This window comes from Natrix helvetica (assembly GCF_964273705.1).
Source record: "Natrix helvetica genome assembly, chromosome: 1".
In the NCBI taxonomy this organism is placed as follows: Eukaryota; Metazoa; Chordata; class Lepidosauria; order Squamata; family Natricidae; genus Natrix; species Natrix helvetica.
In genome coordinates this window covers 31,628,732-31,872,524 of record NC_138548.1, presented here as the reverse complement: position 1 = coordinate 31,872,524, position 243,793 = coordinate 31,628,732, and the positions used below count along the sequence as shown (strand labels likewise).

The 243,793-nt window shown below is 40.7% G+C and overlaps 2 protein-coding genes across 7 annotated transcripts in view; one reads left to right on the top strand and one right to left on the bottom strand.

Annotated features, from left to right (window-relative positions):
- Nucleotides 1-2,100: 2,100 nt before the first annotated feature.
- On the bottom strand, nt 2,101-186,022 carry DAAM1 (dishevelled associated activator of morphogenesis 1). 6 transcript variants are annotated; one of them, XR_014173944.1, is made up of 26 exons: nt 185,795-186,019; nt 96,541-96,762; nt 81,348-81,437; nt 58,618-58,689; nt 55,829-55,923; nt 54,225-54,558; nt 52,871-52,981; nt 51,341-51,444; nt 48,265-48,331; nt 46,645-46,762; nt 44,252-44,390; nt 43,673-43,731; nt 41,286-41,473; nt 39,384-39,692; nt 38,242-38,349; nt 26,529-26,632; nt 20,575-20,659; nt 18,235-18,341; nt 17,289-17,377; nt 15,901-16,069; nt 14,134-14,241; nt 13,818-13,878; nt 10,995-11,126; nt 7,358-7,528; nt 3,716-6,147; nt 2,101-2,637 (listed from the first exon to the last, which is right to left on the bottom strand). XR_014173944.1 is itself a non-coding variant. In XM_081936992.1 (26 exons), exons 2-26 carry the CDS (start codon nt 96,721-96,723, stop codon nt 5,938-5,940), a joined length of 3,243 nt encoding a protein of 1,080 aa, XP_081793118.1. In that variant the 5' UTR covers nt 96,724-96,762; nt 185,795-186,022; the 3' UTR covers nt 2,101-5,937. The 6 variants fall into 6 exon arrangements, 3 of the variants coding, with proteins under 3 accessions (XP_081793118.1, XP_081793116.1, XP_081793117.1); XR_014173945.1 differs by having other exon boundaries at nt 2,101-3,848; nt 5,883-6,147; XR_014173946.1 differs by having other exon boundaries at nt 5,883-6,147.
- A 51,620-nt stretch (nt 186,023-237,642) lies between these two features.
- LOC309384191 (potassium channel subfamily K member 16-like) overlaps nt 237,643-243,793 on the top strand; it is a 10,588-nt gene continuing 4,437 nt past the window's right edge. The window contains exons 1-3 of the mRNA XM_081937418.1: nt 237,643-237,899; nt 238,236-238,356; nt 242,057-242,223. Of these exons, the coding sequence (XP_081793544.1) occupies nt 237,672-237,899; nt 238,236-238,356; nt 242,057-242,223 (516 nt within the window). The 5' untranslated portion in view covers nt 237,643-237,671. The remainder of the gene's footprint in view (nt 237,900-238,235; nt 238,357-242,056; nt 242,224-243,793) is intronic.

Sequence of the window (243,793 nt, the reverse complement as noted above, 5' to 3'; positions counted from 1 at the left end):
AAGAGACAGTGGCGGGCAAGGGCCCTGGCATGCTATGGGCCATGGGGTCACCAAAAAACAGACCCAACTTAGCGACTGAATAACTAAAAATAGCAATGCAGCCCATGGTTCCGGGACTGCTATTATTATTGGTATTCAAACCGCCCTGTCAATGATTTGCAAATCAAAACAGCTGTTGACTTCTGCAAAGCTTCCTAATGCAGGGGTCTCCAACCCTGGCAACTTTAAGATTTGTGGACTTCAACTCCCAGAATTCTGGGAGTTGAAGTCCACAAGTCTTAAAATTGCCAAGGTTGGAGATCCATGTCCTAGTGCATGGTGATTGTTCAATTGCTATATAATCTTATCGGGGAAAGATGATAATTTTTTATAAACAAATCCATCTAGAATAGTCTCCATTTGTCCACCGCTCAAGCCAACCAGCAAAGTTACCCAGATAATTTCCAATCATTTATTTCACGCCTTTTAAGGTGTCAGGACTGTGTGTTAAATCTGGAATACTTGGAGAAATGTCTCCCCCCACCCCGGGCTCTATATGTTCCCAAAGTCAAAACAGTGGCTTTATTCTAGATTGGTAGAACTTTTCAATGCAGCTGACTCAACCATCCTCATACGATGGTGGCACAATCTTCTCCACTGCTGTGTGGTGTGCCATGAAGAATTTGTCAGGGGGGGGGGAATGACAGTGCTCTCATACCTCATCACCTTAGTTCTTACAACAATGCTGAGCATTGTTTATTTTCAGCCTTAGACTAAACAAACCAGACTATCCCTATCAGTTCATCATTCAGTTCTCACAGAATTTTTTAAAAAAAGTTCTTCTTGCGTGTTTTCTACCAGAGAGGCTAAAAATAGAAATAAGAGCATTTTCCCAGAGATGCTCTTATGTCTAATTGCCTTTCTATATACTGCTGTAGATAATGACTTATTAGATATTCTCATTGCTAACTTTTGTTTTGCCTTTGAGGTTTCCTGATCAATACTTGAAAAGGAGGCCTTTGGGAACTCGGCCTAAGCTGGCCTGAGCTTTTAAAGAGTTTTTGCCCTCCCCAAGCTTCAGAAAAGCTTCCGGAGGCTGGGGAGGGCGAAAAACATTCCCAACGGCCCAACCAGAAGCTCTGAACTTCCGGTTGGGTCGTTGGGGCCGTTTTTCATACTCCCCAGCCTCTGGAGGCTTTCCTGGAGCTTGGGGAGGGTGAAAATGGCCTCCATTGGCCCTCCGGAAGGGTGAAAAATCAGTGGCTGACATGCGCATGCGCACAGGTGTTGACGGCTGGCATGCCACCAAATATGGCTGTGCCTGTCACACAGGTTCGTCATCACGGACCTAGGAGAAACAAATGCATAAAAACTTCCACACGAACACATTCCGAGATTAAAGAGACATATGAATTATATTTAAATAGTATTTCAGTGCCAGTGTATAAATGTTGAAATGTCTTTTTAGAGTTTCTGGTTCTATGATAACGCAACACTGGATTTGTGCAATAAGAGCATTCAAGACTTTGGGTGGGGAGGTATGTATGGTTTGAAAAGTGTTTTTCTATAACAGAATATATGGTGCTTTTCTCAGGACAAGTCCAAATGCTATTTCCAGAAATGTATTTATTGGGATACAGCAGGGGTGTCAAACTCAATTTTATTGAGGGCTGCATCAGGGTTGTGTTTGACCTTGGGGGTTCAGGGTGAATGTGGCCAGGATGGGCATGGCCAGCTTGACATCATGTCAGGGATGCCAGTGGTAGCCCGAGCGCTCTGCCAGTGAAAACGGGCTCCCGACAGCTTCCTGCAACCCTCTGCCAGCAAAAATGGAGCTCAGATGACCCTCCCATGCTCCCTTTTTGCTTGCATAGGCACCGTGGGCCAGTCCTTTGCTGTTTTGACGGTGATCCTGTGGGCCAGATATAAGCACCCTGTGGGTCGGATCTGACCTGAGCCTTGAGTTTGACACCCCGGGGAGAGAGGGTCAACAGTACACCTGGGAAAGATATAGCTATCAAATCTTTGTTTAAAAAGTGTGTTGTTTGCATGTTAAATGTCATAAATCCATCAATTTGTTTTAAAATTTACTCAAGTATAAATGATACTGAATATCCTTAATTTTATGTATACTCTTTATTGCATATTGTTGTTTTTCTTTAAAAAATGTACAGTCTTGTAACATACACATCATTTCCTGCTAGCTAAAAACATCTGTGTATCTAAGATCCACTACATGGTTTGCTACTCCTAATCTACTTAGTATATTTCAGTTTACAAACTATCACTTTTTTTTCCTCTCTCTTTTTTGGCATTATTTTGTTTCCATTACACACCCAGGAGCAATGCGAAGAGGAAAATTATAATGAAAATAGAGTGGCTACTTCCACCAGCACCAGTCAAAAAATGTAATTTACAACAAATGGCACATGGGATTAACCTGTACATTTATTTAAGAAAACAAACAAGAACAAAAAAAAAATCCTCTCTCACACAAGCACAAAGAATTTGCAAATGCAGCCTCCCAAATAAGGCTTGTTGCAGATCAAGTTTGATTTGGAAGCACAAGGAATGGTTTTCACTGGATCCTTGCTTCCTTTGCTTTGTAATCCGTGAAGTAGAGATTGCGAGAAATCCAGGGAGATCCAGTAATCCAACCTACAAAACAGAAAATAACTTCCCCTTGAAAGATACGTCTGACAGCACAACACAAATCAGTCAGCTGTCTCAATTTGATACTTGATGTACTAAATGCCAAAGAAGGTTTTTGGGTTGGTGTGGAGTGGGCAGGGGCAAAATCCAACAAGTGATGTGCTTGACCAATGAGCCCAGATTTATTCTGGATCCAAATAAAACATTGTCTTTCTTTTGACTGGCTTTGAACAGATCAGCATTGAGTATTACAGAGTTTTCAAGCCAGAATCAAAATTGCTGTTTCTTTAAAGAAGTATTTTCTTGTCTATTTTTAATCCAATTTTAAGGGCTTCTAATTTTAAGATTTAAGGGCTTCGACTCCCAGAATTCATCCGCCAGCTATAGGAGTTGAAGTCCACGTATCTTAAAGTTGCCAAGGCTGGGAACTTTAAGGGCTTCCACTTTAATTTGCACTGCCTTTCACTTTCACCGTCTGACTAATCCCATCCAATTTACAGTAGGATGATTAAACAAGGTAAGCTGATAGGGATCCTCCCAAAATGAATGTATGCCTATCTTACAGATGCACACAAACAACCCTGATGAAAAAAATGACATAAAGAACTATCTTAAGTAACTGTCCAGCTTGTAGTGTATTTCTGGATAGCTCCACTGGAAAATCCAAACACTGCCTCAACAGTGTCTACTCCGTGTAAATGGCTTCCTAATGGGAACGTGAATCGGTCCTGGGGGGTGGGGTGGAAGTGGGGGCTGGAAATAAAGGTACTCACTTTTCAGCAAGACAACTTTCTATGGTCGTAGAAAGCGTGCCGAATTCTTAAATGCCTATTGGATTGCAGGGCTGGTCTTCACGAGGAAACTGAACGCTACAGCAACTTTTTTGCTCGTTTTATATTCAAAATAATGCTGGCTTTGTCTTTATTCACGTTTCATTTCAATGCACCCTCTGATCTATCTGAGCTCTATCTCATCCTCAACGCCCTAAAAATTGTATCTAACCCAATTTTCTTCCATCTATAAATAATATATATATACATATAAAAGAGAGGCACTTTAGTTTTAAGTAACAGTTATGACCAACTTGGATGCTTTCTGCTGGAGCAAAGCTTTTGCTCAGCTGCTCTCTTCAAGGACTCAGATAATCAGCATTCTCACTCTGACTGTTTTGCAAGGTATCTGACGAGCCATCCAGGTGTACAGTTTATTGAAAAAGGCTGCAGTTTAAGAAAAATGACAGTTCAAAAAAATAATAATACATGCACGTGCCTACATACACACACGCACAAACAGATCTCTCTGACAGCTCTCTGTGGTGTGATCTTCACAGCTTTCAGATTGCAAAAGGATCTGGGGATCCCGGCAACAAGAACTGTATTTTGTACAAACTAGTTTTTTTTTATACAAAATCGCACATTTCTTTTACAGTTCACATGAGGAAAAGTGCTATTCCAATTCCCCAACCAGTTAGCAACTTTTACTAGTTCCCTCCCCCCCCAAAAAAAGTTTCAAACAGCATTAACTATCTAGTGCAAGGACAAAAAAAAATTAAAATAAAATAAACAAAATCCCTGTTCAATTTCAGATAACAATATGAGGATGGTTAAAAAAAAAAAAGCCACGCAAGAGAAATCCCACAAATAAATAAAAGAGGGGAAAAAAAGAGCAAAAAGTAACAGTCTTCAATATTCTCTATAAGATTAAGCCACGCTATAAAAAAATTGGCCTTTTAAAAACATCTTTCCAATTTCTTTGTATTACTATTGTTTTTTAAATTATTAATTACTCCCTGAGCAATCTGATGTTTTTTTGTTTTTGTTTTTTTTGTGATTTTTTTTTAAAGATTTTGGATCAACATTTTTATAGGTAGCTCTGCTTAACACTTCTGCAAGAAAAACATGAATAGCAATATAATTTTGAGAGGGGGGGGGGCGCGCCGTTCCTGCTGCTCTGCATGACACATTTGGTCCTTAAATCTCTCTCCTCAGCTCTGGACTTCATCAAAGCCTTTGACCAAAGCTCTTTCCTTTGGGACAAAGGGCAAAGTTTGAAATAAGTTTTACCTATGCTGTGCTGCCAATCAACCCAACGCCATAGGATCATCAGGAGAGGACATTAACCTCATTGCTTATTTAGTAAGAGCCACCTTTATTTTTCATGGCAGCAGTTCTTAGCTAAACTCTTAAAAAACCCGAGGCACTACATTCACTTGGTCCGCTCCTGGTACTGCTTGACTAAAAACTTAGCTCTTTAGACTTTCGTGGGCATGTATGGAGGATTACATATAGTGCCCAATATCTGCAGGTATGCCCCAACTCCCCCCAAGGCTCTTCTGGAATTACTGCTGATTAGACAACTGTTACAAAACGGAACTGGCCCAGAGTAACTTCTGACCTACATTTACAGAGAATATAGTTTGTCTTGGACAGGGAATCGAAACAAAACAGAATGAACACATAAGATTCTTGGATCCATTTTTCCCCCAAAAAGAGAGAGCACCCCCCTCCCCAATTCCCCATTGGTCTTCAATAAGAAAACAAATTAATTCTATAGGTGCATTATTACAGTAATGAAAAGCTCCCCAAGGAGTCCAAAAGTGCTGGGAAAGAATGAAAAAGAGAGATTAGAGAATAAGGGGAGCCAGCACAAGAATTACAAGGGATGTTCAAGTTTTAGGTAATAATAGACACAGAAGATAGTTGTTGTTGTTTTTTTCTGAGCAATGCAGTTCAGGCTGAACAAGAAGAGTTTCTAATGGACTTTTTGCCACTGTATTCCCAGCAGTGATGAGTCAGTCAAGGTGGGTCCATCCAGGTCAAGATGATCTCAGGTCATCCTGCACCTATTTTCTCCTCAGTATCGGCCTCAAGGACCCCAATAAGCTGAGCTGAATGTTATTATTCAGCCTCCCTCATGCCCCCCCGCCCCCCGGGTGTTTCTGCCTCTGATCAGCCTCCCTCTCCAACGTTTGTGCTTTTGAAATGGAGAAGCTGCTTGTGGAATGCCACTATAATCGGTAGAAAAGGGAACATTCGTTCAAGCAGTAGCAACCGTGCGTGCTTACAAGCGTCTCCACGCATACACACCTCCCTTTTGGTCTCCATCCGCCCAAAGAGACTTGTATCTACAGCACATACACACACACCTATGCTTCCTTTAACACCCGCTCACGCAGACATGCAGGGTGGGGGAGGAAAGCTGCCACTGTGTGACCACCGAGGCAGAAGGCAAAAAAAAGGACCAGGTTTTACCAGATTATTGGTCAGGTTTCTTTTCTCCCCCTAACACTCTTTAAAAAGACGATGTTCAAAAGTTGAGTTTTGTGATGGGTCTCTCGCGACTCCCGTCTGCCAGCTGATTAGTGATGCGTTTGCGATTGCGCTTCAATTTAGAAAGGTCTTTGTCAAAGACTTCCCCGGACCTCAAAGCGGAGACCAGGTCATCAAACTCTCCACCTTCTTCACTGTTTTCTTTTGCCTTCCTAGCCTTGCGCTCCCTTTCTCGCTGTTCCTTGAGCTGAAAGAGAGGGGGGGGGAGAAATAATCTTAGTTTCCACGTTGCAGCTATTGAAAATCCTAAGAAAGGCTGCACGTGATCTCAGGTGTGTATGTGGGAAACAGTTCAGCTAGTGAAAGGCTGCATGTTCCAATGCGGTGAAGTCCGTTCTATCTGGAAATATAAATGCATTATCAGAAATCTAGAATGAGTGGTCCTTCTCTGGGCCAGCAGAGAAAAAAGACCACAGTGGTTTTCACATGTTGAATTGTGACTGAAAACAAGTGTTGTGGCAGAATGGTGATCTTGGAAGGAAGGTACATGGTTACAGATTTACAGACCAGGACCCACACTAGCGGAAGCTAAACTCAGTGGAAGATCTCGCATGAACTGCATGCAGAAGGGCCTAAGCCAGGGGTCAGCAACCTTAAACACTCAAAGAGCCACAAAGGTCCTAACCGGAAGCCCCCTATTCAATTCTGGGGCTGACTGGAAGTCCAGTTTCCCCACCATAGAGTTTCCTCCTAGCGTGGCGTCCTTTTTCCTCTACCTGTCCTAACTGAAAGCCCTATCAATTGTGGAGCTGACCATAAAACCAACCCCTTGCCATAGAGTCTCCTTCTGGCATGCCCTGCTCCCCCGCCCCCCAACCGGAAGATCTTCTCAAAATTGTGGTGCCAACTGGTGGCAGAGGGATGAAAGAGCCACATGGAGCTCCAGAACCATGGGTTGCTGACCCCTGGCCTAAGCGAAGGCCTCATGACTCCCAATCAAAAGTGGCAAAGATCACTTTTTGCTGAAAGCTTTGTGAGCTCCCGCCAGTCGGAACAGGCTGATGTCTATAATGCTCGGACTCTACAGGAGGCAGGTTCTGAAGTTCATATAGGAAATAAATTAAAATATGCCCTAGAGCAAGGGTCTCCAACCTTGCCAACTTTAAGACTTGTGGACTTCAACTCCCAGAGTTTCTCAGCCAGCAAAGCTAAGCTGGCTGAGGAATTGTAGTAGTTGAAGTCCACGAGTCTTAAAGTTGCCAAGGTTGGAGACCCCTGCTCTAGAGAACAACAGATCGACTATCCTTGCTACTCCAGCTGTGTTAATACAGATGTTTTCTGTAATGTGATGCTGTCTGGATGCCACGCAATGCATCTTCTGCTGGCAATGAAAGTTCAACACTTTTGGAACTTGGGGAAGACTATGCCTTCGGATGTAGAAGTGCCTTTTGTAGTACCTGAGCTTCCATGCGTGCCCGTCGCTCTTCTTCTTCCTTCCTCTTCCTCATGTTTTCATTCTCTTGTTTAGCTTCATTTACAGCTTGAAGGAACTGGTCAAAGATTCCAAAGAACTCATCTGGTTGTGTTTTGCCAGAATCTTCTCCAAAATGCTTCACTGCCTTGATAAACTAAAGGAAGAAACTAGTAAGCTTTTTGAAAATTCTCCCAGATTTATCCTTTTCCAGTCTAAGAAAACATCAGTTTAAGATCAGAATCGTAGTTCCAAGCTTAATTCTCTTCCATCTCTTCCTTTAGACAAGGCCATGCATAATAGGAACAGTGAGAAACTAATTTATTATGGCAAGTCTGGGAAGTCTTTTGGAAGTCAATGAATATATGTGACATTTTGTTGTCAGGTTGTGAGCTGGGATTGTCCTTATAGATAATAGATAATAATGAAACAACAGCTTAGCAAAAGAAAAATTGCTACTCTATCTAGTCTCTGGTTCAACCAAAACCACTCTGATCTTTCAACATTTTGGAGGCTGGGAGGAGATACATATAAACAAGAATTGAGTTTCCTCCTCCTCGTTTTCTTTAGTTTGTAAGTGTATCTATTGGCCTTAGGCAGAATTTAAGATCCTCCTGGAAATAAAGATGATCCTGGATCTAATTATTTTGGAAGAAAAAATGTAAATAAAATTCCCATGGTTTGAGTATGGTGTTCTTGCACATATTTAGGCCGGAAGGGGCCAAGGACTACATCTGAATGTTGCATCTTTCACTGTACAATCTGTATAAGCTTCTGTGGTCTGCAGCCTCCTATCTCTCTATTAAACCCTATTTGCAGTGGTGCTACTAGTACAATCTAGGAGAGAATCTTGCCCTTAAGAAAGTTTTGGACAAGCTCAAAAAACCACTCTCTGAAGTCACACATTCATAACAGGGCAAGGTTTGCGTTATGGTACAAGTCACCATCTTCTCCCCTCCTTTCAAACTCTGGCATCTTCATGTACTTGAACCCACCATGTCTTTACCAGGTCAAAGTCTGGTAATATATTTCTTCTCTAATGAATTATTCATACCATTTGGGAATTGCTAACAAGTTGCACCTCTGTTTTTGTTTTATGTCCTTTATTATCAGGTTTCCTCCCCTCCCTCTTTTATTAACTCAGGGGCAATAAAACCAGAATTTGATATAAAAAATATAAATCTCAAACACACGGAAAGAGCGAGTGAAAACTTGGACTTTCAACTTTGTTTTGAAGATTCATTCCTGTATGCTGTTTATTATTGCCACATGCTTCAGTATTGGAACCAAATGTGCTAGGAAAGTTTTGGAAAAGACATTTACCCTCCCCCACCTGACTTCTTTTGGAAGTAAACTGAATTTGCTTAACCAGAAACTTTTCACCCACATCTACGGGTTTACCTGAAAATAGTGAGTACCAGTGGTGGGTTCCGGATCCCGTTCCAACCGGTACGGTTGGAACAGGTCTGGCGTCACCCATATGGATGCGCACAGCGTGTGCATGTGTTGTACCTGCCTGCGACGCCTCCGCGAGCCTTGACACTCCAGCTGCTCAGCGGAGCGTCACACAGGCACTGTATGTGCCATGCACATGCACGGAAGCACCAAAGGCTTAAAGGACAGGTAGGGAGCTTGGGGGGGCAGGTGGACCCTCCGGAGCACTGTACTGGAACAGTACCCAGTGCTCTGGGCAGGCTCCGGTACGCCCGTACTGGGGCGTACCACCTGCAACCCACCACTGGTGTGTACTGCATTGATTACCAATAGGCTTGTGAGTACAATTTGAAATGCAGGTTGTAACCTATGAGATTCTTTGGGGTTTGGTAACTACCATATTTTTCGGAGTATAAGACGCACCTTTTTCCCTCAAAAAAGAGGGGGAAAATCTGGGTGCGTCTTATACACTGAATACAGCATTTTTGGGCTCCTGAAACCCCCCCTTCACCAAAATGGCTGTGCATAGCTTTTAGGAGGCTTTCAGAGTGCTCCTGGGGGCTGGGGAGGGCAGAAATGAGCAAAAAACAACCTGTTTTTTTGCTCGTTTTTGGCTCCCCCACTCCCCAGGAGCACTCTACAAGCCTCCTAAAGGCAATTCATGCCCTTTTTTTGAAAAAAAAACAAACAGGCCCGTTTTTGGGAGGTTTGCAGAGTGCAAAAATTGTTTTTTTTTAAATTTGCCTCTTCAAAACCTTGGTGCGTCTTATACTCCGAAAAATATGGTAGGTATCTATAGATCATATATGCCAAGTAAACTGTATCCATCTGGTCCACTACTCCACATGAAGAGAACAGGGAGCCCATTATAGTAACAAGAGTATCCTGCCATGGTCCTACTCCATGGAACCGGCCATCCAAGTTACATCCTTCTTTATAGTTTTCTGAAGGAGAATCAAGATAGAAGTCTCCCACAGAGCTTTTGATTGTTGAAGAGTGTTGCAGTTGCTCTATTTTGTTTGGAAGGGGGTGATTTGATTTGATATGATTGTATAATGCTACAAAGACAGTAATAAAGAAATAGAAATAGCACTTAGGCTTATATACTCCTTCATAATGTTTTTGCAGCCCTCTCTAAGTGGTTTATAGAGCTGTTTATATATTTCCCCCAACAGTGTCCTCATTTTACCAACCTCAGAAGGATGGAAGGCTGAGTCAACCTGGAGCCGTTCAGAATTGAACTTCTGGAGTGAGTAGTGAGTTAGCCTATGGTACTGCATTCTAACCACTGCGCCACCAAATACTGAATATATATGTTGGGTATGAATAATGAAGGACACCTGCCTTTCAAACATTTGCTATTTTAGAAACAAAATGCTGAATTGACTTTGAATAAGCAAAATTTGGACAGGATTTCCACTGGGCAGTTAGCATCAGGGGCTCCGTTCAGCTATTCCACGCAACTGGTGGATAGAATAAAGCTAATGCTCTGAATCATTTTACCGAGGAAAAGCTGAGGGTCAGAAAGAGGGTGAGATATGAATCTCTGGATCAACTTCCGGAGATAAGTCATTGATTGATTGACAGCCTCTTTCTCTCTCTTATCAATCATATTCTTTAATTGACTCGGCTGCAATTAGAATTTGATTCTGATAAACAAATCATAGAAGGACTCACTGCAGGGTTTCTTAATTAGAATGCATCTTCGTGCATTAGCAACCACTGAGCCATAGGGACAGACCAGACAGAGAACCCTAATAAACAGACTTACAGGATAGGCAAAACCTAAGCAGAGTTATGACCCCCTCTAAAAATTGTCTGTTATTTAATTTTACAGTTTAATATGACAGAAAATAATTTAACCCATGAGAAGGAGGTAGTTTAACTGCAGTTTCTGGGTTGGCTTTGCCCATCTTGGCTTCAGACCATTCATACCTTCTCAACTTCAGTTAAACTAATTATATAAAAGAGAAATACATTGAGCCATGGTCAAAATTCAAGGCCACCATCAAAAATCCCATAAACTTCTGGCTTAGTGGAGATCTATAATAAGTATGTGCAATATTTGGATCTGAAGGAGACGAGAGAGTGCTTTGGATCCAGTGTGAGTATCATCACTGTATCTGTCAGCTGCAGTCTGTATCAGATCAGATGCTGCATACCTCTGGCTTGTAATAATTATTTCTTACCAGTTCTTTGGCTTCTGCTAGAAGATCTTCTACGTCTGAGAAGCTGAAGCTGGCCAAAGTGATGAATTGGCTAACCACAGAAACAAACTTGTCCTCTGGATTGGAAGGCTGGGATTTTTGGTATTCCAGTTCCTTTAGAGAAACAATTTCATGTTACTCCAAACAGAGGAAGTCATAAGACCAGATAATGATTGAAATTTAGAAATCCCCAAACAGTTCCTGTCCAAGACCCCCCAGTGTACACTCCAAGAGAATTATTTCTGGTACTTTATTTATTTCTGTAATATGAAAAATGCATAAATACTGTACTCATTTGGGAAACAGGCTGTTCAGTTAGGTTAGCCAGCTAAATAAATTATCCATCTTCCCAGTAGTTTTTAGTTGAACAAATCCCAGCTGACATTAACTATGGATAAGATTGGCCAAATACCCTGGCTCTGGATAAGTGTTAAGGAACTGAATGCAAGGAGCTATGCAGGGAGAACTCTTCTGTTTCAGCCCTTCATTTTTATTAACCACATTTCATATTTCTGTTAAATAAAAAGCAACAAAGCAAGAAATATATAACATATCCAACACACCTTCTTCCTCCATTTCCCCCACAACAGTAACCCTGTGAGATATGTTGGGCTGAGAGTGATTTTAGCGGTCCAAAGTCACCCACTGGGCTCTCATGGCTAAGGCGGACATGAACTCTCGTTCTCCTGCTTTCTAGCTTGATACCTTAACCATTAGATCAACTGGCCAAGCATTTCCTCTACGGCCAGTTTACATTATAGCACAAAGGTCAACCTACTGTATAACCTGGATAATAAAAAGCTCTCTGAGAAATCCCCAAATCATGGAATGGTGGGACCCTTTCAAAGGAGGACATTCCATAGAATTGATGACACTATGAAGAAGTCTCTCATACTGGTGGATGGGCACTGACAGAAGCTAGCAAAGCCTTGGAGGTTGTGCAGTTATCCTGTTTCCCTGAAAATAAGACCTCCCTGGATAATAAGCCCGGTCTGGCTTTTGAGCACATGCACTAAAATAAGCCCTCCCCGAAAAACTTGCAACACAGCAGCAGCCATGCTCACTGCCTCCTTCACCTTAAAAATAATAAGAACTCCCTGAAAATAAGGCCAAGTGTTTATTTCGGAGGTCAAAAGAAAATAAGACCCTTTCTTATTTTCAGGGAAACATGGTATATCGGTATTATAATATATAAGAAGGGTAATGTTATTTTGACAAGAATGGCAGCATCTTCTAGCTTGGAATTTCTTATTTACCAATGTGTTAAGGCCTTTGTGCAACTGAATATAATTCTGCCATAAACCCAACTATGTATACACAACCATCTCTTATGCAAGTAGAAGGATAAGAGCTTCAAAAATCATTGTCCCACCATCAGGCTCTCATTACAAGTGGGGGCCAATCTAAACTCTTATCAGGAAATAAAGTCAAAGCCTAAACAGTCCATCAGTTGAACCAATCAGAGGGTCAAAGGTCTTTAAAAGAAAATATTTATGGTATATTAATGATCATCATTATTCTATGAATTTCTGTTTTTCCGTATGAAATGTTGGCTTTTTGGTTTCATCCGTGAGTCTATCATTCAATGGTGTGCTAATAAATGTATAATAACAGCCAGCTCTGCCAGATCCATTGCACTGTGCTGTTAGCTGCCAAATCTCTGGCTGGTGTACGAGGTGTTGCAGTTCAGCTTTGCTCCCAACTGGAGCTCATAACATTCTTGAAAATTTAACAATTGGTTCTAGCATGCTGGTATGAGCAGCCTCCAGCACACCAATCTATCGTTCTAAAGCCAGTCTCCTCTGAGTTTTTCAAAATCATTCAAGCATTTTTTTAAAAGAACACTTCCACTCCTTTAAAAGCTCTTATGGTTCAAACCTAGAAGACAAATTCTGCTTCTACTTACGTACCGTATGCCATGCAATGTTCTCCTTCGATAGCAGCCATCCAAATATTTCAGGCACTATCTGTGTCTATCAAAGGATTGCCTATCTCTGTCTACATTTTCATGTATGCCTTATAGATGACCCATCCCATGCTATTGAAAGTTCTGGTGTCTTGATGCAGTTAGACCTTCAAATAACTCTTGCTATCTCCTCAGCTTTCTTCCTCAATCTAACAGGGGAATATAGCTCCCTGCAACATAGTTTTAATTTTTTAAAAATTATTGATAAGGATCATTTGCTCAATAGTACTAGTGCAGGGTTAGAATGACATATTAACTCATCCTTATTTTTGCACACATTTGTAGTAACATAAAACTGATTCATTTTAAGAGGAACCTCGGCCTACTAATCTCAACTCAATTCTCTTCAGCCCAATTTCTGGAGGCAGAATTTGCCTAATCTACCATATACACACTACCTACCCCTTTTCAAAATGTCCAAATGTTTCTGAGGTGGGGGAGGTATATATGTGTGAAGGATATACTGGGGAAAAGGGTTGTAGTTGGCTTTGCTGATTAAAGTTGATTGAAAGCAGCTGTAGATCTGACTGCCACATGGGCTTCCAAACATTTCAAAATTATCTCTGTGATGTTAGGACTATGAAGGCCAAAGCTTTTTTTAAAAAATCACTCATGATGAAAGCAAGTAAGCAAAAAAGCTACTGGGGTCCTTAACAGAGCTATAAAACTGTAATAAGGACAGGAAAGAGAAACCATTCTCTTAGACAAGAGATAAAAACAGCTTCACCTGTTTTCCCCCTCTTCCTCCAAAAATGAACGTTGAAAAGCTTAGATGCCCACCTACATGGCCTGTCTTGAAATAAAAGTAGGGAACCATTAATTGGATAAGCAACACTTACTGTCTCCACAGCTCTGAGCCCACTCCTCAAGTTGCCAATGTCCTTCTCCAGTTCAGTCATACTGCCAGAAATAAAAGGAAAAGACATTGAAATTTTCAAGCTACTCCTAGCAACATTTTGTAATGTAAGCTCTGACATCCTCCATACTTCTCTGACTGGAGGGGGGGGGGAAGACTCTTATTTTTAGATTAGCCTCTTATTTGTAGCAATTTAGTTAACCCTGGCACATGTTGATGAGGTTAAAGCACTTTTTTGCTATACGTAAGTTCATACAAAGAAATTAGCAGTAATAAGAGTTTCCTAAATAGATACTTACTTTACTTTGGCGGCTCCAGGGACGTGTTTTAATTCTTCATGTAAGCTGAATACTTTGGGATATTTTTTTTCTATGATTGTGATGAGATAGTGCAACAAGGTAATGTTCCTGGGATAAAGACAGACAACGATTAATAACATGAACCATAACACGAACCATTACTTTTCCACAAAGAGAAAGTAAGTGACATTTAATTCACCCCAAGGAAAATAGCTATACCTTTCCAGAGTTCAGGTGAAGACTTCAATACTTGATGGCACACAATGATCAACCAGGTCCATTTTGGACTACAAAATACTTGCTTCTTAATAGTTTTATCTGAGATATGCTATCTGTGATTCAGAGGGCAGCACACAGTTGTTAAAAATAGTAATTACTGATTGTTCTGTCCTCCATGATTTTTTCTAATTCTCTTTTAAAACTAACAAGAGCCTTGGCGGCCCAGTGGTTAGAATGCAGTACTGCAGTCTACTTCTGCTACCTACCGGCTGCATGCAATTTGGCAGATTGAATCTCATCAGGCTCAAGGTTGACTCAGCCTTCCATCCTTCCAAGGTGGGTAAAATGAGGATCCAAATTGTTGGGGGCAATTTGCTGACTGTAAACCGCTTAGAGAGGGCTGTAAAGCACTGTGAAGCGGTATATAAGTCTAAGTGCTAGTGCTATTCAGTGGCAAGAGAATTTGACTACATCAATTTCTACAGACATTCAAAACGTGGGTTCAAACATCATATGGCACTGAAGCATTTATGCTTCATCTCTTTCTAGTTCTTTCTAAGCAATAAGCTGGCTTTCTCACACAATTCTTTGCCTCTCATGAATGCTAAAAATGCCTCTGTCCATATAGTATTAGGGTTGTTATCCAACTGTCCTCATTAAGCTTCCTCAGTCCCTACTGGGGAGGAAGGAACAGGAGGTTCTACTGCCTGGTCACTATAATATCTGTACAATTTCTTATGTTGTGGTGAAGAGGGAAATTTTACTGCTATCTGAGGTTCATTCTGTTTTGTGGACAAATTAAGACAATGTTATCCAGCATAAAATTGTCCATCATGAATGCTCTCTGTCAGGGCTGTCAAACTCCACGCTGGATGCGTCACATGCTGGCCACGCCCATGCCCAGTTTAGCAAAGGGGGGGGAGTTGCAATACGTCATGTGAGGCCGCTGTGACGACGCAAGTTTGACACCCCTGCTCTATGTGGCTGAGTGCGCGTACCAGAACTAAGAGGTTGTTAGTACTTCTTTGGGGAAGGGATTATTCTGGCTGCTTTAAAGGAGCCCCTGTGCTCTCCTTTCTGAGGAGACTTTTTAAAAATCCATCTTTATTTATTTATTTCATTGAGGCCACATCAGGGTGGTGTTTGACCTTTGGGGGCCAGGGTGGATGAGGCCAGGGTGGGCATGGCCAGCTCGATGTCACTGTCGGGGGCACCTGTGGTGGCCTGAGTGCTCTGCCAGTGAAAATGGGGTCCTGAACACACGGTCCTCCCTAGCTCTGTTTTCACTGTCAGAGGGTTGTAGGAGGCCGTGGCAGCCAAAAACGGAGCTTGTGACCCCGTTTTCACTGGCAGAAGCACCGCGGGCCAGTCCTTTGCTGTTTCCAGGGCGCCTTCATGGGCCATATCTAAGTAACCATGGGCCAGATCTGCCCCGCGGGCCTTGTGTTTGACACCCTGATATAGATTCTTTAATGACACAGTTCAAAAGGAAGCTAGTCTTCCAACACCCCTTCCCCCCAAAATGAGCATATGCTTGAAGCTGCTTACTTGTCAATGCTAGATTTGGTATCTGCAATCTTGTTCAGGCTAGAAATTTTAAAGCCATAAGCATTCCCTCTCTGGCCCTTGTTCATGTAGTTGCCAAAAGCCAAAACCACTTCAAGCAGCTGCTTCAGGCTTTTGCTCTGGAATACTTGGATGGAAGCAGTTTGAATTGCTAGAAAGGACCAAGTGCGAGAAGATCTGGTCAGACATGATGTTGACTAGAGAGAATTAATATGTGTTTAATGGAATGATTTACAAAGCAGCCAGAATTTTACAAACAGAAAGGAAGTTACCCAAGAAATGATCACGGAGTTGGCAAAAAAGGAAAAGAATAGCAATAAAAAAGATGAAAATTACAGGTGTCATTCAAACAACTTATTACAAAACAGCCAGGTTAGAAAAGAAGGTGAAAAGAGATAGGTTTGCTAATAAAAATGGCCCTTAAATTTTTTTGGGGCACATGTGTTTTTAGAGAATTTCTTTCAGAGAATTTCTCCTTAGTTCTAAGTTCCTGGATTAATTTCCACCCATTGCTTCTTGTCTTGCCCTCAGGTGTTTTGGAGAATAGCTTGACTCCCTCTTCTTTGTGGCAGCCCCTGAGATATCTGAACATTGCTATTATGTCACCCTTAGTTCTTCTTTTTTTAATTTAACTAGACCTACCCAATACCTATTTTATGAACAATTCATAGAACATTTCAACTGTTAGGTGTTCTCATTACCATTAATCCTTTAATAATTCATCAAAATTAAAATATTTATGATTTAAGGTCACAGTCTATTCTCATTAATGTGATATCTCATTCCTCTCCCTTGCTACCACTGTTTTGTACAAAATTTAAAATAAACTTTAAAAGATTTTCCTTGTTTCAAATACCATATTTTCAGAGTATAAGATGCACTCCCCACTCCCCTAAAAGAGGCTGATAATTTGGGTGCATCTTATATCCAAATGTAGCTTTTTCGAAGCTTTTTTTCAGCCCCAATGAGGCGCTACTGAGTGAAGCATCATCTGTGCTTCCCCTGCTTTCTCATTGCTTCTCTTTCCGATGATCAGCTGTGCTTTAGAAGCTTTTTAAATTCCAACCAGGGGATAAAAAGCATTCGTGCATGCTCAAAACCAGCAAACATATGTGCTGAAGCTGACCAGACTAAGAATCCTAGCCAGATGAATACCTGATAGGCAGAATTCCCCCCCACCGTTTTTCTCCCCCAAAACTAAGGTGCATCTTATACTCCGGTGCATCTTATTCTCCAAAAAATACAGTATTTATTTCAAATATAATAGAAAGGTTCCTTGCACTTTGAGTGAGTTTGAGAGAAGTTGGCTTCCTTGAGTGGTTTCATTTATGTTTCATCAAGCATAACCATTTCCTTGAGCCATGCTTTACCTTCAACTTTTGGTTTAACTTCAGCAACTCTCTCAGCAAACTTCTTCTTAAAATATAAGGACTGAAGCCTTTGCTGGTAATGATTTATCCTGCAAGAAAAAGGAGTAAAACAGTATAAGAGCCACATTTCTCAAGGTTAGTAAAAGTTGGAAGAAAAATGACACGTTTCAGGTTAAACTACACAGTTGCCTTCTGGAAAGTCAGAGCAATCATCTGCAAAGATTACTATCAAATACTTATTCCGTGACTTTCAAGCTCCATAAAATCTGATGTCCTTCAATTCAACTTACAGTTCCTAAAATAACATGATCAAAGCTTGGAATGTTACTTGAAGCCATCAGATTACAGAAGGTGGTCCTGTATTCTGCATTCCCACTGCATACAGCAAAAGTGGCTTACAAATCAACATGATTCAATAAGAAAACACACTGAAGTTAAATGGAAATGGAAACAATAGAAGATCTTTAGCCTGTAAGCTCTTTAAAGACCTCTATCTCCTCCCCAAGCGTCCCGCGGCCCTTTTCTCAAATCCTTAATACAACTGAGACATGCCTTTCCACAGTGTTCGTTTTCTGTATCTATCTCTTTCCTCCTCCACAGCAATAATTACATTAGCCAAATCAATCTAGAATACCAATTTCAGCAGTATGAAAAGCCCAGGTTGTAATTTTATACTTCAGATTTTTCTTCAATAGTCTACATCAGGCCTGTCAAACTGGCGGCCCGCGGGCCGTATGTGTCACACGTGGGTCGTGCCCATTCCAGCTCCGCAAAGGCAAAAAATGTTACTTCTCATCACGATACGCCACATGATGCAATTAAGTTTGACACTTGTGGTCTACATGGCTCAGAAAACAACCCTCCTTTCTACACATCCCCCTAGTTATTGAGTCCCTGTTTTTGGTGTAGAGAGCAACAATAGAAGAGAAGCAGCTGGCAGAATCACCTGCTCATTTCAAAGAGAAATCTGTCAGCTTTGGCCATCCGATCCAACTCATGCTTGTGTTCTTCCAGAAGATCAATGTCAGCTTTTTCAGGAACAAATTTTAAAAGCTAAAAAAGAAAAAAAAATAGGTATTTTAGATGAACAATCTTCTCTCGGGAATTCAGCTTCTTACAGCAGAAGAAAAAGAACAGCTGTGTAGGCTTCAAGATTTTCTACTGAGGAGGTGGGTAAGAAATAATTTTTTAGTGAAGAATCTCAATGGTGGCCTGGGAAGACAGATGGATAAGTTTGCAATGTATGGGGTTCTTAAGATACCTGTTCTATTTTTAAGACTAACCAAGGAGAGCAATATGTGTATGTGTGTTAGAGGTGGGTTGCTGCTGGTTCGGCTGAACCGGTAGTGGAATTGAGGCCTGGGTTGAAGAACTAGCAGCGACCTAGGCCTGCCATACCCCCGAACCGGTTCCTTCACTGCTGCTTGGCCGCCGCCATTTTGGGTTTTATTGACTGCGCATGTGCAGTTCACTGTAAATTGTTTTGCGCATGTGCGCAGAATTTACATTGAACTGCACATGCGCATGGGTTGCAAACAGGCAGTAACGCTGGCAGAAACCCACCCCTGATGTGCATCTATATCTATTTATATAAATTTATATAAATTTCTTAACTGCCCATCTCCTCGCAGACAGTCTCTAGGCGGTATTATTACCAACAGTACATGTAGCTCTTGACTCATGACCACAACTGAGCCCAGAATTTTGGACGTAAGTCATTGCAGTCATTAAGCAGGTCATGTGACCTGACTCAATTTTACAATCCTCATGAAGTGAGTCACCATGGTTGTTAAGTGAATCACATGCTCCTTAAGAAAATCTGGCACATCCAAGGGGCATATTTTGCCATTTTCTGCTGCTGCAATCACCATGGTATGCTGTGACCAGTTTTAAATGTGAGCCACTAGCCAATCAACCAAAATGTGATCAAGTGAGGATTACGTGAATTTCGAGGAGCCGTGGTGGCGTAGTGGTTAGAATGAAGTATTGCAGGCTAATCCTGCTGACTCCTGATTGCCAGCAGTTTGAATCTCACTAGCTCAAGGTTGACTCAACCTTTCATCCTTCTGAGGTTGGTAAAATGAGGAGCCAGATTGTTGGAGGCAATATGCCGACTCTGTAAGCTGCTTAGAGAGCGCTGTAAAGCACTGTGAAGTCTAGTGATATTGCTATTGAGTATGAATGATGGCGTAGGATTCCATCATGAAGAGCCCCATTGCTGTTTCCATGGTACAAGTAATATTCTTACATGCCACCTGCCTCCCTACCGGCCAGCTAATGGCTAATCAGGCAAGCAATCGGATTCAGTGATTAGGGTTCACTTGAGCTCCATAGCCTACACCGAAAGGCTGAGTAGACTGTGGACTGCATGAGTCAAGAGGTAACTCCCATTTAAAGGATGAGAGTTACACTTGGCCTTGAATTATTTTTTTTAATCCGTCTATCTAATTTATGTAGCCACCCATCTCACAAAAGCAACTGATTCAGGACAGTATACAACAAAACTGGAAGGATGTTTTGAAGAGTATGTTGATGCAGATCAAGTTCCCATCTCCTTTTTTTTCAAATTAAAAAGAATTAATTGTTTCCCTAAAATATTTTTCTTCTCATAAAGAAAGGCAGTGAAACCTCTGTACAGAATGAACTGGTTTCATTCCAGGTGGATCAGATTAGTCACCTGCTTTGGTGTGGTGATCTTTCTCCACCCAATTTGACTCCTCAGCTGGGCTAGAATTTATCAGTTGCATCTCTGCCTATAGCAGTCTATGAATAGTGTGTGTTGTGTGTGTGTGTGTGTGGGTGGCAAGGAGGATCATTCACTGATACAATCGAAGTAGACTTCTTTCCTACATTTTCTAATTTTTCTTCAAAAGACATGCTCCTTGAAAGCTGCTAAATAACACAACAAGTTTTGGGTGGAGCCGTCCCTTTCTCACATTTTCTACTTTATTAAGGCAACCGTTTCACATCTCCTAGTTCCTTTTTTAGCTCAGAGCTTACTTACTTTACTTTACTTTATTTGGACTTTTATACCGCCCCCTCTCCCCAAAGGGACTCGGGGCGGTGTACAGTCAGATAAAACACATAAATAAATAGAAAGTACAAACATAATTACATACTCAGTACCTAAAAGCTAAACTCTTTTACTTGCATGGATCAGGAGCGAACAAAACAAAAAAACGTTAACAGCCCTGGAACGGTGGGAGCAGAGATCCTACCTAGATGGTGAATTCTGAATTTACATTTTTAACATTTCTGTCAAGAACTGAACACCTTCTGTACTCACCTGTTCAAGCATATCCTTTGGCAGGTCCTCCTGTTCATCCATTGTTAAAATTGCACGTTTAATTTCATCATTTGATAGTTTAAGCCTGGAAAGGCAAGACGACAGAACGTTGTTACATAAGCACGGAGGTCCGCCTGCCTACCTCATTACTGTAAAATTTGCTAACTTTCTAAATGTTACCTTTATGCTGCTTTCAATTGGATTAATTTTCATTTTGGGGTTAGTTAATAAGAGCACGAACAAACCTAGTGATCTAAGTGTATGTGTGACAGAATGGAGAGGGGGAAATTGAGAGCCTGCCCTTGGCAGTGAAATGAATAATGAATTAGGGAAATGAATATTTTGCAAGAGGTTCTGTATTTCTCTCCAAGGAATGGACTCTGGAGCTTGCCTGCTCTATGGACTCGCAAAGAATCTTTGCTGTGTCAGCAGGACTGTCTTGGGGTTTTTATGTACGGGAGGGTGTTTGGTCCTCACACTCTAGGCCTGGAAAAACAAACCCACACAAACTCTGCATGAAGATGCCCCTAGAGACTATTTATAGGAGGGGATGGGGAGGGAGATAGGAAAAGCTCTTCTCTGACAATGCAGGGGGAAGGAGGCCAGCAAAAGCAGTAAGCCTGTCCAGAAAACCACAATAATTATCTTTGTTGGCAGCAGCTGCTAAGCACAGACTATCTGAGATGGAAGGTAGTTTACAGCATTGGCTGTCACAAGGATTTAAATGATGAAACTTGTTGACAGGGTGTGACAGCTTGCAAGAGATGTTGAATGGGTGTGCTGAGCTTTGATGAGACAGACAGCTAGCCTCATGAGGAGGGTTAAAACAGGAGGGAGCGTGCATAACTTTAACAGGCTCAGAAGACACTTTTGGGGTGGGAGGAAACTTTTGCAACCCAGAGAACAAGCCAGCGCAGAAAGACTTTTGACCGATATATAAAAGGAAAGTAATATTTTCCTAGGGTAGTAACTTATTAGGAAATCGGATAAATCAGTGTTGCAGAGCAATTTGAAAACAGTGATCAGCTGTTTAGGGCCTGGAAGGAATTCTATCTGGAAGAAAGGGAAGGCACCAGATGCTGACTAGTTATGCTTCAATATGAAAAGCACACGCCTGTGCCAGGAAAAAGGCTTAGGTGTAGCCAGTGGTGTGCTGATAAAAGGCATAACAACTCTCTCTGCTGTCTCTATTGCCACTGCTGCATTGCATGGATAGCTGCCAAACAGCTGAGAGGGGAGGGCTAGGTACCGTGTCTCAGCTGAGAATTTCAGAATATTTAACTATCAGCTCATGATTGCTGGCTCCAGTACATCCAATATGGGCATGGCAAATCTAAGTCCTCCCCTACCAACTCTGACTTTTCAATGCCCTTTTCGGTGGTAAAAATGTTGTCTTTATCTGTATGGAAAGCAGTACTCCCGTCACCCGAGAGAAGGTGGGGTGGGGGGGAGGGAAAGTGAATCCAGGAAGTTTCATATGTGTGTGAAGAACGTGGAAGTCATAAGATGCTCCGTTTCCGTGAGGAAACCAGAATGGTAAAATGGCTTGGAGAGAATTTCTAATCTTTGGGTGGGAGATGGCTTGAAAACTGACTGAAATGAAAGCCTAGGTAGCTTGAGCTTCCTCCGAGAAAACATCAGTGGAACAAAAAATATTGCCACTCTGAAATGGATTGATCTGAGATGCAAGGCCTGGAATCGAAGCTGCCCAGGTTCAGGAATGTTATTTTATCTTCTGGAATATTAGAAGCACACGAAACAAATGAACACTTGAAAACTGGATCTGGAAATTAAGGAAGATGCAATGAATTAAAGAGCATTGCTAAGCTTGTCCACCACCATTTCCATTAGAAGAATCGTGCTGGCTCAAACTAGCTTTATCTAGTCCAGCATCATGTTTCTCCCAGTGGCCAAAGAGATCCTTTGGGGGAAGTTTACAAACCAAGGTGATAGCACTCACAGGTGGTATTCAGAGGATGCTGCCAATGACCCTCAACAGGATTTATGAAGCCAGCGAAGGATGAGAGCTAACAAGAGCACATCTAACTCAGGTGCAAAGAACAATGCCTAGGTTTGTTCCATACAGTTTAAGAATCAACCCCAAAATGCAACACCATATATGGCCGTATTACATTCATAGGAAAGAGGTGGGGGTGGGGTGGGGTGGAAAACCAAAAATATTTCCTAGCTTGAGAAGAAATCTAACATGACCTCACTGTCCAACCATTTTTCCCAGGGCTAGAGATCAAGGCAGAAAGAGATAAAATATCTAGCAAGGCTGAACTTTTCGGAGATGCATGCCAACAATATCTGGTTTGCTTTATAAATGTATAGGATAAATAAAGAGCTGGCCTGATGATCATATGTAGAAATCTTTTCTTAATTCAATAGTGTAAAAAGAAAAACAGTGTGTTTCAACCAGTGGTGGGTTTCAGATCCTGTTCCAACCGGTACAGTTGGAACTGGCCCGGCGGCATCCTCATGGATGCGCGCAGCATGCGCACGCATCTTAGCGCCTGTACGTGCCATGTGCGTGCACGGGAGCGTGGAAGCCTTAAAAGACAAGTAAGGAGCTCAGGTGGGCGGGTGGTCCCTCCGGAGCACTGTACCGGAACGGTATCCGGTGCTCCGGGCAGGCTCTGGTACACCCATACCAGGGTGTACCGCCTGCAACCCACCACTGGTTTCAACTGTAATTCTCTAGATATTTGACATGGTCCTCCCAGATGAAAATATGTAGAATTGGCTTATTTACAATATATGAATCTCAAACTCAAATTTATCCTCACAGCCTGTCAGGTAGGCTAGCCTGGAAGAAACACAATGGCATGAGTGTCTTTTCCCCTCTTCACACCATTGCAAATAATTCCTGATCTCCTCTGCCACATTTGAAAGCAGTATAGTGTATGCAAGTCAACACATTTTTAACAGGCAGATGGGGAGAAAATTTATGCACAGTGATGGTGGCTGGAATAGTGCATTCCCATTAAGCTCTAATCAGGCTGTCTTCAATCTTGGGTGCTGCACTGTTCTGGATTGTGCATTAAATCAATTCTGGGTGCAAGGATGGCCGTCACCACTTAAAGTAATTAAAAGGTTTAAACACTCATGATACTGAGAATACAATTAGGCACCTTCGCATGTGAACAGCTGGAAGATTACTGGGTAAGGTGAAAGACAAAACATTTACACAGTGGTCATTCAAACATACATTGTTGCCGCCCTTTCTGCAATTCAGAAGCGTGATTTTTGAATTGGGTAACCCCATATATAGAATTATAATTAAAGCCTAAAGATCTGTGCAGCAGCCCAAATTTGGTTTGCATATTACCGTATTTATCGGCGTATAACAAGCACTTTCCCCCCCGAAAAATAGGGGGCAAATGATGTATGCGTGTTATACGCCGATATACGCCAGGCGATATACGCCAGGTGCACAGAAAAGGATCACGGAGCGCTTCGCCCCAAAAGCAGCTGCTTTTCTGTGCGCCTGGCGTTTAAAACATCCGGCTATCTATCTAAACGCCAGGCGCACAGAAAAGGATCGCGGAGCGCTTCGCCCCAACAGCAGCCGTTTAGATAGATAGCCGGATGTTTTAAACGCCAGGCGCACAGAAAAGCAGCTGCTGTTGGGGCGAAGCGCTCCGCGATCCTTTTCTGTGCGCCTGGCGTTTAGATAGATAGCCGGATGTTTTAAACGCCAGGTGCACAGAAAAGGATCGCGGAGCGCTTCGCCCCAAAAGCAGCTGCTTTTCTGTGCGCCTGGCGTTTTAAACATCCGGCTATCTATCTAAACACCAGGCGCACAGAAAAGGATCACGGAGCGCTACTCAGCGGGGTGTGGGCGAGAGGAGGAGAGAATGGATGAGCCGTCTCTCCTCTCCCAGACACCCGACTAAAACACTTTCTTTCGCCCGCGGAAGAGCTCGGGCGGGCGAAAGGAAGCGCTTTAGACAGTGGGGTGTGGGTGAGAGGAGGAGAGAATGGATGAGCCGTCTCTCCTCTCCCCGGACTCCCGACTAAAAGTTAATAAAAAAAAGGAAGGAGGGAAGGATGGAACTGGAAGGGAGGCAGGGAAGGAGGGAGGGAGAAAGGAAGGATAGGAGGATAGGGAAAGAGGAAAGAAGGCAGGCAGGCAGAAGGGAGGGAGGTGCAAGGAAGGAAGGAAGCATAGATAAGCAGTAGGGAAAGAAGGCAGGCAGGCAGGAGGAAAGAGGAAGGAGGGAACTGGAAGGGAGGCAGGAAGGAAGGGAAGGAGGAAGGGAGGGTGGAAGATAGTAGCAGTGAAAGCAGCAGTGTTCATAGTTGCTTTTACTGTCCTTTTACATTATTTACCTTATAAGTGGTAATAATATTAATAAAAAAAAGTTCTGAGCTACCCTTATTTTGCTTCAAAGTTCTTTATTTGAAATTTAAATTTTTTTCCTGAAATTTCCCTCTTAAAATGAAGGTGCGTGTTATACACCTGTGCGTGTTATACGCCGATAAATACGGTACATCTCTACATTTTTTAATGCTAAAAAAACCCCTGACTTTGCAGTTGTACAGACTCTCCTCAATGCGTGCTATTTTTTCTACACACAATACTTATAGTCCTTGAGTTACAACTGTTCTTTTAATGATGGTTTAAAGTTATAACACTCCCCCTCAAATAGTTATGACACAATCCCAGAGTTATGAACGTTGCAGCACCATGACATTTGTTCACCCTTACGACCAATCGCAGAGACACTGCAAAATTCCCCCTGCCTATTCACGCCTCCCCCCACCCACCCCAGCCCCGGGACCTAACAGGCACTGGCCCTTCTATGCTAGCTCATCGGCTCCTCCCCATCCCATTACCAATGGCTCATTTACCTTTTGAAGATCTGCAGAATCAGGGCCATGTGGCAGAAAAGCAGCTTCTTACACACTCTTTTGTCCCCTTTGCAAGAGGCTTTTGGCACAGACAATAGTGGCCTGCAGGGGCATGAGATTCTGCTCCCAAAGGCTTCTGCTCTCCATGCCAAAAGATTTTGCAAAGGGGATGGAGGCATGAAGGAGTGCAAGATCAGGCTCCTTCAGACTCATTGAGGCTGTTCCACACTCCAAAGGTGGATTGGGTGTCTTGTGGAGGCAGCCTCACTGAGTCAACCAAGCTGAGCAAGGCACGCTTGTCCTGCTCTGCCTATGTTCTCACTGCTTCCCTTTTGGAGCACCGGGAGCAGGCAAGGAAACCATGGTAGAGAGGCTGGAGAAGAGACAGCTCGCTTGATCATGGAGATCTTTGAAAGGTTAGTGAGCCTCCACAGGCCCAGAGCCCGTGCAGAGCCAGAGGGGCAGGATGGAGGTGGAAGCATGAGATATCTCAGTGGGTCAGGGGAGACCTTGGGTGGCCAGAAGCAGGTGGCCTATTGCAGCACTAGGCCTCCCATGGTCTTCTCAAACCTGAGATGCCTCATGTGCACTTAACGACTTGCGTATTCGATTAGCAAATGCATTGGGTAAAGCAGGAGTTATTCATTTAGCGTGATCCAGTTAAGGAATCCTCCGGTGATGAATGTAACTCGCAGGCTCTATTACATTCGTAACTCGAGGATTAGCCGCACAATCTTTTTAGGGACAAAAGCTGTCCCACAATACAATTTTTGGAGCCACTTTTTGAGCAGACTGCAATGAATGCCAGAGGACATCCCTTCTTGCAGCCACAATGGAGTTCCTTTTTGGGTTGACTCCACTTTAGACTCTCTAGTAATTCATTGCTTTTCACTTCTTATTTGTGGTCACTGGGAGTTGCAACCTCCATGAAGCTATCTAATCTTGCTACAGGCAAATGTATAAGGTATAGAACACTGTTTGTCTCTGTAAAAGAAAATGAACCCAAAAGAGACTTTCAATCTGTCAGAGGATGTCTCCCATAGAAAGGCTCAGGAGAATTTCTTCTTACATGAGAAGGGCAATGCATTTAGTGATACCTTGAGAGCAGAATATTGCAGTTCTGAGCCCTCCGACCATCTATTACTGAAAGCTCCTTGACTTTATGCCTGGAACTCAGTGTCTCATCAATGGAGTCTTCTTTCTACAAAAGGCATGGAAAGAATCCATTAGCAAGTAGATGTGCACTGATAATTTAGAAGTTCTGGCACATGCTCAAACATCATACAAGAAGCTTTACTAAGACCATCGATTAAACTGTAACTGAAACACAATAACTATTTCATAAATTGGAAGGCTATCCAGAAGGAAAAAAATAGGCTATTGGTTACAAATGGATAAATATTTATCCAGCTACAAAGATTTAAGAATCCACAAACAAAAGAAAGTGAGGAGCACAGATAGTCCGTTCTTGGATATGTTGTGACATTTTGTTTAGAGTTGGTTGCTATCAGCTGGGATATTGCACAGGAAACTTTTCATGATGCTTTAAATGGAAGGACCCTTGTTCAATGGTATAATACCTTCTCATATGCAAAAGATACCAAGTTTAGTCTCTAAGATTTCCATTTGATGTGTGTAACAATCTGAGATGTGTAATAGCCTGGGTGTGATAGACTTTAGCTTGTCAAGGCAGATGTTACTGGGATGAACAAAAGGTTATTCCAATTCCAGATATTTCAAAATGGAACAAAGAGGTGGAAAGTTATCTGCCAAATCAGATTTTTGATTCATCCATTCTTCTATCACCCTTTCTGACTGGCAGAAACTCTCCAAAATTTTCAACTAGAATTTTTCCAAGTTTGATATCTTGATCCTGAGCCTGAGACTCTCTGGGTGCAAAGCAGATGCTCTATGGATCTGTTCTTCAACAATTGTAACTTAAGAAAAGGTGGTAGGATCGTGATTCAGTTACACGAGGGGTAACATTGGGTAAGTACAAATCCAAGAATGGACAAGCATAAATGGATTCATTGGGACAGCAGTCTTTTCCAATCTCTTGCCCCGTCAAACACAGCCAGACTGCCATTCAAGTCATTGATAACAGATGAAGTCAAATGTATCTGAGGATTCTGGAGAAAAGCTGGTTCAAAATAACTAAACAATTACTTGATTGCAGCCACAGAAGGAATTTGAGATATTCATCCAAATCTTTTTGAAAATCTGAGATAACGCAGCCCAAATTTCAAGTTGGTTCAGTCCACATATATGCATACATACACTCATATATATGTTTGTACTTTCTTTGTGGCAACACAGAGGTTGTCTGTCTTCCAGGATTTTTCTTCTACAGTCTAGCCCAGTGTTTTTCAAACCTAGCAACTTTAAGATGTATGGATTTCAATTCCTAGAATTCCCCAATCGGAACTGTGGGAGTTGAAGTCCACACAACTTAAAGTTGCAAAATTTGAAAAACACTGAGTTAACCTACTTGCATAGTTCTAGAATTTCCTAGAGACATCTCTCCATGAACTAGCCACTGTAGACCCTGCTTAGCTCAAAAGGGTCAGACAGATGGTGCCATCTGCCGAGAAACACACACACACACACACACACGCACACACACATGCACACAGACAGAAATATGTATGTACAAAGCACTCTTTGATAGAGCCAGGTACTTCAAGATAATTACCTTATATCCATTAATTCTATACCCGGGATGGTGAACCTATGGCACGCGTGCCACAGGTGGCAAGCGGAGCCATTTGTCAGGGCACGCAAGGCATTGTCCTATTAGCTGGCCAGTGCGCATATGTGCGCTGGCCAGCTGAGTTCAGCCTTTTTTAAAGCCATTTTTCTCTCCAGGCTCCAGAGGCTTTATAGGAGCCTGGGGAGGGCGAAACGAGCCCCCCGCCCCCTTGGAAGCTCTCCCGAGGGGCGGGGGATGCTGTTTTCGCCCTCCCCAGGCTCCTATAAAGCCTCTGGAGCCTGGAGAGAAAAATGGCTTTAAAAAAGGCTGAACTCAGCTGGCCAGCGCGCATATGTGCACTGGCCAGCTAATAGGACAATGCCTTGCGTGCCCTGACAAATGGCTCCGCTTGCCACCTGTGGCACACGTGCCATAGGTTCACCATCCCAGGTATAGAACTAATGGACTGGGGAGGGTGAAAAAAGCATGGAAAAATTGGGGGGTTGCACCTCTCATGCGCGCATGCGCACTGGGGGGTTTTGTGCATTGCATTATGGGTGTGGCACGCCCGCACACAACCCCCCTGTGCTCCTCCCCCTTATGGCATGCGAGCCAAAAAAGTTTTGCCATCACTTATCTATACCTTAATATTCACCAGGTCTTTCAATATTAAAGAAATTAGTTCCATTTCCCACTGACCACCCCAACCCTTCCTGAATGAACTGTCTAATAAAGCACTGGTCAATTGGAAAAGCAAATAAACCGTTTGCAAAAAAAAAAAAGATGAGAGTAAGTAAAGAATAAGTCAAAGTCACCCAAGAACATTAGACTGATTCTAAACTGTCACAGTATTGTAAGATACATAAAATTCCTGTACTTTTATATCTCTGCTATAAATGATTTTATTTTTTTCTATATACATAAGGCTACATTAGCCCTGTCCCTAAGTCTAAACCACTAAATGATTTGTGAAATAATTCTGAACAGTAAAATAAATCCCACTAAATTCAGACCTCGTAAGCTTTTTAAAAACAACAAAAACGCATTTAATTATTCAGCTGACCATATCAGCACAGACCACTTTGTTCTCCAGATGAAGGTTTGGGCAGAAGCAAACTTACCTGTCTTGAGTTATTGTTCACAAAGAAGTCCTATAGCCAGAGCAGAAGCATGGGGAGAGGCAGGAAAAAAGTGTGCAGTTCAGTGGACACAGCAAAAAAAAAAAAAAAAAAGAACAACCACAAAACAAAAACAGAGAAAAGAGTCAAAGTACAGTTGGGAAGGATATATGTTGTGCAGTTTGCAAACAGGAAACTAAACAATCTCCACAGCATTTCGGCTATATCAACTATGACCATTATAATGCAATCCAAGAAGCACATACAACAGAGGTTAGTGTAGGAATACAACAAAAGAGAGTCAGAGGCAAGCAACCGGCATTAGTTTAGGTGCGGTTTCATTCATCGGTCGTGCACATTTCAGTTGAAGAGGACATCAGGATGGCAACCACACTAATGAGGGATTCAGCAAGTGTTGTCTCCCGTAGGCCAATTCACACAATGCTGTTTTGAAGCCAACATTTCAGAATCTTAACAAGTTTTGGCCCGATACAGGTTTTCAAGCTACACAAGAGGCTGCTGCCCTTTCCCTTCCCATATATGAATGCTTGTATATGAGCATCTCAGCAATAGCATTAATAGAGTGGAGAACAACAACGAAGAATCAGCAGGACTGCAATTTGGCTACAAAAAAACTATCCGCTAGCTCAGTGCAATCTTGGATGAAAACAAGTGCTTTTGAAATGGAGGCATTGCAAGCCACCGAGAATGACGTTGGACGGTGAGATGGACGGCATACACATTTAATAAGTAACAAAACTAAAACAAAAACAAACAACACCCCTCCCCTTGCCTGGAATGATCAATACTGGCAATTTCTATAATAGTGACTATGCTAGGTTTCCTATGCATTACAGAAGTCACTGGAATGAAATCAGAACCATCAATTAACCAGGGCCTTTGACTATAGGAGGCTTAGTGAGGACTAAAGCAGATAAAGATTGCAAAAGTTGCAGAGTGAGCACCGAATATTATTAACAAGCCCATTTTTCCAAACATGGTTGATAAAGACTGAATTGAATCCATGCACAATACTACTGATAACGACAACTTTGCCAAATAACTCTTGTGGTTGACACATTTCTAAAAGCAAAGTGTTGGATATCCAACAACTGAAAAGGGAACAGGATGCTTGAAAGCATTTTGAATATCTAAATATTAATATTTTAATGATGTGTGCAAACGATGTTTAATGTTCCTTTTCTCACTAGGCACCTGGAGAGATAGAGCAGATATGCTTTCTGGTTAGAACCAGGGCTGGCAAACAATCAAATTTTATGGCCTTGTTTTCTGCATTCTCCACACAATACTTTTTAATTCTAATTCTAGCAGACTGGATAATGTGACCCAACCTCTCTAGGCTGCATTACTGCCCTAACTGTATAATCGATCACTGCAGTTAGTAATATGGTGTCTGTGGATGAATATGTGCTTGGCAGGCCCTGAACACAATGTATAATTGAATCAGGAGATCTCATTGTTTGGTCCAGGCATCCATTACATGTAAGCATGTTTATTACTTTTGGTGAGCAGATGATGATAGCTGGGGTACAAGTGGATATATATTTGTGTCCCTGGGGAAATGAGAAGGGGTGGGTTTGTATATGTAGTGTATACATTTATCTAATTATATAGGGATGATGTACATCCATCCTATTTGAAGAGGATCTTGACATCTAATTGAGGGGATGTCAAGACTTGCGCGTGAATTGGATTGAAGTGAGGGAGAGATGCGTATAGTTAGCCTCACTCTCTCTCTCCAGATTCCATCTTGCTCCAATAGCAGGACAAGAGTCAAGACAGTTGGAGATGGGCTGGGCGCAGTGGCTGACCAGGGCGTCTTTCGCATCTTGCCATGCTCTTAGCGTACCACATCGCTTGCAGAGACCGCTTTTATGACCATTGTCCTATTCTAGTAGGTTTCATCCACTCAATCCGCCGGAATCTGTCTTCACATGCTCGGGATAGACAAGTCCCTATCTCACCGCAGGTCAATGACCCAATGGCTACTCTTAACCTGGTTTGGCCAGTCTGTCGAAACTGTTGCCCAGGGTGTGGCTGCTACGCATGCTACAGCTACTAGGAGCCACAGGTGAGAGCTGAGTGACAGGTGGGGACCAAAGATGGACGAGCTGCCCCAAAATGAACTGCCCTACACCATGCTTTTGCTTTTTAACAATCTTAAAACAAAAATTCATCCTTTCTCCTACTTGATGAAATACATATTTTAGTCTTTTTGCCAAAGCTGTGTTAAATACACACCCTGGAACAATAAAGTGTGAATTTGACATGAATATGCAGCGAGTACTATAGTATTCACTGGCTAAATTCACATAGTGATAAGGCACAATGTAATGTGTCTGCATTTGATTTAGCATCTTGAATAAACCCAAATGAGTGGGTTACAAACTATGATTTATAGTTTAGTTGCTGTAGCAACCCAGCCAATTAAAGTTAATCATAGAATATAGAATAACAGACATGGAAGAGACTTTGGAGATTTACTAGTCCAAACCTCTGATTAAGCAGCAAACTCTATAGCTGTGATGGCGAACCTATGGCATGCGTGCCAAAGTTGGCACACAGAGCCCTCTCTGTGGGCACATGTGTTGTCGGCAGCTGCTCCTCTGGTTTCCTATGTTGCATGCGTGCTGGCCAGCTGCTCTTCATGCATGCTGGAGTGCTGGAAACCCAAAGATCAGCTGACTGGTGGGCATGCTGGTCTTTGGGTTTCCGGTGATCCGGCGAAAAAATTGAAGTGGACCTTTTCTTCATCCCTTTATGAAAAAACAGCTTTTATTTATACATCCAAGCATAATGCAGTGCTGTTATCACAGCTTTCTTTCCTTTTTAATGAAAGGTTTAACACAAAATGCCTAAGCTGTTTTAAAGCTTTAAATGTGCTGATATGAAACCTATTTGCAGGGAAAACAAAACACAGAGTTCCTCACACCAAGATATGCCCAATAGAATAAGGTTATAAAATACAAAGAAAAAGGACGCACATTCATAATGAGAATATTGCATGACATAATTTGATATAGATTTTATTTTTCCCTGAACATTTGAAACTATGATCTATACTAGACTTTTTCAGCAAGGCACTTGGTTAAGTGTTTGAATGACAACTTCCAGAATCTGCAGTAAACATGGTTTTATAATCCTAACATTGTAAATGGTAGAGTTACTAATGCCCTGGAATTGAGCTTGACTCCTAGTGACTTTACCCATCAATTTCCTTGGCCATATTACAGAAATAATTCACCATTACCATCTTCTGGGAGTTTTTTGTGTTTATTTCCTAATCTAGTCCACAACCTTGAATTTCCAGGTGGTTCACTATCATAGTATTAGCCAATGCTTCTTTTCTTGAATCTCAGCCAAGGAAGTGTAGTTTCATTGAAATCCAAGGAAGAGTAGTTCAGACTATGTGGATACACACACTGCCAGGCCAGGCCCTTCTTACTGTAGATAGTATTGGGAATCAGTTAACCTCTGAAATCTTTCTTGGGACTTCTTTGGCAATTAAAAAGTGTACAAATATATCATGATCTCTTTTCTTTTGAGACTATGCTTCAACAGCATGTTGAAAAGCAAAATGAAAATAATGTGCAAAAGGGATGTTTTACTATGCAGATTTAATTAGATGTGATCGAAGAGAATACTTAATTATCACCATAATTGCACACAACTACCTTATACTACATGTTTGATAAAATTTGCTGCACTAGGTGCAAAACATATTAAACTATGCTTTAATACAAATTATTGAACTAAAATCTATCAGTCCAAATGGAGCCATTTTCAGCAATGGTGTTTAATTCTTTCCTAAATAAATTATACAAATAAATATTGAAAATTGTTTTAATTTGATTAGTTTCCTTTCCTCCACCTCTTGTGGAAAATGCACCAAATACCATTCTGCACAGAATGTTATTTTCAGCAATTTAAGGTAAATCTGATCTATTTCTAATTGAAAAAATATAAAAAATTGCAAAATTTACATACTGCAATACTTACTGTGCAGTTCTAAATTTTAATTAATTTACTATTATAAAATTGATTTTCTTCTGTTTAATTGTGTCCAGTTCTCAGAGACTGCCTGTACAAGTCCCCATAGTTTTCTTGGCAATGTTTTTCAGACATTGTTTGCCTTTGCCTCCTTCCTAGGGCTGAGAGAAAGTGACTGACCCAAGATCACCCAGCTGGCTTTGTGACCAAAATGGGACTAAAACTCAACATCTCCTGATTGGTTTCTAGCTCAAGGCCCTAACCACTACACCAAACTGGCTCTCATACTATGTTTATATACTGTATATGTGTAGAATTAAAGCAACCAAGTCAACAGCTGAAGTTTTTTTTTTAATTTATGCACTTATTTTATTTTAAAGGAAGCCCAAGCTGTTCTTTCTTTCCCCCATGTAGTTTGGAGACATGTTAGTAGACAATTGGCAGCACCAAGACTACTATCAATGTTTTTTTCCCACTTTTGCAAATAAGCATGCAAAAATTTGCTTCCCCAAAGTAAAACAATCCTTTTCCAAAATTCATGCCAATCTTTCCTGCACAAATATTTACAGATGACGAAAAAGTGTTTAGCGTACCTGAGTCTTGCTCAGAAAAAAAATGAAAACTATCCCAATCCAAACTAATTAACATAGTGTGTTCAATCTGCTAGATGTTGCTCCAAAAGTGTCATACACTATTATTTAACATTTACTTAAAAGATGCTTATATCATGCTTCAACAATTTTAGGGCTATTTGCAAAAGCTTGAAAAATATCTGATTAAACAACAATATCAAAATAAATCTAGCAAGGTCTAAGGTTGTTATTCAGCCGCCATCAAAACAACTATATAGAAATTCTGGCAATCCCCCAAACCTTGCAGAGCATGAGAACATAAGAAGTGCCTATTGAATCAGGCCAAAACAATTTAGTCTACCATTATGCATTTAGGAAAGACACTACATCGATTCCAAGAACAGAAGTCAACCCAGACCTCCAAAATTAACCTTTTAAAAACTCTGTTAATCATTGATAATCATCAAGTATGAGGACAGTACATTTTGGTTTAATGGTGAAAAACCTAGTGGCACACATCAGTTCTAGGGAAAATGGAGAAAGGAAAATTCCAATTCAACAACAGATATCTATTTTCATAATATTGTTTCACAGAAAAAACAGAAACTAAAGTGGGTTACAGTGATACCTTGGTACCCATCAGTAGTTTATTCTGGAACATGCAACAAATACTAATGTCAACCCTGAAGCTGACCTGACTGAGGCCATTTTGAGGCTTCAGTGTTGCCACACTGGAACTGAGGGATAGGGAGGGGGGAATAGAAATAGCTGGGGTTTATAGCCAAAACAAAATACTTTCTCCTGGGAACCAAGGACATTCTCACAGGTGGCCAGAGAGACGAGGAGTGAAGTTACCAGGCAGCCAGCCAGCACCTTGATTGGACCATGTGACTGATTGTTTCGGGAAGGGAGAAAACATTTACTTTTAATTAGGTGGAAGCCGCGGGAACATTCAGAGTTGGTTTTCACCAGCCTGTGTCAATATGATATGCCCAATAAAACTGTTTTGAAGACTTTACCTGCCTCGGAATTCTGTTTTCTATGAGTGTATTACTTGGAACCCTGACAACTAAAACCAACGAGTACCAAGAAAACCATGTGATTTACCATGTGACCCACTATTTCGGCCAGAAGAAATAGCGAGTGACAAGGCAGCTGACATCAGCAAGTTCTTCCTTGCACTTCAACTACCGGAAGAAAGAAGCATGCTGGGACAAGATTTCTGCTTCGAAACATGTCAAATACCAAATTTGACAAAAGCAGTTGAATGCTGAGGTATGACTGTACTGAAAATCTTGCTCCCTTCAATAGTGTGTGCCTTAGCTATTCCTCACCGAATGGATTGGACCTCTTCTGACAAATGACCCTGAATATCGTCTGCAAGTGAAGTTGGCTCATCTGCTTCTGAGTTTTTTTTACCGTTGTTAAGAAATAATATAGTTTGCTTTGGTAGAATACCTAGTCTTGTTGATGGAATAAAAAAGCCAAATATTTATCTAGCTCCAAGATTCTATTTACATTGTTATGCCAAAGCAAACATCAAACATTTTCACTAAAGGCAAGAGAAAAAAAAGTTTGTCTTCTTATTGGACAGCCGTTCACGTATTAATTTGTTACAGAAATCGTTGCTGTATGTGTGTATATTTAAAACATGCCGTACAAGTATTTCAGTTTAAATTACTGGGGAATCTAAGATTTCAAATCAAGCTAACATATTAGCTTTCAAATCAGTAACTACAATGCTGACTAAATTCATTGGAGTGAATCACTACCGTTCTTTGCCTGTGATACACAATGAAGAGCTGCTTCAGAAACAGAAACATGCCTATGTAGAAAGTTATCAGTTGCTTGATCATATATTTCCAGGTTTCTTGAATGTGAGTGAGCCCAGTTCCCGGAAATACTTATTAGCCTTATTATACTTATTACTTATTATTACTTATTATTTATTAATACTTATTAGCTTATTAGGAGCTATTGGTGGTGCAGTGTTTAGAATGCAGTACTGCAGGCTAACTCATTGCTCACTAGAGGAGTTTGATTCTAAATGGCTCAAGGTTGACTCAGTCTTCCCATCCTTCCAATCCAAGGTCAGTAAAATGAGGACCCAGACTGTTGCGGGCAATATGGTGATTCTGTAAACCACTTAGAGAGGGCTGTAAATCACTATGAAGCGGTATACAAGTCTACATACTACTACTATTGCTAGTAAGGATGAGTTTACTAGATCTTCCTATTGCAGGTAGTCCTTGACTTACAATCATTCCTTTAGCAACCATTCAATGTTACAACAGCAAGTGACTTACATCCAATCTTCATGCTTTTGACCATAGCAGCACCCCCACAGTCAAACTACCAAAATTTGGATGCTTGCTTGTAGCATCCTGGAGTCATGCAATCTCCATTTTTGACCTTTGGCCTCTGACAAGCAAAGTCAATAGGGGAAATCAGGTTCATTTAATGACTGTGATTAGCAACTGCCATGATTTACTTAGTAACCATGACGAAAAATGTTGTAAAATTGGGTGCAATTCACTGAACTGCCTTGCTAAAGTAGAGTTTAGCCTTAGATAACTTTTGACAATTGACCTTGCTCTTAAACAGACATCATCACTCCTTGAATTAATAACAGGAAGAGATAAAATCTATAGTTTCTAAAGGTTTATGAGTCAATGCCCTGCTTCCCTGGTACTTGAGTTTTCAACCTTCAGGAGACCAAGAAATTATTTCAGGAGTCTAGACAAGACTAATTACCTTTAACGTTGTGTGTGTATATATAGCCTCAACAGATCCCGCTTTACTCTATTGTCTTTTGTTAAAACTAATTTTTGCTTTCCTTACTTGTCAGATTCTAGGAAAAAAATCTCTTCAGTTGATCAGGCCAATAAATAAAAAGGGTCAATTTACCCAAACATTTGCTTTGAGGAAACAACCAAGCAGCATAGTAATGTTGAAGGCATTACTAGATCTGCATTTCATGAGGCAAACATGGACTGAAATAATACTTGAAATAAATCCTGTCAAATTGGCCATATAAGGTCCAATTCACATTATACAGGTAGTCCTCAACTTACGACTGGTTATTTAAAGACAGTTCAAAATTACTCCAGCCTTGGAAAGAGTTACTTACAACTTCTCCTCAAAGTTACAATTGTCACTCCACCCTTGCTGTCACATGATCACATTTTGGGCATTTGACAACTTGCTTGCATTTATGACTGGTTATAGCATCCCATGGTCACAACAGGTTTTGTCATTTCTGGCAAAAAAACACCCATTGGATAAGCTGTATGTGGACTTAAGTTTACATAATTTGTTTAATGACCATCATAAAATGGTCATGAAATCAAGTCGGGTTATACGATGACTCAATTTATGGTTGTAACAACTTATAACCAAAATTCTGGTTCAATTGAAGTTGTAAATTAAGGACTACCTATATAGGAAATAAATCCTGAGGATAGCCCTCATAAACATACTGCACAAGCCCTGGTCAATTACAGACTCTTGATGCCATGCTCTTTTGTGCTTATCAGATTACCTTATTGATATATAAGCCTACATGCTATGTAAAGCAGGCATGAGCCCTGAATGTCCTTTTAAGGAGAATGTTAATAATTTTCTGGACTGCAAGAAGTAGCCTCCTATAGTAACATGAATCATGCTTAACTCTGACTACAGGAAAGTAAAAGGAAAAAATTGTTGACTGCCTACAACAACATTCAAAATATACTCATATATATAAAATTTAAAATTGCGGTTTCTATGTCTGAATATATGAAGAGATTTGGAAACCTGCCAAGTTCATGAAAGAAAATAAAATGTACAAGGCAAGGAAGAGGATTGGATTAGAAAAGCAAAACTGGGACATTGGATGAAGCAGGGTGATTGGAATCAGTCATACTTTCATTAAAATGTAATTTGCTGAGCCACCACGTTAAAAAATTCAAACTACAAAAAAGAAGTATCACCTTTTTTTTTAAGGGCAATATCGTTATACTCTTCTATTTCATACATATTATCAACATGGTTTTAAAGTCATTAAATTAGAAGTGGCTGAAAAACAGTGATTTCTTAATTGGAAAAATAAAATTATCCCTGAAGAACAAAAACTTCTAATAATGGGGGAAAAAATTCACATGCACATCAGTGTTAGTTTTTAGCCATTCCCAGCAATTTTGTCAACATTACTCAAGCATGCTTGAATATTAAGGTTAGGGCCAAGTGTCACGTACAATTGGCAACATCTACATCATCAGATTATGAACCACCAATGAAAACCACCAACGTAGAAACATGCTGAGATGCATTCAATCATGTTACTTATAAAAAAAGCATTAATAAAAAACAATGCATTCCAATTACTGTCTAATAGACAGTGCGTTGGGTTACCTGTAGATCTTGGAAACACACACATTACCTGTTGCCGTTGGTAAGCGGAGAATGTTCTTTCAAGGTCTTCAAGGTCTAGCACCTTAAATACCTTGGCATCATCAATGCTAGTCCACACAGTACCTTCCAACTTGTTCTAGGATGGTAGGAAGAAGATGGAAGAATCATCACTGTGTCTTTTTCAACATACGGCACTACACTTCACTACATTCAAATGAAACCATAGGCTATAAATAGAGCCCATACACAAATTTCTTGTACTTATTAAAAATAAATGTGAAATCACTTTGATGTACATGCCAGGCAAATGGAATCATTCTACATTGTAGAAAAATGCAGCACTTCCAGGATAACCAAGGACATAAAAGCAGCTTAGTTGGATCAGTTGAAGAAAGTCCCCTTCATCTAGCATTAAGTTTTGAATAGGAAAAGTCACTGGAAAAATTTATACAATATAAAGGCAATTAAAGTGGATGATAGGGTGAACCTGGCATGCTATGATCCATGGGGCTGCAAAGGATCAGACACGATTTAGCAACTAAACAACGATGATGAAATAAAGGCCATGCTTTCTCATGTTTATTCCCAGCATAGTCAGATGGGAATTGATAATGAAATCCAAGGTCAAGATAATAGAAATCCAGCTCCAACAATTTTTTTCACTTGCACTTTATTTATTTTTTTAAACGTGGGAATCAATTTTGGTGTTAGGAAATAGCAATAACTTAGTTTGTATGTTGAGATTCTCAATCATCCAGGTCATGGTTGTCCCAAAGGTGCTTTTCCAAAAGGCAACTGGACTTTCTTGATTTTTTTTCTTCCTTGAAAAAGTTTCCCTTCTTATCCAAGAAAAAGCTCTTAAGAAAAAAACTAAGAAAGGAAGCCCAGTTACCTTTTTGGAAAAACACCTTTGCGATATTAGAAGTATTTGTGCTGCAAATACAGGCGACTGTTTAATAAATATAGTGACATCAGTGTTTATTTCTTTTGAATATTTTTGTCCCGCCCCACTCATATATAAATCTCCCCCCCCCCTGTGGTCATATTCTATGTTGCAGTGTGGGCCATTTGCAGGTGAGTGGGGTTCCCTGGCCTGAAGACTGTGCATCCCTGCTCTATGAATAATTATATTCATCGATCCTAAGGAGCAGAGGGGAACAGATTCCTTACCTCAGGCAATTTGGACCAGTTGAAGGACTTGAGGGCATGTGTGGGTTGAGGGATGTTTTTCCTCTTGAGTGCTGATCCCAAAGGAGCCCCTGGAGCTGGAGTCAAGCCTCCAATTGGTGGGGGCCCTGGAGGAGGAGGTGGACCCCCGGGAGGAGGAGGAGGAGGGGGAGGAGGTGGCATGATTGCCCCAGGAGGAGGGGGTGGAGGAGGAACTGGCAGGAGAGATCCTAGAGACCCTGTAGGTAACGGCCCCCCGGGGGCGCCAGGTGGCAGAGGGGGTCCTCCAGGGACTGGAGCACATATTGCTCTCTGAAATAGAAAGGATAAAACATAATTACTCTAGGAATTGCAGGCAAACTCAAAGATTAAGCCAAGTGAGATGGCGTTTAGGATACCTATGATGATAATATTGTTTACACGATATAATGCAGCTATCTATACAATTGCAAACAAATAATAATATGGAAATATTACGGTCTCTACAATCTGTACTTGGCTTGCAGTACATTTCAGCAACAGGAAAAGTAAAAGGAAAGCAAAAAGGGATGTTCCCAGTCAGGGTTTGTGTTCCATGAACTCCTGGGGCTCTGCAAGAACCTGATGGGTTCCAAGAAAAAATTAAAAGAAGGGAGGGGATTTTATTTGAATACTAGCCAGGAATGTCATAGCAATTTTTCCAACATCCAGCAGAAAAGACAGGGCATGCCAATGGTTTGCAAAAGCTCTGTCTCTTGATTTAAAGGTTCTGGGAAATTTTTTTAAAAAAACTAATGGATTCTGAGGCCTGACAAAGTTTGAAGCCCTCGTTTTGGCCAATCAGAAAGGAGCTGTCTCTCTTGTCCCTCCTCCTGCCTTGGCCTTCTCTTCTTCTTTTTTTTTTTTTTGCAGAAAATGCTCTATAAGGTGTGCAGTGAGAAGGCTGTTTGGAGATTAAGTGGAGGGAAAATAAATAAGTAAAAATACTGCAGAGGATGCTATTCTGTATTAACGGTTCACATTTCCAGAGGGCTGCTGAATCTCCTTAACTGGTTCATGCATTTCATTTAAGAAGCAGGTCTGGGATCCATAATGTGGAAAGACGAGATCGGATTTGAGAGACCGTGCCAAGAAGAAGCTTAGCTGGTAGAACTTCTTCTCTGCCAAAAAGGAGATTATTCCTGCAGGAATTCAGCTCTCGACAGTAAAAACTGTTTGCCTACTCTGGTTACAAAAGCCTTTATGCACCATGGGAAAACCTGTCTCTCTGAGCGGATGAAGAACTCTTGGCTTTTACCCCTAAAATATATGGCAGTTTCAATAATCTTTCCAGTAATCCATTCTTTTTCTAATTTGTCCAATCCTTTTGACTGACAGCATTACTTCTAACAGACACATAGTTACAGAGGTGGGATTGAAAAATGTTAGCAACTGGTTCTCTGCTCGGTTGCTGGGTGGGCATGGCCGTGGTGGGTGTGGCCTACTCAGACTCTTGCACCATGACTGGGGGGGGGGGGTGTTTTTGACCTCCCCAGGCAGGCTCGAGGCTTTCCTCGAGCTTTCCTCTGGGAAGGCGAAAATGACTTCCTCTGGGCTCTGGAGGCCCTCCGGAGGGCGGAAGCAGGTTCGTTTTCGGACTTCTGGTACTTCCGGTAGGCCCGTTTTCTCTCCTTCCAGAGTCTCCGCACGGGCCCTCCACTTACCTGGCATGATGAACAGGCCATGTGGAGACTCCTGGGAGGGGCAGGGTGTGGTGGGCGGGATCAGCCAGTCCTTGCAACAACCAGTTCGGTGAACCAGATGCAAAATTAACATCCACTTTGCCCAAACCGATGCAAACCGGCTCAATCCCACCCCTGAGTTGTAATGTAAACAAATGGCATATTTCCCTCCAACTGCAAAAGAGAGTCTGGGCCTGGACCTCACCCTACTAAGCTCATGGATCTGTGCCGTGAGGTCTACCACTTGCTGTTTCACTTGTTTATGCTCCGAGAGTTCTTTTTCAAGCTTTTCCTTCATCTTGTTCAAGGTCTGCATCATCTCCTCCTTCTCTTGGGTCTTGGCATCACACTCTCGCTCTTTCTTTTCCAATTTCTGCTGTAGCTCATGGTGTTCTTTTTAAAAGGGAGGGAAATATTTAAACATTTACAATTAATGCTTTTGAACGTTTGCTTGGCATGCCATGAACATGAACACGGACGACGTTGCCCCTTCATTGCGAATCATGGCAACTGAAGGAGTAATAAACCAAGAGTAAACAACCACACTGAAATATGTCCCTGTCCCCATCACCTAAGTTCAATAAAGCTTATTTAGTAAATTATCCAAATTTGGATAGGGAGAGCATTAACAAACCAACTACACAAAGCAGTATAGTCCCCTTCAGATGCTTCCAGTGGATTTATTTTTATTAAAATCTTGGAGAAAGGCTGAAAATAATTCTATTGGAAGGCAATTGCTCATGCTTAATCCAGACTTTTCATATTTAAAAAAATCAAATAGCAAGGGACTGGAAAATCCTCTGTGTGGAATAGATAAAAATCCATATTGTTCTAGGTAATAAAAAAAGTCTGATCCAATATTCTTTGTTCTTAAAAGATTTTGAAAAAAGTACTTATTGTCCATTTCCTTTCTTTCCCATTAAACACATAAGATAGCTGAAAACACTGCATATCTTTAGCCTGGACAAGAGAGGGCTGCCGAAAGATAGAGGGCAATTGTCTTATTTATTTAGTTATATATCTACCACTTTAGTCATACATGGCGGTCAGGTAAAAAAAAACTTGACGGAATGGTTCAAGGACGTATAGTAGGATAATAATCAATGGATTTAACTTACAAATAAATGAATTTAAATTAGGTTTCAAGTAAATTTTACATGGATATTAGGAAAAACTGTCCTAATACCAAAAGTTATTCAGCAGTGGAATGGGTTGCCTCAGGAGGTAGCTGTTCAGTTACAAATAAAAATTAAGTGAAGCAAACCAGCAATAAGTACATTTATGTCTAATTACCAATTAGTCCAAACTGACCAAATGTATGTCATTTTTATAATTATAAAAATGGATGCAAATTACATAAGCTGATGTATATAACATTAATTCATGTAAATCAGCCAGACCCCTTTGGCTGCACTGTACTTGTTCACTATTTTGAAGGGCTATTTTGTTCACTGCTTCTAAAATCTAAGATAGTCCTGATAATTTGAAGCTTCACTCTATTTCCTTTCTTCTATTAGACATGCAGATTTTATTGTCCTACGCAGAAAAGAACCGTTCATAGGAAAACACAAACACAAGTCTATAGTGAAATACTATACTATTGTTCCTAAAATGTAGTCCTCTTTATTAAAAAGCCAAACCAGATTGATCATTTCCATTTCCACTCACATAAAAGATGTTTCTGTGAAGGAAAATGTAAGTTGATAACTATATAACAAATTATCTGTTTAAAATGTATAAATTAATAAAGTCTGGAAAATCCTCTATCAGAAGCTCCCCCCCCCCTTTTTTTTTAACTGCAGGTTTAGATTTTGTACCATTTTCTTATAGTGTTTAAAGTTCAAATTAATCAGCTAACCTCTGTATTCTCTGCCCACACTTCTAAACTGATTTCAGGCTATAACCTTCTCACTTCTATGATGTCACTTCCCTTGACAACCATGGCATTCCAGACATTGCTTTAACCTGAGTGAGTGCATATTGCTGTCATCAATTGCCACTGAATCTACAAAACCTCCAGTAAAATTTTCTTAATACAATACAATAGCAGAGTTGGAAGGGACCTTGGAGGTCTTCTAGTCCAACCCCCTGCCTAGGCAGGAAACCCTATACCGTTTCAGACAAATGGCTATCCAATATCTTCTTAAAGACTTCCAGTGTTGGGGCATTCACAACTTCTGGAGGCAAGCTGTTCCACTGATTAATTGTTCTGTCAGGAAATTTCTCCTCAGTTCTAAGTTGCTTCTCTCCTTGATTAGTTTCCACCCATTGCTTCTTGTTCTACCCTCAGGTGCTTTGGAGAATAGTTTGACTCCCTCTTCTTTGTGGCAACCCCTGAGATATTGGAACACTGCTATCATGTCTGCCCTAGTCCTTATTTTAATTAAACTAGACCTACCCAGTTCCTGCAACCGTTCTTCATATGTTTTAGCTTCCAGTCCCCTAATCATTTTTGTTGCTCTTCTCTGCACTCTTTCTCCACATCTTTTTTACATTGTGGCAACCAAAACTGAATGCAGTATTTCAAGTGTGGCCTTCTCAGTCCTAGCAAGCTAAAGTCCTCTTAAAGTGGGGCTCTCTATTATCATTTACCTTTTCTCATTTTTTCTGCTTGTTCTTTCCATTGTTTCACTTCATTTTCATTAACCAACCTAGGGGGGAAAATAAATTAATTTCTAATAAATATAAGTACCACATGATTAGCAAGTCCAAGACGCCAAGATGAATTCTATGGAAAACCTAGAAAATTGCATCTGTTCTGATTCAATTAGTATTTAAATTTATTCAGTTTTCTTACCACGAAACAGTTTACAGTGGCAAGTCATTTTGTTTACATATTGCTACTTTGAATAACATTAATGAATACAGTTTTTTCAAAGCGGTTCCTTTACATACAATTTATGAGGTAAAATATTCTCTAGTCTTTGCTATGGAATATATATCAAAATATTTGTTTTGGGGTGAGGTTATTGGCAATATCGATAACTTGGTAAAACAGAAATCCTTTTTTGCATTCCAGATAATAAGTAGTTCTGTCACTATTTCCAAATTGAGCAGATTTGGAAGGACTAATTCAAAAATCAAACAAGCAGCCCACTCATATGAAAGAGAGAAGACATGCAAGATTTTTTAAAAAACCCATTTACTGCAGAAATAAAGGAAGGCCCTTACATTCGGACAACATTTTTGATATTAAAGTTCTCCAGGGGTGTTGAGTCAGGGTCCTGCCCTTTATCATTTTGAATAACTATTTGTTGTATAATACGATCCAGCAGTAACCAGTACTGGACAGTGTTGCCGTTTCTCTTATCTAAAAGGGAGACAAAAACTGTGAATGAATGTGAAGGGTGGGAAAAGGAAGCATATGTCAATTTAAACAAATCTCCATTCGCAGATGCTTTTTCAGGAAATTGTGCTTTTGTGGTGAAATAGTTGCTATAGGTTGCGGTGGAGGAATGTCAGTGAACAACTGCTTTTCCAAACCTAGATCATTATATATCAGAACCACATGTAAGAAATGCTCTTTCTTCCTAATAAACAGGATATTTTATGTAATGCGTACCAAAACTGGGGTTAATGAAATAGTCACTTTGCTTCTGTAACAGTTGCTTCTGTAACACTGAATTGATATCATCCCCCCCCCCCCAGAGTGACCAAACACTCTGTTGACAGAAATAGCCAGTTGCAAATGATGTGATTTCTGTTATAAATAAAGAAGCCTCCGAAATTAATCGTTGAAGAAAAATTTGGGAAGTGTGACATGCTCTTCTATGATGATTGTATGCCCAGGAACATGAATATCTTATTTTAAATGTCTTGAATACTGTGTTTCAGTATCAAAGTGTATTTATAAAACTATGTGTAGTATTTTTGAGAGAAAATAATATATTATGCAATTTAACTCATAACCTGCAAGTCCCGCTCCACCAAGAAATGGATGAATAATGCATCTGTGGAATTATGAATAAAAGCATGCAAAAGTGAATTACAAACATTCACCTCTTTGTAACCTATGAGTCATTTCTTAATTTATATCAATATAAATATTGGAGAGCAGGATATTGCATAAATAAAGGATAGAATTTGTATAATGTCACTTTTGTATGTTTTTACGAGAGGCAAATTTGATTGTAAGCATTGCAAAACAGTGTTAAAATCATATACATTTGTTGTTCTGAAATTGGAAAATGCCCTGATAAACTTTTATAAAACAAAGTATACACTGTAGCTACTCTTGCATTTTTTGAATATAATGGCAAATTATTATTGTTAGTAAAGAAATTGGAACAACTGTTAACAAATATATTTCCCACATATTAATAGTGCAGTTCAAAATTATTCAAATAAATCCTGAAAGAAAGAGAAGGACAAAGCTCAATGCTAGAAGATAGCAATGCATTCCAAGAGATTACTGTACTCAGATATGCCTGGCAAAAATAGAATTGTACAGCCATTTTCAAAGGGAAGAAATCATTGTGGGAAAGGACAAAGTTGACAGTTGCAACAGATACGTCTCCATATTTGATATGCAGCAAATCTTTGAAAGTTATATCTAATCAACTATGTGAAACATGTTAGGGTACAGCCATTAAGCGAGTGCTTTTGACAGAAGGTCAAAATCTTATCCTTCAGAATGGATTTCCAGAGCGGGGAAATGCTTGTGTACATCTGTATAGTTGAGTAACCAACAAATGTAGGGTAAACCGTGCAATAAGCATTTCTAAGCTGGATGATATGACTTTCTTGAAAGCAGTGTTTTGTCAGGACATTTATGAGCACAGCTGAGTAGATGTAATGGACACTTTGAAGATGCATGGCACAAAGAGGAAAGTATCCATGCAGATATTAGCATACAAAATTTAATCAGCAATTGCATGAACTTTTTTTTTAAAAGAAGCATGATGGCTATGTATGGGAGTCCTGCACTAAGTAGAGAAATGGACTAATTTGTTTAAGTGACCTCTTCCAATTTCATAGGATTTTATGACAATGCAAGCTAATCCTGAAGAACTGGATGTTACAGAAAATTTTTCACACGGCAAATTCCTTTGCGCTTACAGATCTTTTCTTCCATTTTAAACCTTTTGGTGGTATTTTCTTTTTTTAAACTATGTAAATACAATCTGTCCTTCTCAAGTCTTCTCCAGCAATATAATGAAGATTGGAAAGTTCTATCTGGTTTGAGCTAAAGTTACCCTTAAAGATTTAATTCCTAGATTACATCGGCAATTGCCCCCATGCCAATCAATCTATCTATCATTCTTTAACATGTTCTCTCTCTTTTTCAATCTATCTATTTCTCTCTCTCTATTTCTCTATCCGTCCATCCACCCATATGCACTTCAAAATTACTAAGATGCATAGACTGCAAATCTCATTGCTTCTGTACAATAACACGATTTCACGTTCTCTATAATAATATACTATAATAATTTAACAGGACATGTTAAAGTTATAGCATTTCTAACCATTCAGAGGAAGCCTGCATTTCGAACCATGTAGTTCAATGCCAAAATATCTACTACGAATATCAATAGAATCCTAAAGTTACTTTTTGTACTCACAAGGCATTTGGAGGCAATGGTGAAGTATAGACATAAAATGTGGGTAGGCTTCTGTATGAGTCAATCTCTTTCTTGTGAGCTCAAACATCTGGGTTGCACTTTTTGTATCTATATGAACCTTTGGTTATTTGATGGGACAAAACAATTGAGATTAAGATTAATATTTTTATACACAATCATTCCTCCAGAGAAAGTTGCTACCTCTAATTTCTTTTTGTTTCCAATCAATTTTTTAGTCAAGTTGGACTTTCCTACACATAGTGAATGTGTAGTAAGAAACGTAAAAGTGAATGAATAAAATTGGCAAAACCAGTGACGTGCGGTGAGGTTTATGGGTGGTGAGGCTGGTGACATCATCAGGAAGGTGGGGAATGGGACCACGTGTGCAGGAGGCTGAGGCTGCCTCAGCCTCCCTCCTGCACACGTGGTCCCATTCCCCGCCTAGGATTTCCTGGGTCCCCATCCTAACCGAAGAATAATCAAATCTGACCCCGCTTAGTTTTCTTGGAATCAGCCATGGCTTTCTAAGCACTACGTTCAATATCGTATCACAAAATAATAATTGTAAAAAAAATACATCTGCTTTTTCTCTCTGTTTCTTTCAGCAGCGTAATTGTTAACAAGGCTCCAGCCATGACTCAGTTTCCAGGGTCCTTTCGTGAGTGAGCTGGCAGGGAAACGGTAGCCGCCGGTCCAAAAAGTCCATCGCACTTTCCGCTTTCGTGAGCAACTTCCCATAAACCCACCGTTGCTCAGTGCAAGGAAGGGAGCCGCTCACGCATGCACATTCGCCCTGGAACCATGAGCTCCGGCGTCAGAACCCGACAGAAGGCGGGGAATGGGACCACATGTGCAGGAGGGAGGCTGAGGCTAGAGGAGCCTCCTGCACCTCCCTCTGCCCTGCACACGTGGTCCCATTCCCCGCCTTCCTGAGTCAACATGGAGTGGACCGTGGCTCGCGCTGAGAGCAAGCCGCGGTCCCCTTCATGTTGACTCAGGAAGGCGGGGAATGGGACCATGTGTGCAGGAGGGAGGCTGAGGCTAGAGGAGCCTCCTGCACCTCCCTCCTGCACACGTGGTCCCATTCCCCGAGGCTCCTCAGCGCCTTTTCCCTTTTCCCTTTTTTTTTCTTTTCATGATGAGAGCGGTGAGGCTCTGCCTCCCTTGCCTCCCCTGACCGCATGTCCCTGGGCAAAACGTCAATCTATAAAGAGGAACCTGACAATCCTTAAGATTTTGCACATATCTAAGACCTCCGAGGTCAGTCTGATCCAAAAAGTGATTATCTCTCATGTACAGGAGCAGAACATATTGTAACACCTTAAAGCATTTCAATTTTTTGAAAATCTTGCCAGTTATTGAAAAATATCCCACAGCTATGAAAAAGGAAGGATTAGGGTGAATCATCTATATGAAAGTTGGGCAAAGATGGAATAGGGGAGGAAGAAAAGCAATCTCCTGAAAGTTATAATTAAAATGTAACTTAATCATTTTGGGCAAGTGTTCAAGGATAACTGTAAAATGGCTGAGATATGATTCAGTTCTTAACAACAATCCTTTCTTGGCCAGAATATTTTTCTTACTCATTCCAAATGTAGCAAAATAGTAGTACATACATACCAATTCAAATCTTTTGGCAAACTCCAACTCATCTTCATTTCGGAGCATTTCAAAAAAGTCTAAATGCCTGGAGGGAAGAAAGGAGGCAATGCTTTACTGAAGCAATTTTGCTAATAGGTTTGGCAAGAACATCCCATTACATTTAGAAGCAGCAGGGCACTTAATAACCTTTCATTCAGAAGAGTTCATACAGTTAGTCCTTGGCCTACAATTATAATGGAACCCAGAATTTCGGTCGTGAGTTCTGCCAGTTGTTAAGCAAGTCACCATGTGACCATGCTCAGTTTTACAACCTTTTAAATGGCAGCCGTTAAGTGAATGTGGTGGTTGTCAAATGCTGTGGTTGGTAAGTAAATCCATTGTTTGCAATAGGTCTACTATTGCTGGAAACTGGAAATAAATGGTTTCCAGCAAAACAAACAAACAAACTGTAAAATCATTGAGCAGCGTCCATCAGTACTTCAAATCCAGGTTGTAAATAGTTGACTAACTGCAGCTGTAATGCAAATGTATTATTCCTCAACATTAGAGGGACCCAATTCTTTCTCAAATTTAAAACCAGGAAAGTAAGAAGAACCAGACACCTTCAGAAGTCCATCTATTCAGCTAATTCTCCACAATACAACAACCATTCTTCGTTTATCATCCTAGTTCTAAAGGATCTGTACAGGCACTCCTCAACTTTACAACAATTTGTTTAGTTGACAGTTGCACGGCACTGAAAAAAGTGACTTACAACCATTTTTAAGACTTATTACCACTGTAGTATCCCCATGGTCATTTGATTAAAATTCAAACGCTTGGCAACTGGTTCATATTTATGATGAGCAAAGTCGATGGGGAAGCCAGATCCAGTTAACAACTTTGTCACTAACTGAACCACTGCTGTAATTCACTTAAGAACTGTAGCAAGAAAGGTAGTAAAATGGGACAAAATTCACTTATTAAACTTCTCAGCAACAGAAATTTGAGGCTCAATTGTGGTCATAAGTCAAGGACTACCTGTACTCATGTTTCAGAGAGACTCTGGAAAATTGAGTATAAACTCCCCATAAGAATATTTCCTATGGAAAAGGAAAGTATTGCCAAAGATTATACAACATTAGATAAACGTCTGATAGAGACAGAAGACAGGCTGATCAAACTGCTGTTATAGAAGTTTGCTGGAATATAAACTTGAGGAAGAACATGTCAAAGAAACTATGGTCGCCTGGGCAAAAAAAAAATGGTTATAATGTGGATTTGGCTAAATGGGAAAAATGTTGCATACTTAATCGGAAACTAACAATGGTCACGGCTTATAAAGAAAATCTGTATTAGATGTTCTACAGATGGCTCTCCAAAATGTTTAAAAATCTGGCCCCAAATTGTCGGAAGTGCAAAAAAAAAAAAGGCACTTTTTATCATATGTGGTGGACATGCAATGAGGCAAAAACATCCTGGAAAATGATACAATCATGGTTTGAACAAATGGTGGGAGATCAAATTTTGTTCAAACCAGAAATTTTTCTCCTAGGCATAATACCAGAGGGATGTAAGAAAGATGCGCTTTATCTAATTATACATGTACTAACTGTGGCACGCATAACTTATGTGCAGTATTAGAAAAAAGAAAATACACCACCAGAGTTAGATATACTTAGAAAAAAATTGGCCTGTGCAGAAGCAGATAGGCTCAACCTTGAATTAAAAAATAAAGGGGAAATCAGAATATTTTGAAGTCTGGAACAGATTCTATTATTGGTATAAGACAAGGTGACAAGACTGGAACAAACTGTAAATAATGTGATTGGATAGAAGGATAGATAATGTATTAAGTAGGCTAACAGTTACTGGATGAGATTATTTGTATATAATGTGATTGTATGGTCACTTCGACTTCGCAGTGCTGCACTGTTTTAAATGTAAAAACAATAAATATATATATGAAAAAAAAAGAATATTTTCTATGGGTGCCAAGCAGAGTGGCTGGCTCCATGGTTGGGATTTATATCAAGGGTGGATAAATTATTGGGTGTTCTGGGATTGCACTTATTTTTTTAAAAAAGATGGGCAATGATGCAAGCTGTTGGAGCCACCTAAGACTGGCGAGAACTTTATTTTTTTCCTCTTAGCTTTTGAGTAAGAGTGTTTAGGATTTATTTTGGTTGTTTAAAAACGTGACACCTATTTTGCACTCAAAATGATAAGAAAGCACAAGATAGCTAAGATGTTACAGTTGAAGGAGGTACCACTAGCTTCAAATAAAAGGGCAGAGTCAAAGTCACACCTGATGGGCTTGACTGAGTTGAGAAACTGAAGGCAGTCAAGCCTAGGAGGCATGGCTAAAGACTCTAAAACAACTCAGTCACCGGGCAGACAAACAGAAATCAAACCCATGCTTGGATTCTCCAAGCAGCGCACAGGAGAATATCAACATGATGGATTTTCCCCAAGAGAATGGGTCTTAACATATCAGCAATGAATTCTGAAATGGAACTGAGATATAGTTGTTCACTGTAATTAGTTCTTGATATTCTCTGCAAGCACTTAAAGCTTTCATGTTAATTTTCATAGACTTGAATGTAACATTAAAGCATTATGTGCAAAACCTGTGTAACCATGCATGCTTCATTCTCTTCTCTTCTGATGAAGCCGCAAGAAAAAATTCAATTTCATCTTCTTGATATTTGGTTATCATTAGCATGAATTAGGCATCATGATTTAAACAAAATCCAGCCAATTGGAAAACAAGCCAATAACCAAGCCTGCATAGTTTTGCTAGTTCCTTAACAAACCACAATATGTCTGGGATGAACAAAGATAAAATTAAGCTGGCAGGAACTTTTCTACCTGTGAAGCAGTTAGAGAAGGGGGAGAAGCCCTCAGGTGTAAGATGTACTGGGGCTTCAGAGGTTCCTGTGTATTAAATCCTGGCTTAATGTCATAGAATTCCAGCTAGTTTAGAAAAATTCAAAATTTTAGAACAATTTCTTTACATTAGGATGGGTAGAAATATACTATCAATTTCCTTTATCACAAAATCCAGGCAGAATGGGTAAGAAGAATGAAACAACATTACAAACCACATACTTACCTATCTAATGTGGAATTTTCATGTTCTCTTAACTTATCAATTACAGGCTGAATTCCAAGCATGAGGAATTCATATCTAAGGTGGAGTCTGAAGTCCAGACTTTCCTGGGAAAGAGGAAAAGAAGATGGCAATCTTTCAAAATTGTTAAAATGATAGTACTTTTGTTTTACCATCAAAGGCTTAAAAGTTTCCCTGTTCAGTTGTGACTGACTTAAGGAGGCAGTACTCATCTCGGATTCTCAGTCGAGGGAGCCTGTGTTATCTGAGAGAGGCTTTGATCAGCATGAGAATACAGAATGCAGTAACCTGCCCGCTGAAGTGGTACCTATTTATCTACTCGCATTTGCATACTTTCAAATTGCTAGGTTAGCTGGAGCTGGGATGAGTAACAGGTCTCCTCCTGACACACAGTGTTTGGGTCTTGAACCGGGGCTCTTGGCTTTCCAGCTGATAAGCCCAGTGTCTTAACCACTGAGCCACAGCGCTGCCTTGTTTTACCAAAGAAGTAAACAGAAAATGGGGACCCATGCAGCAAATTAACTACCCTTTGTAATGGCAGTCACAAAATAGGTAGATTAGGAAACTTTCTAGAAATTATGGAGTTACAGTAACACTGGAATAAAATAAGACAGATGAAGTATTGTAGACATCAGGATTCAGGAAGACAAGAAAACGGGGTTCATCATCTTAGGTCTTTTCATCAGGTTAATTTTTTATTGATTCCACTGGCTTGTCAAAAACAAAGCAAGCCAGGGGAGCAGAGATATACCTTATATTTCTTTCTTAGACAGCCTGAGGGTGACAATAATAAGTAGTGGGTTTATATTAGGGGAATACAAATATTCTCCTCTCTAGATATCACAGACATTAATTCCTACTGGTCTCCAACATCACCAATAGTTTAAAAAAACCAGTGAGAGTTATCCCACATAGCTGCAGCCACTAAGTTTTTCAACCACTAAAAGAATCAAATTATGCACATAAGAGGTTCCAAATTCACAAGGAAAACTACTTTTCCAGAATATCCATCATTAGGAGATGTACAAATTGCTCTGTCTGATATAATGATCTTGAATGTTTCTATTTGGGGATAGGGTGAGAAGGTGAGTATTTGTGTTTTAAGCAGGACAGAAAGATGCATGGGAAGCATCCTTTTATTAAAGGATAACGTGTTTCTGTTCTGTCCTTCCAAGAAACTGGGATGGGGAAAAGTCTCTGCCAAAATATTCCGATTATCCTCTCAGATATGAATGTGCAAGACAATTCTTTTGCACACTTTTCACAGTTCTACCTTTCTCTTGTAAATTAAGGTGACCTAAAGTTTTTACTAATTAATAAGAACTCTTCCATCCTACGAGTACCTGTACCCTATCTCTGCCCTATCTAAACCTCCTGTAAGTGTTATGGCTGCTAGTATGATGCAAGATATCCCATTTAGATGTTTTAGCTATTGTTTCTAGAATCCTTGTTCAAACATGATAGTATCCCAATCAATATTACAAAGCACCCATCTCCAGCTTCTGAACTTACCACTCCAGCTCCTTGGCTTAGAACAGCATTGATAAAAGACATAATGGCAGTCTTGAGGTTTACTTCATCTCGGTATCGTCCCGTACTTCTATCCAAATCATTTATTAATGTCTGAAAATTAGATTATTTTTTATCATTGTTATAGTGGAAAGGAGAGGAAAAAACTTTAAATGAAAATTAGAGTTGTTTTAATTATTTTTATGTTAAAGATGAAAATATATTTTCTCCGTCTCACCTTTTCTCACATTCTCATACACATATCTACATAGAAAAACTATGGGTAACTTAAGGTAACTTTATATGGCTGCGTAAAACCCATACTGCTTTTATGCAAATGATCCACTTATCAGTAAAATATAATATCATGCATTTGATATTAGATTCATGGTATAGAACTCTGATGTTGATCATTGTCGGAGATAATGTTTAAAGAGACTGAATATTATTTTAAAAAGTAACATTTAATTGTTTTTGTCAGGGCAGCCTCCATCATAACCAAGAAAGAAACCACTCCATTCCATTTTTCAAAATTAAGAATACTTTTACTGGTTATGAGTAGATAGCAGCTAGGCAAAGCAAGATCTGAGGCAAAAGCGCGCATAATCATCCCTCCCCCTGGTAACTCCATCCCCCAGTCCAATCCGCACACCCCACAGGTGTCATGTGGGTTGCACCTTCAAAAAACATCATCAGGTTGGTATGCCGGACAGTTGGCCTTGGCGGCAATTCCACTATCTGCAGCATGCACAGTAGATGGTGAGAAAAACACTCCCTTCTTCATTCACTCCTGTGCTGCAAACTTCCCTTCCCAAATACCATGTCATCCCCACTCCCCATTTCAATGGCAGCCGAAAGCAAGCAGCAAAGCAGAGGCTGACATCTTTTGTGTAACTTAGATTTGCCTCTTATTGCTTCAGTGTATAGGAAAGCAATATTTGGAGAAAAGGAGAATAATTTTTACAGAGAAGATTCCTGGGACTGTGTGGTAGACCAATGTCACTCCTATATGGCTAAGTCCTCCCAGGAAATGACCTCTGGTTGGGTCCATTAGTGGTGAATATATTCTTCAGAGAGGGGTAGCCTTGTCAATGCTTAAGGAAAGAGTGTTCCACCCACTTCTTAAGAAGCCATCAATGGACCCAATTGTATTGGACAATTTTTGTAATGCAGGAAGGAGGTCTGCAGATTGGGTGACCATATCACTGTGTTTTTTCTTGACATGTCTGTGGTAATATTTGAAATTAAATGACCTCGGGAACTATTGCACCATTGCTGTGGAACAAAAATAAAAGTTTATACTGTGGAATATTAAAAATAACCATTTCATTTAAAAGAGTAATTGAATGTTCCATACCTGAAAGCGAGTCCGTTCACTGGCATATTTTTGGTAGTGCACCATGGCCTCTAGTACCTTTTTGTGACCCCCAGGAACCAGGCACACAGCGCCCATGATTTCCAGCACCGCCACCTTAGTCTTAATGTTTTCAGTGCTCAGACTCTGAGCAATTACATTAATACTCTCTGAGTGGGCCAAGACATGGGCTCTCCCAAGAGAGTTGTTCATCAGGGCTTTGATGCACCCAATGAGAGAGGTATGGATTCGAGATTCTGAAGTCTCATAGTCCATGCTCTTCAGGAAGTTCAGAATGCATGACAAGCCATCCAGATCAATGAATCGAGTTACAAACCTATCAGGAAAGAAGGAAAGAACACAAAAGAAGAAGATCAATTTTTTAAAAGTCCAAATTTAGTTTAACTTCAGAGGATTCCTAAAGAACAGATTAAAATAATATCTCAGCGTAAGGATAATAGATTTCATTACCCATAAATAGATATGATAGCTGTGGTGGCACAATGCAGTATTGCAGGCTAATTCTGCTGACTGCCAGGAGTTCGATCCTTACCGGCTCAAGGTTGACTCAGCCTTCCATCCTTCCAAGGTTGGTAAAATAAAGACCCAGATTGTTGGGGGCAATATGCTGACTCTGTAAACTGCTTAAAGAGAGCTACAAAGCACTGTGAAGCGGTATATACTGCAATGGTGGGTTCCGGATCCAGTTGCAACCAGTACGGTGCAATGGGGCTGGGCGTCCACCACATGAAAGTGCGCAGTGAGCGTGCACATGCAGCGTGCACATGCGTATTTACCGCCCGTGACACTCCAGCTGCTTGGCGGAGTGTTGCACAGGCGCCATATGCTCCAAGTGCGGAAGCCCCAAAAACCTCAAATACCACTAAGGAGCACGGGTGGGCCCTCCAGGGCACCATACCGGAATGGTATCAGATGCTCCCGGCAGGCACCGGTATACCCATACTGGGCCATACTGCCCATACTGGGTCGTAACCCACCACTGATATACTGGTAAGTCTAAGTGCTATTGCTATATTCTGGTACCTTCTGGGGACATTGTTAGAAAAAGAAAGCAATCAGCTTCAAGATTGACTCGACCCTGTTTTTTAGCTTGGGACAAAATTAATTCTGAACATTTCACACTTCCCAAGACTGAGTATTCAATGTCTAAACAGCCTGATCATTGCTAAGAGGTGCAGAAGGTATTTATAAGAAAGGTGGTTATTCGATGGTAGAATAAACATTGCAGCATCACAATCTGATGGAAAAAGATTACTATGAACCTTCTCCACTTGTCTGTGGGTAGAATTTGAATCTCCATTCTGCAAAATAATTTTTAATGCTGTAAAAGGCGTATTTAAAATAATACTGTCTAAATCCAAGGCATTCCTATCACAGGGAGGATAGCATTTACTAGCCAAGCAGTATGATTTCTATAACGCCGAAATGATGGCTCTGTAATTTGATTGATTGCAACATCCCTAGACCTCAGGGCGGGGGAATTTTTATTGGGAAGATGGGGCATGTGATTAAGAATCTTTACAGTAAAGAGCAAAAGGTAAGGGATTTAGTAATCTAGCAGCAAGAGCAACCCAAAAGCAACTTGCCTCATAGGTTTGGTCCTTAGTGCTGTTTTCAAACTCTCTATGGTTTTGTTTCGTTCCTCTTCGTCTTCTTTTTCCAAAGCGATCAATGACTTTCTCTGCACAAATTGAGAAAATTAGTAGCAGCCACCTGTTCAATATAGTTTATTTACCTACTGTACTTTCCACAAATAATTTGTGCTGAAAGTGCTTGTCAATCAGCGACAGTGCAATAGGAACTGGTCATGATGAACCCATTTACCACCACAATACAGCATCCAGACCACCCAAATTGACCTCTTCAGAATATTCCTGTCAGATGCTCCCTCATAAAAGGTTTATGGCCCTGGATTATGCAGGAAGAAGCAGTCAGGACCTGACAAAGAACATGAAATATCTCTTTACAAATACCGCAGGTTTAGTAGAAATATTTTAATATTTCATTTCTGTTTTTCCTTTTCATATCCCATTTTCTTTATTTTTCTAAAATAAGATAAACTAAAAATGGTTCTTCTGACCTTCAGAATGGCTATCAGAAGCCCCTTCTACAAGGCTTTGCATCACAATAAGTAGAGTGCCCTCTTGGATAAACTATATGATATTCAACTCTGATCAGAATTGTATAGTTTGATCTTTTAATGGTAGGTGCTCTCTTCTGAGCAACTAATCTTTATCCCCAAAAAAGTTCCAAAAAGATTCTGGGGATGAGTCATGGACTTTCTTTATTCATTGTCCTGTTCAAGAGTTGTGGGTCTGGTTTTGCTCAAATGAATAGCAAGCCTAGTTTTCCAGCTTATTCTTCTTGATGCAGTACTGTAGCAGACTCAATTTAGTTTTCAAATGCCAGCAAGAGAGATGTTTCAACCATTTGATGATAATAAAATTTAAAACATATATATATATATACTTTATTCTTATTTCCATTAAAACTGTTTTTGAGTTGGTGATGCAGTTGGGCTGTCACTTAAAAGAGGAAGCTGTGCCACAGAAGTATTTAACCAATGCTGCACATGTGCTTCTGGGTTGAAAGGATTAGCTAGTGACATCACCATTGCCCTGGGGATGCCTAGTTGGGGGCTCCTTCCATGTCTCTGGCATGAGCTGGAGTGAAAGACGGGACCTCAATCCCACCCCATGTCAGCTCTCGGGGTCTCAAATGTGAGCTTGCAAACCTCCAACCCAGCGTCCTAATTGCTCAAGCCACCCAGCTCCTATTTAACCAATGACACCGTTCTTTTATGCCAGCAACTTATTGGTAAAATTCAACAGGGGAAGATTTTATTTAATGACAACTTTAGAGAGCAATAGTGCCACACTGAACAGTTGCAAGGCATATATTATCCCAACTCAATATCACACATATCTGAGAAACATAAATGTCCAATTATCTCCAAAATGCTTGACTTTGCCATGGAGAAATACCCCGACACATATTCTCAACATAACCACAATATGAAATTCACAACTGCTGAATAGATTGTACTGCATTCAGAAAGAAGACCTCTGCAGTTCTCTATACAAATTCCAGGTGCTTTATTAAGTGCTCACTTCTGTTGCATGACTGGGTAACATTCAACAGTCAGTAAATTAGCTCCCTTAAAGTTGATGTGAGTCTCTTTAATAAGTCTTTAATAAGTCTCTTTCCCCTCCCATTTACAAACATAACTGGTCTTTTGCTGCTCAGACAACTGGAAGGTGAACCAATCTTGAACTTTTCAACAAAACCTTCATTTTTTTTTGTTTAAAAGCTTTTGGCTTCTACTGATAATTATCCCAAGCCAAAACTAATGTCTCCCTGCATCACTCAGTAAAGGAAAGGCCTTATATATGTAGATTAATTTTCTCAATAGCACAATATATGTCAGAAGACCTGTGAAGAGATCGAAGGGTGACTTTACACAAAATGCAGCTAAACATTGAAGCAGAGTTCGTACATACAAGTTAATGGACAAACTTAATGAGTCACACATTAGTGGTTCAACAAAAGCACACTATGGGCATTTTTGCTTTTGAAGAATCAAGTAATGCACACTTTTAAAACGAACTAATTTCTAGCCCTTCTGAATAGCTACTGCAATTTTGAAATCATGTTTATGGCAGCTGAAGATCAAAAGGCAGCTGTAAGCAATGCTTCAGTGCCATACATGGTTCATGATCTTTCCCCCAAAAAATATGAATAATAAATATTGTAAAATAATGCATAATATTTATCAATTCTTTAAAATTAAGATTTAAAAATGCTTTTACTACAGAATTGAACAGAACAGGAGAGAATAACAGAGTTGGAAGGGACCTTGGAGGTCTTCTAGTCCAACCCCCTGCTTAGACAGGAAACCCTACACCACTTCAAGCAAATGATTGTCCAATCTCTTCTTAAAAACTTCCAGTGTTGGAGCATTTGCAACTTCTTGAGGCAAGTTGTTCAACTGATTAATTGTTCTGTCAGGAAATTTCTCCTTAGTTCTAAGTTGCTTCTCTCCTTGATTAATTTCCACCCATTGCTTCTTGTCCTGCCCTCAGGTGCTTTGGAGAATAGCTTGACTCCCTCTTTTTTGTGACAGGCCCTGAGATATTGGATTACTGCTATCATGTCACTCCTAGTCCTTCTTTTCATCAGACTAGAAATACCCAGTTCCAGCAACCATTCTTTAAATGTTTTAGCCTCCAGTCCCCTAATCATCTTTGTTGCTCTTCTCCGCACTCTTTCTAGAGACTCAACATCTTTTTTACATTGTGGCAACCAAAAGTTAGAGCTTTGCTCTTAATTCTCAGATCTTTTCTTTTTAGACACAACAATAGATAATTCCACTTACAGCAGCCATGGAATTAAGCTGATCAATGTAAAATTCAGGCCAGCTCGTGGCCCCTTTATTTTCTTCTTGGTCCTGAAATAAGCAAGTGAAAGAATAATGTTAGAATATTTGTTTCCTTGTTGCTTATATACAATAGCTATAAAATGCAAAGTACCTTATTCCAAATGGCTAAATGTCACTCCATAGACTGAAGAAATTATTTTTATAAGCTGATCTCATTTTTTGGACTTACTAATAAATGTTATCAACTGGAAATTGTGACATATAATAATGTGATAGTGTTAAATGAAAAGAAATAATTGTTTTCGATAGGCTTCACTCAATTTTTGGGTATGGATTAAAATAAGTGCCTCAATGAAAAGACAGAAGGGGTCATATTCTGCTTTCCCTGGTAATGTCATTCTATTAATAATGTACTGTATTATCTACAGTCATTCAACAAATTGGTTTTAAAAGCTGCAACCACAAAAAGATACATCCCTGGTTTGTTTGTTTTTTTGGCTACATTTTTGTTCAAAACAGCGGTCATTTTTCCTTGTCCCCATTTCTGCCTTCTCTGCAATTGCTGCTGCCTTTGTAACTGAGCCTTCTTAGGGGGCTTATCTTCTCTCCCCCTTCAAAACACTTTCTCCACCTGATGCTCTCTGTCAGGACTGAAATTCCGAGTCAAAGAGCTTTAATTTAAATCCAAATGCAGACTAAATAGGCACGAGGCACGTGGCTCAGGATTTGCTAAAGGATTAAATGAGTAAAATTGTCTTGGTACTGTAAATGATAAATTCACAGCGATCATTTTTGCCTCTTTGAGCTCAAAAAAGTTTGAATGACTAGGATTAAGAATCTTGTAAAATAATCTTAAATCCCTTCTAAGAACATGGGCATTAAAAAGAGGATGAGAGCAATCTGAGGGAAGCCTACCACACAGAAGTGCAAGTCTCAAAAATAAAAGACCTCAAGGAAGCACAACAAGCACAACTGGTGTGCAGCTTAACAATGACTGTCTAGGCTCTGTTGTCAGAGAACATTGTCTATTGGAAAAGAAAACAGAAAATGAAATCAGATGGAGGACTGAATGGGCAGCTGAGCCCCCTCCCTCCCTCCCTCCCACAAGAAGAGCAGTGGCTAGTTGGCACTCTGGCTGCTAAAAGTAACAAGTACAGGTAGACCTCAATTTAAAACAGTTCATTTAGTGGCAGTTCAAAGTTACAACAGCACTGCAAATGACTATTTTTCACACGTAAATTACGACCATTGAAGCATTCCCATGGTCACATGACCAAATTTTGGATGCTTGGCTATAATTAGGACGGTTGCAGTGTCCTGGGGTTGTATATTCAACTTTTGTGACCTTCCGACAAACAAATGTCATTGAGGAACCCAGATTCACTTAACAACAGTGTTACTAACTTAGCAACTGCAATGATTCACTTAACAACTGTGGCAAGAAAGGTCGTAAAATGGGGCAAAATTCACTTAATAAATGTCTCAGTTAATAACATAAGTTTTGGGCCTAATTGTGGTTGTAAGTCAAGGATTATCTATATAGCCAAAACTTTTGTTGCAGTAGCACCAACTTATCCACACAACTTTTATTGACCATAGAAAAGAAGGCAACCTTGTGCCCTCCATGTTGTCAGATACTCAAAAGTCTCACAACATCTTTTAAAAATCACAGGGTATCTAGGAACTGCCTGGTTGATCAGCAGGAACCAATGAATCCTTCCCAACTCAGGAAGCTGCCATCTACTCACTTAGACCAGCTTACTATTACTTCATGCCAAAGGACTGAACCAGTGACTTTCTATACACCGACATGCTCTCTTCTGCTTCTTTCCAGGTTGGTAATACCCTTAAAAGGGAGGCATGTCAGGGGAAAAAAACGCCTGATATCTGAGATCAATGGACCGTGGCTGATTCCCTTCCGCATATCTTTTGAGATATTGAGAAAAATAAAAGTCTTTAAAAGTATTCTAATTAACAAACAAACTTTAATAATAAAATAAAAAAAGTAAATGAAACAGAAAATAACTAATGGTTACATTTTGATAATGAAAGCTCCGTCTGCCAAAGTTGGCTGCCAAACAAAGAAGAAAGGAATTTGGAATGTGTAACGCGTGCGCAGTAAATCACTTTCAGATAACATTTTGTTTTATGACCTGCGCAATAAAGCTTTCTTAGTTTAACTCTTGAATGTCAGTTCATGCCTAGCAAACTTTTTAACATCGTGACAAGGCAGTGGTTCAGTGGCTAAGACGCTGAGTTTGTAAATCAGAAAGGTTGGCCATTCAGTGTTTCGAATCCCTAGCGCTGTGTAACAGAGTGAGCTCCTGTTACTTGTCCCAGCTTCTGCCAACCTAGCAGTTTGAAAGCATGTAAAAATGCAAGTAGAAAAATAAGAACCATCTTTGGTGGGAAGGTAACAAGTGTTTCGTGCGCCTTTGGCGTTTAGTCATGCCAGCCTCATGACCATGGAGACATCTTCGGACAGCGTTGGCTCTTCGGCTTTGAAACGGAGACGAGCACTGCCCCCTAGAGTCCAGAATGACTAGCACATATGTGTGAGGGGAACCAATCCTTAAGAGCCAAAGTGTTTCCAGACCAAACATTCAGAGTATTTATCTGCCACAGAGGGAATCATGAAGTAGATATTTTAAAAAATCCATCTCGATTCTAGTGCTGAGATGCATTCTCATCCTTCCCTTTAAGGCAGACTGTCTTTAGCCAATTTCCCTCTGAAGCAATACAAGTCTGGAGTTACAGTTAAGGTACCTGGGGGACACCGTGCTGGGGAAGCCTGCCTTAAAAAATGTGAGCCCTTGATAAAGCCAAGCAATATGTTCTTATATGTCCCTCGCCCACCCATCCAAAAATAAATCTGTCCAATAATTCATGGTCGGAAAGGGAAACAGGCTGATTTACTTGCAAACATTACTCTCCATGCTGTAATTTTTATTTTCCAAAGCAACCACAGGGAACCTATGTGTTTATAGCTGCCAATCTCTGTTACATTTTTGGCCTCATCTACTAGCATGCATTAACCTTGTTGCCTGCCAAAACTTGGTTTGGCTGACTAAAGAAGCCTGCCATGAGAAAGAGGCTTTCACAACTATCATGAAACTTAATGCCTACTGTTTAAGCCAAGGAATGCCATCCATTTGCCAATGAGATCCAGGGAGGGCTGTTAAGAAAGCAGAATGTCAAGGGGACATGGCATTTGGAGGGGGAAATTCCTTCTAAAAACACAGAGAAAAGTGTCAAAGGTACTTCCCCACTAAAACCAAAGAGGCATGTGACAGCTGTTAAGAATCCATTTGGCAAATGAATTAATTTGTCAACTTTTCTTTTTAAGGAAACCATTACATTGACTTTCCAAACCAAGGAACCCTCCCAATAGCATAAAGGTCTGCATAGGTTATGTTGCTAGAATTCAGGGAATTGTCATCCCAATATATCTGGAGCTCATAAAGTGATTGTGCACCTGCAGACATTTTGTTACTAGGCTATGTACTATCATCAGTGAATGGGAGAGTGTAGTTTGCTTATTGTTTTAGTTATATCTTTTAAATGGTGTGTAGATGGGATTTATCTGTCTGTTGATGGCTGATCTGTCAGAATGCCAAGCTTCCAGAAACTCCCTAGCATTTTTGGATTTGGCTTGAACTAAAATATTAATTCAATTGAAATTGTGGTTGAACTTGTCTTTATGTTGAGAGACTAAGGAATTTTCATTACATCTTCTGTGAGTGTGAATGTGTTCTGCCAATCTTCTACTTATCTATCCTACATATTGGCTGTTACAGTTCTTATACTGTAGGTTGTAGATTACTCCTGTTTGTTCTTCTTCTTTGGTTACTGAGCCTCTGAGTTAAGATGCTTTGGAGGGATTTTGATGGTTTGTGTGTGTTCCATGGTGATATCAAAAGGTTATAAGTTTGCTGTTTGTCTGTCTCAGAGTAGTTTTTTTTTTAAATAATTGAAAGTCTTTTCATTGTTGCAATAGGTTGTATGGAGGAAAAGAGAAAATAGGAAAAGAGAAAATATATATATTCGTAGATTTGTAGATTTTCACAGGTGTTGGTATGCTGGTCTTGTTGTATTCGGGTCTTTTCCCGTGTAAGTTTGAGATTGTCTTGGCAACGCTTCAGCGAGGTCTCACTCACCATCTTCAGGCTGGGTTTTGGGTGTATATATATATATATTGTTTTTGGCCTCATCTACCTACTGCCTACCAAACATCTGGAAACCAGCCCTAGCCAACAAACGAACACCACCCACCACCCAAGCCGTTACAATACAAAACAACAATGCACACACAGCCAGCACCAATCAGCACCAATCTACCAATCATGATACAACCACACAACCAATCATTCCACTTACTGAAACAAAGCCAGCACCCCATCCCCTCCCACCAAGATTTACAGAAAGACGGCAGCTCCGATCCCATTTTAAGCCCAAGCCTGAAGATGGCAAGTGAGATCTTGCTGAAACGTTGCAAAGACAATCTCAATCTTACACGGGAAAAGACCCGAATACAACAAAACCAGCATTACAATCCCTGGTATGCCCAAATATGGGAGGAAGCTCACTACTCCCCCTTTCTGTCCTTCGGCTCATTACAGAAAACCATCCAGGCAGAAAACCATATTTTTTATTTTTAATGTTGCCTTTTTATATTTGTGTTGTATTTGTGCTGATAAATAAATAAAGGGAGACTAGTATAGATCTATTTTGAGCTATTTAGTGCTCATCAGCTAGCCATACCCTTACTGGGATTTGAACCTGGGCTGTATTACATATTAGGCAGGAGTCTTAGCCACTAAGCCACAGGCTCTCCTCCTTATCAGCTGAGCCAGGGAAATAGGTATTTGTGTTACAACCCCTGGTATGCCCAAATATGGGAGAAAGCTCACTACATACCATTACCATAAATATCCAGACAGCTAGCCAAAATGTAACATTGTTAGAAACTCAGCCAGTTCTTTTGTTCAGTGCCTGCAAAGCATGTTTGTTCTCCTATAACACGAAGTATAACATAAACCTCTACTCATAGCATTTCATAAATATTTAAAACAAATGGAAAACTTGATCAATATTAATGGCAATAAAAATATCAACAATATTAATATTATTACTATTATGAACACATCATTTGACTTAAGCAATTCCCCAACAAATACTAAATTTTATAAGGTCATTAAAAAAGCCGCCTCTCCCCCCCCCCCCCAGTTTCACTGTGGCAGTTATTCCTATGAGGGAAAATTATCAAGAGCATATGCCAAAAGTATATCCTTCCAGCAGGTGAGTTCATGGGATACCAGTCATCCCAAGTACCAGCTAAAGCAAGCAGGAACCTATTATGGGCAGCAGCAATATAGATAGAGACTGAAGGCTGCTAATCAATTTAATTAAAATGACAAAGGCATCATTTTATACTATGCAGAAGAAGACAGTGGTAAACTCTTGCATGTTACCAAGAAAACCACATTGATAGAAACTACAAAATGAAAGACAATATGCCAGATGATGGATGATTCAGATCAGAGGGCCCTACAGGTCTCATAGTCTTTTGGAATACCAATTGTGTTTCTAGCATGGGTGCAATTCTTGTGATATCTTACTTTTCCAAAAACTGCCAGTATTCCACCTCTTGCATTAAGGTGGACATTTACGATTCATTTAATAATATATATTTTAGTATTTAAAATTAGTCCAGTCTAATTCCCCAATGTTGCTTGGAATTATCTTATTAAACAAGTTTATTTTACATACTTTAAATTCTCTTGACAATTGTGGCATTTAAAACAAATTTCATAAAATATAAATGGATTCTTCAGCTCTGGATATTATTATTAGACTTTTCTTATGCCCCCCCCTTTTTTTTTTACAGATAACGCAAGGAGGCAAACATTCCTAATTCTCCTCCTCCATTGTTTTAAGCCATGATGAAAATTGATTTTCAATATATACCGGTAGAAATAAAAACTTTTAACCTTTTATAGTCACCACATTCAGCTCTTACACACATTTACTGAATTTTTCCATGAGAAATCCATCTTAGGAGATTCAGTGAACAAAATGAATATATATGGTATATCACTACTTTATTTGCATATATCAATGGATCACACTACTTCATTAGAGTAGGTATCATAGCATCTGGAATAAATTCCCTCATTTATTTAAATATTGCCTGTTCAGTTCCTATCTTGACCTACGTTCCAGCATATGGAATGCATCCAATATTATAAAATGATGTAATAGATCATCAATATTCTGAAAAGATGCTCATTTTTCACCACAGTTCTGTGGGGAGATATTTGACATAATGCATCAGATTATACAAAAAACAGATCTTATTATAACCTCCAAAGAACTCTGTCTCTGGTTTACAACATCAGTTGGTGGTGGTGGTGAGATATTTCATGGACTGTGTGGGAAGAATCACAAGTAGACTATTAGCTTGACTCTGACCCGTATCCACTCCTTTCACCTGGGAATTTGTACCAGGAGAATCCTTCAATAAAAACATCTCCTGGGAGTCTAGACTGATAGTACAGCCAAGGGAGCTGAGGCAAGATAGATCAAGTATTCTACTATGCTGAATTGGCTTCAGCTTCTATAAAACATCTTTTCTTTCTCTTTTTTTTTACAGACTGTTGATCAATTTTATGCTCTCATGGGACAGCAGCCATGTATCAAGAAATGCATCTGAGGTGTCAATGGGAGGTTGGTTAAAACAGCAATTGTGGTGGTTTACTTTTCTTTTAAATTAAGGTATTTTCTCAAATCGGTGCTTCAAGAAGGTATATGATACCAGGAACAAGTAAATCCTCAGCTTTCCTAAACAGGTTCAGAACATACTAAGGAAAACAATAACAGCTTAAGCCACAAACAAAATCTGTACAATTAAAAAAAAACTAGTTCAAGAGTAGCAGCAACAAAATCCAAAGCTTATTTTATCAGCTTCATAAAAGTATAATATATCCTTTTATAGTATATCACAATCAACTATTAACAAATGCCACCAGATTCTATTGTACTTAGAAGCATGTTCCAGCTTTATCGATGAGGCTTCAAAGGAACCCCAGATTCACATCTGGAAGACACTTGTACAGCAATAATGGAAAGTGTACACAACAATTCCTGCAGATTTTGAAGATACATTTTTAGATTTTAAAAAATCATTATTTACATAAACTGAAGGCAACTGAAAGAGGGTGACAGAGGACAATGTGACCAGATATCAACACGAGTTTACAAGAACCCTTAATCATTACTGACCAACAATCCTAGCAAAATGATGTCCATCACATCATGAAAAGCCAGGCATTAACTAAATGATTAAACAAAATCTCATTATACTCTTTGACTACTTAAATACCAAAAGACAATTCATTCCATTAACAATTTAAACAATGCAAACCATTAAATAAATTCCTTATTAAAAAAAACAGTAAAGTAGAGGCACTTTAAGAGAATTTTGAAGCAATTTTCAGTGGATAAGAAATATGGCAATTTGTGTTCAACATAACAGAATTATGTTCATATTGTGCTTCCTAGTAAGACTCCGTAGTCTCACTGGGGAATTCAATACAACCATAATTAAAATAATTAGGATAGTATACAAAGGTTTCTTTTGAGTTAAACATGGTGCCTTGTATTTCATAAATAATACAAGAATTCCAAAGTTTCTTCTTCTGGGATTATTTTACAGATTTCCATCTTAGCCATGAAGTATTTCCTGAAACTTTTCTATCCAAGTACTAATGAATCCTGACTGCTTAGATTTTTGAGATCCATAAAGATGGGCTAAGTGCTAGGTAATGAGTATGTATTAACTTTCAAATAGGACACTTTATACTCTCATCTGCATTATATACGCTCAGTGTGTAGATGGAACAGAAGCAAAAATTCAAATTGTTCTCTTCTCTGCCAAACAGATTTAAGACCAATCCCAAGATAGAACTGTGCTATGGATAGAATATAATGGATTTTATTGGTGTAGTGATAAAACTACGCTGTATCCAATAATATATAAAATAAATGTAACTGCTGGTAAGCAACGGTAAGGAGCACAAATCTGGAAAATGATTAAACCTCTTTTTAGACAGGTCTGAGCTACAATCAATCACATGGTTTGAAAGATGATTAACAGAGGGGCTCTGCCTAAGGTTTAGCGTAATCAGTTTGTACAATTTCTCTAAATCTGGCTTGACAACTCCTTCAGATTTTGTTCTATGCCAGTAATCTAGGGATGGCAGAGTTTCATGAAACTTAAAACAACAGCTAGCAAGGGTTTTTATATGGTTTGAGTTTCAATTAACATCCAGAGCTTGAATGTATACAAGGAAAACCGCATTGAGGGTTTCATTGCCGATTTGTTTTCCAAAATTTGTCTCCTACTTTACATATTGATTCCAACATGAAAATCTATTTGCCTTCTTAGTTTTTGGCTCAGTTGTAGACGAAACAATCACAGCCAGTGCGGCATAATTAAAGGATCTTCTCATTTCTGCACCTGGACCATAAATTTGCAGCCACTTCCTGTATTTGATGATATGCAGACAAGACAGGGCAGAAGCCTGAATAATCCCAGTCCAAGGTCAGCCAGCACCAGGAAGACTCAGAGGGCTAACTGTCTTTATGTCCAAGACGGAAACAAAAAGGGGGAAATGGTTTCTGAATGGAAAAGGTGTGAACGAGGCAGACAAAACTGTATTTCCTCACAGTCAGGTCTTAAGGGAGACAATTTGCAAGCTTTCAATTAACCATAACAGAACTCAACTAAGAACACCATCTCTGCACGTTCAACTGGAAGAAAACCAAAATGATTGCCTCCCCAACCTGGCAATTCTGGGCAGCCGTTTCAACAAATTTCAAGAGCACCAAGATGGAGACAAGTGAGAAGATGGCTGTAGTACTCATTTCACAGGCCAATATTATAGAGGTTATGTTATACAGGTTATATTTATAGAGCTTCCTTGAGTTTAAGCATCGGACTTACTGTATTACGCACTCTCCAGTTTCTAGACAGACCTGAATAGGGACAACTATTCAAAAGGATGTGTGGGTAGATAGGTATACCATTGCTATAACATATGCATGTATTACTTCTGTCCCACCATTGCTGCTGAAATACTTGTCCCGTTTTGACCTCAGTTGTAGAACATATAATAGTATGCAAAACACTATATGGTATATGGCTGGAAATACTTTGGCATTCTCTCAAATAATGGAGAGCACTGCTAGTAAATGTAGAGCAGTGCTAGTAAATGTAGAGCAGCTGGCCAACCACATTGGCTAGGAGTGGTGGATGTTATAGTTCAATCCATGCGGAGAACACTGCTTGGAGAAGAATGGTATAAGAAATGGGCTAAGAAGAGTAATGCCTTGGTTTAGTATAAGGTGTAACTGAAAACATGTTTTGAACACCCAAACATAAAAACTCATAAAGGCACTTCCTACAAAGATGGGACTGTATTCATTTTCAGTAAAGATCTATAATATTTTCTATCTGGACATGGCAGACAAATGATTTCCAATTAGATTGTACTTATTTGAACATTACTAACTGGTAAGCATTCATGATCCTGAATAAAAAGAAATTTAATTTGATCCACCGTACTTTGAAATATTATACATTTCCTGAAAGGTTGCCTTTTTATTAACATTGGTCTATCCTAAATCACATTGAGAATCACACAGTCACAATGCTGTTGTGTTACACTTCTGCAAATCAAGCAGTATAAGATGGAGACTAGTTTGGATCAGTGAGGCACTACTCTATGTCAGAGAAATCTGTGTTCTAGTCCTGCCCTAGGCATAGAAGCCAGGTGTTTGAGTTTGGGCCAGTTACTCTCCCCACGATGAAGGTAATAATAAACCACTTCTGAAATTTTGCTCAGAAAACTAGGATATGAAAGCTGAACATGCAAATGTGAATAATTTGCAAGTTCTAGCAATGAATACAGTGAAAATTCTAATTATAATGAAGACCAAACTAATTACAACAGTACAACCACCAGCCTTATACTTTATAATTTTACCATGGAAATGGTGGATAAATTCTGCTTTTTTGAATTGACTATGAAGAATAAAGGAACCAGCAGTCAAGAAATACCCCACAAACTAGTACTTATAGTAGCAGTGAAGGCCTTGGCAAATATATCCAGATCCTGTGCTATGTCTATATGTACAGCAGTGGTGGGATTCAATCGGTATAACAATCAGTTCTCTGAGTGCATGCTTCTTCCCTCTTAACACCCTGATTTCACTGTCTTTGATTCTGTCCAGATCTTTAGATTTTACAAACAAGAAAAAGATTTAGATGTTTTTTGTAAAGCTTTAAATTGACAGATGTGTTCATTGCAATTTCATGCCATGAGGAAGCATAAATTATGAATCACATTGAAAAGATGAAATGGAACAGCTTGCCTCCAGAAGTTGTGAATGCCCCAACACTGGAAGTCTTTAAGAAGATGTTGGATAGCTATTTGTCTGAAACGGTATAGGGTTTCCTGCCTAGGCAGGGGGTTGGACTAGAAGACCTCCAAGATCCCTTCCAACTCTACTATTGTATTATTGTATGAACCAAGCTCAGCTGAGTTAAAACTGGAAAATGGGATAAAATGTCTGATTACTGATATTTAATCTCCTGCAAGCTGAGCTCAACTACTATTTTCTTAATAGCAATATGGAATGGTTTGTCACTGCTTTCTTTCAGCATTTTGTTTTTAATTTCCCAGTCCAACCTACTATAACGCATTCAAGTCTGCTCTCACCCTGCTTAGCTTTTCAAGGTCACTCAAGATTATCTCAATTGCCCATGAAAACCAGTTGGTTGCCTATACATACTTAGTTCAGGCTATCATTCAGCTGATGACAAACCTGGAACTGAATGAAAAATGATCACCTAAAGGCAGGGAAAGAAGCAATGGGTGGAAACTCATCAAGGGAAGAAGTAACTTAGAACTAAGGAGAAATTTCCTGACAGTTAATCAGTAGAACAACTTGCCTCCAGAAGTTGTGAATGCTCCAACACTGGAAGTTTTAAAGAAGAGATTGGACAACCATTTGTCTGAAATGGTATAGGGTTTCCTGCCTGAGCAGGGGATTAGACTAGAAGACCTCCAAACTCCCTTCCAACTCTGTTATTCTGATGGGTCAGTTTTGTTATTAGCCTTCTGGTACATTTCAAAGGCATCTAATATTAAAATTGATTGCAACAGCTGATGATTATACCAGTACTAGACGGGAATTCATCATTCTTCAACTCATCCTTCCTTCCTGAATGACATAACACAGGATAGAGAGAATAAACTGCCCTTCCTTTATGTAAATGTGTTGGGATTAAAAATACCAACAATCTCTGCCAGTATGACATTCTGCTAGTTGGTCCAACACATCTGGAGGGTATTAGGAGGGGGCATATGCATTTGGACAATGAGAACAATAGTAGGAAAAAGGAATGGACAGCAAACTCCTAATGAAGATTAGCAAGTTAACAGTGGTATATTTTTAAAAAATACATAAACAGGATCAGATTTAAATAGACCACCAGGATAAGAATGGGAAGTCAATAGCAAATCCCTTCAATGTTGTCTACAAATTTACAGCATATCTATATAGATATACTGTAGATATGTACTAGACATGTCCTTACTGACACGGAGAGTTGAGCATTACTTGAAGGTGTCTTTATTTATAAAACACATTAGAACTGAAAGATCTGAATTTTTTTCCCCACAGCCAATGGCAAGGAATTGTGGGAGCTGCAATTAAAAAAATAAAGACATTGACATCTTGTCTTTCCTTTAGGCGCTCCCCTATTTTTGTATCCTAGCAAATATCCTAATGACAAAGACTGGGTTAAGAGTCACTCATGAGCCACTGCACCCAGTTATCTCTCCCTGTCACATGCTTAAAAGGAGTAGCCCAATTAAGGAAGAGTAATCTGTTATAAGAATCACCATGGCTACTGTAATATTCTCTGCACAGACAAAGCAATCATTATAACCAATCTACTTCAATTTTTCACATCCGTTCTAGTAATAAAATTTTAACTCACAAAAGGCAATTTAGCTTGAATCTTGAATTGGCTCAGTGTATGTGCATGCCTATGAGAAATCGTTTTCATTTTTGCAAGACCTTCGGTTCCTAATATTATAGTTGTTACTTAAACCCATCATCTTAAAAAACAATTTATACAAAAGATGCCAAGTTCTCCAAAAATAAATTGGGGCGGGGGGGGGGGGTAGAATAGGCATACTCAGAGTAGTACTGCTTCAAGAGTTGATGTGCATATTTTTGTTATATCAGTACTTGCTGCAATTTAATAAAGCTTTTCCAAAAGATTAGAAGAGAAGGTCTCTCGTTTCATAAAATCCAGCTAAACTGGTCAGTGATTTTAGTCTTGCTGTTTGCACTTCAGTGTTAAAATGTATCTATAGCCTAAGCAATTCTAAGGCTATTCCTCATTGTTTATTATTCCCTGTTCTTATTTCTCAAACAGCCTACATGCACAGTCATTTAGAAAAAGAAAAAATAATCTGGGGAAAATAGTTACAATAATGATCTGTAATAAGAGAATAAACATTTCTAGTGAGTGTTGTCCATCTTTTAATGTTACAAAAATCAATTTCTGTTTTTATCACTGCCTAACATAAAGAATAAAGATTGTAATGAAGCTTGGAAGGCTATTTGTAGATTAACAATGCCTATGTGAAGAAGACTTAACATTTCCTCCACCCTTGCAAAACACATATCGATGGGTTATTTGGAATGGGTTTTTCTCTAACTGAACTCAAACCAAACAAACAGAATATTCTTTTATTTTCTCTCCCTTTAAATTTGCCTTGATTTCTGGTGACTGCTTGGGCCAGGTGTCTGCAACCTGCGGCTCTTTCAATGAGAGAGAGAAAAGAGGAGGAGAAGAGAGAGAGAAATGAGAAAATGATGGAGGGAGAGAATGAGAGAGGAAAAAGAGAGAAATGAGAGAGAGAGAAGGAGGGAGAGAGAGGGAGAGGGACACAGACATGAGAGAGCTGGAGGGAGAGAATGAGAGAGGGAAAAGAGGGAAACAAGAAAGACAAGGGGAGAGAAAGGAAAGAAAGAAAGAAAGGGAGGAAGGAGGTGAGAGAGGGAGGAAAAGAGGAAAAAACAAGAGAGGGAGGGAGGCAGGGAGGGAGAGAAAAAGCTGCATTTCCCACAAAAAACACCTCAACACAAAACCCGGGTAGGCGAGGCTGGGGTGTGTGTCATGTGACTGGGTGGGAGTGACATTGAGTTGACCACGCCCACCCAGGTTTTGTGGCTCCATGTTTTCTTTTCTGTGGGAAACAGGTCCAAATGACTCTTTGAGTGTTTAAGGTTGCAGACCCCTGGACTAGCCCTTGCAGTTTTCTTAGTAATATTTTCAGAAGAGATTTGCCATTTCTTCCTTCCTTCCTAAGGCTGAGAAAGAGTGACTGGTCCAAGGTCACACAGCTAGCTTCATGATTAAGGTGGGAACAGAAGTCATGGTTTCCTGGTTACTAAACTGGTGCCTAAACCTAATTGGCTCTCTTTTTACTGATATAACCTCTTCAGCTGGGATAAACTAACCTAAAATCCATCTGAGGAAAATGGTTCTCACAAATCATTGCATCCTTACCACATGTCAACATCTAGAATCTCAATTTGATAAGCTTCCAAAACACGGAGCTATTTCTGAAACCCCACCGTCAGGTTTGAATCTTCAGTTTCAAGCACGTTCTTAACTGAAACTGGGACATTCAAAAACCACAATGGTTTTGACTGGCAATTTGGGATCAGAATTCTGTAGGATAAGATATGAGAAAATAAGAGGCTCGACTGCCATGACTCAGAGCTGGGTATTGGATTTTCTATTTTCAGTCTTCTCTTCACCAAATTATCAAAGATATGGATACAAAAACATACACACCCAATGTTGAAACCAGTGCTATCTTTCCATAATGATATGTGGACAACCTTTCATTAATTAGAAAGTTATTATCCAAATGAAAGCCAATACTCCCCCCACCTTCCATACAAAACACAGTATATATTTCACTTTTTTTCAGACCTGACTGTAAAGGAACTTGAAACCCTGCCTTCTAATGATTTTCTTCACCTAGTGACATGTTTTCGAGGAATCATGAAGCTTAGTTGAGAAGAAAGCACACTGGGATTGGCTGCAAATCAAATCCACCCACAACGATATTACTTTCAGATCTGTATTTTATCTCCCTGACAAGGCAATCTTTCTATCCTCATTTCCCTTTCTTATTAGGGTCATGCACTGGCTTAAAATGACTTCAAAGGCTGTTATCATAATCCAAAAATCCACCTCTCAACTGGAGCCACAGAACAACTGTTCTATTTATTGGAAACTATACTGAAGGTTGCATTCTTGTTTTGGGTCATTGCACATGGACTTGGGTTTCTAAAGAATTAACCTTTTCTTCCTGTTGATTTCTCATTTTAAGCAGCCAAACCAGCTACCATTTCTTTCTACAATTATTATATATATTCTGATTTTTCTGAATTAGGACTGTTTTGGCTTCTCATCATTAGGAGTGTGGGGGGTGTTCTTTGATTACAATACAATACAATACAATACAATACAATACAATACAATAGTAGAGTTGGAAGGGACCTTGGAGGTCTTCTAGTCCAACCCCCTGCCTAGGCAGGAAACCCTATACCGTTTCAGACAAATAGCTATCCAACATCCTCTTAAAGACTTCCAGTGTTGGGGCATTCACAACTTCTGGAGGCAAGCTGTTTCACTGATTAATTGTTCTAACTGTCAGGAAATTTCTCCTCAGTTCTAAGTTGCTTCTCTCCTTGATTAGTTTCCACCCATTGTTTCTTGTTCTACCCTCAGGTGCCTTGGAGAATAGTTTGACTCCCTCTTCTTTGTGGCAACCCCTGAGATACTGGAACACTGCTATCATGTCTCCCCTAGTCCTTCTTTCTCTTAAGCTAAACATACCCAGTTCCTGCAACCGTTCTTCATATGTTTTAGTCTCCAGTCCCCTAATCATCTTTGTTGCTCTTCTCTGCACTCTTTCTAGAGTCTCCACATCTTTTCTACATCGTGGTGACCAAAACTGAATGCAGTATTCCAAGTGTGGCCTTACCAAGGCATTATAAAGTGGTATTAACACTTCACGTGATCTTGATTCTATCCCTCTGTTGATGCAGCCTAGGACTGTGTTGGCTTTTTTGGCAGCTGCTGCACACTGCTGGCTCATATTTAAATGGTTGTCCACTAGGACTCCAAGATCCCTTTCACAGTTACTACTTATTACTACAGATTATTGTTACTACAGATTATTCATGAATCTAAACTACCTGAACCATTGGGGCACCAAATGTGCAAGGGTTAAGGGGCAGAGAAGAGACAGAGGTTCTAACTGATGTTTCCAAATGCCAAGCATGCCTGTAATAAAACATTCCTCAATCAAAAATAAATAGTGGATAAGAGGGCAGACCTGGCATATATTACCGTGGGCAAAAGTCACTCTCAAGGTCACACATTCAATTTTGCAGCTCCAAGATTGTTGGACAAGCAGGCACAAAAACAGAGAGTGATCGAAACCTGGGAAACAGGCCCCTCTCATCAGTCAACAGTAGTGCTGATTTACGATCAGCCTAGTTAATACTTACCACCAGTACTTAGAAGGCAAGGGATGGGCAAAACAAGCAAAAGACAGCTAATGACTTAAAAGCTAGTCATCAACACACCCCAATCAACATCTAAAAAGCCACTAGGCACTATAAATACCACGCCCAGAACAGCACAAACTCTGCTAGAGAGAAGTTCCCTGAAGATGGGTTCCAGCATGAGTCCAAAAGCTCTGAAGAACAAAACCTCTGGTCCCAGTGACTAACCCAGATTGAATCCTGCAAAAGTCTCTCTCACGTAGGTGTGTCTTTCTGGGTTTTAGATATTGCAATAGCAATGACCCCAAGATAGTAAAACTGCTGGATGTCATCTCAGAAAATCTCCAGCAAACCAAAGGTACTCTTTTGCAGATAACTGAGTGGGAGGCCCGGTTTGTGGCTACGCTTTAGCAAAAAGCTGCTTCCCAGGCTGCTGCTGACCTCTTTTTGGTCAGGGTGGCTGTAATACCCCAGGCTTTTAGTGCGGAAGGACTTTATCTTCTTAGAGAGAGGAGACAACTCATCAGACCATGGCTACCAGAATAATCATGGGATTATCCCAGATGGTCACTGACCACAACCCACATAGGAGGCTTTACGTTAGATCTTGGAGCCCCTGAGATGTGATGTGAGAATAGTCAGCTTATACTCTGATCATGTTGTTCTGCTGAGTTTTCAAATGCTATAGCTGAGAGGGGGAGAGACCTATTTAAACAATCTGCACTCAATTGCTAAATTGATTTGTAAATTTCCAAAGGTTGCTTAGGAGTTCTCTTGAAGTTCTGGAGGAACATCTTTAGAGAATTCTTCTGAGGCATCAGAAGAGAAACCTAGATGATGCTGGCATAGATGAAGAATGGATGTGACCAAAGTGGAAAATGAATAAGAGCAGCAAAGCAAACTTATTTCACCACCCTTGCTACCTCCTTTGATAGTCACTAGGCATGTTTATCACTTACTCTATCCTTACCAAGTAAACTTTGAGAGAAAGACTTGCAATTGGGTCACCTGGAGAATAAAATAACTCACATCTAAGAGTTGCATGCCAGCTCAGCAAGTCAAAATAAAGATGGGAGCTTTGTTTAGTGTGGTTTTTGGGAATCATTTTGAGTCAGTGAATCCTGAGGAAATGAACAGAATACTCTGTAGATTGATTCCCTCTCCAGCCCCCATGAAAAATGCTATGGAGATGACCAAAGGTTGAGTTTCAGCAGTGGCGAATACACGCTTATCGGTCGAGTGCAGAAGAACTGACATGAAATGTTGCAAGTGTTGTTCACCTGACCACCACCCCACCTCTGTCGTGTGAGCTATCATTAATAAATGGATGGTGTCCAATTATACATCTCCATCTCTGGTTGAACAGGTGATGTGGTGGAATTCCTGCCCAAGGAAAAACAGACCCAAGCTGAATCCTAATGAGACAGAATGGATTCAGACTGAATCTGGAAATTCTCCACTTATACAATTCCTATGCCTTTAAAGCGACACTTGTGGACACGACGTTTTAGCATATCTCAGTGGATGTCATTAAAATGGTATGTTGGTCCTGTGCTGTATGTACAGTATCTGATATTGCTAACACTGTTATACAATACAATACAATAGGAGAGTTGGAAGGGACCTTGGAGGTCTTCTAGTCCAACCCCCTGCCTAGGCAGGAAACCCTATACCGTTTCAGACAAATAGCTATCCAACATCTTCTTAAAGACTTCCAGTGTTGGGGCATTCACAACTTCTGGAGGCAAGCTGTTCCACTGATTAATTGTTCTAACTGTCAGGAAATTTCTCCTCAGTTCTAAGTTGCTTCTCTCCTTGATTAGTTTCCACCCATTGCTTCTTGTTCTACCCTCAGGTGCCTTGGAGAATAGTTTGACTCCCTCTTCTTTGTGGCAACCTCTGAGATATTGGAATAATGCTATCATGTCTCCCCTAGTCCTTCTTTCTCTTAAGCTAAACATACCCAGTTCCTGCAACCGTTCTTCATATGTTTTAGTCTCCAGTCCCCTAATCATCTTTGCACTCTCTCCAGAGTCTCCACATCTTTTCTACATCGTGGCGACCAAAACTGAATGCAGAATGCTGTTTTACAAGTAAACACAGCAATCCAACTACAGATAATCCTTGACTTACAACAGTTCATTTAGTGACCGTTTGAATTTACAACAGGATTGAAAAAAAGTGATTTATGACCATTTTTCACACTTATGACCATTTCAGCATCTCTGTGGTCATGTGATTCAGATGCTTGACAACTGACTCAGATTTATGATGGTGGCAGTGTCCTGGGAATATGTGACTTTCTGACAAACAAAGTTAATGGAGAAACCAGATTCACTTAACAACCTTGTTACTAAAAGTCTGTAGAGATTCTCAGTCATCCACGTCATGATTGTCCGAAATGAAGCTGAAAAGCAGAGAGAGAGGGATTCGAACTGCCAAACTGCTGACCTTTCTGATCGATAAGCTCAGTGTCTTAGCTACTGAGCCACCGCATCCATATTATGATGCACTAAAACAGCAGATTTAATCCTTGACCATTGATGCTCATGGCCAAGTCACCGTCCTAAACAAACTAATGGATAGATTTGTGAATGAAGGCCTAAATGTTCCATTTATCTAATTATTTTAACCTAAGAGAAAGAACTCTTCTGTCATAACAGGACAAAGCCGGTCAGCGTCCAATCTCAATGACAAGCAGGTTCTTTTGAAAAGTTCAAAAGCAGGTCACGAAAAGCTATGAACTGATTTCACTGTCTGCTGAAACCTATCATAACACCATTCAGATTTCTGCAATATTGCTGTTTTATTTTTTCAGATAATTTTCCTGTTCACCCCCCCTCAAGATCATGATAGTTATGGCAACTATGTTAGACACTGCGGCACAAAGATAGGAGGTCCTTTCACAGCAGCTGGTTCCTGTTATTCAATTTAAATGCCATTGTCTTGATGAACCCAGCAAATCTGCCATTCCATTTTCAGGAGCAGCCATAAAAAAAGAGGTATACAGCTGATGGACATTCCTTGTCATGTTGCCTGTATTTATTGTTCTTTAAATTCTTCCAATACCATAAGCACAGATGGGCAACTCAATGTCTGCAGGTGTCCATCTTTAGCGGCTTTTCTGAAGTGCAGCTGTCAGTAGTAGGGCAGGTTGCTGTTTTCGATGGGAGTTTAAAAAAATAAAACAGCAATACTGCATATTGTGATGGGGACTGTACTGTCTATGAAGAAGAAATTCCAAAGGTTTGAATCACAGTGAATCCTCAACTTACAACCACAATTGGGGTAGAATTTCCACTGTTAAACAAAGCGGCTAAGTGAATTTTGCCCGATTTGAGATCTTTTTTTTTGCCACAGTTGTTAATCAAATCATATGGACATTAAGCCAATCCACCTTCCCCCATTGACTTAATTATTGTAAGCCAGCTGTCACCAATAGCAATCACATGACTTTGGGATGCTGCAGCCATCATAAATGCATGCTGGTTGCCAAGTGCCCAATTTTTGATCAAGTGATCATGCTGCAAGGGTCATAGGTGTGAGGACCAGCCATAAAAGCATTTGTCAGTGTTTCAACTTTGAACCATCACTACACAAATTGTTGTAAACTGAGGAGTTATCTGTATTGTGTGAGTGGGATGCCAGAAAAAAAGTGGGAAAAAGAATGGTCTTATCATATTCACAATAGGATTTTAGTTTATGATTGATCTGCAGCAGGTGGAAGCCTGTCACCCCACTTGTTTCAACCTGAAAAGGCCAAGCCTCCTTCCTATTTGGGCACTATTAGATCACCATAATATCTCATGTAGTCAGTAGACGCTGATCTTTACTTGAGGAAGTCTTGGGCTTAGTATTTATTCTGTCCATTTACTCAAAATCCACTTAGATCGCCTTTAATTTGACACAAAAATAGAACACTAATGTTTGTACAACTAATATTTCAACAAGAAATAAAATGAACATAAAAAAATGAGCCACAGCCACAGGTTTTTTCTTTTTTAGATACACAGAATTTGAACTGAAAAGGGTTCAATAGTTCAATCATCCCTTCCTGAGACTGGTGATGTTTAGACTGATTAGAGGCAAAGTCTTATCGTTCCAAACTAGCACAGCAAATGATTATGAATGATGGGTGATGTTGTTTAGAGAATCATAAGACCAGGGAAGTCCTGACCTAAAAACTTTCCCTGATCTACAGGTGAAACATGTGCTTAAAAACAGGCCTATTTTTTGATTGGAAAAAACTTCTAATGAAGATGTTTCTGAATTATCTCTAGATCTGTGTTTCTCCCCATTGGCTAGCTGAAGATGTGTGAACTTCATCTCCCTTCTGGCTGGGGAATTCTGGGAGTTGAAAGCCACACATCTTCAGCTGCTCTAGACCCGTGATGGCGAACCTATGGCACGTGTGCCACAGGTGATACACAGCCCTCTCTGTGGCCACGCCAGTAGTCACCCCAGCCCAGCTCCACTGCGCATGCTTGCATGCTTCCTGCTGGCCAGCTGGTCTTCAGGTTTCTGCCATGCGTGCATGGGGGGCAGGGCACATTGCATTTCGGGGCCTTGTGCAGTGCCCTCTGTGCCCCATTGTGGCTTCCAAGTTGGTGCAGGAGGCCTTCCAAGCCCAAAACAGGGCCTGGGGGACCGCACGCACCCTCCCACACCCCATTTTGGGCTTGGAAAGCCTCCTGCACCAACCTGGAAGCCAAAAATGGGTGAGGGGGGACGAGGCGCATGCACGGGGTTGAGGGAGCATAGGGGGCACGCATGTATGTGTGTGTATGGGTGTCATGCATGTATTGCATTATGGATGAGGGCATGTACGCTATTGCACGCACACACTTTAATTGCACGACAACAAGTTTAGCCATCACTGCTCTAGACAGTTCATTCCACTGTAAAATGGGTGTTGTTCTTGAGCTGTTTTTCTTTCAGATTACATTACATTATTTTATGTATGCTGAAATTATATATATGCGGTTTATGCTGAAATTTCAGCAAATAAGTTTTTCCCTTCCCTTTCTGAATCCTGGGAAACAACTATTCTTATCTTCATAGATCTTACCTCTACAAATGTTTCATTGTCCGCAGATCCTAAAACATTTTGATGGGTTATAACCCAAATGGTCTGTCTCAGAAAATGATAAATGACACATTTATAACTTTCTAAACCAAACTTTTATTGTTTTGCTTAGTTGCTCTTGGCTTGCCAGTCAGCTATGTTACCCCCCTCAAATCAGAGACAGTACAGATTGTATTAAATCCAATTGACAATGAAAACTGGCAATGAGATAATTTTGCTTTTCCTCTAAAACATAATTCTGTTTCATTTATGCTGCATTTGGCCCTGGAGTTACGAACAGCATACATGACATTAGTACATTGGCCTTTAGAGGGCTGCATTTTACAAACTCTGTCTTTTTCCTACTGAATCATATTAATTTGCTTGTAAGGTATTTTTTTATCCAACCAGATCCCAAGAGTTCTCCAGTCCCTGAAAAACAATCCTGAAACAGCAGAGTCTTCTACTAAAAAGTGTTCAGTACGGAAGCAAAAGTATGTGGAACAAGGATACTAAAAGAATGCAACAATTCAGATTCACTCTCCCCAAAGTATTTCAGAGTGTGTGAGAGTGCAAATATAGCATTTATCTCCTATATTTTAAAATAACTGGATCTTCCTCACAGTTGCACGAAGGCCTCACAAAATGATTGCATAATTCCAGCACAAAGTACGGCTGTTTTAAAGGGTTGCAGTCGAGAGATATATTTGTCTTCCTTTGCACTTCAAAGTACCTTCTGGAGATCAAATGTAAAGTGCAAGCCTAAGGAAGACCACAGATAATAAAAAATTGAACTTAACTTATTGATTAAATTTATCTGTCACCCATCCCATTGCTGAAGCAACTCTTGATGAACTGCCATTATTTCCCAATGGCTATGTTCTCATATTTGCATCTGGCCATTGAATTAACCTAATTTTTAGGTTCACCTAATGCACTAGATCCTAAACTAATCAGATACTACCGCATGCTACCTTCCATTAACCCCCCCCCTGCCCCTCCAAAAACCCTAATCAAGGTTGAAGCTAACAAAACCTAGCTAAATCCCTCTCTGACTGATGAAATATGTGGTCAAAAACAGTCAATATATGTGCTACCTGATCTAGTCCTTTCCTTTTTAAAAGGAGATTGGTTGGACAATATGCCAGGACACTTAGACATGATGCTTTTCTCTTGCCAAACAATAAGTTTAAGGTGATATGTAATATAGCTAAAATTCTGTATTGCTGACAAAATGCTACAGAATTATACCTGTGCAATGAAGAATGAATAGAATAAATATTATGTCCAGAGTGATTTATGTTACATGCTGCTTCATTAGAATTTTACATATGTTTTTATCATCTGATTTTATTATGCTAAATTATTGTAATGTAATTTTATTGCATTTGTGAATAAATTCCCAGGATACAAATAATCATGCTAGTTTGGAATCTTATGATCTGGTCTATGCATTTGCAGGCCAGAATAAATTTCCTCCTATTTCTTCAAACTGATTCAAAAGCATTTTGCAGCATTTTTTTCTTTCTTGTGTCTCAGAAGAAAAAGGAACAAAAGTATAAAAAAAGAAAAAGAAAAATGCAGGCGGTCCTTGACTCATGAACATAACTGGGACCAGTTAAGCATGGCAGTTGTTAAGTAATCATGCCAAATTTTATCCTATTTTGTCTTTTTTTGCCACAGTTAAGTGAATTACTACAGTTGTTAAATGAATCATGTCACAAAGCGAATCTGACTTCCCCAATTTACTTTCCTTGTCGGAAGTTGACTTGGAAGGTGGCAAATGGCAATCACATGACCCAAGGATGCCGCAACCATTGTAAATACATATTAGTTCTATTTGCACCCAAATTTTGATCACATGACACTGAGGATACTGTCATGGTTGTAAATGCTAGATCACTTTCTCAATGTCTTCAAATGGTTACTAAATGAATGATCATAAGTCGAGGACTGCTTGTAACGTTGAGGAAGCATACTTCAAAGGTCTTACCTTTTTCTTACTGCAGTAGATCTGCCATTTCTTTTCTGCTGGTAGAGCAAACATGGCTTCTCTATGCTTATCCGTAAGGTCAAGTTCATCCTAGCAAGAAAAAAAGGGGCGGGGAGAGAGATAAATGTTTATTATCAAAAATAAATGTTGATATTCATTGGCATTTTAGCTAAAGGGTCCCTTGTCCTTAGACCATGGGTCGCCAACCTGGTCCCTACCACCCACTAGTGGGCGTTTTGGGATTCCAGGTGGGCGGTGGGTATTTCGGAGGTTAAAACCTCCTTTTGAACTAACGTGCGCAAGAATGCGTGTGTTAGGGATTTCGGAGGTTAAAACCTCCTTTTGTGCGAGTGGGCAGGCGAGCGCAAGCGCGTGCACAAGCAAACACGTGGGAAGAGGAAGGGGAGAAAGAGGAGGTGGGGGATAGTGGGATCCTTGCTGCTTTCTGAGCTTGGGGGGGGGGAAGGAGCAGAAAAGACAAAAAGGAGAATGAAAGGGAGAAAGAGGAGGTGGGAGATAGTGGGATCCTTGCTGCTTTCTGAGCTTGGGGGGGGGGGGAGGAGCAGAAAAGACAAGAAGGAGAATGAAAGGGAGAAAGAGGAGGTGGGGGATAGTGGGATCCTTGCTGCTTTCTGAGCTTGGTGGTTTTCTTACAGACATTTCATTACCAAACTAGGTAACATCATCACTGCTACAAGGGAGTGGGGTTGTGGGGAAAGGAGGAGGAGGAGAAGTCGAAGGACAAAACTGGTGGGTGGTAAGGAAATTTTTCCATCAAGAAAGATCCATTAGTGGGCGGTAGGTAGAAAAAGGTTGACTACCACTGCCTTAGACAGACTTAATTTCCACCCCCCCCCCCCTGTAGCTCAATAATTATTCACATCATCTTGGCTTTTCTGCAATATCTGATTTGAATCTAGATTGTAATGAGCTTCCTGTGAAACAGCCTCCTGTAACCTGATCCTGGATGTTAGATTGGTGATTAGTCATATGTCAAAATCAATCTCATATTTAAGCCTCATGAGAAATGTTGGCCTTTTTAAAGGTGTTAATTTTCATTTAATTTTGGTGGCATTTAAGGATGCACCTGATAGCTTGGCATTCTTCTTGTGGCTGAAACCAACTACAACTTTCTACTCTTCTACTTATTTACCAATGACTCTAGGTTTACAGCCATGTTGGGAAAGGATTTAACTGAGCTAATGTTCTTGATCACATTCCATTCAAAGCCTCCACTGCATATATAAATCAAAGTATTCCAGCAGCTTTGTGGCAGGAGGTGCCTACAAAATATTTGGCTTAGGCGAGTGTTCCTGTTCCCTGAATTAACATGCAGTATCACCATAAGCCAGAACTCTGAAGAATTTTAGCTTAGTATGAATGAGTTAATATGCCTAGGCATGCTCTTGTTGCAAACGGATGGAAGATTATTAAAGAGATATCCAACCTACAATTAAAGAGATTTTTTTTCTGAGAGTAAGAACAATTAATCAGTGGAACAGCTAACATGCAGATGTTGTGGGTGCTCTATCATTGGAGGTTTCCTAGAAGAGACCATCATATTCTAGAATGGTATAGGGCAGGGATGTCCAAACTTGGGAACTTTAAGACTTGTGGACTTCAACTCCCAGAATTCCCCAGCCAACAGTCCACAAGTCTTAAAGTTCCCAAGTTTGGACACCCCTGGTATAGGGTCTCCTGCTTGAACAGGGGGTTGGACTAGAACAGGGGTCTCCAATCCCCAGGTTGTGGGCCACTACCAGGCCTTGAGCCTTTTGGAACCAGGCTACAGAAGGGTACGAGCAGTGTGCATGTGCTCCATTCACGCAAGAGGCATGTTCGTGTGCCTGCTGCTCGTGCAAATGGAGCTGCGTGAGAGAGAGCACTTGCCCACCACAATCCAGGTACCATCTCCCCCACCCCACTCAGGCCGGTTTGTAAAGCCGAAAAGATTGGGGGACTGTGAACTAGACGACCACCAAGGTCCCTTCCAATTCTATTAAACCATGGAAGTCTTGGCTGTGGTTTGCTTAGTGTTGCAAGGAAATCAGAAGGTGGGGTTTGTTTATCTCCTAATAAACCAGAGTCATAAGCCAAGAATATAACTCTTATGTTTGAAGACAAGAACAAGCTAGAGTTCTTCCATTCAGACACAATACTAAAAGAAAGCATAGATACAATACAATACAATACAATACAATAGTAGAGTTGGAAGGGACCTTGGAGGTCTTCTAGTCCAACCCCCTGCCTAGGCAGGAAACCCTATACCGTTTCAGACAAATAGCTATCCAACATCTTCTTAAAGACTTCCAGTGTTGGGGCATTCACAATTTCTGGAGGCAAGCTGTTCCACTGATTAATTGTTCTAACTGTCAGGAAATTTCTCCTCAGTTCTAAGTTGCTTCTCTCCTTGATTAGTTTCCACCCATTGCTTCTTGTTCTACCCTCAGGTGCTTTGGAGAATAGTTTGACTCCCTCTTCTTTGTGGCAACCCCTGAGATATTGGAACACTGCTCCAATATCTCAGGGGTTGCCACAAAGAAGAGGGAGTCAAACTATTCTCCAAGGATATGTGTCCATGGAAATGGATATGTGTCCATGGAAAAGCAAAAGGTCAAGCAGTTGCTATTAGCCGTGAGCTTGCTCTTCCATGAGTCAACATACTTGACACCTCTAATTTATAGTCCTATGCACATTTATTTTATATCTTTAGGAACCATTTTGGTTTAATAAAAAGATAATAACTCTAGGCGTCATAAAACTATATAACTCCAGGCATCATAAAATTAATAATAAATGGACATGCATAATTATCTTAAGAGTCTAAAAGCATGATGAAACAAGTTGATTTTAAGGCCTACCTAAATTAGGAGATGGTGGAATCTAATCATATCTTCTGGGGAAACTTGTTCCACAATGTGGGGGCTACCACTGAAAAGGCCAAACTCCTAGTTTAAATCCCCTTCAGTATAGGCATTGGAAAGTATGGGTTGCTAGTTACTTTCACTGTGTTCATCAGAACACTTAGATATAATAACAAGGATTCATTTGGGCTTTGAGAAACCACTACTGTTACAGTCTTTTCAGACAAAGCAGGGGCCTCAAAACTCTTTAAGCTTATTAACCTTTTCATGATGTTTCAGACTGTTCATTGAGCCCCAATCATTTATTACATGTATATGAGAATAATTTAATGAATACACCTTTAACAGTATCTCAAATAATAACAATGACCTCTTGGACAGATCCATTGACCTTTGGGGGACAATACTGATCACTTTGGTGAACCCTGATATAAAGCAGTCCCTCTATGAAGGGCACAAGGAAAAGGCATTGCTTGTTTAATTTTTTTTAAAGGCACATGAAAATTGTGTCTTTGGCACAGATCAGAAATGTCAAACAAGGGAGCAATCTCATTTTAACCCATTACCATATGCAATAATTAGGTTGACCATGCAAGATGTTGAATACTGACAATTCTAGCAGCCAAAATTAAGCTTCCTGGACTGATGCACCAGTTTTGATATAGTAGATAAAGATATATAGAATAGTGTTTCTCAACCCTGACAATTTTGAGATGTACAATATAGACTTCAACTATCAGGAATTCCAGGGCTTGAAGTCCACACATCTCAAAGTTGCCAAGAATGAGAAACACTGGCATAGAGGGTAGAAAATTGTCACTGGCAGGAATTTCAAGCTGGTGACAAAAACACGTGGTGGCCACATGGACTGCCTGCAAGGAAAACAGGCAATGTGTTTTTGTAAAGAAAGCATATAGTAATGGAGCTTTCTATTTATTTATTCTCATGTTTGAAATTCTGTGGCTAAATCCCTAAAGCAATCAGCACACAAACTCCATACATGCAGCTTCAATTAACAATCATGAAACAGACTAATTAGTGAGCAGAAGATGCCAATTGGCAACTAGCTTTGTAGGCTATTTGCTATTTGTTCTTTGGGCACAATTGGAGATTGGGTAAAAGAAAGAAATGACAAACACGCATACACAACGGACTGACCGGTTGTGTGAGTGAGCTCAAAAGTAAATAAAAAGCCTCTTAATTATTCTAGCAAGAATTTAATATTTCTAAATTAGTCTTGCAGTAGAATCAATTATTTCAGAAGAGGCTGTTTCATCCTACTCAAATAATCAGAGTTCTTTGAAGTCCTGGAGAAAATGTGGTTACCATTTTGAAGAATAAAGGAAAAATGAATATCCCAGATTGGTGGATGCATTCAGTCTACAAGCGTGCGCGTGTGCGCACACACACACACACACACACAAATATATAATTGTTAATACTCCTATTTGCCAATTTTTCCATTATGAGGAACTGGTATGTTTTAAATATGGGCTATTAGATCTTCCTGCCATACGTTTAGCCCCAGAAGTCAGGAAATTATTAACTTTCAAGACTCAGGAAATTCACTTCCACATTTAGTTTTTCAGCTTACACTGGAACAAATTCAAGACATTTTAGGCATTCGTTCTAGAATTCCTTGGCTGCCTAACTTTCTTACAAAGCTGTCCAGAATCAGGAGGAAAAACTGAATTTGTGCAGAACAGCATAAAAATAAAGAAAAGTAAAATAAATTAGATGGAAGAATAAGAGGATTTGATTCTCTTTTTTTAATGCAATCTACAGGATCATCCGAGAAGCCAACAAAAATTCCTGGCTTTGATTGTAGAAGGGAGGAAGATGAACTAACATAGCAACAAGGCAACTATAAAACAAACTATAGCACAGAAAGGGGGATGAATATTTCCACAAATCCTAAGATTTTTGATCCAACCTTGCATTATATAGTTATAATTTAAATGTGAAAAACACCTTATTTCAGCAACACGGTTATTGAGCAGCATTGAGCAATGTCTTTTTGTATGGAAGAATAGGATTACTTTTCCAATTACTGATACTGATACTACCTTTATTCTGTAATTTGGAATATAGAAATAAAAAATAGAAGGGATGAGAGAATGAAACATATTTTTAAATTGAATTAGTCTGAATTACTTTGGGTGACTTGGCCAGATCCATGTTACTAATTTAACAACCACAGTGATTCACTTAATAGATGTGGCAAGAGAAGTCATAAAATGGGACAAAACTCAACTCATTTAACAAATTTCTCTTACTTAGCAACATACATTCTAGGCTCAACTGTGATTGTAAGTTGAGGATTACCTGTACAGTCTAAGAGTGCCTTTTAAATTTCTCAAAGTGGTGGGGGAAACCAGACAGACAGAAAAAAATAATTGCTTGCGGTTGAGCTTGTACAAATATATTTGTCTAGTCACCTGTGGCAAAGAGAAACCATCGCCAGATCACAAGGAAGCTTTCATGAAATAGAAGAAAACAGACTCTTGGATCTGCAACTCATCAATATGCAAGAAGTAATTAACTGACATGTGTAGACATGTAGGCTAATTTTAAAGAAACGAAGTAATGGCAAGTGAGTGTGATACCAAGAACTAAAAGATTCCAGGTCCGTGAGGAACATTGCTTCTTCTCAAGACTGGGATCACTATCCTATATAGCAGGGGTCTCCAACCTTGGCATCTTTAAAACTTGTGGACTTCAACTCCCAGAAATCTTTAGCCATCTTTGGCTGAGGATTTCTGGGAATTAAAATCCACAAGTCTTAAAGTTGCCAAGGTTGGAGACCCCTGCTATATAGGATGAAAACTATTCAAGAAGAGAGCTAGAAGACTGATGTAACTGATTTGTTCAAACAGCATCATAAATCATCATATGGATTGCTTAGGAATTGCATTGTGTAAAGCTAGCCCATTATGACTTATCCAATGAAACAAAAGCCACAATATGGACAGGTGTATTAATTCAGCTAATTAGAAAATATAGAGGAAGTCATGAATATTTAGTTTATGACAAATATCAAGAATCAAAATTAAGAGTTTATCACCAAAGGACAACTGGGTGTATTAATTCAGATTATACTTCTCTTCAAAGGAAATCAGGTATACTGTACAGGATTTGCTTTGAATTCCATTTATCACCACAAACACTTTATAAGGCAGGATGGGCTGAAGAGCAATGTCCCGAACAGACTTTTATGGCTGAACTGGGACTTGAAGCAGGATCTTATCCATCTATGCCAAAAATAATAATAATCAAATATTTGGGTAACTGTGAAAAATGCAGTGCAAATAAGCCCTTATATTGTGAAAGATGTTCAGTTTCACATTTTAAATCTTACAATAATACAATAATACAATAGTAGAGTTGGAAGGGACCTTGGAGGTCTTCTAGTCCAACTCCCTGCCTAGGCAGGAAACCCTATACCGTTCCAGACAAATGGCTATCCAACATCTTCTTAAAGACTTCCAGTGTTGGGGCATTCACAACTTCTGGAGGCAAGCTGTTCCACTGATTAATTGTTCTAACTGTCAGGAAGTTTCTCCTCAGTTCTCAGTTGCTTCTCTCCTTGATTAGTTTCCACCCATTGCTTCTTGTTCTGTCCTCAGGTGCCTTGGAGAATAGCTTGACTCCCTCTTCTTTATGGCAACCCCTGAGATATTGGAACACTGCTATCATGTCTCCCCTAGTCCTTCTTTCTCTTAAGCTAGACATACCCAGTTCCTGCAACCGTTCTTCATATGTTGCAGGAACTAGGTATGTTCTTCTTGAAGTGTATTTGTCCTTACTCCCAAGAATGTACTGGTCTTAGAAAAAATGGGTGCCTCAGTTGAATCTGAAAAGATTGAGATAAGTTAAAACATTTCCAGGCTCAATTTATAGTGAAGACAGATTAAATGGGGATTTCTCGTCATTCTACAAGAACAGTGAAGAAGCAGTGATTGAGTCTTGTGCAGGGGTGTGTTGTTGCTGGTTTTTCATAACGCACACACGCAGGTGCTGTTCAATGTAAATTGTTCTTCGCGGACGGGCAGAATAATTTACAGTGAACTGTGCACACGCTGTCACTAAAAACCAAAATGGTGGTGGTGAGGGAGCATGGCAGGCCTGGGTCGCTGCCGGTTCTGCAATCCAGGCCTGAATTCCACTACCGGTTCGGCCGAACCTGGAGCAATCAATCCCTCGTCTTCAGTAAATGTTATCCTGGGATTTTCAGCAATAAAGAAGGCAGTATTCCAGTAAACTGTAATTCTATCTGATAAAATTGCACAAAAACTTGTAAAAATTGCTACAAGAAGTACAACACTTTTCTTTGCAATGTTTTTAAAAAATAATTTTTGCCACTTGCAAATAAAGAAGATGCTATCTGATTTTTTCTTGACTTCTATTTGGTTCATTTAAAGCACTCTTAAAAAGACCTCAATTCCCTGTGAAACAGCCCTGAGGTGTCCTATCGCTTACAATACAATACAATACAATAGTAGAGTTGGAAGGGACCTTGGAGGTCTTCTAGTTCAACCCCCTGCCTAGGCAGGAAACCCTATACCGTTTCAGACAGATGGCTACCCAAGATAATTCTATTCTATTAGAATTCTATTAAATAATTCGGAGGATAAAATGAATGTATCTCATGTGGTGTTTTATTTATGAGAAGACAAAGTTACAGTAAACATAGCTGACATCACTTGGAAGGGGTTTTTTTGTGTGTGTGCGTGGAAACAGAGCTACGTGCTTACTTACCATCATCCTCTAAAAGGATTATGGAGACAAATATTACATCTGCATCAATAAAAAAACAAAATGCCTGGCCAAATTATTGCTTTTGCTAGTTATTCCTAGTCATCATTTCCCTTTGTTTCTCAATACTGTAGCAGTTTACTTTTTCTTTTATAATAATAAAAGAAACAAATAGAACCCTATTAGAAATGGTTTACAGATAGTCTTTGACTTACAACTAATGATTTAGTGACCAAAGTTAAAACGGCACTGGAAAAGAACAACTTAAAACTGTTTTTCACATTTATGTCTGGTTGGCATTGCAGCATCTCCATGGTCACATGATCAAAATTCAGAAGTTTGGCAACTGGTTCATATTTAGGATGGTTGCAGTGTCCGGGGGTCATCAGATCACTTTTTGTGATCTTCTGACAAATAAAGTCAATGGGGAAACCGGATTCATTTAACAACTGTGTTACTAACTTAACCACTGCAGTGATTCACTTAACAACTGTACAAGGAAAAATCATACAATGGAGCAAAACTCACTTAATAACTGTCTCATTTAACAATAGAAATTTTGGATTCAATTGTGTCAAGAACTACCCTTGTTGCTAGTTTTACTACCAGTTCGTAACACAAAATAATTTGGAATGTACAAGGAAGTGATACATAAGTATGCAATTTAATGTAACAATTATTTTTAATCTTTACCTTTCTTAAATTTAGCCACCTGGAAATCAAATTAAATTAAGCAGAGATAAAGATTAAAGATAAAAGTTAGATAAAACGGTAGTTTAACCATACCTAAAGAGCTACAGGTCCTAAAAAGCTACAGGCTTGTCAGCCAGATGGCCCAGCATGATGAGCAAATACCAAAGGGAAAGGACCAAAGACTGATCTTATTTGGAGGCCCTTTGAGGGATTTACAATACAATACAATAGCAGAGTTGGAAGGGACCTTGGAGGTCTTCTAGTCCAACCCCCTGCCTAGGCAGGAAACCCTATACCGTTTCAGACAAATAGCTATCCAACATCTTCTTAAAGACTTCCAGTGTTGGGGCATTCACAACTTTTGGAGGCAAGCTGTTCCACTGATTAATTGTTCTAACTGTCAGGAAATTTCTCCTCAGTTCTAAGTTGCTTCTCTCCTTGATTAGTTTCCACCCATTTACACAATGGATTTCAGGAGTGAGATTATTGTGAGTTTGTTTACAGCTAATTATTATTTACTAATTTAATTAAACTATCAGAATATTACAGTTCTAATTATTTTCAGTGAATGTTTTCATGTTTATTGTTACTATGCAGGATGTTACTGCTTTCTATGTTTACCATGGAGAATTTCATTTCATTTCATTGTTTGTCTTATTTTGCTGCACCATGACCATTTTTATACACATTCAAATCACAGCAATAACAATAACTTTGCAAAAATACACTGGTTTTTATAGCAACAACTTTTGCACTTGTTCCCCCCCCCCCCTGTATTTGTGTCCTTCAGCTCTGGTTGTTTTAACCCGTGCATTTCCTATTGTCCTAGGGAGAAAAATCATTTCTTCCATTGGAAATCTGGAACCTGGATGGAGCTAGAAAGCAAAGCCGGGTGTTTTGCTATGCAGAATTTTGTGATGGCAACAGAAAAACGAACGGCATCAGAGCAAGTTCTCTGCTTTGGGCATCTTCTCTCCCCAGTCTGCTCCTTTGTTGGTGGAATTCAACTTGGATGTAATAGAGTAAATTAGACTGAGTTCAACCCCTCCCCATCGGGCTATAGACAAGATGCTGTTTGCATGTCCAAATAGGGCTAAAAAATAAGTTAACTGGACCAGAAGTAAATCCTGCTCATTGTTTGATGGACAAATGAATCAGGAGCATCACGTAAAAGCTTCAGCCGAGGGGGGCAGCAATCCAAGGAAATGGAGAGAGGAGAATGAGGGAGAAGGGCAAAGGAATCTTTAAAATCCAGGTTTGCCAAACATTGCCAAATTCACTTGGCAACTTCCCAGAGATCAGACAGTTTTGCTTAGGTCATGGCTTTGCCTTGGACACTCACTCATCATCTCTACTTATGCCTTTAAGTCTGGCAATGTCATTAATCGGATAGGAGATGCTGTCTGGACGTCAACAAGGTGGGCCCCATGCCAAACCAGGAAAAAGCCTGTAGGTTGTCCAGGCAACCCAAACCATATGGAGCAGCTGGGAAATGCAACAAAGGCCGAGGCAAGCCTAGTTGCCTTTTGTGAAAGACTCTTCCTCTAAGAGCAGACCAAATCCTGACAGACGGCAGCCTCCCCCTTGACAGGAGTCCGGGGTCTACAAGTGCCAGAAAGGGCTTAATGGTCAGTCATGGCAGCCATTCAGCTTGATACAAGAGGAACATTACTTTGCCTGTGAACATACAGCTTTTAATGACATGCTTGGACTTGACTTGCATTGGCAATTCTGCAGAAGGAACTAAGACAGGGCAGCTGCTTACTCCGACCGCCAGAGAGGTTAATAAGTAGCGGGGGAGAGCTGCAATTCTGCACCCAGGCCAGCGTTACATCACCATCAAATGAGTGGGGAACGTGAAGCTCTTGAGTATCTGTCTCTGGAGGTGCTATTCTCCATTGCTCACGGGGGATCTTGACTCGTAGATTCATAAGAAAGAATTAGATTAAGCAAAGTCTTTTATGGCTACTTTTGTGGTGTGATATACAGTGCTGATGTTCTGATTTTCTGAGTTTTTGAAGCACAACTGGAAATCAGAATGATCCTATGCTTTCACCTTAAACTAAGTTTTTTGATAATTGGATGTGCATGCCTTTTATTAAGGTTCTGTTTGAATGGATGGGACAAGAAGAACTGAAAATTAATATACGTCTTGTTACCTTTCACACTTCTTTATATATACTTTAGTGCAATTCTGATCTGAAGGCAGTATTAATTTTGCAAAAATTAGCAAATGGTGCTGGATGGGATTGTTTACAGATTCTACATATACCAACCTTGAACCTCATCAAAAAGGAAAGGTAGGATATAAGCTGTAACAAGAACCTTTCCTCGAATTTATGCCCCATTGTGATCAATGGCATTTACTTTCTCAAATGTATCAGTAATATATTCAGAATAGTAATCTAGCTCATGAAATTAATACGTGTGTGTGTGTCTGTCTGTCTGTCTCTCTCTGTATGTGTTTTAAGTAAAAGTGATAAGAACAGAGAACAGAAACTTTGACTTGCACAGAAAAGTGCTTCTGACTGAAGGTAGCAGTGGAAAATTTCCCATTTGACCAGCCAACCCCAACAGGTGTTATTGCTAGCCAAGCAGAGATCAATCCCATGCTTGGTCCAGCTCACTGACACCACAGTGAGCAAGAATCACTCTCTAGTTTTTCCCAGTTCAATTTCTCAGGGAAGACCATCACAGACCAAGCCAAGAATATTCTTGCACTTGGCTCAGGTTGTATTTTCAATGGGCCTGGCCAAAGTTGGGGAGCAAGTTCTGCTGGGCCAGCAGCAGTACTCATTAGTGGGTGGCCAAACTGAGCCAGGGAACTCCCGGAAGAGCTACTGTTGGCCAAGAACAGATCATTCCCATGCTTTGCCCAGCCATTTCACACCTGCCATGCCTTCCTCCTACTACTCAGTCATGAGATGCTGTAGTTGCAAAAATTGCTCCTCTCATTTGGTGCAACAATGGAAGGAAGGATGAAAGAAAATGCACCGGAAGCGTTTGGAAGAAGCAGAGGCTGATAAAGAGGGGAGGAACCCCTAGTGGGCTCAGCTCCAGAACTTATCCATAGTTGGTGTAGATGCTCCAGAGATGAGTCTTGGACTTGGGTGACTGTAGCCATTTTTTTCTTCCCACTTCCAAAGAAATACAAGACAACAGGGAAAATTTGATGTAATAAGCTATGTCTACTCTTTCTGAATTTCTAACCATACATGAACAATTAGGCTGTTTCAAAATTATTGTACTGTATGCAATGAGTTTTTGTGCTCTGATCGCAATTTCACCATTCCAATTGCAACCCTTTTTCTGATGTTCAGATTTGTAGAATTATACCTGCTTGAGAGTATTCTTGAGCTTGGTCAAATATGAACTGATTCTTCATCAAATGTATACTTGGGAAGATAGCCCAAGGATTTGTATGTTTCAAGTGTATCACTTCAATCTTATAAGCAATTGAGTTTTCAGGAGAAAAAAGCATCAATATGAGCTTATATATAAGGCCATTTTTGGGCTCGAAATAACAAAAATGAATGCTACACTTATCGTCCTCATTCAGAGGCATAATAGCCCACCAACAAATATGCTATGGAAAAAGACATGTATGTCACATCTTCCTTGCAGAATGTCCCTTCTCTAATGCAGTTTTTGGCAGTCATAGCAGCCAAAAGGGCAGGAAAAGTGTGGTTGATAGGAGTCATCCAGGACCATCATTTGCCAGCATACCTAAAGATGCCCACTTGTGTTTCAGGGAAACCAGCAAAATATAAACTTACATAAACAGATAGGATAAAAAAGAAAGTATTGTAATGCGTGTTGATCCAACCAGATGTTCAGGCATTCCATTCAATCTTCCACCCTAGTTTTCTCTTCCTCTTTGCCTCACACATACTGCATAGTAGTTACTTTATATTAACATATTCAGTTTTATTTGGCTGTTTTGGAAGAATTACAAGTCTCCCAGTTAAGGTTTTTGTCTATCTGTTTAAAACTCAGGTTTCCTAAAATGTGCTAATATAGGATCTCTGTGTTGCACAATACACAAGAGAATTCAGCAGGAGATGAAATGCTGATAATTAGGTTTTAGGTTTAGGTTTATTGTGATAATGAGGTGAAACTTTATTCTTATTCTTGTTCTTCATTCCTGTTTTCTTACTGTTCTTTTTTTCCGAATGGTTACAAAATTCCTGCTCAATGTGTTAGGTTGTCAGCTCCTATCTTAAGTATTTTGATTTAATTAAAACTTCATCGTAATCTTAATAGTATTTGTAAAGTAATAGTCATTCTATCTGCGTACCCTTATTTTGTTCCCTTACTAAATGACAAAGCTATCAAGTTTTGGCTTGAAAATACAGGCAGTCTTTTTTTAGTGACTAAAACTGAGATTGGCAACTTGGTCATTAAACAAAGCAGTTGCCAAGTGATCTCAACAGCTGCTTATAATCTTACTTCATGTTTTCTTTGCCTCACAGTCCTATGAAAATCATAAATGGAGAATTGGTGATAAAGTTACTTTTTCATCACCATCATAACTATGAACCATTGTTTAACCAGGCAATTGCTAAATGAGGGCCACTTCTAGATACATTGAATGTTGTTGGGGAAGGGGAATTCATAATTCAAACTTGTCAAACATGCTTTCAATGTATACTCAAGCTTCTTTCCTGAAGTGGCTAACATTTTTTTTATTACTAGTGAGAAGTTCTTTCAACTAAGTCCAAACGCAGAGGACTTTTTTCTCTGAAGCTGCCTTTTCTTTCCCTTTTTCCTATTCTCAAAATCTCAACACGCTTAACACAAAGTTAAGCAGAAATTTTAAATGTTCTCTCTGGTGGAAATATTAAATCCCTATATCAAAAGTTATCTTATCCTAATATTATCAGATTTCCAATGTTACCAAAGTTAATTTGTTTGATTAAGAGTGTCTGTCAAAGAGGTTTTCAGTGTTTCTGAACATGTTCAAGTCATCTCTTCTGCCTGAGCCAAGGCAATTAAATATATTCCTATATAAGCAAAATAAACCTGCCTGCCGGCCAGAGACACCAAGGAATTGCAGAATGCCAGTGGGTATTGCAATACTGCCAAGATATATTTTGCTCCTTTTTAATAGTGGGTCGTTTTCTGTTATCCAGTAAGCTTATAAGGGGGCTGTAGGAGTTTCCAAGCCATTTAACTAATGTTGAAATGCAACATTCAACTAAGCCGTACATCAGTTAAAGAGAAAAGATAGGTATTACATGACAACGCCAACAACTTGCTTAAAAAATGAAGTTAGCCTTCACTGAACCAAAACAAGAAAAAGGAAGTGAGATGGGAGGAAATGCTATTCCAAAGAGGTTGAGAGCAGGTAGTTAATTTGGAGATGGACTGGCACAATCTCACATTTTGGCATAACAGCATCTGCCAAACTCCTATATTTTTCTTTAATATAATGGTTTTAAATGAATTGAACGTAATATCTCTGGTACAGAGACTGCTGCATTGTGGTTATTAGACTTATACCTGCTATCTGGGTTGCTAATCCACTTTTGACACTTGCTATGACCGATTCCACCTGTCCTATTAAATCATTGTTTCCATTGTATTGTGGCTTCCTGAACAGAAAACAATTGGCTAGTTTCCTATGACACAAAGCTCTAAACCAATGATGGTGAACCTTTTGGATTTGGTGTGTCCAAAATTTGGAAAATGTCTACCTTGGTTCTGCTGGTGTGTCAGCCCCTTCCCCCAAACAAAAGAGAAACAGTTATGTACATATTAATTTATTTTTTTAAAAAAACACAGTCCAATCCTTTGTGCTTTTCAAGTTCGGCCATAAACTGCTTAGAAAGAAGCAGTATTCTCTTTCTGCTGACAGACCGCTGCAGCCTACCCAAGGCAGCTCTGGATTGCAGGAGGCCTTTGTTGTTGAGGTGGCTTCAGAAAACCCTCTTCTTCTGCTGCTGGAGCTTTTGAAACCAGGTGAAAGCACACCCTGTTCTTGTGCGATTTTCGGAGGCTGAACAAGAGCACTCCCCATTCTCATGTGGTCTGTGCTGCCCCTCCCCAAATCATGCAAGAACAAGGCATGCTCTCAAGAATAGTTCTTGCCTGGTATGCACTAGCATGTTACCCAAAATGTTGTGGCACACCACCTTTGACATGTGTTATGGGTTCACTATCACTGCCCTAAACCATGATTCAGAAGTCACAATGGCTGAATTTATACAATATGCTTGGCAAAAGCTAACCTTAACATGCCTCAGCTTGGTGTATGAATCCAGCCTAACTGCTGCAGCAGTTTCAATCAGCTAAAAGCCATCACTGTGAAGTCATGTCTGATGATTATCTTCCATGGAAATCTCTACCAAAAATGTGATTTCTTTGCTTCTGATTTGGTTAGTTGTATAAATCTTTTCACTGTGATTTATATAGTGGTTTATGTCCTATTTTTATATATTGGCTCAGCCAATTATGTCCTAGTGAACAAATCACATTTTAAAGGATTGCAATCTAACTCAATCTGTGAACCCAGTCAGGAACTTGCAACAACTGTACTTTTTATAGAAAAATGCATGACTTCTGTTTTATTTTTTGGAAAATACAGAGTATCCTTACTTATCAACCAAATACTGATGCATCTCTTCCTAACCCAGGGCAGACTATTTCCTAAATTACCACACATCAGGTTACAAAGTTTGCTATGTTTATCATAATCATTTGCCCAATATTAAAAAGAAATCTTGCAAACGTCTGATAAATTTTCACTTCTTTGAATGAGTTGAGACACTCTTGATGGACCATTACTACCCTTTCCCTAACATTTTAAGACCACTCCTCCCAGTTAAGAGACAATTTTTGAGTTCTGAACTCCACCAACTTAATATGATCCCATCACTCACCACAAGCTCACTAAACATAACATCCAGCTCCTCCACCGGAGGCATAGGTAATGCGGGCTCCATGGTTTGCAGAGCGAAATTGCTGTCATTCCGCAGCCGGTACGTGATTTCTGGGTGATCATTACTTCGGAAGCAGCAGAAGATAAAAGAAATCCCTCGCCCACTCCTTTTTCTCGGAGCCATGGTGCAATCCTTACTATCTTTCTTTCTAGACACTAAATCCTAAATGGGAACAAAAAGAAACAGAGAGAGAGAGAGAGAGATTGAGAACAGATGGTAATATTAAAGTTTTGATTGGTAACTATGCAGCAGAGCATATGAGCTCATTTAGTTTTATAAACTCATCAAGACTTGATATTCCTCTGACCTTAACACTGATTGTCTTTTCAAGCCTTTGTTCTTTAGCAAGCAGTTTTTATATCATATTGTTTTTATTATCTTCTGACCTCCATGCTTACAGGTAACCTTCATTATTTCACATGTGGTTCTTGAAAACAAATTGTATTGAGTTATACTTACTGCTATAACTGGAGCATAACTTTATTGCTATTTACACAGGGTTCTTGAGACAAAGAGCATGCAAGCTTTTATACAAAGAGTCTCCTGAATATGTCCTCCCCCAAGCTCTCACAAAACAAAATCGCCTTTTTGAGAAACTAGATTTTTCCATTATTCTTACTGTATTTTTTGGAGTATAAGACGCACCAGAGTTTTGAAGAGGCAATTTTTTTAAAAAGTAGGTAGGTAGATAGAGGGATAGAGAGGGAGAGAAAGAGAGAGAAATACAGTCGATAGGTAGGGAGAGAGAGAGAGTAGGTAGGGGGATACAGAAAAAGAAAGAGAGAGAGAGAGAGAGAGAGAGAGAGAGAGAGAGAGAGAGAGAGAGAGAATACAGTAGATAGGAAGGGAGAGAGAGAGAGAAGTTAGGTAGATAGGGAGGTAGATAAAGGGATAGAGAGAGAGATACAGAGAGAAAGAGGGAGAGAGAGAAATACAGTAGGTAGGTAGGGAGAGAGAGTGTGTGTAGGTAGGTAGAGGGATAGAGAGAGAGAAATAGAGAGAGAAATACAGTAGATAGATAGGTGTTTCTGCTGGCACAGCACTTGATCAATGTAATTCTCATCAATCAGTTAAAGAGCTTTCCAAAAGGAAAAAAAACTGTTTGCACTCGGCAAACTTCCCCAAAATGGCCCGTTTTTCACAAAAACGGGCCCATTCCCCCCAAAATATCCTTGGGGGGGCTTGCAGGTGCTCGGGGGCGGGGCAAAAACAAACTCATTTCTGCCCTCCCCAGCCCCCAGGAGCTCTCTGAAAGCCTCCATAAGGGTATGCACAGCCATTTTGGTGAAGTGGCGGGGCTTTGGGAGGGAAAAAAAATGCTGTATTCGGTGTATAAGATGCACCCAGATTTTCAGCCTCTTTTTTGAGGGAAAAAGGTGCGTCTTATACTCCGAAAATATGGTAATTTTCTTTTTAGATTATGAACAGAAAGGGAAATGGCAGAGTATATCCTGAGCTAGTACTAACCAGGATGCGGTTAAAGGGACGCGGTGGCTCAGTGGCTAAGATGCTGAGCTTATCGATCAGAAAGATAGGCAGTTCGCCGGTTTGAATTCCTAGCGCCATGTAATGGAGTGAGCTCCCGTTACTTATCCCAGCTTCTGCCAACCTAGCAGTCTGAAAGCATGTAAAAATGCAGATAGAAAAATAGGGACCACCTTTGGTGGGAAGGTACAGCTTTCCATGCACCTTTGACATCTAGTCATGCCGGCCGCATAACCAGACGTCTTTAAACAACACTGGCTCTTTGGCTTTGAAATGGAGATGACCACTGCCCCCTAGAGCTGGAAACGACTAGAACGCATGCGCGGGGCAGCCTTTACCTTTAGTATTAAACACCAGCAAATAAATCAACTTCAAGTCGAAGTAAACTTGTGCTACTGGAAAGTCCCCTGTAAACCCTTATTCATCGTTGGTTCTTTAATTATTCACATTTTTTTAAAAAAATCCCTGCAACTTTTTAAAAAGAAACAAACCATGTATACTTTCAGAGTTGAGAGTTGCCTCTTTTCTGGAATTCAAAAGTCCTATTAAGTCATCCTGTCCCCAAACTGAGTCTCTCCATCTGTGAGACTATAACTCCCATCATCCCTTGCTAGCAGGCTGGGTTTACAGAGGATGAGGATAGGAGGAGCTATACACACACGTTACACTTGCACATGCAATACTGGTAGGCCTCTACCTAGGACCACAATTGAAACCAGAATTTCTGTGGTTAAGCAAGGTAGTTGTTAAGTGAGTCGCACCCAATTTTACAAACTTTTTTGCCATGGTTGTTAAGTGAATCACCCCATCATTAAACAAATCCAGCTTCTCCCATTGACTTGGCTTGTCAGAAGATGGTGAGAAGCTCACAAACGGCAATCACATGGCCCTGGGATGGTGCCACCATCATAAATACAAGCCGGTTACCAAGCACCCAAATTTTATCACATGACTTTGGGGATGCTGGAACAGACATAAATGTGAAGGCCAGCTGTCATTTTTTTCAGTGCCGTTGTAACTTGCTAAACAAACGGTTTTAAGTCAAGGAGTATCTATACTTGGTCTTAGATAAAAGCTGAGAAGGAATAGAAGGTATGCATATGCAGGTTTCTTGGTTAGGAAAAGCTAGTTTATATTCGGTGTAGTTTATGATTTGCCTCCTCATCTGTCTCACTTCTGCTGCTGTTTGGTCTATATCATTGATTCATGAAAACCACAAAGTATTGCTATTCAGAAAGCTCCTCTTTTGTCCATACCACTCCCGACTTCTCTAAAAACTGAATACAAGAATGGGAAAAATGCAAGAAGTTTAGCAACATGTATGCTAAAGCACACATATTCTCAGGTACATTCAGTGTCAGTTTGCATATGTCAGGGGTGTCCAAACTTGGGAACTTTAAGACTTGTGGACTTCAACTCCCAGAATTCCCTAGCCGGCTGGACCGAAAATGAAAAAATGATTAAAAACCAAGGCAAAGGCAGCGGTGACCAGGGAACCGGTTCAGGGGCATGGCCAGCTTGCCGTCCCTACCAGTTTGGTGACCCAGTCCCAATTTCCACTACTGGTTCACCTGAACCGGTAACAACCCACCTCTGTAGTGATTCAAATAACTTAAAAATAGTTTGGGCAAAATCATGGGCAGCATGATTTTCAATGATTAACCACGATGACTATATAATGTTGTAGTCAACTATGCCTCTGAGTACCTGCAATTAAAGTCTGGAGCTACAGAATTTTGGAAACAAAATCCTGAACCTATCCAGCACGGATTTTTATTTTTTTATCCACTTATCTAGTACCTACTTTGGTATCATTCTGGCACTCCCCCCCCCCAAGCGAAACACTATGATTTAAGCCATTTTTTTCTCCTGATCTTATGCTCTAATTCTACTTTTCTTACTGTTAAACAGCTCCAAGTAGTTTTTCTTTTTATCAATATTTTACTATAAGAATATCTATAACTAGTATAAACAGTTTAAGCATTCATTCTGTTCAACATTCAGGTATGGGAAATGTGCTATGATTTAAAACTAGAAAACAGGAGGAGGAGGAGTGTGAATCCAAAAAGCAGCAGGTATTAAGAAAAAAACCACCAAGTTTGATTATATACCAAAAATACTTACGTAGTTTAACACAGTGCGTCTGCATTTTGCTGGCACTCTATGGAACATATTGAGAGCATTAAATTAACCCAAGTGTATCTTGACAGAACTTTTTTCTACATTTGGTATCAAGTCAAGATACAAATTTACACCCAATTCCCAGTCTGGTTATGGAGCACATCCACTGCTGGAAGCAGCTGCTGTGTTAAGAGTTGCAGACAAAATCAAAACTCTCCACAGGCAAGAGAATACTTTGATTAGCTGCAAATTATGCCACATCATTCACAGCCTGTTTTTCAGTGGTATGAAAGCAACATAGAGAATAACATGGAATGTCATGGAAAATAAATAAGCTTCTTTGGGGAGGATAAGTTGGAGATGCCATTAGACATCTCCCTTTCCAGACTCAGAACTGAAAGTTCTGTCCAATATTTTCTTCTCCTACATCAAGGGTCAGCAACCTGTGGCTCTGGAGTCACATGTGGCTCTTTCATCCCTCTGCTGAGGCTTCCTGTCACTCCGCAATTGATAGGGCTTTCAGTTAGGACAGGTAGAGGAAAAAGGATGCTGTGCCAGGAGGAGAGACTCTATGGTGGGGGAACTGGACTTCCGGTCAGCAAAGACAAAAGGGAAGCTGTGCTAGGAGGAGACTCAATGGTGGGGGAAACGGACTTCCGGTTGGCTCCAGAATTGAAGGATGGGGCGCTGAGGTTTAGTACATTTGTGGCTCTTTGAGTGTTAAGGTTGCCGATCCCTATCCTACACACATGTATAAAACAGGAATCTCAGATCAAAAGTATGTCATATTTTAGAGGTACATACTGATAGCATATTTAAGACCTCAGACAATCCCATAGCTCTTGGGGACATCTAATTGAAACAGACAAAGGAAAGAATTGTCTGTTATAAAGAAGAACTATACTCAGAGGACCAGCCTATGTTGCCTATGCTGAAGGCCCTAAGTCAGTCCATGACAAGGAATGGGCAAAACGTTTCCTTGTACAAGACCACAGAATAATGTTGCTACCAAAGTAGAAAACATTGGATTAGATGATAGACAAAGGGTCTGTTCAGATTTAGCATTTCGCACTTATCTGCGTGTTTCACTCGCCAGGTTGTCTAATGGATTTTTTTAAAAGTCCAAGAAAAATAAATACATTTTGGAAGTCTTCCTGCCTTCTTTGTTTGAGACACAGTGATAAAATATGGGTCTGAAAAAGATTATAATGCTGTGGCCTCTGTTGAAAAAGACCTGAAAAAAATTTCTAGCAACCTGAACAAACAAGCATCTAAAAGGTTTCCACCTTTATGAAAGATGGTGAGCTAGCAAGGGCAATCCATTCTTTTTACCAACAGCTACCTCAGGATGCTCCATGCCCAAGATGCATAGTATATAAGGGGCCTGCTTAGCTCTAGCTGTATTTGGTAGTGATTTAATTTCAATCTTCAACAGAAAAAACATGATTATTTTAACTAATGTGGTTATGTAGACTGCAGAAATTCAATAAAGCATTGCACAAAAAACTTGCGCATCTAATGCTAGTTCAATCAGCCCAAAAATGCAGTTCCCCAGCTCATAAATCCAACTGGCCAGGTTGGACAGATATTTATCTGAAAAATTCTGGATGAAAGAGAACATCTCAAATTTGGAAAGGGTATAAACTAGAGATGGCCGACTTAATTGGACCTGACTTCTGGATCAAGTTACTTCACCCCTAGCTAACCTCACCAAGCATTGTGAGAAATGATAAATGAAGTGTGTCTACCCATGGGATAGATTAATCCCTGTGATGTTTGAGTGCACATGCTATGTCTATTGATTCATTTGTCCATAGGCATCGTACTTAAATTTGTGCTATAGATTGGATTTAGATCTGATACATATGCATGAAATCAAATCACAGATTTGGAAGATGTGAATTAGGTCATGAAGTCTAAGAGCCTGCCCGGTGCAAGAATCTAAATCAAAGTGCCCCTATTGGTGGTTGTGAGTCAGTGCTTGAATAAATCTGATTAAGGGAAGCCCACCACTTTTCTGGGCAAATGAGTCCCTCAGATATTGATATTACTTCACTGTGATCTTTTTCTCTCTCTCCTAACATTCAAATGGAATCTGCTGCCTTCCTGTGACTTACATTCATTATTCTGGTCCTTATGTGAGAAAACAGCTCTTGATCTTCTTCTATATGGCATACTTTTGGTTACTTAAAAAGCGCTACAATATGTGTACTCATGTGTGTGTGTGTGTGTGTGTGTGTGTCTGTGCGTGCACACGCGCGCTTGCTTTCTGTTACGTTATGGGCTCTTTATCCTGATATTTGTATTATTATTACTTTTTATAAACTCACCAGAGACTATGGATTGGGGTATGCTACAAAAACTATACAACAAATGAATAATCTCTTTTTAACAATACTTAAGTTAGTAATCATCCTTTTCTGGGCAAATGGCACATTCTTCTGAATGTGTTGTAGTTTATGTTCTAGATCCTGTTCTAATTTCTCTGAATTCTGACCAACAATGGAACTAACAGAGATCCCATGACTCAGAAACAATATATTGCATTCGGAAACAACACTCAATAATTAATGCAAACAATCCATTTACTTTTTGCAACTGCTTCAGAGTGCTGATTCATATTTAGTTTGTAAGGTTTGACTGCATTCTTTTTTTTAGAAATGCAACATCAAGCACACATCCCGTATCACTGATTTCCATTTCTTAGTACTTTCTTTTTGTCTTTGTTAAGACTGCCTAAAACATCAAGATTGTTTTAGGCAGTCGTAACTATATCATTTTATATGTAAATTTTATTGACATTCTTGCCATCTCTTCAGTGAAGTTACCCCACTGTATACTTCATTCTAATTTGATGATCTTTTGATGATTTTCAACCCAGTTATATATCCATTTAATTGTCATCCCACAAAACTTACCCTTAAAAGGTTTGTTAAATCAGACTCCATGGAATAGTTTATCAAAAATGCTTTACTGAAATTAAACTAAACTAAACTATGTACACAATCTATAAATTTGTTTTATTTAAAATGAAATAAGACAGTTTGGAAATGTCTTTTCTTGATTCCTTTGTGAATTTGGATAATTATAACATTCTTTTCGATTGATGGTAGATTTGTAATCTGTTCTAGAACCTATATTAATTTATCTGATTTCACAAAAAACATCACCATGTTTTGGTCACCAAGTTCTTTGAGAATACCAGGATGCAACTAATATGATTTTAGACATCTAAATTCACTCAGACTAAATAGATATTACATGCTTATATCAATTTCCATTGCAGTCTTGCCTCCTCATTTTGCTCTTCATAATTGTTTCATTTAATACATAACCATTTTTGAGAAAAGACTGAGATGAATATTCATTGGTATCAATTTCTTTTTCAAGTTAGTACTTTACCTATAACAAAGAGTAAGTTAGGTCTAATACCATTTTAACTCATTTTTTTTTAAGTTTATGGTTTTCGTTCCAGAACAGTATTGTGAAAAAAGTGGTATTTTCTCATATTCAAATATATTCATTGCACAGCCTGGTTTATTTCAATTCTTTCAAATTGTAGACAGGGAAGTGTGTCAAACAGTTCAGCTGAATTGGACCAAAGAGTCTATTTCTAAAAGAGATCAAATGGTTATATGTGAGAATCCTGGAGCAAAACAACATTGTGACGGCTGAAAGACATTAATGTCTATTATTATCTCCAGGACTAGGTACAGTAGTACCTCAATATCATTGTTAATTGGTTCTGGGAGGCACGATGAGTACCAAAACGGTATAGGGTTTCCTGCCTAGGCAGGGGGTTGGACTAGAAGACCTCCAAGGTCCCTTCCAACTCTACTATTGTATTGCATTGCATTGCATTGCATAGCATTGCATTGCATTGCATTGCATTGCATTGCATTGCATTGTATTGTATTGTAAAAACAATGCGTACCAAACGAAGTTTTCCCATAAGGAATAATGTAGTGAGTCACAAGGTAGCTCACATTGACAGGTTCTAGCTGCATGTTGAGTACTAAACAAACTGTTAGAACCAGGACAAAATGTTCACGTCAAAAACGCATTGAGTACCACATGTGATGAGTTTCAAATGCAGTTAAGTACCAAGGCATACAGTGACCTACTATCCCTTAAAAGCAATTTAGGGGAAATTGTCACTGAGTACATTCATGGCAGCAATGGAATTCAAATCAAGGACTTTCTAGTAGTTCATTGAACAGTCTTGACCACACCACATCTTGAATATTCAAGGGAAAAAATAACTTTAATGTGCAGGCTCTTTTTTTAGGAGTATCTGGCTAACTGCAGGTCTTGCAAGAAGAGAACAAGCTTTTGAGAAACAATATTCAAAGAAATAATTGATCATTTTTATTGATGTCAGTTTATTAGCTACCCAACTTCAATGGTTATTTTTTTTAAACGTCTTTGTTATACAATTAGTAATATAAATGTTCTTTTGTGTTCAATTGCATTCAATTCATGACCTATTGATTTTCATTTCAATATTTTCAATATCTTGGTTCCTTCTGACTGCTTACCATATCCATCATGCATAGAGATTAGAATTTATGGGAGGTGTAATACAGTCTAGCTGAAAAGTGACAGCTTCTGTATAACAGGCTAGACTGGAGCCAATAAAATAGGCGCAGATATATTCAGGAATGTCTGATAAGTGATTATACTGCAAAAAAGCAAAGAGGTCATAGTGAAGGAATTTCACCGGCTGTTGTGTGTTAAAAAGTAAGCATTTCATTTCTACTGCTTGATGTGATGTTTTCAGACTAAGCAGGAATCATGTCCATTACCCAAACTATGGGCACCTGAGGCTACCCTTATATCTGAGACCTTGTAATTATTGTACAGCATAAGAATGACCCCCTTATTTTCTGCCCTCATGTACCCATATATATATATTTGGTCTAAAGTTCACTTGCTAGGATTCCTGTAACGCTCCTACATTTTTCTTGCAAAAGCTTGTTATTGAGGTGTCCTTGAGATTTGTGCTTGGGAAAAGTATAATCTTTATTGTCATTGTACTTAAATACAACGAAATTGGTAGGATTTAATTATAAGGATATAATTTTGGGTCAGGAAGCTGCAAATGGCCTGACAGCCAGACTGTATAATGGGTAGGCTGGTTCTCTTTCAATCTATCTCTTGTTTGGGTAACAACCAGATCTTCCTATAGACCTGTGATGGTGAACCTATGGCACGCAGAAACCTCTCTGTGGGTACACCAGCCGTTGCCCCAGCCCAGCTCCACGGCGCACGCATGCACACCTCCCACAGGCCAGCTGGTCTTTGGGTCTCTGCCGTGCACACGTGGGGGGGAGCATGCAAGGGATATGTGTGCGCATACATGGAGAGGCGCATGCATGGGGTTGCTTGCATTGCATTTTGGGGCCCTGTGCGCCCCCCCTTTGGCTTCCAGGTTGGTACAGGAGGCCTTTCAGGCCAAAAATGGGGTGCAGGTCGCCGTTCAAGCGCCCTCCCATCCCCCATTTTGGGCCTGAAAAGCCTCATACACCCTAGAAGCAAAGAAATGTCTCTACAGAAATAGAGCACAACAATAATGAGAACTATCTTGAATGCATTTGGGTCAATATTAAAGGTTGTGGGGGAAATGACATTGCCATAGGTCTATACTACAGGCCACCCAACCAAGCAGAGGAAGAAGATGAACTTTTTGCTAGTCCGCTAACTAAGGTATGTAGGAAGCACACCACAATAGTAATGGGAGATTTTAACTACCCTGACATCAACTGGGAAACAAACTCTGCACCAAGTGGAAGATCCAACAGGTTCCTAACAAACCTAGCAGACAACTTTGTTTTCCAAAAAGTAGAGAAGGAAACAAGGGGATCAGCCATACTGGACTTAATTCTCACTAACAGAGAGGAAATGATAGAAGGTGTTGAAGCCATAGGAACCCTGGGGGCAAGTGACCATGCAATATTGGAATTCAACATTATCCAAACACAAGTAGTAGAACAAAGTCAAACTAGAGTCTTGGACTTTAAGAAAGCTAATTTCAATAAACTTAGAGAGAGCTTGGGAAAAATTCCATGGATGAGAATCCTCGAGGGGAAAACAACTCAAGAAGCTTGGGAAATTTTGAAAAATGAGATTAGAAAAGCCCAGTCTAACACAATACCAATGAAGAAGAAAAACAACAGCTCCCAAAAGAAACCAGCATGGCTGCATAAACAACTATCTGACAAACTGAAAGACAAAAAAGTAAGTATAAAAAGTGGAAGGAGGGGGACATAACTAAGGCAGAATATCAGCAAATAGCCCGAGCCTGTAAAGATGAAGTGAGGAAAGCTAAGGCTCACAATGAAGAAAGGCTTGCCACAAAAGTAAAAATTAACAAAAAAAGCTTCTTCCAACATGTTAAAAACAAGAAAAAAGTTAAGGAAACAATTGGTCCATTGCTAGGAGAAAGTGGCAAGAAGGTGACAAGCAACAGGGAGAAAGCAGAACTATTTAACTCATGTTTTGCATCTGTCTTTACACAAAGGGATAAAACAGTCCAACCTATCAAAAGCAGCACCACAAAATTAGGAACACAAATTGAAATAGGGAAGAAAATGGTAAGTGAGCACCTGTCTACCCTAGATGAGTTCAAATCACCAGGACCGGATGGATTACACCCCAGAGTTCTGAAGGAACTAGCAGACGAGATCTCAGAACCACTGAATTATATCTTTCAGAGATCCTGGAACACCGGGGAACTACCAGAGGACTGGAAAAGAGCTGATGTGTTTCCCATCTTCAAAAAAGGGAAAAAATTAGATCCAGGAAACTACAGACCTATCAGCCTAACCTCAATACCAGGAAAGATTCTGGAAAAAATAATCAAGCAACGAATTTGCGAACACCTAGAAGCAAACAAAGTAATAGCCAAAAGCCAACATGGATTTGTCAAAAACAGATCATGCCAGACTAATCTTATTGCATTCTTTGATAATGTGACAAAATTAGTGGACCAGAGGAATGCCGTTGATATAGTTTACTTGGACTTCAGTAAGGCTTTTGATAAGGTAGACCATAACCTACTACTAGATAAAGTAGAAGAATGTGGGTTAGACAGCATCACCACCAGATGGATTGGTAACTGGCTGACCAACCGCACTCAACATGTAGTTCTCAATGGAACTGCATCTACATGGAGGGAAGTATGCAGTGGAGTACCCCAAGGCTCTGTTTTAGGCCCAGTACTCTTCAACATCTTCATCAATGATTTGGATGAGGGAATAAATGGGGAACTCATCAAATTTGCAGATGATACCAAGCTGGCAGGAATAGCCAACACTCCAGAAGATAGGCTTAAGATACAGAAGGATCTTGACAAACTTGAACATTGGGCACTATCTAATAAAATGAAATTCAATGGTGAAAAGAGTAAGGTTCTACATTTAGGCAACAAAAACGGAATGCACAGGTACAGTATAGGTGATACCTTACTCAGTAGTAGTAACTGTGAAAGGGATCTTGGAGTCCTAGTGGACAACCATTTAAATATGAGCCAGCAGTGTGCAGCAGCTGCCAAAAAAGCCAACACAGTTCTAGGCTGCATCAACAGAGGGATAGAATCAAGATCACGTGAAGTGTTAATACCACTTTATAATGCCTTGGTAAGGCCACACTTGGAATACTGCATTCAGTTCTGGTCGCCACGATGTAAAAAAGATGTGGAGACTCTAGAAAGAGTGCAGAGAAGAGCAACAAAGATGATTAGGGGACTGGAGACTAAAACATATGAAGAACGGTTGCAGGAACTGGGTATGTTTAGCTTAAGAGAAAGAAGGACTAGGGGAGACATGATAGCATTATTCCAATATCTCAGAGGTTGCCACAAAGAAGAGGGAGTCAAACTATTCTCCAAAGCACCTGAGGGTAGAACAAGAAGCAATGGGTGGAAACTAATCAAGGAGAGAAGCAACTTAGAACTGAGGAGAAATTTCCTGACAGTGAGAACAATTAATCAGTGGAACAGCTTGCCTCCAGAAGTTGTGAATGCCCCAACACTGGAAGTCTTTAAGAAGATGTTGGATAGCTATTTGTCTGAAACGGTATAGGGTTTCCTGCCTAGGCAGGGGGTTGGACTAGAAGACCTCCAAGGTCCCTTCCAACTCTACTATTGTATTATTGTAAATAGGCAAAGGGGGGCGGGATGCATGCACAGGGAGCGGGGGTCATCCATTCATGCATGCATGCGTGGGGTGATGCATGCATATGCGCAGGGGCGGGGTACATGTGGGAGGGGTTGCACGTGCATTGTATTATCGCTACAGCAGGAGTGTCCAAACTTGGCAACTTTAAGACTTGTGGACTTCAACTCCCAGAATTCCCCAGAGCTGGCTGGGGAATTCTGGGAGTTGAAGTCCACAAGTCTTAAAGTTCCCAAGTTTGGACACCCCTGCTCTAGCTCATTTTCTGGCAGGGCCACTCATCATATCTCCAGGGACCAGATTCCAGCTTGTGTCCTCAGAGGAGCAGGGGGCCGCCATCTTGGATCACAGGGTCCCCTGCTATCCAAAAAGGCAATTCGCACCAAAATTCAAAGGGCGCTTCAATCCGGGGCTTGAAAAGCGGGCTTATGCTCAAAGAGCTGCCGCGCCCCTTGCTGCGGGTGGAATTAGCCTTCTGGAAGCGTTGTCTCATAAAAGAGCTCTGCTCCAGGCTCCCGCTGTGCTCTGGTGAGGCTTGCGGAGGCTCAGCATTTCAGAGCAGCTGGCGGTCCTTGCTGAGTGACCCAGGTCACCCTTAGTGACCTAGGCTCTGTGCCATCCCTGGGGGCTAATGGCAACCGCTCCTAGCCCCACCAGGCTTTCTGTGAGTCTCCAGATACTCACTCAGGCAGTTTTGTGCTTCTTTTAAAAGGTCTCTAGTTTTTTCCTTAGGATTCTCAGGGGTTCCTGGATGGCACAACCGCCCAGTTGAGGGCTGAGTCGATAACTGGGTAGTACCTGGTGACCAGGGCGTGGCCCAAAGAGCTTATCTGACTCAGCCCAATCAAGAGAGGACAATGTCAACCCATCCTGAGTACTCCTCCCCTCACTATGGAGAAATAGAGTGTTACATTTTATTTATAGAGAAATAAACTTTTCATTTCCGCTCAAGTGATTCATATTTCTTATGGAAAATATGTCTGATCATTCTTCAAGATAACTGTCCGTGTCCATTTGGATTTATTAAAGCATTGCTTCTTTCTGCCCACTGATAGTTTTGTCGCCAAGAAGCAAGAGCAAGAAGACTTACAGAGCAGAAAAGCAGAACTGTTTGCTGAATTCAAAGTGCTGACTTTAAAGTGACCTAACACTAAATCAGATACTCTCTAAGCATGGGGACTTCCAGTTAGGGAATGTTTCAGAAAGTATGGCCAATGGTGAGAATTTTAAGAGTTGGTCTACAAGACTTAGAGAGGTGCCTATGGAGATTCTCAATCATCCAGGTCTTGGTTGTCCCAAAGATGCCTTTTCAAAAGGCAACTGGATTCTCTTGTTTTTTCTTTGAAGACGTTTAGCTTCTCATTCAAGAAGCTTCTTCTGAGCTGATCTTGGATGAGACACGAAACATCTTCAAAGAAAAACCAGAAAGTCCAGTTGCCTCTTGAAAAAGCACCTTTGGGAAGACTTAGAGAGGTTAATTTTACATGTAAATAAGATTTTCATTTGGCCTTTGCCTTTCTCAGGTGAGACTCTGTTTTTTATTGCATTGTTTCATGAAGGTTTCCCTCCCTGATGCCCTCTAGATATGATGTTTGAGAGCAAAACACTATTAAGGAGATCTAAATGGAATGAATAATTGATAGAATGAAAGAAACCTCTGCAGTGTTTAGTTTTTACATTCTCCATAAGAACTAACGTCTAACGGCTTTTCTAACTGAAATCCCAAGTAGAACATCATCAGACACATTTGGTGGAAAGTGTGATGAGTAAATGAGCCCTTGTGAGTTTCTTAAAAACTATAATTATGGGGAATCCTGGAAACACCATGCCAACTGATTTTAGAAAGCAGCAAGCACGGGGAATGCTGCTTTATGTTTTATGGAAAAGTGCTATTTAATTCTGAATTTAATCTGTATTAGCATCTTGCCACTATAAATCACCATCTAGAAATGAAACATGGCAAACTCTTGAGACTTTAGAACAGATCAAAGTCGCATTTGGGAAGTCCTTGATCATTCTGGAGGTCAAACAAAATGGATTCTTTCTCAGTCTTAGAGATAGAGACAGATGTAACAGAATTTGGAAATTGGATTAATGAAGCGTAATTTAATTCCTGAAACAACTCAGGACCTGCAGGATGGAATGTAGCTCAGAGGTGCCCAACCATGTCCATATTTCAGTACTTCCACTGAAGGAAAACCTACTGTAAAGTGAAGAAATCAGTTACACTGTCGTACAGTATTTATACGAAGTTTCTTCTAATGATTCATTGAAATATGCTTTCTCTACTTTATGACCACAGGGTCTATTCTGGATCTGAATTGCTGATATAGCATTCCCATGTGTAATGTTGTGAGTGTTCAAATCAGTATAAGAAATAAGATTAGTTTCCAAAATAACACCAGCATTAGTCTCTTAGACATATGTGCAACTTACATAAACCCTTAAAGAACATCATTTTTTTTTCATACAGGTGGCAGGACTGAATGGAAGAAATGAAAAAAGATTTTGCCTGCTGACAGCTTCATTCAGTGATTGTTCCAAGATAGTGCTGAAAAAATAACTGTTTAACTCATGCCTGTATTTATGACATTCATGACATTCCTCAGTGACGTGTTTGCCATTAGTCAGTATGTGTTGTCTTGCCTGTGACTTGAGTTTCTTCCCCACACTCACAGAGAGGAGAGACTGGAGAGGAAAGGATTGCAAGAGAGTAAGCAGGAATACAATGGGGAACACACATTGAAAGGAATATAGTAGCACTAGCAGTAAATAGCCTGGTGTATTCACCATTGAATACCTGTTTCTTATCTTGTAATCTCTTCTTCTCCAATGAATATAAATACTTCATATTATGTAAATTTCCTTCTTGCTCATTATCCTAGCACTGAACTAAGAATTTGAAAGGGCAGGGAATATAGAAATGGAAAACAGAAGTACCATGATTTCTCAGTTAGCAACTACTTCATTTAATGACAGAGCTGTCATTCACAATTGTGATCAGTAAACAAGGATTACCTGTACTTTATTTTTTCATTTTGTAAAACTGATTCAAAATGTAAATTTATAGACCAGCTCGAACAGAATATTTTAATTGCAAAATAATCCTTTTAGGTATTCCTCTCTTAATGAGCATTCATTTATTGTTCAAAATTATGACAGCACTGTCAGGGACTTATGACCAATGCCCAAAATTATGACCATTGCACAGACTGCACAGTCACAGGTGCTGCTGGTTGTTTTAAATTCTATTTTTTTATAGCTATATGCCATCTGGAGTCATAATGTGTGGGTTGGAAGTCCATATAAATTAAAAATTGTAATCTGGGCACTTGGCAAGCTTTTCACATTTGCAATGATATGCCCAATGCTCTGTGATCATATGATCTTGATTTGCAATCTGTCCTGTTGGGTTTTGGGGAAGCAGAGGCTGTTGGAGAAGCCAATACAAAAGCTCATAAGTCACTGCCAAGAGAACTCCCTCTGGTTTGAGGGTAGTAGTTCTGGCACGCTAAAATTGCTAGTTCATTTTCTTTACGTATGTGCGCTAGCCACAGTATGCCACAGGGGGTGAACTAGGCTTGCCCCAGCTGGCTAGCAGAGTTCAGGTGATGTATTAGATGTATTAAATATATTTTGATTCTTGAGAAATACAATTTTTAAAACAAATGTTTTAAAAGAGAAGCCAGTCCCAAATTTAAATTGTATTTTTAAAACAAACACTATTTAAATTTAAATTTGGGGCTGGGTTTTTTTCAGATGACTAAACATATTTATGGACCAACTAATGCCCAGATAATCTTAATAGTTATGATTCAGATCTCATTATGATTTTAAGAGGTACCAAGCAGGGTTGTCCTTGATCACATATACTATTCAACCAAGCTACTAAAGTGCTGGTAGCAGCACTTAGATCCAATAATAAGATTAACAGGATAAAAATGGGAGATAAGACATATCTTTTAAATCTGTTTGCAGTATCTTTTAAATCTATTTGCAGTTGATATGATCTTGACTCTTTTTAATTCAGTTAGGAGTTAGAGGAATTTGTAGTGGTGTGAGGACTATCACTTAATTTTCATAACTTACATTTGATGTGTTTTCATATAAGCCCCAAAACTCAAATTTCAAAAGAAATTTTCCAGTTTTAGGGATTCCAACAATATATAAATCTTTAAAATATTTCAGCATTATTGTTACAAAAAATATTAATAAAAGCTTTTCAAATTATGTACCGAACTGGAAGAAATTAAATGAAAACTTGGATTTCCAAACATTTCAATTATTTTAGGATGAATTGTAGTGATTAAAATGAAAATTGTTGCACAGCTTAATTTTTTTATTTCAATGACACCTGGTTGGAAATTCCAGAATGGAATTAAGATAGTGGTGGGAGGGGGGAAAACTTCTGCTTTAATGCAAAAAAGAGAAAAGAAAGATAATCTGAGAATGGATTGTATACACCCCTCAGAAAAAGGGAAGTTGGGACATGCCCAATGTTATAAAATGCTATCAAGTGGCAGAATTAGGGTAAATGATTCCATTTATCATGGGAGATTTTTCTAAACAATGCATTTGAACTGAAACTATGTTAGAATCAGATATATTTTTATTTATATTATATTTATATCTGGCATTTCCAGACCGCCCTTTTCCCTCAAAGAGGGACTCTGAATATTTATAATTCTATGGGTTTTTTTCACCCTACATAATTTTACACAATAAAACAGATTGAAAACGTTTTTATTAAAACAATTTTTGAAATTTCTCTCATAGAGAGGTAATCATTTATCCCTTCATTCATGTTATTTTATTTATGCCAAAGAACAGTAGATTGGGAAAAAATTTGGAATATAAATTATAAATTAACGAGATCAGCAACACTGAAAGAAAATATATATAAAATGTTTTATCGTTGGCACCTACCACCAACAAGATTAGCAAAAATGTACCCAACACTAAAACCAATATGTTGGAAATGCAAAAAAGAACAAGGGACATACTACCACATGTGGTGGACCTGCCCGCAATCGCAAAAATACTGGAAAAGAATCTGGAAGTGGGCACAAGAAATTACGGGGGAACAAATAAAATATAAACCTGAAACCTTTCTACTAGGAATAATTAAAGGGAACTATACAAAAAAAATTAAATATCTACTAACACATATATTAACTATAGCTAGAATTGCCTTTGCCCAATGCTGGAAGCAAAATAATACACCGCCAGACGAATTAGTGATAAAAAAAACCTTGGAGTGCGCAGAGATGGACAAACTAACTCAAAAATTAAAGGACAAAGAAGAATCGGAATACTACGAAATTTGGAATAAGTGGTATGAATGGTTGGATAATAAGAAAAACAATTAAGCCGAAAACAATATACATAAATAAACATAGAACTGTATATAAAAATAGGTAAATATGTTAAATATCATAAAAATGTATAGATAAGATGACATAAGGATTGTAATATATGGTAAAGAGAAGAAAACATACACAGATATGACGATGTAACATTGTACAAACTGTTGATATAAAGATTGTAATATGTGATAAAAAGACAAAAACAATAAAAAATTATTACAAAAAAAAAGAACTAACGTTGTAGGTCTAATCGCCTCCTAATTAATAGCGATGGGTCGTTTCCCACTGCAGATTTCCCACTGCTATTCACTCTACCTTAATAGTTTACTGCTGTCCACCGTATTCTTCTCTCTTACTAACAGTGCTCAAATTTATAAATTGAAATCATACTCTCATCTGTAGAACTTTGCAACTGGGAAAAATGAATGCCACCAAAAATATTTGGTTTTTGCAGTGTCGGAGCCTTTATTTCTGCTCCCAGAAGCCACCCAGATAGCATGTGGGAAAGCGGGGAACTGAACCAAATCTGCTCCATTCTAGCTACAATTCTCTTTGTCTAACACATCACAATAAACCCTTGTGTCTCACAGAAGAGGGAGGGTGCTCAACCTTGTGCCTGGCAAGGGTCCTGTTTTTGGACTGCAGGTAGAGCTCATGTAACTGTGTGCTTCACCATCCAAAGCAAACAGTTTCTTCTCCATTAAAAAGCAAAGCTCTGCCAAAGAGAATGTTCTGGACTGGGGTGGGTGAGGGGAGATTCTGTGGTGCACAGATGTTGGTGAAAGTTAATAGGTTGCTAAGAATGGAAATTCAGACATGGGTTCCTTATTTCTCTTCTAAGTCCAGATCTGTGAAAAAGGAGGAATAGCCTGGCAAGCCCAGTTAAATGGTCCTATCCTGTTTAGGACCTTCCTTTTGGATGTGGCTGCTATTCTACTTTTTTTTCTGCAGATAAATTGCTTGTTTTCGAGGGATAATCAAGCAGCTGTATGAATTGGTCTACTGAAGAGAAGAACCATGAGTGATATGATAGCAGTATTTCAATACAATAATACAATAGCAGAGTTGGAAGGGACCTTGGAGGTCTTCTAGTCCAACCCCCTGCCTAGGCAGGAACCCTATACCGTTTCAGACAAATGGCTATCCAACATCTTCTTAAAGACTTCCAGTGTTGGGGCATTCACAACTTCTGGAGGCAAGCTGTTCCACTGATTAATTGTTCTAACTGTCAGGAAGTTTCTCCTCAGTTCTAAGTTGCTTCTCTCCTTGATTAGTTTCCACCCATTGCTTCGTGTTCTACCCTCAGGTGCTTTGAAGAATAGTTTGACTCCCTCTTCTTTGTGGCAAACCCTGAGATATTGGAACACTGCTATCATGTCTCCCCTAGTCCTTCTTTCTATTAAACTAGACATACCCAGTTCCTGCAATCGTTCTTCATATGTTTTAGTCTCAGTCCCCTAATCATCTTTGTTGCTCTTCTCTGCACTCTTTCTAGAGTGTCCACATTTTTACTACATTGTGGCAACCAAAACTGAATGCATATTCCAAGTGTGGCCTTACCGAGGCATTATAAAGTGGTATTAACACTTCACGTGATCTTGATTCTATCCCTCTGTTGATGCAGCCTAGAACTGTGTTGGCTTTTTTGGCAGCTGCTGCACACTGCTGGCCCATATTTAAATGGTTGTCCACTAGGACTCCAAGATCCTTTTTACAGTTACTACTGTTGAGCAAGGTACCACCTATACTGTACCTGTGCATTTTGTTTTTCTTGCCTAAATGTAGAACCTCTTTTCACCATTGAATTTCATTTTATTAGATAGTGCCCAATGTTCAAGTTTGTCAAGATCCTTCTGTATCTTTAGCCTATCTTCTGGAGTGTTGGCTATTCCTGCCAGCTTGGTGTCATCTGCAAATTTGATGAGTTCCCCATTTATTCCCTCATCCAAATCATTGATGAAGATGTTGAAGAGTACTGGGCCCAAATCAGAGCCTTGGGGTACTCCACTGCATACCTCTATGAGGAGCTGTCATAGAAAGGAGGCTAGACAAGGAATAGTGGATGGAAACTGATCAAGGAGAGGTTCAACCTAGAAATAAGGAGAATTTTCTAACAGGGAGAACAATCAACCAATGGAACAGCTTGTCTTCAGACATTGTGGGTGCTTCATCACTGAAGCCTTTCAAGAAGAGGCAGGACAGCCACATCAGAAATGGTATAGGGTCTAGATGGACCTAGATGACCTACAAGGTCAATTCCAACTTAGTTATTCTGTATATTTACATTGTCTGGTACAGTTTGACAAAGTTGACAGCAAAAAAGCATTAGAGCATGGTTTGTTGAAAGCTTTAACTAAGTTTGCATGTTTCATTCATGGTTTTATGAATTTAAGCCACTATCTAATTGTATGTTTAATGCTTACTTCCAAATAGTGGGTTATTTAAAAAATTCAACATTAAAATCATAGGATTAGCATAACCATCTTTAAAAGGCATAGGGGAAAATGCTTTGAACCTACTACTACTAAAATGCAACAATGAAATGGTTCAATTTAACATCAATGAAAGTTCATTCTAGTCATGAAAAGAGCAGATTTTTATCAGTGCTGTTAAATAGATCGATAGGACTTGTAAAAAAGTCTGAGGATAAGCATCCAGGCATCAGAGATTAAATTAGTGTTTAGACTGCTGTGCAAGCTAGGATTAAGTTGTGCGAGTCTCTGTATACAGCAGGTGTGTCAAACCCACGGCTTGCATGCATCAAGCGCTAGCCATGTCCACCCCCATTTTAGCAAAAGGGAAAATAGTTATAATACGTCATGTGACAACATGTCATCGCAAGTTTGACACCCCTGATATACAGTATCAAAAAGAGTTTCCTGGGTTGGATTCAAAAGTCAATCAACAAATAGTGCTAAACCTAAAGTGAAAAAGCCTAATAACAATCATTATAACTGAGAAAACAGAGTTCTAACTGGGACCAGCAAACCTATATGAAGGCCTCTGGCCATTGCAAATTGCAATTCTGGAAATAGTAAGTTTGATATCTTTGGAGGAAACCAACTTTTAAAAATCACTCAATTGTATGAAGTCCCTTACATTTCCCCATAAGGCTAGCAGGGTTAGAAATTGCAGGTCAGTAATATCCAGGGCAGTACCTTTTTAAAAAGTACACACATTATTATGAAGGGATGTGTGTGTGTGTGCAGGATAGGAGGAATTTATTTTTAAAAAGCCACAGGGAGTCCAATTGTTTAGAGGTGGTTTAGCATTGTATACCGTGACAGTAGGCATTTGCTATTGCATTCACATGGCCAGAAACACTTGGAAGGACATTGATAGAGCCAAACACTGCATAGGTAGACATTTGGCCTGGATCAGCAAGCCAAGTTTTCTTTTCTCCCAATTCCCCTCTCAAATAAGCAGCTCTTTGTCCAAATCTGGGCCGTTAAAACAGCTGCCCAGCACACGGCTCATTGTAAGACTGACTGCTCCCCTTAAACCTAGTGGTTTGCATTCAGATGCCAAACAGCAGTTTAATAGAGTTGGAGAGCTTCACCTTGGCAGCTACGATCTTGTCTTACTTTTCCCATTTTTTGGCAAGCAGGCATGTGGTGCTGCACAAAACATTCAGAATGTATCTCTAATTATCCAATAAAAAGGACTGCTGTGTCAAGTTCACAGACCCTGGGATAAGAGAACGGATTAAATATTCCTGGTAATGGCATTAGCCCTGCTATTCACTTGTGTTTTCCCAAATAAACACCTCAAAAATACTGCCTAAGTACATTGATTTCTCACCCATCACCCAAACTTATATGCTAAAGAAAAGCAGAGCATGTTAGCTAACTGCCATTAGTTGGACTTGACTTCTAGTGATTCTATTGACAAGTGCTCTTTATGTGGCACAGATCTAATCAATTCATCCTTCCCTTAATCCACAGCACTCTCAGTAATTGTTTCTAGATCTGTAATCTAGAAGTTCTGCAATAGAAGGAGTGCAAGAAGAGCAACAAAGATGATTAGGGGACTGGAGCTAAAACTTATGAAGAACGGTTGCAGGAACTGGGTATGTCTAGTTTAATAGAAAGAAGGACTAAGCGAGACATGATAGCATTGTTCCAATATCTCAGGGTTTGCCACGAAGAAGAGGGAGTCAAACTATTCTCCAAGGCACCTGAGGGTAGAACAAGAAGCAATGGGTGGAAACTAATCAAGGAGAGAAGCAACTTAGAACTGAGGAGAAATTTCCTGACAGTTAGAACAATTAATAAGTGGAACATCTTGCCTCCAGAAGTTGTGAATGCCCCAACCCTTGAAGTTTTTAAGAAGATGTTGGATAGCCATTTGTCCGAAACGGTATAGGATTTCCTGCCTAGTCAGGGGGTTGGACTAGAAGACCTCCAAGGTCCCTTCCAACTCTGTTCTTGTATTCTATTCTATTCTAATCTGAAAGTGTCTACCTTCTTCCATGATCCTGGAAAAAAATATATTCCCATGATCACCAAGAATCAACACTGCCCTGACTGGATACATTGAACTGTTTTTTTTTAAAAATCTTCATTTTCTTATTCTTTCCCAGTAACCACCTTTTAAAGCCCCACTTTACTCCTGAAAGATAATTGTTTTAATTGTTCTGATCATAATACAGGTAACCTCAGTTTAACATGACAGTTGGGATTAGAATGTCCATTGCTAAACAAGGTAGTTGCTAAGTGAATTGTGCCCAGTTTTACGACCTTTTGCCACAGTTGTTAAGTGAATCACATGGGTGTTAAGCAAATCCAGCTTCCTCCAATTATTTTGGCTGTCAGAAGCAGCTAAAAAGAGTCGCAAATGGTGATTGCATAACCCCAGGATGCTGTAACCGTCATAAATACAGGCCGGTTGCCAGATATACACATTTTGATCACATGACCATGGGGATGTCGTGATGGTTGTTATGGGCCAGGACCAGTTGTTTTTTTGGTGCCATTGTAACTTTGAACGGTTGATAAACAAATGGCTCTAAATCTAGGACTAGTTGTATCATAGAATGTAAAGGTTACAAGGAATGCTTGCAGGAATTCACTACCACAGCATCTCTGTAATATTTGTCTTTGTTCTCATAGTAATGTCATTATCATCTGTAGAGATTTTTAGTCATCCAGGTCATGGTTGTCCCAAAGGTGCTTTTGCAGGAGGGAACAGGGCTTCCTTTTTCTTTTTCTTTTGAAGATGTTTCACTTCTCATCCAAGAAGCTTCTTCAGCTCTGACAGGATAGTGGGGAACAGAAGGATTTATATTCCTTGCAGACAGCTGGTCATTTGCATCATTTTAGAGGGTCCTTGAAGGCTTGGAGGTTTATTTGTGTCCTCAGGGTCAGGTTAGGGTTAGGTTTGAATAGTGCTCCCGCTTCCTGTAGTCTGCAATTTTTTCTCTGGAAATCCACTGTAGTTCCACACCGTTCAAAGGATTAGGGCAAGGGTTAGCAACCTTAAACACTCAAAGAGCCACCAAAGTCTTAAACGAACGTCCCGTCCCCCGTCCCCCCGTTCAATTCTGGAGCCGACCAGAAGTCTGGTTTCCCCCACCTTAAGAGTCTCCTCCTAGTGCAGCGTCCTTTTTCCTCTACCTGTCCTAACCAAAAGCCCTATCAGTTGTGGAGCCGACCGGCGACAGGGATCCGCAACAGAGGGATGGAGAAGCCACATGCAGCTCCAGAGCTGCGGGTTGCTGACCCCTGGATTAGGGTTATGTTGTAGAGCTAAACGTCTGTAGAGATCCAAGTCATGGTTGTCCTCAGGGTGCTTTTTTTCAGGAGGCAACTGGGCTTTCTTGTTTTTGCTTTGAAGATTTTTCGCTTCTCATCTCTACAGATGTTTAGCTTTACAATTTGAGATGAACACCGTTTGAATGGTGTGGGAGTAGAAATGGATTTCCAGAGAAAAAACTGCAGACTACAGGAACCAGGAGCACTGCTCAGGTGATCCCGAGGACACAGATAAAAGCACTCCAAGCGCTCCAAGGACCCTGTAAAAGGATACAAGTGACCAGTATACTGTCCACTTTTATTTATTATCTATTCTTAAGCCCTCCCCCAAAAAACTATGGACTACAGGTATTTCTTAACCTACGACCACAATTGAGCTCCAAATTTCTGTTGCTGAGATATTTGTTAAGTGAGTTCTGCCCCATTTAAGACATTTCTTGTCACATTTGTTAACTGAATCATTGCATTTATTAAGGTACTAGTAACACAGTTGTTAAGTGAATCTGGCTTCCCCACTGACTTTGCTTGTCAGATGGTTAGAAAAGGTGATTGCATGACCCTGGGATACTGCAACTGTCATAAGTTGCCCTGAATTTTTATCACATGACCATGGGGAATGCTACGATGTCATAAGTGTGGAAAATGGTCATAAGTCACTTTTTTCAGTGCCGTTGTAACTTTGAATGGTCACTAAAGAAACTGTTGTAAGTCGAGGACTACCTGTATCTTCCTTTCTTTCCAAATGTAAGGACACTAAGAAAGCCTTATGACTATTTAGGCTTTTTTTGCTTTTCATTCATAATTAATTCTTCTAAATCCTTTTTTAAAGTTTCAGATGAGATTCCTTTCATGTCCTCCACTAAGCTATTAACACAGGCAATCATATTTGTTCTGCCCTGACAGGAAAAGCCAACAAAAACTGCATGTTAATACGCACCACCCCCTAAAATTAGGATACCAGCTGGATCTTTAATTACAGTGTATTAGTGGTATTCCCAAAGAGGAGCATTTACAGGATTTTTTTGCCCGTTGTCAAAATAAAATGCCAGCCTGTCTTGAGTCATACTGATCTTAATGCAGGTCCATATTTTGAGCAAGCTGCACAGGAAAGACAAGATTTTGAATAGATGTCCCACCAGCCAGTATACCGTAGCTGTACTTGCCCAAACTTTATTACCCCTATCAGGAATATCAGAAGCTATTGTAAACAAGGAAAAATGCTTATGGCATCTAATTTTCCCCCCTAACACCTGGCACCAGGCCACAAAAGTTCTTGTGCTGTCAGCATCCCTACTTTGGGAGGAATGACACATTCTGTCAATGTCCGGAGCAATGCACAGGGCTTTCTTTTGGCGTTTTATTCTGAGTCACTGAAAAGTTGTTTACAAGGAAGTGCCTCTCCTGCTGCTAATGATGTGTTTGACTTTGAAAGGCTATCTTTAGATCAAAGTGAGTACACAGCTCAGGCCCCATTTATCAAGTCTGTTCATCAGACTAGGTGACTGGAACACACTTTCCGAGGGAAGGGCAGGAGGCAAGAAAGGAGTGGAGAGAGAAGAATTTTTGGTCCTGATGTTATCTGGCATCTTCCCAATCTCTCCCATTTCAAAGATAGTTCTGCAGAAGGACTGTAATAGCAAAAGGATAATTCCATGGAATTTACAGAGAAACAAGATAAAATTAATCAGAAGTACAGAAGTGGAGAAAGTCTGCTTGTTCTGGAATAGTGGATTTAAAGTGCAATTTAAAACTGTACAAATAGCAGGGTTTAAGATAATGACATTGAGAAATGGATTGTTGGACTCATTCTGTCCCTGAACTTAATTTTACTTTATTTTGTGTCCTTGTGATTATGGATGTACAGGTAGCCCTTGACTTACGGCCACCACTTAGCTCCAAGTTTCTGTTGCTAAGCAAGGCAATTTTGAGTTTTGCTCCATTTTGTGGCCTTTTTGCCACAGTGGATCACTGCAGTTGTTAAGTAAATCATGCAGTCTTTAAGCACATCTGGCTTCCCCTATTCTTTGTTTGATAGAACTTGGCTGGGAAGGTTACAAATGGTGATCACATGACCCCGGGATAGGACAATGGTCATAAATACATGCTAGTTGCCAAGTGCCTGAATTTTGATCACATGACCATGGAGATGCTACAAAGATGGTAAATATGAAAACTGGTTATAAGTGTTTTTAGTGGTTATAAGTGTTTTTAGTGGTGTTGTAATTTCAAATGGTCACTAAACAAATAGTTGTAAGTCAAGGTCTACCTGAACCATACTCCTTTATGGGTCTTCTGATTGCCATTTTCAACTCCTAGAGATCCCTGGGAAATGAAGTTGTATGGATGAGATAATGCAGCATTTTTTGTAGGAAAGATAATAACTCCTTACTGTTAGATAAACCTGAAATACTTTTCCTCCCTTATCAAAAGAGAAGATCATTTTCAAACCTAGATCCAGCAAGTTCTTGGTTGCCAATATAGTCACTGTCAATAATAAAGGTAACAACTGAAACACCATAAGATAGCTGGGTCAATACAATACAATACAATAGTACAGTTGGAAGGGACCTTGGAGGTCTTCTAGTCCAACCCTATACTGTTTCAGACAGATGGCTATCCAACATCTTCTTAAAGACTTCCAGTGTTGGGGCATTCACAACTTCTGGAGGCAAGCTGTTCCACTGATTAATTGTTCTAACTGATCCTCAACATGAGGGTCAACATGATCCTCATTTGAAATTTCTTTCATCCTTTTTAGACTGTGCCCATATCAACAAAATTGAGTAACAAATGAAAAGTAAAACAGCATTATTAAAAGTAATTTAAATCAGGATCCAGATTGTACTAGGTCAAGGTCAAGAAGAAGGAAATCATAGAAACTGGAGATTTGCCCCTGGAAAGAAATTTATAAATTATCATTACCCTGTAATTTACAGGGAAATGCTTATTTGAGTTTTCTTAACTTGATGCCTCCAACTATTATACTGTATGCTGAGATGGCAATAACCTGAATTTCCAAGCAGCATAGTTAATGGCCAAGAAATTTTTACAGTTGTAATTCTTTTATATTTAGAGGGCATCAGGTTGGAGAAGACAAGTTTTCTACAATCTTGTAGTCTTTGGAAATCAATCCAAAGCAATATGATAGCTAGCATTTACCTCAGGAAAGTCAACTTTTGACTGAGTTATTCTTGGCTACATATAATGTGGTTGCTGGGTTTGACTTAAATGCCACCCACTCTGTTTCAAGTCAAATCCAATATCACCAGTTTCGCTTACTTCGGAAAAAAAGGAATCTTCTAAATCTTCAAATTCTGAAGAGTGAAATGCTTCCAGTTTAACTAAAATTTCCAGAAAGTTCTGGATTCATGACGAAAACTACAGTGTTAACGAATACGATGCATCTCAAATTTGGGAGATTTCTTAGTCCTGCTCATTGATTCATATTAACTGAAATCAGCAGCCAACTTTATGTGAAAATAATGGACCATGTGATGAGGGCATTTGCTCTTGTCAAACATTAGGAGGACAATGTTACATCTGATTATACAATCTAGAAGCTTGCAATTTTGAACTTTCTAAATGATCAAAGATGAGTGATTCTATCATCATCTCTTGTACCTCTGTTATAACATCTGCTATTTGTTTATTAAACATATTTGTATAACTCCACAATCAAAAGCAACTGATGGAGGCTTCTAAAGGGGGGGGAGGGGAATACAAGAATCGCTTAAGAGGAAAAATGCATGGTTCTTTGACACCCAATCCTTTCCTTAAGATGAAGAAACTATATTCAGAGACCATAAAGTTTTGTCCATCAACAGGCTTTGCTTAGAGACCAACCTCTAACTTCTTGTGGTAAACCATGCTGAAAATTTGACATAATTTCTTCATCATGACCTGGAATTAAAGCAAATATTCTCAGTGATGTTTTGAGATTAAATTAGAATTTTTCTGTTTATGGCAGCATCTGAGTTACAACACATTTATTAGATCTCCAAAAGACCAACATTTATATTCGTTCTTCATTTAAATTTCTACCAGCTTGCTCCAAAACCATAAAATTAACGACTTGTATTGCCTGTTTGCTCAAATTCCATATTCTGCAGCTTAGTCTTCTTTTAGTAAAAGAAACCCAAAAGATCTTTTTCTGATCTATGCTTCCATGATCAAAGCCATTCTCTTTTACTGAAGATCCATCTGGAACTTCAATTTCAGGTGTGCAAATATTTTCAAAACGTAAACCAACCCACAGTTTACATGTTCTAATAGATTCATTCTTCCTAATTAATCTATTGCATCCAGGAAGTGGTGTGCTGATACATTTTTAGCAACCAGTTCTGCCAGTTCCATTAGTGCTGCCATATTGTGTCACTAGTGACCAAACAACTGACCAGCATGCTAAGTGCTCCGCTCAGCTTTCAATCAGCGCACAAAATTCCAGAAAAATATAGCAATCAGCTCTATTTGGGGGGGGGGGGGTGATGTATGTGACTGGGTGGGTGTGGCCAGCTTGACGCCATTCCCCAAATGCTGCCATGTTTCCTTTTTGCATTGGGTAGACCAGGCCCAAGCCACACTGGCCTGATCTTTCCTCTTCGCATTGGGTAGACCAGGTCAGCCCCGCGAGTCAGATCTGACCACATTGCAGGCTGAATCCGGCCTGCGGGCCTTGAGTTTGACACCCCTGATCTAGGTTATTTACATGTCTGGGATATCAGTCCAATGGAGCTGGGACCACATATCTAAATCATTATGCCTATAGAATGCAAAGCACGGCACTTGACTAGTGAGAAAAAACTTCCTGTTAAATTACAGACACTGCAATTTATTTCATTTTATTAATCAGTGTTTCTTACAGTGCTACATTTCCTTATAGTCTTATTTTTGTTCATTTCTTTGCTTATGTTAGGGTTCATACATTGTATTAAACTGTAATGAGATGTGCTTATTTTTGACTTAGTGTTATATATGAACTAACATGCTATAAACTATGATTTATGGTGCCGCAAATATAGCGAGTAATGTTTGTTTGAGTTGGGATTGGTTTAATAATGCGTGAACTGGATAGACATCATAATCACTCAGTTACTGGCTGGGTATAATTAAGTCCTATCAATAGTTCTGATGGATTCTGATGGAAAATATAATTATTTAAGGCAGGGTTGGATAACTATGGCCTTTTTATAATTTGTGGACTTCAATTCCCAGAATGCTGGGAGGAGTTCTGGGAGTTGAAGTTCACAAGTCAGAAAGAGCCCATAGTTACCTGTTCTGACCCCCTCCTCTTGTATACCAAGACACTCCGAAACAAAGTCTCTGCAAGATGGTTTATTACATACAGTTTCAACCTTGGCAGCAATCCAGCCTGCAGAGGTCCAGATAACAAAATTGGCAGCAATCCAGGTACAGCGAAACACTTTGGCAGCAATCCAGTCTGCCAAGATCCAGATAGCACTTTGGGCAGCAATCCAGCCTGCCGAGGTCCAAATTCCACCTTGGCAGCAATCCAGCCTGCCAAGGTACGACACAGATCTGAGAGCGTCTCCAACTCTAATGATCAATTGATTCCTGAAAAACAACTGTCGGAAAGTCCCTTCCTTAAATAGCCTTGAGAGGAGCCTGATTACGATCACCTGCATCCAATCATCTCTTGTAAGTGCGTAGCTGGTTTCTACGTCTATCAGCTCTCCGTTGCCGAATATCCAGAAACCACTCCCTTGTTTCCTCCCCACTGCTCCAAGGCATGACATCAGGAGCACACTCCCTTGCCTCCTCCCCACTGGCCCAAGGCTCAGGCGCCTCCTGGTGGCCAACCAACCTCTCTGCGCCCTGCTCAGAGTCGGAACTCTGTCCAGGGTCCTCTACATCCTCCAGAGGTGACTCATAGGGACCCTCGCTGTCGGAGTCTGATGGCAGCTCCAACGGCTCCTGCTGGGCCACAACAGTTACCCACTTCTGATTTAAGGGAACCAGTTTGGTTTAGGGGTTAAGGCACCAGGCTAGAAAACAAGAGATCATGAGTTCAAATCCTGCCTTAGCTATAACCATGAGTCAATCCTTCTCTCTCATTCCAACCCACCTCACAGGGATGTTGTTGTTGTGAAGAAAATAGGAGGAGGAAGGTGTGTTGTATATGTTCACTTCCTTTGTAAAAATAAAGGTGGACTATAAGTAAATATCTCTTCAATAGTTGCTATGGCATTTGATTTTTAAAGTGCTTCTTCTTGGAAATGATACTGATCAAGTAAGTCACCCAAACTATACTACATATCCAATAGCAATGTGACAAAGTCAATGCAGAATGATCTTTATGTCTCCTAAATCAGTGTGAATGAGAAAAATCAGTCTTGCCTTTTCAGGACATACTATGCAATTTTTGTTTTAAACACAAAACTTTGGATATTATAATTTTTTTGAGAAAACTATGTACATCAGCTTAGCTAAAATGAAAAGGCTTTTGTTGATTTTTTCGGAATGAAATCAAGTCGTGATAGCACTTACAGTTATATACCACTTAACATGCTTTACAGTCCTCTCTAAATGGTTTACAGAGTTGGCATAGTGCCTCCAACAATTTGGGTCCTCATTTTACAGACCTCAGAAAAATGGAAGGCTGAGTCAACCTTGAACCTTTCAGAATCAAACTGCCACGGCTGGTAGTCAGCAGAAGTAGCCTGCAATACTACATTCTAACCACTGCACCACCACAGCTACCCTCTTTTCCTGAAATAAACCCTAGCATGTTTTTACACTTGCACCTAATATAAGCCCTACCCCCAAAATAAGCCCTACTTAAGAGCCTGCTCAGTCAGATGCCGCCCATTCCGTCTGGTTGCTTGCGGTGCCGTGGACATAAGGCAAGGTGGGATGGTGGTGGAGATGCCCCATGTGCCCCACACTGGCTTACCTCAGGGCCCCCATAGCCACACAACCGACACCTGCCTCGCAGTGGAAGCACCAGCAGTCATGTGCAGCAGGAGGGAGAGTGGGTTGATTGTCCCGCGGCCAAAAGGCAAGGCAGATATTGGTGCGTGGATGGCCTGGCTGCAGGGGCCCTGAGGTAAGCCGGTGCAGGGGGCGTGGGGCAGCTCCACACACCCCTGCTTTGCAGTGGTGGCATTGGTGTGCCACATGGCCTCCTGCCCCGCCACAAGCAAGCAGAAGAAGGGGGTCTTCCGTACATGGGGAAAAAAGATCCCCCCAAAATAAGCCCTAGTGCTTATTTTGGGGCCCAAAAGAAAGTAAGACCTGGTCTTATTTTGGGGAAAACATGGTATGTTCTTGTCATGGATGAAGATAGGACAACATTTTGTCCTTCAAAATCATCTGTGGAGGTTGGGGTAGAGATGGAGAAGAGTCATTCTTTCATGCATGGTAAATTCAGTTTGCACATTTGATTTCATTCTTAACCGTTATTTGCCTACATAATGTTCTTTATTCCCTGTTGGGCCATTTTATACCAAAAGTATTTTAAGCAATCAAACATTTTAAATATAAGAGCTGCAGGGAACTCACGGCTCATGAAATGCTTGCAGTTCTTTTCTGAGCACCCCGGGATGCTGCCATCAAAATCAAGCAGCAAATCTTCTTCACTGCTCACAGTAGAAATATCTTCATGTCATTGGTCATATCCCAATACCATGAAAATGTTAAAAAGGCTACCAGCTGCAAAGGATTTGCTCATCCCTATGAAGAAATTCTAACTAACTTTGCATTATCTTCCATCCATTCCTTAGTCCAGTATAATAAAATTATTGTCTTCTCTGATTCGCGGTGTTCTTGTCGCTTTGCTCCCAAACCAATGGGAATAGAGCAGCAATTTAATATTAACAGTAATAGGAGCCTTGGGTGCAATCCCAAAATAACTGGAACACCCCTGGAACGCCAGTGGCACTGACAAAAACACTACCAGTCAATTGCAAAAGGCAGCTTTACTCAGAACAGCTTATATACTGTGACGATATCTGTAACACCATCAAACATCCACATCTCCCTATCCCAGGTCCTTGGAAAGGACAAGTAGACAAAAATGCCAAAGCCACTCTGAATATTGGACTGGCTGTGCAATGAACCAAGATACATTTTTGTGCTCCCAACTCCTCTATAAATCCTGCTCAAAGCCCTCTATGGGCGTTGGGATGTTCTCTACCTTGTCAACCCTACAAAAGTCATCTCATCCAAGAAAATTGTCTTGGAAGAACAAAGCTCCATTCCTTTTTTCAGGAGCCGCTCCCAATCTTGTTTAACAGCTGTAGAGTCACCGCTTTTTTATGAAACGCTACAGCTCAGGTTTTTCTAGTCCCATTATCTCCCAGCGGCACTTCCAGGACCAGGAAGCACCTAAGCAGAGAATGGCATGCATGCCTACTCCAAAATTCCACTACAACCAACATTGCTGTGGTGAAAGAATAGACTAGTATGACTCCTTTATACAGGTAGTCCTTGACTAACAACAGTTCATTGAGCAACTGTTCAAAGTGATAACTGCATTGAAAAAAGTGTGTACTTAGGACTGTTTTTCATACTTATGACTGTGGAGCATCCCCTTGGTCATGTGATCAAAATTTGGATGCTTGGCAATTGGCTCATATATGACAATTGCAGTGTCCCAGATCATATTATCACCTTTTATGATCTTCTGATAAGCAAAGTCAATGGGGAAGCCAGATTCACTTAATAACTGTGTTACTAACTTAACAACTGCAGTGATTCATTTAACAACAGTTGTAAAATAGGACAAAACTCATTTAACAACTCTCTTGCTTAGCAATTGAAATTTTGAGCTCAGTTGTGGTTATAAGTAGAGGACTACATATACAATATATCAACCCTACTTAATGCAACAGGAGACCCAAAATCTGTCTTCTGGCCATTGAAAAAACTGCTTAGTCACTAATTTCAAGGCTATTTTCCTGGTAACAGGAACACCACAACTCTTACTATGTTAATAAGCCATTTTTTTTAAAAAAAATCCGACAATTCATAGATGGGGCTGGAGATGAGGGACATCAGGAAATTTTTATTGCAAGGGGAAGGGGGTTTAAGAACAGGAATAGGAAAAAACAATTCTTTCTTTCTTACTTCATTTGCTTCTCCTATCACACATAACAGAATAACAGAGTTGGAAGGGACCTTGGAGGTCTTCTAGTCCAGCCCCCTTGCTCAACAGGAAACCTTATAATATTTCAGAGAAATTGATGTCCAATCTCTTCTTTAAAACCTCCAGTATTGGTGCAGCCACAACTTCTGAAGTCAACTCGTTCCATTAATTATTTGCTCTACCTGTCAGGGAATTTCTCCTTAGTTCGAGGGTGGTTTTCTCCTTGATTAGTTTCCATCCATTATTTCTTGTCCTGCCTATCTGTGTCAGGAGAAGTGGGCAAAATGGGTGAGAAGTCGTCCTTCACTGCAAGTTTTCTGATCCCACGTGTTTTGAATTAGCAGCAGAAGTAATGGGGGCGGGGAGAATAGAAAAGCAATACAGAATGGCTTATGTGATGGGTTAAATGATACCCAGCAAGATGTGCTGTATCCCGTTTCTGCAAGGCTCTCAATACAGGCAGCATCTTTACTTCATTTTATGGCTAAGCCGGAGTCGGGGTTGCAAGCACAATTGGCATTTCTTTACTAGCACACTTTCTGCTGGCTCCAGTGTTGCAAAGTAGTGCTCGCTACGCAGAAGATCATCAATAAGGTTCAAATTTTTTAATGCCGGGAAAGGGAATATATACGAAGTTCTAGATTTGCACTTGGATGATTGTTTGCAAGTAATATACCAGAAGCTAATATGTCAGTGTTTAGCCTCCTCGATGTATGTGTCAATAATGAAATGAATACTGCTGTCATACCTTTTCAACTGTTTAGAATGCTACAGTTCCACCTCCAGAAGGTCAGATTCAACATCTGGTCCACATGAATAGCATTAGTCTCCTGTTCCCCAGTGTATGGTTATAACACTAGGTAATGGCCATTTTCCCAATGGGAAAAAACCTGCAATCTCATGTATTATATTTATATCCCAGTACTTTCGTAAGAGTGCAAGATGAATCTTACTTGGCCCATTAACCTTTCAAAATAAATGTTCAGAGGAATCATAGGCAGGACACGGCAGCAATAATCTCTATTACTCCTGCTGTTCTCCAACTGAAATGTAAAGGTAGTTCCTTCCCATACACCCCCAAATCTGGTTATGTTGCCTCATTATGACGGTTGTGTGTATGATTGGGTGTTCCTGAGAATGATGAACAACTGAGAGAATGCATGCCAAGAAAAAAAGTACATGGCCATTAAGAGTTCACATCAACTTGATGGCAATTAATCAATCAGCTTCTGATAGTAAGATATATAATTATCATAAATAGGAGCAATAATAATCAAATTCCCCATGATATATCTAATCTCAATTTAAAGCCTCAAATCATGTGACATTATATTATAATCAAACAATGTTCTGTGTGTAGTTCCTTTTATATATTTTGCATTGTCTATCATTTAGCTGCACTAGATATCTAGGAGTTTTAATATTCAACTATTTCCATATCCACATTTTAAACATATCCATATTATACCCATCTTCTTTTACATATCTTTTTGCTAAACTGAAGAATTATCGATTCTTTATGGTTGTGTCTGATAATTTTAGCTGTTTTCACATTGTCTTCAACTTTCTTCTAGGGAGCTTTCAGACTGTACATGTAGTTCATCCAGTTTTATCATTTTGTATAAATCTCTTTGGGATGTTAAGACTATGTTTAATAAATAAACACATTGCAAGACATTTTATATCAAATTAAAGTTACTGTTTTCAAGTTAATATGTGAGCTTAATGACTGAGGAGGAATTTGAGATTGGGTCTCTTTAATCCAAGACCAACAAAGTTTAATTTAGCTTTCCACCAGCAGTTTACCTCCACAATTGCAATTATGTTGAATTCAATTCAGTTTCAGTTGTGGTGGAATGCTACTTATGCTGTACGGGAATTATTAAGAAGGCATAATTAATCCCTATAGAACTTACATAAATCTTTCAACCCAGACTTGGCTAAAAAAGAAAAAGCCCTGATGTGTCTACAAACATTGGCAAGAAAAAGAAATATAGTTATCAGGAGCAATCAACCACCAGGAAGAGGTAGCACAGCTTTTAAAGCATAATCTTCTAGAAAACCTGCTCATGCAATGTCATTTTAATCAAATTAACTAGACAGGATTTCCAGCTTTTCTTTAAATAATGACAGGACTCTTGACTTTCAGTATCCAGTTACATAAAGTGAAATATCTTCCAAGTTTATGCCAGATGCAAGTGGGAATCACGTGCTTTTTTTTTTAATTCAGCAACTTCAAAAACTTCATGTTGTGCTGCATGCCAACTACATACCCACACCCCTGCAGCCAGAAGTTACATAACTAGCAGCAACATGGCACAAAATTAGATGGTATCTCAACTGATTGAGCAAGCTTTGTATTAAAACCTTAAAGGTAAATACACTCTTTGGAACCTCCATAGTTTTATAAAACATGTTTTAAAAATACAGATTATAAATAATTATCTTGACATTATCATTATCTTTTTTAGGATGATGATTAGCAAGCTAGGAATTGTGGACAAAGGTAACTATTTTTATGTGGGATCTTTATTTTTTCTTCATGCATCATATTTTTCATTTCTACATATTTTATGTTGCTTTGTTTTGTTCTTATCTAAGCCCAGCAAGAGAGATATACAGAAAAAGCATTTTGCTCTGCTGTATGAAATCTAGTCGAACATTAGCTAAAATTAGGTCTTGACAGAATTAATTCCTGGGCATAACACGATTTAGTGTACTTTTAGAAGGCTTGCCTGGAAATCTCAAGCATTGTTTGGAAACGTAAACCCAGATAATGTAGGATTTTGCTCCTTCAAGTTGTTTTTAAAGATGGATTCTGGAAGAAACAACATTACTAGTCTGTACCAATAATCAAAGAGGGAGAGAAAAGTAAACATTACCAGTTGCTACCTGTATACCACGCTGGAGAAAAATTATTTGCAAGAAATACAGCATGTCTGACATAAAAATTTGCCAGAAAGTCAGCCACTTTTAGCTTTCACTTTCACATAGGTTCCATCAACATTTTCAGTCACTTCATTTTAATAAGCAGTTTTTAGCATTTTCAGTTTTTACCCCCTAATGCAGCTAAATCTGATGTATAGATTTGTTCTATATGTTTTTAAATGATCTGAGTTAATCCAAATGTTCACCTGAAAAAGAAATACAACATGTCCACAAAGAAATGGGTTTCGTGATGTTTACACTTCCCATTTGTATTGCCTTCAATCAAAACCTGGCACTGTGTCATCCGATTCCAATGACAAAAAGAAGAGAGGCAATGAGCCTTACGAACATTCCTTTATGCACATAGTAAAAATGACACCTACAGATTTGCTCCTGCTTTCAGCAAGTTGTAAGTCTTAACAGTGGACTCTTGCTTTAGAAACTGTCTCTGATGGAGGCCACAGTGTGAATCCTGTTGCACAGTGTGAATCCTGTTGCAACAACAGTTGCAAGAACTGGGGTGTCTAGTTTAATGAAAAGAAGGACTAGGACACAATAGCAGTGTTCCAATATCTCAGGGGTTGCCACAAAGAAGAGGGAGTCAAGCTATTTTCCAAAGCACCTGAGGGTAGAACAAGAAGCAATGGGTGGAAACTAATCAAGGAGAGAAGCAACTTAGGAGAAATTTCCTGACAGTTAGAACAATTAATCAGAAGAATAACGTGCCTCCAGAAGTTGTAAATTCTCCAACACTGGAAGTTTTTAAGAAGATGTTGGATAATCATTTGTCTGAAGTGGTGTAGGGTTTCCTGCCTAGGCAGGGGGTTGGACTAGAAGACCTCCAGGCCCCTTTCCAACTCTGTTATTCTATTCTATTCTATTCTATTCTATTCTATTCTATTCTATTCCATTCCATTCCATTCCATAGGGCAAAATCTGGAAGGTTTCATGCTGGTGGAGATTAGACTGAATGAGGTAAATATATTGGGGATATGTGTGCAGAGTGTTTGGGATGATTGCAGAGTCCTTAGTGATCTCTGAGCTTGGTTGCCTTCTTGCAAACATTTCTCGTTACCAAACTAGGTAACATCATCAATGCTAGTCATCAGCACTAGATGATTGTGTTTTTGAAGCAAGAAACAAATTTTGTGATGAGGGATGAGTATTGAGGGATTGCTTACTACTGTTTTATGGAAAATGCTCCCAGGAATGAATTCATGTGGATAAATAAGGAGGTGTAGAATGTACTGTACCTCTGACAGTAGTATTCTTTCCAGTAGCTCAATCTTCATAATGTAATGAAAAGGGGAGTTGCCCTTTGCAAATTAACCCACTCTTTGTTTTCCCATATGTGGTTTATATAGAGCATTGAAAGTGTTCTTTACAGAAATCAGCTTTCCCAAATCCTAATAAACTATACATTACGGGGGAGGCACAATAATGCACCATGTTACAAAACCTTGGTAGCAATCTTGGAGTCCCTTTCAAACTAGAATCAACAATGAAAAAATTAATATTTATTCATCGCAGTTATGTAGTTGTCCATCTCATATACATGACTCTAAACAGCATTCGGTAAAAACAAACCATAAAGATAATTATTAAAAGTTATAATAAAGCATTGCTATTCAAGAGCAGGCGAGAGCATCTTGAATGGTATGCACAAGGTAGCCGTCGCATCAATTCTCACCATAATAGAAAAGGAAAAAATATTAAATATACACATAATAACTGTACTATGTTATACAATATTTTAATGGAAATATTAAATTAAAAATATTACTTCTGCCCAACACAGATTTTGGAATGTGGCTGCCAGCATAATACTCAAAGGCCAAGTATAGTCCTTGGGTCTCAGAGATGGGCAACTTAAGAAACACGGATCCACTGTAAGATGCTGCCTTACATCAAGATAATTGGTTAATTTGGCTTACTATAACACCATGTTTCCCCAAAAATAAGACAAGGTCTTATTTTCTTTTGGCCTCTTGAAATAAGCGCTTGGCCTTAATTTCGGGAAGTTTTTATTATTTTTGAGGTTGCAGGAGGTGGCGAGCGTGGTGACCTCATGGCTGCTGCTGTGTTGCAATATTTTCGGAGATGGTTTTTTTTTAGTGCATGTTAAATAAGCCTGATTGGGCTTATTACCCAGGGAGGTCTTATTTTGGGGGAAACAGGGCATATGCTGGCCAGCTGTGGTCCTTAAAAGCTTTTTCTATTCATAGTTAGAGATGTTAGGGACTAGATTTGGGATTATCTGCCTGGAAACACATGCCCTGCTATAGAATTATGGCCTTTCCCATTAATCCTCACCCTCATCATGAAGGAAGGAGGCTTCAAACAATTCAGCTCTGGAGTCTGGTCATACTACTACGTTTTCCTTTGTTATGTGTGGAGTGGAGCATATCCATCAATACTTCAGTTTGTCCACCAACTCTATAGCAATTCCTCAGAGACATATACACCCCTCAACAAAATGTTTTATGCCGAAAAGCTGCAAACATTACAGAGTGATAACAAACGGGAAAGGGCCCAGATGTTTCCTTTTTGGCAAGCCTTGGGCACTCAGACATAATGACAGACAACTTCCCATGCAAGAGGAAACAAGAAAACTTTCCCCAATAAGCTCACAACACAGATTGCTGGGGTTAAAGAAAGGGAAGTTTCATAGTGAATCTCCGAGGTTGGTCATTTCCATCCAGGTGAGGCATCTGGCCACATCACAAAGTAAGATTCTTATGCCAATTATTTCTTTGCCAGAGATGCTATAATGTGTTGCATGAAATCATCAAACCCAGGGCAAGAGATTGAATATTCCCTCTAGAATGTTCAACCAAATTTAAAAGCAAAAGAAAAATCTGGAGAGCATTGGAGCACTAAAACTCTCATGATACTGCAGCCAGCATGGCTAGCACTAGGCTGATGAGGAAGAGGTTAACCATCCCACCCCCAAGGGGAAAAAAAAGCACGTGTAGGCAATATTCCATCCAATGGTCAACATTTTAGCAAATTAGTGAAAAATGTAGCAGGATGATCAACAATCAAAACTGATATTATTGTGTTTTTTTTTCTCTGAACCTCCCAGAGTTGCTTGGAGGTCAAGTGAAATCAATTGGGTCAATCAATCAAAGTCTTCCATAAAACTTATTTTCCACAGTCGAGTAGATCAGGTGGCTTATACTGATTAAGCAAATCACAGAGGTAACTAGAACTATTAGAATAAATTGTTAAAACATTTTAAAAACATTTATAATTGATTTATCTAACTCTTAAGTGAGGAAGAGAGAAAAAAGGGAGCATTAGAGCCTTTCTATTCTTAGCAACAGTCAACATTTAGAGAAAATGTTTCTAATGCCACTCTCCAAATCATAAAGTTGGATGGGGCTACTGAAACCATCAACTTTACGCCTTTGCTTGATGTAGGAATATAAAATCAACTTGCCACAAATACAATAAATAATATAAATGCGGCTTTCCTATCTGCATGACTTGAAACTTCATCGTCAGCTTTTTGATACTTGCAGCCTATTGTGTGGATATTCCTACCCCAAGGATTAAATCTAGGAAAACCTAGAAGTTTGAACAGGGTTCCCCAATCTGGCACTCTATAAATGTATCACCTTTCAGCTCCCATAATTCCCAGCCATAATAGCAAAGGCCCTTACTGCACAGGTATCTGCTACAGACCCCTTTTAGAGAAAAATAGTTGGCCTACCGGAGAAGGGAATTGATGACGATGTTCTTCCTATGACTGTCTGTTTGGGAGTTTAGCTAGCATACACTAAAACAGTGATGGCGAACCTGTGGCACGCGGAGCCATTTGTCAGGGCACGTGAGGCACTGCCCTGTCAGCTGGCCAGTGCGCATGCGCACGCTGGCCAGCTGAGTTCACCTTTTTAAAAGCCATTTACACCCTCCCCAGGCTCCAGAGGCTTTATAGGAGCCTGGGGAGGGCAAAAAGAGCCTCCCCCGCCCCCCCGGAGGCCCTCCGGAGGCTTCAGGGACCATCCGGAGGCTTCCCTGAAGCCTTTGGAACGCTTAAAACCACCCTCCGAGCCAACCGGAAGTGACTTCGGGTTGCTCGGAGGGTGGTTTTAAGCGCTCCAAAGGCTTCAGAGACCATCCGGAGGCTTCCCTGATGCCTTCGGAGTGCTTAAAACGACCCTCCGAGCAAACCGGAAGTCACTTTGGGTTGCTCGGAGGGTGGTTTTGCTCGGAGGGTGGTTCGGAGGGTGGTTTTGCTCGGAGGATCCTTTTGAGCGCTCCGAAGGCTTCAAGGACCGACCCTCCGAGCAACCTGGAAGTCACTTCCGGTTTGCTCGGAGGGTGGTTTTAAGCATTCCGAAGGCTTCAGGGAAGCCTCCGGACGGTCCCTGAAGCCTCCGGAGGGCCTCCGGGGGGGCGGGGGAGGCTCTTTTCGACCTCCCCAGGCTCCTATAAAGCCTCTGGAGCCTGGGGAGGGCAAAAAAAGCATGTAAAAATGGGGGGGTCGTGCGTTGTGTGCGCATGCACACTGAGGGGGTCGTGCATTGCATTATGGGTGCAGCACGCCCGCACACGACCCCCCTGCGCTCCCCCCACTTGTGACACGCGAGCCAAAAAAGGTTAGCCATCGCTGCACTAAAAGCTTTTAAAGCAAGGGGCAATGTCTATTCTATCCTCATCTGCCTTTGAATGCTTTCAGTGATAAAGGAATGTTTTTGGCTAATTCTTTTCACTATTAGATTTATTGGCTTGGCGTTGTTTTATGTAGTGCTCCAAACCGTACTGTCCTGATAAATTGGTTTTATTCTTTTAAGTATGTCTCTACTTCAATGCTATTCTAATATTTTGTTTTTAAATTCAGTTTTCCTTACTCCACTTACGTATTGAAGAATTGAGTGCTGTTCAAAGTTGATTGCCCAGAGTGGCCAATAAGTAAATAATTGACAATATAAAGAAACAGTGAAAGTAATTTTGGAGCTATTTTGTGAAACAGAGCATAAAAATATCTGAAATAGATCAAATGACAGATATGGAACACTTTCCCTAAGACAGCTGGCTCAGCGTGATGCCCTCAAATTGGGTCAAAATTGTTTTTGGCTCTGACAGAAAATTCTAGACACTGAAATCCCAATATATCTGCAGGGCAAGTTGACATGACAAACATAAATCTGCTAATGGTGTCTCTGTGCTTGTTCTAGGGGGAAAAAAACTTGAAAACAAAATTGGAAATCAAAGAATGCAAGCAAGATCCCATTACACATAAATGGCCAGATGTGTTGCTCAACATAGAGGAATATTGAAGAGGGTCACCATCACAGCCTTAAAATAATCATGAAAAGCTTGCCAAATGAGAACATACATACTCTTTGTGGGATAGATTTGCTTGGAAACATGTTGAACAATACAAATTGCTTTCCTTGCTGCAATATCCTTCATACCGAGAAATGAAGTTCTGTCAAGATTTTTAAAATTAGCAAAATTCAAATGTGCAAAAGCCGTCTCTGCTTTCTGGCTAAGAATCACAATGCATCTGACTTTCAACCTACTTAGGCTCTAAAGCAAAATTCATAATCAAATGAGCTAAAAGAAGCTGCATTGATTCCCCCCCCCCACCTCCACTATCCATTCCAAGTAGCTGTAGCTTTGACTGCAGTGCTTTCCACAAAGACAACTGTTATTCAACATTAAGGAAGACAAAGCCACCTAAGACGCTGAGTTTGTCGATCAGAAAGGTTGGCAGTTCAGCGGTTTGAATCCCTAGCACTGCGTAATGGAGTGAGCTCCTGTTACTTGTCCCAGCTTCTGCCAACCTAGCAGTTGGAAAGCTTGTACAAATGCAAGTAGAAAAATAGGGACCACCTTTGGTGGGAAGGCAATAGTGTTTCGTGCACCTTCAGCGTTTAGTCATGCCAGCCACATGACCACAGAGACATCTTCGGACAGTGCTGACTCTTCGGCTTTGAAATGGAGATGAGCACCACCCCTTAGAGTTGGAAACGACTAGCACATATGTGCAATGGGAACCTTTACCTTTTTAAATAGAAAGCTCTACAGTACATTTTCCTGAAGGACTTGGAGTGGCACAGCTCAAGCCACGGATACATAGCAGAATATGTATTATTTAGGAACAACAGAAGCAGAGGGGGGAGGGGACCCTTGTTTGGTGGTTTCCAGGGAAGCATCTGATTAGTCATTGTAGAAATAAGATGAATCTCTCATGTTTTACAGTAGAATTCATGCAGTCTTTCAACACCATGGTTTTCAGCCTTATCTGTATTTTTAATGTAATAATGTGCCTGCACAGCCACAAAGCTCAAGAATCAGACTGGCGTAACATATGACACTATTTATGCTGAAGCAAAGGAACTTATTATTAAATCCCTGTGTTGGTGCACAATGCTATAATAATGAAACAAATAAGGCTGTGTACTGCGTTCTCAAAACTCCTCGGAGAAAAAAGTAGCATAAAAATGCAACAAATATATCCAGGAAAAGGAGGTAAAATTGTGTTCGAGTATCTGATACTCAGGAAAAGATAAGAGAACTTAACACACTTGCATTCAAATACTAGATAACAAAATCCTGATTCTGCTATTTTATAAAAATGCCTCTGGCTGTTACGAACAAAGATGTAGACACAGGAGTATGCACAGACAAATTGCTGATAAAGTCTGAATTCATTTAATGTTTTGGGTATCTCATTTCAAGAGCATTATGCTTTTAAAAAAAATAAGCATACCGAATAACATTTAAACGTTCTCTTAAAAAACACGCTTCCCTTGAAAAATATTTTTATTGGCATATTCGGATATTTAGAAATTATGACAATCCAATTGCATTCCCTTCTCTTAAGATTTGTTTAAATGCAAGCACTGAAAGCTCATAACACACTCATTTTAGCAAGGTCAGAAAAAACGGAGTAGGTCTTTCTCCAAATTTGGAGAGCTGGGGGAAAAAGAACTGGTATCATATTTGTTTAACAAGTTACCAGTCAATTTGATGAAACAGTACATTTCCAGAAATAAAAATCTTTTTCGCAGAAAAGTAAAGGAGCAGAAGAATTTCTAGAAGCCTTGGCATAGTTAACAGAGAAAACAAATGGGTGCCCTGCTCCAAAGCTATTGGTGGTTGGCTGCCAAAGCCAACATAGTAAAGATCCCAAATCTTTACTTCGAACAAGCCAAAACGGCATCATCTTGCCAAGCATGCAGGCATCCAAGGTAAATTCCAGGAAAAAGATCATTTATCAACATGGAGTAATCTATGCACCATGATTTGCATCACTCTCTTTCCCTATCCTTTGGAAAGTGAAATGTTTGGAAGCAAACAGAGAAAGCACATTAAAAAGAAAGAAAGAAAATAGAAATGTTGTAGTCCTATTTAGCAATGGGTAAAACGTATCAGCAGGTTGCCACTGGCCGCTGAAACGTGAGAACTATTTGATGAGACAGTCTTATATTGGAACCGGAGTAAAACATAGCTTGTGCTTGCCTCTGTAACACTGACATGATCTGATTGCCCTGCTGCAAATCTTTTTTTTTTCCATTTAACTGAGAACATCTACTCTCTCTTTCCACACGAACATGGCTTCTAGTACACTCTGTCCTTTGCATTAATGATGTTGTGCTGCAACTATTGGGGGAGAAGGAAATTCCTTGTTTAGGACAAACCATGGGATGCCTGCATTAAACAAAAATGTTGTGTGTGCCTAGCAGTGACATGCGGTGAGGTTTATGACTGGTGAGGCACTGACACAGTGCTGGGTTTCAAATATTTTTAGACTTGTGGACTTCAACTCCCAGAATTCCACAGCCAGGCATGCTCAGTTCCAATTTAAAGCGACAGCATTTGTTTTTCTCCTTTGCTCCTTCTTTCTTTTTCTTTTTCTTCTCCTTCCCCTCCTTCCTCCCTCTCTCCCTTCCTCCCCCTCTCTCAAAAACACACACACACACACACACACACACACAAGTTGGATTGGACTATCTCTCCTATCCCCTTCCCTCTCTCACTCACTCTCAAACAAACCCCCCACACACACAAAAGTTGGATTAGATATCTTTTCCAGTGGCTTTAAAGCAGCTCCTCTGCCATCCCCCCCATTCCCCTGCTGCCTTTCCCAAACACCTCCACCATTGCAAATGCAGCCTGCTGTCTGGGTGGGAAATGCCTGGAACACAATAAAGCCCACCCACCACCTCCTGCTGGCAGGCTGGGGTGAGAGGAGAGGCAGAGAAGCCGGAGGGGAGCCGATCTGAGCCTTCCAAAAGAAAGAGGCTGGGGGGAAGCATGGCTCTTTGCCTGGCTTCCTGCCTCCTCCTGTGGTCTTCTCAGTGCTCGCTTGTGCTCTCCCTCCCCAAGTGTAGTTTGATTGCAGGTGGAGCCACGTTGCCTTTTCAAACTTGTAATCAGTGAAGCTGGGCTAGATTTTTACATAGTTTTATCCAGCTGTGTGTGTGTGAGAGAGAAATGAATGGGGGCCTGGGGAGGAAGTCACTACACTTGGGGAGGGAGAGCACCAGTGAGGAGACCACAGGAGGAGGCAGGAAGCCAGGCAAAGAGCCATGCTGTAGCACACACACTGGCCCCACAACGTGGCTCTGCCTGCAATCAAACTACTCTTGGGGAGAGAGAGCACAAGCGAGCCAGAGTTCTTCCCTCCAGCCTTTGCCCAAAGCCCTGCACAGCACCAGGAGGATGAAGTTTGAATTCCTCCCCCTCCCTCCAACCCACACGTACCTTTTCCAGCTTTTTTTAACAGTTAAGCAGAGTCATCCACGGTGAGGCAGTAACTAGCTCAGCTTTTTCCTTTTACTTTTTTTTTCATGATGAGAGTGGTGAGGCTATGCCTCACTTGCCTCACCTGACTGCACGTCACTGGTGCCTAGATAATACCTAGGTTCACCGATCTGAAAGGAGTACTAGGGCTATGTATACAGCAACCATTGAGAACATTTCTCAATGTATGCTGCTTGCTACGCATGCAGTATTGCATATTGCACAATCAACTATATACATCCAGCCCACAGTTAACAGTTGCCTTTTGAGCTAGGTTCAGTTTGAAAATAAACTGAGAAGCTTAATAGCACTTTATTGCTCCAGAGCAGAGCTTTAAAGGTTTGATCTTTGGCAGCTGCTTAAGAATTTATCATTAGTAATGGGGAGATGGCAAGTGTATTTCAGTCCTGCCTACCATTTGAATTTCCCAGTGATTAAATTTCCAGTGATTAAATATTCCATTGAGGAACTGGTACTCCTGGTGTTGCAGCCCAATTGTCAGATTTGAGGAGGAGGGGGGGAGGGCTGCTACCTGCATTCAGGCCGAGCAGCAGTTGCTACAGGTGTTCATGGAAACTATGTTGTAGGGCTCCCGATAAAAGACAAAAGCATCCTTTCGATCTGACTCATCTCTCTCTACCCAGGAGGAGTGGAAAAATGGATGCCAGCCGAAAGTTCCAAGAGCTGGGCAAAACAGGCTGATTCAAGTATTCCAGGGCTACCAACGAGACAGACAACTGAAGTGCCATTCATGGGTGTTCTTTTGAGCTCCCTAGGATTCTTCATTACATGTCTGCTTCAAGGCAGCACTCTGCCATTATCACTCTGTGACATGTAGCAGACGACAGCACTTGCCTGACCTTGGAAGCTAAGAAATATTGGGCCTGATTAGTACCTGAATAGGAGACACACAGTGGAAGACGTACCTGAATAGGAGACACATTCTGGAAGAAGGCAGTGCCAAGCCACTTCCATTCTATTGCCAAGAAAATTGTAGAGATACATGCATCAAGACACCAGGAGCTGAACTCAGTTCAAAGGGGGCTTTCCAGCTCTATCATGTATATCGCTGAAGGCACTATGTCACTATGTTCTCCCTCTTCCTGTCCTTTTGCACCTCTGAGTCAAACTTGACTCCTGGTGACCATGTACAAAATTTTCTGCCACGTTTGTCAGAAGTGGCCCTAGGGCTGAGAGAGAATGATGGGCATGGCGTTGGCTTTCATGCCTCAAGCTTGTACTCAGAGTTTCCCAGTTTCTAGTCCAGGGCTTTTCTGTGCACACCAAACAGACTCTCATATAGAATACTCTCTGCTAGACATAATCTAGACCTTTACACAGATGTCCGGAAAACATAAAATGAGGAATAGGCTCCCACCCTGTTTTTGCAGTGGGAGAAAGGTTAGGGACAGGCTGCTGTAGCTTTTTGGCATCTTCTCTGGCCAGTAAATTCAGGCAAAGAGCAAGATTGCACAATCACATGAGGAGTCACTTATTAATTTGTATTTTATTATTTGTCATCTGGTTAGTTAAGAAGGGAAAGACCTGTGGATTTATTTGTTTACTCCCTTTTCCTTAAAGACCCTCATAAAGGGTTGCCTCTTTCGACAAAACACAGCTGTGCGCTTGACATATTTGCGGAGCGTCCTACGGACATCGAGCATGTGCCAACACTTCTCCCTTGGGTGCCTTGGATGCGGACAAAAATCCTTGGCCCGGTGAAACCAGGAGTTGATCTTAGGGATGAACGTTGGGTCCAGCCTGAGGACCACCCTGTCCTGTTGTATCAAACAAAGTCCTCCCAAACCGATAGGGCTGCCAGTTCTGAGATATGCCGCACAGAAGTGATGGCGATCAAAAAGGCGGTCTTAAAGGTCAAGTGTTTAAGGCTGGCCAACCAAAGTGGTTCAAATGGAGGACCGATAAAGTCACGGAGGACAATGTTGAGCTCCCATGAGGGGTATCTGTGGACCACCGGGGGCCTCAGATTGGTTGCACCCCTCAGAAAGCTACGGATAGTAGGATGACGCCCAAGGAAGGAGTGTTCATCAGGAGCCAGTATCGTGGAAATTGCAGCCACCTGACGTCGTAGAGTGTTGGGCGCCAGGCCTTTGTCAAGTCCATCTTGCAAGAAGTCCAAGATGATGGGAATTGTGGCCGAAGTTGGTGATACGTCATGCGAGGTGCACCAAGTGTCGAACGACCTCCAAGTGGCGTCAAAGATCCGGGTCGTGGAAGGCCACCTGGACGGTGTGGATGACTTTGGTAGAAAGACTGCCCCTGCTCAGGAGATCTATCTCAAGTGCCAGACGGCCAGCTGTAGCCACTGGGGATCTGGATGTTGAAGGGCCCCCTGGCTAAGAGAAATCTTGTGCGGAGGGATCCGCCAAGGAGGGTCGACGGAAAGACTCACTAGATCGACAAACCAGGTTCTCCTGGGCCGGAACGGTGCCACAAACAAGACCTCCGTTTCCTCCAACAAGATCTTCCGGATGACTCTGGGAAGGAGAGGCAATGGCAGGAACACATACAACAATCCCCGCGGCCATGGGCATTGCAAGGCGTTCACTCCCTCAGCTTGCAGATCATGAAATCTCGTGAAGAACCTGGGAAGGTGTGCGTTGGTCAGGGTGGCAAACGGGTCAACCAGCGGACAGCTGAACCTCTGGGACAGGCATTGAAATAGTTGCGGATGTAGTCGCCACTCTGAGTGGTCGACCATGGCCGTGCTCAGCCTGGATGTTGCTTACTCCAGAGATGTGCTCCGCCCACTGACCCAGGGTGTCAGCTTCCATCATTAGGGATCTGGAGCGAGTGCCCCCCTGGCAGTTGATGTGCGCCTTTGTTGCCACATTGTCTGTTAGCACTCTCACGTGATGTCCCTGTACGTTGAGGTGGAAATGGATGAGGGACAATCTGACTGCTCTCAGCTCCAGCCAATTGATGCTTTGAGAGGCTTCTGCTGAAGACCACCTGCCCTGTGCGAGTTGATTGCGGAGGTGGGCTCCCCAGCCATAAATAAGGCTGGCATCCATCATGGTGAGACAGGCCGGCTCCCTGAATGGGGTGCCCCTTCCCAGGGCTGGAGACAGCCACCACTTGAGGGATCGATGTACCTTCGGGGAGACCAGCACCAACCTCGTTGAGCTGCTTTCGTTGGCCCTTTGGTAGGGCAGCAGGAGCCACTGCAAGGGACGAGAATGGAGTCTTGCCCATGGAATGATGGACAGGCATGATAACATATTCCCTAGGAGTTGCGACAACTGCATGACCTTGGCATGAGGGGACTGCTGCACTTGTAGGACCCTTTCTTTGAGGCTCGCTACCCAGGGACAGGAAGACTTGGCAGGTGACGGCATCGATGATGGCGTCCAGGTGTTGCAACCTGGTTGTTGGTTGAAGATGACTTTTCTCCAAATTTATGGAGAAGCCGTGGTCCTGAAGGACCTTCATGGTCTACCTCAGTCTTGAATCACTTGCTGTGGCGATGACGACTGGATGAGGACGTCGTCTAGGTAACAATGGAGCAGCACTGGACGAGATCTGAGGAAGGCTGGCACTGCTGCAAGGATCTTTGTAAACGTCCTGGGGGCCAATGACAGGCCGAATGGCAAGGCCCAGTACTAGTAGTGGCGGCAGGCATAAACGAATTTCAGGACCTGGGGTGAGTTTTGCGAATGGGGATGTGGAGATAGGCCTCTTTGAGGTTTATGGAGGTTAATGTGTCTCGTGGCCTGATGCAGTCCAGGATGGACTGCAGAGACTGCATCTTGAATCTCCGGTAAGTTATGTGATAATTTAATCTTTTTAGATCTAGGATTCCCCTCCACCCCCCCCCCCCAGAGCTTTTGGGACCAGTAACAGAATGGAGTAAAACCCTGTTCGTTCCTGACCTGATGGAACCAGTTCTATGGCTCTGATGTTCCTGAGATGCCGGATCTCCTGTTCCATGAGAGCCCTTTTGACGGGACATGAGGGAGTGGGACAGCGGATGAAGTGTTGGGGGGGAGGGGAGAGAAATTCTAAGATCAGACCCAACCGGATTGTCTGTAGGACACACTGGTCTGATGTGATCTGCACCCATTGGGCTTGGAGCAACTGAAGATACCCTCCTATGGGAGCTGTCCAGTGGTGGTCACTTATATCTTTTGAAAGGTCAGGAACCAGACCCCCCCCCCGAGAGGGACACCTGGAGAAATTCTGTTGGCGACCTCTGTTGCGAAATGGTTGACGGTCCTGGGAGCTGTTAGCCTGCTGCGAGTATGGCCAATGGAAAGAAGCGGGGCTGGTGGAAGGCTCTGTGTTCCAAAAGGGCTGCTTCCTGTAGGAGTTGGAGCCCTTCAGGTCAGATTTCTTGGCGACCGATGGCATTACCTTCTTTTTGTCCTTGTTTTTCTACAAAGACCTCCCCGAAAAGCTTGTCCCCTTTAAATGGGGCAGAAACAAGCTTCCACTTGGAACACATATTGACGTTCCAGTGCCTGAGCCACAAGAGGCGATGGGTAGTGACACTGGACGCCAAGGCCCTGGATGCAAACTTGGCTGCGGTCAGGGTGGCGTTGGCGGTATACTCAATAGCCGCCATAATCTTATTGACATCCTGCCTTAGTTTGGTATCTCCAGCTGGAAGTTTGGTGAGCAACTGTCTCAACCAGAGAAGGGCAGCCCTAGAAAGGAAAGACGCGGAGGCAGACATTTTAATCACCCAAGCAGCTGCCTAATGCATTTTGTGGCAGACATTCTCTGTTTTCTTGTCCTCTGCCTCGAGTCCCTCCAGTAAATCAGGTGGGAGTACAGAGGATGAGGTAAGAGCTGCCACAGGAGGATCAATGGGGGTAATTTAAGCTAGTCTTCCAGACTGGCATCTACCATGTACAACTTCTTATCGTTGCTACTGGGAGTAGCAAGAGTGGACGGTTGCCCCCATTGCTTTTGAACCACATTCAGAAAAAGTTTGGGAACGGGCACTATCTCTTGGGCCAACACAGGCTCCTCAAAGAGGTCCCCAGATAGGTCATCTGGATCATTAGTCACCTGATCTGGGGAGGGGGTAGACCCCAAGCGGGTGGAGACCTTTGCCTTATTCAAGATGGTTTTGAAGTTGGCAAGCTTAAATAAACTCTAAAAGACAGTTGGGCGGCTGGTTGCTGGGGTGCCAAGGGGCCCAAGGCAACTGGCTCTTCCTCCAGGTCTGAAGGACAGGCAAAGAGATTGGCCTGGTCAGCCAATGATGGACCTAGGGAAACTGCCATGGCAAGAGAAGCAGTGGGAGAGAACTCCTGGCCCTCCTCATCACTAATGGAAATGGGCTGTCCCTGATCTTGTTGAACCCTCATGGAGGGCTCCACTGGAGACATCGACTGGGAGGTTTGAGCTTGCTGCTGAGCCTTGGAAAAGTGCTTCTCTAAGGACTTCTGGTGACGGATGGCATCCCTATCTGGGCCTGATCCCTGTGTGGGTCTAGAATAGGGTTTGCTGCCTCTGATGGCTTCCTGGGCAGCCTTGCCAGCTTGCCTGGAGAAAGCTCTGGAAGAGGGCCGAAGCTGCTCTGAATTCTCAGGGATCTGATCTGCCATGGCTGAAAGGCTGGGGTCTAACTGAAACAGGCAGGGACTACCTCCACTCACCACTTTCACAGTTGCAGACCGTGGACCCAAGCGCTCAGAAGAGAGACACAGAAGGCCACTGAGATCAGATCCAACCAAGCAATAATCTGGTGCGAGCATTAGCAGCTCCCAGCACCTTGTAGGTCAGGTAAGGAAGGTGACCTAGGTAAGCCACGATCCGTTGCCGCACCAATCTGATGGTTTTACAAGGGTAGGAGCCAAATCACCAGCGAAAACCAGACAAAGAGCCTTCACGTGGCGACCTGAAATGAGTCAGGTGACCAGGCAGCTGCAGTAATGTGTTCAGAAGCGAAACTAGCTAAACAAAATGGCGGGTGAAACTTCCGATTTCCCAAAATGGCCACTGCACCAGTCATGCAGCCCAAAATGGCCACCAGAACTAGATAGGAGCCCTGAAGAACCGTGCCGAACGCTGGCTTCTGCAAAGCGCGGACAGCGGCAACGGAACCTTCAGCGGGTGTCCCTACCGCAGCAGAGGTGCTGCGACAGCACTGGCATCGGCACTCCGACCCACGCGCCTCCCACGACAGCTGCCTGTTGTCCTACGGTGCCCGAGTGAGCCCAGGACACCAGGAGGACCAAGAGGTGAGCAAATAGCCAATTAAAAGGAAAGGAATTTTCTCTCACCAAGCCTGCTCGCAATGGACACAATTAAGGAATTTTTTCCCCTACTTTTAACTCTAGGAGAGTCAGAGCAGTCTGTAGAATTGAAGAGAAACTCGAAAGCACGTCCACTGGGCTAGCTGAATTAAAAAAAAAAACTGAAGATAGTCAGCACCAGAGGCGTGGCTTAAAGTTTCAATTCAGTTCTGGGCAGATTGGCTGTATTTAACCCTTGCTTGGACTCTCCAGAGCAGCGCCCTGGAAAATATGTAGATCACCCAATTATTCACTCTGAAGATGCATCTCTATGCATGTTTGTGATCATGAAGCATTATTTGATACATAACAAATGTTCCTGTATAATATTACATGGGATTGTATCTGGAATGAATTCAAACATACTAATCAAGGTCTGGTGTGATGACAACAATATTTTAAACTTGACAAAGGCTGTAACTCCCAGATGTTCTATTATGAATCTCACTGGGTGGCCTTTAGGGAGAGTACGCCATGCTTTGCTGTAAAAATAGGTTTGCTATGTTTATAGCTAAATATAACATCACCACTGGCTGTTGTCTGCAGCTCCCAAGGTAAGCTCCACTATACAAAACAAATACAGTTGCAAATGAAAGTGTTAGAGGCTGTTCCCATCACCACATTGTGGAACATTTCCTAAAAGCATTGCTTCACAGCTTTAAAACTGTTCTAATTTTCAAGGGTAAAATCATCACAAACAGTCTCAGTATATAAAGATTAAAAAATGTAATGGAAGACTGATCTATCCACCTCAGACCCACAGCTCAAATGGGAATTAATGTAGTAAATAGATGTATTAAGCAGTTGAGAAATGAGAAGCACAGCTATGTCCTGGATGTTTCATTTTAATGAGTGTAACTAATTATTCAACAAGGTAGTGGGCTCAAGTAGATGCCAGCCTTTGGTCAAGGATGCTGCACTGATCCAGGAGGATGGTTAGACAATCCATCCCCACCCTCAATGACTCTCTTCAGCTCGTATATTCTGGAATCACAAATTCTCACCAGTAAGCAGTGGTGGGTTGCAGGCGGTACACCCCGGTACAGGCGTACCGGTGCCTGCCCGGAGCACCGGTTCCATTACGGTGCTCCGGATGGCCCACCTACCCGCCCATCATCCTTACCTGTCTTTAAACTCCTCGGCGCTTCCGCACATGCGCACAGCACAACGCTCCACCAAGCAGTGGAGGCATCGCTGGAGGGTAGGATGCATGTGCGCGCTGCGTGTGCGCACACTGCGTACATTCATGTGGAAGCCGCCGGGCCCCGTTGCAACCGTACTGGTTGCAACGGGGTCTGGAACCTACCACTGCCAGTAAGACAAATTGCTGACCTACAGAGATATAAATAAATCAGGTAAGTGGTTCTTTGGAAAAAACAACGCAACTTTCAAGCAAATAAGTCCATAACCCTGCATTAATCAGAGTTAATACACCCTGTTTTTTTATATACAAAACACTGATCTTCTGACTTGTCACTCATTCTTCTGAGGGATTTCAAAGGCAGGAGAGAAATGCATTGCGGTGAAGAGAAAGCTGGAAGATGAAGTTGGAAGGGAAGAGACCAAGCTGGAGGGGAAAGCAAACAGGCTGTGATTGTTGTTGTCTCTGTGTGCCAGTGCTGAGAAAGAAAGTGCTCAAAGCAACTTATAGCCCACCACTGTTTTGCAAGCTGAGACATTGTACAAGCAGTTTAAAAGAAGCTGATTGAAGACAGGTCAATACACATTTTATGTGTGACTTTGGTGAAATTATGGAGAGGGGTGCATTTTCAAACCAATCCATATTATCCTTTTAGGAAGTCATGATATTATCAAGTTTGAAAACTCCCATTTTAGTGCTTACAGTATTTATAAAAAATTACATGGTTGCCCAACTTACTCTCAGTGATTCTGGGCTGTTTACAAGGATAAAACCCTAATACCCCAAAACAATAAACCCCCACGTCCTTAGTAACAACAATTGGAAGAGCCACTTGATGGGCTCCATATCACTCTAAGGGTCCAAAGGCTTGGTAATCTTACCTCTGCAGAGGTGATGTTCCATAGGGAGGGAGCCACACCCTTCTTGGTCACACTAGATCCGTGAAGGCGAATCTATGGCATGTGTGCCAGAGGTGGCATACAGAGCCCTCTCTGTGGGCGTGCATGCCATTGCTGCACCTTATTTCAGACCAGCTGCTCATCTGGTTTCCAGCACAAATGCATAGCTGGTTTTCGCAGGTGCTGGAGTGCTGGAAAATGGCCTGACAACAGCCCCAAAACCAGGCAAAAACCAGACTGTTTCCTTTGCTATTTTTCGGATCATTTTCAGACCAAAAATAGTCCCCCAAAAGTCCCCAAAACAGGCATGCACAGGCCGGCCAGCTGGTCTTTGGGTTTCCGGTGCTGTGGCGCGCACATACACGCACATTCTGTTTGGGCATTTGGTGCCGTAAAGGTTTGCCATCCCTGCTCTAGATGTACCTCCTTGGAGATGAGACCCATAGCACCCCCTTCCTCCTCACTGGTGGGTCAGATAGATATGACTGGGAAAAGTCAATCTTCAAATAAGCTGGTCTCAAACCATTTAGGATTTGAAGGTGATAACCAGCACTTTGAATTGGACCCAGAAGCAAGTTGGCAGCCAATGCAGCTCTTGTAGGAGAGGTAACACATATGCAAATCTAGGCTTGCACAAAACTATGCGGGGTGCTGCATTTTGAACCTTCTGGATACTTTTCAAGGAGTACCCCACGTTGCAATAATTAAGATGGGAGATGACTAAGTTGTGAGTGACTGTTATCAGGGATTGGTCCTGGAAACGGCTTAACTGACTCACAACCTGTAGTTGTGCAAAGGCCTTCCTGGCCATGACTGCCATCTGCTCTTTGAGCAGGAGCCATGAGTCCAGGAGAAACCTTAGACTATGCACCAAGTATCATTTATTACCTAGTTTCTAGTTCCAAATCAAGGCTGAAGCCATGAAATAAATCTGGATATTTTGGTTCATCCAGATCTGAGACTTCATTACCCATGAGTCTTTGCCAATGGTCAGGATAGCTGAGGCTGATTTACACACCCCTGGAAGACATCAAATTATATCCTTGCATTTTAAGCACTCAGGATCATTGTCAATATCCTCAAGCTGTACAAAGTAAAAATTACATCTTACAAGTACACAAATAATAGCTACATTTGTTTCAATTACATCAACTGAACCAGATAGATAGATATATGCTGGTTTTGTTGTATTCGGGTCTTTTCCCGTGTAGGATTGAGATTGTCTTGGCAATGTTTCGGCAAGATCTCACTTGCCATCTTTGGGCTTAGGCAGTGAGATCTTGCCGAAACGTTGCCAAGACAATCTCAATCCTACACGGGAAAATACCCGAATACAACAAAACCAGCATACCTACACCCGTGAAAATCTACGAAAACACACGTATGTATGTATGTATGTATGTATGTATGTATGTATGTATGTATCCCAATCAACACAAATACAAGTTATTTTATCTGCAATCCCAAGCAAAGTGATCATTATAGGCTATTAAGTCATTTTTGAGTATTTCTTGTTAGCCAGAACAGAAAAGGCCTCAAGATCATAATACAAAAGCTCCAATGGATATGTTTATACAGACCATGGAAAAGAAACCTTAATAAATTTCCACCCATCATCAGCCTACTTCATCCCAGTTTCACCCAACAACACCCAACAGCACTGAGCTATTGCTCTACTTGTTCCATCAGCTTCAACTCTGTCAGTCTGATGAAACAAAGAGCTTTGTGATACCGTAAAATTGTGTGTTTATTGCACAATATGATACCCAGCTGGGAAGGGATCCTGTCCCCGCCCTGGATATCTCATTCTTCCTGCTTCCTCTCCCAACCCCACAGTGATTCAGAATTCCTTCAGAAAAGTAGCAATAAAAACATTTCTTGGAAGAGGGAAAGGCAAGTTTTCATTAATAAGCTACCATAAAATATGAATAGCAATTTAGACAGTGGCTTGCAGAAGTGTTCATATAATTACGTCATGTCTGTGGCATAGTAAATTTAATTTTTGTTTATTTTTATTTGTCTGTGGCAAACAAATATAACACAAATAAATAAAGTAGTATAAGAGCTATTATAAATCATGTCTGGTTGGGGTATTTTGGGAGTTGAAGTCCACAGGTCTTAAAGTTGCCAAGGTTGGACATCCCAATATAAATAATAGATAGGATTACACCAAAGGTACATATGCATATTTATTTTGGATAGAAACAACTTAATTTTGCTTTCTGCAAACAACCCGTCACTTTTAGAAACTGTCTCCTCTTTAGAAATTGAAAGATCCTGGCCTTTGATAGTCCTGATGTTTGTGAACATGGGGAAGTAGCAGTTGCCCCTTAAGGATCATATTGTGTAATCCTGTACCCATGTGTTGCCTCATTTGGCACCAGCTCTTCAGGACTTTCTGCAGAAATCTTCATCCCCTCTTACTGTCAAAAACACATTTCAAGAGAACAGAACATGCTGCACGCACACAAGTCATATCCAGAACTAAGACAGCTTGGTAATTGTCACAATGCCTTAAGACCTAGCAAGCTTTGTAAGGACTTCCCAGGCCAAGCATGCTTTTCCAAAGAAGGGGTGTTTATTTCTCAACATGGAGGCTCCATTTTGCAACATTTTATTCCAAATAACACCAGTTATCCTCTGTGATCATTACCATCATACAGAATTTCTCCAATGTATAATCAACTATACAAAACACTCAGTTGTGGGTTTCAAAATTTTTTAGAACCTCTTCTGTAGCTAGCTTTGTGGGAGTGGCTTGCCGGCCATGTGACTGGGTGGGAGTGGCTTGCCAGCCATATGACTGAGTGGGAGTGGTTTGGCAGTCATGTGACTGGATGGGCATGGCCAACTTGTAAAATGTGGTGAAACTCACTTAACAATCTTGCTTAGCAACCAAAATGTTGGCTCAGAAACTCGCATTTGAAGCACACAAGTCTTAAAGCTGTCAAGTTACAAGACCCTTGCACCCCTAACCCTTTAGGAAAAAAAAAACCCACCAGGGGTGTTCAAACTTGACAGCTTTAAGACTTTAAGGTTTAGATAGGACTCTTAGAGGTGGGCGGGGTGATTGGTGAGCCAGCCAATCAGTGAGTGTGGGGCAGGGCAAGCGTGGTGCGTATGGGCGGGGGGGAGGGAGCTGGTACTGGTTCTAAACAGCACGGTAGATTTGTGGAACCTCTTCTATAGAAGAGGTTAGAACTGGCAGGAATCCACCCCTGAAAACACTTCATATACTGTATATCTTTAAGTGGGTTGTTTTAAAGAATATAAAAGTATTATATATACAGTGTGCATATGTGTTGTATTTTTTAAAGCAAAGCCATTTAAAGAAAAATATATCTACTATTTTATTCATTTGTTTATTATAAATTCCATCATGTTCTTAGTGATCTTCAATTCAGTTTCCTGAATGTTTGTTGCCTAAATATTAAAAAACCTTAACTCCATTGCTAACTTGAGATCAAACAAATGGAGGATAATGCTTTTTCACAATTATTAACCAATTACAGTGATAAGGAAATTAGGCACAGATGAACTGGGTAATGTTTTGTTTTGGTGATGCTGAATTCTCATGTGGAGAGGCAGAAACAGCCAGTTTATCAAAGATTTAACTCTGCATGTGGCCCACAAGTACTCCTTTTATGCCTCCTGAGCCATGTCAGTTTAGATAAAGCCAGAAAATTGGCCCGTATTTTGCACCTCAATACATCTGGAATATTTTTTTTAAAGGAACTTTACCTAACCACTCAGGTCCATGCCTGCTATGCAAAGGCTTGTGTGGTTTTTGGAGAATGGAAATTGTACATTTCAGAGCTACAAAAGTGACTAGAACACAACTCCATTAACTATATCTGGACGGCTTAAAGGCCCCTAAGAAATTCATAGCAGAGGACAGATTTCAACTAGAACTGTAACCTGGAATTGAAGAGTCCTGGTTGAAATCTGTCTTCTGCCATCAGTACAGATTATCAATCTATCATCTATTTATCTATCTATCTATCTATCTATCATCTATCTATCTATCTATCTATCTATCTATCTATCTATCTATCTATCTATCTATCTATCATCTATCTATCTATCTATCTATCTATCTATCTATCTATCATCTATCAATCTATCATCTACCTATGTACCTATCTATCCATCTATCATCTATCTATCATCTATCTATCATCTATCTATCTATCTATCTATCTATCTATCTATCTATCTATCTATCTATCTCTCTCTATCATGTATGTATGTATGTATCATCTATCTATCTATCTATCTATCATCTATCTATCTATCTATCTATCTATCATCTATCTATCTATCTCTATCATCTATCTATCATCTATCATCTATCCATCCATCCATCTATCTATCTATCATCTATCTATCTATCATCTATCTATCTATCTACCTACCTACCTACCTACCTACCTACCTACCTACCTACCTACCTACCAACCTACCTGTCACTATGCCAGATTCACATCCCTAAGCAAAACTTGTTTCTTAAAAGAATATTTCTCAAGCAGGCTGCTGTAGGCTTTCATAAGGTAAACTGCTGGCCCTCCAAGAAGTGTGGTGTTCAGCCACCATAGCATGACTGAACAAAACACTATACACAGGATTAGACTCTGCATTGGGACAACAGAATTTGTTTTCTCCCCTCCCCCCCAAACATTAGGATATATGGACATCTGGTTTGAAATAATTCATACAAAACTGAGGATCAGCCACAGGACATACGTGTGAAATGTCATCTTGCACAAGGAGTATTTTTTCCAGAGTCTTTGGAGGATTAGCTTAGTTTAAGCCACTCTTAATATTGTTTACTTGAGCCACAAATAGATAAGATTAACTTTTCACATTTAAAACCTTCCTCTTGCCTAAAGCAACCCAGCACCATTCATTAAATTTTACATTGCTCTCTCTCTCTCTCTTTTCTCCTCTCTTTCTGACATCCAAAGCTAGCCTTGAAAAATCTTTTTAGAATATTTATGATGATCAAAGTAGCAACATAATATATCGGAGGAGACCAAAAATTCTTACTCCCTAAACAAAAAACCAACTGTTATATCAAAGGGCATTCTCTCATCCCATTAAACAATTAAGTCGCATGGTGCCATCCCAAGGTAGATACAACCTCATGGAAATGTAAGTATTTTGCTATGTGGCCTCAGTGTAAATGGCCATTTTGTTCTACTCATCACTACACAAGAAGTGATAGTTTAGACCCAACAGTAAGCTTTTAAAACCACAAAAAGGGTGAGGACGTGCCTAACTTAATCATCATGCATTGCTGACTGTCCATCACTATGTACTACGTAGCACATTCCTTTGGGAAGATAAGCAGCATGAAAGTACTTGCCTATCAGCACACATGGATTAGGAAAAAGGTTGCTGCCTATGGTCTGGTGAGCTTCCCTAGGTGAGGCTTCTTCAGATACTTTGCAGCCAGGGAGGAGGCTGTTAAGGAGGAAACACCAAGTCCATTCTCAAAGACTTAACAGCCAAAAAGGAAGCCAGGGGTAAAATGATGGAAAATGGAGTCTTCATTATCCTTGTCTGGAGAGATTCAGGATTTTTACCATGAATCCATGTAGAATGGATACTATTAACCCTAGTAGATCAAGGGTTATTATATTTTATTATAGAGTATTATTTGCAAACATCCCCAAATAATTTCAACAGTTTCTTCTCAGTCAAGGCCGCAACTGCTATGTTTATGTTTTATGCCAATTCATGCCATTGCATATGTAGCAACTGCTTTTTGGAAATCAGCAAATGTTGTCATCACATGAGCGGAGGAGAGAAGAATAGCTCCTTTGAAGCCATTCAGCAACTTTATGGTTGAATTAAATTTTAGAACAAGGACTTTCTTGGTTGACAGATCACACTATTTAGTTTCTACAATATTAAACACCTTTAAAACCAAGGAGTTTTTTTCCCTATAAATCACAGCTGTTTGAAACAGGGAAGGAAAATCTTTATTGTTTAAATGTTATTGGCACACCAATTTTACCCCACCAAATTCCACTGTATTTAAGCTGTGAGCAAAGTGAATAACCCAGGGACCATGGGGTGCATAACGCCCCCAGGCCCTCTTCTGCAGCTCCTAGTGTGTTCTATTTTCAGATGTTTCTTGTTTGCATGGAGGTGATTGGAGGGGAAAAATAGGCATTAAGCCTATTTTGTTCTTTGAAGCATTTCTAAACTTCATGAAAACCAAGTTATATTTTTTTGTTTCCCCCCATTTGTGTAGCCCTAGGTGTCAGTAAAGTTGCCCACCCACGCAGCATGCCAACTCCTATCCTTTCCAGTGTAAATATCCTAGGAAGGGAGGGAGAGAGGAAGAAGGAAGAGAAAGAAAAGAAGGAAAAGAAAGAAAGAAAGAAAAATGGGATTGTGTGGTGTTTTCATGGAATGAAATATTTATGTTGCATGGGTCACCTACAACCTTTTTCAACTGAATGATTTTTGACTGTAAAAGTATTTGTGAATGGATGTCTTGTTGTTGTATATTGCCTGGGGCATGTCTGGTCAGAACAGTAGGCATCCACACCCAACATACAATGAATAACAGGAAAGATATACAGACTTAGAAATACAGAGCAAGTTGCATTGGATTTGCAAACATCTTGGAATGCTATTTAAATTCCACGCTCCTCTAAGAAATCTGACGAGAGAACTTTGGGGAATCTATTGCAGCGCATAACACTGCAGATCCATATATATTCCTTTTACATATTTATGAATAGAGCACAAATGTTACTGAACACACTAAGTCTTTGGTGACTTCATTCTAGGAGTGGCCAACCCAAGTATATATTATAACTGTAAACCTGGCTGCCACCACTTAAGAGAATTGGGGCATGAATAACAGGCCCTTAAACTGCCTGCAGCAAGTTACCCACATATATAATAATCCAATTAAAAAACTACTTTTGCAAAAAGCCAACTGGCTCTGACCATCCTGTAACAAATGCCAAAGCTAGCAACAACTCAGGAAAGGGCTGCTGAGCCTTGCATAAAGATACCCCATGTGTTAGCTTTACATGATGGCAAGAGGTCCAGCTTGCCCATAAATATGTTGACCCACTGCATGCAAGAAGAGAGGCAATCATTGCACAGAACATTGAAGGAGGAGAAGGAGGGGGGGGAAATTAAAGATCAGTGTTAAGTTTTATTTTATAATATTTGCTAGTTAATCTTGACATTTTTCTTCCCCTGGGCAGGAAATGTTTTAACTCAATTGGTACAGACAGAGAAAAACAAGGCCAGAAGAACAGTTCATCCCTAGAGATAAGTATCAGACAATGAATTCCTAAGATAGTTTTCTGTATATCTCTGGTCATATGCACAGAGATTACCTTCCCCATCCCACTAGGGATCTAATGTATTCAGCAGAGGAATTTACAACATAGAATAATAGAGTTGGAAGGAACCTCAGAAGTCTTCTTGTCCAACCGCTTGCTTGAGCAGGAGATAGACCTTATATCATTTCAGGCAAATGATTGTCCAGTCTCTTTATAAGACAAGGTACAGAAACATTGAATAAGACTTTTATTCAGTGTTTCTGTACTTCGGCAAATTTAAATATGTGGACTTCAACTCCCAGAATCAGGCTAAGGAATTCTGGGAGTTGATGTCCACACAAAGTTGTCATGATTGGGAAACAGTGCTCTAATACAATGCCTAAGAGATTTAGGATATTTTGCTCTTTATATAAGAATGCTTTAAGGCCATCTGATCATGCAAGATTACTAAGACCTTCAAAGCTTTTCAGAAGGTAATACTGTAGAGAGGTTCTTCTTAGTGGTAGCTCACTGACTGCCAAATCTCCCCTAAAAATGTGCCAGCTCTTATGTCTGCTGTTCTTTCTAGGCCAGGCAAAGATTTTATTTGCCCAACAATTAAACTGCTGTGTTTATAATTGTCATTATAATCAAGAGGATTCCTGCCCTTGTCTGCAGCTGTTATAGTTGCTTGTGTTTTAGTTTTACTTGTTTAATCTTGTTGGCTGCTAAGAAATATTGTCTATTATTTCAAAAAAGAAGTGTGGAGTTTCTCTCTGATCTCTTCCTTGTAATTCCAAAAGTACAGTAAAATGGTTTGGCCAAACCCTTCTAGACCGAAGCTAGAGGCCACTGGAAATGTGTGGCTGCTATTGTATTCTGCAGATGTTGTCACAACCCTGCCAACTATTGCTCTTATCAGTGGAAGCAGATAACAGAGGCTGGAAAACATGGAGAGGAAAGTAACACCAGCAATAACTGAGGAAGAGAGGAGGAATTGATAAAGGACTGTAATTTGGGAGGGGTAGTCTCATACTCCTTCTCATTTACCTGCATACAGTGCAGTTGGGTGAGATTTGAAGCTGCATTGCACACATTAAACTTAAAGCATCAGAATGATTGTTCTCATATCACGCTTGAGGCACACAAACAAGTTTGGCCAAAACAGCTTTTTGAAAACAAAGGACTGCCAAGTTAGACTTAAGACAGTATCACTTAGTTAACAGCAAAAATCCAAGCCGATTTTTTTTTAATTCAAGAGAGTTTCCTTTAAATGCACCACATTTAAATGCTCCATTTAAATTTAAAGAGTCAGTGATTCAAATCAAAACTGCATTCTACATAAATTGGTGCAAGTTTATTAGTGCTACTAGCAATATATGTGCTTTTTAAAATATGCATTAAAAATTGGGAACTAGAAAAACTCCTAATCTGTGAGATGGTATTGCAAAGAAAGATCATTGAGGTACTTTTTGTCCTCCCTAAAAAGGAAGGAGGAACACGCTGAAGCAAAAAAAAAAAAAAGTCACAAATTTTTGTGCATGTTGATTATTTTTGTTTATTTTCAGCCTTGTTATACAAGATAAGACTCAAGGTTTAGGAATTCCCAGAGCACCAAAACAGTTGACTGCTTCTTCCTCTATTATTCAAGCTAAGTGTTGTGGTTTTATATTACATACAATCCAGCAGTCTAAAAGTGAAAAATTACTAATCATTTGTTATGGACAGAAATAATGATAGTTTAGGCATAATGTTACAAGGCTATATTATCAGAACTATTTAATGGACCATTTTGAAGCTCAATGTTTATCATTCATTTACATTTCAGCACTTAGAATAGCTTGAACTCAAAATCTCTGCTGAAACCCAAGATCCACTTCTAACTCCCAGGTCAGGTCAGGTCAGGTCAAGTAAGGTAGAAGGCTACTTAGTGTGACTGACTGGCCATAGAGCTACCTTTCCACAGTATCAGCATCTTTCTGATAGTGTACCTTCTTCATGGCTTAGTCAACACAAATTCATTTGCTTATGTTGAGAAAAATCTTGACTCTCAATGTATAATTTGTGTTTCAAAAGGCACATTCTGCTGTGCAATTATAAATGCAGACATATAAAATTGCTTTCTGAGCAAGGAAAATAATTCTTCCACTAGATGTTTATAATTTTCATTTTTTTAAAATGTGCATATTAATAATAATCTGATACATTTTCCTGACTTTATAGCAGGCAAAGAAACATGCACCGATCAGCAGTATCAAACTTGTATGAGAAGAACAAGTTTTACTTTAGCGCAAGAAGCTCTCAAGTTTTTAATTTTGAAAATGATGGATACATTCCAGGAACTCTGCTCCATAATAGATGAGAGCGAATTATTATCTCATGTGTTTTGAAGATAGTAGAGATTAAAATGTTCAGCCAACTTATCTGTACTAGGATGGCTAGAAGCATCTTGCGGATATTCATCACCTGGTCTTAAAAAACCTACCTGCCAAGGAGCTGGGGGATGGTAAGGACAATAAAGCAAATCAGCTGAGGCAGGTTCAGTAAGGCTCAAAGGTTTCCAAAATCAAAGCCCAAATGATTCAGTAGAGTTTTAGACTATGGGTAGAGCAGAGAACTTCTACCTTGTTTTTAATATAGCTTTCATAGCTTTAATATAGCCCCTAAAACTGAGAACAGGGTCTCAAAATACACAAGGTAACGTTTTATGGAACTTCAGAAAAAGGAGCATGAATTAGCGGAGAAGGTAGTTTTAACGCCCTTTGCCCAGCTTTCAGTGTCCACTGATTATCGTGACAAGGCAATACTAGCTAAATCTTGAAATGTTTGAGGGGCTCTATAGAGGTCATAAGAATTCCTAACAATTCTAGGAACAACCAATACTTACAGGTATCTAACAGCTGGGAATTGCTCCAGAGCAGCAGGTAAACAGCCTTGGCAGTAAGCCATTGAGTGACTAATAATCAGGAAGAGATAGATATGGTGTCTGTGGGGGAGTGGGGAATGCAAGGAAAGCAAACAACATAAACATAACTTGCACAGAAGATGGCTATTTTGATCCTGTTAGAGAAGTCCATGGGGGGTGGGGTGCTCCAAAGGCAAAACAACCTGCATTTGAAATGTCTTCCTTACCATTATGTTTCTAGGCAGTTACTCACCTGGGGCTTGCAAACATTAGCAGAGCTAACATTTCCTGGAAGCATCACAAGTTGAAGAGACAGAGAACCCCCAGGCATTCCATTCTCAAAATCTTGCAGCTTTAACACATTTACAGCTCTATCGGCTGCTCCACACAGAAAATAGTTACTATTAGAATCCTTATAAGGATCCCTCCACCCCTGAGGACATTTAAAAACTAGTAATTAAATCAGAGATTGTGTGTACAGTATGGGTTCTGAACTGCCAAACAAGCTCAAGAAGCAAATGGATAACAAAGCCTCTACTCACTTGCTTCAATCTAGATGCAGATTTTGAGTACCATTCAAGGCGCTAATGGTCTTCTACAAAACTCTGCCTGGAACAAAACCAGGAAATCTGTTGGCCTGCATCTCTCTAATTGCTTCCAAAAAAAGGGGGGATCCCATCAATTAAGCAATGTAATTTTGATGGGAAGCAGGAGGGATCATTTCTTTGCTATCATAAAACCCTTTTAAATAATATCCAGAGGTCCATTTGTTGGACTCGGGTACAGTGATGATGAGTATATAATGGAAGACCAAATTAGGGACAGATCTTCATGCAGAAAATCTAAGAAGTGACACTAACTTGATAGCAATCAATCAATCAATCAATCAATCATATCTACCGTATATTACGTAATATGTTAATTTTCTGCCTGCAGGATAGAGAAGATTGTTGTGAGATTTGTAACAGTGATTTCTGAACACCAAGAAAAGAGGAAGGTGGCTTCTATCAGTTTAGAGAAGTGATACACAAGATCTCTCTGCTAACCAATATTGAATTTGTTTGTTGAGTCCATTCTAAAATAAATGAGATGCTATATTAATGAATGAAGCATTATAATGTATACTAGCTGTGCTTTAAGGGTCCAAGTTAGGAATATTTTATTGTTTGGAAGTATACACTGTACTACAACAAAAACAAAATCCATAACTTTTTTGAGAAAGAATTGTTCCCTTTGTTGTCATCTAAAAACTGTATACCAATCTATCCAAATCTGGTGTTTCCAGATGTTTTGAATATTCTGGCAGGAAGTACAATACTACCAAGTTGGGGAAGGCCAAGATATATCAATCCTTAATGTACTACCGGTAATCCCATCAAGCCCTACTTCCTCAAACACACACATTGTAAACCAGTTTAGGAAGCTGGTTCTCTTGCACTCCTATGATGAGTTCTACATTGAAGAGTGTATTTTTATCCTATGAAAAACTTGTGAATGCAAACTCTTCCAAGAAAGCCTCTATGAGTTATTTTCAATGATAGTCTCTGAGCTTGAAAACTAGTAAAGTAAATGTTTCTGAGAGTTGTCTTGTAAAGAAAAGAATACAGGTAACCCTTGACATATCCATAAAGGTTGTAAGTCGTGAAGTTGTAAAGTCCATATGACTGATCCAATTTTATGACCTTTTTTGCAATGATTTTTAAGCCAGTGACATGATCATTAAGAAAACTTGTTTGCTAGAGAGCATTTTTGCCAAAAAAAACCCCAGAAGTAAGCTATGCATTTTCAGCCAAAACATCATAAATCACACTCATGTCGGTGTGGGATGCTCAAATGGCCATAAATTTGAATGTTGTGAAGCATCTGAAATGCAGGTAGAGGTGGGCATTGGAACATCAGAACCACATCATAATTTTGGGGAGGTCCATCATAACTTCAAACAGCTGCTAAGCAACCAGTTGTAATTCAAAGACTAATGCTGTACATATGCCAAAGTGTTTTTCTCCTGCGACCTTTATGTCATATGGTACTTTTTAAATTTAACCACTCAAGTTGGTTGGTATAGGTAGTCATGAGTAAGCATCTAAGACATGAATAAGTATCTAAGCTAGTGATTCTGAAAATATAGTCTATGGAGTTTACCATTTGGTCTGCCACAGCCTTCTCACACTCATGAGCTAGAACTTGCTTGCTGCTACAGCTATGACTCTCCATGCATGAAAATAGTTTGAAAGAGTCCATTCACAACTAGTCTTCTTTGTTCAACTTTTGCTCAAGAAGTTATCTCTCTGAAATGTTGATGCAATCTTATTCACATTGCTATTTATACGATGATGAATATCTAAATATGGAATTTCATTGGGTTTGAGATCCATCTGCCCCCACCCTCTTAGTTCTTATCAATTTCTATTAAAGGAACATTCTTGACCAGTGAATTTATGATAAATACTATTATGTATGGGAACATAAAATAATTCAAATGGTAAATAAATAATACATTTTGGATTTAAAAGTTCGGTACAAAATGAGCTTTAGAAGATTTTTAATGTAGGAGTAAAAAGGCATACACAACTGAAACCATAATCATTGCTTATTCATCCAAAACATATACTCTTAAAAACAAAAGTAGATGGAGGGGTTAATTTGTTTAATCGGGCAGCCTTTGCATTTCTCCAAATGTTTACATAGTGTTCCATAATTACAGAAATGTTGAGAAGAAATGACCTAGATCTTTGGATATGGTAATAAGATAGGTGTTTATTATAACAAGAAACCACTAGTGCTTATTTCACTGGCAGTACGTTCCAAATTGTTAGGGTCAGCCCAATGTATTACACTGCATGATGGAAAAACAAGATTTTATTGATTGATGGTGCATTTTTACTTAGGAACAACCCGAGTCAATGTTGGCAATATGACGGCATCCTCCATTGTATCCGAAAGACTTTGATTAGCTTTGAAGCTGCAGAATATATGTCACCGTGAAAGACCGAAATTGGTGAATGTCGACATTCACCGGTGAATGTCGACACATACCAAATACGTCGGTGAAAGATCGAATATTTCATTACATTATTTTACATTCGGACCCTCACCGGTGTATGTCGCCAATCACAGATATGCTCTGGTGGAGGTCGAAAAGAGAGGAGCCGAGGTGTCGAGAGGATAAGGGTATTAGGGTAAGGGTGTCGAGAGGGTAAGGGTATTTAGCAAATATTTCGGACATACACCAAGCGACTATGTGAATGTCGACATTCACCGGTGAATGTCGACATTCACCAGATTTCGGACTTTCACTGTAATATATACACCATTACCTCCATCATCTTGCTATCAGTTTCCACCAGCCATTATTTCTGCCACTTGAAGTCCTCACTCAATCTAACAACAGCCCCAAGTACTGAAAAATGCATAAAATCACTAGGCACATTACTGGGTAGAATTTTCAATACTCTACAAATCCTTAAGCCCCAAGCAACATGTGGTATAGGATCTTCGTATTTAATCTTGCAAATCCTCCACTCCTCCCTTGCCTCTAAATTCTCCCCCCTCAGCCCTACTTACTTTAATTTGCCATGAATTATAGTCAAGAGCCATGAGTGCATGATGCTTGGATCTTGCTTGCTACCTCCTCCTGTGAGTTGACCCGAGAACTATTATACCTCCATCTGGGATGTGATTAGCATATCATAAAAACCAGGTGCTACGTCTTGTTCCTCCATGAAAAAAATCAGAAAAAGAAATTGCTAACAATCTGCATAACATATCAAACAACCACAGAGAGACTTGTTTGTTAGTGGCCGGCCAAACCTATGTATGAGAAGCCACAGAATCCGTAAACACCAGTTTATTCATAACCCGTATTGTGTTTTTTTAATCTGACATACAAAATTTGATAGCCTGTCAAGCTTTACTCTGTTCAGAATCCCAAGATTTTTTTTAAAGCCACGTTGGTAATCATAGGTTTAACCTGGAATGTTATAATGAAAGAAAGAAATCCATACCCTTCGCATTACTGCCTGTTGGAAATAAGATGGTATGCATAGTAAATTGTTTGACATCTTCACACATTTCTTATAAGTATGACCCATAACTTGAATTTATGCATGATTTTACATAAAGAAGCTGCGACTGGCTGGATTCACACATTAAGACTAAATTAGATGACACCAATATGGCTGATTCCTACCCCTGAGCCTCAAGCTGTAGATTACTAATTCTGTTATCCTACCATAATAATTAAATCATCATGGGGTGTGAGGCAGAGAGGGTGGTGGAGAAAAAGAATCTGTAGCAAATTCGACCTTAGAAATATCCATCAGTTCTACTAGCCAAACTATGCAACCCAGTGTTATTCCAAGGGGAATGGTCAGGTTTTGGAAATCTCCATTTAAACATAACCCAGGTACTGTTTGGAAGAGGGGCTAAAGTAAAAGTTTGGTTGGCAGGATCTCAGCATTCTTGGCCATGCTAGAAGACTGCAGACACAAATCATCCTGTTATATAATACTGTCCACCAATAATATACATTACATTTTAAGAGATCAACCTAAAAAAAAGGTTCCTGGCATAAAGATCTTTCAAAATAAATTTCTGCAGATGTAGAAACTAAGAGAAAAGATGGAGAAACTGGTAAATGAGTTACCAACAGAGATGGTATTCAGCAGGTTCTGACCAGTTCTGGAGAACCAGTAGCGGAAATTTTGAGTAGTTCACAGAACCGGTGAACACAATCTCTGATTGGTCACACCCCCATCTATTCTCTGCCTCCCGAGTCCCAGCTGATTGGGAGGGATTGGGGATTTTGCAATATCCTTTACAGTATCCTTCCCCTGCCATGCCCACCAAACCATGCCATGCCCACAGAACCGGTAGTAAAAAAAAAATTAATCCTACCACTGGTTACCACATATTGTAACTCTGGCCTCCACTTTGATTAAAAATAAGAAGTATGCTAAAAATCAGATGCAAAAGATGAACTTTGAGAAAAAGTGTATAGAGGGGCAGCATGACCTAACTAGGCTAACAATGTTCTCACACAGTTGAGGTTAACCAATGACCATTTTCTGGGCAACTTCTGGCAGAAAGGTACCATATTTAGGGAACAACATAGAATACCATTGCTTTTTTCCTTTCCTGTTTGTCCCGGTGACGTAAATATAATGGGTGGAGATGGGTGACACTCTTCTAGCATCACAGATACTTCCTTCTGAACAAGGCTACACCTAGTTCCACCTAATGGCTCCACTTGAGTTGTGAAGACCTGCCCCACTCATGGCTAGTAAAACAGGATATAATGATCACCATTACAAGCAATTCTTACTTTCTACTATTAATCCTAAAATAGCATATAAGCTTTCCAAGTTTTATGTGATGGCATATAAATTAGATAAAAAATAATTAAGAGCAATTGAACTTGTTTGAATAGGGAATGGCTGTGTCTTACCATTAACCACTGGTCATTTTTTATGCCAACTACTATCAACTGTATCTTCCTCAGATTTGTCAGGGGTTCTCTATTTTAAGTTAGCTTTAACCAATAAGTATGAAGCCTTTTAACTGATTTCTCTATGTATCATTCCTCTGTAATTATTTTGGATGTCCTGGATATTTGAAAACTGTTTTTTTTCTCTCTCCCTCCCTCCCTCTCTCTTCCTTCCTTCCTTCCTTCCTTCCTTCCTTCCTTCCTTCTTTCTTTCTTCTTTCCTTCCTTCCTTCCTTCTTCCTTCCTTCCTTCTTCCTTCCTTCCTTCTTCCTTCCTTCCTTCTTTCTTTCTCTTTCTTTCTCTTTTTTCTTTTCTTTTCTTTCTTCTTTCTTCTTTCTTTCTTTCTTTCATTCTTTCTTTCTTCTTTTTTCTTTCGGTTAATGACCACAATACAATAATTTGACTTGAGATTGTGAAGACGTTCTTATTCCAGTAGTTATTCGTGGTATTTTAAAATTTGGCATTTTATAAAAGGATACTTCAAGATTTAAATATATACATACACATATGCTGGTCTTGTTGTATTCGGGTCTTTTCTCGGGTAAGATTTAGATTGTCTTGGCAATGTTTCAGCGAGGACTCACTCGCCATCTTCAGGCTGGGTTTTGGGCTTAAAGTGTGATTGGAGCTGCCGTCTTTCTATAAATCTTGGTGGGGGTGTATGGAGTGCTGGCTTTGTTTCAGTAAGTGGAATGATTGGATTTGTGGTTGTATCATGATTGGTAGATTGGTGGTAGATTGACCAAACCAACCGAGACCTACTCACTCTTCACCTCAAACTCAGCAACAAAATCCACCCAGCACTCGGGGACAAATCCAAACAACTAGCCCTCTGGAGAGTCGAAACAGAAGTCTCCTACAAGACAGACAAACGCACCAACAAACTCTACAGACTAGAAAAACAACAGAAGCCGACCCTCTCCACAGCAACTCATGAAACAAACAGTACACAACATATAGACAGAACCCTCACCATAGCTGAAACCAGTGTCCTTTCCAGAGGATTCAACTTTGCAGTCGCCCCTAAACGCATCCCCACTGAAGACATCCATATGCGGAGTTGAAGCTACACTCACCAAAATCAACCCAGATGAAGCCAATAAAATCAGACTTGCAGTCAACAATATCCTTTGCTCCAATAATCCACCCAGAAGCAACTTACAGCAAGAAGAACAAGAAGCACTCACCAACCTGAGGAAAGGCAACATAATCATTCTCCCAGCAGACAAAGGTAACGCCACTGTGGTGATGAACACATCTGACTACCAAGCCAAACTATCCAACCTACTCCAAGACCCTGCTTACAAACCTCTAAACACAGACCCCACCAGCTACCTGGAAAAAACCACCAAATCCAAAATAAAAGCCTCTCCCATCAGTGAAGAGATCCAGCAAAGAATCATCCCCAGAAAGAAATCTTCCAGATGCCCCAAACTCTATGACCTCCCCAAGATACACAAAAAAGGAACACCACTCAGATCCATAGTCAGCTCCATAGGTTCACCTCTACAGAATCTTGCCAAATTCCTTGTCAAACAACTCCAACCCTACGCAGAATCCATCACCTCACACGTACAAAACTCACTCCACTTCATAGAAACAATAAAGAAACAAAACCTACTATCTCCACTTATATTTGTATTAGTATTGGAAATATTGTTGAATAGGATATGTCAATCTACAGAGATTCAAGGTGTTCGGATTAGGCATCATGAATATAAATTGAGAGCTTTTGCTGATGACTTAGTTCTTACTATCTCGAAACCTATACAATCTATTGAACCGTTATTACATGAGATTTTGGATTATGGGGCGGTTTCGGGGTTTAAGGTGAATTATTCTAAGACAAAAATGTTGCTTAAGAATATGTCTAGTACTCAAGCTGAACGACTCCAGCAGTTATCGGGTTTTGAAGTAGTTAAAAAAGTTAAATATCTGGGGGTTTATTTAACAAACTCTAATACAAAACTTTATAAAAATAATTATGAGCTGCTTTGGCATAAGGTTCAACAAGAAATGGCCTCGTGGAGGAAATTGAAGCTGTCTTTCTTAGGAAGGATAGCTGCGGTTAAGATGAATATACTACCGAGGTTTTTATTTTTGTTCCAGATGATACCAATAATTAAAAGAGAGGCTACCTTGTTAGAGTGGCAAGGGGATATAAATAAGTTTATATGGGATGGGAAAAAACCCAGAGTTAAGTTGAAGATTATACAAGATGTGCGGGAGAGAGGAGGATTGAAAATGCCTAACCTGATGTTGTATTATGATGCAGCTGTCCTGGGAGCAATTAGTAACTGGATAAATATGACGGAGGAGAGAATTCTTAATCTAGAAGGATATGATCTGCTTTATGGTTGGCATGCGTATTTAATGTATGGTAAAAAGCAGGATTTTGCTTTTAGAACGCATATATACAGGTCTGCCTTGTTAAGAGTCTGGAAGAAGTATCAGCCAAATATGCAATGTAAGATTCCTGACTGGGTAATACCAAGGCATATGATAGAAAATATTAGTATAACACAGAGGCACGATGAAACTACATATGCCCAACTGTTGGATTGGGTAGATAATCATTGGGAGCTAAAGTTGATAGATGAACTAAAAGATAAAAAGATTGTTCAGACTTGGTTTCAATATCAACAGTTACAATTTAGGTTTAAGGAAGATATGAGGATAGGTATTGAGAATACGTATGATGAGTTGACTGAGCAAATTAGGGACCAAGGACAATTTAATATTAAAAGAATATATAATATTTTGATAAAGAGAGACTCTGCTTCTGAGTTAGTTAAGGATTGTATGTTAAAGTGGGCACAGAATATAGAGGAGCCTATAATGCTAGATACATGGGAGAAGATTTGGATTAGAAACGTGAAGTTTACGCAAGCTCTGAATTTAAGGGAAAATTTTTACAAGATGTTTTATAGATGGCATTTAGATCCAGCTAAGCTGTCTAAAATGTATCCAAATCACAATCCTAAGTGCTGGAGGTGTGACTGTTCAAACGCTTCTTACTTTCATATTTGGTGGTCCTGTAAGAAAGTTAAGGCTTTATGGATTAAAATATGGTGGATAATGCAGAAGAAGATTCTTAAAAGAAAAATTAAATTTGCTCCCCAATTTTTTCTATTGGGCATAGTACCTGACTGCACTGTTGCTGAAACTAAATTAATATTGTATATGATTACAGCAGCTAGACTGCTGGTAGCACAATATTGGAAGAAAGCAGAATTATGCTCTATAGAAGAATGGATACTTAAGGTAGCAAATCTTGTCGAAATGGATAAAATTTCTGTATATCTAAAAGATCACTCTTACGATAAGTATATTATAGATTGGTATCCCTGGATTGATTTTGTAAAATTAAGGTACGGTTCAAAGGAAGTGTCTATGGGATTTGGTTGAGAAATGTTTCATAAATATGTAGTAATGGTTTTGGAAAGGAGGTTATGATGGTTTTTCTCCTTTTTTGTCTTTTTTGTATTATCTTGTTTTTATTCTGATATATGTATATTATTATTGGGATATTTGTTTTTCAGATTTGCTGGTAACTGTGCTTCTGTCTCTATCTGGGAAGTCAGGGGTTGGGTTAGGGAGGGTTAGGGTGGGGAAATGGGGGGGTGGGTGGGGGGTGGGGGAGGGGAGGGAGAAAATGTTTAAAAAATTTTTTTTTTGTTTTGTGTAAAACTTTTCAATAATAAAAATTTAATCGGGAAAAAATAAAATAAAATAAAATAAAATAAAGAAGAAACAAAACCTACAACCCAGCGACCTGCTCGTGAGTTTCGATGTCATATCCCTCTTCACCCTAGTGTCTATAAAAGAAGCCTTGACAGCTATCCAGAACAAACACAACCCCCCTAAACACATCCTGGACCTGACCAACCACTGCCTAACCAACACATACTTCATCCATTTATTTATTTATTTATTTATTTATTTAATTAATTAATTAAATTTAATTAAACTTATTAGTCGCCCCCTCTCCCCACAGGGACTCGGGGCGACGTACACAAGCAACAGTCAACAGTCTTTGTCCATAATGGACAAAGATACAAACAGATAGAAGGAACAGCCATGGGATCACCCCTCTCATCTGTCATCGCAAACTTATACATGGAACATTTTGAAACTAATGCCTTAGATAAATCTGAACACAAACCCAAACTCTGGCTTAGATATGTTGATGACACTTTCGTGATTTGGCCACACGGGAAAGAAAAATTGGACAATTTCCTCACACATCTCAACAGCCTACACCCCAAAATACAATTCACCATGGAAATAGAAGAAAACAACCAACTTCCCTTTCTGGACATCCTAATCTACAAAAACCCCAATGGCTCCCTAGGACACACCATCTACCCGGAAAAAACACACACGCTACTTAAATACACAATCCCATCACCACCCTGCACAGATCAACTCTGTAGCCAAGACCCTCATCTCCAGAACCAAATGCCTAGCTGACAAAGACCACCTGAAAACTGAATTACACAGTCACAAATGTATTAATTTCCAATGGATTCCAAAGAAAAACAATTACCAACCTAATCCAAAGGAAGACTCCCCACAAAAACCAAGACACAGAACAGGACAACGGCATCACCCTCCTCCCTTACATCAAAGGCACCAGAGATAAAATCAGCAAAATTCTCCACAAACATAATATCAAGACAGCCTTCAACACTGACCAAAAAATAGCCAACATCTTTATCTCAAAGACAAAATCCAGCTAGAAAACCAAGGAGTCTACGAAATACAATGCAAAATCTGTTCTGCAACATACATAGGTCAAACGAACAGGAGAATAAATGCATGCATCGCAGAACACAAAAACGCAGTAAGAAAAAAAGAAAAAACTTCCTCCCTTTTCCAGCATCTTAAAGCTACAGGACATGAAATTAATTTTGAAGGAACCAAATTAATCTCCAAAACAGAACACTTCAACAAGAGAATGTTGGTTCTTACCTGATACGCTCATTTTCTGGTAGAGTAGAGACAGCAGCCAGACTGGGTATGCTCCGTCCATTAACCAATTAGATTGAGTCTATGCTTATGATGTCATTGGGCCCTTGTGGCTCCTCCCCAGTTTCAGATGAAGGAAAACTGAAGACTCAAGTGAGAATTGTGAGCAAAAGGTGAAAGTCCATAGTCAATGTATCTCTCTCCTCTGCACAAGGAATTCCCTCACGTGACCCATACCAGGGCGGGGCTGGCTGCTGTCTCTACTCTACCAGAAAATGAGTGTATCAGGTAAGAACCAACATCCATTTTCCTGTCATCGTAGAGACAGCAGCCAGACTGGGGCATACCAAAGACTGGGCTGTCCACTAGGGTGGGAAACTTTTAAAAAAGGTCCGTTAGGGCACAAGCACTTGTTGTAGCACCCTATGCCCCAAAGCCGCATTAGCCGACGCATACTTGTCCAACTTGTAATGACATATGAAGACTGTGGGAGATGCCCAGGTGACCGCACGGCAGACTTCTTCCAAGGTGGCTTGAATGGACCAAGCCGCAGATGTCTCAGCGCTGCATGTAGAGTGAGCTGTAATGTTTGCAGGGACCTGTATGGATTGAAGTTCATAAGACAGTTTAAACAGGCTCTTATCCAGTGCCCCAGACTAGACGATGAAGCCTTGGTACCCAAGGAGGCCTGGCGAAAGGAGATGGAGAGGTTCGAGGTGGTGCGGTCGATGTAGATCTTGAGGGCACGATGTACGTCAAGAGTATGCGACTTGCGCTCCCTCTCGTGATGGGGAGATGGACAGAAATCAGGTAAGGTCAACTCCTGACCTCGGTGGAAACATCTATTGACCTTTGGTATGAATGTCGGGTCCAGTCTTAAGACAACTCGGTCTGGATGGAACACGCACAAGTCATGCCTGACTGAAAGAGCAGCTGAATCAGAAATACATCTGGCTGAGGTTACAGCCACCAAAAACAGCATTTTAAAGGACAACAGTTTCAAAGAAGCAGATCTCATAGGTTCAAAGGGAGCGGAGGTCAAAGCCTCTAGGACATGAGGTAAGTCCCAAGTCGGATATCTATGTATGGCAGGGGGACGCAGGTTGGACGCTCCACAGAGAAATCTCTGGATCAAGGGGTGAGAAAGTAGATGTTCAGATGCCAGGCCATCCAGAGCAGAGGTCAGAGCAGCCACCTGTCAATGTAGCATGTTAGGGGTAAGTCCCTGATCAAGCCCCCTCTGCAGGAAGTCCAATATCTGCGGAATGGATGCCCTAAGTGGGTCAACAGCCTGGTTGGAACACCACAGAGCAAAAGTCCGCCACATGGCATCATAAATGCGGTTAGTAGAGCTTCTGCGTGATGCCTGAATGGTAGCAATGATGTTGAGGGAGATGTTATCGGCTATTAAGGCTTGCCACTCAATCGCCATGCGGTTAATTGCAACCACTGGGGGTCGGGATGACAAACTGACCCTTGGTGTAGAGACATGAGAGACTGTGGGATGTGCCATGGGGTGGAGATTGACAGAGTCACGAGGTCAGCATACCAAGGCCGGCATGGCCCATTCGGCGCTAGCAGCAACAGTTCTGCCTCCTGCTCCAGCATTTTTTGAATTACCCTCTAAATGAGGGGAAGGGGAGGAAATGCGTACAGGAGACCCCTGGGCCACTGGCATCTGAGAGCATCTACTCCTTCTGCCATGGGGTCCATGAACCTCGAGTAATAGCTGGGTACCTGGTTGTTGTCTGCCGTCGCGAACAGGTCTAGGACTGGGAGGTCGAACCATAGTGTTAGTCGATGGAAGAGGTTCGGATGGATGCTCCACTCTGCCTGATCTATCATTGTCCGGCTCAGCCAGTCTGCTTGGACGTTGGAGACCCCTGAGATGTATTCTGCCCTGAGAGATGACAGGTGAGATTCCACCCACTGGCACAACAGGTTGGACTCCTGCATCAGGGACCAGGAACGTGTTCCCCCCTGTCTGTTTATGTGTGCCTTGGTCGTGGTATTGTCCGTGAGGACTAATATGTGTCGGGCCTGAACTCTGTGGTGGAAGTGTATGAGGGCGAGGCAAACTGCCTGCAATTCTAGTCAATTTATGCTGTTTTGGCTCTCTCCGAGGGACCACTGACCCTGAGTCACTAGGTCCAAAATGGCCGACTTTTTTTCTCCAAGGCTTTTCCAAGCCTCAAAATGGCCACCGATACTAAGTATGGCCAGGCAATCTGCAGTATGGCCACCTGACTCACCTGGAACCGCTGTGCATGAAACGGCTGGTTGCGCGTCCCTCCGAGTGCCCAGAATCAAGGAGCACCACAGGGAAACAGCCGTGGAGCCGTAGCTCGTGAGCTGGCCGATCTGATTGCAAGGCAGGCTTCTTGAGTGAACTCGTGGCCGCAGGCAATCAGACAGCTGAGGAGAGGCAGCCAGAGATCAGTTTCAAATTTCCCTCCAACTTGTAGAATAAAGGATTATTTAAGGAACCAATTTAAAGGAACAAAAAATTTTTTGGGAAAAATTCACCAATTAAAGATATAATTAAATAATTTGGAGGAGAGATCAATTCTCACAGCCACTCCAGGTTGGACTGAGTCTGAAACTGTGGAGGAGCCACAAGGGCCCGATGACATCATAAGTGTAGACTCAGTCCAATTGGTAAATGGACGGAGCATACCCAGTCTGGCTGCTGTCTCTACAATAACAGGAAAATAATTATGGAAGCTATCGAAATAGAGAAACACCCCCACAACATGAATAAACGTGATGATACCTCCCGCCTACCAGACATCTGGAAACCATCCCTAGTCAACAAACGAGCCCCACCCACCACTCAGGCCATTACAACACGAAACAACAATAGACACACAGACAGCACCAATCAACCAATCATGATACAACCACACAACCAATCATTCCACTTACTGAAACAAAGCCAGCACTCCACAACCCCCCACCAAGATTTATAGAAAGACAGCAGCTCCGATCACACTTTAAGCCCAAAACCCAGCCTGAAGTTGGCGAGTGAAACGTTGCCAAGACAATCTCAATCTTACACGGGAAAAGACTTGAATACAACAAGACCAGCATACCTACACCTGTGAAAATCTATGAATATATATTGACGTTGGGTCAATTTAATTATTAGATTTCCCCATCTGGAATATTTGTTTATTTAATAACGTATTTGTGTTAACTAAGGATGGGAAAGCTAACAACTATTATGAACTAAATATATTTAAAAAGGGTATGTCAATATTCTTGTTCTGTCCAGTTCCATTATAGCAACCGCCTACACAAGTCATCCTACTATCTATTTGCTACCTTTCTTGCTGCCAAAAATTTAGAGGCAATGTACTAAATACAGCACTGTGACTATTCACCCACATCCAGGACATCCCATCCTGGCAGGCAGAAATTGCAAGGTAGAGATTAAGGTGGAGATCTTTCCCACTTTCTCTGCTTCTCACTCTTTCCATTTAAAAACCAAACAAACATGAAAATGACAGGAATAAAATCCAAGGCATTGCTTTTGTTAAGCAATATACTTTTCTATTCAGCTACGGTTTCGGTTCCTAAATAGAAAGTCTTAATTATTTCTGATAAAACAGCAACCAAAACAGATCAATAATTTCTGTGACCTTGTGTGGCTATTGATACTAAGTTGTGTGGGAACATATTTTGTCATAATTAAAATGATTAAAAAGAAAATTAGGACATTTAGGCTCCTTATAAATTAGATCATTACCAAGTACTTCTCACGGTTGCTTAGGGCAGGGGTCCCCAACCTTGGCAACTTTAAGACCTGTGGACTTCAACTCCCAGAATTCCTCAGCCAGCTTTGCTGCCAGCTTCATTCTGGGAGTTTAAGTCTACACCAGGGGTGTCCAAACTTGGGAACTTTAAGACTTGTGGACTTCAACTCCAAGAATTCCCTAGCCAGCCATGCTGGCTGGGGAATTCTGGGAGTTGAAGTCCACAAGTCTTAAAGTTCCCAAGTTTGGACACCCCTGGTCTACACGTCTTAAAGTTGCCAAGGTTGGAGACCCCTGGCTTAGGTACATATTCAATCTGATTTTTACTGACTGACTTTTTACCTGCCATAAAGTCATTGCCAACTCTTAGTGTTGATAAGTTTTCTTCATGATGATCTATCCCTAATCTGGTCTTTCAAGGACACCCCACACTGTAAATAGGTCCATCCATCTTGCTGCTGGTCATCCCCTTCATTAGAGTCTTTTCCAGTAAGCTACTTTTTCACATAATGTACCCAAATAAGAATAGTTTGAGGCCAATCATGTATGTCTCAGTGGAGAATTCTGAGTTGGTTGGTTTGATGATCGGTAAGTTTTTTTTTTTTTGGCTTTCCAATGGTATTCCAATTCCAATGGTATTTTCAGGAATCCTCTCCAACACCAAAGTTCAAAAGTGTCAATGCTCTGTTCTGCTTCTTCAAAACAATTCAATCTACTATGAAGACAATTCAAAGTTCCATGAAGATCATCAGTCATTGGCTTTCTTGTATCTCAAGGGAGAGTCTTATTCAATCTTTTTACCCATCCTTCTCCAAATTTGTCCCACTATTAACAGAAATACAAATGCCATTCTTCATATGAAAATCCTCAGCAGAAAAAAAGGCACACCCCACTCAGGATTGTATTATAATTTATTTCCCAATCCAGAAGAACCAGATAGATTTGGGCGGGCAATATGGTGTCCACAGGTCCCTCCCTTGACACTTCGCCCTAGCACAGTGCTTCTCAATTATTTTCTGTCATGCCCCCCCTAGGAAGAAGAAAACATTTCGCGCCCCCCCGCCCGCGCGATTGTAAATAGTATCATTTGTCTAGTATCATAGCACACCGGTCTTTCCTCGTCTCCCACCGTAGTCACATGCTTTCTTTCCTCTTTCCCTCTTACTTGTCTATCCTTCCTTCCACCCTCCCTTCCTCCTTCCCTTCCTTCCTGCCTCCCTTCCAGTTCCCTCCTTCCTCTTTCCCCCTGCCTGCCTGCCTTCTTTCCCTCCTGCTTATCTATGCTTCCTTCCTTCCTTGCACCTCCCTCCCTTCTGCCTGCCTGCCTTCTTTCCTCTTTCCCTATCCTCCTATCCTTCCTTTCTCCCTCCCTCCTTCCCTGCCTCCCTTCCAGTTCCCTCCTTCCTCTTTCCTCCTGCCTGCCTGCCTTCTTTCCCTCCTGCTTATCTATGCTTCCTTCCTTCCTTGCACCTCCCTCCCTTCTGCCTGCCTGCCTTCTTTCCTCTTTCCCTATCCTCCTATCCTTCCTTTCTCCCTCCCTCCTTCCCTGCCTCCCTTCCAGTTCCATTCTTCCCTCCTTCCTTCTGCCTCCTTCCTGCCTGCTTGCCTTCTTTCCTCTTTCCCTCCGGCGTGTCTGCTTTTCTTTCCTTCCTTCCACCTCCCTTCTGCCCTCCTGCTTTCTTTCCCTCTTGCTTGTCTATCCTTACTCCCTCCTCCCCTCCTCCCCTCCCTCCCTGCCAGCAGCTCCTCCAGCATCCCAGCTGGAAGCAGCAGCACAACAGTCGCCGTTACCAGGGGCGAAGGGGTGGCGGTGGCAAGATCGGGCGACCGCCCCCCCTTTGTCCCTTCCCCAACAGCGGCTGTTGCGCTTCCGCTTCCAGACGGAATGCTGGCGGTGGAGCTGCTAGCGGGGAGGCGAGCTACGCGGTGGCGAAGACGGGCGGTCCCATGCTTCCCTCCCTCCCACCCCTGCCCGAGCAGGCTTCTTGCACAGCTCCAGCCCGCGGCTCCAATGAAAATCCACAGTCCGAAGTGCTGCCACTTCCAGGCGGGATATATTATGCCTCGCCCACGCCTTCGCCGCCGTTGCACCCAGATGGAAAGGGAGCCTTCGCGCCCCCCTTTACGGAGCCTCGCGCCCCCCCAGGGGGGCGCGCCCCACTATTTGAGAACTGCTGCCCTAGCAGAATGTAATGAATTTTTAAAAGAATTTTGTTTTTTAAAAATGACCTTCAATATAGTCATAATGTATCACAATACCTTTAGATTTCATATAGCATTACAGGCATTTTGGAAAGTGAAAGTTAGGTGGCTTCAGTTCAATATTTAGTTTGTAATCTGGAAGCCAAGTCATGAAATAGGACTTATTTTTTGGGTTTGAAATCAATGCTGGGATTCAAATTTTTTTACTACCGGTTCTGTGGACGGGCTTGGTGGGTGTGGCAGGGAAAGGATACTGCAAAATCCCCATTCCCTTCTGATCAGCTGGGACTCAGGAGGCAGAGAATAGATGGAGGTGGGGCCAGTCAGAGGTAGTATTTACTGGTTCTCCAAACTACTCAAAGTTTCTGCTACCGGTTCTCCAGAACTGGTCAAAACCTCCTGAATACCACCTCTGTTTGAAATGTTTCATTGTTTTTATCCAGGTAGCTTCTTCAACCAACTTGTGCAGACTGAAGAAGCGACTTGGATAAGCAGCAAAACGTTTCAAACCAAAAAAAGAAAATAAGTCCACTTATCATGACTCAACTTTCAAGCAACTCTACCCAGATGACTGAGAGTCTTTATGGGCTTTGTTTTCAAGTCCCCCCCCCACTTGAAATTAGGATGAGCTAACAGAGTGTAGCCTCATCAATTTTTCTTTTGAGTTGGCCATAGAGATCATAACAATTCTACACAAATCCATAACATATGCCACTTTATGAAAGTATCCACAACTTGCTGTAAAATTTAGAGGTGCAAAAAATACCTATCTTCTTATAAACCATCATTTTAAAACCATCATTTATAAAGATGCTCCTATTCCAAAAAATAGCTCATTTTTAGTACCGTTGCTTGTCTATTTTAGAAAACTAGATTACATTTCAGGGGTAGTCTAATAATAGACTAGTTAATTGGGTTGGAATTGGAAAGACAGAACAAGAAGAGCAGAGAAGGGGAAGCTTGGTATAATTTTTTTTCTAGCTCAGGAAAACAACTCAGGCTGAAAAAGAATAGTAACTACTAGTAATTGTTTGGAGGCAGAACGAGGAGGAAAATGAAATGAGCAGAGAGTTGATTTATGATAGACAACTCAAATGCACTATATCTATCTTCAAATCTAGTTTTCTCCAATTTTTAAGGGACTAGATTTTTCTTAACTACCATGCTGCTTGTATTGCAGTCCCGATATAACTGGTGGACAATAAATGCAGGAAATATGCTGCTAATAATAACACTAATAGTGGTAGTAGCAATAGTAATAGTAGCAGCAGTAGTGATGCCACCTTAATATATAACTACCGGTACATTTCTCAAAATCAGGTAGAGTAAAATATCCTGGTGTATGTAGAGATAGTAAAGCAGCAGGAGGAAGATTAGTTGAAAAGGAAAGGTTAGTTTACATACAATACACTATAATCTCTGCTAATCATTAAAGCAGCTTTCTTCCATGTGAGCCTGAAAGGGGAGGAGGGAGAGGAGCATGCCACTGCTTCAAGGAAGTTAACTATTAAACTATGGAAACTTCTAAAGCAATGGTTCATGGGAATGCAATTCCATTCAGCATCATATTTCACTGGAATTGGATATTTCACTGGAATTGTTTACCCACAGACCCAAAGCCCAACTCTACTTTGGGGGGATTCAGACTGAGTTTGTTTTTTCTCATTGGGACCAAGGGTACTGGGCAGTGGTGGGATTCAATTTTTTTTACTTTTGGTTCTGTGGCCGTGGCTTTGTGGGTTTGTTAGGGGAAGGGTACTACAAAATCCCCATTCTTCCCCCCACATCTGGGGGAAGGTTACTGCAAAAATCCCCACTCCTCACCCCACTAACTTTCCAGCTCTGTTCAGGGCAACAAAAGAAGATCAGCTGGGAGGAAGCAGGGGCGGGGCCAGCCTATTTGCCAGTTCTCTGAACTACTCAAAATTTCCACTACCAGAACTGGTAGAATACCACCTCTGGTACTGAGTTAGCATTTTTGCTGCAGTAATCTAGCCCAGGGATGAGATGTATAGGCACTATTAGAATCCCCTGCTAGCAGATGACCTTGCTTAGAAGTCACCTATTCTATAGGCTTCATATAGACGTTAGGAAAGGACCAGAAAGACACCTGAGGTACTCAGCAAAGTACAAGTCCCCGGGCAGATTTCTCCTCTCCACTCCAGCAACTGGGATGTCCCCCTCAAGAAGAAGAACCACTGCAAAACAACAACACCCACACCATTTTCAAGGAGGTGGGCCAGAGAAATACCAAAACGGAGCATACCAAAAGCTACTGAAAGATTAAAGAGAATCAAGAGGCATCTCCAAGTGTGACTAATGCAACTTTCATGCTCTGCCCTGGCCTCAAACTCAACTGCCAAGGCTCTTTTAACACAAAGGGAAGCTTAGAGACAGGTCCAAAATTACTCAGAATAGTTGAATCAAGCAAAGGCTTCTTCAGCAGGAAGTACATCACAGCCTCTTTCATAGATAAGGGAAACATTTCCTCAGAGAAGGGTTGCTTACTGCTGAAATTCAACTTTCTGCCACCTTATGGGAGCTCTTAACTAAACATGAGGGCAGAGATCCAAATGAGAAGTGGGAGAACTAATACTGAAAAGGGCCCTACCCACTTCTTTGGGAGTCAGATTCAAATAGAGCCCAGATCACTTAATAATAATAATAAATTTGAATTTATTAGCCGCTCCCTTTCCAGGCAGGACTCGGGGCGGCGTACAGTGGGCATATAGAACATAGAAACATGTATACAAACACATAAACATACAAAAATACAGAGACACACATGCACGGAGGAGGTAACCAATTACAACATTTAGACAGTTAAAATCCCCATTAAAATACCCAATTGTAAAAAACCCAATGTACAATTAAAATTTAGAATTTAAAAAGACAGTCAGGAGGAGTGAGAAAAAAAAATTACGGTTGAGCCACTTCACAGAAGGAAGCTCCAATCATCTTGATTGGATTGGATTACTGCAATTCACTCTACCTGGCTTGTTCTTGAAGACCAGCTGAAGTTACAGATGGTCCAGAATAGAGCAGCATGAGCAGTGATGGGGGTGTCATATTATGTTGATGTGTGCCCACTGCTAAAGTGGTTATCAGCTTCTGGGTGCAAATCTTCATCTATAAATCCCTTAGTACCTGGCTGGTCTACTTTATTTGCAATTTTTCTACCCATCTGATGAGGTCAGGCAAAGTGGGCATGTTACAGGTCCTATTGGTTAATGAGGCGAGACCAATGAAAATGTTCTATTTCAAGGCCATCCAACTTCTTAATGACTCTGGCTGGCTCTCCCTTAACAGAGAGAAGTAACATATAAACAACTGATCAGAAAACTACACACTGACAATTAAAACAACCAAAAATCATGGGGGATCCACATTGCCCTAACCCAAGAACAACCAATTTTTAATGATTATGAGAATGCAGGAATTAGAAAGGAGAAAATTAATTTAAATTTAAAAAGATTAAAAGCTTTATTAAAAACATAAATTCACATAGGTGTACCTAACCACCAGCCACACTGATGGCAGGGATATTTCCGAGCAGCAAGTCATTCTAATTTCATTGGTATCTAACTCCATTAGAACGCTGCAATAATTCTTCACACCAATGTTCTTACCAATTGTGTTTTCCTAAAAGGGAACAAGTCACATTCTGCAAAGTGCCAAATGTTTTCTTTTGCCTTTTGATTTGCCATTGTGTAGGTCAGAATATGAGCTCTTTCCAGTGTCCAGTCAAACTCAAACTGGGTCTTCCTCCAACAAGGAAGCATATATTTTAAGCATATCCTCTGCCACTTCACCTCTCTCAGTAAGCCTAAAAGTTGGTGCAACCGAAATTGAAGCAATGCTCTAATAATGGATTACAGATTTTTCTTTCTTTCACATTATCTTGGGAAACAGCAATGAAACACTAAAAAAACCCACTTCAAATGTTGCTCTTAATATCTGTAAAGATGATATGGGGCACAGAAAAACCTTAAACCGTTGTCATACCTCATCCATTAATCTGACCATCCCCATACAAAATCGTAAAGCTATTCCTCTGTAGAACACAAGGAATATTAACATTGCAGGCATAGTCTAAATCAGTGACGTGCGGTCAGTAGAGGCAAGGGAGGCAGGGCCTCACCTCTCTTCATGGAATAATAGTATATAATATTATATACTATATATATAATATTATATACATCCGTCCGGCCGCGCCCGGGAGACGCAGAGGGAGAAATGTTGTCGGCGCCTCCGGATGACGAACCAGTCGCTTGCTTTCGTCATCGGGAGGCCGACAACATTTCTGCCTCCGCGTCTCCCGGGCGCGGATGGACGAAGGTAGCCAGAATGGCGCCGAAGCAGTCCGGCGAGCGAGCGAGGCAGCGAGATCTTCAGTCACTCGTCCACCGGACTGCTTCCGCATCTCCCGGGCGCGGATGGACGAAAGTAGCCAGAATGGCGCCGAAGCAGTCCGGCGAGCGAGCGAGCGAGCGAGGCAGCGAGATCTTCGGTCACTCGTCCACCGGACTGCCTCGGCGCCATTCTGGCTACCTTCGTCCATCCGCGCCCGGGAGATGCGGAAGCAGTCCGGTGGACGAGTGACCGAAGATCTCGCTGCCTCGCTCGCTCGCTCGCCGGACTGCTTCGGCGCCATTCTGGCTACCTTCGTACATCCGCGCCCGGGAGATGCGGAAGCAGTCCGGTGGACGAGTGACCGAAGATCTCGCTGCCTCGCTCGCCGGACTGCTTCGGCGCCATTCTGGCTACCTTCGTCCATCCGCGCCCGGGAGATGCGGAAGCAGTCCGGTGGACGAGTGACCGAAGATCTCGCTGCCTCGCTCGCTCGCTCGCCGGACTGCTTCGGCGCCATTCTGGCTACCTTCGTCCATCCGCGCCCGGGAGACGTGGAGGCAGAAATGTTATCGGCCTCCCGATGACGAAAGCAAGCGACTGGTTCGTCATCTGGAGGCGCCGACAACATTTCTCCCTCCGCGTCTCCCGGGCGCGGATGGACGAAGGTAGCCAGAATGGCGCCGAAGCAGTCCGGCGAGCGAGCGAGGCAGCGAGATCTTCGGTCACTCGTCCACCGGACTGCTTCCGCATCTCCCGGGCGCGGATGGACGAAGGTAGCCAGAATGGCGCCGAAGCAGTCCGGCGAGCGAGCGAGCGACGCAGCCTGATCTTCGGTCGCTTCCAGAGCCGGAGCGGTATGGAGCAGCCACCGCCTTGGAAGTGAGTCGCGCGGACGGAGCTTTGGGGCTGAGGAGAGAGGCAGGGACGGAGGGAGTGGGGGGAGAGGAGCCGCCCCCCTCACCCCCCAGGCAATGGGGAAAGCTTTCCCGAAATGGGGGGGGTGTCGCGGGAAATAAAAAGGGCGCGCGCTGGGGGGGACGAAGGAGGCTTTGGCGTGCCTTAGAGGCGGGCGGGCAAGCAACGAAAGGAGCAGCGAGGGCGGGCGGTGGCTGCAGGCGGCAAGGCTTGAGCGGGGTGAAAGGGACTGGTGCCGGTGGAGAAAGTAATGCTACGCCGCGGTCCCCTTAATGATCACTCAGGAAGGCGGAGAATGAGACCACGTGGTCTGCACACGTGGTCTGCACACGTGGTCCCATTCCCCGCCTTCCTGATGACGTCACCAGCCTCCCCAGCCATAACCCTCACCGCACGTCACTGGTCTAAATAGATACGGCCATATTTCAGATCTACTTCATCATAAAATTTCATTTGTTGGTAGGGATTGGCACATTCAGTGTCTACATTTTTAACCCTTTCAAAAACAGTTGAATCAGTTAGAGCCCATGTATAAATTTACTCCCCCCAAGATTATACTACACCTGTGTCTACCTGAACTGCCAATGGTTTTCTCCATAAACTCTGACTCCAACTTCTTGCTATCCAGATATACTGGAATCACAAGGGCCAAAATTCCTAGCCAGCCCTTATCCCCACTTGATTAGAAGAGCAAATGCAGCACAATAGAAATGTGGCAGATTAGAGAAAGCTGCTTAAAATATTTTCAGTATTTGGCAGTAAAACTATGGCATTATGCATACTGAAGATAATACATTACTGACTCATTAATAAGCACTCTCCCTAAAATATTGAATGGTTATACTTTGCTCTGCCTAGGGAAAGAGGTGTGTGAGAAAGCAATTAGGTTGTAAATATATAGTCATACTACAACTCAGTCTTAAAACTAGGTTAGTTGCTAAGTTTATCTAATGTTACACTAATGTTCAAATGTTATTTATTTAAAACATTTATATAGCTGCCCAACTTCTAACCAAGTTGGGGCAGCACCATGTTGCAGTTTAAGGTAATGGCGCATTCGCACAACATGTCAAAACAATGAATGGGTTTCCTATGACACATTGAATCACAAACCACCCAATTACATTTTAGCCTAGTCTACAAGTAATGCGTTGTATGAAACCAGTGAAAATGTTGCTCAATAAGCTACTTGAATTGTCTGCAAGACAGCCCAGCAGTCTTGTCTTACACATTTGTTGTCATTTATCTCATGCAAATTCTTGGACTACAAAATAAACAATAAGAATAGTTCAGTGACAATCTGTAAAAATTAGACACATTGGACTCTAGTCCTGTAAAATTACAGAATTAGATATTTCAGTTTAGAATTAAAAGCAATCACAAGAATGGGTCTGTGACTGAACTACACCCTTCCTAGCTTTTCTATTCCACGAATATGAACCAAAATAAGAATTTTGTAAGGCAGATCTGATTTGGAATATTCTCTCATTCCTTTATTTGCATATTTAACCCCACGGAATCAGAATTTCTTACTTATATAGCTTTCAGTTAAGAGTGACATTTGAATAAAAATGTTTATTCATTTATTTTGTATTATTATGGGCTGCCCATTTCACTAGATCCTACTGCATTAAAATCATCAACATTTCCCAAATATAAAATCAGTATACAATTGTAAAACCTGATCCCGTAAAACATATAACAAGCATGAAACCAACAAGAGTAAAATAACAGCCAATATTTCTGTTCCCCAAACTAGTGTTTTTCACCCTCATTAACTTTAAAATGTGTGGCTTTCAACTCCCAGAATTCCCCAGCTAGGAAACACTACCCAAAGCTTTGATTAAAGAGAACAGTTTCTCAGTTTCTGGAATACTAGGAGGGATGGAACTATTTTAACTTCTGAGAAAAATGTCACTTTCTAAAAAATCTTTAGATGAGATCCTTTATGTAAAAGATCCAAGCTAATGGCAGAGAGTTCAGAAATTGAGACTTAGCATTTCCCATAAATGTTTAAAACTGGTATGACTGATATCAACAAGAGTCAGAGAAAGGTGGGTTGGATTCCTCTGAAGGAATAAACCCAATGTTGTACATTCTATCCCTGAAGCCCAATACTGAAGTTTCCAATCAAATTAATAAAAAACAACATCACAGAATTAACATGTGAATCCATATAAGCTGGCATTGTATTGAACTGGCTTGTGACCTGGATTTGGAAGGCTAAATTCATTTCCCAGCTAATCTGAACTGATCATAGGACGAAATTGCCAACCCTGTGTTCAGTTGCCCATAAAGATGGGAAATAGTCAATACATAATTCCCTGGGCTGTTAGATCCAAAAGACGCTAGGGAAAAAAATGTAAACACACTTTAATCAATACCAACATCTAAAATAGTATCATTGATCCTTGGCTAACACCTTGTCCAAGTAAAATAGCTACATGTTACTCAAGAGCAAGGATATACACACATTTTACAAATTAGCCATCTGATGGCCAACAAATTGAAATAACGATGTGGCAAAGATAGGATATAATGAAGATCATTAGCAAAAATTGCTGCCATTCAAAGCAAGGTAGATACAATGCATGACAGAGAGATCTAATGCTTCAGTTTAGTATAAAAGATGGACTTTCTAGTCTTTGGTATAGAACATGGCGCACAACAAAGTAGATGCATTTGTTGCAGCCTTAATCCATCCTGATGCCCTTTCCACACAACCACCACTGCATGTGGACATGTCAAAGCACACAAAGCATTGCTGCAAAATGGCAAACCACCTTTTTTTTTACCATCTCTGCATTTTTCTTCCCAGCTTTCACCCCAGTTTCAGGAAGCCCCTCGCAGCTCTTGTGCAGGAAGAATAAAGCTACAGCATTTTTTTTAAAAAAAGAAGAAACCCTGCTGTAATTTTGCAACAGCATAGAGTGGGATTAGGAAAGGAAGAGGTGGCAGGGGAAACACCCTGTGTGCGATTTAGGCATCTCATGCCTGCCTACGCTCCTGAAAAGGAAAGATTTCCCTTTCTATGAATGCAACAGGAGAATCCACCTGCACCTGTCACTAAGGAATTGCTAGCCTTTTCTTTCTTCACTGCTTCCCAAACAGAGCTGTGCCTTGGCAAAACTCACACGGTCCTATTTTTAACCTAATCCCCTCCTGTGAACGTCCACTTCAAACTCCGGACTTGGACCCCAGAGCAGGAAGAAAGCAAAATATATGCCAGCTCCCAAGCCCTCAATTATACAATAAAATAAAGCTAACCTAGGATGTGTTCCACATTGGTCACCAGAAGTCAATCTTGATTCAAAGAACTCCTTATTTTACATCACAAGACTGGGCTCCTCCTCCTCCATTCATACCTTCACCTGCATCCCATTTTTCCAGAGGCTGAAAAACAGACCACCGCCAGCCACACCCTTCCACGGTTTCCAGGGAAAAGTGGGAGCTGGGAAACCCAGATCTAGGAAAAAGCAGCAATGCTTCAACAGCATAGGTAACCATAGCAACTCGATTTCCGATGCCCCGCCCCCTCCCTGCTTTCCTGTTGCAGACAGCATCTCCTTCAAAAATCCTCAATCGGTAAGAGATTTTATTACTGCTGCAAACCAGGAGGCACATTCACACACACACGAGAGAGGGGGGGGAGGGAGGGAGGGAGGAAAAAAAAAGAGAGAGAGAGAATGAAAGAAAACAGGCATGTGCACAGCGGTTATTTTCTTCTTTAGTTAACTGGGGAATCCTCTGGTTGTGGAGCACAAGCCAATGGCCCAGCCGATCCCTTCATGAATCGGAGGGACGAAAGAGAAGCTGCCCCACGTAGGGTCCAAGACGCTCGAACGCACCCATTGCGAAGAAAAAAAGCCAGCAAGGGACCCCTAAATAGAGGGAGGAGCTGGGCGGGAGGAAGATGGAGACCAGGTGGCAGGAAAAGGAGCAGCAGTTTCTGCATCTTCCACAGGGGGGAAAGCCCGATTACCTTCCTTCCCCCCACGCCCTTGGAGAAAACAGAAGCAGCGATGGTCTTTAAGCAGGGATATTAGATTAAGATGTATTGACTCCCCCCGCCGCCGCCCCAACCCCCGCATCAAGAGTCACAGATTTTTTAAAAAATATATTTTTAGAAGAGCCGTGTGGACGCACCGCTGTCTCTTTTTGAAATATATTTCAAAATATATTGTGTTGTTGGTTCCGCCTTATTTTGCATTTCAAAAGCCGGGGTGGTTTCCATGCCTTTAGCCCTTTCAGTCATGGTGAGAGAAGGCAACCCCCGGGAGGGGCGTTTTGAGACTTCGTTCTGCACACGTGTAGCAGATCCAGTTACCAAGAAACCGGGGAAGAGGACACAAGGGGGTTAGCAAAAGGTGCCGCGAGCTTTAAGAGAGATCTCCAATCCATGCAGAGGATGCGGCGAGCATGCACCCCGTCCACACCAACAAGCACCAAGTCTCGTTGCGGCAACCTTAGACTTTACACGCCTCCTCCTATTTAGGCTGCTTGTTCAAAATGCCTTCGCGATAAACCGGCAGAATCCAAACTCTCTCTCTTTCTCTCGGCGGCTTTAAACCCGCGGAATTGGGGGGGGGGGGGGGGAGATGTTAGCAGCAACAAAACAACAACAAAAAGTGTGTGTGTGTGGAGAGGGGAAGTCGTGGTAAAGGCGGCAGACCGGTTTTCTCCCCCTCAAGCCGATCTCATTCACGGCGTATACAGCCCGACCCCATTCAGAAGAAAGGAAAGGCTGCAGCCGGAAAGAAACGGGGGGAAAGACATCTGCACCTTTTGTTACACACACACACACACGAAACCCACAGTTTTCTGGCCTCTCGCGCAGATCTGTTGGGGATGGGGGGGGGGGAGCCACACAATTGCGGGAGGCGAAAAGGGGCGCACGGATATTTCCCGAAAGGAGCGAATTCAATCCACGCAGCGACGCCCATAATTCTCCCGTTCAGATTCTACCTCTGGCTTGCAAGAAAACCGCCTTTAAAGTTTCTCTGCCTCTTCCGCCCCCCCTCCCTTTAAAGCCAAGAAGACCCTGCCTCGTTTGCAGACGAGAGCACTTCCCCGATTAGCCCAGCTTAAAATCTTAAAAACTCGGGCGTCCCTCAAGCCGCTTCTCCCGACACCGGGATGAACGAGAAACCCTTTAAGCTTCACCTATTCCCCACGCCCCCACCCCGGAAGGTAAATTAGGTTCCTCCATATCGCGCTAAGCCAAGCCCGAGACACCATCTGAAAACGGGGCCTCGGCTTGGGCGTTGATTGCCGCCTGCAGTGAGCGGCGGGGGTGGGGGGAGCAGCAGCACCGCCTTACCTGAAGCCCCCGTGCATCCTTCTGGAGCCGCCGTCGCCGCCCGCTCCAGTTCCCCGCTCGCCTTACAATGGGTGCTAGTTAAGGGAGGCTGGCTTCCTCCGCTGCCGCCAGCAGGAGTAACTCCGGTCTTGCTGCCTCACACAAGCCCGCAGGTGACATCATCGCCTTTTGGCCTGATAGGATGCAATGTGAATCTGGAACTACGTAAGGGAGGCTCGTACAGAGAAAGCCTCCTACCAGCCCGCTGCCTAGTGTGCCTCTGGGAGATAGAGTCCGGACCGAGTTCTTGGCCACAGGCAGCTGTATGCCAAGGACTACCTTTCCCAAAAAGCCCTGCGCGCCCCCACTTTCTCTCCCGGTTTTTCAGGGGTCCCCCCCCCCCTCTGAACCACACCAGCTCGGGTATGTTCACGTTTCCCGAACCAAAAAGCCGCGCTCGATATACTCAGCCGGGCGGGGATCAGCGACGGGGCTGCGAGGCGGGAGAGAGATACACCTTGGCCAATCGTTGCTTTTTCCTTGCTTCCCTTTGGTGGTGGATAAAGGTGATTTGAGTGCGCTTAATCGGAAGGGCTGACTTTGAGGAGGTCAAACGATACAATAATACAGGTTCCTTTTCTGAATTTAAGCCTCGCTGGAGTCCTCGGTGCTTGTTTCTCAGTGAACCTAAACTCGACTCAAGCGTGCGTCACTTTATACGTCCGATTGAAAAGTTTCAATTTTGAATTTATTTTGTCTCACCTCCTTATTGGGACCTAAAGCAGGAAATATTAGCTTCATTATAAGAAGGATTAGGTGAGACATGATAGTGTTCCAATATCTCAGGGGCTGCCTCAAAGAAGAGGGAGTCAAGCTATTCTCCAAAGCACCTGAGGGCAGGACAAGAAGCAATGGGTGGGAACTAATCAGGGAGAGAAGCAACTTAGAAGTAAGGAGAAATTTCTTGACAGAACAATTAACCAGTAAAACAACTTGCCTCCAGAAGTTGTGAATGCTCCAACACTGGAAGTTTTAAAGAAGATGTTGATAATCATTTGTCTGAAGTGGTGTAGGTTTCCTGCCTAATCAGGAGGTTGGACTAGAAGACCTCCAAGGTCCCTTCCAACTCTGTTATTCTATTCTATTCTATTCTATTCTATTCTATTCTATTCTATTCTATTCTATTCTATTCTATTCTATTATTTCGGGTAAGTTTCCAGAATCTGGCATCTGCTTTTCTGATTAACTGCATAGTGGCTCTTTCTGTGCCCGTTGATAATAATAATAATAATAATAATAATAATAATAATAATAATAATAATAATAATAATAATAATAATAATATAATAATATATTTATTGTTAGCCGCACCCTCTCCAGAAGGACTCGGGGCGGCTTACAATAAAAACACATAAAATACAAATATAGACAATACATACACATAAACATAGACGTATACGTGGAGGAGGTAGACAGATAAGATGTTGACAGACAGATGTTGACTGTGTCCTAGGCCACTCCACTTTGGGCTTTATAAATAAGAGCCCTTGATCAACCCGCCAGTAATGTTCAGATCTCATCTTCAAAATGACTTTCCCTGCAGCGAATGAAATTGATTGGTGTGACGTTCTTGCTGTGATTATAGCATGGATACATGAATTTGCAGAGGTAACTGTCAACCACTGATCAATAACATCAGCCCTTGGGCAGAGGGAATAGTGAAAGAGAGCCAAAATAAGCAGAGATAATTGATTGATACACAAAACTCATTGATTGGTAAAAAAGGGAACAAGAGCCTTAAATTTTTTTATTTGAACTGGAAACCAATGAAAAAAACAAAGACCTATTCAGGCACCCTTGAGTTGTTGTATGCCCATTTGGGTCTATTTGCTGATTAGCATAACCAGTAGTTGTATAAGAACTCAGTCCATGAAGGTATGGAGCCAAGATCACAAGGCCAGCTCTTTCTGGCTATATAGAATGTTTTCTTCACCAATAAATTACACACTTCTGATGCATCAGAACCTGCGTTTTCTTGGCAGACAAACTCAGTGCTTCTTTTCTTCTTTTTAATAATGTTATAACTTCACAAAATACGTATTTATTTCAAACATTTGTATAGCTGCTCTTCTTGAACCAAACTGGGCAGCTCACAACCCCAAAAATAAAGCAATATATGTCTACAGCACGGGTGAAATTCAGCAGGTTCTGGAGAACCGGTAGCGGAAAATTGGAGTAGTTCAGAGAACTGGCAAATACCACCTCTGGCTGGCCCCAGAGTGGGGTGGGAATGGGGATTTTGCAGTATCCTTCCCCTGCCATGCCCACCAAGCCATGCTCATAGAACCGGTAGTAAAAAAAAAATGAATTTCACCACTGCACTACAATATATATATATATATATATAAAACGTTAAAACCAAAAGACCTGGCACCACAGCTGAACATTCATGCAGCCCAGAAAAATTCAAGTCACCCTAACCCAGGGGTATCCAAACTTGGGAACTTTAAGACTTGTGGACTTCAACTCCCAGAATTCCCCAGCCAGCTGGCTGGGGAATTCTGGGAGTTGAAGTCCACAAGTCTTAAAGTTCCCAAGTTTGGACACCCCTGCCCTAACCAGTACTTTAGGGGAAAAGCGAGGTCTTAAGTGCTTTTCGGGAAGGTTAAAAGAGTGGGGAATTGCCAAATTTCAGAAAGGGCATTTCATAAGGCAGGGGCACACTTAATACAATACAATAGTAGAGTTGGAAGGGACCTTGGAGGTCTTCTAGTCCAACCCCCTGCCTAGGCAGTAAACCCTATACCATTTCAGACAAATGGCTATCCAACATCTTCTTAAAGACTTCCAGTGTTGGGGCATTCACAACTTCTGGAGGCAAGCTGTTCCACTGATTAATTGTTCTAACTATCAGGAAGTTTCTCCTCAGTTCTAAGTTGCTTCTCTCCTTGATTAGTTTCCACCCATGGCTTCTTGTTCTACCCTCAGCTGCCTTGGAGAATAGCTTGACTCCCTCTTCTTTGTGGCAACCCCTGAGATATTGGAACACTGCTATCATGTCTCCCCTAGTCCTTCTTTCTCTTAAGCTAGACATACCTAGTTCCTGCAACCGTTCTTCATATGTTTTAGTCTCCAGTCCCCTAATCATCTTTGTTGCTCTTCTCTGCACTCTTTCTAGAGTCTCCACATCTTTTTTACATCGTGGCGACCAGAACTGAATGCAGTATTCCAAGTGTGGCCTTACCAAGGGATTATAAAGTGGTATTAACACTTCACGTGATCTTGATTCTATCCCTCTGTTGATGCAGCCTAGAACTGTGTTGGCTTTTTTGGCAGCTGCTGCACACTGCTGGCTCATATTTAAATGATTGTCCACTAGAACTCCAAGATCCCTTTCACAGTTACTACTATTGAGCACGGTACCACCTATACTGTACCTGTGCATTCCGTTTTTGTTGCCTTCCTAGATTTATAAAATGGCAGCATTTAAAAGGGAAAGGACTAGATCACAGGGGTATCAAACTGGTGGCCCGCGGGCCAGATGCGTCACAAGCAGGCCACCCCCACCCCAGCTCCGTGAAGGCAAAACAGTAACAATACATGTATACATACATGTGTTGTGACATCAATGTGAGTTTGACACCTGTGAACTAGGAGCACCCTATCTGATCTGGTTGGATGGGCAAATGTCCTTAGGGAGAGGCGGTCTTCAGATAACTTGGTCTTGTGCCACCTAGGGCTTTAATAAACACCACCTTGAATTTTCCCCAGGAGACAACTGAGAGCCAATATGCTGCAACAGGTGTTATATAAGTAAATCTAGGGGCACCCATCACTGTATGCACCACTGCATTCTGGAGCAGTTGAAAATTATGGGTGGTCCTCAAGAACAGCCTCATATGTAAGGTGTTGCAGCAATCCAAACTGGAAATGAACAAGGCATGAATCATCATGAGCAAGGTCTTCAAGGAAAGGATACATGAATGTGGAAAGATCACCTTAGCCATGGCTGCCACCTGCTACTCAACCAGGAGCTTTGAGTCTTGGAGGACCCCAGTTTGGTCTAGTGGTTAATACACCCAAATAGAAACTGTGAGTTCTTCTACCTCAGCCATGAAAGCTAGTTCGGTAATCTTGGGCCAGTCACTCTCTTTCAATCCAGTCCATCTCACAAGGTGGTTATTGTGGGGAAAATAGAAGGAGGAAGGTATATTGGATATGTTCTCACTGCCTTGAATTATTTGTAAAAAATAATAAAGCTATGATATAAAACAGGGGTGAAATGCTACCGGTATGGGCCGGTTCGCCTGCTAATTTTTTTTTTAAGTTCCAATGATCAGTTGTGCCGCGCGATCATCATAACTTTTTAAAACTTCTTTTTAGTATTTTTTAACTACCAGTTTTGGGAGAACTGGTAGTTTAAAAATTGCTAAAAAAAATTTAAAAGTTTTAAAAATTAAAAAACTTAGCCATGTCCACCCAATCACATGACCCCCACCAAACCATGCCCACAGAACCAGTAGGGATTTTTCTTTTTATTTCACCACTGATATAAAGTGATGTGTGACACAAATAATATAACTAAATAAATAAAGAGCACATCAGCTCAGTCCCAGGAAGTGGCATCAAAAATGGAGGCCAGTACTGTGACATCCAGAGCAAAAAGGGAGGAGTCCGTCAAAACTGACAGAGAAAAAGACACACTTAAGTCACTTCCTGAGAAATCATTTGAACAAAGAAATTTATGCCAGATTCACCCATCAAACTTTGCCATGGTTTGTTTTGAACATGATTTGCTGAATAAAGCATAACGGCATCTTCCACAGTGAACCATGGTTTAACAGCCACAAAGCCATTGTAAGATTGTTTAGGATGTTGGGTGAACCAGATCACAATTCATACCCCAGTCTCTTTAGCAACTCAGGGTAATACTTCTCACTGAATGTATGGGATAGTAATTTTTTGCTCCCCCACCTTTTATTATAATATATCATAATTCTTGATACAATATATTATTTCAATACAAATTTCAATGAAGCGATGTTTATCAATATGATTAAAATTACTCACATTCTATTATTTAAAAAGTGTTGACAATAAAACAAGAATTCTATCAGTATAATTGCCATTTAAGATGTCAATGTTACAACATAAGATTATTTAACTTTGTATTTATCTACTCAGAGTTGAGTAGATAAGATATTTCCCTGCTTTCATTCATTTAGCCACTATGGCATTCCCCAAAGGAAAATAATGCCCCATTTTTCTCTGATCCAGACTATGAAGAGGAATGTTTAACAAGTCAAAATTGGGGAACAAATCCAGCCGCACTGCCATTCACCACGTTAATCAACAGAGTCACTAGAAATAACCCAGTGGAACCCACGATCTTTGGAGTTTCTAATGTCAAGGAGACAACACGCCTGTCAGCTGTTGCTGTAATAACTGTATCCTTAATCATGCCTGTATGGGCTGCTGCTTGCTCCCTTTATCTCCCTTGTCATTGCTGATAACCTCTTTCAAATTAACATCTCTCTTGAAAGAGACAAGGAGTTGAAAGGGTCGTCTGCCCAGCCCTGCTGTCTCTCAACAATAAATGCCAAAGTTCTTAGCAATATAAATGCGCTTCTCCTGGCAAAGATCTTGACTTTTAGCAGTTTGTAGTTAATTATATAATGATTGCATTTAGTTCTGGCATAAAGTATTGATGAGCATCCCAGCAAATCATGATCTCAAGGTCAGTGCATTGCAGGTCATTGTCCTTTAGCAGCAAACCACAGCTAAGGGAAACTATGGGTTCATAAAGAGAACCTTCAGCTGTGCTCCTTACAAGATTCTCAAAGCTGCAAGTAGGAAGTCAAGATTTCTTACCAAGGCAATGGCCTTGAAGGGAATATTCAGAAGACCTTACAGAAATAAGGGTAGAAGCATTCCTTAAGCCTTGGGAGAGGAGATCTGCGTTAGGGAGAGGTTGAGCTTGCCTCTTCTTTCACTCAGTCGGAATATAAAAAAGTTGCAAGATGGATGGAGGAGATGACCCAACTGAGCCCAAGCGGGTGGGGGTGGAGTGTCAAGCAAGTCATCTGACTCGAGTCCCTTCACGCCCACAGGAGAGCAAAGTCCAGCCCACCTTGATTTCCGTTGACTCTTATCTGTTGCCAATTCCCTTTGATTGTTAGTAGTCCAGATTCTTGTAAAGAAGGGTTAGCACGCAATAAACCTATTTTCATTTGAACCACCTTGGCTCCTGATTTCCTGCGCTTGACAATTCTGTTACAATCATTTAATTTGCTTAAGTATAGTTATAGCCTTTCTGATGAGTCGGTTCTTGATTTGGCCTCCCTCACAGGGCTTAGAGGTTCATGGATCTCTTTCCTAAGGGTATCCCTCAAGAACTCGATTTTCATCTATGTCTGTTTTTGCTTCAATTGGTCCAATGGAACTCTTCTGATTAGGCCCATATGATCATCTACATAGAGTTACATACAGACACTGGTTGTTTTGATCTCCAAACTTTGATTTGCTTCTGAAATGTGCCTTTAATTTTGCTGCTTGACTGAAGAGTCCATCCCTACAGCCTCATCTAATCTAAATAAGATATTACAAAGCACACTGCGCTCTAGCCATGATGGAGGCAGGGGGAGGGGAAGAAAAGTGTGCTGACTTAAGCTAAATGCAACGTGGAAAAAGTATCATTTATAAAATGCAAAATGACAAGCAGGGAAGATGGTGGTTTAAAAAGGCAATTGCCTATGGAAGATGAAAATCGCTGGACTGACAACCTTTTGTCTTCACTTTGATGTGGGGGAGGAGGGTAGACTCTGACCAAATTCTTACTGTAAAAGCTCTCCAAAGCCATGTCCTGGCCTGCTTTTTAGTCTTTATTTCCAGATTTTTCATAGTCATTCTCCTTGTTCTTCCAGTTCTACCACCCATAGTTATTCAAAGGGTTCCTAATCTCTTAAATGAATTCCACCTTTGCTCTCTTGTTCTTATGGCGCCTGAAACCAGTTCTGGTTCCAATTTGGATGGAGTCCTTGGATAAGCAGCTGTCAAAAATAGCCCATGTCCTGAGTGTCTGCATCCATCAAAGCCTTTCCTAGCAGCGTCCCCATCTCATTTACAAATACAAATACAATAGCAGAGTTGGAAGGGACCCTGGAGGTCTTCTAGTCCAAACCCCTGCCTAGGCAGAAATCCTATATGTTTCGGACAAATGGCTATCCAACATCTTCTTAAAGACTTCCAGTGTTGGGGCATTCACAACTTCTGGAGGCAAGCTGTTCCACTGATTTAATTGTTCTAACTGTCAGGAAATTTCTCCTCAGTTCTAAGTTGCTTCTCTCCTTGATTAGTTTCCACCCATTGTTTCTTGTTACTCAGGTGCTGAGTACGGCTTGGAGAATAGTTTGACTCCCTCTTCTTTGTGGCAACCCCTGAGATATTGGAACACTGCTATCATGTTTTCCCTAGTCCTTCTTTTCATTAAACTAGACATACCCAGTTCCTGCAACCGTTCTTCATATGTTTTAGTCTCTAGTCCCTTAATCATCTTTCTTGCTCTTCTCTGCACTCTTTCTAGAGTCTCCACATCTTTTCTACATCGTGGCGACCAAAACTGAATGCAGTATTCCAAGTGTGGCCTTACCAGGGCATTATAAAGTGGTATTAACACTTCACGTGATTCCTTGATTTCCTCTCTTAGAGCCCAGATGTTGCCGAGGTGTTTCTCTCCTTTTCCCTCTTGATGAGAACAGGTGAAGAACTACATCAGATCTGAGGCACAACAGAATCAGGAACTGTTGGTATTTGGAGCAAATATAGCATTTGACTCTTATAGTTCAGAATACGGTTTGCATTAGAGAAACCAGGCTTCCAGTAGCAGAATTACAGGACAGGAGGTAACTAACACGGTGTTAAGATCTCTTTCTCATTTCATGAAAGATGTCTTCACTCTCAAAAGAAGTTTCTGTTTTTCCACTTTTTGTGCTTACCCCCATCTCTTTGAGGTAACCATTTTCCTGCTGCATTGATGTATTCTCTCCTTTGGGAGAGAGTGGGGCAAAAAAAGGTCAAAATTCATTTATTTATTTAGTTTGTCAAACATGTATGACATAACAGGTATAAGTATAAACATGGACATGAACACAGGAAATGGGTATGAATAAATGGGGACAATAGGACAGGGATGTTAGGCACGGGGTGTGCTTATGCACGCCCCCTTACAGACCTCTTAGGAAAGGGGTAAGGTCCATGCTGGACAGTTTAAGGTTAAGGTTTTGGGGCTTTGAGGATGTAACAACAGAATTAGGTAGTGCATTCCAGGCATTGACCACTCTGTTGCTGAAGTCATATTTTCTGCAATTGAGTTTGGAGCGGTTTACCTTGAGTTTGCATCTATTGTTTGCCCATGTATTATTGCAGTTGAAACTGAAGTAGTCATTGACAGGTACAGTGGTAAAATAGTGACTTTGACTGCACAATTGAAGCACCATTCCATTTTTATACATGCTCAGATGTCTCTGACTGTCTTGTAGCTTCACTCTGCTTGCTCAAACTTCCTAGTCTAGATTTTATTCTCATAATCCCAATAACTTTTCTTGGGCTCACCTCTTCTTCCTGCTTACTTTCTTTGATCCTTGTTCCTTTTCCTGAAGTCAGAGCAGTCTTGGGGCTTTGCGCACTCCTGTTTGGGCTTCTATCCTGGACCTGTGCCAAGCTCTTGATCCAGGTATAGTTCCAGGCCATTGTTGTGAACCTTACATCCCAGACGTTAATGCAGCCAGAGCAGAAGCAGGTTTGAGAAAGGCCAGAGAGCTATCTGCACAATGTTTTGCACAAAAGGTCAAATGTCAGAGATAAAGAGAACACGCCATCAGGGTAATTTTTAAGACTCTAGATCCTCTTGCATTTCTCAAAGGCTGCATTTCTTTCTAATGATGTCAGTTTGGAAACAAAGTCTGATGCAAAACTCCTACAGTGCCCAAATGGAAAAAGAGTATGGTCCATCATTGCTGGTGTCTTATCACGGAACTATTTGTACCATTTCCTTTGTATATAGTAAACAGCTTAAACGTGCAAAAACCAAAGGGCTCAAAAGAAGGATAATGCAATATCGTATATTGCATTATTGTTCTTCTTTGATTTTCACATTATTTACAGCCTCAGGGTGGGCTGCTGGGGGTTCGCAGGGGTTTGGGAGAACCTCTAGCTAAGATTCTGTGCAGTTCAGAGAACCCCCAAATCCCCACTCCTGGCTGGCCCTGCCCACCCTGCCTCATCCCTCCCAGGAGTCCCCATGCGGCCCGTTTTGGATGCAGGTACGTACAGGGCGCGTGCGGAGGCTCGGGGAGGATGAAAAATGGGCCTAACGGAAGTTTGAGAAGGTCAGAAATGAGCCCGTTTCCAGCCTTCAGAGGGCCTCCAGAGCCTGGAGAAGCCGTTTTCGCCCTCCTAGAGGCTCTAGGAAAGCTTCCAGAGCCCGGGGAGGGCAAATAACTGCTACTGTGTTGTCAAATGTCATCTTTCAGAATGAAAGCCTATGGCACTCTTTCCTGATTCATTATGATTGCACTTCCCAATTGCAAACCCCTTTCAGCCATTTGCTAGAATGAGTGCCACTTAGTGATTGGGTTGATAGGTCACACTTAATTCATCTCACATCTGTGAGTTGTTTCTGGCTGTTTTGCCACTCAGATGAAAATATCCTGCAGGGACTTTTCCATGGGAGAAAAATTAAGCCCAGAATTGATTCTGGCTGGCAAATGATATTTGATTTAGAAACAGGATATGGCCTTGAGACCTTTGCGACCTGATTCACACATTATACTAAGCCAAAGTGTGCTTAATCATGTTTTAATGCATGGACCATAATTGGCTAGATTAAGCCATAAAATATGGTTTGGACTAAGCCATAAAACATGGTTTACAAATCAGAATGACTGAATTCTTCCAAGATGCTACTCCCAAACAAAATAAAAGACAGTCGGACTTAATTTGTGTGAGCCAATCTTACTACAATCTCTTGTAGTTTAGTATTTGATAAATCATAAGTCCCTGTTTCCTGCTGTGTAGTGATGTAATTAATAATGTCCTAAATCCAGAGGCAGAACTTCCCTGAATCCATCCAGAGAAGGACCAATGCTAGGTGTGAACCAGAGGTGGTATTCAGTCAGTTCGGACCGGTTCGCCCGAAGCGGTAGTGGAAATCGCAGGTGGGGCCACCTACCCAGTCCAGCTCTATGCCGTCTTATTTAGGCACATTTTCAAGCCAAAGCGCATGCCCGGAAGGCTGAATGCATGTGTGGACATGTGCGCTCACATTTGCGAACTGGTAAGGAAAGTAAGTGAATACCATCCCTGGTGTGAACTATGCTTAGTAATAATTTTAGTTGATTTTAATTGAAAAAACAAGTGTGTGTATATCACAATATAAAATAGCCATAATTTTAAGGATACTAGACTAATCTGAAAGGATACTAGACTGTTGTGGCCCAGCCGGTTCCGGTGCCGCTGCCACCAGACTCCGACAGCGAGGTGTCCTCTGAGTCGGCTCAAGAGGAGGTGGGGGACCCTGGACAGGGTTCCGACGCTGAGCAGGGCGCAGAGAGGCTGGTTGGCCACCAGGGGGCGCCTGAGGCATGGAGCAGTGGTGAAAGCCAAAGGAAGGGGGCTCCTGATGTCATGCCTTGGAGCAGTGGGGAGGAGTCACAGGACAGTGAGTCAGACAGCAGTGAGCTATTAGATGCTCGTTACCGACGTGCTACCCGGCGTAAGGAGCAATTGAGCAATTACCGGAGGTAATGGCTCTCAGCTGCTGATCATTAGACTCCTCTCCAGACTATAAAGGGACTGCTTGTGGGCACACCCTTTGCAGGAATCAACTGATCATTGGAGTTGGAGAAGCTCAGATCTGTGTCGTACTTTGGCAGGCTGGATTGCTGCTAAAGGTTTTACCTGGATTACTGTCAATCTGTTCCCTGGACCTTGGCTGCTAAGGTGATTATCTGGAGCTTGGTAGCTGGATTGCTGCCAAGGGGTGTCGCTGTAGCTGGATTGCTGCCCAGAGTGCTATCTTGACCTTGGCAGGCTGGATTGCTGCCAAGGTGGAACCTGTATGTCAATAAACATCTTTGAAGAGACTTTGTGTCGGAGTGTCTTGGTATACAAGAGGAGGGGGTCAGAACACTAGACTAATTTGAAAGGATACTAGACTAATTTGAAAGGATACTAGACTAATTTACAGAGATTACTATCAATGGGATTCTCATCTTGATGACTACTTTCCTCTTCAAGCCAACATACCATAACTTACTTACTGTTAAGAAGAAAAAGGAGTTGAAAGGGAGGCTGTCCTTTTTCTGTCCTGCTTTTGACCTTATTGGGTCTAGCATTATGCATCACAAAATATTGTAATGATTCAACAGCATTCTTAATATTTTTTATGTACGTTGTACTAAGATGATAGCAGTTGGTGAATCAAAAATCATATTTTTTCTGGATTTGTTATGTGGGGGAAAGTTCTCCATAATGAGTAAGTGGCCTACAACTCTGGACACCATTCAATATTGGCCATATATCTAAGGATGCTGGAACTTATAGTTGAGCAACATCCCAAGTACCACAGCTTGTCTAAATCTTGGCCCATAAGAAAGAGGACTTAGCTTCTCCATTTATTATTTACACCAAGCTAGCAGGAATAGCCAACACTCCAGAAGATAGGTTTAAGATACAGAAGGATCTTGACAGATTTGAACATTGGGCGCTATCTAACAAAATGAAATTCAGTGATGAAAAAAACAAGGTTCTACATTTAGGCAAGAAAAACAAAATGCACAGGTATGGTATATGTGGTACCTTTTGCTCAATAGTAGTAACTGTGAAAGGGATCTTGGAATCCTAGTAGAGAGCCATTTAAATATGAGCCAGCAGTGTGCAGCAGCTGCCAAAAAAAGCCAACACAGTTCTAGGCTGCATAAACAGAGGGATAGAATCAAGATCACGCGAAGTGTTAATACCACTTTATAATGCCTTGATAAGGCCACACTTGGAATACTGCATCCAGTTTTGGTTGTCGCAATGTAAAAAAGATGCGGAGACTCTAGAAAGAGTGCAGAGAAGAACAACAAAGATGATTAGGGGACTGGAGGTTAACACATGAAGAATGATTGCAGGAACTGGGTATGTCTAGTTTAATGAAAAGAAGGACTAGGGAAGACATGATAGCAGTGTTCCAATATTTCAGGGGTTGCCACAAAGAAGAGGGAGACAAACTATTTTCCAAAGCACCTGAGGGTAGAACAAGAAACAATGGGTGGAAACTAATCAAGGAGAGAAGCAACTTAGAACTAAGGAGAAATTTTTTGACAGAACAATTAATCAGTGGAACAACTTGCCCCCAGAAGTTGTGAATGCTCCAACACTGGAAGTTTTTAAGAATATATTGAATAACCATTTATCTGAAGTGGTGCAGGGTTTCCTGCCTAAGCAGGGGGGCAGACTAGAAGCAGGGCGGGAGACTAGAAGACCTCCAAGGTTCCTTCCAACTGTGCTATTCTATTCTATTCTATTCTATTCTATTCTATTCTATTCTTACAGAAATGTTTAGATGCACAATGTTCTTCTGTCCTGATTATGGGACAATTATGGATCTTTAAGACAATGAAATCGTACAGAGCAACAAAAAGTAACATGCATATCTTACTTTAGAAAGCAAGGTAGAGAGCAAATAATACCTTCCTCAGGCAGAATGTATTTTATATGTTTCTCTTAAAAAGGAGGTGAAGAATTGGGAGGTACAGTTGAAGATGGCTTTTTGGAGAGCTGGAATCACAGGAACATTTCCACATAGTTAGCATAGTTAGAGTTTGCTACAAGAAAACAAAAACAAAATGGAATATCAGGGCAGACCTATCCTATGTGATTTCATAGAGAAGACACACTTCTTAAGGAAAGCTGCAATTGGCACACAGACAAGTGAAGGGATTCTCTACTTCTATAAAGTTATCAGTGGGAGAGAAGAAGCTCCTTTGGATTCTCTTGGAAAGTTCTGCAGGGTTCTGTAGTCTCTCTGTCCTTACATTAGATGGAAATATGTGCTAAACAACGGTGGGATCCTACCGGTTTAACAACCGGTTTGGTGATTGCGCACTGTTTGTGTGTGTGCACAGTTTTGAAAAAAAAAAACCTTCCACATTACTGCTGGGGAGGAAAACATCTGAAGCATGGCAACCCGCTCTGCTGTGCGACTCAGCTGAGAAGATATACCATATTTTTCGGAGTATAAGACGCAGCTTTTTCCCTCAAAAAAGAGGCTGGAAATCTTATACACTGAATGCAGCATTTTTTGCCTCCTGAAACCCCGCCCCCTTCACCAAAATGGCTGTGCAGTGCCTGTAGGAGACTTTCAGAGAGCTCCTGGAGGCTGGGTAGGGCAGACATGAGCAAAAAATGGGCCATTTCTTGTATCTTTCTGGCCCCCCAGCCCCCAGCAGCACTTTACACGCCTCCTAAAGGCTATGCATGCCATTTTTTGGGGGGGAAAACAGGCCTGCTTTCGCCAAAAAACGGGCCGTTTTGGGGAGGTTTGCAGAGTGCAAAAACGTTTTGTTTTTAATTTGCCTCTTCAAAACCTTGGTGCATCTTATACTCCGAAAAATACAGTAGGTGAGTTAAGCACGCGGGCGTGTGGGCACACTTCATCGTCTGAGTGAACTGGTTCGCCTGAACCGGTCCAGACTGATAGAATCCCACCCCTGATGCTAAAGTTGTTTCACCACCATACTTGAAATCACCATTATCTTTTCTTCTTATAAATTGGTGGAAGGCTTAATAGAGTGGGTTTTTTCTTCTTCTTTCTATTCCTGTCACTTCTGCCCTAAATGGTAACATTTTTGGTTTGTTTGTTTTTTGTAAAAAGTTTTATTGGTTTTTAAAAGCATTTATGGGAAAAAGGTGACAGGGTACATAGAAACTTTTATTAGCTTCCATGTTGGCAGTAGAAATCCCCCCCCCCAATCTCACACTTTTACAATTTTAAAAATAACATGTAAAGGATAGCATAAACAGAATTCTTACTTTATGTCAACAACATGTTCAATCATCTCTTTCTTTGTCACTTTCTAGTATATCAACAATTGCAATAATATTTCAGATGTTTTTATTTTTGTGACCTGAGCCTTTTCGATATTGCTTCCTCCTCTCTGCTCCCGGGTGGAGCCGTGCCCCTCCCTTCATATCTTGTACATTGCTGCTTTTCCCCCCACCTCTGCTATCTTCGTTCTCTGGGAGGGAAAGATGTTTTTTTAATAAAGGCATCTGCCTCGTCCACTGTCTTTATTCTAATTCGACTTCCCGTAACATTTTTGGTTTTGATTTCACAAGCTTTTTGCTAATGTTTATTTAACGTACATATTTTCCCCATGATGCAGCTTTATCTACAAAAATCAGAATGGTGCAGAAAATAGTTTTCCCTGTGCCATCCATAGAGAAAGATGGGGTTAGAAGAAGCAGAGTGGAAAGAATACTGGTTTAGACTTTGGGGCTGGAAATGACTCTTGAAGAACAGCTTGAATAGCTAAGAAAACAATAGATCATATAACAAATCAATCCAAAGTTTTCACTTGCAGGAGATGACCAGGCTGAGCCAAGGGAGGGATCAAATGCATCACAAGTCATGAGTCCCTACGTGCCTACAAGAGATATAAGTCCAGCCCACCTCGAATGCCTTCTTATTCCCGCTTATTTCCCTTGACAGTTAGTCGGTCAGGTTTTTGTAGAGAACTTAAACTTGCAGTAAATCTTTTATACTCATTTGAACTGCCTGAATCTCCTGATTTCTCCAGCGCTTGACACACTCAAGGCACAAACAACCAGGATCAAATTATTGTATTTTGGACACATTATGCAAAGATCTCGCTTTCTGGAGAAATCAATAAAGCTGGGAAAGGAGGAAGTGAAAAAAAAGGAGGACCAGCAGTAAGATGCCTGGAATCAATTAGACCAGGGATCGATACCTGAAGGTTCCCATTGGGAACAGATCACCCTGGGGAAAGTTTATGTGGTTACTAAAACTCAACATGGTCTTGATGGCTCATAAGCAACTATCATTGAAAGAGGACATTGTATTACAGGGAGGTATAGATAATAGCATTAAAATGTTTGTTTATATTTTATTTCAGGATCATGTGGTTTATTTTATAGTGCAAAAGTCTTGTGGCTGAATAGTACGGAAGCAGTTTTATATAAGACAGGCTGCCGTATTTCATGTGCTGTGAAATGAGCATTGAATTCTTATCCTTTCATTCTTCCTGCAATGGTGTATTTGGATCAAAGCCAAATAACTGCTTCCTTTTCACCCTTCCTGCCATACTTCAGACAAAATGCCCACTCTCGTTCATTCATTCATTCAAGTGCCCGGCATGTTAATCTGATCTAATGATTTTGGCAATCAAAACAAATATTCCAGGCTTTTAAGGTTGGTTTTTAAAATTTCCCAAAAATGTCAGCACAGGGGAGATTGTTCGTATAGCAATTGCCACAATAGGTTTTTTCTTCCTTCCTTCCAGGCCAGTTTACAAGTATTACTCTGGGAAGTGAACAATGCTGGGAATCTAGATTAAGACTTTGTAGTCTACATGACTGAACAAATGAATTAAGGTTTTTATATTCATTCCCATTTTAAAAAAAGATAGCAGTCTGGTTGCTATCAAAAGTAGCAGCTATGTGTTGGGTTTCCTTTTCCATGTATGCCTTATATTTCAGTTTTGTTTTTTTAATGTCATGATATGACAAACAGGAGGTGGGGTAGCGATGGAGAAAATGAAAGAAACAAGTTTTGCAATGTGAGATCTGGTCTTTTGTATGTGCCTCACAGTGTACATAAGGGTTGAAGTTTGCATTATAATAAGTGTTGTAATGCTCATTTCATCATTCGGATGTATCATTCTCACTTGATTTGTTGTTGTTGTTGTTATTCTTCATGTACTTGCTTAAATTGTCACTAATCTGGAGGAAAATAAATTCCTTTTTTTACTTTGGCAGTACATTATCATATTTTGTGTATTCTCGCGCTGAAGAAAACAAAGTTATCTCTTTTCATTTTGTTGTCCGTCGTGTAAACATGTAGGTCAACACTGCCTTTAACCTAATATTTAATAATAGATTTTTCACTTTTTGTTTTTGCTTTCCTTTTGAGCTTTTCTAATATGCTGTAAAATCATATTTATTAGCTCCGCAATTTCACGCAATTGTGATTTGACATAATCTTTTGACTGCGATGCAGAACTAGGTGGATGTAGAAGGTTAGAAAGAGATAATACATCTAAGTTCAAACCTCTGCTGGAAGACTGAGTTTTCACATTTAGTCGTAGTGTGGTTTGAGTAGTTTTCTCTTATTTGGCATGTAAACAAGACGCTAATTTAGTCTTACATGAAAATAGGTAGTTAAATAAGCCATAGCTTAACGTGTTAATTCAGATTACTAGCTAATTGTGCTACATTCAGTAAACTATGAGTAAACAAATAGGTATGTACTGTATGTGTGTAATGTCAACTCTTGCAGTGAAGTGTTCTCTCTATTATACAAGAGGATGGAAGAATTAAATACTATAAGTAGCTACTGTCAGATGGGTTTATATCACTTTCAGCCTCAGTGGTGTCTTTGTGCAATATGTTTTCAGCCTAACCTGTTTCACAGACTGTTGTTAAGATAAAATGTTTGTTTGAGCTCCTTAGAGAGATCTGGTTAAAATGTAATAAATGATGCGCTAATTACCAGCAAGAGGTGCAGTACAGACCAAGAAGTGGTTTTGTGAGGGGCCAAGGGATTGTTGCTGAATGGTTAAAACATAAATATAGATAGATAGATAGAGAATACAGAGTAATAGAGTTGGAGGTGACCTTAGGGGTCTTCTAGTCCAACCCCCTGCTCAAGCAGGAGACCCCAAACCCATTCATATGAGTGGCTATCCAATCTCTTCTTAAATTGGCTTTTAAGAAGAGACTGGATGTAAAACGTATTTCATTTTTTTTCATGTTTTTCTACTTAAAAATAATAAGCCTACAATTTGCCAATACTTTTGACACTATGTAATTGTTCAAAGACTGAACAATTGGGTAAAAAAATCTGTCTGCATTCTTTTTCTATGAAATTGCACAGACAAAATGAGCGGAGACTTGCTCTTCTAAAATTATACGTGGATGTGAAATATCCTCAATGGTTCCAGGTCCAACAATTCTTCCTATGGCTTCAGCCCCACAGGTACAAATGTCAACATTCATTGGGAATGCTTTGCAGGATAACTTTCAGGTTGTTTGCTAGTTGTCCAAACAGCTGATTCTGATGACACCAAAGCTAAGGTCATATTTGGGTACATACAGAGCTCAATATCATCCATCTCATGAGGCTCAGCTCTGACCAAGTGCTTCAGATGTTTCTCAAGCCTGCCAAAGCAGGTGCCAAAATTCCTATTCTAGAAGCCTGGGAAGCAGATTTCACTAGTTAATATCTCAATTTCTTTCTCTCCGTCTAGGGAGGCACAGTTCGAACAGCTGGATGGATTAGTTTAATCTGTGGAATGTTAGTCAGTTAAGTGTCCTTGGGAATTTATGATCAATAGTTCAATCATGAGCAACCATTTTAAAAAATTACTCTTTCCACAATACCAAACGATTTAAACAGGGGTCTTCCTTTGAGTACATTCCCAAGTTTTTATTCTTCTGTCTTCTGGAACTTTTATCTTTCTATGAATCTTTACCTTGGTCTTGCTTAAAGTTTCTGAGATTGGGGAAATGTAGATTTTTTTTTACTTAATCCTGGAAAACAATTGAATTGTGATGATTTAATACGAATCATATAATTTTATTTATTTTTATCCCACCTTCATAATTTTTACAAGTAACTCAAGATAACGAATATATTTAACATACACCTTCCTCGTCTTATTTTCCCCACAGCAACAGCCCTGTGAGGTAGGTTGGACTGAGAGAGAGTGACTGGCCCAAGGTCACTGAACTGGCTTTCATGGCAAAGACAGAACTTGGACTCACAGACTCCTGCTTTCTAGCCTAATGCCCTAACCATTAGACCAGTGATGGCGAACCTATGGCACGCGTGCCACAAGTGGCACGCGGAGCCATTTGTCAGGGCACGCGAGGCGTGCAAAGTGACTTCCAGGTTGCTCGGAGGGTGGTTTTAAGCGTTCCGAAGGCGTCAGGGACCGTCCAAGGCTTCCCTGATGCCTTCGTAGTGCTTAAAACGAACCTCCGAGCAACGCGGAAGTCACTTCTGGTTTGCTCGGAGGGTGGTTTTAAGCGCTCCGAAGGCTTCAGGGAAGCCTCTGGACAGTCCCTGAAGCCTCTGGAGGGCCTCCGGGGGGTCGGGGGAGGCTCTTTTCGCCCTCCCCAGGCTCCTATAAAGCCCCTAGAGCCTGGGGAGGGCGAAAAAAGCATGTGAAAATGGGGGGTCGTACATTGTGCGCGCATGCGCACTGGGGGGGGCGTGCGTTGCATTATGGGTGCGGCACGCCCGCACTCGACCCCCCCGCGCTCCCCCCACTTGTGGCACGCGAGCCAAAAAAGGTTCGCCATCACTGCATTAGACCAAACTGTCTCTCTCTTATTTTACCTTTATCTCTTTATTTTGGCTGTTACAGCATAATAAGGGAGTCACATGCTTAAATAAATTTTGTTCCAAATTGTCAATTTAAAAAGCAAAAGTCTTCTACATAGGAGGCACACAGAACCCAGCAGTAAACTTGAGATTATTTTAACTGTAATAAGTGTAAAGTTGGAAAGCTTCTCAGCAACTCGAGGTAGGCTATGTCGAGACATCTTGTCTTGTTCAAAGCCATCTGGTTAGTTTTAATACTGTCTAGAGATTTGAACCTGGATCTTTCAATCTTTTATATCTTGGGGTGGGTAGGTGTTGTTCCTTCCCTCCACTTCTCACTAGTATTAAAATTTCATATCAAAAAGGTTTGCGCTCATTGCAGGCATAGTAAAATAACATGATATATCTACAATGTATATTCCCATTTGGCAGGGGAGAGACAATTGAAATAATTGGATGTCATTGGGTTGTGAAACTCACTGCTGGTCAAAACAAATTTGGTGGGCAGAAAAGGAGCAAGAGATATCTTAGATAGCACCTCTGATCAAGATAGTATATCTACAAATTTAATTCACAGATTATGGTAGGTTAGAATCTGCTTTATTTGGTAAATTTTAATATTAGAGCCTCTGCTATTCGCATTCCACATCCTCCTGTGCCTTGAAAATTATAAACTGCCTAGAGTCACATACACAAGATGAATGGATATATAAATCAAATAAATAAATAAAATACAACCAGCTAATTGTGGTTTATTATAGGAGTTGAAGAAATTACAACTTAAAGGGCTAAGATCTCATTTGTCACACTTTCCATTCTTCCCAACAAATTGCTGTTAGTGTAGCCTACGAGAAGATGAAGCTCAGGGCCCATCTGTATGTTACAGGACATGGGAGAGTGGGTCCTGGAACCTTAATCTCCCAAACTGGTATTCTGTCTGCTACTTGTAGATACATAGCATACCAAATATTTTACACCAAATTCTTATAATTCTTTAGCCCATCAAGGGATTGCTTATTTAAAAGGAGCAAAGGAACTGTTACAAAGCCTTTCTCATAGTTTAGCAACACACACAGACACACACCAGATTCAGGCTGCACAGCTGCAAACCAAGGTTGTTTCAGTTCACATTTGCTTCACCTAACTCTGCCAAGACTCTTTCCTCTGCTGTGACCTCCCCTAATGGCAAGGCCAGAAGCAAGGAGCTAGCTTGAACCTTGCTATCTTGGACAAGTTAAAGCATGATTCTTTTATTATTGCCAACCTCAGAGATGGAGTGATTCCATGTTGAAGAATAAGATAATTAGGGTGATATTGTGAACATTGATGGAAGGATACAGTCAGAAGTTTATTTCCCCCAAGTTCCTCTCTATATTGTAAAAAATGACTTGATGGCACATAATAAACCAACCTTTCTTGAAGTGCTCTGCCTTGTCTGAATTAGAAAATCCCATCTCATTTGGTCATCTAAGGAGGGCCAACTGAGGGCCTGTCCAGCATGGTGAAGTTCTATATGTTTTATATTGGATGACAAGCTTTCTCTGTGGCAGCCCCTTGAGAATTCTATCAAGAGTTCCCCCTTATTCTAGCAAGGCTTTGGCTCTGGGGGTCTTGAGTAAAGTTGTTCATCTGATACATTTAATTTTTGCTCTTAGAGTTATGTATTTTTAGTTTAGTTTATTGCTGTGTACCACCTAAAATCTGTTGGGATTGGTGCAAACATCTTGAGATGGTTCCTTTGCCAATTGAATCTCTTGCGTATGGCTTTTAAAAAAACACGACTGTCTTTGACATATTTATTGTTTTTATACTTGTTTTGCTGTACACCGCCCAGGGAGTCATCTTTTGTGAGCTGGGCGGCCACATCCGTTTGATAAATAAATAAACACTCTAAATTAAACAAATAATTGATTGCAAAATCTCTACATCCTTTAAAGTACTACAGTGGTATGTGTATACATTACCTACCAGGATTCCATGGATGGAAATATTCATAAATTGTACATAGTTAATATAGCCGGTTTTCAGATTTGCCCATACTGATGATGACCAACTTTCCACTCCGCTTCTCAGCACCTTTGGAATCCCTTTGCAGACATTCTTGTCAATTGACCCCAGAAACATGAGAATTGATGTGTCAAGCACAGGACATCAGGAGTCCAGGCAGTTCTAATGAATATACAAGGTTTATTGCAAGCTTCAGTTCTCCACAAGAAACTGAGCTGCTAACAGTCAAAGCAAATTGCGAGTAGATAAGAGTCAACAGAATTCAAGATGGACTGGACTTGTGGGAGTGAAGGGACTTGAGACTAAAGACATGTTTGATCCCTCTCTGATGCTCAGCCTGGTCAACTCCTACATGGTGGTAGATGAGTAACCTAATTCAAGGACAAGACTTTCCTTAAAGAAGCTTCATATCAGAAAAGTTCATCTCATATTCTCAGCCCCCACAAGGTAGACCAGGCCAAGAAATCAATGCCATAGAAAGGCTAAAATTATTTTGACTGAAATTGGGTCTAATTATAGAACCTATTGCAAATCTTGATCACCATCTTCCTACTCTCTGCACCTGTTCATACTACAATCTTTTTAGCTCCAGAAAGTTTATTTTACTTTTACTTACCTTTTACCAACAGTGGTACTCCATTATGTATCCTTAAAAACAAAATTGCCAAACTTGTTTTTAAATTATTTTTAATTGCACATTCAATTATTTTATGGCTTTCTTGTAAATTATCTGTTAGTCTACAGAAATTAAATCACATCAGTCAATCATGGAAGCTTGTGATGAGTATATGGCATAACAGGGAGGCGATATCCTGTAAAAGAACTGGACATTATTTGCTATAGAGATTTGCTGCATACACATACTCTTTTATCTTTTATCATATCTGGCCAAACTAGCTTGGTAGGATTCCAAAACAATAAATGAACCTTGGAAGCTTTTTTGAATCAAGGGTTAGAGTAATATAAAGGAATGAAGATACTTCAATCATTCCATGTTTAATCCTTTGGGGAAATGTCTGCCTGCCTGCCTGCCTGCCTGCCTTCCTGCCTGCCTGCCTGCCTGCCTGCCTATCATCCATCTATCTATCTATCTATCTATCTATCTATCTATCTATCTATCATCTATCTATCTATCTATCTATCTATCTATCTATCATCTATCTATCTATCTATCTATCTATCTATCTATCTATCTATCTATCTATCACCTCCATGAAACCACTAGGAAGTAAGCTTGACTTGATGGATAGTGGAAAGAGGGAAGGGGGGGCATAACTAAGGCAGAATATCAGCAAATAGCCCGAGCCTGTAAAGATGAAGTGAGGAAACCTAAGGCTCACAATGAAGAAAGGCTTGCCACAAAATAAAAAATAACAAAAAAAGCTTCTTCCAACATGCTAAAAACAAGAAAAAAGTTAAGGAAACAATTGGTCCATTGCTGGGAGAAAGTGGCAAAAAGGTGACAAGCAACAGGGAGAAAGCAGAACTATTTAATTCATGTTTTGCATCTGTCTTTACACAAAGGGATAAAACAGTCCAACCTATCAAAAGCAGCACCACAAAAGTCAGATTAGGAACACTAGTTGAAATAGGGAAGAAAATGGTAAATGAGCACCTGTCTACCCTAGACGAGTTCAAATCATCAGGACTGGATGTATTACACCCCAGGGTTCTGAAGGAACTGGCAGACGAGATCTCAGAACCACTGAACTATATCTTTCAGAGATCCTGGAGCACTGGGGAACTTCCAGAGGACTGGGAAAGAGCTGATGTGTTTCCCATCTTCAAAAAGGGAAAAAAACAGATCCAGGAAACTACAGACCTATCAGCCTGACCTCAATACCAGGAAAGATTCTCGAAAAGATAATCAAGCAACAAATTAGCAAACACCTAGAAGCAAACAAAGTAATAGCCAAAAGCCAACATGGGTTTGTCAAAAACAGATCATGCCAGTCTAATCTTATTGCATTCTTTGATAATGTGACAAAATTAGTGGACCAGAGGAATGCCGTCGATATAGTTTACTTGGACTTCAGTAAGGCATTTGATAAGGTAGACCATAGCCTACTACTAGATAAAGTAGAAGAATGTTGGTTAGACAGCATCACCACTAGATGGATTCTTAACTGGCTGACCAACTGCACTCAACGTGTAGCCCTCAATGGAACTGCATCTTCATGGAGGGAAGTATGCAATGGAGTACCCCAAGGCTCTGTTTTGGGCCCAGTACTCTTCAACATCTTCATCAATAATTTGGATGAGGGAATAAATGGGGAACTCATCAAATTTGCAGATGACACCAAACTGGCAGGAATAGCCAACACTCCAGAAGATAGGCTTAAGATACAGAAGGATCTTGACAAACTTGAACATTGGGCAATGGTGAAAAGAGTAAGGTTCTACATTTAGGCAGCAAAAACGAAATGCACAGGTACAGTATAGTGGTACCTTGCTCAACAGTAGTAACTATGAAAGGATCTTGGAGTCCTAGTCAACAACCATTTAAATATGAGCCAGCAGTGTGCAGCAGCTTCCAAAAAAGCCAACACAGTTCTAGGCTGCATAAACAGAGGGATAGAATTAAGATCACGTGAAGTGTTAATACAACTTTATAATGCCTTGGTAAGGCCACACTTGGAATACTGCGTTCAGTTTTGGTCACCATGATGTAAAAAAGATGTGGAGACTCTAGAAAGAGTGCAGAAAAGAGCAACAAAGATGATTAGGGGACTGGAAACTAAAACATATGAAGAACAGTTGCAGGAACTAGGTATGTCTAGCTTAAGAGAAAGAAGGACTAGGGGAGACATGATAGCAGTGTTCCAATCTCTCAGAGGTTTCCACAAAGAAGAGGGAGTCAAACTATTTTTCAAGGCACCTGAGGGTAGAACAAGAAGCAATGGGTGGAAACTAATCAAGGAGAGAAGCAACTTAGAACTGAGGAGAAATTTCCTGACAGTTAGAACAATTAATCAGTGGAACAACTTGCCTCCAGAAGTTGTGAATGCCCCAACACTGGAAGTCTTTAAGAAGATGTTGGATAGCCATTTGTCCGAAACGGTATAGGATTTCCTGCCTAGTCAGGGGGTTGGACTAGAAGACTCCAAGTTCCCTTCCAACTCTGCTATTGTATTGTATTGTATTGATGAAACTGACTTGAAGGCAACTTTACCTATCAAGAGGAAAAATGTCTCATTTGTAAGAAGCTATTTTAGCTATAAAGCCAAAGCATAGGTTGTTATGAAGTCTGAATCAACATTACTTCCAAATCAAGAACTGCAATCAAGATCTGAGATTAGATTTGTCAGCTCAAATATTTGCCCCATTGATATGGGGCTACATCTTAAACCACATATCATTCTGGGTTTTTTTCATCTTAGGAAGCTGCTTTTCACAACAACATCCATGTAGGGTATGGGAAGAGGGAACCTGCACAAAACATGGTTTGCTATGGATGTAGAAATACTACTTAGCAGAAATACTTGTTTTGTCTTACATCTAAAAAAAAAACCCTAAAATGCCAATAGCCATGGGAAAATTTATTTTTCTCTTGTTATCAAACAACAATATAGACTACACACTTTAACAGCATTATTTATTGGTCTAAATCAGGGGTGTCAAACTTGCGTCATCATGGCAGTGTTACGTGACATATCTCAACTTTTTCCCCCTTCGCTAAATGGGCGTGGGCCTGACCAGCACGTGACGCATCCAGCTTGTGGGCCGTGAGTTTGACAGCCCTGGTCTAAATGGTGCCTTCTTGGTGATGTCCCCCTTCTTTTGGAACAACTTCTCTAGCCCTCCCCTTCTCCTGGCATAAGGATACCTGATTCCATATTAAGTTTTCCAAGAACACAGAATACCTGGCTCTTTCAGAGGTCTTTGGAAGAGATGGCAGGATGAAACCACCCTTGAAGAGGTAAGCACAAGAAAGTGATGGTTTCTGATTATTTTGACTGTGTTATTCTCTTATTTAAGCCCTAATTATGGTGCAGTAGACCTCAATTTACAACTGATCGCTTAGCGAACAAGATTGCAATGGACTCCCAAAAGCTATAGTAACCACCACCACCACCACGCAGTCACATGATCACATTTTGGACACCTGGCAGTTGGCAATTGAAGTCATGTGACTTCAACTTTGTCTTTTTGGCTGATGGTCTACCACCATTTTCTGGCAAAAAAAACAACACACCCTTTGGTTATGTGGGTTTGCTTAACAGCAGTGACATTCACTTAATAACCACCACCAAAAATGTTGTAACATTGGGTGCAGTCACGCGATTGTGCTTAATGACCACAATGACTTTCCGACCATAATTCCTGGCTTAATTACGATAGTAAGTTGAGGACTTCCTATATATGGAAATTGTAAACTCATCACAGTCTTTAGACTGGAGCAGGATGGAATCCTAGGAAAATAAACATTGACTACAGTGAACCAACTTACTATTTTATCTATCAACATTATCATAGCTATGAATATTCTATATCTGCAAAATACATTTTCTTGTTGTTCCAAAAATCTTACATTCTTTGTATCAATAAAAGTCTGACCATCCTGTTTTACCATTATTTAAGCCTATACTTAACTATGGGATATTAGCTTGTTAAACATTAAACAAGAAAAAGATCAGAGTCCATCAAAGGCGGACTCAAAGCCAAAACTACAAAAAATGTTGTATCTCCTTTCTATTAATGATCCTATTTTCTTTAAAAAGTGGTTCTCTCCCCCCCCCTTATTTGCAATCCTTACATTTTAAAAAGTTGTTTGTCATTTCAGAATAGTATTGACCTTTGGAATAGAACAAGAAGTCTGAAGGATTTGTGACATATAATAACCTGCTTCCAATATCAGAAACACTTAGCTGGTAACTACTGGAAACACAATATTATATGGAATCTCACTCTGATTTAGCCAACCTTTTTCTCTATTAGTATTTTACAGGGACTGAAGAATCTACCAATTGAGATGCCATTTGGTTTTCCTACCTGACTATTTTTAGTTCAGTGTTGATTTTACCGCAATTCATGTTTATTTCTAAAGTCATTTTGAAACTTTATATGTATTTCTATGCATCCGTATTTTTTTTATTTGTATACTAGCAGATAACCCGGCATTGCCTGGGTGTTTATAGGGGGGTAATGTCCGAACCACTTTTCTAATGTTGGAGCCCCCATATGGAGGACTGTGAAGCCATTACCAAGGAAACTCCACTGCGCTGTACAGTAGAAGTCAGTACCGCAGAACAGCACAACAGGCTGTATCTTAACAGAACACCCCATCACAAGAAGTGTTAGGGGCGTATTAACATCACAGTATTTTTCTTCAGAGAGTAAGTCATCTGTGTACAAAGTTTGGTTGAAATTGCTCAAGGCATTCCAGAGTTAGGCTGGAACACACACACACACACACACACACACACACACACACGTATGTATGTATGTATTATGTCACAACCCCTGGTATGCCCAAATATGGGAGGGAACACACTGCTTCCCTTTTCTGTCTTTCGGATCACTCCAGGAGACCATCTAGGCAGAAAACCATATTTTTTATGTTGCCTTTGTTACTCAGCTGATAAGGAGGAGAGCCTGTGGCTTAGTGGCTAATACACTGCCTAATATGTAATACAGTCAGGGTTTGATTCCCAGTAAGGGTATGGCTAGCTGATGAGAGCTAAATTGTTTGAAATAGATCTATACTAGTCTCCCTTTATTTATTTATCAGCACAAATGCAACACGTATGTACGTATGTATGTATGTATTTTATACATACATATATATTTTAACATTAAAAATAAAAATATGGTTTTCTGCCTGCATGGGCTTCTGTAATGAGCCGAAGGACACAAAGGGGGAGTAGTGAGCTCCCTCCCATGTTTGGGCATACCAGAGGTTGTAACACAAATACATACATACATACATACATACATACATACATACATACATACATACATGTGTGTGTGTGTGTGTGTGTGTGTGTGTTTTCGTAGATTTTCACGGGTGTAGGTATGCTGGTCTTGTTGTATTCGGGTCTTTTCCCATGTAAGATTGAGATTGTCTTGGCAACGTTTCAGTGAGGTCTCACTCGCCATCTTCAGGCTGGGTTTTGGGCCCAGCTCTGTTGGAAGGTCATGAGGCCTACAGCCAATCTCCCCTCAGGGGGCAAGATGTTCCAAAGAGCTGGGGAGCATGGCAGACAAGGATCTTTTCCTGAAATTTCTTGACTGGCGGGACCTGAAACATGCCTACTCTGCTAGCACTGGCGGGGTGGGCTTCATCAGGGTGAGATGGTTCCTCAACTAACCTGGATCCATGCCATGCAGGGCTTTATGAGTAATAACCAACATTTTGAATTGCTCCCGGAAGCAAACCTCATGGAACAGTGGTGTAACATGGGGCACTCTAGGGGCCCCAAAGACTGCCCATACCATTGCACTCTGCATCAGTTGAAGCCTCCAAATGCTCTTTAAGGGTATCCCCAAGTAGAGTGCACTGCAGTAGTTCAAGAATGAGGTGACTAAGGCTTAAATGACTCAGTACAGGGACTACTAATCCAGGAAAGGCCACAACTGGCACTCAACCCAAAGTTGTACAAAGGCTCTCCTCTCCTAGCTGCAACTGCCAGGTAGTCACAAGTCCAGAAGAATCCCCAAGATGCAAACCAGATCTGTCTGGGATAGTGCCATCCCATCCAGAACTAAAGAACTAAAGATGTCAAAGTCCCAGACCCTGAAACTCCATGCAAAGCCATTCTGTCTTTCCAGGGTTGTCCCCCAAACAGGCCCCACAGCCTCCAGGCACCATGAGAGGCAGCAACAGCATGACTTGAGTCACCGAGATGGAGACATCAAGTTGAGTATCATATATATACTGATGAAACCTCAACCCATGGTGATGGATGGCCCAACGGCATCATGTAGATGTTAAAAAGGAATGGAGTGAGTACCAAGCCCTGTGGCACACCACAGAAGAGCAGCTGTGGGCTGAATCTCTCCCTATCAATGCAGACTGGGATGGCCTTGGAGAAAGAAGCTGAACCGGCACAAAACTGTACCACCCAGGCTCAGAGCTGTAGCCAGCCCAAAAGGATACAATGGTCGATATTATTGAAGGCTGCTGAAAGGTCAAGGAGTTCAAGGATGGTTGCACTACCCCTGTCCTGCTCTTGTTGGAGATCATCCACAAGTGTGACCAATGCTGTTTCTGTTCCAGAACTAGATCTGAATCCTGACTGAAAGGACTCCAGATAATCCATTTCCATCCAGGAGCTTCTGGAGTTGCCAAACAGCCATCTTTTCTACCTAAAAGGGGAAGATGGGAAACTGAATGAAAACTATCCAGATAGGTGGGATCAAGTGATGTTTTTTTTTTCAGGAGGGACAAACCAGGGAACTCCTTAAAAGACTCCAGGAATGTCTACTCCTGTAATGAAGAATTTATGCTCATCACCATCCTGGAGGCGTTCACCTTGTCCAGGACAGACAAGGATCTAATTGGCAGATGGTTGCACTTTTAACATTGAGGACCCCGTGTCTACTTCCTCAGGTCCAACAGGATCGAACTATTCCTGTGTAACCGAGCAAGACAATTTCTTCCTCATTCCTAGTATTTTGTTAATAGGGCAACTCTAACCCCAATTGTGGTTGTGGAGATTCTAATCACAAAAAGTCTGTCTCCTGGGAGGTCCAACCCTTATGGAGCTTCACTGACTACCTTAATAGGGATAACGAGAACAGAAACTATAGCTTTCTATAGCACAAAATTAAGAGCTGTGCAATAACAATATTAGCAATAGCAATAGCACATAGACATATATGACTTCATAGTGCTTTACAGCCCTCTTTAGGCGGTTTGCAGTCAGCATATTGTCCCCAACAACCTAGATCCTCATTTTAACCACCTCGGAAGGATGGAAGGCTCAGTCAACCTTGAGCCTGGTGAGATTTGATCTGCCAAACTGCAGGTAGCCAGCAGCCAGCAGAAGTAGCCTGGGGTACTATACTCTGGTTCTGTGAGCTTCCAGGCACTGTCCTTTATAATTTCCCACAATGCCTTGATGGTTTTTATTCCAGTGGCTTTGTCTTTCCTGTCCTTAAGAGTTAGGGAAAAAAAACTGGTTTCATTTGCAGTCTCTTGGGGAGAGGGAATTCTTATTTTTTGGTGTTTTCTTGGCACTGTCATAGTTCGTGTGGGTGTGGGTGTGTAATGTCCCACAGTTATCTATGCATTAATCATGAACAAGAACTAATAATATTTCCTTATACATTTTAGTGACTTTTCCTTACATAATTAGTGTTTTCTTTCATACTTTTGGATTTCATCCATTGGGGCAAAGAATTCAGTGACATCGTCTTGGCCACTCCCACCCAGTCACATGACTGCCAAGCCACTCCCACCCGGTCACATGGCCAGCAAGCCACTCCCACCCGGTCACATGGCCGGCAAGCCACTCCCATCCGGTCACATGGCTGGCAAGCCACTCCCACCTGCTCAATGGCCAGCAAGCCACTCCCACAAAGCAGGCCACACCCCCAGAGTAGGTTCCAAATTTTTTTGAAACCCACTACTGCTACTTACATATATGCCATATACTACAGATTGAAGTAATTGGAAAGGAATGGAGGGGAGAGCTTTGAATGAGTCATTCTGAAATAAATCTAAAACAAATATCCTTGTAGAAATAATCCAAGTGACCTGTATTAAGGAACTCTTCAGGACCGCTAGCTTTTCTGTTTGTGCTTGGAGCAAAAGGCAGCTGTTTTGAGACTTAAATATTTGCAAAATTCAGATAAGCTGCTTAAAATGTTTCTGTAACTGTGTGCGCGCACATGGACAAGTGCACAAATCCACCCCTAATTTGTTCTGCCTCAACAAGGAAAGAAAATGGGGTAAAGGGTATGAGAGAATGCACTTGTATTAATCCACAGAGCAACAGCTGGAGGTTGTTAATCTGTAGGCTGAGGTTTCTTTTTTATTTTTGCGTCTGTTTACAAAATAGAAGGAACAATTCCCTCTTAGACTTCAAAGCAGGCTACATTACTTCTGGTGGAAAAGGCAGAGTAAAAAAAAAAGACTCATGTAGTTAATGAACATTGTGAATTTAACACGGAGAACATTTAAATGTGGCTTGAAATTGTGCTTCAGTATAAAAAGTTCAAGATGCTGTGGGCAGCAGGGCATAGAAATGAAAACACTCAATACAAACCAGAAAGTCATCGCTTTGTCTGTTCCAATTAATGTACACCAGGAATCAGCAAAAAATTGGTGACTAAAGAGTGTCCTTTTTAAAAAAGCTAAGGGCCACCGAGTGCAAGGCGATGTCATGACACTACTCTTTGTTTTGGGGAGCTAAAAGGATTATTTTTGAAAAAAAATTGTTTCCTGTCAAAAATCAGCAGGAAACTACACTGTATGATGTGGAAGTTTGCTGTCAAACTTTGGCCAGTCAATTAGAAAGATTTTAGGAGCAAAAGACTGTAAAAAGGATTCTTTTAATCTGACTTCTTGTGGAGTTACAAGAAGTCAGATTAAGGACAGGCAGGATTTTACAAGGACAGGCACAAGAGTTGGAAAAATCATAGATGGTATCTCGGTTCCCCCCCCCCCCCATTTTTTCAGTATTAGCTACACTTTTGTCTTTTTGCATCTGATATATCTCTGCAAACAACCTGCTGAAAATTTTAATTGACATTGGGGATGGCCAGAAGCCAATAGTACAGTACAGATAGTCCTCGATTTATAACAGTTCATTTACTGACCATTCAAAGGGCACTGAAAAAAAACGACATGATAGTTTTTCACTTTTATGACCATTGCAGTAACTCCAAGGTCACATGATCAAAATTGAGACACTTGGCAACTGATTTGTATTTATGACGGTTACAGTGTCCCGGGATGATGTGACCACCTTTTGTGATCTTCTGACAAGCAAAGTCCATGGACAAGCAAGATTCACTTAACAACCCTGTTACTAAGGTCGTAAAATGGGGCAAACACACTTAATAATTGTTTTGCTTAGCAACAGAAATTTTTGGCTCAGTTTGGCTTAGTTGTGGTTGTAAGTAAAGGACTACCTGAACAGCATTTCTTAAAAATAATGTTCTGTATAAAGAGTTGTCAAACTATAATCTTTTCTCTTACTTTATTTACAAAATTGATTTTTAAAGTATGCCAAAAACTATGAAACATTGATAAGCCCAGGCATTTTGGAACCAAATACTTTGGGCTTATTTTTTTTTAAAAAGCAACCATTTGACTATTATCTCAGAAGATACATTTAGAGAAAAAAAAGGGTGAAGCACTTCAAGAACAGAACATCTTGTCAATTGTTATTGCGTAAGCAATTGTGTTGTAATGGCTGCCTGTGGTACAGGTAATATTGTGTGTCTATATAGATTCTCAGTCATCCAGGTCATGGTTGTCCCAAGGATGCTTTTTCAAGAGGCAACTGGATTTTCTTGTTTTTTCTTTGAAGACATTTTGCTTCTCATCCAAGAAGCTTCTTCAGAGCTGATATTGGATGAGATGTGAAACATCTTCAAAGAAAAACAAGAAAATCCAGTTACCTCTTGAATAAGCACCTTTGGGGTAATATTTTGTGGGTAGAAAAGAGAGTGGATTTAACTAAATATTCACTTATTCTACATAGTGCAAGATCAGAAAATGTAGAGGGACTTGGCCCATAGACTCAACAGGAGTGGGACACAACTGAATGGATAACATCATCATCAGATATTCTGGAAACTAATGTCTTACAGATAATGGGAAAAAAAAGAAGCTGAAAAGACATTGGATGTTTCAGCAAATTACAATCCAAACCATAGCTCTAAATCAATCATAACATACCTATGGGACCAAAAGATAATGGTTTTTGAATGGCCTTCACAATTTCAGCCTTGAATTTGATTGGAAACCTGTGGGGAGATTTGAAATGTTCATTGCACATTAAGGAAACCTAAAAATATTTTGGAAGTGAAAGAATTCGACAAAGAAGAGTAAGAAAACGTTTCAAAAGCAAGAATATAAATAGCAAACTATAAAAAAAATTGGATAATGTTATTTCTAAAAGAAGTATTACATATATTACAAAGTACTATATGGGAAAGTATCCAAACATCTACCGTATTGTTCTGAGTATAAGACACACCCTTTTTCCTCAAAAAAGAAGGTGAAAATCTGGGTGCGTCTTATACACTGAATACAGCATTTTTGGGCTCCCAAAACCCTGCCCCCTTTGTAAAAATGGCCATGCATAGCCTTTAGGAGGCTTTCAGGGTGCTCCTGGGAGCTGGGGAGGGCAAAAATGAGCGAAAATGGGCCATTTTTTTTGCTCATTTTTGCCCCCCCCCCAGCCCTCGGGAGCACTCTATAAGCCTCCTAAAGGTTATGCATGCCCTTTTTTTGACAAAAAACAGGCCCGGTTTTTGGGAGGTCTGCAGAGTGCAAAAACTTTTTTTAAAAAATTGCCTCTTCAAAATCTTGGTGCATCTTATACTCTGAAAAATACAGTATATCAACCACATTTCCTATTCTCTTATATCTTATTTTGTTATTTGCTTTACTTACTATTTTCTCACTTAAAAATCTGTAAACAACCACAGTAAAATAGTAAGGATGTGTTTAGATTTTCAGAAATATATTGTTTTTAACTTTATGTCTTGTGGAAATTATGGCACTTCTACTCGCTTAGTGATTCATTGAAACATAAAGTTTGACCAAGACTGCTTGAAGTTGTGCATACAACTGTACATTAAGACTACAAAGTCCTCAAAATCTGAGCAGTGTCTTTCCTCAGTTTTTAGCCTGAGGGGTACTGACAGAAATCTTCAAAGGACGAACTTCTGATACCCAAACATGAGCTTTCACAATTTATTCAGCTATCTCCTGCCTATATTCCTACATTAATGAAGGAGTCCCTCTGGCAATTTACGTTTAAAAAGAGGAAAGAAACATTAAAGACAAACTGTTATTTGAATCAGACACAAGGTCAGTCAAAGTTAAGTTTGACAAAACACTAAACAAAAAGTTTCAGCTTTAGGGGCTGTCCTCTGAATTTCTAAATATCATTGGGATTTATTAAACCAAAAATAGGATCCACAAAAGTGCTTGGAATCACAAACTCCAACAGGACCTAATATGGTTTCCGGTAATTTTAATCTGGTGAGTTTAAAAATTATATTTTTAAAATATTTTTTTAATCATTAACTAGAGCAGATCTTTTTTTATTGGCAAGTTTCAACACGTTCCCATCAACTCTGCTTGAAGGAAGCTACTGTCAACACCTGTTCATAGAACACATTTGTCCTTCCAGATGGGAGGATGTTGAAAAGTGGAACATGTTCTGTATTATTTATTTTATTGAGCTCTTTGATCTTTTAAACCAGTGATATTTCATGAAAACCCAGTTCACGGGGCAGCATTTATTTGACCTTGGATGGCCTTGAAAAAAAAAATCCTAAACCATGTTGGACTTACTTTTAGTCCTTGAATGGGAGGCCATGAGATGCTCAAAGCAATGATCAGTAATGGAATGGTAGTGACTTTTTATCTGCCCAAGACAGTTTCTCCAAAACTTTTTAAATATAATCATAGAGCACATTTATAAGTGAATCCAAGCTTTCTATTTGATTAGGTCATTGCAAACCTTGCTGGAAATATTTTCGGAAGGCAGCCCTGGTTATTATTTTGAAGATTGACCATTAAGAAACCCTCAAGTTTGTAGGCTAAACATGGAATTAAAAATGAAAAGCTAACAGGGAAGCCAATTTTTTTTTTACATTGCTTGGGTTGTCAGCGGTACTTAACTCAAGGGACCTTTTCCCTTTTAATTTACTGAAAATGGCAAGTACCGTAGACCTGATGAATTTATACATCTTTTTCAGTCAATTCAGCACCCAGTTTTGCTTCTGCAAAACATTTTTTTTTGCAGGACACCAACGTTTTCCTCAACTTAATTAGCATCTTGAAAACTGCACTTATTGATAATTGAATGGTGAATGTAAGACAGTATTGTATATTGTATATAACTCTGTTTCTATTTGCTAGTCTAAGCTACTGGGACTCAGTGGCTCGGTGGCTAAGACGCTGAGCTTGTCGATCAGAAATAGTGGCAGTTCGGCGGTTCAAATCCCTAGCACTTTGTAATGGAGTGAGCTCCTGTTTCTTGTCCCAGCATCTAGCAGTTGGAAAGCACATAAAAATGGAAGTAGAAAAATAGGGACCACCTTGGTGGGAAGGTAACAGTGCTCCATGCGCCTTCGGCGTTTAGTCATGCTGGCCATGTGACCACTGTCTCTGTCTCCGTCTTTGGACAGCGCTGGCTCTTCGGCTTTGAAATTGAGATGAGCACTGCCCCCTAGAGTCAGAAATGACTAGCACATTTGTGTGAGTGGAATCTTCACCTTTACCTAAGATCATAACAAAAAGTTGATCAATTACAGAAAGACATGAGAGCTAAGCAAGACTCTGCTGCAGTTTCCAATTTTAATTGCTTTTGTAGGCATGCTGGTGTATCATAAAATGGAGAATACCAAACCTGAACTGAAACTAAAGTGAAATCGCAAACAGTAAGCAATCTCCAGAGGGTTAGCTGCTATCCACCAACTGCAGAAAGATTTAGCCTTCTAACTCCTCAAAGCCTAATGTTTATGAAGCTATGAACTTTCATGAAATCTTCCACCCTAATAAATCAATTAGCCTTTAAGGAGGCATAAAATTCATTACTGCATGAGTAGCCGCTGTTGCTTTTGTCCTGTTAACACGGACATTAAGAGGGCTGCATAGAAATGCTGGGAGTTTCAATTCATTTATCCGCATGCATAATTCTTTATATGTAGGAAGAATAGAGGTTCCCATCTCTTATCAAGTTTTTATGTCTGCACGGCTTTTCCAGTGCAGCGTGGAACAAGCATATGTTGAATGAAGGATGTGTTTGTTGTATCTACAGATGGCTTCCTCCATTGAATGGATGGCCTATTTTTGGATGTCTGCTTCACCCACTTCTGGGCTTCAAGCAATTAGCTCTTCTAGTAGTTCCCCCCTCCCCACAAACACCCCACCCCCAACAAGAACCAAACCCCAACAACAACAGAGATCATTTTCATTCAGTTGCCTAGGACTTCAAGGGACTTTCTGCCTGAAATCAATAGGAAAGTCTGGAAATTAAATTAGGGGCTCCATATGCCTGCATAAAATTTGCTGCTTTCATTGCCACAATAATGAGGTCAGACAGAAAATGGTGCTGCACTTGTTTATTTACTGTAGGCCAACTTATGGAAAGGAACTGATGGCCTCTCTGGTTCTGTTTCTCTTTTCACAAAACAGCATCTGCTGGAGTTAAAACTACTACCAATTACTGCTGAACCTGGAATGGGGGGGGGACGGGGGTGGAGTGAATTTTGGTAGATGCTTAGAAAAGAGGGTTTATCGTTGTTAAGCTGTCAACAGGAGATTGATGCTAATGGGAGACATGGGGAGAAGTGAGAGAGGTCCTGATTTTTATTACTTAATTATTTATCATGCTTAGAGACTACCCATCGCCCTCACAGGCCAAAGTATTATAATAAAAAAACAGTTCAAACACGAGAATAAATGATTAAAATTCAGAATTAAAAAAAACAGGGATGGGGGTTTCAGAACATTAACTAGGCCCATGCCCCTCTATGGGCCACATGCAAGTTGGCAGAACCAGATCTTTAAGGATTTCTGAAAGCCAGGAGAATGGGTCCTACCTCATTTTGGGGGGGGGGGGAAACGTTCCATAGGGTTAGGGGCAACAGCAGAGAAGGCTCTCTTCCAGGGCCCTGCTACTTGAAAATCTTTAACTGATGGAGTCCTCGGCATAACTTCCCCACCTGACTGACTATGATGGATCGACGTAATGGGGCAAAGACAGCTCCACAATTTACCTGGTCCCAATCAACACCTTGAATTGGATCCAGAAGCAAACCAACACCCAATGTAATTCAAGCAGCAGAAGTGTTACATTCGCCAATCTTGGGAAGCCAAAAATTGCTTGTGTGAATGCATTCTGTGTTAGTTGAAGCTTCCAGATAATTTTCAAGGATAGCCTCATTTAACACACATTGCAATAGTCCAAACATGAGATGGCATCAGAGATTGAGGGAAGGGATTCCCTATGCAAGAAGGGGCATAACTGGCAGGAAACAGAAAGTTGAGCCAATATCCTCTGAGCAGTGGTGAAATTCAATTTTTTTTACTACCGGTTCTGTGGGCGTGGCTTGGTGGGCATGACAGGAGAAGGATACTGCAAAATCCACATTCCGACGCCACTCTGGGGCCAGCCAGAGGTGGTATTTGCTGGTTCTCCAAACTTTCAAAATTTCAATTCAAAATTTCTGCTACTGTTCTCCAGAACCTGTCAGAACCTGCTGAATTTCACTCCTACTTCTAAGTCATGATTACCATCTGCTTTTTGAGCAGGAGCTGTAAGTCCAGAAAGACCCCAAATTATGCACCAGGTCTATCTGGAGTAGTGCCACCCCATCCAAGACCAAACATGATAAGCTCCCAGATGCAGGGGGGGGGGGGCTCCACCCACTACCATGCTCTAATGCCAGGGTTCAGCTGAAGGTTGTTGGTTCCCATCCAGGCTCCCACAATGTCCAGGCAACACAGAAGAGTACCCACCACATCACTCACTTCATTGGGGATGGAGATATACAACCCTGCAGTTTCATGTAAGAAGTTAAAAAGGAACAAAGAGAGCCCCAAGCCCTGCAGCACCCCACAAAGCAGAGGTTATGAGCTGGGCTTTTCACTCTGTATCAGTCCTTATTGGGACCAGGCTTGGAAGAAAAAGGTGAACCAACACAAGATTGTGCCAACCAACCCCCAGCTCCGTAAGTCAGCCAAAAGGATATCATGGTCAATAGTATTGAAAACTGCCAAGAGATAAAAAAAGCAAGGATGGATGCATCACCTTCATCCTCTCCTGCCAGAGATCATCTAAGAATGAGACCAAGGCTGCTTTCATCCAATATCTGAGTGTAAATCCTTACTCAAAAGAAGGGGTGTCAAACTCAAGATCTGGCCCACGGGCCCATCTTGCCAGCCTCTGCCAATGAAAATGGAGCTCAGGAGAGCCACAGGCTGCCCTCCTGGGCTCCATTTCCTGCCAAGATGGCCTCCTGTAACCCTCTGACAGTGAAAACCGAGCTTGGGGAGGCCACATGCATCCCGCCCAGGCTCCGTTTTCAGCCATGACGGCCTCCTGGAGCCCTCTGGTTGCCCTGTAAATAAGACTCTGGACTCCCTTTTTCTTAAACCGGGCCACTGGGCGGCGTTCTGTGGATGCAATAATAGCAGAGAAGTAATGACACTTTGCCACTCTTACTGCCACAAGCTAGACTTTCAACTTGGGATGAGTCAGGAGCAACTAAACAATAATTATTGAGCTTTGCGTCTGATTAATAGTGCAAAGGAATGACAACACTGGCACCAAGTCATCCAGTTCTGATCTCATGATAGGCAGCGTTCTCAGGACCATGCAGTTGTGATTGGTCTTCCTCTCAAAATAATCATCATCAGAATATCCAATGCTGCCCAATAACGGGTTTCCCTGAAAATAAGACCTATCCAGAAAATAAGCCCTAGCATGTTTTTTGCGTGTGTGCCCAATATAAGTCTTACCCCACAAAATAAGCTCTACTTAAGCACCTGCGCAGCTGGCCACCTGCCCATTCCATCTGGTTGCTCATGATGCTGCCAATACAAGATGAGGTGAGGTGAAAGGGGGTGGAGCTGCCCCCCCATCTTACCTCAGGCCCCCGCAGCCAGGCCATCCATCCCCTGAAAAGTACCTCGCCTTGTGGTGATGGCTCCGACAGCCCCGTCCAGCAAGATCCCTTATGGCCACCATCCCGCTTCTTTTGCTTGCTTCTGGCCACAATGGAGCAGGAGGCCAAGCAACGCACCAATGCTGCAGCCAAGAGGCAAGGCAGGTGTTGGGGTGTGGATGCCTGATTGTGGTGCCCCTGACATAAGCTGGTGCGGGGTGCGTGGGGTAGCTCCACCCCCCTGCCTCGCAGTGGCAGCCCTCAAAAGAAATAAGACATCCCTGAAAAATAAGCCCTAGTGCTTATTTCTTTGTCCAAAAGAAAATAAGACTGGGTCTTATTTTGCGGGAAACACAGTAGGTTAGAAGAATATTTTGTATGCCCATCTATTCTCTAAGACAGGCGTGTCCAAACTTGGGAACTTTAAGACTTGTGGACTTCAACTCCCAGAATTCCCCAGCCAGCCATGCTGGCTGGGGAATTCTGGGAGTTGAAGTCCACAAGTCTTAAAGTTCCCAAGTTTGGACACCCCTGCTCTAAGAGGATATCAATTACATGTCCATAAAATGTTCAGTGTTTGCACAAGTCTATTCTGGACCAACTGCATGAGAATATAAGAGCAGAGTAGATAGAAAAGTGAACAAATTTAAATTTTGAAATAGGGAGCTATTGGCTGTTGCTGTGCTGCTGGGCTGCTGCTGTTGCAGTCACATTATCTCCACTTTCAGTGTTTTGTAGCAATTTCCCAGCCAGTCTCACAATCCCTCACTACCTCTCTCACCAAAGAAGAGCCACTTACCTGCTGCTAGAAAGGGAAGGAGGAAGGGAGGGAGGGAGGGAGGGAGGAACAGGGAGAAATGAACACTGTGCATCCTTCCTGGCCCATAATACTCCCCATGTAGCTTTCCCAACCTGCCCCACTTCCCCAGCATTCCTTTCCCAAACTATGCCACTCCCATGGCTTCCCTGACCTATACAACTTATTTTTCACACTCCCATGTACACTCCCTGATCTGTATCACCTCCCACATGCCTTCCTGACCCACACAACACCTCTTACATGCCCCCATGTACCCTTCCCAACCCACCAAACCCCTGCACACCTTCACTGACCCATGTTACCTCCATGTACCCCTCCTTATGATACCGCAACTCATGGTGATGGATGAACTCATCCAGTGGCATCATGCAGATGTTAAATGAAGTGGAGCAAGTACTAAACCCTGTAGCATCATGAAGAGCAGCTGTGGGATGGATCTTTTCCTGACAACACCAGCCGATTGAGTCTTGGAGAAAGGAGCTGAACCAGCAGGAAATTGTACCACACAGCCTATTCGTCTGGCATATGCAGATTAGCTGGCTCCCTAGATCACATAAATTCTCATCCATCATGTGCTGGAAAGAACAATCAATCAATTTCAAGACAATATCTGTAGCAGTTGCAGCCAGCTATATTCTTGTACTCTTTATACTACATCTGGAAGCAAATCTTAGGGCTAATAAGTCCTTTCAAATAATCCAACAAGCAACAAAATTTATGGGTCATCGCTTTGCAATAAGTATAGCAATGATGGAATATTTTTTTGAAAAGGAGAATTTAACATTGTGCACTAGAAGAAATCTTGCTTTCTTAGAAAAGGAGCAAATTCTTCCTGTCTCCTATAAAACAAAAGATGGAATATTCTTACCTTTACTTAAGGTTCACATATTGCACTAAGTCATAATGTTAGCAAATCTCAACAAATGCAAAGTTATCTTACTTCAAAGTTAATAAATTATTGTGTTCAATATAACAGGACAGAATAATAGAGTTGGAAGGGACCTTGGATGTCTTTTAGTTCAATGCTCTGCTCAGGTAGAAAACCGTATACCATTTCAGATAAATTGTTGTCCCATTTCTTCTTTAAAATCTCCTGTGTTGGAGCACCCACAACCTCTGGAAGCAGATATGATTAATTGGTCTCCATAGAAGAGGATAAACTAGAAGAAATGTTCCTATAATTCCTTTCTTCCACATAGTATCGAAATTTATACTTTTCAATGGCTCCTATTCTTCTACGTTTGGTAGCAAAAACAGGACGTTTTTACTTTCTTTCCCAAAATTTCAATTCCACAGAGATCTGTTTTTATTTCAAAAGTGTAGCAGATTATAAAGACTTTATTGGATTATCCCTGATTTATTGTTCACTTTAATAATGTGAAATAATATCCTGCATCTAACAGCATCCAATTACCACACATATAAAAGGGCATACTGTCACCAAAGTACTATCACCATTGGCTATTATCTGTGTAAGAAAAGGCAGATTTATATATTAGAACAGCAAATGATATTAGTATGATGGGCGAGTTTGTCTATTATTGCGAAAATGGACAATATCTGAGGTGACCCAGCCACACCTCAGGCTTCTAAATTCTGAAGAAGACCATCACTTAAAATATCTTCACCTAAAGCACCCGGTGCAACTTTTTGGCTTTTTAAAATTATTATTTTAAGGATAGAAATTACAGCAAGAGACTTTCTGGATTGAAGCTACTTCCATTCTGAACCTTAAATGGACCAAACTGTAAGTGTCTAGTATAGCCATTTTGCTGTCAAATTTTGGACATGAGATCTTGAAGGTCTCGATGGCCACTTCACGGACTATCTGTGTTTCCACTATGCATGACCTTCAGAAAGTTTTTATGGCTTGTTTAATAAACCAAACATTAAACATCCTGCATGTGTGAATGCAATAGTGAGACTATTTAATTTAATTTAATTTAATTTAATTAGCACTTCTAGACCGCCCCCTCTCCCAAAAGGGACTCGGGGCGGTGTACAGTCCATATCAAAAACATCATACATAATAACAATTAAAAATTATTAAATGGATAAATACATAAATAAGAGGAGGATAAAATAGACAGAACTGTAATTGCTAAATAAATAATTTAAAATATACAAAATTTAAAACCCCAGTGTCCTATAAAATTAAGTCCCCTAAAAAACCAGTAGGAAATATATATGCCAGGAGGTAGACGTTAAGAATTATGCCAGGCCAGCCAGTCGGAACAGGTGTGTCTTCAGTTTCTGCCGGAAGGAGCGGAAGTCAGTGGTGGTTCTAATGTCGGGGGGGAGGTCATTCCAGAGGGTTGGGCCCATCACAGAGAAGGCCCTACTCCTTGGTGTCGCCCGTTGGCATTGCCTAGTGGACGGCACCAGGAGAAGCCCCTCCCTGTGAGAGCGAATTGGCCGCAGGGATGTATGTGGGAGGACGCGATCCCGCAGGTAACTAGGCCCTATGCCATGGAGCGCTTTAAAGATGGTAGTCAAAACCTTGAAAACCTATTGACTGTGAGTAGTATTTTATTGTTTTAATTCTTTGCTGATGCTTGAATTCAAGGTATGCCTTGTTTCTCTTCCCCTAATAAGAAGTAATTTATATACTGAGTCCATCTTCTCCTACTGTCTTTATAAAGATTAGCACACAGGAATGTAGCAGCACTGCCTCCTTTTTACCTGCCCTCTGCAATAATCAAAGCTATTGGCAAAGAAGAACATTTTCCCACCACTTGAGAGACAAATAGGACTCATCCATTATACAAACTTCATAGCAATTTATTTGTTTGTGGTTTTTTTTTTGCTAAATACCTTCTATAAATCCAGCTAAGGTTTTAAACTTTGAATTATGATTTGGCATAAAGCTATTCCTGGTTTTAATCATGGTGGGCTCTGCCCACCAGCCCGGACGCTTCTGCACCTGTGCAGAAATGTTATGCGTGCAAGCACCTGAGCACAAGTAAACCGGTAGTAAACCGGTTAGGAACCCACCACTGTTTATTCCACCTCCTAACTTTATACAATAATCTACAAACAGCTGGGTTGTGAGCTGGAATTATGGAACATCTAAATAATCAACTGCCAAGATTTCAACTGCTCCAGATTAACTGATTAATATTGCAGCTCTGCTAAATATGTACGTTAATCAAGCAATCTTCACCCACAAGGAAATTACCCTAATCAAGAGCAACGAATGAGCAAACAAACTAGCCCATCAAAGATTAGCTTTCCTGAAAGTTAAATACTGCAGCCTGCTGTTAAATCCAGGTATTGTTATAGTTGTACATTAATAGAAAGTTTTAAGGTCCTATAATTTCCGAAGCATAGCTATACATTGTAAGAAAAGAGTCATGTTCAATCTGAGGTAGCCTGGAAGTAGAAGAAATCCAGTAGCCCCTTTTTGAGACTACCAAATATAATTAAAAGGTGCCAGCTTTGCAGTGAAAACAATTAATGAGTGGAACGGCTTGCTTTCAGAAGTTGTGGGTGCTCCATCACTGGAGGCTTTTAAGAAGAGATTGGACAGCCATTTGTCTGGAATGGTATAGGGTCTCCTACTTGAGCAAGGGATTGGACTAGAAGAACTCCAAGGTCCCTTCCAACTCCGTTATTCTGTTATTCAGCTTTCATGAGCTGCGGGTCACAAAAGAAATGCATCTGATGAAGTGAGCTTTGGTTTACAAGAGTTCATGCCTTTGACTAACTGGGTAGTCTGAAAGGTTTAGCTAGTATTCTCTAACCTGTTCTTCATATATTCAGACTGTCATTCTAAATGCATTTACGGGGGAAGCTTTTCTCAAATTTCCAACATCCAGTACAATTGAGTCATCTGGATATCTTTGTTCTTTGAGCGATGTTGATGGCGCAGTGAGGATATGGGTCCAGAGAGGTCAGCAACATCCTCAGGTGTGACACAATGCTGAGTAATTTGATGTGCAAAAAGTAATTTAAAAATAGAAATGACTGGAGTTGTATGATAAACACAGTCAGAATTGTGTATGTGTCAGCATGTAGAGTAGTTGGTGATCTCTGAGTTTGGTTGTTTGCTTGCAGGCATTTCATTAACTGATTAGGTAACATAATCAGTGTTCAACATACTATTAACTATCACTTTTTCATTACCAAGGTTTCATCACGTTCATCAAACTTTGACAGTCTTGCATGATCTGATGTAAAATTGCTGAAATTTCAGAAGATCACACACAAAGTTGAAATTATGCAAGACTTGGCAATTCTGTGAGATTTTGCGCATTGAAAAAAACCCAAACAGTTCTTTTTTAAAAAAAATTAATGTTGAGATTGCAACAGGAAGCATCTTGGCATCACCCTTTCGAATTCTATTCATACAAAAGTACAAGGTTTTATTCAAGCATCAAAAGCTTAAGACGACTTTGGCCTCTGTGCTCAGCTCAACAAACCATGGCTAGAACAAACCTTGCTTCATCGTAATATCTGAACTCAGTCATAATCTGGATTTTTATATATTAACATATTAATATTTCATATTAATATGGTAGCTTTAGATTTATCTTTAGCCAGTGGAATTGTTCTTCGGGTTTAATAAATCAGCTGGCTTTAATATAGATCATCAAGCCTCACATAGGGAACCTGCTTGGAAAAGGATTCTGGTACTCTAATCTTTTTTGTCTGGAAAACTTCTCCGAAAATTTCATTGCTACTTATTCATCAAGCCTTTGGCATGGAAACACTCTTTCGGGTATCACAAACTTTGTTTTCTAGTTTCGTTCTCCTAGAGCGGCTGATATTTCTTCAATGCTTCCGTTTTACATCCTAGTTCTGAGCCTTTCCCCATATTAAAATTAATTCAGTTATGCTGGTAAATACACTCCTGCTGATCATAGGAGACTGAATACAAGCTGCATTTATCTACAATCCTAGGCAATGCTTGGAAAAGAAGCCCACTCCTTTGCCTCACACCATTAGGAAGTAGTAGGATATTATCTGTTTGTTTATTTATTAAATGTATATGCTGCCCATCTCACTGCCAAGTGACTGGGTGGACAAACCTTTCTATTTCTGCTGTGCACCCTTCTCTTTCTTCCTATTGCTTGCCTCCTGCCATTATCAATTCATTTGGGGGGTTAGTTCAGTTATTGGAGCACAGCAGGGAAGATCTGAGTTTGAACTCCAGGTCAACCTTTCATCAATAAATCTCTTTCTGGAGCTTAGATGTTTGCTTGCAAAGCTTTAACATCTTCAGTGCTGAACATCAGGAATGATGATGTTACCAAGCAGAGGTGGGTTCTGGCAGTCACTACTGCTGGTTTGCTCCTGGGTGTGCAGCGCACCATGCTTGATGCGCGGTGTGCGTGTATGCACAGTACAATAAAAATTGTTCTGCACATGCACAGAAGCAAAAAGCAAGAGAACCGGTTCAGGGGCGTGGCAGGTCGCTGCTGGTTCCAGCGACCCAGACCACCATACCGAACCAGTTGCAATCTACCACTGTTACCTAGTCAGATAAAGAAATATTTGAAAGCAAACAACCAACCTCAGAGAACATCAAGGACTCCCCAGTTCAACTCTGAGCTTGTATCGATTTTAGTTCTTTTGACTAACTTGTCAAAAGATAAAACATTCCCAATTTTTCCCTGTATAAGATCATCCCCATAAAATGTGTATTAGTTTCTCTGACATAGAGATTATATGCCCAGCTGGTGTACAAAGATGACCTCACAGAGGCCTAGGGGTAGAGGTAAGCAGGTCCAGAAAAAAGGGCAATAGGCTCATGACCTCACAGATATACTGCCCCTACCAAATAGTTATTCAGTTAAAGGATGATGCCAAGTTTCTCAGCAGACCCTGGAAGCTGAAGCTGGGAGTTCAAGAGGACTCAGGTAGCAATGGATCTATGAAAGTGAGTGTGGTACCAGTGAAGGGTTGGTTGAGAAGTGCTTCCACTATTTCTCATGTTTACACAGGAAAAAGACCTGTCCTAGTAATAACAGGAATAAAGGCCAAATCAGTAGATACAGAAACTTTTATTTATTAATTAAATTTATTGACCACCCATCTTACCTCAAGGTAACTCTGTGCAGATTACGATATTAAAAGATAAAACTATCTAAATAAAATACTACAAAAATATAAAAATACAAAATATAATAGCTAAAAGATGGGGAGGGCAGGAGAAGGATGAATTGGGGGGGGGAGAGTTGGGGAGGACAGGTAGCATCTGATATTAATCTATCAACCACTTCTGACATGAAATCCCTCCTTTGGAGCCTCAAGCCAACTGGCAAAGTCTGGTCTTTAGGTTCGTATGGCAGGTCAGAACATTTGGAGTGGACTTCACTCCTGGGGGCAAGATGTTCCAGACGGCAGGCGGCAGAGGTGGGTTGTTCCCGGTTTTACTACCGGTTTGCTTCATGTGCGCATGGGCAGTTCAATGTAAATTGTTCTCCGCGCATGCACAAAACAATTTACAGTGAACTATGCACACGTGTGTGCACTACTAAACAACATGCCAGCAACAGCAGCGGCGACCAGGGAACCAGTTTGGGGACATGGCTAGCCTGGGTCACTGCTGGTTCTGCCACCCAGGGCAAAATACCACTACCGGTTTGGCGAAACCGGGCGAAACTGGGAGCAGCCCACCTCTGGCAGGCGCAATGGCAAAGAAGGCCCTTCTCCTAGACCTTGCCAATAATTCCTCTATTGTCTTTTTCAAACTTCTGATAGACATCTAACATGTCAAGAAGACATTCCTGATCCACACAATATTGCCACATTCAGTAGCTATGGTTAGTTTCCCTCCATTGACGTTTCTGAATATCTTTAGTTTGGATGGCTTTGCATCTTATTGATTTAGCTCTGTTGTTTTTATCTTGCTATGTTATTGTTTTGTTGTAGTTTTCAAATTTTTATGTATATAGTCCAGGCAATGTTGATGATAAGGTACTATGCAGAGGTGGTATTCAGCAGGTTCTGACCAGTTCTAGAGAACTGGAAGCAGAAATTTTGAGTAGTTTGGAGAACCGGTAAATACCACCTCTGACTGGTATTTACCCCCATCTATTCCCTGCCTCCCGAGTCCCAGCTGATGAGGAGGAAATAGAGATTTTACAGTACCCTTCCCCTGACATGCCCACCAAGCCATGCCCACCAAACCATGCCCACCAAGCCATGCCACACCCACCAAGCCACACCCACAGAACCAGTAGTAAAATGTTTTGAACCCCACCACTGGGTAGTATAATAATAGCTAAGCAAGCCAACCAAGAAACAGAAAATAATTTTGTCTTTAAAGAGCATAAAAACATTGCCCATCTTATGATCCATGTACTCACAAAAATTACATTTCAAGCCACAGACTCATTGACTCCCCATATTTCTCTAAACCAGTGCTTCTCAAGCTCAACAGCTTTAAGATGTGTGGACTTCAACTCCCAAAATTCCCTCGCCTGCATGCTGGTCACTGACTCTAATAAATTTCATGTTCAGTGCTGCTGGTGATGTCATTTTATAGTTGCTTCTCTAATTTGAACAGATGTAGTTTTACAAAAAAGATCCTCTAAGGCCATTGCTCATAGGTGATTGGTCTGTCAAGATATATTTCCCAAGTCAGCTTTATCTTTGAAAGAGATCTATTTATAATATCAGTTAAGCTTCTATAAGCTAAATTGAATAATTGCAGGTAGGCATAACTTCTAAAAAATGTGGACTCATTTGGAATTCCCTGTTGTCTAATTAAAATAAAGCAATGGCTGTAATTTGATATTATTGCATCCATATTGCATGCAGTTCATCTTGCTTATCTCAGTAAAACATCTTCATTGTGGAAACACTCTTTTAATCTAAAAGCTTTTGTAGGCATCCAATCTTTATGTAGTAAATAATTATCTTTATATAGTTAGTTGGGATGATCTAAAAAAAAAATCAAAGGAGGGGAAAAAAGGAGTGAAATATTTCATCTGCAGTTGCTTGGCCAGTAAACCACTTAGTAATGTGTTTTATTGAAAAGCAATTTACCACTATAAAAGGGAATACCACATATTTCCATTTACTGCCTCAATTATGTCCCAGGAGATGGTTCCATTATCATGCAGATAATGATGACGCAAATGGATTAATTGATTTAGTTGAAATGCATCAATATTAAATTTCAGACTAGGTATAGCAAAGCTTCCTTGACACTTCAATCAGTTTAAAACAGAACTGGCAAATCTAATAGGATTTCTCATCCTTTTCCATTCAGAAAGCTTTTTCTTAGACAAAAGTAATAATTTGGTATTCAAAAATAATAATTTGGGAAGTAACATCATTTTAATTATCATAGATCTTCCTAAAACCCGAGAAAGTCCCCCCCCACACTTTATTTTGGTCATTTTCCCCTTTAACCAGCACGATAAGAATTTCCATTTAAAGTTGTTCTATATCTTTTAAGGACAATAATTCTTAGAGATTTGATTCAGCAAAAGGTGAGTTTTAAATGAGCTATGTATTCTGTACTTTTTAGTTTCTACGTTTCATTTCTTTTCCTATATTAACTTTGAAAACCAAGAATATATACAGAGTACTACTGATTGTGGATTGGTGCATATACTGCTACCAATATATACAGTGTGCGAATACCACAAATGTTAAGTTGATGGGATTTATTTTTAGTATTATTGCAACTTGTGAAGAAATTCATAACAGATTGGTGCCTAACAAGGAGAGGATAATGTATGGGGGCAAGTGTAGAGGGGAAATATATTTATGCAGGTATGTGAACTGGTGTAATGGATGGCTTGTATGAAAGATCTTGGGGAAAGAGAGAGGGAGATGCTGCCTAGGAAACAGATAAGTGAGGCATTAGTTAGAATTAGTTAGAATTAGAATAACAGAGTTGAAAGGGACCTTGGAGGTCTTCTAGTTCAACCCCCTGCTTAGACAGGAAAACTTACACCACTTCAGACAAATGGTTATTCAACATCTTCTTAAAAACTTCCAGTGTTGGAACATTTACAACTTCTGGAGGCAAGTTGTTCCACTGATTAATTGTTCTAACTGTCTGGAAATTTCTCCTCAGTTCTAAGTTGTTTCTCTCCTTGATTAATTTCCACGCATTGCTTCTTGTCCTACCTCAGGTGCTTTGGAGAATAGCTTAACTCCCTCTTCTTTGTGGCAGCCTCTTAGATATTGGAACACTGCTATCATGTCTCCCCTAGTCCTTCTTTTCATTAAACTGTAGCTGTTCTGTATGTTTTAGTCTCCAGTCCCCTAATCATCTTTGTTGCTCTTCTCTGCACTCTTTCTAGAGTCTCAATATCTTTTTTATTTAATCTTGTGTTTCCTCTCTGGTTTACCTGGGAAAGCTGACATTTTCAAATGATGCAGATTATAATGATGCACTATTGATGTATTTTATCCATGTTGGATGAAATTATAATACATGTTATACCATCATGGCTTCCATCAGACTCTTAGGTTGTAAAATGTAGAATATGGCTTTATTTCAATTGCAAACAATAGGGGGATAGGAGCCTTCTCATCTCTCTGCTTAATTGGTCTAAAATATTGCCCCTTAGAGCTAAGAATGGCTCTTGAACTGGCATACACCCTTCTAACTTATAAAACTATTCCCGAGTTCAAATTCTGAAGCCAGGTTAATCTTCAAACACCTAAGATGAAGAAGTTAAAGCCTTAGGTGTAGAATTAATGACTATGATGAATCATATTCTACATCCTATGAATAGAATCAGTCAGGTTGTGTACAAGCGTAAAAAGTTGATGATCCTCTTGGTTAAAATTGCAGCTGGTTTTTTTTTCCATCTTAATTTGAAAGTGTAATTGGGCAATATGAGCCAACTTGCAGCGTTTCCTTCTGTTGAGGTAGCAGATCACTATGGTCACTTTTCCAGCTTTCCAGAATATTTACTTTTAGAATAAGTAAGAATATAATATATAAAATAAAGTTATACAGTATTTGTCAATATAAATTAACAGTCTTTAAATGACAAATGAGAACATCTTTAACATTTTGTAGAAATTAAATTAAAAACATGTCTAGCTCTGAAGTTCAAGCAAGAGTATCTCGTTGAGGGACAAGAACTGTTTCTAAATTTGATAAATAAATACACAAAAATAGAATTATTTACATTTATGGATATAAATTCCATAATATCAGCTAAGAATTTCAGATAATGGAAGATTTAAAAACAACAACACCTATAACAAAACTTTTAGAATACGAATCTAAAAGCCAATAATCCAATTAATTTAATAATACAGAGATGGTCCTAAAAAGATTCTTTATATCAGAGAAATAAAGTAACAGTATCTAATCATGCCCAATTTGCCATGAATTATGTTTAATGCAGTTGTAGGACCAAAGTTTTATATTGTAATATTAGATCTAACACCTACTTTTGTATGCAAAACAATACAGAAATTATTATTATTTAAGGTTGAAATGTTCTGGATATTCTTGACTTATGACCACAATTGAACCCAAAATTCCTGTTGCTAAGTGAGACAGTTGTTAAGTGAATTTTGCCCCTTTTAGACTTCTTTTGTCACATTAAGTGAATCACTGCATTTGTTAAGTTAGTAACATAGTTGTTAAGTATATTTGGCTTCCCTGTTGACTTTGCTTGTAAGAAGGTCACAAAAGGCAATCTCATGACCCCAGGACTTTGCAACTGTCCAGCAGTGGGTTTCACATTTTGTTACGGCTGGTTTGCCGCACCTCCCACTCATGCACCCGGCCTTCCGCATATTCACTTTGCTTGCACGCGTGCCTTCTGTGCATGCGCCCGGCCTAAAAAATGGTGCCTAAATAGGACGGCATAGAGCTGGGGCAGGTGGGCAGGCCCACCCATGATTTCCGCTACCGGTTTGGCTGAACTGGTCCGAACTGGCTGAATACCACCTCTGCAAACATCATAAATATGAGTCAATTGCCAAGTGTCTGAATTTTGATCCTGTAACCGTAGGGATGCCGCAATGGTCATAAATGTGAAAAGTCACTTTTTTCAGTGCTGTTGTAACTTCTAATGGTCACTAAATGAACTGAATGAAGTCGAGAATCACCTGCATATGCGAATGACCTTGAGAAAAGGAATCAGATCTGAGGATGAATGAAGCAAATTTTAGAGGTTTAAGAGAAAGGAGATTTATTTATAGGCAATATATAGTACATAAGGATAAGCAAAAAGTAGAAAATTTCCTATCAGGAGGAGAATCAAATAATATGCATTCTCTGCATTTGTGTCTGGGAAGAAAGACAAAAGGAGGCGTCCTCAGATTAGCAATCTTATAAAGAATATTATAAAGATAGAGCAAGAAATGAAGAGGGCACACATTCTGTCACCCATTTCTGATTTGAGATAGAGTAAAATTCTACGAATTTTACTCTATCTTAGTGAAATTAAATCAGAATTCATTTCTTTTGCTTTTGAAGCTATTGGGATCTGAACTTTCTGATATGAAATACACAGCACAAATTTCAGTTGTTTATTAAATATCGAATACTGACACAATTTGGTTTTTATGAGTTTGCAGGGAGCCTTCTCCCTGACTAGTTAGCTTGTTTATATTTTCTCAGAATTTCAGCTCATAAATCCCAAAGGATTTGTATCTTGGATCCTTCATATTCTACAGCTGGAGAACAGTTTGCCTCTCATCATTTGGTGTGTGCCTGTGTGAATAGAATGCTCATTTACTGTAATTATAATGTCCTTGGAGGGTTGGGTAGTGAAGAAACATTGTCTCAGTGCCACACATGTGCATTTTATATGGAACTGTTGTGAAATGTAGAGAGAGAGAGGCAGTAATTTCTTGGATTGGTAGAGGAAATAATATGCACCTCTCTTTTTCCTCTTTTGGGACCTTTTCCAGCGGCACATATTTGGATAGTGACTTCGGTTTTCAAAATATTCCACCTTTACTTGTAAGATTATTTTCAGTATATTGAGATTTTTAATTATGGAATCGAATGACCTTCTGAATTCATCTGCCATTTGTTCAAAGCCTGTCAATATTTATGTCATAATTGACAATTCAGTGTTAATTGGAGATGTACAGGTTGCTTGGAATGGATCAGCCAGAGCCTTAAATTAATCTGCTCCAGAAAGTCTTTTCCCCCCTTTGAATTCTAGCTTATGGTTGCTGGGGTCTATTTATTCAGGCAGTATTGAGAGGGGCTTGGAGTGGTGTTTTGGTTGTTCTTTTGGAGCAAAATAGATTGAAAATTTCTATCATTGCTTCTTTTCGCTCCCTCTTCAAGGAAATACTATAAAATGCCACAATTTCATTTCCTTTTAAATTAGGAACAGATATGATATGTTTTGTATTTCTTGCATTGATACTTGTTTTAAAATATTTTTAACAATTTATAATTGTCCAGAGTCAATGGGAATGGGCAAAATAGTAATAATAATATTTATTATATTATAATTCGTATGTATATATAATTTGTGTTTATAATATTTATATAATGCCAGCTGAAAATTGTGATTTCTCATTGTTGTGTATATAATAATAATAATAATAATAATAATAATAATAATAATAATAATAATAATAATAATAATTTATTTTGATGTTAATATTTTAATAATACATTTTATCACTATCTCATTTGTCCTTGAGAAGGATGCTATAGATGAGGGGTGTCAAACTCAAGGCTTGTGGGCTGGATCCGGCCCGCGGGGTGCTTACATCTGGCCCACGGGTCTGCCTGGGAACATCGAAGGACTGGCCTACGGTGCCTCTGTCAGTGAAAATGGAGATTGGGAGGGCTGTGTGCACACCCTCCCGAGCTCTGTTTTCATTGGCAGAGGATGATAGGAGACCATGGTGGCTGAAAACAGAGCTTGGGAGTCTGTTTTCACTGGCAGAGCACTTAGGCCACCACAGACGCCCCCGAAACGAGCAATATCAAGATGGCCGGACCTACCCTGACCACGCCCACCCTGGCCCCTGAGGTCAAACACAACCCTGATGCAGCCCTCAATGAAATTGAGTTTGACACCCCTGCTATCGATGGATAAAACCCTTCTAAACATCTGGCTGACTGTGTGACCAATCATAATAATAATGTGTTCAAATGTGAAATAGATGAGCACTGTTTGGCTTCTGGTTCTCTGTGTTCAGTTATTTCCCAGGAAGGGCAAGTGTTGATTGGCTGTCAGTTTATATGAGCTGTTTAGACCTGCAAACATTCATAGAATCTTGATCATGGCAAATAATGAAAATAGCTTTAATAGGGTCTATTAAAGCTATTTTCATAGGGTCTATTAAAGCTACATTTTAAAATGGAATCAGAAAAGTGAGGAGACAGAATGACTAGTTGCCTGGAGCATTTGTTACTGAGGATCCTTCCAGGCAGTTGTTAGTGCTATCAAAAAATATTGCGAAGCCAGTTCCATTTAATGGGTTTATCATGGGAAGAAAAAAAACAACTGGAAAAATTATGGGAGTGAGGCCAGAGCAATTACAACATTCTCCTGGGAAGTTTGTGAAACAATATTTTGCTTTACTTAGGAAGTCCCTAAGCTGCTCTTGAACGCTGAGACTATTTGGGGGTGTGGAGACATCATTGACATTATCAGTTCAAATTCCAAGCTGAAATGAGAACTGCCCAGCTGGGATTTCCTTCAATCAGGGTTGGAAAAATTACAAATCAGGCCGTGTTTACCAGCCTCTCTATGTTCTTTGCTTACTTTCTCCCACAGGCCATCATGTTCTACAGCAGAGTACAGAGCTGTATGTTAGCAGCTGGCTATCTTGCTTATGTCCTGATGGGCGCTCTCATCTTCCAGGTTCTGGAAAAAGATGCTGAGAGGGTACAACAAGGCATCACTTTTAGAATGAAGGAGGACTTTCTGAAGAACTTCACTTCCCTCAATGCAGCGGAGGTGAACATCTTTATGGAGGTAGGGCATTCTTTCTGAAGTGAATTCCAAAAATAAGGAATCCAAAAACTGTGGTGCTTTGAATATCATCCGTGGAGATCAAAAATTCCTTCCCTTCCCTTCCCCATCCCATCCCTTTTTAAATTATGAAATTGATGTATTAAGCTGTATATATTAATTAGAAGTTTTAAAGAAAAGGCTATGGTATTTTGAAAAGGTTTTATCCTTTCAGTTCAATTTTATATGGTAGACGTTCTTAGAATCAGAAGATACAGCTTGGTAGCAAAAACATATAAATAAATGTTGTTTGATAATCATTTATGGTTATTGAAATGTCAAATGTCATCTTAATTACAGAATCTGATGGAAGCTGTTAGGAGGGGCATCTACCCAGCAGAAAATGAATTCGCTGATGAACACAACAATTGGGATTTCAGTAATTCTTTCTTCTTTGTGGGTTCTATGTTATCCACAATAGGTAAACTGCTTATGCTTCTCCCTTAAATGTTTGTTTGTTTATTAATCGCATTTGTATAGCTGACCATCTCACCGAAAGCAACTCAGAGTGATGCAGTTAAAGTCAGAAACATTTATTGCAGTTTGTTTCAAGAGTCATTTTTATGCATCAGATCATATCTTCCTCTTTCTTATAAAATCAAACAAGCTATAATTCATTTTTGTGACAGTTGTTGATACGAAAAATATGGGAGGGAGCTCACTACTCCCCCTTTCTGTCCTTCGGCTCATTACAGAAAACCATCCAGGCAGAAAACCATATTTTTATTTTTAATGTTGCCTTTTTATATTTGTGTTGTGTTCAGCCCAGGTTCAAATCCCAGTAAGGGTATGGCTAGCTGATGAGAGCTAAATAGCTTGAAATAGATCTATACTAGTCTCCCTTTATTTATTTATCAGCACAAATACAACATACATACATACATACATACATATACACATACACACATATATATATACATACACACACACACACACACACACACACACACACACACACACACAAGCAACTAAGTGATAGAAAATCCTGAAATTGAAATTTCAAATGCACTTGTTTTAATTCATATGTAGAAAGAGGCTGTGATCTTATCAGAAGGGAAACGGTTAAGAAGATAAAATACAGAGCTTTGGAAAGTCTCTGCTCATAAATAGAAATAACTTTTTAAAAAACTCATTTAACCCTATTCCATTCACCAAAAAGTTCACAGGCCCATATATGAAGTTTTCTCATGTTATGATACAGCAATGTTGTGAAACAGACTGCTGTGGGGAAATCTTTTCTCCAATGCGAAAGGTCAGTACAAATGCCTGTAATAAACTATTAGCCCAGCCCCAATGACAATCCAACATTTTAAATTGTTTAGAGACATTTAGATTTTTTTTTAAAAAAAGATTTTTAAAGACTTTTTAATATTTTATAGAGCCATTTTAGTGTAGTGATTAAGGTGCTGGCCTAGAAACCAGGAGACTGAGAGTTCTAGTCCTGTTTTAGACTTGAAAGCTGGCTGGGTGACTTTGGGCCAGTCATTCACTTTCAACCCAACTGACCTCACAGGGTTGTTGTTGTGGGAAAAATAGGAAGGGGAAGAGAATTAGGCCTGTTTGCTCCCTTGAATTACTTATAAAGTAATAAAGGCAGAATAAAAATCTAATAAATAATAAACACATTTTCTGCAATTCAATAAAATTTGTGCAGAATCACAGCTTTTATTCAGCATGTCATACCAATTCTTCTAAATCAGGAGTCCCCAACCCCGGTCTGTGGATTGGCACTGGTCCATGGCATGCCAGAAACCAAGCCGCACAAACAAGCAAAGCCCCATTCATGGGATTCAGGCATCATGTGAAACCACGGCCCTTCCAGTCCGCAGGAAAACCTCTTTCCACAGAACCGGTCCCTGGTGCCCCAAAGGTTGAGGGCCGCTGTTCTAAATGGACTATATTAAAACCACAAACACTTTTCCTCAGATGCATTTTTTCTTTTCTTTACTTTACTTTACTTTACTTTACTTTACTTTACTTTTATTTAGATTTCTAGACCGCCCCCTCTCCCGAAAGGGACTCGGGGCGGTGTACAGTCAAATTAAAACACAAATACATAGGAATAAATATAAATACACAAATCCTTAAATTAAATGAGGAGGTTAAAAGACTGTATCTTAAAGTAAAGCAATTAAAACCATATTAAAAATAACCCCTGAAAAATACCCCAAAAAGTTAAAATTAACCCAACTAAAAATATCTGGCAGGAGGTGAGGTAAAACTATGGATGGGCCAAGCCGGCTAGTCGAAACAGGTGAGTCTTTAGTTTTTGACGAAAGGAGCGGAAGTCGGTGGTAGTTCTAATGTCGGGGGGGAGGTCATTCCAGAGGGTTGGGCCCATCACAGAGAAGGCTCTACTCCTAGGCGCCGCCTGTTGGCATTGCTTGGTGGACGGCACCAGGAGGAGTCCCTCCCTGTGAGAGCGGATTGGTCACAGGGATGTATGCGGTAGGATACGCATTATCGTGTCTGTAGTACATGAGGTAAAATATATCATATAAAATATTATGTATAATATGTAAAATATATTTTAAAATATGTAAAATATATCAGGGAGGCAGTGGCTCAGTGGCTAAGATGCTGAGTTTGTCCATCAGAAAGGTCAGCAGTTTGGCGGTTCAAATACCTAGTGCCGCATAATGGAGTAAGTTCCCATTACTTGTCCCAGCTTCTGCTAACCTAACAGTTCGAAAGCACATAAAAGTGCAAGTAGAAAAATAGTGACTAGTGGGAAGGTAACAGTGTTCCGTGCACCTTCGGCGTTTCATGCCAGCCACATGATCACAGAGACATCTTTGGACAGTGCTGGCTCTTTGGCTTTGAAACGGAGATGAGCACCACCCACTAGAGTTGCGAACCACTACAACATATGTGCGAGGGGAACCTTTACCTATATCTTTTAGTATATGAGAGAATATCATTATTTTGTATTTCCCACATGGGAGACATAATAACAATCTTCTCCGACTTTCTAAATGCATGACAAATACAAAGGTGGCTGATAGAGAAGAAAGAATATTGTTAGTATTTGTTCAAAACTGTGGTGAACAAGAAATAGGGCTTGTCTGGGTCTCCTGGGAAGGCTCAGCCTTCGGACTTGATGTATTCCAGGCTACTTTAACATTTGGCTAAATCATTTAGAAGAACAGATAGATTTTCTGATTATTTGGGGTTGCTTGGCTAAATCTTCTTGGGATTTCAGTCTAAAACAACATTGCCTGTTCTTTAAACCGTGCAGAACATGTTGCTTATTTCAACTGTGTGCTTAGAGTGGAAATAAATGTGAGTCAATGCAACTGAAGGAGTATTGTAATACGAGAATATTCTGATAATAGAAGTATTCTTATACACATGTGTGTGAACTATTTAAGACCCCAAACTACCTTGGCATTGGTTACTAGAGCTGTTCCTCAAATGCACTCCACCCCTACCAGTTGCCATGCAATGGTCTTTTTTTTTTTTAACCAAGTACAAGAAAATTATAAAAGATGTGCAGAGAAACTGCAGAATTACATTTAATATCTAGGTTTTGTTCTCGCCTCAGCCACTTTTTTTTATCTTGGTCCTAAAAATGTTATGTATGTCTAGTAAAGAAATCCAGTTATGCTGATAATCATGGACGATTCAAGAAAATGAAAGCCTTAGAGAACTCATGGAAGGTGGCATTTAGAAACTCCAAATAAATGACATCATGAAGCAAAAAGAATTACTTTTCAAATTGTATCTTGCTTGTAAAGGCAGGAAGGAAGTACCAATAGTAATAGGAAGGTTTACCTAGTAATAGGAAGGTTTACTTAATAGGAAGGGAAGTACCAACATAATGCTCACCAGCATATTCTCTGTAAATCAGGGGTGAAATTCAGCAGGTTCTGACAGGTTCTGGAGAACCACTAGCGGAAATTTTGAGTACTTTGGAGAATCGGCAAATACCACTTCTGGCTGGCCCCAGAGTGTGGTGGGAATGGAGATTTTGTAATATCCTTCCCCCAGGAGTGGGGAGGGAATGGAGATTTTGCAGTATCCTTCACCTGCCATGCCCACAAAGCCTCGCCCACAGAACTGGTAGCAAAAAAAAAAAAAAATTGAATTTCACCACTGCTGTAAATTTCATGTTTTCACAGGCTACGGAAACCTCTCTCCCAAAACGGCTGGTGGTCAGCTTTTCTGTGTCTTTTTTGCTCTCTTTGGAATTCCTCTGAATATTGTCTTTTTGCAGCATATTGGCAAGATGCTCTCCATGGTCTGCGAATGGCTAGCTAAATGGCTGTATAGGAAAGGTGTAAAGAAGGTAATTTTTTTTAAAACAATGTTATTCCATGATTATTTATGAAAATAAGACAAAGAGCTTAAGATGATAATTTAATTGAAGAACAGTCTGAGTCATCATCAGTCAAGCAGAAATAACCATCCTTTAAAGCTGTTTTGTAGCGGCACATTACCAACAAAATACATCCGTACTAAAGTTACAACGATGTAGCTATCAGGGTAATTAAATAGCTGTGTAATTTCATTAAATCCATTTCTGGAAATAAAATATTTCTAGCACATTAATCGGATTTATGGGTCAGTTAATGGACACAACCAGAGGCCCCAAAACTGCATATGGTCCATTTAATCCAGGGCATAATATCCCAGATTTTAAAAGAAATCTCCTCCTGTTATACTGTACTGAAGAAATTCCAAACTGCATCAAATGACTGTACCATTAGAGAGGTTTAAGTCCAACTTCTATTTTAGTATGATAAATTCAAAGCAAATTATCAGGCAGAAATGTCTCTCCTCCCAACCTGAAGCTCTCCAATATGCAGAATACCCTAACTCAGTAATATTGAACCTTTTCAGCACCGGGTGCCGAAAAGGGACAACAAGCATGCGCACATGGCACCGAGTGCCGAAAAGGGAGCACTTTGAGTGTGCACTCATCTGGGCCGCAACAAGGAAGAGCTGCTGCCCAGAGGGCATGCCTGCGCCCAAAAATGAACTTCTGGTTTGGGGTGCATGCATACGCGCCGGCCAGTAAGTTTTACGGTTACTGATGGGCATGCGCATGCGCTGATCAGCTGGCCAGCGTGCATGCTTACAACGGTAAACAGAAGACCAACTCTTCCGGTTTCTGGCACGGCCTCATTCATGAAAGCCAGCTGATCATTGCGGAAGAGGAACATGGCAACATGGCACGGATGCCATAGGTTCGCCATCACAGCACTAACTGATTCAAACTCCTCCTACAACAGGAGTATCCAACCATGGCAACTTTAAGACTTGTAGACCTCAACTCTCAGAATTCCCCAGCCAGCATTCATGTAGAATTCTAGGGAATTCTGGGAGTTAAAGTCCTCAAAGTAAAGTTGGCAAGGTTGGGCACCCCAATCTTAAAACATTTCTCTTAAACTTTGACATTTAAGCCTTCCGTTATATAATCAAGCAATTTCTTAACAATTCCTTACCCTTTCCTTTTAGGACTATCTCTAAAGCTATCCCATTTTTTTTCATTTGGTGTGCATCATCAAGGCAGTGTTAATTCTTGGTGATCCAGCATATACCTTATTCATGATCAACCCATTCATAGTATCTATCCACATAGTTTTCTTGGTGAAATTCAGGAGTGGTTTATCACTGACACAATTTGAAATGATGCCTTTGTAGTTGCCAGACTTTCTACATTGCTGCTGCTGCTTGAACGCTTAGTTTAGCTTTGGAGCTGGGATGACCTTCATTCCTAGCTTAGATGACCCCGGCGGTAGTATAGGCTTTCCCAGTGTTCCTTGCTCAGCCCTCCCAATGACTCAACATCAGACTTGAGGGGGCCAATTTCTCTACATGCTTAAAAGATAGCACACAGATCAGTTCACTAAATG

What these genes read in the sequence shown, in the direction of transcription:
- DAAM1 (XM_081936992.1), bottom strand. Translation starts at nt 96,723, where the DNA reads ATGGCTCCGAGAAAAAGGAGTGGGCGAGGGATTTCTTTTATCTTCTGC. An exon ending in GAAAATTCCACATTAGATAG is followed by an intron (nt 48,332 to 51,340) that starts GTAAGTATGTGG and finishes TCTTCCCTCCAG; the next exon opens with GCATTTAGACTTTTTTGAAA. An exon ending in CCATTGCCTCCAAATGCCTT is followed by an intron (nt 44,391 to 46,644) that starts GTGAGTACAAAA and finishes TCTCCCTTTTAG; the next exon opens with ATAAGAGAAACGGCAACACT.